This window comes from Myxocyprinus asiaticus, chromosome 49 (genome assembly GCF_019703515.2).
Source record: "Myxocyprinus asiaticus isolate MX2 ecotype Aquarium Trade chromosome 49, UBuf_Myxa_2, whole genome shotgun sequence".
NCBI classification, from domain to species: Eukaryota; Metazoa; Chordata; class Actinopteri; order Cypriniformes; family Catostomidae; genus Myxocyprinus; species Myxocyprinus asiaticus.
The window spans coordinates 5,524,411-5,812,768 of NC_059392.1; the positions used below are offsets into that span (position 1 = coordinate 5,524,411).

General features: G+C 36.9%; 13 protein-coding genes across 21 annotated transcripts in view; 3 read left to right on the forward strand and 10 right to left on the reverse strand.

Annotated features, from left to right (window-relative positions):
* Positions 1 to 4,016: 4,016 nt before the first annotated feature.
* On the reverse strand, positions 4,017 to 46,917 carry adarb1a (adenosine deaminase RNA specific B1a). Of its 4 annotated transcripts, none has more exons than XM_051694191.1 (12): positions 46,730 to 46,917; positions 29,987 to 30,044; positions 23,428 to 23,454; positions 20,387 to 20,458; positions 17,475 to 18,412; positions 15,285 to 15,399; positions 13,321 to 13,489; positions 12,821 to 12,972; positions 10,594 to 10,762; positions 8,054 to 8,235; positions 5,988 to 6,166; positions 4,017 to 5,768 (listed from the first exon to the last, which is right to left on the reverse strand). In XM_051694191.1, exons 3-12 carry the CDS (start codon positions 23,435 to 23,437, stop codon positions 5,592 to 5,594), a joined length of 2,163 nt encoding a protein of 720 aa, XP_051550151.1. In that variant the 5' UTR covers positions 23,438 to 23,454; positions 29,987 to 30,044; positions 46,730 to 46,917; the 3' UTR covers positions 4,017 to 5,591. The 4 variants fall into 4 exon arrangements, with proteins under 4 accessions (XP_051550151.1, XP_051550150.1, XP_051550149.1 ...); XM_051694192.1 differs by having other exon boundaries at positions 4,018 to 5,768; positions 17,475 to 18,458; XM_051694190.1 differs by lacking the exon at positions 29,987 to 30,044.
* An 8,437-nt stretch (positions 46,918 to 55,354) lies between these two features.
* On the reverse strand, positions 55,355 to 78,437 carry slx9 (SLX9 ribosome biogenesis factor). 2 transcript variants are annotated; one of them, XR_007896686.1, is made up of 7 exons: positions 78,099 to 78,437; positions 76,417 to 76,543; positions 60,686 to 60,754; positions 57,989 to 58,145; positions 56,807 to 56,916; positions 56,632 to 56,700; positions 55,704 to 55,781 (listed from the first exon to the last, which is right to left on the reverse strand). XR_007896686.1 is itself a non-coding variant. In XM_051693665.1 (6 exons), exons 1-6 carry the CDS (start codon positions 78,297 to 78,299, stop codon positions 55,661 to 55,663), a joined length of 744 nt encoding a protein of 247 aa, XP_051549625.1. In that variant the 5' UTR covers positions 78,300 to 78,437; the 3' UTR covers positions 55,355 to 55,660. The 2 variants fall into 2 exon arrangements, 1 of the variants encoding a protein (XP_051549625.1); XM_051693665.1 differs by lacking the exon at positions 56,807 to 56,916 and having other exon boundaries at positions 55,355 to 55,781.
* Positions 78,438 to 79,737: 1,300 nt separating this feature from the next.
* On the reverse strand, positions 79,738 to 96,027 carry plcd4a (phospholipase C, delta 4a). Of its 2 annotated transcripts, none has more exons than XM_051694269.1 (16): positions 95,948 to 96,027; positions 94,005 to 94,058; positions 93,059 to 93,217; positions 91,161 to 91,389; positions 90,566 to 90,695; positions 90,067 to 90,298; positions 89,565 to 89,766; positions 89,246 to 89,390; positions 88,558 to 88,710; positions 87,553 to 87,720; positions 84,772 to 84,928; positions 84,565 to 84,681; positions 81,927 to 82,105; positions 81,712 to 81,844; positions 81,227 to 81,376; positions 79,738 to 81,146 (listed from the first exon to the last, which is right to left on the reverse strand). In XM_051694269.1, exons 2-16 carry the CDS (start codon positions 94,042 to 94,044, stop codon positions 81,055 to 81,057), a joined length of 2,286 nt encoding a protein of 761 aa, XP_051550229.1. In that variant the 5' UTR covers positions 94,045 to 94,058; positions 95,948 to 96,027; the 3' UTR covers positions 79,738 to 81,054. The 2 variants fall into 2 exon arrangements, with proteins under 2 accessions (XP_051550229.1, XP_051550230.1); XM_051694270.1 differs by lacking the exon at positions 95,948 to 96,027 and adding an exon at positions 93,892 to 93,916 and having other exon boundaries at positions 94,005 to 94,041.
* A 6,322-nt stretch (positions 96,028 to 102,349) lies between these two features.
* On the reverse strand, positions 102,350 to 109,127 carry cnot9 (CCR4-NOT transcription complex subunit 9). Its single transcript, XM_051693530.1, has 8 exons — positions 108,974 to 109,127; positions 106,154 to 106,336; positions 105,948 to 106,063; positions 105,729 to 105,838; positions 105,511 to 105,620; positions 105,286 to 105,384; positions 104,970 to 105,061; positions 102,350 to 102,921 (listed from the first exon to the last, which is right to left on the reverse strand). Exons 1-8 carry the CDS (start codon positions 108,989 to 108,991, stop codon positions 102,753 to 102,755), a joined length of 897 nt encoding a protein of 298 aa, XP_051549490.1. The 5' UTR covers positions 108,992 to 109,127; the 3' UTR covers positions 102,350 to 102,752.
* Positions 109,128 to 112,952: 3,825 nt separating this feature from the next.
* On the forward strand, positions 112,953 to 126,314 carry ftcd (formimidoyltransferase cyclodeaminase). Its single transcript, XM_051694110.1, has 14 exons — positions 112,953 to 113,081; positions 114,172 to 114,355; positions 114,486 to 114,614; positions 114,731 to 114,819; positions 115,095 to 115,274; positions 115,544 to 115,681; positions 117,680 to 117,811; positions 117,904 to 117,965; positions 118,137 to 118,266; positions 120,060 to 120,221; positions 122,339 to 122,382; positions 122,933 to 123,071; positions 125,878 to 125,973; positions 126,172 to 126,314. Exons 1-14 carry the CDS (start codon positions 113,028 to 113,030, stop codon positions 126,253 to 126,255), a joined length of 1,623 nt encoding a protein of 540 aa, XP_051550070.1. The 5' UTR covers positions 112,953 to 113,027; the 3' UTR covers positions 126,256 to 126,314.
* A 2,459-nt stretch (positions 126,315 to 128,773) lies between these two features.
* On the forward strand, positions 128,774 to 133,260 carry mstna (myostatin a). The gene is made up of 3 exons (XM_051693553.1): positions 128,774 to 129,176; positions 131,093 to 131,463; positions 132,191 to 133,260. Exons 1-3 carry the CDS (start codon positions 128,822 to 128,824, stop codon positions 132,557 to 132,559), a joined length of 1,095 nt encoding a protein of 364 aa, XP_051549513.1. The 5' UTR covers positions 128,774 to 128,821; the 3' UTR covers positions 132,560 to 133,260.
* A 4,208-nt stretch (positions 133,261 to 137,468) lies between these two features.
* On the forward strand, positions 137,469 to 159,375 carry stat1a (signal transducer and activator of transcription 1a). The gene is made up of 25 exons (XM_051693310.1): positions 137,469 to 137,626; positions 140,299 to 140,443; positions 141,147 to 141,297; positions 141,473 to 141,568; positions 142,646 to 142,735; positions 143,412 to 143,490; positions 144,383 to 144,474; positions 144,564 to 144,715; positions 144,937 to 145,095; positions 146,776 to 146,868; positions 146,974 to 147,033; positions 147,727 to 147,750; positions 150,783 to 150,870; positions 150,981 to 151,022; positions 151,122 to 151,205; positions 151,360 to 151,458; positions 152,191 to 152,326; positions 152,820 to 152,875; positions 153,033 to 153,124; positions 153,879 to 154,018; positions 154,313 to 154,501; positions 154,601 to 154,676; positions 155,231 to 155,300; positions 155,552 to 155,584; positions 155,841 to 159,375. Exons 2-25 carry the CDS (start codon positions 140,316 to 140,318, stop codon positions 155,859 to 155,861), a joined length of 2,250 nt encoding a protein of 749 aa, XP_051549270.1. The 5' UTR covers positions 137,469 to 137,626; positions 140,299 to 140,315; the 3' UTR covers positions 155,862 to 159,375.
* glsa (glutaminase a) lies at positions 158,963 to 192,467 on the reverse strand. Of its 3 annotated transcripts, none has more exons than XM_051693312.1 (18): positions 192,171 to 192,467; positions 181,286 to 181,376; positions 180,901 to 181,019; positions 178,762 to 178,891; positions 178,526 to 178,605; positions 178,185 to 178,348; positions 177,853 to 177,911; positions 174,735 to 174,767; positions 173,269 to 173,327; positions 172,950 to 173,016; positions 172,812 to 172,862; positions 170,468 to 170,644; positions 170,194 to 170,325; positions 169,157 to 169,249; positions 162,561 to 162,622; positions 162,339 to 162,415; positions 162,131 to 162,194; positions 158,963 to 160,817 (listed from the first exon to the last, which is right to left on the reverse strand). In XM_051693312.1, the coding sequence occupies exons 1-18, from the start codon at positions 192,356 to 192,358 to the stop codon at positions 160,664 to 160,666; spliced, it is 1,800 nt and encodes a 599-aa protein (XP_051549272.1). In that variant the 5' UTR covers positions 192,359 to 192,467; the 3' UTR covers positions 158,963 to 160,663. The 3 variants fall into 3 exon arrangements, with proteins under 3 accessions (XP_051549272.1, XP_051549271.1, XP_051549273.1); XM_051693311.1 differs by having other exon boundaries at positions 181,286 to 181,382; XM_051693313.1 differs by lacking the exons at positions 158,963 to 160,817; positions 162,131 to 162,194; positions 162,339 to 162,415; positions 162,561 to 162,622 and adding an exon at positions 162,631 to 168,204 and having other exon boundaries at positions 181,286 to 181,382.
* An 11,002-nt stretch (positions 192,468 to 203,469) lies between these two features.
* On the reverse strand, positions 203,470 to 221,632 carry nab1a (NGFI-A binding protein 1a (EGR1 binding protein 1)). Of its 2 annotated transcripts, XM_051694159.1 has the most exons (9): positions 221,537 to 221,632; positions 216,840 to 217,144; positions 214,650 to 215,434; positions 212,987 to 213,120; positions 212,564 to 212,615; positions 211,198 to 211,317; positions 209,500 to 209,659; positions 207,602 to 207,745; positions 203,470 to 204,358 (listed from the first exon to the last, which is right to left on the reverse strand). In XM_051694159.1, the coding sequence occupies exons 2-9, from the start codon at positions 216,940 to 216,942 to the stop codon at positions 204,282 to 204,284; spliced, it is 1,575 nt and encodes a 524-aa protein (XP_051550119.1). In that variant the 5' UTR covers positions 216,943 to 217,144; positions 221,537 to 221,632; the 3' UTR covers positions 203,470 to 204,281. The 2 variants fall into 2 exon arrangements, with proteins under 2 accessions (XP_051550119.1, XP_051550118.1); XM_051694158.1 differs by lacking the exon at positions 221,537 to 221,632 and having other exon boundaries at positions 216,840 to 218,260.
* A 9,331-nt stretch (positions 221,633 to 230,963) lies between these two features.
* mfsd6a (major facilitator superfamily domain containing 6a) lies at positions 230,964 to 243,590 on the reverse strand. Its single transcript, XM_051693806.1, has 8 exons — positions 243,351 to 243,590; positions 241,233 to 242,204; positions 240,083 to 240,690; positions 237,951 to 238,048; positions 235,897 to 236,058; positions 235,708 to 235,806; positions 234,251 to 234,534; positions 230,964 to 231,605 (listed from the first exon to the last, which is right to left on the reverse strand). Exons 2-8 carry the CDS (start codon positions 242,178 to 242,180, stop codon positions 231,435 to 231,437), a joined length of 2,370 nt encoding a protein of 789 aa, XP_051549766.1. The 5' UTR covers positions 242,181 to 242,204; positions 243,351 to 243,590; the 3' UTR covers positions 230,964 to 231,434.
* Positions 243,591 to 246,107: 2,517 nt separating this feature from the next.
* On the reverse strand, positions 246,108 to 248,039 carry LOC127438061 (inositol polyphosphate 1-phosphatase-like). Its single transcript, XM_051693345.1, is given in 3 exon segments — positions 246,108 to 246,199; positions 246,397 to 246,583; positions 247,836 to 248,039. Coding segments are annotated over 3 exon segments (483 nt in total).
* A 6,407-nt stretch (positions 248,040 to 254,446) lies between these two features.
* Positions 254,447 to 255,511, reverse strand: LOC127438062 (carboxypeptidase N subunit 2). Its single transcript, XM_051693346.1, has one exon. The coding sequence runs from the start codon at positions 255,509 to 255,511 to the stop codon at positions 254,447 to 254,449; it is 1,065 nt and encodes a 354-aa protein (XP_051549306.1).
* Positions 255,512 to 286,269: 30,758 nt separating this feature from the next.
* Positions 286,270 to 288,358, reverse strand: part of LOC127438489 (aryl hydrocarbon receptor-like) — a 68,285-nt gene continuing 66,196 nt past the window's right edge. The window contains exon 11 of the mRNA XM_051694119.1: positions 286,270 to 288,358. This exon is cut by the window's right edge and continues 851 nt beyond it. The gene's annotated coding sequence lies outside the window, so the exon portion shown is untranslated.

Here is a 288,358-nt window from a genome sequence, read left to right on the forward strand (position 1 = left end):
TTGTGCTATCGATTTTTTTTTTTTTTTTTTTTTTTTTTAAATCACATTTCTTAAGGCGGTATGACCTGGTAAGTATTTCTAGCAGACAATAAGCTTATTTTGAGAAAGCAGTATGACATAATGGGCAGGTAGGTCATGTTTTCAGCACAATGTCTAGGATTCACTTTGCTGCTCCGTTAATTCAGGTAAGATAAACAAGGTAAGTGGCGATGCTTTGGTGTCTGTTCCCCCATCTGTTGACATTAAAGGCTCTGAAGGTCCATTAAATAGTTTAATGACGAGAAATCGATTGAATAAACGAGCTGTGACAAATTAAAGGAGGTGCAGAGGTTTCTGGATTAAAGACCATGGCAAATCAATGCGTTATCACAAATGTGCAAATCATCAAGGATGGACTTGGTCAACCACATGTAGTGATACAAAAAAAAAAAAAAAAAAAAAAACATTCAGTCTTTAATTTATTTTTTATTCAACACTTAAAAATAGAATTCCAGGGGGGCCTGGGTAGCTCAGCAAGTATTGATGCTGACTACCACCCATAGAGTCCTGAGGTTGAATCCAGGGTGTGCTGAGTGACTCCAGCCAGGTCTCCTAAGCAACCAGATTGGCCCGGTTGCTAGGGAGGGTAGAGTCACATGGGGTAACCTCCTCCTGGTCGCTATAATGTGTGTGTGGTTCTCGCTCTCGGTGGGGCACGTGGTGTGTTGTGCGTGGATGCCACGGAGAAAAGCGTGAAGCCTCCACACGCGCTACGTCTCTGCGTTAACACGCTCAACAAGCCACGTGATAAGATGCGCGGATTGACGGTCTCAAACGCGGAGGCAACTGAGATTTGTCCTATGCCCCCACGAGGACTTAGAGCGCATTGGGAATTGGGCATTTCAAATTGGGGAGAAAAGGGGAGGGAAAAAAATTGAATTCCATACAATTTATAAGCGTGGATGCTTATTGGTCAATACAGTTTACAAGTCATTCAAAAATACACAAGAAATTGACTAGAAATCTGTGTTCACCTAGCTTCCGCATGTAATACTGCACTTACTGTATAAATTAAAGTTTCATTAACTTTTTCGAAATTATCTGTTAAGCATGATCTAATGTTATTATGTTTGTTAATGACCTATTCATTTTTAGAGTGGATTTTAAGTATTAGTTTAGTCCTACTGTGGAATACAAGGATGTGTTTGTTTTTACTGCAGGTAAAAGAGAAAAAAACGACCATCAAAAATTGAATTTTATGTACTTTTATGACTTATCCGAGATTCAAGTCATAAGCACTTGAGTCAGTTTTCTTCAAGGCAAAATGCTTGGTGATTTTTTACAGACTTTCAAATCATGTTATCATGCTTTGCCATTTGGAAGCAACAAAAACAACCGACATGTTGTGAGCACACACGTCTTCAAATTACTCTCAACAAAAACTGTTTAAGTGGAGTAAAACGCACCTCTGTGAATTCAACAAGGGCAGAAAGAGCACAGCTTTTCCCTTTTCACAGACTTCACCTCCTGAAAGGCAATTTGGAGATAAAGGATGAAGCCAAAAGGCATGAAAGGCATCTAACGCTAATCCTGCCTCACCTTGAGGCTGATCGAACTCTGAACATCATCCATAAATCTCTCATTTCTTCCCTGTGACCATAAATATATCCACACCATTCTATATGGGGAAGCTTTCTTCTTCTCGCACTGGAAGTTTTCTGAAGTTAAAGATGGTGGCTGCAGATTGGAAGTTTTTCAAGTTCTGATGGCCGATAAGGTTACTTTATTTTGTTTGTTCCAGTTTCCGTGAAGCACAGAGATGAGGCAAATCCATGCTGGGATTATCTTTGACTCACTCTCACCTTGAACAGGTGTGGAGCACTGATATGGCCCAAACCAACATGGCCCAGATGCACCATGGGTAGAAATGGGACAGCTGTGAGAGGAAAGCCAGAGTTCTGCTCAGATTATCAGAAAGCATCTCTCTACTTTCATACAAATCCGAGAAAAAACAAACACTACATATAGCTCCATAAAAAGACCCATATAAACCTTTTTTTAGGATGTACATAGAATCAGTGTTGGGTATGTTACTTTAAAAAAAAAATACTTCTCTAAAATTGTAATCAGATTACTGATTACTCCATTGAAAAAGCAATCACATTACCAATTACTTTAACATTTCTTTCTAAAACACTTTTCTGCTCAACGAATTCAAATTAAAACCTAAATTTTCTACTAGTTCATTGTTGCACACAAGTTATACACTCAGCACCTCACATTTCTCCCTTGAATTTTAAATGATTTCTACATAATGTACTTAAAAGTAATTAAACTGAGTCTTAACTAATCTGGCAAGAATTTAAAATGTAACATGTTACACAACTAAAAAGTAATTTGTTTACAGTTACTAATTACTTTGTAATCAGATTACACCCAACACAGCAAAGAATAAGGGTAGATCTTCTAGCATACGACATTTTTAAAGTAAAACGAGCTTTATCTTTGCAGAAAAACTACATGTCATAGTTTCTCTACACTGCAAAATTTTTTTAAAATATGTAGTTGTTACCTTAAAGGAATAGTTCACCCAAAAATGAAAATTCTCTCATCATTTACTCACCCGCATTCCATCCCAGATGTGTATGACTTTCTTTCTTCTGCTGAACACAAACAAAGATTTTAAGAAGAATATTAAGCTCTGCTGGTCCATACAATGCAACTGAATGGTGACAAGACCTTAGAAGCTCCAAAAATCACATAAAAGTAATTCATATGACTCTAGTGGTTAAATCCTTATCTTCAGAAGTGATATGAATAGGTGTGGTTGAGAAACAGATCAATATTTTTACTATAAATCTCCACTTTCACTTTCAAAATGTGAACGTATGTGAAAGTTGAGATTTATATATTATTTATGGCTTTGATATTGATCTGTTGTTCACCAACACTTCTCATATTGCTTCTGAAGATATGGATTTAACCACTGGAGTCATATGGATTACTCTTATGCTGCCTTTATGTGCTTTTTGGAACTTCAAAGGTCTGGTTACCATTCACTTGCATTGTATGGACCAGCAGAGCTGAAATATTCTACTAAACATTTTCGTTTGTGTTCTGCAGAAGAAAGAAAGTCATACACATTTGGGATGGCATGAGGGTGAGTAAATGAGGAATTTGTTTGGTGAACTATCCGTTTAAGGAGGTATTTTAACCTGATCGGACCCCTAAAAATGACTTTTTATTGGTGTTCCTTATGTAGCCAATTTTACCATTTACTTATTACAGGAATTATCATGCTAGATCAACCTAGGCTTACATGCCTTGCTCACTTGCACAAGACTAATTCTTGCAGGGTTAATTTATATAGAAAACGTTTTTCTAGTTTTCTTAGCTTTAAAACACATCATTGCTTTGACAATGCTCTTTGTGAGTGCATCTCTATGAAACTACTTTTAAAAATTCTTATCCAGTATTCATAAACATTGTAAAGTTATAGAAATGTACTGGCAATTAATTTGTTAAAAGTTGCGGGAACCCTGTCAACACATAAGAACAGGATGCTACATGACAAATACAAAATGTTTTTAGATGTTTTTGCATTCATTAGAAAAAATAGAGGATTAAGCCTTCAAAACATAGGAATACTAATGTAAAGTGAGAGCACTCTTAAATGTGAATTACAGGAGTTCTGGATAAAAGCACTGTAGCTGAAAGTGCCATTGTTTGGAGACCAGTCCAGCACTCTAGTCTGCAAGCATAGATAAACACAATTTCACTCTAGTCACTGCGATTACCACGCCACTAATTGCTTCATTTTGCCAATTGGTATTTAGAGTAAACAAAAGGTCATAATTTAGTGGAATTAGAATTCTGAAAACGAACCCTCTTGAACGTCATTCTTAAGAACACACAGAACACTGATGATGTATTTGTAATCCCTTTCCAGACCAATTATATTGTTTGCATACTTAACTTTAAAGCTTTCAAAAGTCTTTGGAATTGTACGATGCAGATACAGTTTTTTGTACATTAAACTTTATTATCAGGATTATAAAGCAAACATAAATGAGTCCGTTCAGGCTGTTGAAACGTCTTTGAAATTTGGTATTGTTTGAGATTGTCAAGAAGTACAGAAAAGTCAATAGTTTGATCGTCCAAATTAAATCAAGTGTTGGTTACTGGCTGATAAGAGAGAAGAAAAAAGAAAAGAAAAAACACACACACACACACACACACACACACACAAGGATTTTTGGGGGGAGTTTTTCTTTTCTTTATTGTATTTTCATGCCAAAACTCATGCAGCGTTTGAGTCTTTGTCTTGTTTGGATGCAGAGTTTAAAGGAAGTTCTGATTCTGGCATGACAGAACCAAATCAAACATAAGGGATCCATTGGGGACCCCTAGTTCAGACAATAAGGAGAGCATCCTGGATTGCAGAACACAGTGGCTCCATGGGAATTTACAAGGAAAAGTTATTGTTTCGACATCGAACTAGGTTGAGTTCTTGAGTTTATTCCAGAACTCCTGCTGAGCCGAGAGAGAAATATTATCCAAATAAGAAACTACCCAAAACTAAAACAGAACACCTTTAAAGGATCAGTGCAGTAGCTTAAAGGTGATAAGTCAGTTTCAAACAGTACGAAAGTATAATCAGGGTAAACCACTTTGAAAAAGGCAAAGGTTTAGGACCATAACAGTGTCTCCTAAATGCTGCAACATGTTCCTATAGGGGTTTATATTATGTTCTCAAGTGCCGTATTGTTGTGTCGAATGTTTATCTCCTATCAAATGAATTAAGGAAGTCGATCTTTAAAATAACCCAGTAATTTTACGCAGTTTACTTATTTACAATCATTCATAAACATCTGACTATCAAATTCCTATCCTACCGTTTAAGAAGAAACAAATCTTTCCCCAGTCGCTAGCTGATAAATCTGGTTTTCTAAAGATAGCGGTTTGTGCTGTACAGTCTTTTTATTGTTTTGCAGTGAAATGGCATGACATTTGTAACATTAAATGAGAAATTTGATGACAAATATTAGCTAAATTTAAACAGGAAACCAACTACCCATACTGAATTTACAATGAAGTGGAAACCTGAGATGAAAAATTCATTCCAAATACAAATAGTTTTAAATGTAACCATGTTTTTAAAAGTGCACTCAGTATTCTTCCCCTCATTAAAACAGTTTTAATATAATTGTACTTTTTAAAACATATTTTTAAAATGAGATGAAGACAAGTCATATCAATAGCCTTAAAAAAGATTTTATTCTATATGGAGTAGGTTGCCTCATAATCATATGACCGGACAAATACTACTCACTTTATCTCAATGACACCCCAATTATTGGACACTTTTAACTGCAGAATAAGTTAATGGCTAACTTCTAATAGCGCATTTCTAAAAACAATTGCCGTATTGGCCCGCGCAACAAACAAAACAAATTACTGAGTGCACTTTTAACTGATAGAAGGAGCCATGCGAATTGCAATAATATCGGGGGCAAAAAAGTGACAAGAAAGAGGGAAACTGAACTGTGCATGGTAAGATTAAAACTTTAAAACTGTGACAATCCCTCATTTTCTCTTTCTCTTTGTGTATCTCAGGGAGTGAGGGTAAACTGGTCCTGTTCGATGGGTTTTTCAACCCACGCTCCAAGCCCCGCTTTGTAGAAAGCTTTGAAGAGAGTCTGTTTTGCTGTGTGATACTCCACAGCCGCTTGCTTTGCCTCATGGTAGGAGCCTGGCCGAGAACCCTGGATCCTCAGCGTTTCAGTGAGCTGAGAGAAGTAAAGGGAGATTTGCTTCTTAATATAATAAATGTAAAAAATTTAAAAAGACAGATTTTTTCTTGCTATTTCGAGGTATTACTGTATGTAGGACATATTATAAGTTTAACAACGCAAAGCTCCCTAATCCACCCAAACCATTTATGGAAATCGAGCAGTGAAATTCAGTATTCCGCAGCTTGGCCCGCCCTGACAGTAGACAGTGTTTACCTTGGCATGTAGACAGACCCAGCGACTATAGAGGGCATGTTTGCACAGGTGAGAAGCTCGTCCTTGGTCATCTTTCCCCGTGGTGGCATTGATGATCTCTAACCCCTGATCTCCAACCGTCCAGTTTACGCTAAAGTTGGGAGCCTTCCCAGGTTGCCTTGCTTCTGTGTTGCTGATACCTGCAGTGAGAGAAGACAGAACAGTTAATTTGCGTCAAAAATGCAAGGACCACATTGAGTACTAGTGGCAGCTGTTTACCATTGTAACTAGGTAACGACTCAAATAGCGATTTGCTTCGCCAAATTAGGCTGGATTGCTTTTATACTAACCTCTAATTGTACAGAGTACACATGAATCGGACCCCAGAACCCTGTTTTCAAGTGGATGTTTTGTTTTATGAACTCAAACCAACACTTCAGTTTGAAAAACAGCTTTTACACCAACCAATCAAATTGGACCCTGACGTCAAACAAACTTTGATCTGCTCTAAAAGCTAAAGGTGGAAATGCCCTTAAAGCTTCTCGTAAGGGGCCATTCAGACCGAACTTGTTCTTGCGTTAAAAAATCTAGACAGTGCAACGAGTAGTAAAGAATGCAGGTGTCTTGAAACGTGTTTTTAGAAGTTAAAATCCTTTATAACTTGACACGGCATATAAAACACAAGTAACTACTATATTGATTTCACAATGCATCGCGATTTTCATTTGAACAATCTCGATATCGATTCTTAATTCCCAAGATCAATCTTTTACTCTGTGCGCAATCCTCTTTTACAATGAGAGGAAATCTCTCAAATTTGCAACCAAATTTTGTGCTATTCTACTAAAATGTATATATTTGGCAACTGGATGGTAAATGTTTACATTTCACTCACCAGTGATTGTGTAGTATAGTGGTGGAGTATTCAGCAGTGGGATAGTTTCACTGCGTGTTGAGAGTAAAAGTTGTTTCGTGTAATGTGTGTCCAAAGACAAGATCCACACAATTGATATGTCACTGTGTTAAATGTTAAATGTCTCTTTTAATACCCCTTTTGTTCTCTACAGTCAGTTGTTGATCAAAAACAACAAAAAGTAAACAATTCTAATCATGCATGGCACAAATGAGATAAATCCATTCGAGTCTCTTTCGTTAACTTTTTCGTTAACGCTCATCTACAGACGCTCTTTACAGAAATGCCGGTTTTGTTAAAGAGACTGTAACCGGTTTAGCAAGTGTTCAACAAATCAATGTAAATACTTGTAAATAGTACAAATTAAACAATAATCAAGTCAAAAATATTATATCTCCAATATAATATCATATTTATTGATTGAATACATAGATTTCTTCATTTTCAACAAGCCAAAATGTGAACAAAATGATGAAAAACAAATAAAATATAAATAGTGAAGTTGATATTTTCGTAATGTACCTAGATAGAAAGTCCCCTGTTTTATTAACAGCATTAGCTTGGAGAGAATTTCTTTCATATGTAAGCAAAAAGGACATTATATCTGAAATATAACCATATAAATCGATATCAAATCGGAATTGAAAGCTTGTGAATCTGAATCAAATTAGGAAATCTGTATCAAATCCCAGCCTTAGTAGCTAGACAACAACTCAAATAGCAATTACGCTGGATTACTCTCGGAGTACACATGAATCGTACCCCAGAACCCTGTTTTCAAGTGGACTTTTGTTTTATGAATTCAGTGTTCCTGGACACCAAGGAACCACACTTTAGTTTGGACAACAGTTTTCACACCAACCAAACAAATCGAACCCTGGCGTCAAATGGTGTCTCGAGACATGTTTTTAAAAGTGTGAAATGCTGAAAAAATAGCAAGAGGTGGCGGAACGGTCAAAGATGTCTGTCTATTACATTTGCATAAAAAGACTCAAATAAACAGCGCATACAGATCCAAAAACGTGACTGGTGTGAACAATTCATCAAGACTTTTCGAACCACTAATCCACAAGGCTTAATTTCTTATATATCTGTCTATCCATGCAAACAAGCCATTCATTCATCTATTCGTTCTTTCATCCATCAGGGTGGAGTGTTTTTTTGGTTTTTTTACCACTAAGGAGGGGTCTGTTGAGGGTGAATGGCTGGGGCAGATCATCCATGTCAGTGATGCGTTGGTACATGGCTCTGGACAGGTGGTCTGCATGGTACAGGCTGCCGAGAATTAAACTCGAGAAATAGATGGGTTCCATGAAATAACTCAGAAGAGACCCCTGTACTCCGATCACGTTCCATCTACAGGGAGAAAGCAATGAGGAGAAAGAAAGTAGGAGGGGAGGTTATTGAAAAGTACAGGTGTGCACCTGGTGAACCTTAACATTTCTTTAACGACATCAGTGAAAAAAGTCAGGAAGTTAGTTGTCAGAAAAACAGGACTCAAAAGAGAAACCCTGCAGACATGCAACAACAGGATCCTAATGTCAAAGGACAAGTCAAACCAAACCACGAAGGAATGAAACAACATCCTGACGATGTCAAGCGAGTGCACTCCCATTCAATCATATTTACTGCGCACCATTATGACGATCAGAAAAATAACACCTGGGTCTATAATCTCAATCATCATGATTTCTCCAAGTCCTTCAGAGTGCATTTTTTCAAAGGTGGCACACAAGATCTGAGCTCTCGAAAAGCCTCTAGCTCACAGCTGGAAGACAACGACCGTGTTTAACTGAAGTGGGTTTCTTGGCATCCAATGCCAAGTGCATATGTAGGCATATGTGTCATGCAGCAGTAGGCCTCCCCTCAGCATGACGGCTGTTTTCTGGAGGCCATAATCAGCAACCTAATCAGGGGCCCAATGCCCCTGCTCCAGGGAGCCGCCCGCTCTGGAGAGTGCTGAAGTGATTGGGGTTTCAGAGCCAAGAAGGCAACCAATCAGCTGCTTTCTAAATGCCTCTGGATGCAGGCGAAGGGGCATAGAATGCAAACGAGGAGACCTCGTTAAAGGTGATGGGGGGTACAAGAGAAAAAAGGTGAGACAGTTGGAAGCATTTGACTTTGAGCCAGCTATATGAATGATCAAACATAGATGCTGCCACAAAAAAAAAAAAATCGGCCATGTGATGTCAGCAGTCAACTAAAACTTCAGCCATGTTTTTAATAAAAAACATGTGGTTTAAACTGAGCATACTTTGAAAAAAGATGCAAATACAAAAGTATGTTTACATAGAAAACAGCCAATTTCAGTTTAAAAAGTCAATAGAATTTAATCATGGTCATAGACGGCAGCAACGGACAAACTCAAAACGTTTTGAAGTCAACAAGAAATCAAAATGGACCCCATTTGCATGTCTTAATACATGTTCTAGTTCCTACTGTGCACAATTTATTGGTGCATATTACTGTATATCAAAGAACATTTTCATAATGTTTCAAATTAAATTTTATCATTTAATTAAATTAAAAGTTTAATCATCAAAATGTAATAACTTGCTCTGCCTCTGAAACGACTTTTCAGCTGACGCTACCAATCCCCTTTATTTTTCAGCTCCTCTCAAACAACAACATGGCTACCATATCTGATATGGTATCTCACAATGTTCATGATCCAATCCAATACCGATGGATAAAATCAAGTTCAGACTCAAACTATTTTCTCATCGAATATCCCATTTTACACAGAAATGTCACATTACTGTAGTCAAGTCAACCTTTATTTATATAGCACATTTAAAAACAACAGAAGTTGACCCAAAGTGCTTTACAAATCAATAAAAAATATAAAATGACAGATCTATAACTGAGTCCTATTCAAAGGAAATAAATACGTTTTCAAAGAGGATTTAAAAATGGCTATTGAAGAAGCTGACCTCACATGGTAAGGGAGACTATTCGAGAGTTTAGGACCTACCACAGAGAAAGCACGATCACCCTTGGATGTACAGCGACAACGAGGAACATTCAAAATAAGTTGATGAGAAGACCTGAGCGCGCTGGTGGGGGAGTAAGGGACGAGAAGTTCAATGTATTAATTGTAATGTATGTAATGTATTTGGGCGCAAGACCAGATAGTGACTTGTAAACAAAAAGCAGAATTTTAAAATCGACCCTGAATTTAACGGCAAACTAGTGTAGAGATGCTAATATAGGGGTAATGTGATCCCTCTTTCTTGACCCTGTCAAAAGCCTAGCTGCTGCATTTTGATAATGCAGTTTGAGGGAGGCCAATGTACAATGAGTTACAATAATCTAACCTTGATGAAATTAGTGAGTGGATCACAATTTCCAGGTCTTTGCTGGAAAGAAAATGTTTGACTTTAGCGATCGATCTCAGGTGGAAAAAGCAGTAGTAAAATGTGTTGCGAATGCCGGTTTCTTGTTGAGCTAAAAATACCCAATACTGCTGGTGGTTGACAAGATTCCCCCACTACGTATTTAAAGCACTTTGAGTGTCTACAAAAGCTCTATATAAATGTAAGGAATTATTAGTTTTATACCCACTTTGTTTTGAGAGAAAAACATGTGAAAGTGGTCAATCGATTGTAAATGTGCAATTGCAGATGTTTCACAATACATGCTCAAACAATCTATCGTTCTGGCACATCCCTTATTGATGATGTCATCATTGTCACTCCAGGATTGACATCATACCTGGCGATCTTGTCGCTGCATGACATGGTCAGTAGTCTCTCTCCCTGCAGGACTCCATCCCAAGTCTGAATGGTGTTACTCGTACGAACAGGTATCGTTCCTTCTCCAGACTCGATCTTGGTTCGCAGCTGTCCACGGGCCTTTCGGTTTGGATGCCGGTCACCCTGGTCTAAAAAGTAGAGGCTGAGATTTAGTTCAGGTTGATCTTGCTGTATCTGTGCAGCGCAACACAAGAAGAAAATGTGAGTGATTCTTGCCCATGCAAAACTGGCCGCCACAAAGCTAGGGAGTTATTATGTGGTTTCTAGTGTGTTCTGGATGGTTGCTTACTAGGCCAGGTCAAAAGACCTAATTTCCAAGTGTCTACTATTTTATTTTACCTCCTTCAATGCAAGTCTATTGGGTTTTTTCGCTTGCCTTATTCTCAGCTTAGAAAAGTAATAGCACAAGTGTCAACAAGCTACACGATTTGAGGTATTTTTCTAGGCCGTAGAAAAACCGTGCTGGATGAGTAATGCGCCTACAGGCTATTCAGATCTAATGCATTCTTGAGCTAAAAGCTAGATGCAGTCCAACAAATAGAACAGAACGCAGGTATCTCGAGACGCATTTTTAAAAGTTGACATTCTTTTTGATCTGACACAGTGACACTCCAGCAAAAAAACAGCAAGACGTGTTAAAACAATCAAAGTCAATGGTCAAACAACTGAAAAACTGCGCAGACGGACTTTTGAAAAACTATTTCATTTGTGGTATGTCTAGTGATGTCAAAAGTACCGATAGTTTAGTCCCAAGTCGATACTAAAATAAAAAAAGATGTAACAATACCAGTGTTTCTGCAGTACTGGTAGTGCCAAGCACCGACTCAATTCGGTCCCCGCACGCTGTATGACTGACAGACGGCAGCTTACAAATGGACATTTAATCAAAGTAAAATTGTGAAATGTCCTTGTGTGATTATTAAACCACAAATGGATGAGATTTGTTTAAAGAAATATACAGTCTGCATGTACTGCGCACAGCAAAGTGAATTTGTGAAGCTGCTCATATGCTAAAAAAACACATCATTTTATTAGCATCGCACACTGTGCTTGTAGTAAATGACAGAGCGCTCACTCACTGTGATATGCGCAGCACCTGCAGACTTTATATTTGCAGTATATAATTAAATTGCAGCATTTTGTGCTTCAGTAATCACACTGGGTCATATAACCAACAGTTATCCAGAAATGTGAAACTACCGTGAAAACACGGTACCGGAAAAGCCTTCACGTCAAAATAAAACCTTGATTTAAAATAAAAGGTCGCCATGTGAAATATAAGAAACTGCGACAGAAATATATTGCTAGTGTTCAGTAAAATGTATTTTATTGTTTTGATTATGTTGAACCTATATCTCGCAAGCAAGAGTGCCGTTTTACTGAATAGAAGATTTCATCAAAGTTTTAATTTATAATGTGATAAAAATAAGACCAAATGTTGTGTTTTAGACTATGTTATGAGGAGCTTTACAAAAGCACTACATTTGATTAAAAAAATTGCAATGGTATGTTGAAAAGTAATTTTTCTATTTTGGAATTTGGGGGTAAAAAGAAAATAACATTTAGAAAAATAATCAGAGGAAACTCGAACGAAACATGCTATTGTTTTAATTTATTATTTACACTGAAATTTAACATTTTAATAGGCTAAATGAGTGTGTTCAATAGCATATTACTAATTTTTTAAGTGGTATCGAAATTGGTATAGAGAATCGTGAAATTTTACTGACTACTGAAAATGTTGGTATCGTGACAACACTAGTGTGAACATTTGAAAAGGATTTGCTCATCCATTGTAAATATTCAGAGTAGCTATGTATGAAACACCGGCCACACAGAGGTCACTGCCAAACCAAGAAACTTCCTATTGGTCAACGCTATGAATTCGCATATCAAATGTTCACCAACCTTGAACCCCACACAAAATTTGCGTAGGGAACTTTTATCGCCACCGGAACCTTTAGCTTGGATATTAACAGTTGCACTTGCCCTAGTATATTACAAGTCCTGCAAATGTACAGTTCTGAGACCATTAAGATGCTTATACTATAGCTCATAACAATGTTTTGAGATGAAAATGAACAACAATATATGTATTCTTTTGGTGGTGATATTAATGCTACTACATTACAGAAACAGTCTAGATGAGTCTGCATCAATTAACTATCAGATGAATAATGACATACCCTCGGCGCCAGCCTCATGAGGAGAAAAGATTCGGGCGTCTCCGCAGGGTGACGTGCTGATATACAAATGAAACTGAATGTCGTCTTTTAACCGGTAGCCATGTTCACTGCACCATCTGAATATGGATTTCTCCTTTTCCTCTTTACTATCACTTCAGAGAACACACACACACGCGCACATTTAGCTATGATGTCAGAAGAGACTGCAAGAGAGCTTGCAAATAATGTCTATAATTGCAAAGAGGTTCATGGCCTGTAATCTTTCTCATCAAATTTGTCATTTATTATTTCACAGTGAATAAAGGCCATGTCTGATCAATTATACACACACACACAGCCATGTCCTATCAATTTATCCTTACTGGAATCTGAAAATGTATTCAAAAATAACTTATATCAGCAAACTGGAGTGAAACCTGGAGTGAAACTTGTCACATTTCAAGCTTTAAGGAAAACGATAATCTATTTTAGATATGTATTTGCGTAGATATGTGTGTCACCTGAGGAAGTACTCCAGTTGACTGTACAGATATCTGATAAGGGAGCGGCGTGCAATGATCTCAGCGTGGCAGTCATTAAGAGCGAGGCCCCGATCGCTCATGTACTCTCCATTTATACACTTGGTTCCAGTAGAGACGCAGATCACCTGGGCATCCTTCACATCCTTACCTACCCAGGATGAAACAAAACCAACCTGCATATTTTCTTTCAACAGAACTGAACAACTATTAACCTCTTCAACTCTTCAAGGGGGTGCTATGTCGCGGAAAAAGTTTACGTTTAAAATGCTTAAGTCCCCGTATCCAAAAGTCAGGCATTTGTGGTATCGTTTGAAAGCTTAGATAACCATCACTTCTGCATTTATGTTACATAAAATAACAAAATAAGGCCTTAAAACATCTGCATCACAAATAAGCGCCACCTAGTGGTTATGTGGTAGAAATATTAATATGAATATAAAAGTCTTTAAAATAGCACTCAAATAGACAAATTATATATCAAATGAAAGCTCACATTCTCAGGAACACGACTGTACAGTTGCACTAATACCACAGTTTGAAATATTTTCAAAAGAATCTCAAAGTGAAATATGATTTCTGTAAGTCATCAAATACAAACGTTTCTTTTATGGGCCGATAACTGCTGCTGTAAGCCCCAAATAGCTAAAAACTTTATATCTGCTTTTACTTTAGGAGGTTCTCTAATAAATTTGCCATTTTTACTTGTCTGTGTGTTTGCTTGTGTGAATAATCCAATGTTATATCTTAGATGTCCAGAACAAAATATGCAATCCTGCAGGAAAAGCATGATAAACTAATCATCAGAAATATCTGTTATTGACTATTATTAATTATTACTATTATTAATTATTAATGATAAAATATTATACATCATCACAAAGGGGAGGATCCCAGCTTTCTAATGACACCTAGATTGAGCTCAGAGGCAAAGATATACACTATATGGCCAAAAGTTTATGGACACTATATGTGCTTGATGAACATTTGATTTCAAAACCTTAGGCATCAATTTCCCCCTTTGCTGTAATAACAGCTTCCACTCTTTTGGGAAGGCTTTCCACTATACTGTATGTAGTCACATGGCTGCAGGGATTTGCTCTCATTCAGACACAAGGCTATCAGTGAGGTCAGGAACTGATGTTGGTCGATGGGGCCTGACTTACAATTGTTGTTCCAGTTCACCCCAAAAGTGATCATTGGGGTTCAGGTCTGGGCTTTGTGCAGGCCAGTCTATTTCTTCCACGTCAGACACAGTAAACCATTTCTTTATGGACCTCACTTTGTTCACAGGGACATTGTCATGCTGGAACAGAAAAGGACTATCCCCAAACAGTTGCCACAAATTTGGAAGCACACAAAGCCCAAGCCATTACATAAAGAAAGATTTTCCATTACTGGATTTAATGGAGTAACCAAATTCGTTAATTAGAAGGGGGTGTCCACAAACTTTTGGCCATATAGTGTATGATGAAAAAATGGAGGTGGTGCATGAACTGAGAATTAGACTGAATGTCTATGAGCCAGCACATCTGTGAGGGCTAAATGTGTTATAGCGCCACCTACATTTCAGATCTGCATTTTGTGACGGAAGGTGATGAGGAAAAATCATTTTTTCTAGTGCTTCCTGCTATCTAGTGGAATAAAATAAGACTATTTGGAGGGAGACGGGGTGAACAGAACTAGAATTACATGCTTACAAAGTTAGGACAACAACAACAAAAAACAACTACAATTTTTATGTAAACAATTTTGTTTTATTTGGGGGGGATTCTGAAAAAAATGTAACCAATTTTTAGAAGTTCAATTGTGAGCTTTTAAATTTGAGTGTGAAAAATTGCTTGCAGCAGCCCAAAATGCTTCAGAGTTGAAGAGGTTAAGAGAAAAAAATAGTATGGCAAAATGGTCACATGTATCTGGCCCTATCCATTATGCGCTGTGCATACCAGTTGTCATGACAACACCCGCCAGGACTTTTCGTCGCGCATGTGGAGAAGTAAAGTTGTCTGTCAGCTCGCTGAACTTCTCCACAACCAAATGAGAGACAGCATCTGCAAGAACCTGAGGAACACACAACCATTATTGTCCAAACATCTGTATACCGCTAATAATACAGCTAGCACGATACCTAGCAAATCCTTAAAGAAATGTTCTGGGTTCAATACAAGTTAAGCTCAAACAAAATAATTTGTGCAATAGTTATTTTGACTCATCCCAGGTTTATTTAAAAAAGGTAAAACACCCCGTTACAAAAAGGCACTTACAATGGAAGTGAATGGGGCCAATCCATAAACACTGTTTCAAAAGTATAGCCACAAGACGTAAACATTATTCGTATTAACATGATTTTAGTGAAGTGGGTTGGGGGTTCGTTAAGATCTTTAACCCCTAGTAAGCAAGTTAGCAAGCACAACTAATTAGCAAAACTAAAATAGATAGTTACATTAATTTGAGTGAATTCCAATGGTGTGTTAAACGTTGCTTCTAAAGACAGCACATGTATCTGTTTGATAGGGACAAACATAAAAAATCCCCAAAGATATGAATTGCTTGACTGACACGACCTTTTACTGAAAGATCTCCTTGGTCAAAAAAAGCGACTGTAATGCGTTTTCCTGTTTGAGAGGTGCTCCTGTTTCTGATTTTAATTAAGATTATTTTTATTCTCCTCTGTTGTTATCAAAGAAAAATGGGAGGGATTATGAAGAGGATTAGCTAATGTGTAAATAATGCTGTTTACACTAGCACCCCGATTAAAGGTTTAATGCTTGACTTCCTTTCAAAGCCAATGGAAACATTTGTGTATAGATTCTGATTTAATTAAAAATGTTAAACGAAGACTGGCAGGAGCTTTGGTTAAGCAAAGTCACCGAAGCATAGGATTTAATCACATTAAAATCATTTTTTTAAATTTATTTATTTATTTTTTAAATATCAAGCCTGACAAATGCATTACAGAGGTGCAATGTATGTAGTCCTATAGAAATTAACTGAATTCAGTTATGGCTTAATCATTTATGTGCATGCTAGTCTAAGGCCGCATCCACACTAATGAAAATGCATCTTTTTCTCTATGTTTTGGCCTTCCATCCACACTGAGAAGGCATTTTTGACAGTGATAACTGAGATTTTTCAAAAACGCTCTCCCAAGCGGATGAATTTTAAAAAGCCGTCTTTGTGTGTTAGTGTGGACAGAGAAAATGGAGATATCTGAAAATGATGATGTATTTGTTGTCATGTGAAGCATATGATCCATTCAACCCAAAACAATCAAGATGGTGGCCCATGTTGTAGCAGCGTTGTTGTGCTTGTTATTCACTTTGATAGCATTGTTAATGATAAATGTTACTTTGTAAAACCTTCACATTGCATTCCTTCAAAAGCAGCATGAGGTTTACTCGGAATTGCTGTTCGGTGGTGGAACACGAGGGCAATTGTGTTTCAGACCTTACATTGAATGGTGATTATTCGCATGCACAGTAAGGGGACTTAAGAATTTTCATGTTTCAGTGTGGATGAGCAAATTTTGGAAAATGCTTGAAAACGATGGTGTGGGGTGTGCTGAGTCACTCCAGCCAGGTCTCCTAAGCAACCAAATTGGCCCAGTTGCTAGGGTGGGTAGAGTCACATGGGGTAACCTCCTCGTGGTCACTATAATGTGGTTCGTTCTCGGTGGGGCGCGTGGCGAGTTGAGCGCGGATGCCGCGGTGGATGGCGTGAAGCCTCCACACGTGCTATGTCTCCGTGGCAACGCGCTCAACAAGCCACGTGATAAGATGCGTGGGTTGATGGTTTCAGACGTGGAGGCAACTGGGATTCATCCTCCGCCACCTGGATTGAGGCGAATCACTACACGATCACGAGGACTTAAAAAGCACATTGGGAATTGGGCATTCCAAATTGGGTGAAAAAGGGGAAAAAAAGAAAATGGCAGTGTGGACGGAAGCGTTTCGAAAATGCAATTTTTAAATGCATCCGGATTAATGTGAACGTAGCCTAAATTTAAACATGTACATCTGCAGAAATGTGTTTACATGTATTTCCATTTAGCTGCAGTGTTTTTATAATTTGAAAGGGAAAAGTACTGTGAACAACAGCACCTAATAAATGACCGGTTACGGAAGCACCATTCTCACCTGAGGCAGGTGTAGCTGCAGACCTTCTCTTGGGATTGGCTGATGGGATGGTGTCTGGTCCAGTTGCATGTTAAAAAGTCCAGATAGCGCTGCTTGAGCTGCCCTTGCTTTTGCCAGCTTTTTATTTCGCCCGAAACCTTGGAACGTCTGTGTATCCACAGTGACCGCCATAACAAAGTTCTTGGCATGGCTCTCACCGCTCTCCGCCACAAACTCGTATTTCAGTCCTGGTCGAAGCTCGTTTAAGATCATCACTGCGTTTTTGCCACTGCCAGTAGGGGGTGCTGTGAGCACAGAGGGCAGCAGAAGAGGTGGGTGTGCCAGCTTGTTGTTTTTTTGAGTCACAGGCAATGGGCATTTATTTAGGGAGAAAAGCCTCCCGTTGCTGCTGAGACTCAGGTAGAACGGGACGTCAGGCGGCGCTGGCGTTTCGAATCCATTAAATAGTGTGTCGGGGAAATCCGCCTGGTCTGAAGTGAAGTCTGCATTGACTGTTAGCGTGCGCCCCATCGCAAGGTGAGCTTCAGATGCATTTGGGAACTGAACGAAAGAACGCAATGCTTTTTCGGCTGCATTCAGTTTGGCTTTCTTCTTCGTTGGACCAGAACCCTCAAACAACTGTCCATTAACTTCGACAGTCATAATGAACACGGGTGCATGCACTGGCCCTGTCTGAGACAGCAATTTGTACTGTAGTCCTGGTTTAATTTCATTAAGTTGCATCAGCGCATTTTTCGGTAAAACCGGCCCTTGCATTTTCCTGCGCTTCTTGGGACGGAATTTGGAGTGGCCATGACTCTTATTGCCCTCCTCTAGAGGGCGTTTCTTGCCCAATCGCCTTGTGCTCCTATTGGCTAAGTGAGGCCCCTCTCCCAGCCTCTCCTTGGAGGAAAGGTTGTCCAGGTTGCAGTTTTCTTTAACATCCATGCTACACGAACCTGCGATGCCCAGAGAGAATAACTTACAACGCCTTCGGTGCAGGACCTTGTAAATGTAAAATTTAGAGATTCTTTCATCTCTCTTTGTAACTGGACTGAAATGATGTCATCTTCTAAAAGTCTGTCTATGACAAACAACGCTAACATTTATTCTGAAGACTATTCATATTAATACAATAGAGCCACTTTAAGCTATGACTCTTAGACTTTTACACTGCGGACTAATTAGGTTGTAATTAGATTTTATTAAGACATTTTCCAAAAGATTTCATCAGATTATAATCTCTACATCTGGGAATACATATTTTTAAAGAATAAATTCCTGTCTCGTAATACTTATTAGCTTTCATTGTTCTCTCTTACTAAAGAATAAATGCAGGCTACCAGATATCAAACAACCTCATCAATATATACCAACATCATAACAACCAGTTGCCAAAGCCGATGGAAATTTGCGTAAATTCTCATTTATAACATCCTACACTAAAAGCTTGATAAGTTACTCCATTTGGTGCTCAGGAAAATGGATTAAAGAGGGCCAAGAAAGAGCAGCTGGAAGGTTTGGAAGGTCAGGAATCAAGGGTCAACTTTGAGGAATAACCCATCTCCTTACCTTGAAGACCCTGTTTGCACGCTTTAGTACACAAAAAGTGTTAATAAACAAAGAAAAGCCAAAAAGCCAGTTCAAAGAGAAAACTCCTCACAGCTATTATTTTTGAGTGTGAGTTTATAATCCTCACCAGACTGAATCATCACACTCCCAATATCTGAGTCTTCAACAACCTTCACTTTTACATTGTACTGCCTGTCTACAATTCTTCAGCAGGGCATGAGTTTACTTCCTGTTCATGCCCCCCTACGGATTATGAGCTAGTGCACAGTCCAGAGTGCCCTCAAAGGCAACCACCATAAGTGGAAATCTTATAACAGGATCTCACTGATAGGGTGGGGAATCCGGAGAAGAGCAATAGTGCAGAAATTGAGGAGTGCTAAGACTTGTGTGGACACAGAGGAAAAACTGCTATTCTATACCAGATTTTTGGATTCTTGCACTTTCTAATAATTTATATTATAGCAATAACAATCTATTGCATATCTTTCTTTAAAAATAAATGACCATGCTGAAAACAGTACTGCACAGTAGTTTTTGTAGTACACAGGCTTTGGGATATGAATACTATGGTATTTGTGGGGTTGTTCACACATCAGCTTTAAAAGGTCATTTTTAAGGGTTTTGCTATTTGAGAGGCAGTGTAGAAAAGACAGGATGTTATTGGGGAAGAATGGGATCGGGACACAACATAGGCTGGATTCAACTCTATATCTCCCACATCTGCTCAAAGGCTCAAAGTGTCAGGATCACATGTGCTAATCACTACAGTAAGTCATGACGAACATGGATGCACTGGTATTGAAAATTTGTCCAATACCGATATGCCGACAATATGTTATTGCCGATAACTGATAAATGGCCGATATTATACATCTACACTACTAGTAATAAATTACTAATTATTTTACTTTTAAGTTACTTTCTAAATCACTTTTCCTGGAAAAGTTTTTGGTTTTCTGCTCAAATTCAAAATGTCTATATTTTCTACTCATTCAACGTCACACACCCTTGAGCTGTCACAGAAACGCTATATGTATTATACATATTACTTTTGCACAATAATGCACATAAAAGTAATGACTTTCCTTAAAAGTCAGTAACTGTAATCTGATTACAAGAATGTAAAATGTAATGCATTACATTACTTTTTTGACTTAAAAAGTAATTCAATTACAGTGAGTCGACATTTAATATTGTCCAATATTGATCAATGTCTACACATTTTACAAAAAAAGCCATATTAACTGATATATTGTGCATCCCTATATTATAATAATTATTCACAAGAACAGTGTCTTTGGAGATAGAAATAAAAAGGTGTAGTGATGGAGGTAAATATGTAAAACAACAAAAACCCTCACTCATGTGTTCCTCTTCATCCACATCCAAACTGATGAACTTCTGCTGCCCCCTGGGCCGCCCACTGGCTCCTACTAGAGAGAGAAAGAGAAGATTTGGAATTCATCGCAGATCATCACTGATCATGATTTCTGCTTACTGAAGTCATCTGTTCCCACTTACACCCTCTGCCTGCTCTGTTAATGAGCCTAATTAACCAGCGTTAATGACGAGAGACGACTAATGTGCAGGTGCAATTATTGCCCAATTAAATGCTAAAATCCCCCTAATAAATCAGGGAAAGAGACTGGAAGAGCATGCTTTCTGAGAAAACATTAGTTTCATTCCAACACTCAAACCTCTGCTGAAGTGTGAACTGATAACATCGTTTGAAGAATTAAATGTCTACTGGGGAAGAACAGTTCTGTTCTTTAGCTGGGTATTATAGAGTTCAGTGATTAAGGAAAAGTCATTAAGAGGCATTTAAGTCACATTTTGTACGTTTATTGTTGATTCTTCGATTTATTGTCGAGCTCCACGGTTGTAAATCGATGGTATATGCTTCTGTTGAAGCCATCAGTCTGTGTTTTTTCATCATTCCCTCGTTAAAGACGTTGAGTACGCAGTCTTTGACTTTTTGTCAGATGTTTTAAAACTAATATTGACAGAGACGGAATAACAGGCTCTCTGAATCCAAAGGCGCAGAGATATCGAAACGTCTGTATGGACAGGCTTGAATGGGAACCTGTTTAGAGAGGATACTGCTGTCATGATGATACTTTGAAGGGCTGACTGAAGTGGATATAGTATGATAAGACACTTCATGATAAACAAGCCTGAGAAGCTCGATAAATCACGAAAGCTATTAAAGAGAGCGACACACACATGCGGACACTTCAACAGAAGCTTTTCAAGACTACACTGACACTCAAGATATCGACATAATTATTTACTGGCATCAGAAGTTTTCAATCATTCTCAAATGTCCCATTCAGCGATGGACTGAGTGAAGTGAGAATTTCTTAAGTGAACGAATACAAGAAATTCCTCTTTAAAATCATTATGCACATAAGAACTGGAAAACAAGGTGTCAAGAGTGGGATAAAAGCAGATATTTCGCAAACAAAATCCATTTACATCCACATTCCACTCAAAGATAAGTGCTCCTGCTCGTTGATTGCGATTAGCGATTGATGTTGACTATGCTAAAACACCATAAAAGTAGGGTTAGCTGTGGAAAACCCTGTGAAAATGAAAGCCCACGGGATAATAGGAGGCATTTCTAACAGCGTGACGCCTGACACATTAGCAGGCAGTGGTGATAAATTAGACAAAATCACTTACCGTTCAACATCTGCTTTTAAAAACATGACTATGCAAACAACGATCAACTTCAGTCTTTACCTTCTTTTCTGTATCGCCTTTAACCCAGCATAGGTTGATTTAGGCGAAGATAAGAAAGATTGTAGTCAATGATAAAGGGATGCCCTTGTGTTTCAATCAGTGAAAAATTAGTTAAGGTAATTCGAAGTCTCTCTTTGAATCGATCAAAAAATTATATGCCAAATAAAATAAAAACTTTAACACAAAGTAACTCATTGTTTATTATTGACAAGGCTGTCAGTAGATTATGAAATTGATGCATTTCTGTTAATCGGCTAAGCAGACAATGCCGATAATCTCAAATATCAGCAGATTAATCAACTAGGCCGATACATAGGTCCATCAATGGAAGAGACAACCAAGCAAGTCGATTGCTCAATAGACTTCCATTGTAAGTGGTTTTTTTTCCCATCGCATTTTGTTAGTTTTTTCAAACCGAGATAGTAGTCGGAATTATTTTTTGTGGTAATCAAAAGCATGTTGATCACAACTTTAACTTGTATTAAACTCGTAAAATTGGTTTAAAAGCATGTTTATTAGGTTCATTTCAAAATCTTGCAATGCGGTTGAAAGCAGACAAACACTGAGCCAAACATGGCATCAAAACCCTGTGAAACCATATGAAGCGGTCTCTAAAGTCTGCTCATGAATAAACAATAATGAATCTCTAATTTAATCTTAAAAATTTACTTTTGAACTTCTTAGCTTTACTTTTCTGTAGTTGTGAAAAGGAAAAAACAAACTATTACCTAAAAGCATTCTAGAGCTGAAATAGCGTCACAGTCACATGGAGACTCATATGGACACTTTCATTGCATCTTAAAACAGCATGAAACGGTGCATTAAATGCTGTTCCCGTTCAGCACCATGGAGAGCTGCTAGCTAAGAAAGATGAATTCAGGACCATGGAGAGCAGTCCGCTTAGAATGCACAGCAGGTCATATTGAGTGAAGGGTAGATGTACGATCATAAGACGCACCCTGAAACCAAGCCATAGCTCAGCTCTACAAGCCTCTGGCTCATCAGGAAACACTGGGAGTGAGAGAGGGCGAGAGAGCAAAAGAAAGAGAACTAGGAGGATTGTGTATGTTGATGTGTTTGAAAAGTAATTGCACACCTCTCCTAAACAATCCACACAATTAACAATCATGTCCGTACAGCACAACAAAAAACTCATAACTTTAAGTGTGAGCAATATCGATAGTGACACATCCTCAGCACTAGAGGTCAGCCAATATTGGATTTTGCAGACAGCGATAACTAAGATGTTGGAAGAAAGTTGGAAGAAACTATTGGAGAACTATCACTGTTGATTTTTTCCAAAAGCAATTATTGCCGCCGATTAATCGGCAAAAATGATAAATCGGTTAAACTCTACTCAGCACTGCTAAACGATTCTAATATTAGCTGAATAATTTATTATTCTCTTCTCAATTCAGGATAACAAAGTTGAATTTGCTACAAAATGCTGGTAAAGAATTTGTTTCAGGAATGCATCAATTCAGTTCTACAAGACATTCAACCATGACTTGGATGATAGAGAATTGTGATATAAACATGGAAACATGAGGATAAAGATTTGTTAAAAGGTCTATTTCTACTAAGAATTTGCAAATTTAGTTTAAAAACGCAACTAACGACAAGTATTTTTTTACACACACACACACAACATTCCACCTACCTTCATTCATTGCCTTGCTGATGAACCCTGTGGAAAGAAACAAAGAGGACATTTTTGATAAATTGATATATCGACCAGGCCGATTAAATGGTAAATCGGTATCGTCCATTACTTATCATTTTAAAGACATTACTGAAAAGGCACCAAACCATGATAAGTCTAATATGCTGTTTCAGTTATAAATTATTAGCTTTAGCGTCTTATTTCAACTAGAGCTTGTATCAGCATTACTCCGGGTAATTAAAATTTTTCGCCCAAACCCTGAAAGAATCCGTACTGTATGTTGTATAGACATGTCATTCAACGCATGTATTTTCATCTAGAAAACATATTTTTAGAGCGTTTGTTTGCAATTCCCTATTATTTAATTGCAAAATGTCTGGCTTATGGTTCGAAATGAATGGAAAAACGTACTTGACGGAAAAGGCGGAGGCCCAAAAATATATATATATATACATACTGTCTGTTTTTTTAAATAAAACTTTTATCACTGTACATCACTGTCGATCGTCGATTCAATATGATCTGCAATGCATCACTTAAACGCTTCCTAGTCAGATGTTAGAATGAGATTCAAATGATGTTTTAGCAAATGTTTATGATTTATTATATACATAAATTCTCTCTTTCAAAAGCACATCTTAAAGGAATAGTTCACCCAAAAATGAAATTTCTCTCATTATTCACTTACTCTGATGCCATCCCAGATGTGTATGACTATCTTTCTTCAGCAGAACACAAATGAAGATTTTTAAATAAGATAGAGCTCTGTTAGGTCCTTATAATGGAAGTACACGGGTGCCAGCACTTTGACAGTCTAAGTCACATTTAGGCAGCATAAAAGTACTCCATGCGACTCCAGTCGATCAGTGAATGTCTTCTGAAGCTTATCGATAGGTTTATGTAAGATACAAGACGATAATTGACTAAATTGGTACTTCCATCCAGGGCTCTGATGCTGTTTGAAATGGCCGAACTCTCGCGTGAAGTTCGTTCTTCTGTTGTAAATAAGCGCCACTTCCGAATTCTCGCGTGAACTCACCGATGCACTTATGTTACGCTTCGCGCCAGCTGCTGGCAGGAAGTGCTTTATAAAAGTTAATAACCTTTTAATTATCGATTTCTTTTTTACACAAACATATCAAGACATTTGTTGATCGACTGGAGTCGTGTGAATTACATTTATGCTACCTAATTGTGACTTTTGGACCGTTAAATTGCTGGCACTTGCATTATAAGGACCTGACAGAGCTCTGTCTTCTTCTAAATATCTTAATTTGTGTTCTGTAGAAGAAAGACAGTCATATACATCTGAGTCATATACATCTATAATGAGAGAATTTTCATTTTTGGGTGAACTATTCCTTTAACGACACTCTTCCGCAAACATCTCAGCAATGTATCCATGTTTCCATTTGCGATGTCACTAAAACGTTCCTTGTCAGATGTTAGATCGAGATTCAGCAGTTCTTTTAGTGATGAATATGGTTTAATATACGCAAGTTCACACATACATTTTGAGACTTCAAATAAAACGCGACTCTTTCCAGATGATGCACTCATTTGCAGACGTTTTGCCAAAGTACATGTGATCGGCCAAATCTCAGCTAGCTTGTGAGGATCAATCAGCCAAACTTCCAAGTAGAAGAAAACTTCCTAAAAACCATAACCTACCATTATCCTAAATGTGCAAAGGAGTGTCTTTAAAAGCAAACAGTGGTGCCACTGATGTTACGGGCAAGAGCAGGTGGCACAGATAACACGCTTTTATCAGCAAAGCTCCAGACCAGACCAGACCACATGCCATGGAGACGGATCTATCACTCAGACCATCAGAAGGAAAAAGGGGGAGAGGGGGGAAGAAAAAGCGAGTCGGAGACAGGTGGGCTGGACATTTTTTTGGTCTTGGCTGGTCAAACTGAACCGCTTGAGCTAATGCCGAATTTATTCCCCCCTCCAGTAGATTAAACTCACAGTCTGCCTCACATAGCTTCACTCCACTACATTTGCTCTGGAGGAAATTAGGTTTTTGTATCCTTGTAAGAGCATGAGAGAGGGGGAGGGTGGCATAGGGTGTAGAAACGCTTAAGTAACCAAGTTTATCTAATTTGCTGTGCCACATTTCCAATGAAAATTCAATATTTTCAACCAGGCGTCTAAAGGAAATAATTGTGGGTTAATTTTTTCTTTTCTTTTTTGCAGATTTTGACCCAGCTGTTGACCAAAGGCTTATAAATGGCAGAACTTGCATTTAGATTATAACCACCACAACATTTTTGCTTGACTTTAAAATCAAGGGTTCAAGGGTGTGAAATAGCCATGTCAATTTTAAATCACATGGGAATACAATACAGAAAACATGAGCCAAAAACTCATGGCAAAAAACCTTGGTGAAAACACTTGGCGAATGTTGAATGTCATGTTGAAAACTCTTGCTGAAAACTCTAGGAGAAAACACTAGGTGAAAACTCTTGCCAAAAACACTTGCCGAAAACATTAGGTGAAAACACTGGGCAAAAACTCTTGCTGAAAACTCTAGCCGAAAAATTTTGCTGAAAATACTAGGCGAAAACACTAGGTGAGAACACTAGGCGACAACACTTGGCCAAAAATCTAGGTGAAAACACTTGCCAAAAACACGAGGCGAAAACTCTTGGCAAAAAATCTTGGTGAAAACACTTGGCGAAAAGTCATGTCGAAAACTCTTGATGAAATCACTAGGTGAGAACACAAGGCGACAACTCTTGGCGAAAACACTCTTGGTGAAACTCTTGCAGAAAACACTACGCGAAAACTCTAGGTGAAAACTCTAGGCGAAAACACTTGGCGAAAAATCTAGGTGAAAACACTTGCCGAAAACACGAGGCGAAAACCCTTGGCAAAAAATCTTGGTGAAAACATTAGGTGAAAACTTTTGCTGAAAACGCTACATTTTTGTTGAAAATACTAGGCGAAAACACTGTTTGAAAATATTAGGCAAAAACACTGGGTGAAAAACACTAAGCGAATCACTGTATTCCAGCACTTTCTCTTAAAATCGTTTAAGGAGTCTGTGAGCCTCAAAATTAATTACTCAGTCAAAAAGTTTAGCCATTCTTTACTTTGTAAAAGGAGATTATAGGAACAAAGGTAAGATCATGCTAAGAAAGGGTGTCTTTTTATAACATATTATTTGATTACTTATCAGAATGAGTGGATAAACACATCACAAATATTTAATAAATAGACTAGCTACTAAATCAGTTTCAGAAACGACTGGCATTGAACAGCAAACATAACAGCTTCATGACCCACATCTCTTCTATCTTTAACACAAACGCAATCGCTTATCTTTCAACTAGTCAACACCACACACAGCGGTCGATACTTGGACTGCGGCGGACTGTGACAAGAGGCGTCACCATGGTGAGAGATTACCAGCGTGAAGTGGTCGTTCTAATGAGAGGGATTAACTTCACACATGAGGAGCTGTCTGAATTGAACCTGCTATCTGCTGCCTTCAGCAGACTAACAACACATGCCTTAAATAGAGAGAGAGCGAGAGACATGTGCTTATATAAACATTCCCAAAGGGCTAGTTGTAGACGAAAATAATGAAAGACATCTAAACGAAAGCATCTGGTAGAATTAATGCCAGAACTAGCCTATAAATTGCAGAATCAAACAGCGCATTCATTTTTAGATTCAATAGTCTGCAAGTCACTGACAGCAACAAGTACTTTTACCAGAGTTCACACAAGTTTTATCAAATGAATTCTGATTTTTCAGTGGTTCAGTGGTTTGATAGACTGCACTCACAAAGAACACCTTCTCACTAATGAAATACTTTTAAACTAAGCATAACTAGAAAGATGTATATTCACTACAGAAATGTCCATTCCAGGCTTATAAATATCTAAATTAAAAATTGCGTGATATTTCCAGGTTTTCCATGACCACTGGAACACTGTGAAACTATTTCTATGTGTTGATAACAATGCAAATAAAAGTGTCGGCAGTAAGACCAACACAGACGTTATTAAACAAGATAGTACAATGCTTGTTTGCTACACAAACAGAAACAAAATCTACACTACTCTAAACAAACGTTTTGTCCAATGCACAACAAAAAATGAGGAATTTTTCGTACTTTAGCACAAAAATGACACTAAAAATGCTAAAGAGAAAAACGTCAATAAAGGCGCAAACGCTTACATCAATTGTTTACGTTTACATTCGAGCAAATTCAAAGTGACTTATGATGTCATGCAATTCTATGCAAATATAAACACGTTACCTTTGCGTTCGGAACGTTTTTTGCGTCTTCTCTTGAATCTCCTGCGAATGAGGCAGTAATACGCACCCATGTTTTGAGAGCAGCTCTGACACTGAGCCATGCTGTTGTACACAAACCACGTTAACTCTCTCTCTCTCTCTGCTGTTCAGAATCAACTTCAGGAGGAGTGAGAATAGAGAGAGATTGTGGTGTGTTGTGGAGTGGGAGGGCTTGTGTGGACTGTTTTATGGCTGTTGGTGTGGTGCAACCAGGTGAGAACTCAAGTCACACCCTCATGCACATACTCACTAATACACACAGATTTTCTCTCTCTCTCTCTCTCATTCTTTCATACACACATACAGTACACTTGACTCCATCCTTCTCCTACATTCCTCCCCTTGGAGGCGCCACTAGTTAGGACACAGTGTAAGTTTAGTCAACCTACTAAGAAGAATGCACTTCCCAATATGCAATAAATAAATTAAATAGCTGACATGTTTGAATTAATTATGACAAAAATCATAACTGATTATTATTTTCCTTGATATTATATTTGCAAGTTTTTAGATTATAAAACGTACATTAAAATACTTATTTTGGGTGGATCAACGGCATGCCGTATTCTTAAAAAGAAATATTATATCTGTGTCCCTGAAAGACTTTTTTGCTATTTTAAAAGAAATGTTCCGGGTTCAATACAAGTTAAGCTCAATCGACAGCATTTGCAGCATAATGTTGATTACCACCAAAAATATTTTTAACTCATCCCTCATTTATATATATATATATATGTATATATATAAACTAAAGCAAAAATCACCGTTACAGTTAGGCACTTACAATGGAAGTGAATTTGGCCAGTCTATTAGCATTAAAATACACATTATTTCTTAAGTATAGCCACAAGATGTAAACATATTACCTGTTAACATGATTTTAGTGCAATAAAATTGCTTACAGGGTTTATTGGCTATGTGTCGTCATGGCAGCGAAGTTGTAATACTGGATATAACTTTGCACAGGAAAGGTTAGAAAGTTATTTTATCACACTAAAATCATGTTTATATGCATATTGTTTATCTTGTGTTTATACTTTTGAAACAGTGAGTATTTTAACGTTTATGGATTGGCCCCATTGACTTCCATTGTAAGTCCCTTTCTGTAACAAGAGATTTTTGCTCTTTTTAATATAAACGGGACGAGTTAAAAAAAATATATATTTTTTGTAGTAATCAACATTACGTCACAAATGCTGTCAATTCAGCTTTAATTGTTTTGAACCCGGAATATTCCTTAAGCATCAGTAAATCAAGATCAGTTGCCTAAACGGTCAACTTGGTTACAACGTTCAACCGCTGCAAAAACACACACTGAACAGAAAATTAAATAGATAATTTGACCTACGTGGAATGCTATAATTGAATCTTTTCAGGATTAGATCATTGTGGCAGCTGTAATTGAAATCTCGATTATTTATTCGATTAGTTGTGCAGCCCTAGTTTGAATCAGATTTAAAAGATCTTTACATTCTAAAGATTCTAAATCCACCAAAGTTAAAGAATTTAAATTGTTTTTCAGGTTCTTTTAGAAACATGTCTGAGGCGTTTACTGAACTGCTACTATTCTTAAAGAGACAGTACCGTTTTAGCGCTTGTTCTACATTTTTACATAAATACTTGTAAATTATCCAAATTATGCATGTAAAAATACACATGTAACACAATCTACTATAAAAATTTCAAGACATCATATTTTTTGATAGACTACATGGATTTGTACATTTGTAAAAAGCTGAAAAAGTGATGAAAATAATGTAAAAAGCATGATAAAATAAAAACTACCAAAAATAATATTTTCGAAATGTACCTTTTTAGAAGATGCCCTGTATAATAAAGAGCATTAGCTGTTTCATATGTAAGCAAAATGCACATTTACTTATACCCAAATGAATACGGAAATGAATCAAGAAATCTGTTTCTAATAAAAATCCACACTTAAAGTGACATTTACATTGTAAAGATTAAAAATCTATAGAAGTTAAAGGTTGATAAAAGGAGAATTTTTGTGAAAAATGAAAAATCTTTTTTTTTTTTTTGGGGGGGGGGGTTTCTTCATGATCACTAGAATTCGATCTTCTTATCACTGAAGGCTATATTAACAATACCTGAACACTATTTTAGTACCAAACTCATTTTGATTCGCAACCCTCTGCCTCCCTCTGTTGGACATTCACAATAACACGCCACAGCAGTCCATTTCATGCCTGTGTGCATCATACACACAAAGTCTCTGGATACACACCTGTATGTTTTTCCTCCACTAGTCTTTATTGGCGACACAAAACAGTGTGTTGCGTAACCTGTAATTAAAGAAGAGAGAATTCGGCCTTTTAAGACTTCACAATTTATAATCGATTTTTTACAACAAATACAGCAGAATCACAGCACACTTAAGAGCTATTAAAATCAAAACATCATCCCCACTGTGAAAAACAGACCTGCTTAATGGTTTTGTTTGAAATGGTTTGAAGATGAGTGACACAGGCTGACGGCTATAATAATGCACCAGGCAAATACAACCAAAAGATGGCGCACTAAACTCACAGTAGAGACCTATAAACTTATTAATCTATATTTATTTACACTTCTTTTGCTGCTGCAAAATGCAAATTAAGAAATGCAAATTACATTACACAAAATCTAATTTAACACATGATTGAACAAATATCAAAGAGAGAGAGAGAGAGAGAGAGAGAGAGAGAGAGTGAGAGAGAGATGGTGGATTGTACCCAGTGGAATTCAAGTAATCAGAATAGACTGATATGTCAGTTGGCTGTATAGATCAACTGCTGTCCTAGTGACCTTGTGAACCATATATATTTTCATCGGCCTTCAAATGCTTCAGTCAAGTGCAGCTTTTAGCTTTTTTATTTTTTGCTCACGAGTTCATAAAGGTCAGATCACATCTAATCACCATAAAAAGCCACAGTTATAAATGCAACATGATGTATTCTTTGAGAAAACATCAAGTAGTCTCTGTGGCAGACAAACCTCGTGTTCATCGGAAAGGAGGAAGCGGGAACCGGGTTATTAACCAAAAATACTTTTAATAAAACAAACACAACATAAAACTCAGCAGAACAACACAACTCCGTGTGTGTCTCTCTCTCTGGCGTCTCCGGCCCCTCCTTATCACTCTCTCCCGCTGATTGGGGCAACTCAGGGGCAGGCGTGCCTCCTCACCTCCTGGCCACACCCTCCTCCTCGTCACATACCCGCAATGCCCGATCTACACCCTGCACCACCCCCCCTTCCTGGAGGGGAAGAGTTGCCCCTTCAGCCGTTCCGCCGCCGGCTGGTCTTACCTGCCTCCTGGGAAACTGAGTAGGACGAGGGGAGGGAGAGGGAAGAGAGAAAGAGAGTGGGAGAGCCCGATAGAGAGAGAGAGGTGAGAGAGAGAAGAAAAAAAAAGAAAAACACTCCGGTTCCCGACCACACCGCCATTTGGTCCTCAGCCAGCTGTGCAGCGATCCTCCACGACGCTGGGTAATGGCACTGGACTTCCCCTCCTAGCGGACGCAGCAGGCTCTTTCACCCCCTGGCTGACGCAGCGGGTTCTTTCACCCCCTGGAGGACAGCAGCGGGCTCCTCCGCCCCCTGGCGGATGCAGGGGACTCCTCCGCCCCCTGGCGGAGGGCAGCGGGCTCCTCTGACCCCTGGCGGACGGCAGCGGGCTCCTCCGCCTCCTGGCGGATGGCAGTGGCTCCTCCGCCTCCTGGCAAACCGCTCCAGTACCACCGGATCGTGTATCCTCAGCGTCGCGGTCCTCCGTCAGTGGCGAGGGCTCTCTGACGGCGTGTCTTCCTCCAGTCCTGGGTTTCGGCACCACTGAGGCAGACAAGCCTCTTGTTCATCAGAAAGGAGGAAGCGGGAACCGGGTTATCAACCAAAAACACTTTTAATAAAATAAACACAACATAAAACTCAGCAGAACAAAACACGTGCACGCACACAAACACAGCTCCATGTGTCTCTCTCTCTCTCTCTCTAGCATCTCCGGCCCCTCCTTATCTCTCTCCCACTGATTAGGGCAACTCAGCGCCAAGCATGCCTCCTCACGTCCCGGCCACTCCCTCCTCCTTGTCACAGTCTCCTTAAGTGATACTGACCTCTGATCTCCTGCCCACATTAGATCAAACCTCATATCTTACAGCCACAGAGAGATGCTCTCTGATCTGACTGTAACTTAAGTATTCCCTAAAGACTCATTCACGGACACAGCAATGAAGATGGAAACGATTAGTGTGCGTGTGTGTGTGTTAGGAGATAAAAGGGGCAAGAGAAGAGGCAATGCTGAAGTCTGAATTGTGATTGAAATAAGTCTCATTTTCCAAAAATAAATAAATACATAAAATATACTTAAACAAATGCAAATTACAATCAGAAAGAAATTGCCATTCTGTAAATTGCAGTTAAAAATATATATATATAAAAATGTCACTACAATGATTTAATAGTATTTTAAACAGTATTGCTTTAATTTACAAAAGAACACCTACTCCCTATGAGAAAAAAGGCTAATTATTGAGGGTACGTTTACACGACAATGATGTACTAAAAACGGAAAAGTTTTTCCTTTGCGTTTTTGAAAAGTTTCGCATACAGACGACAACATTGTCAAAACGATCCCTGTCCACAGATCCGCAAAAACGACTAAAAACGCTGTATTACGCATGCCAGGCCAGTAGTTGGTGATGTCACTTCGTAAAGCAACACTATGCACCTGCGCACATAAGTATTCTTCCACAGATCGGTGAATATAAACAATGAAGATGGCTATTGCTGGTCGTAGTAGTGATGCAGTAAATCTACACTTTGCTGGAGAAGCATCAATAAACTCAAAATCTTGAGCAGCACTAACACAATCCTGCAGTCCGCCATTGTAGTTTTGAATGTCTCGTGCACATGCCTATAGACTGAACACGTAATACGCGTGTGCATGACGTCATCGTTTTCACAAATTCGCGTTTCAGTATGTTTACATGGAGACGATAACGGCATTGTTTTCAAAAATGTGCACTTTGAAACCTGTTTTCAAAAGTTTGCGTTTTCAGGCCCCAAAACGCCGTTGTCATATAAATGAACAGCCAAAACGCATAAAATGTTTTCCATTTTTAGTTGAAAACGCTGTTGTGTAAACGGCCCCTGAGACTAAAAGATTGATCACATGCATTCCTCATGTACCTCCAACATACATTTTTTCGAAACAACAGAAATTCAGTTATGACGGGCTGATGTTTGACATTTTTTATACTTCCTGATTTCTAGTGATATTTCGCCCATTGTACAAAGGGGCCTCAGTTTGTTCCTGGAAGGCAGCAGATGCCCTAACCCCACCCCCACCCTAATCCTAACAATATGGAACCGGTATGGCTGAGTACCCTGCCAGGAGCAAACTGAGGCACCTTTCTTAAAACGAATCTTTTAAGTAAACAAATCATTCTCGTTCACTCTCATACACTGACTCATATTTCTCTTTTACTGACGTCTTTCCCTTTCAAAGCCAATGAGCTCTAGTTTGGAGCTCAAGCCTACTTTGGTGGCTCTTCATGCCTGTAAAGACTGATTACAGCATGAGCCAATAACATTCGAGTGTGCTCTGTAAAGACACATATCATTGGTTTCACCTGCTGAACAAACACACCCTTCACTTTACCACTCCAGTGGGTCATTTGAGTCTGAAGAAGATGAGACGTCTCATTCATGAACGAACTGAATGCACTGGTATACTCGTTCGCAAATTAAATGAATGACTCGGTCATCTCATTCGTGATGAATGAGGATCTGCGGATCAACTGAATAAGAGGAGGCATGCCATTCGTTCAGTTCGGCGCGAGTCAGTCACAGTCAACAAGGAGAGAATGAGGTGAAATGCGCTAAAACACGTTTATAAGTATGCACAAAAGACCTGTAGACCATTAAGTTAAAATTACATGAATTATAAATGGAATTGTTGTACTTTGGTGCACAGTGCAAAGTATTATTAAGCTTTTCTTGAACTTTTTCTATGTCTTCATAAAAAATTAAGCCCAGCGTTTGACAAAATGTAGGAAAATAAGACCTGCTATTTGGGGTGAAAACGGTTATGGTGTTTAAACTCTAATTTAAAGTGTCTTCGTACATTTGTAAACATGAAAATTCCATGTGTTTGCTTTTAAAGACTATAGCATGAGTCAACAGCATTCGAGTGCTGGCTGTGAAGGTGCATATTATTGGTTTGACCCACTGAATGAATACACCCCTCACTGAACCAGTCAGTCATTTGGTTCGTTCACTCATTCGCAAATGAGATTAATGAAATGAATCAGTCATCATGAACGAGGATCAGCTGACTAGCTGAACGAGAGGAGGAGACAATTCATTCGTTCAGTTTTTCTTTCAATGCAATTACGTCATTTGGTGCCATCTACAGGCGCAAAGGTGTAACTTGCAGAATTATTTAATGAACGAATCAATGAAGGAATCTGAACAAATGTATCAAAATCACCACTACTACTGGTTTCAACACTGGACGAGAAACTGGGTCCCCCACGCAGCTGATGAGATGCGCTTCCGGTGGCACCACAGAAGAAGGTAAACACGGAGTACTGGAACATTCGGAAGCAACATTTCGACTTCCCGTTTGATCATATATAAAATATGCATTCATCTTCACTGTTTTCCACACAACTCACTTTTGGCGCCCCTCTGTGGCCACTGGGGACAGTGCATCGAATTTCGGTAAACAGCAAGTTTACCACAAGTCAAACTACTGTTTCCGAATTCACTGCGAGATCAGTCTGAACCCTGATAGATTCTAATTTCATGAGAGTAACAATTCTGCATTAGTTGATAAATCATATTTCTTCTGTCAATAGAAGAGGCCAAAAAATTGGGCTAAAAGAAACAATAAGTTAACAATAAAGCACAACCCCTAATGGGTCTAACTGATCCATACCACTAAAAGATTTGATCGCATAACACACAGAAAGTGCTAACGGAAGTCTAAAGTTGTCGTGGTACAGCTGTGTGTTGTTCAGAATCAATGGAAGAGTTTCTCGTTGATCTCCAAGATATGTTCAGAAAGCACAGCTGCTTTTCATTGAGAGCATAGCACATATCTCACACACAATAAAACATCACCTGCTGAGATAAGACCCATATACACATGAACACACACAAGCTCAAACAAGACATGGTGTGGAATTTCACTGACGGAATTCAGGAGGAAGTACTATGATTAAAATATACATAAAAGGCAACAAACCTCCACTTAATGGTACAGAATTACACCCATCACATTATTCTCAAGTATGCATACAAAAATTAAATTTAAACATCATTCAGTGAGTTTAGTTTAATTTATAAAGAGTCTTATCTAATCATAAAACTCAATTCCTCATTTCATCTTCTTCCCATACAGACACTTGGTTAAATGAGGACATACCATTAGACATTTATTGTTTTTATATTAAGCTAAATATAGTAATTACTATAAACTAAACATGAACTTAAACCTTTGCCAATAGAGGAACAGTTTCCTTAATAGTGTGAAAAAGATTGCTTAGGTGAATTATACATTAAAATGCAGAATTTATGGCATAAAAAGCCATTCATCCAAAAATATACTGTAGCACAGATCATCTTTTATTGGATGGTACCATCAAGAGCTTGATTTGCATAGATTTAGCATTTAAGTGCTTGTATCCAGACCCAAAAAGACTTAATTTAGATACAGTTCACTCTGCACTTCAACGCTAATTTCACATTCTTTAGGAAAGTATGAAGATTCATTTACAAGAAAGTAAACACCCAAAAATGAATCTTTTTTTCGTGCCCTTAGGAAAACACATTCGTCATTTACGACCTTTTTTAACAACTCCGCACTCAATATCCTCGGGCTGTGTAACCTTGTTTAACATTTGCAATTAAAGCTAAAAATAAACGCAGTGATCTTCCATTGTTCAGCTCGCTTGTTGCAGTTTAACTGCACAAAACAAACACCACTCAACAAATTCCAGACATCCAAAAATGCAGTTTTTATTTTACATACAAATCAAATCATATCATATCCACAAATCTCCTTCATTTACGGAGATAAACATGATTACGCTTCAAATACAATTAGTCCTTCTCTACCTTAACTTTAAAGTTACACATTAAACATAACAAATTAATACAATAAAAATAATAACAGAGTAGGGCTACGTTTCCCAAAAGCATCGTAAGTTTACATTGATCGTAGAGGCCATTGGCGCCAGTGGTTTCTACAATCTATTTAGGCTTACGATGCTTTTGGGAAATGCAGCCTAGATGACCAAAAACAGTGACCCAAATCTGCAATCTATCAGATGGCTTGCTTAATCAATATTTTTGTCCCTGGTGTGAAGGAGGTGGGTCATGTTGGTCAAATAGTTGACTAGTCATTCAACAACCAATTAGTCAATTAGTGAGGTTGATTTTATCTTATATATATTTTATTTTAGCTTTGATGTTTTTAGAGGTGGCGTTTTAATTACTGTGCTGATAGCGTGCTGTGCTTTAGCTGAGACAGTTTGCATGGCAAAGCCCTAGCGGGAAAAAAGTTACATATTTAAAATCATCGCCTTCACGTTTTGCACTATTTTTTGAGCGGTTGCGTTATTAACACTACATGTCAAGTTAAAAAAAAATATATATATATATATCAGTCAATTGTGTGGCAGCAGTGCAATGCATAAAATCATTCAGATACGGGTCAGGAGCTTCAGTTAATGTTCACATCAACCATCAGAATGGGGAAATCTCAGTGATTTTGACCGTGGCATGATTGTTGGTGCCAGACGAGCTGGTTTGAGTATTTCTTTAACTGCTGACCTCCTGGAATTTTCACACACAATAGTCTCTAGAGTTTACTCAGAATGGTGCCAAAAATAAAAAACATCCAGTGAGTGGCAGTTCTGCGGACGGAAATGCCTTGTTGATGACAGAGGTCAACGGAGAATGGCCAGATTGGTTTGAGTTGACAGAAAGGCTACGGTAACTCAGGTAACCACTCTGTACAATTGTAGTGATCAGAATAGAATCTCACAATGCACAACATGTCGGACATTGAGGCGGATGAGCTACAACAGCAGTCAAGCATGTCGGGTTCCACTTCTGTCAGTGGGTACAGGCTCACCAAAACTGGACAGTTGAAGACTGGAAAAACGTAACCTGGTCTGACGAATCTCGATTTTTGCTGAGGTACAAAGATGGTAGGGTCAAAATTTGGCACCAACAGCATGAATTCATGGACCCAGCCTGCCTTGTGTCAACAGTCCAGGCTGGTGGTGGTGGTGTAATGGTGTGAGAAATGTTTTCTTGGCACACTTTGGGCTCGTTAATACCAATCAATCATTGCTTGAATGCCACAGCCTATTTGAGTATTGTTGCTGACCATGTGCATCCCTTTATGGCCACAATTCACCCATCTTCACCAGCATGATAATGCAACATGACACAAAGCAAAAGTCATCTCAAACTGGTTTCATGAACATGAAAATGAGATCACTGTTCTTCAGTGGTCTTCCCAGTCACCAGATCTGAATCCAATAGAACGCCTTTGGGATGTGGTTGAACGGGAGATTCGCAGCATGAATGTACAGCTGACAAATCTGCAGACATTGCGTGATGCAATCAACTCAACATGGACCAGAATCTGAAAGGAATGTTTCCAAATTCTTGTGGAATCCATGCCACGAAGAAATGAGACAGTTTTGAGAGCAAAGGGAGGCCCTACCCAGTATAAGTATAGTGTTCCTAATAAAGTGCTCAGTGAGTGTATGTTGCGCTCTGTCTAACTGTTTTAATGAGTTTTATGTAAATACTCCAAAAGAAACACATCCAATCAGAGTCAGCTGAACCAACACAGTCTCATGACAATTCGTAATAATTCGTACAACATGGCGAAATTGAACAATATCATAAGAGGTGCCTTGTTCATTTTTACTTAGGAAAGAAACTAAAGTTTAAGAAACAAATAATTCAATCATAAAAATCTATTATTAAGATTGACTTATTTAAATTTTCTTAACTTCCAACCAATTGAATTAAGTAATATTTAACAAAAAAAAAGTAAAAAATAAATAAATAAATAAATAAAAACTTAAATATATTAAAGTTTTCATTTAATTTAGCTAAAGATTACTCAATTCAATTTGATTTAAATTTGTTATGAAATTGAAATGCGTAAATCTAAAAAATAGGCAAATATTTTTAGCTTGGTCTCATACAGAAACTGATTAGAAATATTTTTATTTTATTTTATTTTGAACACACATAAAAAACTTTTGGTTTCTTGGTGCCAAATATACAAGCATAGCAAACGCAACAACACATTTTTCTATCAGCCAACCATTTTTTTTCATTTTCATCATCTAATTAACCCTCTGGTGGGACTTAAACCGAAAACTTTCCAAAAGCAAAAACAAAACTAGCATGCATGTATTAAAATGCTCAAAACAGAACATTAACAGAACATTAATAAACAAGCTTCATAACGAATGTCAAAACAGAAATACTGTACGTAACAAACAAGCATAATCGAGTAGAATGATGTACTCGACAAGAATCAAATTAAATTGTTCCTGTTGAGTCCACATACCTCTAATGACCTGCAAGGGTACAAACTAACATTTCACTGTCTCAGCGGAAATGAGTGTCATTTGTCAGAGGGAAATTTGCACAGAAATGCACAACATATCAATTTTGAAATTAAAGAGAGTTATTCATGCCCCACAATTGCTCCTAGTTATCACTATGCCAGAATAGTTCATTCAGGCTTAAGCAAACAACTGCCAGACTGACAGAGAGGAATGAAAGCCTCCTAAAAATCTCAGATCAAACTGGAAAGCAAAATCTTCTTATGTAAACCCTATTAACTCAAACATCTCAATTCATTTGCAAGGAATAATGCTGGGCTCAAGAATGATACTTTACAGATGAGACAGCCTGATGGAAGATGGATTAAATCTCAACCATTTCTCTCTAGCAATGCACTCAATGAAGATCAAAAACTTCAGTTTAAAAGTTAACCAAGTAAACCAAGCTTGTACAGTTTGGTGCCTGATGTCTGCACTATGAAACCGTAACTAACCGTTTTACGTAATCCAAACCACAATTTAGGGAACACTTGTCAGATCACTTAAGCTACAGTTACTCTGATCTCTCATAGACATGTATATTTAGAGGGGTCATATCATAGAAAACAGGATTTCTCTTACTCTTCTGAGACGAAAATTTGATATACCATAAAAATGTACCACAGAAAGCTACCTGCCCACTCCACCCAGACCATCAAGTGAAACTAAACTGCTAAAATGCTATTGTCACATCGATACTGACGTCACAAACATGAGCACATCAACTTACAGTATAACCACTTGATTCAGTAGCAAAAACACTGTTTGATTCGAAACTAAATTGACTGTTCTTTGGTGAATTGATTAACATTTAAATTGGACTTTAAGCGGATAAAATGCCTTTTAAAGAAAAATTAACATTTTAAAAAGCAAGCGTGCAATGCGGCCACCTTACGCAACCTGTGAGCAAAAGAAAATAATTACTTTTCGTGCTGTGTGATGATTTCGATAGAGATGCTTCATCTGTTTTTGCTAAGAGCTGGCTTGTGACTTTGAAAAACAAATGAAAAAAATAGCACCTCATCAAGCAGAGAAGAGCCACTTAAACACAAAGGCTTTTTTTTTTTTAAGAGCCTAGTTATGTTGATGGTTTAATAAAGGAATATTCGAAGTTCAATACAAGTTAAGCTCAGTCAACAGCATTTCTGGCATAATGTTGAATACCACAAAAATGAATTTCAACTTGTCCCTCATTTTCTTTAAAAAAAAGCAAAAATGGAAGTTACAGTGAGGCACTTACAATGGAAGTAAATGGGGCCAATTTGTAAACGTTAAAATACTCACTGTTTTAAAAGTATAGCCACAAGACGTAAACAGTATGAGGGTTAATATGATTTTAGTGTGATAAAATCACTTACTAAACATTTCTGTGTCAGATAAGCCAATATAATTTATAGACAAATTTACAACTTCGTTGCCATGAAGACGTAATGCCGTAAACCCTACAACGACCGTAAAAATTACAGCTCAAATAACACACTAGTTTTAACAGAAGAATTCATGTAAGTGCTTTAATAAAATTATAAGCTTCACATTTCTGCCTTTAAACTTTCCAAAATTTGGTCCCATTCACTTCCATTGTAAGTGCCTCACTGTAACCTTTACCTTTGCTTTATTTAACCTCGTGCGACCCCTGTGTTCACATATGTGGACGTTGTATTTTGGCTTTGCTATACGCAACGCATAATTTCATTTAATTTAAACCAACTGATCTCAGTTCAGGAGACTCTGTGCTGTCAGTAAAGGGTTAAACTTTCGATGTACGGAGTCATGTGACAAAACATCATGGCGCCGAACATAGCGGAGTTTGTCTTTGGGAGAAACGACAAGAAAACTACATCTGGTAAGAAACCTAATTAAGTTTTTACATTGAAACCAGTTTGAGTCAAAAGATTAAGAGTCTCTAGTTTCATCCGATATGGCATTTTAAAAAATTTAGCAATTTATCACGAAACTGTTAAACACAATGACCACATTTGTGAACTGTATGCTCAGTTTCAGTTAAAATATCCTATCCTGTGCATTATCACACTGAGGGTACCTTTACACAACAACGATGTACTAAAAACGGAAACGTTTTTCCTTTGCGTTTTTTTGAAAAGTTTTGCGTACAGACGACAACATTGTCAAAACGATCCTCGTTCACACAGATCCACGAAAACGACTAAAAACGCTGTATTATGCATGCCAGGCCAGTAGTTGGCGATGTCACTTTGTAAAGAAACACTACGCGCCTGCGCACATAAGCATTCTTCCACAGAGCGGTGAATATAAACAATGAAGATGGCGAAAGCATCGAGCAATTTTGTCTGGCCGGACGATGAGGTTGCTTTATTACTACAATTACTTTATTGGAGAAGCGTCAATAAACTCAAAATCTTGAGCAGCACAAACACAATCCTGCAGTCCGCCATTGTAGTTTTGAATGTCTCGCACATTGTTTTGAAGTACTCGTGCGCATGCCTATAGACTGAACACGTAATACGTGTGCGCATGACGTCATCGTTTTCACAAATTCGCGTTTTTGTATGTTTACACAGAGACGATAACGGCATTGTTTTCAAAAACGTGCACTTTGAAACCCGTTTTCAAAAGTTTGCGTTTTCAAGCCCCAAAACACCGTTGTCGTGTAAATGAACAGCCAAAATGCATAAAAAGTTTTCTGTTTTTAGTTGAAAACGTTGTTGTGTAAACGGCCCATTAGAATCAATGGATGCATCCAAAAACTGAAAAATAATGCTTTCAGAGGGTTTATATGGAGTTAGGATGAAAATAAGGTGCATTTCAAACTATTCTCAGACCAGTGCAGACAGACAGCACACTGGAGGTTAAGTCATTCACTAAATAGGGAGCAAGGGAGCATCCTATTGCTCTCAATGCAGCTAAGTGCATTCAATCTAAACTTCCTATTTAAAGTTCAGTTTCAGGCTGCAGATGATGTTTGGACCACTAAATAAACTTGCCTTGCCTTGCCTTTAACATGGTTGGCAGTGATTGGATGATGCTGGCCAATACATTGAATCAGAGTTATTTATGCTCATTTCTGATGTAATGTCTGTAACGTCTCAAAAACATGAATATACAACACTCCTGGAAACATAATAAAAAATGTGATTAAAAAAAAATCTGATTTTCTATAGCTTGGTATTATTTCACAACATAGACTCACTGTCCACATGTGCACATGTTTTTAGGAAAACTATTTGGTGTAACAAAACTATATATATATATTTTATTTTTAATTTTTTTGCATGTTTCTTAGGGGCTACTAGTTGCAAATAAAAAAAAGGGGAATGGAAAATGCACACAGTCATGTAGGGGACTCAGGAGGTTAAAGAAAGGACTGACAAGTCGAAATAATTTTTTGTGGTAATCAACATTGACACAAATTCGATTAAGCTTAACTTGTACTGAACCAAGAATATTCCTTTAATTATGTTCATTAATCTCCCCTGCTTGTGTCTTTATTTGGTTGTGTTGTATTATTAAAATTAATATGAATCTTGAAATGTTTGCATGCCATGCAGTAAACATACTGCACCAGTGATTTCAGTTGTACAGTAGCATGTAATTGTAAACACACCCCTTGTGATTCTTAAAGGTGCTATATGTAAGATTGACAGCAGGCGTTTGAAATGGGTACTGCAGTCCAAATACAAAATATTGGAGAGTTGTCTCATGCGGGTTGCCAGAATGTTGACATGCAAATTAGCCAATTCAGCATCCGTTTTAAAGGATTTCTGGGCTTTAAGCTGTCTCCATCTTCCAAAGGCATCTCCAATATTTATCCTTGTTTTATTACGCCTCTGGTCATGGTGGTTTTTAGACAGATGGCGAGGCTTTTTAGGTCGGGTGGAATCTGTTATCTCTGATCCAGTTCGTTTGCTGGCTTCCATGGCTATGTCAAAATACTACTGGTGAGTGGGCAGTGGGCGGGATCACACGGGCCAAAACATAAACAGAAATTCCGGCCTGGAATGGAAACTTCAAAGTAGAATACACTGGCTGTAGCATTGTTATCGGAGAAGCCAGTATTTCAACTTAGCATGTTTCCTAATTCTCTAATGACATATTATGGTCCTTTCATGATTGAGTACAGTAAAAATATTACATATAGCACCTTTAACTCTGCTAAATTCAATCACCAACCAGGAATCCTTCTCAACTCTTTACTAATGAAATGTGGATTTCACATAAGAATATTTGTATGATTTGATGTAACAAATATGGCTCAGTTATACAAGATGAAGTACCATCTCAAAAGCAATCTTTGTTGAACAGGAACAAATTATTTAAACCAAAACCAAGAAGCCAAAAGACTTCCAAGTAAGACCAGGGTCACATTCAATATTCAACAAAAGACACCGTCAAACAACGCATACAGTAATTGACAAAAAGGTGGAATCAATCAGCAAGGGAAAACCAACAACAGAGACACGAAACAAAAGTTCTTCAAAATAAAAGACTGATAAAAAGACAAGACAAGAAAAACTCTTAGACTTCAATGTTCCTGTGGCCTACATGCAGTTTGGGATAAATAAAAATTCTGACTCTGCCAGATACACCAGTTAACATGGGCATCTGGTTAGCAAATCAGAGAGACCATCAAACCAAACCTGCAAAGTGGATTTTCTATTAAATAACTTTTATGAAGGATCAAGGATTTGGCATATTGCCTCATTTGTTTAACTAAATGGCTTACATGTGGTGACAAAGGCAAACAAACATATGAGCTACAACTGGTAAAAACCCCAAAGTCAAAAACCAGTAACTACCTCACAAAGTGGTCAAAGAGTAAACGAAAAAGAGGCGATCATTTTAGTTTAGTTTGACTTTTTGTTTTGTTTTTTCATTCCAATCACACCAGGCTCAGTCCCACATCTTTGCATCCTTTATTTCTTTACATGCAGAATTCATACTCGCCTCGGCAAGTGCTTTAATTTGTTTTCCAAAACAAACTATGATTGGAATCCAAACATAAGAGCAAAGCACAGCATCAATACAGTTAAAAGATTTCCGATTAACCCTTAAATGCATGGGTATTGCGCCAAATATTATTACAAACTCTGGTCCTTAGAGACCCGGCACTTATATCTATCACAAATGGATCTACAAAATGCCCAGATAGTGTAACATTTTCAAAACATTTTCAAGACAATTACAAAATAATAGAATAGAATATATTCTGATATATTTACATGCTTTATTTTTCATTTAACAAAGATATGGTGCAACAAGTATAGAACTGGATTCATTACTTCCACATTGAAATTTCACGAGACGCAACTGTAAAACACATATTCAGCTACACATAACACATAAACTAAATATAAGCTACACATATGTATTTTCTCAGGTACTTTTTGAGTATAAATAGATGCACAACTTACATAATTTCAGTAGTACACCCAAATGACAATAGTAATTTCATACTGTTCATGTGTTGCACTTGCTATAGTTTACTTCCACATTGCTTCTTCATCATAAAGCAATTTAAAATGCAAATCAAGTCAATCACTGAAACATCAGCGTCTTGAGTAAGAAATGGCATGCATGCAAATAGGCTATGTGTACAGAGTTTCCTCTAAGAAATTTTGATACCGACCAACGTGTCCGGGAATAATACGTTTGCCAGACAAATTGGAAAAAATCTGGTCATCTCAATTCTGTGTTTATATTGCGCTGTAAACACATTGGACTATGCATACTAATGCGATATAGGCTAATAATGACACAATCAAGTCAAATAAACAATAAATGTTTGTTCATTATAGCTGCTTTTCCATTCAAAAAACAAAACAGAAAATGGTCGCCATAGAATTAGCATCTAATTAAAAAAAACATTCAACAATGGGGCAAAACAAAACAACTAAACTGCAATTTGCCACATGTCTTTTCATTTATAAATAAATATTAGGTTAGGTTCTGTCATATCACCTTGGCTAATTTCCTTGGCTCTTTATTTTTATGACTATTTTCCTCCATTTTTTTCATAGCACAAAAGCGTTTTGCTGCCCAAGTAAATTCAAATGTGTCTAGTGTGCGAGCAGGCTTAACGGGAATAACACAGGCTGCTTTTGCCAATGTGCAGGATACAACGCACTGTAGTTGCGGATTAGGATTCTGCAAGCTTCAGGAAAGTTTAATCGATAATTCACCGTTGCCACACAGAAAATAAACCTGATATAGTAGTCATTTGTATGGCTATAGAACTCATTTGTCTTGTAATAAAAAAAGAAAGATATATCATGTGATAGTAAACTTATATAGATTTGAAATAATCATAAAAATATGATTTATGGAACCGGCAACAAAAAAACAAAAGAAAAAAACCCCGACTGACCTCTTTACTGACCCTATACACTTTTGGTAATTAAACAGTTATAAAAACAATTTCTTTTTTTTTTTTTTTTTTTACATTATACAGAAGAGGACTACTAAAGAGGTGTGGGCATTAACTCCAAAAAATGGAAGCGGTAAAGGGGGTGGAAGGAGGTCCCGGGTCACTAAAGACCAGAGTTATGCATTAAAGGGTTAACTTGTGGAATTTCTTTTATCAGAACGATAAAAGACAATAGTAACCAAAGAATTGATATATGAATGCAGAATGCAGAAATTAACTTCATTCTTTTTTGTTATTTACTAGAGGTCGACCAATTTTGCCGATACCCATAAGTATGGGACTGTTGGAAAGGCCAATAACCGATTAATCGGCGGATAGTTTTTAAAATTGATTTATTTTATGTCAAAAAAATAATAATATTTTGTTAATAAGGCGAGCAAAGAAAAAGAGTCCAAAATGAATAAAATCCCAGATGCAGTTTTTGGTTCAACCAAAGTCCCATAATAACCAGAAAAAAATCAAGATTTGGTGCATAATGTGTGACATTTATGTATAAATAAACCCAGGGCCTGGGTAGCTCAGCTAGTAAAGACGCTGACTACCACCCCTGGAGTCACGAGTTCGAATCCAGGGTGTGCTGAGTGACTCCGGCCAAGTTGCCTAAGCAACCAAATTGGCCCGGTTGCTAGGGAGGGTAGAGTCACATGGGATAACCTCCTCGTGGTCCCTATAATGTGGTTCTCGCTCTCGGTGGGGCACGTGGTGAGTTGTGCATGGATGCCGCGGAGAATAGCGTGGGCCTCCACATGCGCTACGTCTCCATGGTAACGCGCTCAACAAGCCATGTGATTGCTCAGATTGCGCGGATTGATTGTCTCAGACGCGGAGATTCGTCCTCCGCCACCCAGATTGAGGTGAGTCACTACGTCACCACAAGGACTTAGAGCGCACTGGGAATTGGGCATTCCAATTCCACTTATTTTGAAATTACGAAATGATGAAAAACTATCGACATAGATTTTTGCCGATAACGATAGTTCCAAAAAGCAACTATAGGCACTGATTAATCGGTAAAACCGATATATAGGTCTACCTCTGTTATTTACTATATTGTTACTTATACTTTAATATATCAACTTAATTTTTTATTGTTAGCATTAACTTTTTACCTTTATTCTCATATTTAAATATCTTAATTACAAGCTCCTTATTATTAATTATTCTTTTATACATCTTAAAAATCTTCTATATGTAATATTTTATCCAGATTTATTTTACTGATGAGGTTGTACAGGATAACACATTTCACTGTCAACAAGAACTGCTGTATGCTGCGTTATCTGACAAATAAAACTTATATTAATAAGACTTTTTTTAAATAACAGTTAATAACCTGCAAAGACACAGCATTATTTAATTTTTTACATCATTATAGTAATGTAATACAATACATCCTTATATTAATTACATTATTATTGTTTGGTATAGGCTATTATTAATGTCATTTAACTACTGGTATGAAAGTAAAGCTCTGGAGGCCCTCTTTTACATACACCAGGACTGTTGGTGTAATATATAATATATAAATATATGTAGTGGATATAAACATATATCCACTACAGTGGACAGTAATGGATATTTGGCTCTCAGGACATGACAAATGCAGATGGGACAGATGCTCACAAGATTGCAGCTTCCAAAAACTCGTCGGTCAGTGTTAGTTTGTCTATCCATTACAATAACCAATGCTTTAGTAGTATAGTTTGAAAACTACAATACTTTGCAATATAAAATCTTCCACGTCAGTGATCTAAGACAAATGTGACCGCACATGTCTTTATATGGACCACTGGATGCCGGACTGTAAAGACAGTGGACCATTCATTCTGTTCATCCCTCATTTGATGTATGGATTTCGGTGCATTGGTAACGCAGATTATAATGCAAATTAAATGCATGCATATATAACGTTTTGACATGAATAAATGGGAATAATACTCACTGTAGGTTGTTGGATTTAAACCCTTAGATGAATCCGGATGGACAAAATGCCTTCAATCGATAGCACAAAATTAAAAAAAGCTATGTTGAAAAGACGCGCATGTAGTATTTGTCGACACTTGCAATATTAACGCATGCAAAGCATCGGTGCGTATCGTACAGCGAGTGATTTAATAACGCGTGTTTTCATCTGCGGAACACAATCGAGCGATGTAACGTATTAACCTCAGCTGACACCTGATTGGCCGCTGAGGGGGCGGGCTCTTATACTCTTTGCCGTTTGATTGGTGGATCAGAGTTTGACAGGTTATACACTCGCGCTGATTGGTCAGGAGGACAGTAGAATGGTTTTATTTATTTAGAGAAACTCATAGAACTGTAAAACTCTTACCTGGACAGCAGATTTTGTTTAAAAATTTTTTACCTGTAATGAAACCTGGTATTTATTATTATTTTATCCTCATTATTATGTTGTTGATTTTTTAATATAAATGGATAAATATATCCATCATAGTAGAGTTAATAGTAAAACAGTCTGTAATGAGCCTATTTTTTAATATTTACGCATTTCAAATTGAATTAAATAATCTTTAATAAAATTAAATGAATAAAAATTAAGTTGCATTCATTTAATTTTGTTAAAGATTACTCAATTCAATTTTATGGAAATTTGTAATGAAATTTAAATGAGTAAATCTTAAAAACAGGGTAAAATAGTTTGTGTATTATAGAAAATAAAATTAAGTTCTATACTAATACAGACTAAAATATAGTAAACTTAAAATACATTAAATGCAATGAAATTGCATCCTCATGTTTCAGGGCCACTGTATATTCCAGAAGTATAATAACAAGCCTAGATGCAAATATTTCAGATTTTTTTATTTTATTTTTTATGACAGATATGTAATGTAAAACTTCTTACAATATTGTATCAATATTAACATTACATATTGCTTTTAAACATCTTAAAAGCAATATGTAATGTTAATATTGAGTAAAAACAAACTACAAAAATCATTTACACTTTTAAATATTTCCATTGAAATAATTTGAGCTGAAGCGCATATGCACAATAACATATTTTATGTATTGCTGTTAAATGCCATCCTACACAGCAGCAGTCTCATCCCACAATCTATATTACCATAACTCTATTCTTTCTTCAAATGCTGCATCCTTATTCTTTATTTATTTTAGCTTCTGTAACACCCTAAATCAGTCTGTTATACTGACAAATCCCACACAATGAATGTGTTTTTAAACCTCCTCTTATGTGTTTTCCACAATCTGTTTTTTATTATTATTATAAAAAACACAATAAAATCAGGATAAATTTAACTGATTTAACCCCAAATTCTGCCTTTTTATTAATTAAAATTAAAGAGATCGAAATGTCATGCTCACAATATATTTACAGGTTTTAATCACAATTTCATTATACAACATTTGCACACTGCGTGGAATACTGTATCTCACAATGCAATGCGCTCAACTTGACCTTGACAACAAATGAATCAGAAGTAATATCAGCCTTAATTTTTACATCCTTGACTCACTGGCAAGACTACCAAAAGAAAATGTATTGAAATTGGATGCAAAATAAAATGTAAAATGTAAAAAACATAACCAATAAAATGCAAACTAAACATAGATGAGGATGCAATTCCCTGAATTAAACATGCAACAATTTAGCATTCTACTGTTTAAAACTGTTGTTTTCTGTGCATAGTATATACTACATATTTTGGGTGATTCTCACAAAACCTGTAAAGAAAATCAAAATCAGATTATATTTTGCATATAGAAAATGAAGCCTTTTTAGGGCCATTATTATATTTTTTACACTGTGCCATTATTTTATGATATTTTCATGATAGTTAAGGACATTTTAACACTAAATTCTCATTACGGCAATGTGGAAAAGAAATTGTTTAAATTTGATGCATTACAGTAATGAGAATTTGGGGGGTAAAATATGCTAATGTCTCATGAAAATTATGTCACAATGCAAAAAGCTTTATTGTCCTAAATGTAAGCTTGTTTATTTTTACTTTTTTTTCAAGACAGTTACACACATTTAACCCCAATTCTCATTACCGCAATGTGTAAAAAATTAGATATTATTTAAATTGTAAAGTATTTATACCTCATAGTAGTACTCCCATAGTGCTGCCATTTAATTACGCTAATTTTAATTAAAAAAAAACATCATTGTACAACAGCATGTTTTTTTACTGTAGTTACAATAAAGAGAATCATCATTGAAGTAATACGTCCGGACATGTTGCGGTAATGAGAATTTGGGGTTTAAATGTGTTTAAGTGTCTTGAAAATACCTTAATGGTCCTAAAAGTAAGCTGAATTTTTTTTACATAGTGACATTATTTTCATGACAGTTACGCACATTTTACCCCATTTCTCATTACCGCAATGCAAAAAAAAAAAAAAAAAAAAAAAAAGAACGAAAAAAAGATACATTATTTAAATTGTAAAGTATTTACACATCATAGCATTACTACCCTGGTACTGCCTTTCAATTTTCCTAATTTGAATTAAAAAAACAAAAAACATCTTTTTTTTTACTGTAGTACAGGAAAAACAAAAATTACTGTTACGGTAATGAGAATCATCCTTGAAAACAAACAGAAAGAGTTCAAGTAAAATGCTGGATATGTTACGGAAATGAGAACTGAGGGGTAAAATGTGTCCTCAAAATAATGTCACAATAAAAAAATAAAAAAACATATGAATTGTCCCAAATATAATCGTAATATTTTTACACATTATGACATTATTTCCATGACAATTATGCACATTTACTCACTGATTATAATAATAAAAAACATAATTGTAAAACAGCATCTTTAAAAAAAAACAAAAAAATGACAGTGATATGGTAATGAGAATCATTATTTAAAACAATGGAAATAGTAAAAGTAAACCGTCCGGACATGTTACGGTAATTAAAATTGAGGGGGTAAAATGTGTTTAAGTGTCATGAAAATAATGTCACAATGAAAAACAAATCTTGAGTGACATTATTTTCATGACAGTTACGCACATGATCCTCATTACCGCAATGTGAAAAAATTATATATTATTCAAATTGTAAAGTAGATACTGCCTTTCGCTGATTATAATACTAATAATAAAAACATAATTGTATAACAATGTCTTTTTTACTGTAGTGCAGCAGAAATTACTATTACGGTAATGAGACTCATCATTGAAACAATGGAAATAGTAAAAGTAAACATCCGGATGTGTTACGGTAATAAGAACTGGGCGGTAAAATGTGTTTAAGTGTCATGAAAATAATGACACAATGAGAAAAAAATATATATAATATGTCCTAAATAAATATAATTTCATATTTTTTGTATAGATTTTGGGTTACATATGACCAGGACATTTTCTTGGCAGGTTTCCTGAGAATCGCCCATTTACTGCAGCAATAAAAAGAGACATATCTGACTAGATGTGTGTCCCTGATGATCAAAGCATACATTGAATGCTCCAGGCGTATTAAAAGAGACGCTGACTCAACTAGCACAGGGGACCGGGCCCCATGTAACTATTGACAAACAGTCATGAAGTTGTGTAGACAAGGACGAATGCTTATCAATGCTCCTGACCTTGTTTGTGTATGAATCACGCAGCGGGTAGGCACTAGCATGCACTGACTCATGCGAGGGGGAACTGGGGTGCTGTCGCTTTTGCTTAAGCATCTGATCCACTGAAGGATGAAGGAAGACGAGGAGGAATTACTGTGTGCGCACGAGTGCAGGGGCCGCCTACGTCATGCATATTGGTTTATATAATAGACAGTGTACCATTTCAGATATATAGCAATTATTTGAGAGCTGACATCTCTTGGCTCGCTGCTGAAATACGGGACGTTGTAATTTTGGCCAAAAGACAGGACATCCCGGATAATACAGGACAGTTGGCAACCCTAGTTACAATTAAAGTATATTTTTATTATATAGTATATTCTAATACTTAGCTTTCCATTGTTAAAACTTAAAATGCATAATAGAATGCATTAAAACGCACTAAAGAAAACACCTACATTTTCAACAGGCTTTTTCTCTGCATGGTTTCAGAAAGCATTTTTGGTGACACTGTGTTGGTGTTATTCAATAATAATGCTCCTTATCTACTGTCTAGACTCATTAAGTGACAAAAGGACATAATTACAGCAGTATAGTTATTGTTTCTCTGAAAAAGCGATGCCACCGCTGCGCTTTCTTTCTTTTTGCAATGTGTTGCCATGGAAATAGAGGTACGCGTTAACAACTGATATACCTGATCTCGGTTTAATTAGAGCTTTTGTCTCTGATATTGCAGCAACTGGTAGGATGGAGCTGGATACAGCAGGTTGAGTTACATTCTCCTTGAAAAACATGTTTTAACCCTTTAAGCTCTGAGGGTGTTTTTAAAGTGGCCTACCCAAATAAAACAACAAAAACAAGGAGAGTCAAGTGTTTGATATCATTGTAAAGAAAACTTTATTTTTTTTAACTATACAGATTATGATATATTCTGAGACTCTCAGCCTAAGGAACTGCTGAAAAATCACAAAAATACACGTTTTATCTTATTTTTCTGAATTTACATTATACTATATCTCTGGGTGTAAAGAAGGTGGCTCCAAAACACTGCTTTTGTTTTGTTCCAAATAATGTCAACTGTATCTGAATAAAAATTTGAGTTGATATGACAAAGCAATCAAAAGTAGTATTACAAAAATAATTTATCCTAGTGTAAAAAAACACCTCCAAGTGTCCAAAAACCTTTCCAAACAAATAAAACATAAGAATTGTACATAAGAACTAATTATTCATGCAAACACAACAATGACTAAAGGTTTGCTTGGCATGCAGACATGATTTTATTAATCAGATTTCACAGAATGAATTTCATTCTGTGCCATTTGAGTCATCTTTGGAATGTGTCATGTACAGTTGAAGTCAGAAGTTTACATACACCTTAGCTAAATACATTTAAACTCAGTTTTTCACAATTCCTGACATTTAATCGTAGAAAACATTCCCTGTCTTAGGTCAGTTAGGATCACTACTTTATTGTAAGAATGTGAAATGTCAGAATAATAGTAGAGAGAATGATTTATTTCAGCTTTTATTTCTTTCATCACATTCCCAGTGGGTCAGAAGTTTACATACACTTTGTTAGTATTTGGCAGCATTGCCTTTAAATTGTTTAACTTAGGTCAAATGTTTTGGGTAGCCTTCCACAAGCTTCTCACAATAAGTTGCTGGAATTTTGGCCCATTCCTCCAGACAGAACTGGTGTAACTGAGTCAGGTTTGTAGGCCTCCTTGCTCGCACATGCTTTTTCAGTTCTGCCCACAAATTTTCTATTGGATTGAGGGAAGGGCTTTGTGATGGCCACTCCAATACCTTGACTTGGTTGTCCTTAAGCCATTTTGCCACAACTTTGAAGGTATGCTTGGGTATGCTTGGGGTCATTGTCTATTTGGAAGACCCATTTGCGACCGAGGTTTAACTTCCTGGTCTTGAGATGTTGCTTCAATACATCAACATAATTTTCTTTTCTCATGGTGCCATCTATTTTGTGAAGTGCACCAGTCCCTACTGCAGCAAAGCACCCCCACAACATGATGCTGCCACCCCCATGCTTCACGGGTGGGATGGTGTTCTTCGGCTTGCAAGCCTCACCCTTTTTCCTCCAAACATAAAGATGGTCATTATGGCCAAACAGTTACATTTTTGTTTCATCAGACAAGAGGACACTTCTCCAAAAAGTAGGATCTTTGTCCCCATGTGCACTTGCAAATTGTAGTCTGGCTTTTTTATGGCGGTTTTGGAGCAGTGACTTCTTCCTTGCTGAGCAGCCTTTCAGGTTATGTCGATATAGGACTCGTTTTACTGTGGATATAGATACTTGTCTACCTGTTTCCTCCAGCATCTTCACAAGGTCCTTTGCTGTTGTTCTGGGATTGATTTGCACATTTCACACCAAAATACATTTATCTCTAGGAGACAATGCACCTCCTTTCTGAGTGGTATGATGGCTGCATGGTCCCATGGTGTTTATACTTGTGTACTACTGTTTGTACAGATTACCATGGTACCTTCAGGCATTTGGAAATTGCTCCCAAGGATAAACCGGACTTGTGGAGGTCCATGTTTTTTTTTTTTTCTGAGGTCTTGGCTGATTTCTTTTGATTTTCCCATGATGTCAAGCAAAGAGGCACTGAGTTTGAAGGTAGGCCTTAAAATACATACACAGGTACACCTCCAATTGACTCCAATTAGCCTATCAGAAGCTAAATTATGCTTGACATAATATTCTGGAATTTTCCAAGCTGCTTAAAGGCACAGTTAACAGTGTATGTAAATTTCTTACCCATTGGAATTGTGATATAGTCAATTAAAAGTGAAACAATCTGTCTGTAAACAACTGTTGGAAAAAATTACTTGTGTCAAGCACAAAGTAGATGTCCTAAACGACTTGCCAATATTATAGTTTACTCATATGAAATTTATGGAGTGGTTAAAAATGAGTTTTATTGACTTTAACCTAAGTGTATGTAAACTTTTGACTTCAACTGTACTTCGCGCCATCTCCTGGTGGCCATATGCAATTAGAGTGATTGATCACATGACTCTCTGTCCAAATATGGAGGACTATCACCACTGGTTGGCGCAATCTGAACCCAATTCAATTGGTTTATCATTCCATGATGCTACAGCATTTCCAATCACGTCATCTGATTCAGGAAAGCGAACATGTTTTTAGTCAAATAACAAGATGCCACATAGCCAGATGGGTTATCTAATGATCTCTGCATCTGATTACTTTGTGAGTTGGCTTATTAAAAATAATAACCTACTCCAAGTAATGATATGTGATATTTTATGTTCTGTTTATTTTTTGTTAAGTTATAAGTGAAAACGCAGCATATGAGCAACACCTGTTCACATGAAACAAGTATGTCAAAGACATATACTTAGATATTACTCACCATATTTTTGTCTGAGAGTAAAACAAATAGGCTGGTTGTATTCTACTCTATGAGACTTTTCCAATGACATATGACACATGGCTATTTGATCAGTTTTTTGTTTTAACCGATTACAATAATATGAGCAGTGCAAAATTATTAATAGATTATCAAAACAAAACACTTCTGATTTGTCTGCAAATTTCAAAGCACTTGTTCAGTTTTGGTCATAACTCATACATGCATTGTAAAGTACAGCTTCTAAGCTTTAAAACAAGACTGCAGTTATGAATATTTTGATAATATTTTTTTTTTTTCCGCGGGGCCCATCCGAGCTTAAAGTGTTAAGAAAAAAACAAACAGTTGCTATGGGGTTGCTAATGTGTTCCGAGCATGTTGCTGCGCAGATGCTTGGATGTTTTAAATAGTTTCTAGTAGGGTTGTGCAGTTTACCGGTACTAACGAAGTACCGCGATACCAAAAAAATTAAAAAGGTGCGATATCATCTTGTTGCTAATTTCCGTACCATATTACAGTATGCTGTCATTAGTAAAATGATATGAGATGTGACAAATTTGAAATGAAATCAATGACAATTTGAAAATAAAATAAAATTGGATATGGCCAAGTGTGATCTTCTGTCATCAGCAGAAGGATGTGATTTAATTAAATAATATACATATTTATTTTTCATTCATTGTTTTCATTAATACTGTTCATCAAAAATAAAATTGCATTTTTTTTGTTAAAAAAAAGAAATTATTATATTTATATTTGATTAAAACTGTATGTATTATCAGTTTGATTAAGCACCATTTGATCATAACATTTAATTAAAACATTTAACATGGAATCCAGACAAATTTAAATGGAAAGCGCATAATTTGAATCTGTAAGACTTTATGCAGTTCTTTTAATCAAGTCATTTTCTGTGTAATTTCATAAGAAATCTGAGGCTTTTTATTTGTTGATTATAGTATCGATTTAGTATTGATACCGAGATACCAGGGCTGGTATCGTACCGAAGCCAAAATTTTGGTATCGGAGCAACCCTAGTTTCTGGATTTATTTTTATCTAGTCAAAAACATGTGGACCAGAATGTGTGAGAGCATTCATTAAGCATTATATAGCATGACCATTAATTCTGAAAACAGATAATTCATTTCACACTTAAGAGTCGTTTATTAAATTACACTCAAACCTCAAGTGAAGATGCAGAGGAACTGTGATAAATTCATCAGACTTTGTCTGCTATAATGTACATGCAGTTCCAGATATACATTGAGCCATACTTCAAATCTTGGAACACCTCTTAAGTTTCCATATATCAGTATGAAACGATAAAGTACAAAGTAACTTCTACCAATGATGACTATATTAGGGTGAGTCTCATTAAGAAATGTCTTGGTGGTATTTTAGTCAAATATCAAAAAAATAAATAAACAAATTATATTTTGCAAGTCTATTTTAGGGCCATTATGAATTTTTGCATTGTTTACATAAAAAATAATGTATCAATTTAAATGATATATCATTTAGTATTTTTTGTCGAATTATAGGAGGCTACTTAAAATTAGGGAAAACTGTTTAAATGTGCTTTATTTTCAAGAAAACTGCAATAAAAAAAATCGTGATGGTCCTAAAAAGCTTTATTTTCTTCATGCAAAATAACACTTAGTATTTTTAACTTTTGATATTGGGGTAAACTATGTCCAGGGTTGCATTTCCCAAAAGCATTGCAAGCTCAAGTTGATCGTAGAGACCATTGGCGCCAATGGTCTCTACGCTCAACTTAAGCTTACGGTGCTTTTGGGAAATGCAACCCTGGACATATCTTGACAGTTTTTGTGAGATACACCAACTAGTTTGTTTCGGTGTCCCAGGTTTAACATACAGTTTTTGTAGTCTAACAATAGGGTGGTGCTCCAAAGATATGATTAACTCTGTTCTTCTCCTTGTTTTAGTCGTTTTCGCAAGTGTTCACCGATCACAGCCAAGGGGTTGGTCTTGTAGGCAGGGTTTTTCATGGCTTCGCTAAAGTGAGATGTTTCATTCTCGCTGGAACCAAAACAAAACAAAAAAACCATTTAAAATTTTTCTTCGTTAAAATCTGCTCACAATAAAAAAAATTAAAACCAAAAATGTGTTTACAACTTGCAGTGTACAAAGCAGACCAGCTAAATGTCTTAGAGAGTGAATATTTTAACTTTAATTTTCACAGTGTCTAAATTTTTTTATGTATTAAGGTGAATCTCACAAAACAAGAACATGTCCAGGTCACATTTCTACACAAATATTTTATATATATATACATATTGCAATTCTTTACATTGTGACAATTCAGCACATTTTCCAACAAATTCTCATTACCTTAATGCGTCTGAATATTTTATTTATTTTTCAATTTCCCTTATGCTTATATGTTTTTCTCATTAGATTCTCTGTAATATATTATTTTTACTGTATTAAAGTAATACAGTGCAAAATACTGTAATAATTTTTTTTATATGCATAAATTAAATTAAAATTGGTGCAATAAACACCATGATGTATAAATACTTTGCAATTTAAAAAATATAATTGTTTTAAATGAAATACATTTTTTGTTTTTTTGTGTGTGTGTGCATTACAGCAATACAAATTTTGATGACATTTTCATCATAAAATAGTCACAATTGAAGAAAAATTTGTAACAGGCCAAAAAAATGGACTACATTTTCTTTAAGCAAAATATAATAATAATAATAATAATAATAATAAGTATTATTATTATTTATTTTAGATTGATCTGTAACCTCGACAAGTTTTGTGAGATTCGACCATTAACCACCATTTTTACAAATATTCTGATAAGAAATTAGATCAATGAACATGCATTTTCTAAATTAAAGGGATGGTTTCGTCTTACAGTAGCTTTCGTTTCTGGGATGGTTTCATCAGACTGAAGTCTGTGGGTTCTGGTTTCTTCTTAACTGGACTGAGACGAAAAAAAAACAAGAACAAACATTTAATTCTGTTACGCGTGGAAATGCGAGACACCTTTTATATTTAGCACTATTAACCTTTGAAGAAAGAATACATACACAAAAAAGCCTGTCAAGTGTTTTATACATAGCGACCTAGAGGCATCTTTGAAGATGTGCTTTGAAGAACTTTAGAGCACAGGCTTTCCTCGCACAAGTAATGTTTATTTCTGAAATACACAACAAAAAAAGAAAGCAACACTTCACACGTACATCAAACGAATAACTGAGTAACACCACTAATGCAAAAGGAGAAAACCAGATGAACGTTTTATGTCTTTGATCAAAGCAATTGCACATCAGTGGAAAACAGATCAACTTTGTTTTGTGTGCTCAGCCAAACAGCCGATTAGTCTACTAAAACAACGGGACTGCTGTCAACCCATGCTGTGTTGCTATAAAATCATGTAGTCTGAATATAAAGCATTGCTGCTGATCCACAAACACATGCCATTTTTCTTCTGTAAGGAATACATTTAGAGATTTGTGTGCAATATAAATGTACATTTGTTTAAAGAGGACTGCCAAAAATATCACTGCCTAAAGTGTGCTGTTTAAGGTTTACATTTTGACCCTTCACCGTAACACAGGGTGAAGAACGTTTACAATTTCTAGTGTTTACAAAGGACATTTATGTTTCATGAGCCTCTGAATACTTCTTGACAGTCATCATTTATTAGTTTATTTGTTTTGGCTTGAATTATTTAGGGAATACAGAATGAATTAGTCAACAAACAAGACTTTATTTCAGCTTTAAATGTCTACGACAGGTCAATCCGAGGCAAGGAACATGAGATTTAATGAAAATAATTCCTAGTTAAATTATACCATAAATATTAAGTTTGCCACTAAGATGGACCGGGGCAGAATTTGATACAGTTGTCAGAAGGAAGAATGTACGCTGGCTCGCAGAAAATCAACAAAATTATGGTTCGAATCTCATCGTAAAACAATGTTATGTTTCACATGACTTTCGCTCATATCTGGGTTGTCTAAACATGGGCGCTAATTCAGGCAAACAAATATACTCAAGCACAGACATTATTTTAGAGAGTATGCTTGCCAACACTTATTCACTTATGTCTGCAGGAGATATTCAAATGAATGATTAAGAAGGTGTGTGTAAAATGTAAATGATATAGCTGAAAGAGGGTAAAGCTAAATAAAACAAGGTTGACAAAGAAGTGGGATGTTGAAGATAAACAAATAAAAAAAAGTATAAGAGAGTTTTGAAGTGCTTACGCTTTATTTTTCCGGTGTGCACTTTTAAGAGATGGGAGGAGAAGGGAGAGTTCAGGAAGGGCGTCGGCCAGCGGTCTCATGTCCCCCACAATGGGCATGGCCTTCCTCCGTGCTTGTGCCATTTGCTGTTCACGTGCCTGTTTAATTGCACTTATTTCTAGAAACAACAGAAAGACAAACTCAGACTCCAGCTTATATGATCAGCACACAAAAACATAAAAGAAAAAAAAACAAAAAACAAAACCAAACCAAATCAAAATGAAACCAAACACAAAAAACAAAACAAATCAAAACCACACCCAAAACAAAAATCCAACAAAATAAAAAAAAACACAAACCAATTCAAAACCAAACAAAACCCACAAAACTAAAAAAAATAAAAAATAATAATAATTAAAAAAAAAATCAATCCAAACCCCAAAAAACAAAAAAATCTAAATCAAATAAAACACAAACCAATTTAAGTCAAACTCAGACTCCAAAAAAAATCAAACCAAACCCAAAAACAAAAAAACAAATAAAAAGAAATCAAATCAAACCTAAAAGCCAAAACAAAACACAAAATCAAACCCCAAGCAAAACAAACCCCAAAAACAAAATAAAAACAACACAAACCAAACCAAATCAAAACCAAACCCCAAATAAAAACAAAATAAAAAACCAAACAAAATAAAAACAAATAAAACCAAATGAAAACCACACCGAAAAACAAAAAACAAACCAAACCCAAAAAAAACTAAACAAAAGCAAACGAAAAACACACCAAAACAAAACAAAAACAAATCACAATCAATCCAACCCCAAAAACAAAGAAAAAAAAAATTCTAAACAAAAACAAAATCTAACTAAAACAATTCAAAACCAAACCCAAAAACTAAAATCAGACCAAATCAAAACCAAACTCTAAAACAAAACAAAATTAAACAAAACCAAATAAAAACACTCAATCGATACTTGCTTTGCTTTTATAATGGATACAAGCAAAGATACAGTAGGTCAGGCAGTTCTGATAATGTTCTCAGCTATTTTTTAGTTGCAATTTGGTTTAATAAAAAATAAATAAAAAAAGGCCACTGAAATGAAAAGTTCAGTTTTCTTCCTGTCTGTGTCATGCCTAGGCAGTGGTGTCATAGACAGAAAATAACTACTGAGGGAAAGGACTGATGTCATCCAATAATCTACAAAACAACCCAAACCTCAGTGACAGAAACCAGTCCACACAAGGTGCCTCAGTTTAATAAAACATGTACATATAGGGAAGAAAAAGTTAATTTGAAGAGCCCCCATGACAAAAAATAAATGGACCAAAAAATGTCTTCATATTTCACAGAAGCATTTGGTTACACATCCATCTTATTTTCCAAATATAAACAGCATGTCAAGTAGCGTGAGGCTCTCAGTTCTTAAGTGAAGAGGTATTTATTTCTCAGAGCATCCACTTACAATCTTTGACCAAGATAAGAAATTTGTTGTAACATGGACATTTAAAAGTAGTAGTGGAAAGAAGTTCTTGTTGGAGCGATTATAATCTGTTTTCTCTGAATCTGAGCACAGCTGAACTGGTCACAGGACAAATAATAGACTTAAGTGACCCTTTATCAATTTACTTGGATTTTTGCAAGGTCTTAAATGAACAATCTAAGCAGAAGTCAGCTTGCTTTTTTTTTAACTCCTTTATTGAGCGGGACAGAATCCATCAACATCTTATTTCACTCCCCCCCCCCATCCTTTTTTAATTTCCTGAAAATCTGACATGTAGTCTGCAGGCTTGAGTTACGGCTGGAGCCGTGAGCCCCATTAGATCCTAATTATAATCACCTCGGACAGAGCTTGTGTTACACGACGCATTGATCAGTTAGAATGATTACAGGCGTCAGAATCAGGGTGTGGCGTTAATGATCACCCCATCTACGCCAAACAAGTTCCTGTTAGCCGGTGAGATAATCACAGATCAGTTCGTGATATTCATCCGCAAGAACCGTCCTGTTATGTGCGGTTCAGGATTGTGTGTTCAGAACCTTTTGATAAGTAATTACCATTTTATGAATAAAGACTTTTAAAGGGATCGTTCATCCAAAAATTAGCACCAAGAAAAAGCAAGACAAATTTGATGGCAAATGCTGCATTCGCACCAAAAGCGATGCAAATACTTTCATGCCTTTACTACAATAAGTGGTGCTGATCAACAGTCAATTTTACTCCGGACCAGTAAGTGGCGCAACATGTCTTTCACAGACGGGAATGACTACTTAATATGTATTTCTACACAAGCTGAAGCACAATAATGTGTTTGTTGTTGATTTGTTTAATAAGAAAGAAACAATTCGAGACACTATTTCATTCGAGAAACTCTTAATTCACCTACTGGACAAGTTAAATGGCAGTTTAAACATGTCTGAGAGGTGATTAGAAAAAATCAAGTGTGAAAAATAATATTAAGGGGCTGTACACACCGAATGCGTCCTTGCACAAAAAAAAAATACAAAAAAAAAATAAATGCTAAAGCTAAGCTCTTTTTATCTTGACGAAAACTCATTGCTCCCGCAAAATGCTGAAAAAACTGAGGCGCGGTTCAACGGTCAACAACTTCGGTCTAACACATTTTACATAAGAAAATAATTGAAAAAAGTGCGCACGGATGCAAAACCACATTTGGTGTGAACAGTCCCTAACAATAGAATGCTGAAAAATACTCACTGTTCAGCCATCGTTCTCTCCGCTCCTTCATTTTTTCTTTCTTGGATTGTTGTTTCTTTTCCCCTGTGCCTGGAAACAATAAATTTATGTGGATTATTACTGATCAATTCACCAAAATGTATTATTGACAGTCAGTATGAACTGCATGTCATTCACAAAGTTGTACACATCGTCCACCTCTTGCATTTTCATTTATGAAATATTTTGGCTAATCATAATCTGATTATGCTTTCAGATACCAATAAGAGTGTAGTATTCTCAGCTCTGTTTAACACATTTTACCATATTTAAATCCCTCCTGCAAAATTCTGTAACACAAAATGCAGAAAATGTGAAATCAGCAGATGCCACTTATACAAAAATATTGCAAAATAAGCCTTCAAAATTAGACTGGGTACACCAAAGAAAAAAAAAAAGATCATTATTTTCACAGCAGATGAGCTTTCACAGTGTGAAATCAAAACATATGCAGTAAAACCATAAGCTATTCTTTGAAGACGACTTTCTATTTGGTTTTGAATGCAGATGTTTGGGTTCATTTTGGTTTTGTTTCGTCTGCAAAGCAAGAACTCTGTGTGACCTCTCAAAAAACATGGTGGTTGCCAAACAGTTAAAGGGATGGTTTACTTAAAAATGAAAATTCTATAATCATTTACTCACCCGCATGTTATTCCAAACGTATATGGCTTTCATTCTTCAATGTAATACAATAGAGATGTTAGGCAGACATATTAGGCCTAACATCTCCTTTTGTGTACAAAGGAAGAAGGTCATACGGGTTTGGAACAACACGAGGGTGAGTAAATGATGACAGAAGTGAACTACGCCTTTAAGAAGTTTCAGGCAACATAAAAATAAAAACATTCAGGAATAATAGTGACATGTGAAAGAAAATGCTAACTATTTTTAATCTAATGCGCATGTGAATATTATGGGATGTGCAATGGCTGTGGGGTCATGTACAGAATGGGAGAAAATGAGTTTCCATGAGCTGGAATCTATGGAGGGAAACAGAAGGGAATCTTGTTTTGTGTAGATTACTGTAGGACATGTTGTTTTAACAGTACGTAACTTCCTGTTCAAAGATAGTGAAGTTTATCAGAGAGATCATACTGTGTGCATTTAAAGATTGTACTGAACTCTGGGGAGCAGAGCAGTGCGATGGGGAATATTTAGGAACCTGTGTGTTGGTGTGTGAGGACTGTGCAATAATGAAGTTTCTTTTCACTTTGAAAGAGAGAATTCGCAGACCACCGACACAAAGAGGTCAGACTGCAGATAAATCTTTTTTGCCAAAAATGTTAAACAAAAGCTATACTTATTGTGCATTTAATAATACTTCTTATATTATGAATTTAAAGTTATTATAAAAAGAAATGAATACTTATTAATAATTATAACAGCTCTCTAGAGTAATCAGTTCTGATTGGTCACGCCATCCAGTGGGGTCTGATATTTCTGAATAATGCCCGCACATTCAGGGATATTTGGGCATAAGTGATATTTCACAGGTCATCCAGGTATTGCAAGTCATTTTTCCTACTTCTCGTATCACTCTGCAATCTTTACAATTAAGCTAGTAAATTAATTTTAAATCAATATTTCACATCCATTTTTTATTTAATTCGCAAGTATACAAGAATACAAAATCTATAGGAAGGACAGATCTGAAGGAAAAGGAGGGGGTATTATATTTTATATCAAAGACCATATCAGATGTGATCAGATTGTGCATTTCTGAACTTAAATACATCTGACTTAAAGTGTCATTATCTCCTCAAATGTCTTTCACCCTCATTGGTTTGTATAAACCACCCCTACTGAAGGAATGCAGTTTTGAGGAGGAGGTTATTCTAATGGGGGATTTTAACATTAACTGGCAAGACAAAGCAAATAGGAATCTATTAAACATATTACAAATGTTTTTGATCTTCTACAGTTAATAAAAGGGGCCAACAAGAATAACACAGTCCTCCAATACACAAATTGATTTAATATTTAGTAATAAGACTGAGAAAATTGTTAAATCTTTGAATATGATCACAGGATTATCTGATCACAACCCAACCTTGGTACTCAGAAGATTATCTAAGACACGCTTTAATAATCATGAAGCCAGAAAGTCTGGTCAGTTCAGGATACTCAATTAAAAATATTAAATGGAACGAAATTCTATCAGAATCAAACTTGCAAGATGATAGCATTGTCTTCCTATCCACTATTCAAGCTTTAATAAATGACTTTTTGAGGAAAACCAAGGAGGGGCATAGAAAAAGTATACTCTCACTTGGTTAAATGGTGATATTTGGACATTAATGAACGAGTGAGATACTGCTCGAAAAACAGCTCTTAAATTTAAAATAACTTCAGACAGATTAAAGTTTGTTATATTGCGAAATAAAGTAATACAAAATTAAAGCAAAAACTTTATCTGGGTAAGAATAATCCTAAACTGATTTTGAAGAATTTACAAAGATTGCAAGGGAAATATAATAGTAATAGTAAGAACCTTAAAATATATGTGAATGGTATCACTACATCAGATGAAGCACAAATAGCAACATATTTTAATTCTTATTTTGTGGAATCTGTGAAGTTAATTAATTTTGTTATATTTTTTGTTATTACTGTACTATTCATTCTATTACATTCTATACAGTTCTATTCATTAACATTAATAAATGCATTCCTATATATTTACTATGTATTTTCACATTGAGAATAAATGGGTCCCTTCTTGGATCAGGGCCTTGTCGTGGCAGATGGGCTTGCGTGATCTAGGGATCTCCAGAGCTATATTGTCGGGAGCAGTATGTTCCTAGTAGGGTCTCCAATGGCAAACAGGTCTGGGGTGAAAGTCCAGACTAACACGATCCAAAAACCCCCAATGGAAAATGGTAAAAGGAGAATGTTTACCCTGCCCCGAAGAGGGTCACAAGGACCTACCCCTGGAGACAGGCCTGGGGATAGTGTTCCTAGGTGAGCGCCTGATGGCCTGGCAGCCCAAGTAACCCGCTGAGGCAACACTGGGAGGGGGGGGGGTGGGGGGAGTGGCATGTGGGCCTACCTCCCGCAAGGTCCAACATGGGGGTAAGGTATAATGCCTTTTAGGCAACAGGAAGGGACGGCGTGGCATCATGGAACCTTGCGGCAGAATCTGGCTCTTGGCATGTGGAACATAACTTCACTGAGGGAAGGAGCCGGAGCTGGTGTGGGAGGTTGAGAGATACCAACTAGATATAATTGGGCTCACCTCCATTCACAGTGTTGGCTCTGGAACCAAACTCATTGATAAGGGGTGGTCCCTCTCCTACTCAGGAGTTGCACAAGGTGAGAGGCGCCAGGTGGATGTGGGGATACTCACAAGTCCCCGGCTGGCTGCCTCACAGTTGCAGTTTGTCCCGGTTGACGAGAGGGTCATCTCAATGCGACTTAAGTTTGCAGAGAGGAAAACTTTGACAGTTGTGTGTGCTTATGCACCAAACAGCAGTTCTTGGAGAGAGTGGGTGGGGTTCTGGATAGGGCCCCACTTACAGACTCCATAGTCCTGCTGGGGGATTCAACACTTATGTTGACAATGACTGGGAAATCTGGAGTGGGATGACTGTGAAGAACGGCCTGCCTGATCTAAACCCGAATGGTGAAATGTTATTGAACTTCTGTGCTAGTCATGGTTTGTCCTTAAATAACACCATGGGGGGCCTGGGTAGCTCAGCGAGTAAAGATGCTGACTACCACCTCTGAAGTCACGAGTTTGAATCCAGGGTGTGCTGAGTGACTCCAGCCAGGTTTCCTAAGCAACTAAATTGGCCCATTTGCTAGGGAGGGTAGAGTCACATGGGGTAACCTCCTCATGGTCGCTATAATGTGGTTTGCTCTCGGTGGGGCACGTGGTGAGTTGTGCATGGATGCCGCGGAGAATAGCGTGTGGTAACGCGCTCAACAAGCCAAGTGATAAGATGCGCGGACTGACTGTCACAGACACGGAGGCAACTGAGATTCATCCTCCGCCACCCGGATTGAGGCAAGTCACTACGCCACCATGAGAACTTGGAGCACATTGGGAATTGGGCATTCCAAGTTGGGGAGAAAAGGGGAGAAAAAACATAAAAAAAACACCATGTTCGAACACAAGGATGCTCATAAGTGTACTTGGTACCAGAGCTCCATGGGCCGAAGGTCAATGATTGACTTTGTAGTAGTTTCATCTGACTTGAGGCAATATATTCTGGACACTCAGGTGAAGAGAGGTGCCAAGCTGTCAACCGATCACCATCTGGTGGTGAGCTGGATCAGATGGTGGGGAATACTGACAGACAGACCCGGTAGACCCAAGCACATAGTGAGGGTGTGCTGGGAACGACTGGCAGAGGACCCTGTCCAGAATGATTTTAACTCCCACCTCCATGAGAACCTCTCCCATGTCCCAGAGGAGGTGGGGGACATGGAGTCCGAATGGACCCTGTTCAAAACATCTATTGGGGAAGCAGCCAGGCGCAGCTGTGGCCAAAAGCTTGTTGGTGCCAGTCATGGCGGCAACCCAAGAACCCGCTGGTGGACACCGGTGGTGAGGGAAGCCGTCAAGCTGAAAAAGGAGGCCTTTAGGGCCTGGTTGGCTCAGGGGACTCCTGACACAGCATATAGGTACCGGCAGGCAAAAAAGGCGGAAGTCCGGAGCATGGGAGGAGTTTGGGGAGGCGATGGAAAAAGATTTTCGGTTGGCCTTAAAGAGGTTCTGAAGAACCATCCGGCAGCTCAGGAGGGGTCGAAGGAGCCTCGCTCAAGCTGTGTTCAGCAAAGATGGAGAAACTCTGACCTCAAATGAGGACATTGTCAGGAGGTGGAAGGAACACTTAAAGGAACTCCTTTACAGGAGGCAGGGCCAGAGGCTTCTGGGGTATCAGAGTCTATTTTCATGGTGGAAGTCAAGGAGGTAGCTGGGAAGCTCCTCAGTGGCAAAGCTCCGGAGGTGGATGAGATTTGCCCGGAACTGCTTAAGGCCCTGGATGTTGTGGGGCTGTCATGGCTGACATGCCTCTGCAATGTTGCATGGACCTCAGAGACAGTGCCTTTGGATTGGCAAAACGGGGTGGTGGTCCCTATATTTAAGAAAGGGGACCGGAGAGTGTGTGCCAACTACCGGTGTATCACACTTCTCAGCCTCCCCGGGAAAGTCTATGCCAGGGTGCTAGAAAGGAGACTCCGGACAATAGTTGAACCTCAGATTGAGGAAGAACAATGCAGACTCTGTCCTGGCCGTGGAAGAGTGGACCGGCTTTTCACCCTCTTTTCACAGATAACTGAAGGGGCATGGGAGTTTGCCAATCCAGTCTACATGTGTTTTGTGGACTTGAAGAAGGCCTACAACCATGTTCCCCAAGAAATTCTTTGGGAGGTGCTTCTGGAGTATGGGTTGCCAGGGCCACTACTGTGGGCCATTCTGTCTCTGTACACGCGGAGCGAGAGCTGTGTCCGCATACTCGGCATGAGTCAAGCTCGTTCAATGTGGGTGTTGGACTCCGCCAATGTTGTGCCTTGTCTCCAATCCTGTTTGTGATTTTCATGGACAGGATATCAAGGCGCAGCCGAAGGCATTCTATGTGAGGGCCGGAAGGTGACGTCTCTGCTTTTTGCGGATGATGTTGTCCTTTTGGCATCGTCACATGGATGACTCCAGCACGTGCTGGAATGGTTTGCAGCCGAACGTGAAGTGGTTGGTATGAGGATCAGCAACTCCAAGTCTGAGTCCATGGTTCTCTCATGGAAAAAGATGGCATGCCCCCTTCAGGTAAGGGGAGAAAATTTACCCCAGGTGGAGGAGTTTAAGTATCTTGGGGTCTTATTCACGAGTGAGGGGAGAAGGGAGCGTGAGATTGGCTGCAGACTGGGAACAGCGGCAGCAGTAATGCAGTCGCTGTACCGGACTGAAGTGGTGAAGGGGGAGCTGAGCCATATGGCAAAGCTCTCTATTTACCGGACGGTCTACATCCCTACACTCACCTATGGTCATGAACTCTGGGTAATGATCGAAAGAATAAGATCAAGAATACAAGCGGCTGAAATGAGTTCTCCACAGGGTGGCGGCACTCACTCTCCGTGACAGGGTGAGGAGTTCGGCCATATGGGAGAAACTCAGAGTAGAGCAGCTACTCCTCTGCATAGAGAGGAGCCAGTTGAGGTAGTTTGGGCATCTGGTAAGGATGCCCCCTAGGCGCCTCCCGTTGGAGGTTTTCCAGGCACGGCCAACTAGGACGAGACCCAGTGGCCAGCCCAGTACCCACTGGAGAGATTGTATCTCCCAGCTGGCCTGGGAGTGGCTGAGAATCCCCCGGGTTGAGCTGGAGGAAGTGAATGGAAAATGAATGAATGGAATAAATGGGTTCATCCAAAAGCTGAAAAATTTTGCTTTCAGAGGCTTTATATGGAGTTAGGATGAAAATAAGGTGCATTTTGAACTGTTATGAGACCAGTGCAGACAGACAGCACACTGGAGGTTAAGTCATAAACTAAATAGTGAGCAAGAGAGCATCCTATAACTTTCTATGCAGCTAAGTGCTTTTAATCCTAAAATCCAACCAAAGGTTTAGTTTCAGGCTGCAGATGATGTTTGGACCACTCAACATGTTTGGCAGACATGGGACAATGGTAATCAGTGCATAGATTCAGAATTTGATAATGCTACATTTTATTTTAAGATGGTTGGCAGTGATTGGATGATGAGGGACATTACTTTGAATAAGAATTATTTATTCAGCTTTACAGAAAATCAGCTGTAATGTCTGTAAAGTCTGAAAAACATGAATAACCAATACTCCTGGAAACATTCAGTAATACACAATTTGATAAAAAAAAAAAAAAAAAATCTGACTTTCTATAGCTTAGTGTTATTTAAAATTTCACAAAGTATGTGGACATTAATTTTTAGGAAAACTATTTGCTCTAGAAAAAAACAAATAATTTTTTGCTTGTTAATTAGGTGCTACTAGTTACAAATCAAAAAAGGAAATGGAAAATGCAGACAGCAACCACATGCGTGGACATTATGTTTTGGCTTCGCTATACAGAACGCATAATTTCATTTCATTTAAACCAACTGATCTTAGTTCAGGAGACTCTGGGCTGTCAGTAAAGGGTTAAACTTTCAAAGCATGGAGTCATGTGATCAAACAATATGGTGTCCATCACAGAGGAGTTTGTGTTTGGGAAAATTGCCAACAAAACTACATCTGGTAAGAAACCTAATTAAGTTTTTACATTGAAACCTGTTTGAGTCAAAAGATTAAGAGTCTCTAGTTTCATCCGATATGCCTTTTTGTTTTTTACATTTGAGTGATTTATTTATGCTAATTTCTGATGTAATGTCTGTAACTCAAAAACACGAATAACCAACTCTCCTGGAAACATAATAAACAATTTGATTAAAAAAAATCTGACTTTTTATAGCTTGGTATTATTTAAAAATTCACAACTTAGTCCTGCTGTCCACATATGTGGACATCAATTTTTAGGGAAAATATTTGGTCTAAAAAAAAATTATATATATATTTCTTTTGCATGTTCTTAGGGGCTACTAGTTAAAAATTAAAAGGAGAATGGAAAAAGCACACAGCAGTCACGTCGGGGTCTCAGGAGGTTAAGTATCTCGGTATCATGGTGGATTCTAACCGTACATACAAAATGCACGTTAAGAAAGTTATAAACACAGTAAAGTTTGACTTATAACATTTTCGATATATCATACACTCTTTGACTACAAAATATTAACAGATTCTTGTCTTGTATTTAAAATCTTGCATGGGTCAGCTCCTCCTCCTCTTACAGATTTTACTGAACAATGGATAACGGGTAGATCCACCAGATCCATTGAGGGGACTTGTGATGTACCTATGTGAAGATCAGCTTTTGGACGGTCTAGTTTTGCTGTGAGAGCAGGTCAGACCAGGAATACTTTGCCTACTCATATAAGAGCTTGTAAAACCTATTGCTCATTCATATGCACTTTAAACTCATGATTAAAAAAAAAATCAACAATGTGATCATACTCCATAATTGTCATCAGTTGCAAAACAAATACACTTTTAAGATATTGAAATTTGTTTGCGCAAACCAGAGGTTGATTTCAGCTGTTTCTGAAGACTCTGTGGTCTCTTTCTTCTCACATAATAACATAGTTTCAACTCAAATCATTATTTCATGTCAATTTATTTATTCATTTGGTAGGAAACCATGTAATAAGCTAGATAATGTACAGTCAGCCAGTCATTATCACATTCTTTATCCACCCTGTCTGGGTTTATTAATATGACGAGAGGCCATGCTGTATTTAGCCGTGAATATATTCAAGCAGATATGCAGATTATTTTATTTTATTCATAAAATTCATTAGGTGCCACCCTACTACTAGAGGATATTCCTTGACATAATGTTTCTATGCAACAGTTCGCTATAGGTGCTGCGCAGTAATACAGTCAATAATAGTGTTTTACTGTATGGATGAATCAGCAACCAAGGCCAGAACTAGCTGTTTTATAATGTGGATTATAAAAATAAAAAAGAAAGAAACAATATAATATAAGCAATTAAGATTTTCACTTAAAACTTAAAATATTCTGTGATGTGGACTAGATGTTAAAAACATTTAGGACATACTTCACAGCAGCACAAATAATTTATTAAAATTTTCTCCAAAAAAATAAAACCATGCTGTTCTATGAATGCCATGAAAATGAGTTGACCTCTGCCATTTTGATCGTCAGGGGAAAAATGCAGCTTTTGGTTGCCAAGCAACGTTCAGAGGAAGAGAGCATTTGTATTAAATGTTTGGACATCCAAAAACGCCTTCTCTCTCTGCAAAGATCTTTTAATGGAGAGATGGGAGGGAAAATCGGAGACTTTAACAGCCTGATTGACCCGCACGGACCTCTCTTGCCTTGCAGTCGACGTTGAACACCGAAGTCTTCCAGAATACTTCATTTTCAGAATAAATATGAAGAAAGCGGTTTGTTTGTTTGTTTGCTTTTTCAGGCAAATTAACAAGAAATTTTAAGAGGATTTAAAATGAATCTCATTGAAAAGATGTCCAAGTCACATTACATCTACTGTATATATAAGCTTATTCTTAGGACTATCAAGATTTTTTGCATTGTGACAATATTTTCATTATAATTAAACATCCCAAATTCTCATTATTATTCTGAGTTTCCTTGTCATTTCCATTATTCTCAATGGCGATTCTTATTACTTTAAAACAGTAAAAATTACTGTAATACGGTTAGTTTATATAAATCAGTATAAATTATACGCAGTACAAAAATATCTATTAAGATGTAAAATTCATTACAATAAATATCTTTATCTTTTTTTATAAATATCACATTACAGTATGAGAATGAGATTTTTTGCATGGATGTGTTTAAATTTCATGAAAATAATGCCACAATGCAAATAAGTCTTAATGGTCTCAAAAATAGGCTTCATTGCCTTCAAGGAAATATATAATTTCATATTTCTTTCTTTTGATTTTGGGGTGAAATATGACCCAGACATGTTCTTAACAAGTACCGTGACATTCACCAATATGGGCGTTAAAAATTATGAATTTCAGACAGTGTGTGTAATAGAAATAAGATTAAAATCTCATTGCAAACTGTACAAATCCATTTTTCAAATCAATTCTGTGTACTGTAGCAGTTTCTGTGCTTTTTATTTCATGCAAGATTTCCTTATTCCATGGTTAAAAGCCAAAGAGTGTTTTCACTCATTTCCAAATCACGCAAAGGGAATTTAATTCTTTAATCCACTTCTAAGATGTTCACATTTGTGGCACAACATTTCAATGCTTTTTATGCATGGTGTTTTGTGTGCGTCAATCACACAGAGGCGAATGGCCTGTTGTGTGTATGTTAAGTTCAAGAGAAATAGCCATCTTAAATGTTCGTCATCTTCCTGCAGAGGAAAGCTGAAAATTGGATAGATCCGATGCTGGTTGTTTGCAGGAGACACAAGAGAATAAAATGAGAGTTACTTGTTAGCCATAAACGATTGTGTCATCAACTCAAAACTATTTTTCTGTGCAGTTTCAAGGGTGCTGTTGGAGCTTAATATTTAATTAAAGTCAACGATTCAATCTATCTATTTGCACTTTTATTTATTGTGACACAATCAACTCAAACATGTAAAAGAAATAACTCATTCCTACAAAGCCCCATAAACATGCACAGATGTTGTATGGCACAGCAGTGACAAAAGAATAAATCAGCCATGGACGAACTGTGTGTGAACAATACACTGGATAAAATGCAGAGGCGACTCGATAAGATATCGATAAACGTCACGTCCTGTGACCCACATTTTCCATCTAGCCCACTTTAAACAGCTTGCCATTCTCTAACAGAAAGGCCTGTGAACTTAAAATGAAAACACCCTGGCCTGCATCCTTTAACGATAAACAGAATAAAAACATTTACTTTTACACGATGCCAGTGGAGATGACAATGATGTTACAAAGGGGGGAGTCATGTTGACAAGCAGCAAAAAAATTTGCCAAATCACTCAAGCATGAATGATTCCAAAGACAGACGCAAACCATTAAATAGATGATACTTGGTGAAATCAATTAAAATTGGTGTAAGAAACAAATCGATAATTAAAAGGTTTTTAACTTGCTTCAGAAGACATTAATTGATCGACTGGAGTCGTGTGGATTACTTTTATGCCACCTAAATATTACTTTAGGACTGTCAAACAGCCAGCAGCCTCATGGCACCCATTCACTTGCATTGTTTGGACAAAAAGAGCTGAAATGTGCTTTAAAAATCTTCACTTTGGTTCTGCTGAAGAAGTCATAAACATCTGGGATGGTTTAAAGGTACAGTAAGTAAATCATGAGAGGATTTTCATTTTTGGGTGAACTAACCCTTTAAGGAATATCGAGGTCTGTGTTTTTAATACAATAGCAGTTGATAGTGACTCACTTTAAAAGCTTAAAAAGCAACAAAAATTACCATAAAAGTAATCATATTACAAGTCTTCTGAAGGCATACGATCAGTTTTGGTGAGAAAAACCCAAAATGTAACTCATTTTTCAGTGTTAAACTTGATGTCTGTTGCTCGTTTATGAGTGCTAATTAGAAAAGCTTGTTGTTCAGCACTAAAAACAAGTTAAATATGACAGAATTTTCCATTTTGGATGAACTATTCCTTTAACATGGCCGACATGTCAAAAATATAACTACAAGGCTCTCTGGAATACTTGATTCTGATTGATCAAATGCGGCATTATACAATTATGTATAATGATGCAAAACTGACTAATTGACAGTTGTCCTGTGTTTTAGCCTCATGTGTACTACGCACTTATTAAATTTATAATTCAGCAATTTATTACATTTTGATGACAGACAAACTAAGTTGCCGTTCACACCAAATGCATCACTATATCTACAAATGTAATGTAGAGATGTAGAGTAACAAATAGAATGTGGGTGTTTCAAGGTGTTTATATAACTGAAGTCCATTTAACTTGACATGCCGTCTAAAAAAACATGACGTTCTGGTAGCTCAGTGTTAAAATATGCTGGCTACCACCCCTGGAGTTTACTAGTTCGCTAGTTCGAATCCAGGGCGTGCTGAGTGACTCCAGCCAGGTCTCCGAAGCAACCAAATTGGCCCGGTTGCTAGGGAGGGTAGAGTCACATGGGGTAACCTCCTCGTGGTCGCTATAATGTGGTTCGTTCTCGGTGGGGCGCGTGGAGTTGAGCGTGGTTGCTGCGGTGGATAGCGTGAAGCCTCCACATGCGCTATGTCTCCGTGGCAACGCGCTCAACAAGCCATATGATAAGATGCGAAGGTTTACGGTCTCAGACGCGGGGGCAACTGGGACTCGTCTTCCACCACCCGGACTGGGGCGAATCACTAAGCGACCACAAGGACTTAAAAAGCACATTGGGAATTGGGCATTCCAAATTGGGAGAAAAAATCCAAATAAATAAATAAAAAACATGACGTTTTAGCACACAACGCTAAAAATAGACGCACCGCAATGGTCAAAGATGTCTATCGATGTCTATCTAGAAAAACAATAAAAAAAAAAAAAACACTTCAGACAGACATAAAATAGGTTTGCATGAACAAACACTTTTCACCCTTGGAATAATGTGCATTGATGAATCGTTCACAATAAGACCAAGAACATGTAGTTAGAAAGTAATTTTATAGTGGCTTTGAAATTTGCTCCTGTACCAGCAAACACAGAACGTTTCCTTAACGTTAGCGTATGTTTCCTCTTTCGTTATTTGTTGGTACCAATTCTTAAAGTTCTAGGAACATTCTTTTTGGTTTTATTTTTTTATAACTATTAAATTATATTGCTGGAATGTTCTGGAAACCAAAAGTTGTTAGCTGGGGACATATTATGTAGAGCCTAAATTCAAAGATGACAATAACCGCACAAAGACAAATTTTAGATCAAATTCTACCCCTTCAAAATTTCCTAGTCAATTCCCAGACCTAGAAACAGTTTTCCACTCTCTAATCCAAGTTTTAACCATTCGAAATGGCCACAAAACAGCACTCAAATCAGCCGCCAAAGGGTGAAAATTATCGACAGTGATTCATCACCATCAGCCACCACAGAAATAACAACAGTCGTGTTTTTCTGCTGTATCTGCCCGATAGCGATCTACGCCCTGCCTATCTCTCTCCACACTGGAAACCCAATCTCATCTGTTTGCCGCGAACGCGGGACTGTAAAAGAAATCCATCATTCCCACCACATCCATCCCGGTGAAAGCATCATGTTCCGAGAGCTGGCTGAAACGGACACCGCCAATTAGGAGTGGACAGAACATTCCGACTGCCCTTTCCTGCCGCACCCCCCCCCCGACCCCTGCACTTGCACTTCTCGTCTTCTCATCCATCCGTCTGCCTCTGGGAAGGGAGGTGGCGGGGAGTCTGGGGAGCTGGGCTGGAGGTGAATTTCCGAGGTCAAGCCAAGACATTGATACCCTCAATTAAAGAGCTGAAGATCTCGTTGTGTCAAAGCAGAGCCAAAGACACATCGATTCTCTCTGTCAACTTCTCCAAAGTGTAGCCTCGACTGATGCATATTCAAAGAGAACTAGATCATTGATCTATATGAATAAAAAATATTCCAATAGATTGAGGAATTACAGTAGATTCCATTTAAAAGAAAAAGATTAATGAAATATCTGCTGCTAAAAAACAAACAAATCTGCATTTCTCTTCAATATTTTAAACTTTCAGTATGTTTGTGTGTGCTGATTTGTAAATTGTAGATTTGTAATGCCGATATCTAGAGAGTAGGGTGGCTAATGAACCAGTACAATGCCGATATATTCAAGGTCCACATGAAACGGCATTCAAAACCCATTCAACTTCCACATTGCTCTATTTCCCGCTTTCCGTGAGTTTCTGTAAATTAGTGTGTGCTGATTTGTACGTAGATTTGTAATGCCGATATCTAGAGAGTAGGGTGGCTAATGAACCGATATAATGACGATATAATCAAGGTCCACATGAAACGGCATTCAAAACCCATTCAACTTCCATATTGTTCTATTTCCCGCTTTCCGTGAGTTTCTGAACATTTTCGTGTGTTGATTTGTAAATTATATATTTGTAATACCGATATCTAGAGAGTAGGGTGGCTAATGAACCAATACAATGCCGATATATTCAATGTCCACATGAAATGGCATTCAAAACCCATTCAACTTCCACATTGCTCTATTTCCCGCTTTCCGTGAGTTTCTGTAAATTAGTGTGTGCTGATTTGTACGTAGATTTGTAATGCCGATATCTAGAGAGCAGGGTGGCTAATGAACCGATATAATGCCGATATAATCAAGGTCCACATGAAACGCCTTTCAAAACCCATTCAACTTCCACATTGCTCTATTTCCCGCTTTCCGTGAGTTTCTGTACATTTTCGTGTGTTGATTTGTAAATTATATATTTGTAATACCGATATCTAGAGAGCAGGGTGGCTAATGAACCAATACAATGCCGATATAATCAAGGTCCACATGAAACGCCTTTCAAAACCCATTCAACTTCCACATTGCTCTATTTCCCGCTTTCCGTGAGTTTCTGTACATTTTCGTGTGCTGATTTGTAAATTGTAGATTTGTAATGCCGATATCTAGAGAGCAGGGTGGCTAATGAACCGATATAATGACGATATAATCAAGGTCCACATGAAACGGCATTCAAAACCCATTCAACTTCCATATTGTTCTATTTCCCGCTTTCCGTGAGTTTCTGTACATTTTCGTGTGCTGATTTGTAAATTGTAGATTTGTAATGCCGATATCTAGAGAGCAGGGTGGCTAATGAACCGATATAATGCCGATATATTCAAGGTCCACATGAAACGACATTAAAAACCCATTCAACCTCCATATTGTTTTATTTTCGCTTTACGTGAGTTTCTATGAATTTGCGTGTGCTGATTTGTAAATTGTAGATTTGTAATGCCGATATCTAGAGAGTAGGTTAGCTGATAAACCAATATTATCCCGAAACAGTCTGATCAAATAATGAATCAAGAAAAGATGTTAAAGATCACAACTGATTTTATGACCAGTTTATTCGTCACAACGGAAATAGAGGTCAAGTCGAGCATATTGCATTGTGCGATACAGTATTTAACACAGTATGCTCTGACTGCATACTGCACATTTTGGCAAATGTAGTAGGTCCTCCGGGTATTCCATCTATGTATACAGAAAATGTGCATACTATGCACTCTACACATACTATACAAGCATTATGCATTCTATACACTGCATACTAGGTATGTTTGGTAGTATGCTTCTCCAAAAATAGCCTTTTATACAGAGCAGGTGCTTGCTCACCCTCCCTTTTATCTCTCGGCCTCCTCTTACACACACAAAAGGTGCTTTCATACGAGTAGCAGGTGGAACGGTCGACGGACAATACTGGAGACCTCTCCTCTACACAAACTCTCATTCATTTACGTGTTACCAGTCGGAGAGCCAGCAGTCACGTCAGTGCATCAGAACCATCATATTCACGCATCAGTTACTTATACTGCAGAGAGCTAAGAATAGAACAGCCCTCCTTAACCAATCTTTCATTGAATGGTTACAAATTTGCGACATACATATAACCTTTTCTTTAATTACTACAATATTAATCGTCTATAAACTTATAGATAAAAAGGGCACAATTGTGATAGTTCAGGGATCAACCATTGTTGGGTTCAGATTTACCCACTAGGCCACACTACAATCTTGTACATAAAGTATCACATATATGTCACATATATTATAAACTTAAAATATCCAGCCTTCAATTTATATTACTAAGGTAGATGGATCATGTCAAAATTGCTAAATTTCCAAACCTGAAATTAGAGTTTAAAAACCTGCTACAGTCTGCCATCTAGTGGTTACAATCTTGTATGCACTGCATCTACATTATATAAATATATACTGTATCTATCCATCCATCCATCCATATACGTATATATATATATATATATATATATATATATATATATATATATATATATATATAATTTCTATTAAATTAAATGTTATTTATATATATTTAAAATATAAAATAATACATTATTTAGTCCGAACTACCCATATATTTATATTTATTCATTTATATACATTTTTTAATATTTAAATACTAATATTAATAGTATTTAAAAGCAATCCAATCTGTGTGAAATCACTCACATTTCTGTTCTCCTCCTGCATGTTTGGTTACTGTCACATTTGATGGTTCATCAAACTTCAGAATTTGGACTAAAGTCTCGGGGGTAATTTTAGTTCCAGCAAACACTCCACTGGGAAAATTAAACGTCTACATGGAAAACATATGAAGTAGAATAAAGATCGCAATTAAAGCAGGTCATCTGAGCATAAATTACACAGTGAATTAAGCTTTAAAGAAATACATGACACTGACGTAATACATAAAACCTAACATTAATCCTAGAAAAAGTACTTTGGTAGTACCATGGTACAGTGTTGATATCAGATGGTAATACCATTGTTTATAGATATACCATGGTTCTATATAACTACCATATTCATGCACCATGGAAATAACATTCAATGTTACAATTTCAATGTACATTAAAGGATACCATGTTATTGTGATGCATGTCTCTTAAAATATTGCCAATACAAAAAAGTACCCTCACAGTACAAAAATACCATGGTAGTGCCATGTTTTTTTGAACATGTACCATAAAAGTACCATGATATTTTTGGTACTAGGAGTATACTTTTTGTATGTGATGGTACTCGAAGCTTCTTCAAGGAATAACAAGGTATTACCATGGTACATGGCCAAAACACAATGTACTTCTATGGTATATATTAAAAAAAAAAATTGGTATTTCAATGGTGCATGTTCAAAAAAGATGGTATTCCAATGGCGCATGGTATTCCAATGGCGTATGTTAAAAAAAAAAAGCATGGTATTTCAATGATGCATATTCAAAAAAACATGGTATTTCAATGGTTTATGTTAGAAAAACATGATATTTCAATGGTAGATGTTAAAAAAACATGGTATTTCAATGGTAGGTGTTCAAAAACATGGTATTGCAATGGTGCATGTTCAAAAGTACATGGTTTCCCAATGGTAGGTGTTAAAAAAACATGGTTTTCCAATGGTGGGTGTTAGAAAACATGGTATTTCAATGGTGCATGTTCAAAAGTACATGGTTTTCCAATGGTAGGTGTTAAAAAAACATGGTATTTCAATGGTAGGTGTTCAAAAACATGGTATTGCAATGGTGCATGTTCAAAAGTACATGGTTTCCCAATGGTAGGTGTTAAAAAAACATGGTTTTCCAATGGTGGGTGTTAGAAAACATGGTATTTCAATGGTGCATGTTCAAAAGTACATGGTTTTCCAATGGTAGGTGTTAAAAAAACATGGTATTTCAATGGTAGGTGTTCAAAAACATGGTATTGCAATGGTGCATGTTCAAAAGTACATGGTTTCCCAATGGTAGGTGTTAAAAAAACATGGTTTTCCAATGGTGGGTGTTAGAAAACATGGTATTTCAATGGTGCATGTTCAAAAGTACATGGTTTTCCAATGGTAGATGTTAAAAAAAACATGGTATTTCAATGGTGCGTGTTCAAAAGTATATGGTTTTCCAATGGTAGATGTTCAGAAACATGGTATGTCAATGGTACATGCTCAAAAAACATGGTATTTTTATGGTACATGTTTGAAAAGTATTTGGTATTACCATAGTTTCAATAACAAAATAATAATAATAAAAAAAAAAAAATTGGTATGAAGTCTGAAAAACATGATTATACAACGGTTCTGTTTGATAGTGTTCATTTTGAGTGTAACAACCGGTGGTTTAAAGCAAATGACATAACAGTCATACCTTTGCATTGCTGTTTACACTGCTGTCGGTTGTGTTTATTTTGGGCTGTGTTGAGAGTGTTTTTGCTGTACTTTGCACAAGTGCTGATGGGATCGGAGCTTTCTCCAGATTTCCTTGAGTAGATTTGCTTTCACTGTCATTTTGCAGCTTTACGGCGCCGTGATGAAGCTTCTGTCGGATCCGTTTAATCTTTCCCACCATTCTGTCTCACTTTGTGTGTTTTGAACTTATAACGATATGATCCTCCGATTTTACACAGCTCATTTATCTGACTACAATCACACACGTGTTTGATTTGACAATTTGTTTGGTGTTACATCTAAAACGGCCCTGCTAAAAATAAAGATGAACAGTGAGTTCCGCAAGTCTGCAAGCAGAGTAGAATTAAGATCCTTAGAATCTAACTGAATTAAAAGAGCCGAATTTTGAAAAGGATCGAATTTAAAATGTAAGTAATCAGCTGAATGGAGTGTAGAATATAACAGAATTCAGAATAAAACAAAATTCAGAATGCAACGCAATAGAGCATAGAACAGATTAGAATTTAGAATGACATATACATTTTAAGATGTTTAGAATATAAATGGAAAAGGAATACAACATTTAGAAAAGGACAGAATTCAGATTATAATAATAGAATGAAGTGCAGAACAGTGCAATATATAAAAATAGTACAAGTAAACAAAAAGTACAGTAAAATACAGATCAAAATTGCAAATAAATAAAACAATGCATATAGCTGATCCTACCAATTCCTTAATAATTCTTTTTAATTTGCTAACAAATTAGAACTGTTTTGTTCTCATAATTTGCAAATTTGTTATCTTATTTATATTCAGAGTTGGTAAAAACATAACAAAGATGAGATAGTCATGTGTTATATATCGTTGGAAAGGTCTCGGTTAGTAAAATGCAATGAGCAAATATGTTTCACTCAGAGGCCAAACTGCAGTGAGTATTATTGTATGAAATTCCCACTGACACACATAATATAATAAACAGAAGTGTCTTTTTGTCACATTTTTCCTTATTACTTTCTGTAACTTACAGCAGATGATCCCAATTCAAACGAGCCCAAAAAAAACATATAAGTATATCTTGAAATATTCTGCAAAGAGTGCACATGGAAAGATGATGCACAAAAGGGCACTCAACACACATTTTGTGTGTGTGTACATGTCTGAGGACTTTGTGTGTGCAAACACATCCACATATGTGCTTAATGTTTCTGTATTTTGTAGTGTAATCCATTCATTTCCAATGGCCGGTCATTTTTGACCGGGAACACAACAGGTGTAGCAAAGTGAAATAAAACCAATAAATGTAAAGAAAATGGTCCAATTTGTTTTGTGTGTGTTTTCAGATACCATATGTGAACAAAGTCAGTGAATTTTATTCCAATTGGACTGAGTAAAAAGAAAATTTGTAAAATAAAATAAAAAGTCGTTGGGGTCAAAATGACCGGAACACAACATAAGGGATAAGAATAGTTCTAACTTGCAAGCACCTCCTTCTTCTGAGTTGTTTCCCCAACAAAAATAAAATATTTTTCTTTATCATTTTTATTATTTAAAGTGTATAAATATGCAAACTGATACAAATTAGAACTTAATGTTGGAATATATTTTCAAATGTTTCTTTATTCTTTGATAAATATGGCAAATAAATACATACAGGCATAAATGCATACATATATACAAGCAAAGCAGATGTAGCCATCAAGAAATGTTACAAAAATAGTGTATAGATTCGGCTCCTACAATAAGAGCATAGAAATAAAAAAATATACATAACACTATTAAATCAGCAGCATACATTTGACTTAAATGATCAGACAGAGAAAATAGCTCAGTTTAGGCAAGATTAATCATGATTAATCTATTTCAAGTTTTCTTGGTGACCTACACTTTGTAAATAGGGCTTTTGACAGATCCAGTTAGTTAGGGGTGGGAACAGATGGGGTAAATTTTCACTGCCCTCCTTCTATATCTTAGTGTAACTGAGTTGGGCTTCTGAGGTACATCAGGGCCAAATCAAGATTGTAATTAAGCCTGTGTGCTGATGTCCCCATTACCTCTTAACTCCTTTCCAAAGAAGAACCAGTTATCACACACACCATTGTAACTACAACTGTACACCTTCCCCAATTTATTGGAGTTTGGCAGATGGCCTTTCGCAAGAAAACCTACAAGCCATATAACTGAGGAAGAGGAAGTCATTGTAGAATCAATTTAAAATCATTTGTACAACTAAGAAACCAAAACCAAAAGATTAGGTTTAATACTATATCAACATCATCAAACAGTGCAACAAGAAAAAGACCCATTTTAATTACGTATTTGGGTGAATCTCACGAAATCGGTCAAGAACAAATAAAATAAATTTCACCCTAAAATCAAAAGAACTTAAATATATTTTGCTTTAAAAAAATAAAGCCTATTTTAAGAACAAATTTGGGGGAGAAATGTGCCACATTGCAAAAAAACTTAAGGGTCTTAATATAGGTTTAATTTTCTTTTATGCAAAATATTATTAATGTGTTTTTGATTTTGGAGTAAAGTGTGACCTGGCCATGTTTTTGTGAGATTCACAAAAAATTATTAATATTATTAAAATATTTAAGAAATACATAAAGAAAGATGTAAAGACTTGCCTCATATAAGTAACGCTTAGATAAACTTTAGCTTCCTTAACTACAATCACACAAATCTAAAAAAACGAGTCATAAAACTCAATAAATAACTATAAAACTATTTGGCGTACGATTCAACTAAATCTAGAAACACAACTTAAATGTGTGATTAATGTAGTTTTTATACTGTTTGATTATATTGTACTTAACATGTATAAAATCCTGTATCAACATTCTGTAAATAAGTGATTATTGTTTACTGGGAAGACTTGTTATTGCAGCATTTTTTGTATCTTTTGTTCATTTAAATTCAACGTCTTTGATTCATGTTAGTTTAGTTATCCGGATGTGGACGAACAGCGAGGAAGGAGGGATGCTGGTACCGTCTTTAGAGAGGAGATGGATGTGACGATATCCTGCGAGAATGAAAAAACAGATGCTCAGTTTTCTCCACACTAGATATATTTTTGTGCATTTCAGTGGAATGGATACGCACCTGGCTGAATGCAGGTGAAAGGGAGAGTGAACTGCCCCACAAAGTCGTTCTTTGATGTTTTGTCATAGTCTTCCACGACAAACCTTACTAGAGCTAGCTCAGGAACCTGGATGGTGAACTCAAGAGTGTCATACCAAACTGGGTTAAAACCTGAGACAAAGGGGTTGATATAAAAGACATGAGAGCCCACACATAAGCTAAACTAATATTGCTATGATTAAACTATTCTATTTAATAATAGCATTATTAAAAATAAACTCAATTATATTTGAGCTAAGCTAATATGCTAAATTAGCTAACACAGTGACCACACCGCTTTTACAGAGTCACTTTTTAGCGTATACCTTTTCAAAACCTTTAGCAACCCTAACAACACTGACTACATTCCGTTTGTTTAGTCTCTTGAATGCAACAAGATCTCTGCTTTAACTGTGTCTAGATTTTCTCAGACTAGACTCAAATCCAGCCTTTACGTTTTAACTGACCATTGTTGTCAATGTATCTGGTTTCCTGCTTAGCCTGGTCCAGCGGTACGCCATGAATTTCCACCCGAACGAGCGGGTCAACAATTGAGCCCTCCTTGATGCTGATCTTGGGAAGCTGCTGACCACTGATTACCTGAGATAAACACAATATTTGCACATTTAGTACATATAGACATTATCTAAGATCAGCACACACAGAAATGCAGTTTTTGTACCTTTATAGACAAACTGAGTGGCTGAAATCCATCCCGGTTTTGGGGGAATTCTGGGTCAAACCTCTTTTCTGTGCTGCGCATGAACGCTGGTTTCAGCACATAGCCACAGCGCCCGTTCTGACTGAATAAACCATCATTTAGATCCATGTCGACCCCTGCAGTCTGAAAGTTTAGAGCAACTGGGAAGAGAAGAGAAGGCTACATTTAGCAATAAGGAATATTTACCACACCTTATATTGAGTATTAAAACTTATCTATCCTATGTAAAACAAATTTGTAGGAGAAAATGTTCAATTTGTAGGAGAAAGCATGATAATTAGCTTGTTTTAGCTAATAATTAGCTAGCAATCACATCTTTACTATGCTTTCTGATATTTCGATAGCGATATATTTAGCTTTTTATGCTAACTAACAAAGTTTAGCAACTAAGGATATCCTGACATTTTATCTCAGTTGGTAAACAGTTAAAACCACACTAGGCTGGTTAGCTGGTCTTCCAGCCTGGCAAAGCTGATGTGCAGCTGATTTAGCTGTTAGGTTAGCTGGTCTCCTAGCTTTACCAGCTGATAGGTTCCCAAAACAACTCTAAAATCATCAAACCAGACCAGTCTGACCAGCGGAAAACAGCCTGATGATCATTTAAGACCAGAAAACCACCATAGGTTGGTTTTATCAGCAGGGATACACTCTCAAGAGACCTAGCTTAGCTAAGCTAGCTAAACCATTATCTCACTGATTTTAAAAACCCTTAAAGGTGCAGTATGTAAGATTCAGAAACCTGTTGCTCGTGCTCGCTCTCGTGCACACACTCCATAGGGACGCGAGCGAGCGAGCATGGACCAAAACAATGACGTAATGTACAAAGAGACAACGTGATTCACTGGCATCATGCTGACAGATGAGGTAGCATTAATAAAATTACACAGTTATGATTGTTTTACTACAAATTTGAGACTGTATATTATATTTGACTCTCCAGTGCAGGAACAGGGCTAAAACAAAGTGTGGATATAGGTCTGGCTATGCGAGACTGTAATCACGTTTCTTTGCATGATACATTGACTGCATTTATACGATGTATAACGCCTATGTTAGCATTAGCTAGCTAGCCAGCTTTATCAATAGCTGTTAGCTAAATTTGGTGGATGATGACAGTAGCTGTTTATAAAATATGCCTTATATATTATAAATATGTTGACAATCACAACTTTCATTCTGATATATCGATGTGCTATTGTTTTATAATAATAGAATGTATATATTTTCTGTATAACTAAGTTACGTTACATGAATGAATGGGTCTTTTTTTGCATTATCTTGAATATTGTCTAGCATTCATTTCATGTGTTATTGTAGTTTAGCTAAAATTACACAGATCAATCCTTACGGCACTATATTTCACATGCTTTGCAGTTATGTAAGCTTACCTGTCCAATAAGAAGAACGCCAATTCAGGGTCGGTTTTGATCCCCAAAACCGAACGAAGGTCCATCCAGGAATCAAATGCCCTGCCGATGTTCACTCTAGTTTTCGCTTGACCATGATCATGTTTTCGCTTAGCCAGACGGGATTCAGTAGATAAATGTTTTTTTTTTTTTTTGGCTTACTCAGAGTTTGTGTAGGAGTCGGTGTTGTGCTGGGAGCCGGACGTTTGCTGGATTCCATCTCTAAGATAACGTTACCTAGTGTTGCAGTTTGTTGTCGCTGTTGAATAGCGGAAGAGAAGCGATTACTGAGGCAAGGCTCTCAGGAGCGCGCATAAACGTCACATCCTTTGGATTTTCCCGGCAAAAGCAACCCGCTCCCTTCGCATGGCTTTTATAGGCAACCTAGAAAGTCTGGGAAGGGCTCATTTTTTTAATTTGCATTACAAGCCGTTCACACATTGGCAAAAAAAGGGCGAATATTACATGAACATTTTTACATATTGCACCTTTATAGACCCTGTGAATTCAAAATTAAAGTTTTGCTGCTTTTAGTCCATATCTATTAACTTTAAGGTAATCTACATACTAGTGTACTTCTAAAAGTTGACAAAGTTAGTTTTTAGAAGATACAAGCATTTAAAATCTGCAGGTTCTTTCTTCTGGCTAGACAGACCCAGGCAGAACCATGATGTCACATAGAGGTTGAGAAAAGCACCCTCCCCCTACATCTGTTCAGCACACATGACTGTGTTCTAACCCGCGCTGATGATGCCTTTGATGATGCCTTTGCAGGGCACTTCAAAGGGAGCACAATCCATGCTGTAGGGTCGCTTGCTTCTCATTCATCTGCATTAACTTGCACAATGGCTCCAGCCTCGTCTTAAGCAAAGACAGCAATGTGCTGCATGTGTTTGTGGGCTGATTATGTAGTAATGTGGTCAGTAAAATCATTGTTTCTCAAACCAGTGGAAAAATGGTCAGATTTGGTATTGAGGTTTCTTGAGTTTCATGGTATATGTGTGTGTGGCTTGGCAGGACACTGCTATGTAAACTAAAGCCTTTTGGATATTTAAAAAAAAAGCCGTTCAACAAGTCCCACCCCAGCTTCATGTTTCAGTTGGAAATATATCATCAGGTCAAAGAAAACTGCACTCGTCAAGACACTTCAGGGGGACTTTAAAACCTGCTTATACAGTCTCAGGTAGGCTCACCAATTTGGCACCCTGCATTCCACATGTCCTGTGGGTTGAAGTTGGATGAGTCAGTTCTCAGGCCACTGGGGTAAACCCGACTCAACTGACGAGCGTTATGAAGGACAAACTCTGCTCCTGTGGTATAAAGACAGAGTAACACAATACAGTTCTCTGAAAAATTCATTTCTGAGCTGTTACGAGCAGTAAGAATTGCATTTCTTTTACCTGCCTCCCTTATGTGTTTACGGGCTTTGGACTCTGTGAAGGAGGATATCTCGTAAAACTTGGAGTGAATTCGCGAATGTTTAAAGCTGCTAAACTGGACACTCTTGCAGTAAACCACACAGTCAGACAGCTCTTTAGATAGACGCTGCTTGGATTTCTAAAAACAAACAGAACAAAAACAGTCCTTAACAGGTTAGAAAGAATTTTTAACTCGCTTCCATTTTAGCTGACCACCAAGCTGGTTTCTACAGGCTCAGCTGGTTTATTTTGATGGTTTTAGAAGGGTTTTGGACACTTGTCATCAGGTCAGGCTGTGAGACCAGAAGGCCAACCAGCTAAGCTGGCTAAACACCAGCCTGGCCAGGCTGGAAGACCAACTAAACCAGCTTAAACCATCAAAGACCAGCAAGCTATCTTTTTTTCAGCAGGGATGCTAAGAACTATATGTGGCAGCTTTTAGAGTGTTGCTTCTATTTTTAGAAATGTCCTTTGTCAAATTAAGTACAAGTGTGCAAGGATTGTCAAACATTTTGGATTGAAGATGTCATAACTGCTTTTCTTATCTAACACCTACCAAAATGATTGCGGCGTTTAAGAATTGTGCTGGCTAGATCGTATAATGTGGTCTTACTGCAAACATTAACTTTTGCTACCCAAACCATTGAACCCTGGGTATTTTAGACACAGTATGCACTGTGACAGAGGACCCTTGAATAATGAGGCCAGATATCCAGCGGGCTTCATCTTACACTTCAATCGGTTGGACTTGTCCTTGCCAACTTGCTGTGCCACCTTAACATGATATGCAACTTGCCTGTGGTGGCAAAGCCTAGATCTGGGCTAGTAACCAAAAGTTCAAACCCATTAACTATTGTACCCTTAAGCAAGATATTTAAAGAGGGACTATCTCTGTAGTAAGTGTCAGCTAAATGTCTACTTAGTAATTAGTCTTAACAGGTTATGAAACATGATAAAGCACAAAGACAAGTGTTACAATGCAAATGAAAAGCTAAATATTCCATGCCAAATGTTTCCAGCTGATGAGTCAATGAGAGGACTGTATCTCAGAGAAGAGAACCCAAGAGGGGTGATCCCTGACTGCAGCTAACCAGAGTTCAAATAATAAAGTATCGCATAATAACGACAGTGCCAGCTAGTGTACACATCTGCATATCACATGGCAGAAGGCAGCAGAACATATGCCGTTTCTGTCTTATCTTTGTCTCACTCTTTCTTGGATTCTTTCTCTCACAATTGAATATTCTCAACCATTTTCTTTTTTTACAAGATCGTTTTCCCCTATCACCCTCTTTTACCTGCTCCAACTGTATATTTATCTCTGACTCACCTTTCCTGCTCTCACACTCATTCAGTCTCACCCCATCCATCTTTCATTAGCAATCGTTTCCAGTGGCTGCCAAGCGACTCTCGCCTGCCAGAATATTTGCAACCTTGGACGTGAGAAAAGCTGATCTGATTCAAATGAACCATTTACAATCCAGAGCAGAGATCTTTAAATTAGCACAAAGTATTACCTGTCCACGTGTGTAACTTTCTATGGTCGCTGAAACAAAAGAAGTCGACAGGTCTGTTATGCAAGTAGATTTGAATCTTGTAGTTAAAGCTTTGGCAGACAGGGTAAAACTGTTGCTTGAGAGCTCCAAAGAAGCCCTGATAGACTCCCAGTGAATCAAGACAGCTGTTCAGTATTTTACGAGTTGTTGGTATGTGATCAAATTTTTGAAGTAACCAAAGAAAATTTTCCATCTATAGGTATATGATGCTTTGTGCTTATGCTTTTATCCAAAGTGACTTACAAACCACTTATTACATAGATAGTCCCCCCAGAACAGTGTTACATTTAAATGTCTCTCTTATATGGCATACCCAATTAAGTCAGTCAACTCACGAGCTGATCAGTTGAATCATGTGTGTTAGATTTGGGAGACACCTAAAATGTATAGTGTTGGGGGTGCCCCAGGACCTGGATTTGGAAGCAAAACCCTGAAGCAACCTGATTTTATGAGTCTTGCTCAAAGGATTTTTCCACTAAAACAACCTAGGGTTATGAGCCTTGCTCAAGGGATAGACCTCAATGGAGAAACCTGAGGTTATGGTTCTTACTCAAGGGATAGTCCTCCTGGAACAACCTAACGTTATGGATCTTACTCATGGGAGAGTTTGTCTTGTAGCAACCTGAGGTAATGGATCTTGCTCAAGGTATAGTTCCACTGGAGCAAACTGAGGTTATGGGTCTTGCTCAAGGGATATTCCCCTTGGAAAGACTTGAGATTATGAATCTTGCTCAAGGGATATTTTCACTAAAGCAACCTGTGGTTATGGGTCTTGCTCAAGAGATAGTCCTCCTGAAACAACCTAATGTTATGGATCTTACTCATGGGAGAGTTCCTTTTGGAGAAACCTGATGTTACAGGTCTTGCTCAAGGAACAGTTCCAATGGAGCAACCTGAAGTCATGGGTCTTGCCCAAAGGATATTCCCTTTAAAGAGACTTATAATTATGAATCTTGCTCAAGGGATAGTTTCACTAAAGCAACCTGAGATTAAGGGTCTTGCTCAAGGGATAGTCTCCCTAGAGCAACTTGATTTTATTGGTCTTTCTTTACAGTACAATAGCTCAACCCATGCTGGGATTCCTACAACATTTTGGTTACCATTCCAGATCTTTGCCCTCAACTATATTGTTAACCAATTCAGTATTTAAAAACACAAGTAATCATAAATTGTGAGAATGTTTTACGAAGTGGAGATATCACTGTACCTTGTCTCTATGTCGCATACTGTTATTGTGATGATGCTCGTCGTCAATTTCAGCATTCTCCTCTTCGTCACTTGCCTCTCCCAACAAAGGGTCATCCACCACCCCATTCATGCTACCCTCCAATCCTCCGATCTTCTTTCCTTTCAACAGAATCTTCCCTTTCAAATCCTACTGACACACACACACATTTGGAGAGGATAATCTTTCATTTGCAGTAATGCTACAATCAACCAACTAATTCAGTAACACACTTCGACAGTGAACACATATTGACGTGCATATTAGCTGTGCTGGTTGAGCAGCTTTAAAAGCAAAGCTTTGCTGGTAAACAGAATGTCTGTGCTTGTCCACCAGTTAGACCAGCACCAAATCAGCAAAAGCCAGCATAAACTAGCCTAGTCCAGGATGGAAAAACATGCTGTTCTAAGCTAGTTTTGTCAGCAACATTGTCTTTCTTGTAAGTCCCTGCTGAAAAGCATATATTTCTTTTGAATATTGGTCCCCAGCATGTGATTTTCTGAATTCCAGAACAGGCTTTTTAACATCTTAATCTTAATTAACTAAATACCATGTTGGGCAACCAGCAAGACCAGTACTAAAACAGCTTTAACTATCATAAACCTGCCTGGGCCAACAAGGTAATTCAGGCTGGTCTTTTCAGCAAGGTGGAGTGTGTCTGTGGGGGATATTATAATATATATATATTATTATTGCTTACTTCAATAATTCAGCATGTCTGGGTCATATGGACTTTGATCATATGGCCATCACCCAGGTGAACAGCCAGAGAAAGTAAATTTATCCTGTAGGGGTCACAGCACTTTGAACTCTGATACAAATGTGTCTTCTTGTGGGGTGGAAACTTCAAGATCTTTGGCGAGAACTCATCTCGTACAAGATGAATGAGTACCGCTAGACGTTTACATGCTCATTAAGCCCTCAAATTAAGTGGATTTGTTAAGCACTTGTTAAAGTGACCACATGCACCTGTGCTCTCCATCTCACCTCAGGGGATGGGAGGCTGTTGGGAATCTTTCCATCTATGGTGTTTTTCAGCAGCTTGTCTCCCAAGATCTGGTTTAGGTGTTGGGCCATGACTTTCTGCTGCTCTACACTGCAGTGGTTCTCAATGGACAGGATGACAGGGTACTGCGATACCTGGAGAGGGGAGAGTGAGTGAGTGAGTGTGTGTGTTTGTGTGTGTGTGTGTGTGAATAAGTGATAGAGTGAAATGGAACACTCAACACACAAAAGCGGCTAATGCGCTGCCAGGCAGGGGTTGACTGCCTCAGATCACTTTACACGCACACATTGGAGGGCATGGTGCCCTGGCTCAGAGTGAACCTGGCCCCAGTCTGTCACACACACATAGATGCAAGCTTAAAGAACACTCTAATCCAGTTTAGAAGAATCAAAGAAAGAGAGAAGAACGAACCACTCAGTCATGTCATGGTATGCCTTCAAATTAAATCTTTAAATACCATAGTATATATCTAAGTACCATGGTAATATCATGGCATTTTGGACATGTACCATTGTATTACATGAAAATACTACAGTATGTATATGTAATATTATGGTATATGTACAGTAAATGACAATCATTCAGTACCACAGTAGTTATAAAGTGCATATAAGTGCTATGGTACTTTGTTAAAGAGAAAAAGATATATAGTCCAACTTCATGACATACTTTAAAGGCATAGTTGCCCAGCATGGTGACAACATCTTTAAAGAAGATCTTAGATGTGAAAGTGTGTCCATGGTAGACGATTGGTTCTCCGCTGGGTCCATCCCAGCAGTCCACTTCTACACAACGACAGCCACGTTTCAGGGCTCTGAAGCACACATATCCATTTCAAATATATGAGATTTTCTAGCATGTTTTATGGGTTAGGAAATGCCTCTTTGATACAGTGGACTAGAAAGAATGTGTCAAATAATTATTGTGATTTGCAATGATCTTCATGTTGATGTGTCCAAAAAATTGGTCTTTGAAACCAAATGAGTACCTTATATAGCCCTCCACGCTGCTCTGTCCTCTGATCTGGTCTTCCAGGAGGTATGTGTTATGAGAAGAGGAGATGAAATAGTGGCAGAGAGGCTGAGTCATGTCCTGGTAGAGCTCAACCATGGCAGGATTGAAGATGGAGCCCTCTGCCGAGCTCAGGTACATCAGGAAACCATCGATCGTCATTACTTGCATCATTTTTGCTAGGGGTAAATAAATAACACCATTTAAAGAAAGAAGTCAATGACACAAAACCCAGCATTCAGAGTTCTAAGACTTGAGGACTTTACCATAAGAAACAGCAAGAACTAAGAGTTGCTGAGTTTCAAGTTGAAATTAAGGTTGGGCTGGGTGAGAAGAGAGAGAAAACCAGAAAAGATGGCGGAAAAATATTAATGGAATTTGTTGATGTAAAGTGAAATGTAAAATTGGAAGTCACATAAGCATGAAGGAAATATGAGTGAGAAAAAGTGTTAGCTGTGCTTTATCGCAAATGTATCTACCAGTGTCTGACGGTTCATAGTGTTTGATGAGCTCAAGCGCGTACTCCTGAACACCATCCTCATGTAGCTGTTCCTCCCGAAGGAAATCTTCAAGATCTTGGAGTGTGAGTTTCTGCCCGTCACCCGAATATTCCTGAAACACTCGCAGGACGTCCTCGCGCTGAGTTAGCATCTTGTAGAAGTGCACAAACTCGTCATCTTCGAGCGTGCCTGACTGAGACTTGTCCGCCATCTCCAGAATGAGAAAAGTTACAAAAAGTATGAATGGGTTGAAAATGTGATTTGTTTTGGCCACAACTTAACATTTTTGGGTATAAGGACTTTTCACAAGGTATAAATGTCATTATATTTCCTTGATTTAAGGTGCACGAAGATTAGCAAGAATTTTAAAAACAACTAACTTGGAAATGAACAATCAAATATTGATAGAATTGTGTCAAGTGGGAAATCAGAGTGGCACAGCAGTGTAACCATAGGCTGCTTAAGAATGTGCCATTACCGTGAAAAGATGCAGGGCATGATGCTCATTCATGTCCACGTTCATCATCTTCAACAGATCTCTGACCTCCTTAAAGTTCATCCGTCCATCCTTGTTTTTATCTGCTTTTTTAAACCAATCACAGATCCACCTGGAAACAGCACTTAAGGGAAAGCCTCAGATCTGCTTGGAGAAAACAGTGATATAAGTAGCTCAACGTAATGTACCCAAATTGGAGATGTTCCAAGATAAACATCCTTTATTGCTCCTGGAACAAGGTTCCTTTTAACCAACCAATGATCTCTTGATTTAAGGGATAAATTTAAAGTTAGGCTTAGAGTTAGGGCCTGGAACAACACTGACTTCTAATTTTAGGGTAAGGGCTATGGGCTTAATGTGTTTTACCCTACTGCTGGGTAAATCAGGTTGTGTGACATGCAGTAAAACCAGGTAAATGAGGGGGGTGGGGCATTTTTATCTTATGGACAATACATGTGTCCCAGTGTATTTAAGTGTCCTCTTTGCCTTTTACACTGTGGAAAACATTTGTGTGTGTCTAAGATAGACAGACAGTGGAATGATAGACAGGCAGATAAAGGAACACAGTAAAGGATACTGGTCTAGTTTCTCTCTCTGCCCCATGTTCTCCAGGTTATCGAGGAGTTTGCGTATCCCTTTAATCCAGGACTGTGCCTCCTCCACCGATTCAGCCACCAGGTCCAAGTTACCCCGTCGACCCCGGAACACGAGGGTGAAGCAGCGGTCGGGCGGGAACTCATCAGCGATGCTGAGCAGAACCTCGGATTGGTGGCCTTCTCGAACGGCCTCCACGTCACTCACAGAAACTACACGTACAGTACAAGATACAAACAGACGGTTACCTAGCTATCAAAATGGGAAAATCTCGTTGTCTTCTATAGATCTTAAATATGAATCATTATAATGAATATAGACTAGCCCTAACCAGAGCTGGAGTCAAGACCAGATCCAGACAAAGGCCTAACTCAAAGACCTAGACTCAGACCACGGCCATGTATATGTGACCTCAAGAGGTCTCAACAACAAGACCATAATATCAAGACTCCAATTCTGACCCTAACCCAAACTCTAACCCTAAAATACAACTTCTGCCATTTTTAAGAGTGAAAAAAGACATAATTTAGTCTCTTTATGGACAATTATTCCTTTTGAGGAAGTTGTAGCCAACTTATAGGGCAGGGGTTGCCAACCTTGCTCCTAGAGAGCTACCTTCCCGCAGAGTTAGATGCCACCCTAATCAAACACACCTGAACCAGCTAATAAAGGTCTTCAGGATTACTTGAAAATTACAGGCAGGTGGGTTGGAGCTGAACTCTGCAGGGAGGTAGCTATACAGGAGCAGGATTGGCTAACCCTTTTCTAGGGGCATTTTCTCACCAATTTTGTCCCTAAAAGTTTACCTAGGTCTCCCACAGCTGCCATCAGCTATCATCAGCTTGGTAACTAGAGTTCTAATTGTTGCAAAGGACAGCTGTGCTATCAGTACATTTTATTCACACCTTTACAACACATTTTCATGACTAGTACCCCCAACACTGCACATTTGAGATGTCTCAATTTGACACACCCAGTTCTGCTCATGGAGCCTCTATTAACAAGCTAATGAGTTGAATCATGTGTGTTAAATAAGGGAGACAAGCAAAATGTGCAGTGCTGGGTGTACTCCAGGACCAGGGTTGGGAAACACTGCTCTACACAATGATGAGAGATGTCCACTGTACTGACATTTACAACTGGACTACATTTCTGCTTGGGGTAGTGGTGTAATCATTAAAGATCTGGGCTGGTAACCCAAAGGTTGTTGGTTCAAACATGGCAAAGGCTGATACATGAACTGTCACTATTATACCCCTTGAGAAGGATACTTAAAGGAGCAATATGTAATATATTTGCTGTACTAAAGCATACAATTATCATAACATGTTATCAGAGATTTAGGAAACATGCTAAGTTGAAATACTGGCTTCTCCAAAAACAATGCTACAGCCAGAATATTCTACTTTGAAATGTCCTTTCCAGGCCAGAATTTCTGTTTGTGTTTTGGCCTGTGTGATCCCGCCCACTGCCCATTTCCCAATAGTATTTCGACACCCCGGGTTGCCAGATTTGAAACAAGTTAGCGGGCAAACACAGCATGCTGCAGCCATGGAAGCCAGCAAATGAATTGGATCTGAGATAACAGATTCTACCTGACATAAAAAGCCTCAGCATCCGTCTAAAAAGCTCCATGACCAGAGGTGTAGTAAAACATGGATAAATATTGCTCGTTCCTGTTGCGTGTCCTCAAACTGGCAACCCAAGTGAACTTTGAGTCTGGGGAGGAGGGGGAGATAACTCTCTCCAATATTTTGAGTTTGGACTGCAGTACCCGTTTTAAACGCTTGATGTCATTGATACATATTGGTCCTTTAAGCCCAGGTTTCTCCAGGGGGACTTGTCTGCTAAATTAATCTAAGCCTTGTTAACTCTACTTACATGTGGAATGGGTATTTCCAGCTTTCTTGCTTTTGTACCAGATAGTCATGCAGTCCTCTTGTAGCCGAAAATAACGTTGCTTTTTCCATGTGCGAGATTTGATTTTTCTCATCACCGTACCCACATTCATGGACTTTAGGTCATCATCAGCCTGGATATCTGATCAGGAAGACCGTAGAGGAGACAAAGAGGGCGAGGAGGGGTCAGACGACCGGTACCACACCTGACCCAGATTTCATCACATCAATGTAAACAACACTATGAAAAACATCCCCTTCTCCTCATAAACAGATAATGAATCCTTCTCTTGTACAGTGTCTTTGTGCATTACCAAGAGACTTTACACAACACGTTTACCTAGCTGTCTCGTAATGAGAATATACAATAGACTTCTATTTTTATATAAAGCTAATTACAATCATTGCAGACTAACCCTAACCCTATTTACTTTATTTTTTTAAATCATTCTTGCCTTTGAGGACATCCCCAAAGGAAAGTTTTGTCAAATGGGGTCTAAATGGGGACTTTTATTTGTTATTCACATTATTAAATTCATAATTAAAATAAGATACTTATAATTACAATAGAATAACCCAAACTCCACCCCTCAAATGAATGTTTTGGCACATTTAGTCTCTCTATGAAGCCAGTTTTGTCAAATTCAGCTAACTTCAAGACACATTTGACAGCAATTTTGTCCCCAGAGGTATACACACTGAGATCAAGATGGCTGTTGACCTCAAAAGTGATTGTTTTGAAAAGATGATGAAATTGTTTACCAGAGTAATTTTTCAAACACACTGCTTAAGGTTGTGTAATGACGCTTGTTTTACCTGCAATATGGCTACATGGATGGCACTGAATAGATGGATAAGAAACAAATAAATATACTGTCAGCAGAGACTTAAGTTTTTTCTCTCTCCAATAGCTTTAAATGTTAACTTACGTAGGCTCCTTTCTGTAGAAGCCATATGTGACTCTGTCATTTTTTAGGCGTCTCCTGTTTTTGAATATTGAAGAGAGAGAGAACAAATGAATGTCACACTCATAGAACCAGAAAAACAACAATTAATTATACATTTAAACAACAAAAACCTTTGCACTAAAACAAAACCTCAGCCTTAAGATCAAGTTTAACAAGAACTTGTAAAACACTTTCTATGAAGTCTGTATATTTAATGCATATTAAAGATATTCATAAGGCATAATCTTTTCATATACAGTGTAACTGCAATAATACATTATAATACTTACCTATTCATGGTTATGTTATTATATATATATAGTATTACATATTATAATATAATGCATTAAAACATGCTCAACACCAAATCGGATGACTTCTATCCTGTTATACAGCATTATCATATGTTATAATGAATCATTCTCTTTAAATGTGTAACCATAAACAGATGCTATAATGTTAAATGTATTTATGAAAACATATTATAATGTGTTATGAAGCATTTTGAATACCTTAAAAACTAATTATATAGACTTCACAAAAGTTATTGCTTAAACATCTCTGATACTGTATGTATCACAGTTTAATCTGATTTATAGTCAGTAATGCACAGTATTAATACTCAGAACTTTTACCCATTTTTAAGGTATAATTTTCTCGATTCATGCAATTCACAACCCTACCTCTGCTTTCAAACAAACACATGTACACCCTCACACAAGTCTTTTCAGACTCTGGATTTCTGGCTTTAATACAGGGATCAGCACTACAACAGTTCTCTCAAGCTCTTTACTGTTTATACTGATCTCCTCTTTGTAAAACCACTCGTACTTCCCATCAGAAACTGCACAGTCATGTAAACTTGGACAAAAAAGCGTACATACAAAGAGAAAATGCTTTATAACAAAATTGCTGTCACTAGTAAGAAAATATATTTGACTTTAGCAAAGAATTCAAAATTACAAAAACAAAAGTCTTTTGTAAAAATAACAAAAATTCAGATTAAACAGAGAAAATGACAGTTGGCTACGTGCATGCTCTCCACATGAGTGTTTAAAAACTTGTTGTAACACCTGGGCAAGGTTGCCATGGAGGTGCAGGTTTCACCTGTCGTCTCAAACATGGCGGACAAAATGACCAACATCACTAACAAGTTATTAACAAAAACCCTGCTGAATACAAGTTGTTTAGACCGCATTTTAAATGTATATGTAAAGCTTTTTAAATAATTTTTGTTAGTTGGAAACTTTGTTTACATATTTATTTGGGAATATATAAAGTAATAGTGCACAACAATGGCAGAATATTCGGTAGATTATTAAGAAATAAGTGAAAACTTACTGCGTATTAATTTATAGATTTAGGTAATTCAAAGCTAAATGACAATCATCTTAACAGTACACCAACCATATACAAAATAAAAGAAGTTATATGATGGAAATGTAAATATATATATATATATATAAAAATCATTGTTTACATTTCTGGGTAACATGCGTTATTTTAGGTAGTCATGGTTGATGTTAATTTCAACATATATTAATAATATATAATTAAAATATAATTAACATTAACTAAGATTACTAAGTGCTGTGAAACACATTGTTTATTGTTTGTTCATGATACATAATACATTTATTAAAATCCATCTTTACAAACTTTATTTTAATTATAACGTAAAAATTTAGTATATTAACTATTATAATAAAAATAGAATTACTTTATACTCATATTTTAAAAATGTAATTTAAATAATAATAATAACTTAATAATAAATAATAATAATCATTTAATAATAATAATCATAATAATAATAAAGCCACTAACAAAGCAGTTGATAAGTCCAACTTCTGTCCTTAAAGTTTAATAACAAAGTGTCTATGAATTATGATTTTTTAATAGCACATACTGGAAGATACACTTACCGTCTTTGGGCTCATAGTCGGATGTTTATTTGAGCTTTGAAGAGGAGCAGATTTCAGGAGAAGCCAGTGTAATGTGGCCCCTCTGCAACAGAGCAGGACTGACTGTCCACATCTCACCACAGCTGATCGTTCCACTATACACCTCCCACTGACGCACAACAAAAACACACCCACACTAGTCTATGTTCACACAAAGGCCCACAGTAGTTGTACTGAATACACTTTCTATCTCTGCTCTATCTCTTTGAGTCGGAACATCTTTTGCCCTCTCTTCTCTTTGGCTGTGTTTGTCTTGCGTCTCTCTATACCTCTGTACAGATAAACAACGGTATGTCAGTTTTAAGGAGGAAACACAATCCTGTACATTACGTAACGATTCGAGCCTTGAGTGTTGTGTTTCTACTGAGTGACAACTAAAGGTTTTATCGACACTGAATAATTGTATCAAGCTTCAAAATGTAGCACTTCAACCACTCAATATTCCTGAGTGATTACAAAGGAACTGTTTTCAAAAAAATCCTAAATGACTGATTGGCTGATTTTTTCAAAATATATGCATATTATATTGCGCATAAAAGTTATGACTAGATATTCTAATTTTCTGTCGAAAATATAAGTGGTGCTCGCAAGTGCAAAAGTCACAGCCACGATTGCTAGGGTGGTTGCTAGAGTGTTGCTTAGTGACCCGAGTCAAAGAGGCCAACCCTAAATCTCTATGATATTCTGGTCCCTAGATATGGCTCGGGTCACTCCTGCAATGTGAATTGTGTATGTGGGGGGGTGCTTTTTTTTTGTGCGCCGGGCAAAAAATGTCGGATCGCTTACAATAGTGTACCTCTCCTCAACATGCCGCATGATTTGAGGTATCACTTATTTCCGTAGCAACACCAGTTTGCGATGAGTTACCCTTACAAAAATCAAGAAAATTTGCGTGGAAAATTTGCGCAACTTGCCACAAATTCGACACTGATTATTTTCACATGCAAATGAGCTTTGCGGCAAACTTGCAGAAATGTTTTCCATTATTGCCAAAGGTTTGCTGAAGGTTCAACACTACCGGTGAAGAACTTCAAACTTAAACTAAAATAACGAGTGGTAAATTTGTGGCAAGTTTGCACCTAGTTTGCCAGAACTCTAGATTTTTTGTTAGGGTACGCATTAAAGTTTAATACTTAAGGCCAAAGTATACTCCAGTTTTCCACGTGCTGCTAAGTGCGTGTGATGCACATTTCGTCATCAGAAGAGTACGTGTGGACTGTCCTTGTGCAACCCAGTTTTTGTAAATGCGTGGACAGTCCACAGAGTACGCGTCGCCTGCACATGCGCCTGCTCTTGACTTAAAGAGTATCATAAAACAATCATAGCGTGCATGTGTTGTACGCGTCCACATGGGCTCGCAGTTAAAAAGTATAGTTTGAAATGCTGAGAGCTTAAAGGCACGGGTATACTTAGTTTTTTTGCATTCCGTATCGGATCGAGCCCGTTCGACTGCTTTGCCTTTCAAAGTATACTCTTTTGACCACAAGCGAATACGAATTTGTTTCACGCATGCGCACTACGACTGCTTGTGATACTCAAGCCACTAACAAAGCGTGTTGAGGAAATCTGGGCCACTGTCCGCACTGACTCTGCTAATGATGAAATTTGCGTCACGCATACTATGTGCGGAGTGATCAACAACGCGGACAACCAAAGTGTACTTTGGAATTAAAGCCCAAAGTAAAGTCTTGGTCCTGGGTAGCTCAGCGAGTATTGACGCTGACTACCACCCCTGGAGTCACGAGTTCGAATCCAGGGTGTGCTGAGTGACTCCAGCCAGGTCTCCTAAGCAACCAAATTGGCCTGGTTGCTAGGGAGGGTAGAGTTACATGGGGTAACCTCCTCGTGGTCGCGATTAGGGGTTCTTGCTCTTAATAGGGCATGTGGTAAGTTGTGTGTGGATTTCGGAGAATAGCATGAGCCTCCATATACTGTGAGTCTCCGCGGTGTCATGCACAGCAAGCCACGTGATAAGATGCGCGGATTGACGGTCTCAGAAGCGGAGGCATCTGAGAATTGTCCTCAGCCACCCGGACTGAGGTGAGTAACCGCGCCACCACGAGGACCTACTAAGTAGTGGGAATTGGGCATTCCAAATTGGGAGAAAAGGGGATAAAATAATTTAAAAAAAGGCCCAAAGTATATTTCACTCAGACTTGAACACTGAATGTATGCGTTTATGACACGAGACACAAATTTCGTCGTCAGCAGAGTGCTTGAGCACTGAACTCACACAGCCCGATCTTTCTAACCATGCGTCCTCGAACGCGCAGGATGTGCATGCGCCATCTGTACTAATTAGAGGGTCCACAAGATGGCAACACTCACATTTGAGCTATTGCAGTAAAAAAAAAAAGAAGCTCTACAAGAAAATGTAATCGCCAGTAAACAATAGGAGACAAATATGGAAACAACAACAGTGGATGTGCACGACAAGAATGCGTGTGAGGAGATCAGGAGATACCTGCATTTATGTAACTTGAGTCTGAAGGAATATAAAGACATGTGTCTAAACTCCTGAGGAGAAATAGTCCAGTATCTCATAGCAGTTCAACCGCCTATGAATTAGTGCACAAAGTATACTTTGTGAAATTTGCACTGTATGTGGAACGAAGCGGCACATGGAAAACCAAAGAATACTTTGGCCTTTATGGTAAGGGATTTGTTCAAATCCCTGACACTCAAGTACGAACAGGGTTGCTGATAAGGGTGTTCAACTGGACCTTTTGTCCCGGGCCAGGCTTGAGGGAGGCCCGGAGTGGGGAGTGGGGGGGGGGGGTCCACATAAAGGCTATTCCATATTGTAGAGCACATCTAAATGCGTTCAGCATGAGACACAAACATGCGACTTAAGGTTCATAAAATATGAAATAGCCTTAATTTATTGGGGGTTTTTTGGGAGGGGGGGGTTTCTCTCCTTTTCTCCCCAATTTGGAATGCCCAATTCCCAATGCGCTCTAGGTCCTTATGGTGGCGTAGTGACTCGCCTCGTGGCGGAGGATGAATCTCAGTTGCCTCCGAGTCTGAGACCATCAATCCGCGCATCTTATCACGTGGCTTGTTGAACGCATTACCGTGGAGACGTAGCGCATGGAGGCTTCACGCTATTCTCCGCGGCGTCCACGCACAACTCACCACGCGCCCCACTGAGAGCGAGAACCATATTATAGCAACCATGAGGAGGTTACCCCTACGTGACTCTAACCACCCTAGCAACTGGGCCAACTGGTTGCTTCGGAAGCCTGACTGGAGTCACTCATCACGCCCTGGATTCAAACTTGCGACTCTAGGTGTGGTAGTCAGCATCTTTACTCGCTGAGCTACCCGGGCCCCCCGCCTTAATTCATTGTTGAAAGCCGAGTATGGCTTTGAAAATAACATGTCAGGGGTTTTAATGGGTGTTTGTGGAGCTCAACTCAAGAGTCTATTGTCGCACTTGGCCTGCCACAATAGGCTCTTTACTGAAGACCCCAGACCAGATCAGGTTACTAAAGTAGACATTCAACATTTAGCAACCCTGTTAAACAGTGCTGGGGTGGAAAAAGGGGGCAAAATTAAGAAAAAGTGATCTATAGGAACTTAAAAAAGATGGAGGAAATCCAATCAGTCATTGGACTGATTTCGATTTTCATTTTTGGGTGAGCTGTCTTTTTAAATGCAAGCACTTGTGTTTGTGATGGAGGGTCTCGCCGGTTGATTTGTGTTGAATTTCGCTCCGTCTCCCATTAGGAATTCTTCCCCTCTGTCCCGTCCTCGTGTTTCTCTTCATGAATAAAACACAGGTGAGCTCAGTTTCTGGGATCGGCTTACACACACCGTCTTTATAAGGGGGGTTCCTGCCTGCTCGCTATACCATCGAGCCAACGGTTGGAGCATTTCCGCACATGCACACAGACACGAACAAACACTTTCCATTAGAGATTGTACCGCTCACTGTGTGTTTAACGACATATCAGATAATTCATTACACAATAGTGATTAGCAACTAAACTGAACAAGCCGATCGGTTGAGGGAGTTATGACTGACTGAAATGAAGCCTGTAATTGGGACTGCAATATTTATACTGAATATGTACAGTACTGTCCAAAAGTCTTAGGCACATAAGATGTTTCACAAAAGCATTTGTCTTAAGATGGTTATTTATATCTTCAGCTTTAGTGTGTCAATAGGAAATATAAATGTTAGACTCCCAAACATTCCTTTTGCAAATAGAAAAGATTAGAATAGAAGAACAGGGAGCCCTGCAACAGATGTCATAGCCCCCACAGAGCCCCCCACTGAACATCAAGTCAGTCTGGGATTACATAAAGAGACAGAAGCAATTGAGACAGCTTAAATAGATAGAAGAACTGTGGTGAATTCTCCAAGAAGCTTGGAACATCCTATCTGCCAACAACCAAGAAAAACTGTGTCCAGGTGTATCTATGAGAACTGGTGCTATTTTAAAGGCAAAGGTGGTCACATCGAATATTTATTTAGCTTTTTTTATGTTTACTGGACTTTGTATGATGTTAATTGATAAATGAAAACTATTTATTTCATTATCTTTGAAGACATCCTCACTATGGAACATTTTTCACAAGTGCCTGAAACTTTTGCAGATTACTGTATAAATATCTAGTCTAGGTTTCAGTGATTAAGAAAAATGTGACACGTTTTAGCCATGCAGATCTGATGTGATCTGATTTCACAGCATCTCTGAGGTGAAAACGAAATTTTCATATAGGAATATGGATGGCCGTTTTATTATTAAAGCTCCAGAGTGTGATTTTGCAGTACCACTGACAGCCTGCTGGTGGCAGCAAAAGCAGATTTCAGGCAGGCATCCATATGCAAAGTTTCCACTGGTTGTATTTGAAATAGTGTGTACTGCTCACTATATACTGCACACTATTTTTTTTTTTTTATATAGTATGTGAAACAGTACAATACATTTTATAGTATGCTACACTGTTGTCACATGCCCTTATCAGGGTGCATGTTTAATTCGGTCAGTGGCGTTTGTATTTTTAAATCCAATGAGTTAAGAAAGAGATGCAAAATATCACAGCTGATATTACTTCCAGTTAATTCTGAAAATTGAATCTCAAGTCGAGAGCATTCCATTGTGGGATACAGTATTCATTCAGGTATTCAATGCATACTGAAAATGCGTGTCCTATTTACAGTAAACATATATACTGCAGAGGTAGTAAGAGTACTGTGGTAGTACGCTATTCCCAACATATCCACATTAATAGACTTTTTTATCAGTCAAATTTTTAGCTAATGAAAACGGGGCTGTAAATGATAAAAGTACAGGGGGCATGATTATTATTTTATTTTTTTTTTAGCAGATGATTTAAATAAAAAAAATAATAACATTAAATTAATGCCTACAGCCTCGTTAGAAAATAAAAATGTAGTAAGAATCTTATTAAAGGGATAGCTGACTCAAAAATGAAAATTCTCTCATCATTTACTGACCCTCATGATATCCAAGATGTGTATGACTTTCTTTCTTCTACAGAACACAAATGAAAGAAGAATAACATTTTTAGAAGACTATATCAGCTCTGATGTTCCATACGATGCAAATGAATGGTGGCCAGAACTTCGAAGCAAAAAAAAGCAAATAAATGCAGCATAAAACTAATCAATACGACTCCTGTAGTTAAACCCATGTCTTCAGAAGTGATATGATAAGTGTGAGTGAGAAACAGATCAATATTTCAGTCCTATTAATTCTCCTCCCTGCCCAGTAGGTGGTGATTTGCATGAAGAATCCAAATTGCCAAAAACAAAAGAAGCACTCTTTGTTTGAAAGTGGAGATTTATTGTAGCAAAAGACTTAAATATTGATTTGTATCTCACCCACACCTATCATATCACTTCTGAAGACATGGATTACTTTTATGTTGCATTTATGTGCTTTATTGAGCTTAAAAGTCTAGCCACCATTCACTTGCATTGGTATGGATGATGAGAACATTTTAACTATTCCTTTAAGAACGTTTTGTATATCCGGCAGCAGGTTAATAAAAGTTGCAAAAATCAAATCTCTTTGGCTCTACGTGTCGAAGCACATGTGCTTACCACTAGGCCACCACTCAAATGATCCCGTCTAATTTTCACAATCTACATTTTAGAACGTTTTTTGCTTTGTTTCGTTGACTGAATGATTGACAACCATGTACACAACAGTACAACATTTTAAATGCAATGTAAGTCTATCCACTCAGTTTCATTTTGATTTGTGTCAAATTTAATATATTGATATAAAATAAAATGTATAAACATATTAAATTGCGTCAACTCTGACTTTAATCTATAACGATAAAATTATGATTAGCCAGTACAGAGGTCGGCAGTTTTACTTCACATTAAAGATGGCATGACACCATTTATTTGACAGCATTCAAACTTGCATACACATTTCCATTGTGTTGAAATACAGACAAAAAGAAACACAAAACTTTAAATTCCTCTTGATTCCGACAAAAAGGCGTAGAGGAAAAAGAAAAACAAACAAACAAACAAACAAACAAACTGATGATGGGTGTGACTGACTCTTCCTCAGTCCCGCAGAGTCCAAAGTCATTTTCTTTCGCACCTCAAAATACAAACCGTGAATGCTGAGCACCGTTTCTAAACTTCTTGGCAAAAAAATATTAAGTGCCCTAGTATGCAAAAACAGTCTGATGTGTGTTTTACTGGGGGAGGATGGCGTGTAGGTGTTTGTCCTTGTCGTCTTGGAGTTTATGAGATGATTGGAGTGTGCGTGTGTTACTGAGGGGGTAAGGGGATGCCGCGGGGGTCTGTGACCTGCCCTTCCTGTAGGTTTTTGACAAGCTGGGCGAGCCAGCGTTTGGTGGTGGAGTCGTCCTTTAGCACTTGAGCAAATGTGGTGTCCTTCAGCTGATCGGGCAGGCACTGACGCAGAGCTTCTCTCGCTCTGAGATAGAGAGAGAGTGAATTAGACACTACTGAATAGTGTACAAGTCTAACACCTTTTGACCAATGAATTTCAATAAACTTTCCAGTCGATTGTTTTTACTAGAAGTTTTTTTTTTATTTATTTTTTTATAATTTTGTTGAAATTGCACTCAAAGAAATATTTTAGAGCTGAGCATAACTAAACAAATGTGCTCACTATATACATTTCAATGACTTTTCCAATTGGAAATCACAATTTAAAAATGTCTTGATTTTTCCAGGTCTATGCAAACCCTGTGAAGTGTGAAACACACAAATAAACAATATTAAATACTAAATAATAATCTGAAAAAACAAACAAATAAACTGATAAATAAAAATGCAAATATTTAAATTAAATAAATAAAAATGCAAAAATAATTTTGTAATATATAAAGAATTAAACTAACTTTTAGTTCACTAACTAATTTATGTATAAGTCTCACACCTTTTGACCAATTAATTTCCATGACTTTTCCAGTCATTGTAATTACAATGTCTTAATAAAAATATTTATATTACTTTATTTATTTTCATTATTATATTTTTATATTTATTAGCTTTTAACCTACAGTATTTGTGAAGCATTCTAGGATACAGTTTTGTATGATAAAAGTTTATTACTACTATTATTTGGTAACACTTTAAAATAAGGATGTATTTGGTAAAATTAGTAATGCATTAGGTATCATGAACTAACAATAAACAATATAACTAAAATGCATTAATGTATTAAATATAAAACTTCTAATAAAAAACATGAATAAATTAACTTTGACTAAGTTTAATAAGTGCTGAATTGTTTATTGTTAATTGTTAGTTTGTGTTAACTCATTTAGATAAAATAATTTCATTAACTACATTTATTTAATAAATGTACAATAAATATATAACATTACATATATAAATAAATATTATAAATAATTAAAATAATACATCAATTTTTTTTTTTTAAATAAATGATGGGTTCATACTGCATTAACTAAAATGCATTAAATATGTTAACATTTATAACTTCTCATTTAAAAAACATATTAGTACATGTTGAAATAAACATTGACCAAGATTAATAATAATTGCTGAAAAAGTTTTGTTCATTGTTAGTTCATTTGAACCAACTTTAATTACAAACATTTACTAAATATATTACATTACGTTTATAAATAAATATTAAACTGGATAAATATCATTACTGGATAAGTTTTTCTTAAAATCTTGTTAATGAGAATAGAGGCCAAGAGAAGAAAATATTTTAGAGCTGAGCATTACTAGAAAAAATGTATATTCACTAATGGAAATCACAGTTTTTAAAAAGTTTGATATTTCCAGGACTGTGCAAACCCTGGTGTTAAGAGTGCAATAAAATAAAATAAAATAAAATAAATATAAATATATATATATATATATATATATATATATATATATATATATACACACACACACACACACACACACACACACACACACACACACACACACACACACACACACACACACACACACTATATTATATTCATTAATAATTTAAGGCTAAAAAAATAAAAGTAATAAATCAATAAAAAAATGTAAATAATTAAATAAGTTAAATAAAAATGCTAATATTTTATAACTTCATATTCAATGCATTGTTTCAATTTATTTTTAATTGTTGGTAACACTTTTCAATAAAGGTTGTATTCATTAACACCATTTAACGACATGAATTACCAATGAACTATACTTTCACAGCACTAATTAATCATGGTTAATGTTAATTTCAACATAATTTGAACTTAATACATTTTTTAAATGAAAACAGATGCATTTACAAACATTATCAAATACAACCTTATTGTAAACCATTACCATTTGTTTCATGTTCCAATGGATTATCCTGTTATCCATTTATTGATATGCATACATTTCAAAATGGATTGATTTAATCACTTTTTTATCTTCAACCTTCCTGAATTATAAGGTCTGTGCATCTCCTACAGTTCAGAAAGGAGCCAGAGAAACTAGAGAACTAGAAAAAATCTTAGTAAATACCTGGAGTTGTCAGAAAGACGTAAATAACAGCGCACGACGTGTTTCAGCAGGCGAGCGGAGGGCTCCTTAGACAACTGAAGAACCATCTTCCCCTGCAAGACACCATCAAAAAAAACACATTATAATCCTGGAGCTTATAGATCCAATGATATACTTAGAAACACCACCAATCAAGAGCATGAGAAAATCACATTCCCAGAAAATAGCCAAACAATCAGAGACATTCTGAATAAACAACAAGAAATGTTCAACATTTTTAAATGAGCTGATCAGTTACACTGCTTGAACAACAAAGCGTGAATAATATCGAAAGCACCAGTATCATGGCGACGTGTGAGAAGCGTTCGTAAGTCTGGCAGATATACGCTAGACCCGTGTCATCCAGAAGGATCTTCTGAAGTATAAACGTTGCCACCTGAAAAGAAAACATAATTATGAAAGAGGGACAAATATGTCTATGAAAAACAGATGCGACTTGCAACTTGAAGACAATTGTTGAATGTACAAGGATTTGTACTTAAAAATGATGTTATTGTCATACCGTTTTAGAAAGCTCGCTGCCAGACTCCATGATGCGCAGACAGAGAGGTATGATTTCAGTTGTCAACAGGAAGTTTATCACCTCCTGTTCGTCGGTTTTCACCAGCGCTCCTACAAAACCACAAACATTTCAGTTTACTTTTCCTCAATTCTTGAACGTATTTTTAGGTCAACGTTTTCCGATGCGTGTTTCTTTTCTGTATTGACCGGTTTACTTACCGATAACTCCGAGACTTGTGAGCCGCAGGTATTCGAAGGGTCGAGTTTTACTGACTGTGTGCAGGAAGGGATACAGAAACAGAGGGATGTGAGCTGCCAGGAAAGCCGAGCTGAGGAAGAAAACAAAAAAGTACAATTAAGAGAAAAAGCAAAACAAACTGCCTCTAAAAGATGCCGTGTCTCTTGAAGTTTATATTTCCTGTGAGTACATAGAGTTACCGTGTCTCTACATGGGACGCCACACACTGCAGCAGTGCTAAAGCGTTACACACTCGATTAGACTGATGTGCTGTCAGTGTCGGAGGGTTTATGGATGGGTAGATGTTCACAATCTCCTGTAAAATAAATCATAATGTAATCTTATTCAAACTCTATACAAGAGAAGTCATTTCTGGGAGCTAAAAATCACGATCACTGACACGCACCTGAAGTAGAGCCGCTATGGTACCACACGAGTGCCACAGCATCGGGGCCAGATCCGCCACAGACTCCCTCTTCTTGCTGAGCTCAAGCAGGGCGTTCTCTCTTGTTTCAGGGCTGGACAGCTCATTGATCCACTGATAGATCTTCTCACGGTCCACCTGTGCAAGTCCCACCGTGGTTACAGTCTACAAGGACAGAGAGATGTACAGATGAAAATCGAACCTTTACAAGATACCGAAGGTGAAAGGATAACATACAGGGCTTCTGAAGAGGAACCTTTCTGTTACTAGGTTTTAATACGAAATGTATTTTTATAATAATTACAATAATTATTTTTTTTACATACATTTATAATAAATATACATTAAATTCTACTTGTATAAATATTCTAAATAAATTATTATCTTAATATAAATATTCATTTTTATTTATTTATTAACGTTCCACTTATTTGGGAAGCATTCTAGGGTACAGTTTGTATGATAAAAGTTTATTACTACTATTATTTGGTAACACTTTAAAATTAATATGTATTTGGTAAAATTAGTAAATGCATTAGGTATCATGAACTAACAATAAACAATATAACTTAAATGCATTACATATGTTATCATATAAAACTTCTAAAACAATAATAATAATATATATTCAAATTAACCTTGACCAAGATTAATAAAATTTTTCTGTTAATTGTTAGTTAATTTTAAATAATGTAGTTCACTATTTTCATTAAATAAATGTACAATAAATATATAATATTACATTTACAAATAAATATAATAAATTATTTATTAAAATAACACATCAATGTCTATACATTTTCATATTTTTTTCATTTAAAAAAAAATGAAAACACTTTAAAATAAGTATGTATTTAGTAATTTTAGTAAATGCATTAGATATCATGAACTAACAATAAACAATATATTTTACAGCATTTATTAATCTTGTTTAATTTATGAAATTACAATTGTTTATTGTAAGTTCGTGTTAGTTAATACTGCATTAACTACAATGCATTAAATATGTTAAAATAAAACTTCTAATAAAATTTTTTGAAATTAACATTGACCAAGATTAAAAATATGCGCTGAAAAGAGTTTTGTTCATTGTTAGTTCATGTTAACTATTGTAGGTAACTAATTTTTATTACATGCAAAATAAATATACTACATTTTTAAACAAATATTATAAATTATATATAAAAATAATAAATCAATGTGCTTCTATAAATATGCATATTCCATTTATTTTTCATTTTAATAATGTTTTACTAACTTTTCACCTATTTATAAAGCATTCTAGGATACAGTTTTGTATGATTAAAGTTTTACCAGATTTATTTGATAACACTAAAATAAGGTTTTTGTTAACATTAATAAATTAGGTATGGTAAACTAACAATAAACAATATAACTAATGCATTAAATATGTTAACATATAAAACTTCTAAAAAAGTAATAATAATCATATGTTTAAATTAAACTTGACAAACATTTTTTTTTAATTGTTAGTTCATGTTAACTAATGTAGTTAACTAATTTTCATTAAATAAATGTACAATAAATACATTAAAATAATCCTTACATTTATTTAAAAAAATGAAAACACTATAAAATAATTATGTATTTAGTGACATTAGTAAATGCATTAGGTATCATAATAAACAATTTATCTTGTTTAATTTATATAATACAATAAATATATTCCATTACACTTAAATAAATATTATAAATAAATCAAGGTGTTTCTATACATTTTCTGATTTTTTTCATTTATTTATTTTTAAAATATGAAAACACTTTAAAATAAGTATGTATTTAGTAATTTTAGTAAATGCATTAGATATCATGAACTAACAATAAACAATTTATTTTACAGCATTTATTAATCTAGTTTAATTTATGAAATTACAATTGTTTATTGTAAGTTCATGTTAGTTAATACTGCATTAACTACAATGCATTAAATATGTTAACATAAAACTTCTAATAAATAAATGTCTTAGGCTAATACATGTTGAAATGAACATTGACCAAGATTAATAATAATTGCTGAAAAAGATTTGTTCATTGTTAGTTCATGTTAACTAATGTAGGTCACTAATTTTTATTAAATGCACAATAAATATATTACATTATAGTTATAAATAAACTATTAAAATAGAAAATCCAAGTAAATCTTTTTTATAAATGTGCATATTTCCATGTATTTTTCATTTGAATATTTTTTTTACTACTATTATTTGTAACATTTTACAATAAGAATGTATTTGTTAACATTAGTTAATGCATTAAATATCATGAACTAACAATGAACAATATACTGTACAGCATTTATTAATCTAGGTGTATGTTAATTTATATCATTGCAATAGTTCATTGTAAGTTCATATTAATTCATGCTGCATTAACAAAACATAAACAAACTTCTAATAAAAAACAGTCTATTAATAAATGTTGAAATTAACATTAAATGTTGAAAAAGTATTGTTCATTCATAGTTGATTTATGTTAGCAAATACAACCTTAATGTAAAGTGTTAACTAATATTTTTACTGTACTATTACTATTATAAAGCATATATATGGTATCATATATGGTGTAATAATGTATATATTGAATATGAATTATTCAAATCACCCACACTGATGGATAAGTATTTAAACGCTTAATAATACTTCATTTTTGCACACGTACGCAAACCTTAAGATTAAGATTATATAAATAAAATAAATCTATTTGTTTTAGTAACTGACTCTATTAGCTTGAGCTCAAACAGGCCTCAGCTCCAGCATGCACCAAAACCTTCCCCAAACTCACCGCTCCTGTAGCCAACATCCTCCCTATCACTTTAGTGTGATCTCCAGAGTTAAAGTGAGCTCACTGTTTAACAAAATAGAGAAATAAATCGGGTTTGCATGTACAGAGAAGCTAAAACACAACAGTCCACCTTCCGGTCCTGCTCCTCCTTCTTCTGCTGGAGTTGAAAGCGGGTAATGACGGATCTAGTGCTCATTACTGCCCTCTATAGACTTTATTCAGAGGTGCACCCTTACTCATGGGAGCCCCATCTTTCATTTTGAATGGGAATGACAACGAGGCTGTGAGGGATAGCTCCTAGATCACGTCTGATTTTCCACAGCTCATGATGTCGTCTGGAAGTTTTTTTTTTGTCCACTGAATGTTCTTGAAAATATGTTTTTTTCAATGTTTTGTCCGTGGAACGATCCAAAAACACTTTAACTCTTGTGCGGGACATTTTTGTCTTTTTCATTTTCATTTTTTTGAATCATTTTGCCAACGGGGAATTTTGATATTTCAACCTCAGTTCCTATAATACATCTATAATACACTGTGTACACAAAATAGTTACACTCATGACCTTAAAGAAAAAAAGTCCCCATTGAAACCCATTAAAACTGCAATATTTGATCCCAGTGCCATTAAAGCATTAAATCATGAATTCTATGATATTATGCTTTCATTCCGGAGCCCTGGCTTCAAAATTGTAATGTTTGATATTTTCCACCAGATGGCGCCATTTTCCTCATGTTTAGCCTATGGAGCAAATACAAGCTTTTTTCCTATTTTCTGTTTGCTGTATTATAGAGCATTGCAGGCCAATTGAATAAATGATGCAGCTAAAATTGTGTGGGTGTGTTGGTATGGATGTCAGAGTGTGTTTTGTATGTGTGTGTGTATGTGTGTGTGTGTGTGTGTGTGTGTAAAAACAACAGTGGTATTATGTAAACAAACTGGCATTTAAAGGGTTAAAATCGTGAAAATGAATGAATAGTTGGTAGTTGGTTAAAAAAATCTAAGTCAGTGAAAGTGGAAAATAATATTCATATATAATATTTTTATGTTGTGAGTTTTTTTAAAAAAAAATCTGACACTGCACAAAAAATAATAATGCATTAAAATCAATGTTGTTGATAATCATTGACATATCCAAGACTGTTATAACCCCCATATATATATATATATATATATATATAAAAACAACAGTGGCATTATATAAACAAGCTGGCATTTAAAGGGTGGAAAATCCTGAAAATGAATGATATTTGGTAGTTATGATCAGGACTGATGTTGGTTAAAAAATTAACTCATTGAAAGTGGAAAATAATATTAATATATAATATTATTATGTCAGTTTTTTTGACGCTAACATTTTTACAGCCTCATTGTCATTCCAGTCAAAAATCAAAGATGGCACTGCTGTGAATAATAAAAACTTAACGGGTGTATGGTATAAAGCTGTATACAGGTCCATCAATCCATCTTCTAACGAAGCCTGTTATTTGTAGGGTCACGGGTAGTGCTGGAGCCTATCCCAGCTGTCTTGGGCCAAATGCAGGGAAACTCCCATCATAGGGCAAACACACACAGACATACACATTCACACTCTCTCCTATGGGCAATTTAGAATTTCCAATTTAATTAACCTGCATGTTTTTGGACTGTAGGGGGAAACCCACACAGCACAGGGAGAACATGCAAACTCCACACAGAAAAGTCCTGGGTGAGACGGGACTCAAACTGTGTGGGACCTTCTTGCTGTGAGGCAACAATGCTACCCACTGAGCCACCGTGGCTGTATACAGGTCATTACATCTAATTAACTGTCTGGAGTTTTTTGTCCATTGGAATCTTTTTGAAAAAATTTTTTCAATACCCAGCAAAAAAAGAACGTACCTCTAATGTTAGCATTTGGTTCCCACTTGGATATTTTTTTAGGAACCAGTTCCTAACAGTAACTCCACACAGTAACAGGCATGCAATACTTCCCTCTTGTAAACTAGATTTCATAGTGTACAATAGAGTTCAATTACCCACTCTCAATAAACAGCTGATTATTTATATCTGTCATACCAGGAAAACTTTGATGTAGTAATCCAGAAATCACTTTATTTTCTGTGTTAGTTAAACAGTCCAAACAGTACAGATGCAATGAAACTCAAAGTGTGTTTCCCGATGAAGTCACACACACACACACTATACACACATATTGTAAGTGAAATGCATGATCCTCTTTGGATACTTTGTTATATGTTATTCCTGTTAAGGGAATTATAAAATTAGTGCAGTCCTCTGAGTAGCAGGCTAACAGCTTAAAGTTAGTTTACAAATGGCGGTTGAAGACTCCTTGCGTTTCTCAAAACTATTTGTGCGTCATAGGTTTTTGACAAATCACAGGCTGCAGCACCTCCCACAGTCCCTATACGCTACAAAAGTATTTTACTACACCGGAATAGGAGCTAAAAATGTCCCCTAAAACGGCTTTGAGGAACGATAGTTCCTCAGGTGTGAAAGTTATTAAAAGTTCTAGTCCCGGGTAAAAGTACCTAAAACGGGCTTTAGTACCGCCAGTGGGAAAGGAACTAACGTTCTAGAAATGTTCTCTTTAGGTTCTAGAAATACACAATGACTCTCAGCCAACACTTGAATATATAGACTATACTAATTGGCTGAAATATTCGCCATTTTACAATTCAGTACAAAATTTGTGCATTTGTTCTTATTTTTATTATTCCATCATTTAATTCACACACAGAATAAAGAAAAATAATTTATTTTATTTTTTATTTAATATAGGTTTTTCTTTTATAAATATAGGTCTACATTTTAATAAAAACAAATATATAGAATTAAAGGTGCTGTAAGCGATTTTTTCATGAAAAGGTATGCAAAAACCTTTCCTACCCCCTGAAAGATATGAATAAAATAATTGTCGTGAGATTTCTCACCGGTCTCTGTGACAGCTCTAGACTCTGTAAACAGCAAACAAAAATGTGTCAGCGGGCTGTGGTCAATGACGTTTTCTGCCTGTCAATCATTGAGGCTTAATGCCATTTTTATGCCATTTTGTTCATTACAGTTGTCAGATGAGGGCGCTATTTTGCTGCTGTTGTTTTTGACAACCGCATCTGCTTGGTATCATTTTCAATAAAGCTCATTTGGTATGAGTGCGGGTTTTGAGAAAAAAAGGGGGCCGTGGCTAATCCAACAGCTCAGTTTGTGTAAATTCTAGAACGGCTAAAATCGCTTACAGCACCTTTAAAATGATATATAGTTTTAATTAAAATTATATATTTATTACACGTTATTTTAGAAAAACATGAGTAAAATAAGGAATATGTAAATTTGTCAATAAATAAAACCTTTTGAACCTCCACACACATCTGCTGTCCCATGAGACAAAACGCTGATTAAAATCTATAATTATTTTCAGAGGTTTGGGTGACAAGGGGTGAGGAAGGGAGTAAAGCTGTCCTCATCTTCTAAATCTTTGGCCTCTGCCTGGATCATTCATTAACCAGACACTGTTTGCATTCTGTTTTTGGATGTTATGCAACTGTCTGGGATTTTTTTTAAGAGTCATTTATTAAACATATCTGTCTTTTTAGGAGCTACAAGTTGACCTGAAGTGCTTCTGAAAAACCCAAACCATTATCTCCTTATCTCTAACATAATTTTAATGGAACATATACAAACAATCCATAAACCCAGCCCAGAACAATAGCTATCCAAAATCAGAAGATGTACAGTAGACATCTTGGTCTCATAGAAATGCTGTATTAAAAAGAAATGCCCATAAACCCCCCAACATTTTTCCAAAAGTCTGACCAATGGTTGACAAAAAAAAAAAAAAAAAAAAAAAAAAAGAAACTCCAAAATAGTGGGAGTCTAGATGTTTATTTCAGAAGGCATGAGAATCATTGTCAACTGACCTAGATCCAGTCCATAGGGCAGGTTAATTATTCTAGAGGAACGATCACCAAATGGGACGCTTTAAAAGTTCCACTTTTGGTACCTGGGGGAGTCAGTATAGACGGGTGTGTGTAAAGAAAGCTTGTGTTCTCTTGCTGTCATGGCAAAGCTGGTGGAGTGTGTACCCAATTTCTCAGAGGGGCGTAACAAGGAGGTAAGACACACAGGGATGGGAATTAATGATAAAAAGAATGTTTTGGAATTTTTCTTAAAGGAATATTCCAGGTTCAATACAAGTTAAGCTCAATCAACAGCATTTGTGGCATAATGTTGATTACCACTAAAACTACTGTAATTTTGACTCGTCTCTCTTTCAATGGAAGTGAATGGGGACCATTTTTGGAGGGTTTAAAGGCAGAAATGTGAAGCTAATGATTTTATAAAAGAACTTACATTAATTCTTCTGTTAAAACTCATATATGATTTGTGCTGTAAAGTTGTTTAAATCGTAATTTTTACAGTCGTTTTAGGGTTATAGGGTTTACGCGTTACGTTGTCAATGAAGTTGTAAAACTGAATATTACTTTACACAGAAAAAGATAGTAAGTGATTCTAATCACTTATCTTCACATCTTGTGGCAACATTTACAGATTGGCCCCATTCATTTCTATTGTAAGTCAAAATACATTTTTATGGTACTCAACATTATGCCACAAATGCTGTCAATTGAGCTTAACTTGCATTGAACCCGAAATATATTTTTAACCTAATAATGAGGTGAAAGGGACAAATTAGGCAATATAATATAATATAACATTTTGTTTGTTTCAGTTTATTATATATATTTTATTTTTGTTGACACCAGAACTAAAATAAATATAAAAGTATATATAAAGATATTTATTGTAGATATTTCATATCTAACAGATTTACTACACTACACTGATTTGGAAACTTTTTTACCAGGCCTTCTTTGTACAGGTTTTACTGTTTACGTTATAAAAATTTTTTAAATATGATTTATATGTGTGTATTTACATACTTACAAAGGAGTCTGCTATTTCTATTTCAAAAACGTTAAAAATGTCCTTTCCATAACTATAATTTCCAACCATTATTCCAGAAGTCATTAATGTCATGACATCCGACTTTAAATTTGAGTGAGGAAATTGTACAAAATGTGTAAAAGGAAAGAAAACACCAGCATTAAACTAAACACTTTATCTTTCCATGTATAGTACAGTGTCTTCTATTGGTTTTGCATTAATAAACAAGGGTATTTTAACCAATGTCTGATTTCCAGGTAATTGATGCCATTGCCGATGCCATCTCTTCCACGGACGGCTGCAGCTTGCTTGACGTCGATCCAGGCTCCTCGACAAACAGGACAGTGTACACATTTGTCGGCCCACCTGAGGCAGTCATTGAAGGGGCACTGAACGCTGCTCGGGTTGCGTTTAAACTTATAGACATGACCAAACACTCAGGTACAACTGTTAGTGTTTCAGCATTGGAAAAACTGTTGTACAGTTATGGAACCAAAGTTAGACAAAGCATTAGACATAAAGATATTGTAATTAGTATTTAGTTACAGTAGTTTTTTTTTTTTTTGAACAGGTGAGCACCCTCGGACAGGTGCTATGGACGTGTGTCCCTTCATACCAGTGCAGAATGTCACCATGGAGGAGTGTGTACAATGTGCCAATGAATTTGGCCAAAGATTGTCTGAAATCCTGCATGTGCCAGGTACTGTAAGTACAGGCAAATGTCATGCTTTGTTACCTAAACTGGAGAGTTGATTTCAAGCTATGCTGCAGTCTTGATTTGAGAATTGCTTCAATTCCATCCTTCTTTCTTGGTAGTCTATCTCTACGGAGAGGCGGCTAGAAAAGAGAGCAGAAGGTCACTTCCCTCTGTCCGTGCAGGGGAGTATGAGGCATTGCCGGAGAAGGTAAGATCTTACTTCTGAAACCTCACCTATGAGACTTCTTTATGTGACTTTACATCGATGACTTCATATCTTTGACATCATATCTTTGACCTAAACTCAGTGACCTAATTTTTATAACCTCACTTCAGTGGAAAGAGAGCAGAATACGAAAGTGCTATAAATGCAGATATTCAAATTTACACCAGATTTACATGAAAATGGAAAAGCACCTTCCATTTTTGTATTTAGTATGGTTAACAAACAACCTTTTCTTGCTTTTTTCTTCTCTCTTTCAGTTGAAAAAGAGTGAATGGTCCCCTGACTATGGCCCCGCCATCTTTGTCCCCTCTTGGGGTGCCACGGTTACCGGCGCCCGTAAGTTTCTCATCGCCTATAACGTAAATTTGTTGAGTACAAAGGAACAGGCTCACAGAATTGCACTGGATATAAGAGAACAGGGCCGGGGCAAAGATCAGGTATGTTATGCAATTCGTTCCAAATTCTTAACTAATGTTTACCTACAAACCTTTTTTGTGTTGATAAGATCCTTTGATATCTGTTGTTGGCGTCTGTCAATATCAAAGGGTTTTGTTCTGTCTAGGTTTTCAGTATGCTTGTCAATACTTCGATAACATGAGAATCTTGCTCTTCAATACACAGGCAATCTGATAATTAAAGACAAACCTAATTACAATTCTCTCTTTCCTTCTTTCTGTTGATGCCGGTGTGAATGTTTGTTCTCCAGCCTGGGCTTCTGAAAAAAGTTCAAGGAATGGGATGGTACCTGGAAGAATCCAACCTGGCTCAGGTCTCAACCAACATCCTGGACTTTGAGCTGACATCCCTTCACACTGTATATGAGGAAATCTGTAGGGATGCCAAAGTGAGCTCACCTTACTCTTGTTTACACTGCAGAGCAGAAGCAAATTCTAATCTGAAACAGATGAATCAAACATGCATTTCTTCTTTCGGCTGCTCCCGTTAGGGGTCGCCACAGCAGACCATCCGTGATCCGCATATTTGACTTGGCACAGATTTTTTTATGCCGAATGCCCTTTCTGATGCAACCCCCAGTGGCTGGGGGACTCTGAATCACACATGCGTTTAATTCACTTTAATATTTGAACTAGCAACATTCAAATTGTTCATATTAGAGGTAGCATCAGAATTGTTTTAGAGGCAGCATCAAAGTTGTTTGTTTAAGAGGTAGCACTGAAATTGTTCACATTATAGGAAGCATCAGAATTGTTTGTTAGAAGCAACATCAAAGCTGTTTGTTTAAGAGGCAGCATTGAAATCGTTCATATTATAGGAAGCATTTAGAATTGTTTGTTTAAAAGCAGAATCAAAATTGTTTTGTTTAAGAGGCAGCATTAAAGTTGTTTGTTTAAGTGGTAGCATCAAAATTCTACATTTCATAGGCAGCATCAAAGTTGTTTGTTTAAGAGGCAGCATTGAAATTGTTCACATTATAGCCAGGCAGCATCAGAATTGTTTGTTTAGAAGCAGAATCAAAGTTGTTTGTTTACGAGGCAGCATTGAAATCGTTCATATTATTGGAAGCATCAGAATTGTTTGTTTAGATGCAGAATCAAAATTGTTTTGTTTAAGAGGCAGCATTGAAATTTGTCACTTTATAGCCAGGCAGCATCAGAATTGTCTGGTTAGAGGCAGTATCAAAATTTGTTTGTTTAAGAGTCAGCATTGAAAACATTCATATTATAGGCAGCATTAAAACTGTTTATTTAGAAGAAGAATGAAAATTGTTTTGTTTAAAAGGCAGCATGAAAGTTGTTTGTTTAAGAGGCAGCATCAAAGTTGTTTGTTTAAGAGGCAGCAACAAAATTGTTCATTTCGTAGGCAGCATCAGAATTTTTTGTTTAGGGACAGCAACAGAACTGTTAATATTACAGGCAGCATTAAAGGTGTTTGTTTAAAAGGAAGCATCAAACTGTATTAGAGGCAGCATCAGAATTGTTTGTTTAGAGACAGCATTAAAATTGTTTGTGTTAGAGACAGCATCAGAATTGTTTGTTTAGAGACAGCATTTACATTGTTCACATAATAGCCATGCAGCATCAGAATTGTTTAAGACGCAGCATTTGAAACTGTCACATTATAGCTAGGCAGCATCATACTGTAATTGTTTGTTTAGAGGCAGCATCAGAATGTTTAATATTACAGGCACCATCAAAGGTGTTTGTTTAAAAGGCAGCATCAAATTGTGTTAGAATGAGCATCAGAATTGTTTGTTTAGAGACATCATCAAAATTGCTGATATTACAGGCAGCATTAAAATTGTTGATGTTAGAGGTAGCATCAGAATTGTTACAGGCAGCATCAAAGGTGTTTGTTTAAAAGGCAGCATCAAATTGTATTAGAGGCAGCATTGAAATTGTTCATATTAGAGGCAACATCACAATTGTTTGTTTAGAGGCAGCATCAGAATTGTTTGTTTAGAGGTAGCATCAAAGTTGTTTATGTTAGTAGCAGCATCAGAATTGTTCATATTATAGGAAGCATCAGAGTTGTTTGTTTAGAGGTAGCATAAGAACTGTTAATTTTAGAGGCAGCATAAGACTTGTTTGTTTAGAGGCAGAATCAAAGTTGTTTATGTTAGAGGCAGCATTAAAATTGTTCATATTAGAGGCAGCAGCATCAGAATAGTTGTTTAGAATCAGAATCAAAATAGCTTCGTTTAAGAGGCAGCATCAAAGTTGTGAGAACAATATTATGTGGGTCTACATAGGAACCAATTTCTCGCTCTATTCTGAATCAGTGGATAAATCTGATACCTTATTCCTATTCTGAATCAGAATCTTTTTTGCATGAATCAGATGAGAATCCGATTCATACTCATGCTAGCTGTTTCTCTGTCCAGGATTTGAACCTGCCAGTGGTGGGGTCTCAGATCGTGGGTTTGATTCCCCTGAAGGCAATGCTGGACTGTGCTGACTTCTACATCAAGACAGAGGAGCTTTTTGTTGTAGAAGAGGAGCACAAAATCAGACTGGTGGGTTAAAATCAATAAGGTGAAATGATGAACGTGGTAGCAAATCAAAGGTCCTTCTCTCATGTCATTCCTACTGTATGTTTTCCCACCAGGTTATTAGTAAACTGGGGCTTGACTCCTTGGGCCCATTCATACCAAAGGAGAGAATTATAGAGTAAGTCCTAAGACCACCTAAGCCCTAAACTGAGCAAATGGAGCAGAAAACATATTCTGCTGATGCAGATTGCTGATATTCTATCCATTTATGTTAAAAATATTTTGTGATTGGCTGTTCAGTGATTATTCACAGAAGCACTGTTATCTGATTGGTCGATGCTGAGTTTAGGTATATGGTGCAAGCCAATCAGGACGATGGGTGGCTTGCTTCTCTGTCTCTGCAGAAGTTTGTACAAAGTGTGGGGGCCAGAACAGCAGCACCTGGTGGCGGCTCCGTTTCAGCAGCAATTGCTGCCATGGTAGTGAATTCTAACCTTCAAGGGGCCGTTCACACCGAACGTGTTTTTGCATCCATCTGCACAGTTTTTCCACTGTTGTTGTATTCCAACATGTGCTAGACTGACTTCTTTGACCATTGCGCCACATCTCACAATTTTCAGTCCTCACACAGGTGCGTTGCATCTCTATAACGCCTCTATTACCTGTCAAATATCACTGAAATAGATGACATGAAATATCAAAACTGTCACTGTAACAGCCCTAGGCTGGGTAAACAGTGGGGAAAAGATGTTAGATCCATCATTTAGCCAGTCAAAAGACTTTCTGCCTGTCAATCATTGTGACCCAATAAGGTCAGCCAATGTATGCTCATTTAAGTGCCGGCACAGTGTCCTGCTCTCGCAAAACGATCAGGGGCACACTCCCCCCTCATCTGCTCCAACACAAAGGTCTCTAGTGTGTGTTTATTTGTGTGCGCGTGCCTTTGGAGTCCGCAGTTTCGGAAAGAGTGGCCGTGGCTAATTCAATGGCTAGTCTGGTGGAAAAAGAAAGAACGGCAAATTTTAAAAAAGCATCTCGACACACCTGTGTTTTGTTTGTCCTGCTGCATCCAACTTAGTGTAAGAACGCATTTGGACGAAACGGCCCCTAAGTATGGCAAGCCAAATTTACATTTAATCATTCACAGGATATGAATTGTTGATATCAACAATTACATTTTCACTAGTTAAAATGCAAAGTTCTCTATAACAGGAATGTAATTACTACTAGTGAAAATGCTAATTTTTGATATTACTTTTGCACTAGTAATATCAATTAATTAATTCAATTAATTCTTGATATTTTTCAATTCATTTCTTACTAGTTGAAATTCTAATTTCGTATATCAGCAATGCACTTCTTACTAGTAAAACTGATGATTTTTGATATCAATAATTACATGGTTACTAGTTCAAATGTCCATTCCTGATATCAAAAATGTAATTACAACTCGTGAAAATGCAAATTTTTGATCGGTGTAAATGTATTTAAACATGTTAGATTTTGTATTTCAGATATCTGGAAATGGATTTCGGATATCAATAAATTGGATAGTAATTAAAGATATCTAAAAAGACTTTTTGACTAGTTACAGTCACATTACTGATATCAGAAATTAACATTGCCACTAGTGAAAAACAAAATCAAAAATTAGCATTTTTACTTGTTGCAATTCAGTTCTTGATATCAAGAATGGAATTTGCACTAGTAACAATTTAATTATTGATATAAAAATTATAATTTTACTAGAAAGGAGTGCATTGCTGTGAAATTGGAATTTCAACTAATAAGAAATTTTAGATATCCGTAATTGCTTTTTCAATAGAAATGGATGACAGATCATTGTGAAATTCTACTAGTAAAATGCAGTTACAGATATCAAGAATTACAGTTTTTCCTATAGTTGAAATTAAATTTTTGATATCAAGAATGTGTAATTCTGCGAGTGATTATGTCATTTTTGTCATATAAAGAATTAACATTTCTACTAGTGAAAATTTCATTACTGATACCAAAAAGTAGCACTTTTACTAGTAGTAATTCCATTCCAGATATAAAGTCTTAGAATTTAACGAGTGAAAATTAAATTGTTGATATCAACAATGCATATCCTGTGAATGGTTAAAAGTCAATTCGGCTTGCCATACCCTAAGATTTCTAGTATGGTCAATGACTTTTGTCAAAATGAATATTTAGCGACAACTGAATTAAAACGTAAAAATTTACATTTTTGTCTCTCTTTTTCCAATTTCCGTACATCCATCATTGCCAGGGTGCAGCCCTGGGCTGTATGGTCGGTCAAATGACATATGGGAAGAGGCAGTTTGAATCTCTGGATGCGGAGATGAGAAGACTCATCCCTCCATTTCATGAAGCCATGAATGACTTATTGTTCAAAGTGGATGCTGATTCAACAGCCTTTAACAGCTACATGGTACATGACCACACACTTGAATAGCAATCATAAATACAGCACTTGTGTAGCATCGTAGAATGCACCAACTACAAAAAATTGTTATATATAAAAAAAATGTTACATGACTATACTATTTTTGGGGAGTAACTAACTTAAAGTTGTACCATTACTAACTTAACTAAATTTTTTTAGTAGTGTGATAGAAGCTCAGCTGTTTTCAAAATTAGCTTTTTCTGTAACAGGCTCATTCTATAATTGGGGGTACATTTCATGTTAACAAAAAAGTAGAAAAACAAAGTGCTTTCTCAATAAAACAAGTTAATATTATTTCTTCAATTTAACATATCTACTAGTTGCAGAGCTTAAGCATTAAACACCTTTATGATATTATAAGGGAAAGGACGTTTTCCCTAGTGAGTTTGTCAACTACGGACAAACTGCATGCCATTAAATGCTACACTTCAAGTAACACGCATAATTCAGGGTTCTTTTGTCTATTCTGCCATATGTGCAGTAATTCTTTTAAAATAATTTTAAGAATTGTATGTTTTTCCAGATATTCATGTGATATTTTCAGAATGGTCACTAGAGACAGTATCATTTTTTTATCATAAATCTGCCTTAAATATAATTTTGGTAGTTTTAATAGATGTTATGCAAAACTCTAACCTTTGTGGATGTAACATATACCTGGAAGGATATCAAAAGCAGCATTCTTATTAATTGAAATGTAACAAAATCAGGTGTAACATAGTTGACAGTGAAAGTATAATTATTGAAAAAGCAATATCCTGCATTTTTCACAAAATACAATGATACCATTTACATACGAAGATCTCTGTTTTAACTTGCGAAGGAACAATATCTAGTTAATTTTGTAGAATCAATGAAATGTCCCTTAATCCGTAATCATCATGATTCACACACATGTACGTACACACATGCACGGTACACACACCCTCAGTGTCCTCTGACACATACAGGCTTAAATTGACAAAAAAAAATGATCTATGGACAATAATTAATTACCATCAGTAGACACAGTAGGGTCACGTCAACTATGTTACACAAGAATTGGCCCTATAGGGTAACATATTTTACGGTAACATTGTTGACAATTCCCCCATTTTGACTCATAATTTCAATGGTAAGCCGTGCCTGGCCAACCACATGTCATTTTCTTGAACAGGTTAACCGCAAATTTGAATATATATTTTAGTTAAAATCATAAAAATATTGCAAACCATAACAATGTACCCAACATAGTCGACGGTCAATTAAAATATTCCTTGACAATATGCTATTGTAGTTAAAATACTAAAAAAAAAAAAAAAAAGACTACCCATTTTGTGTTCAAAATGTCCCCCACAGAGGAAAATGACATCACATGATGCTGGTCACATGGTTTTGGGATACACCAACTTTTGTGGACATGAGTAAAATAAGATATTTTCTTTATTAAAATGTCAAACTCAGTCTAAAAAAATGCTGTTTTTCTGAAGTATTTAGAATTTAAAATAAATAAAATATTATACATTTTGTATTCATTATTTTTGAACTTAAGACCCACTCACTTCAAAAACGGACAATGCAAAAACTGTCAGTTAAGAAACATCATGGCAATTTCAAGCAAAATGAAACATGGGGTGCACAAAATATTTGTGTGATATTATAACATGTTTTCCCTTAATGGATAAGATGGGATATTTCTGAAGAAAATGGTTAGAAAATATATAATCATCAATGGACATTGAATAAGCCAACAAGCTACTTTTGGCAAAGCATAGCGAAGCATAGCTGTTTTTAAAAAAGAAATCATTGAAAAACTCTTTTGGTTCTGATTAAATTATATAGTATCTAATTTTAATAGCTACACAGTATATTAAAAAAAGATACTGCCCATGTAAATAGCTTCAAAGTCGTTAGCTACTTTTTTGTTAGTACCTTGCAGTGTCGCTAACTGCTTTTTAAATGAGTAGCTTGACTGTAGATTAACTACTTTAATTTAGTAGCTTGTAGCTTGCTAAGCTAGTTTCAAAACTGAATTCCCAACACAGCTGTGCATTGTTGCATTAATTGTTTGATCATTTTTACCTGGAAAGGTTTGTTAACAGCTGCCATTTCTATTATTTCAGGCTGCCCTGAAACTGCCTAAAGGCACGCCAGATGAAATTAAAAGGTATGGTTTATCCAGTGCATGTGTTGTCATGCAACGTTTTCTATCCATCAGACTGGAGACCATAAATGTCAAAGGAACATTAAGGAACATCCTGTATCATATAAAACCGGTTTTCGGGTCTTTATTTATGTTATTTATGCAACACAAAGAGAAATAGGAAAGACCTGGCAAAGACTTTGCATGTATTTGCAGAGACTGGCCTGACTGACAAAACACACACACATGCATAACCATTCAGCCTGCCTTCAAGGCAAACATCCTCCCTTGTGAAAGTTAGTTACAGAATAGAACTGGGCCATGATGATTTACTAGTCATCCTCCAACAACTGACTAGTCAATTAAATATGTAGTTTTGCACATCCCTATTACAGAATGCATCAGTTCATAACAGCATTGGCAAAAACACACATTTGCACTTGCAAAATTACAGCTGATGCCAAAAACCCCACATCTGGCTAAAAGTACCGTGAGCTAATTTAAATCCAAGATCAACCACAGAGGGAAAGTGTTTTCTGGACTAAACATGCTCTGTTTCTGTGTTATTAAACAGGAGGGAGGAAGCCATGCAAGAGGGTTTGAAGAAGGCGGTGGTCGTTCCTCTGTCCCTGGCAGAGAGAATAAACATGCTTTGGCCCTCACTTAAAAAGATGGCACAGTACGGAAATGTGGCCTGTAAATCAGACATACAGGTGAGAGTGAGAATTCTTGAATATGGAAAAAGTGCAGATTTTTTTCTACCTTGTTTGTCTTTACAATATATGTATTTTCAGTAGATTTTTTATTAATTTTTTTACTTTTATGTAAAGCAATTCTTGAACTAGTGTTTCTATTTAAAAGTTACTCTTTAAATTCCAAAATATAAGATAATATAATTATATATTTTTGTTAAATATAAATTTGTATTACATAAAAATACATTATTAATATAATATTTATATTATTTTAAATGCACTAATACAATACAATAATAATACAAAAATGTATTTATAATTCTTACTTTCATAATATTTTATGGTATATATACTGTTAAAAATATTGTTATAATACTTATTTTCTCCTAGATAGATACATATGATGGTATTATATTATATAAATGGCTTATAACTTTAAAAGTAAAAATATTCCTATTTGGGTGTTTCTTCAAATTCTGGTACTTTTTTTGTTTTATAAAAACAAATAGATTTTTTTTATTTATTTTTTTAATTTTTTTATTTTTTATGAAGGTTTTATTAAAACTTACTTGGAAACTTTTTACCAAGCCTTCATAATTTATTTCTGGTACTTTTCAAATGATTTATATGTATAGATTTTACTGATTTAGACTTGTTCCTGACTTCTAATATTAAACTATAAAATATGCATTATAAAAATATAAATTATTACATGTCTGAAACTATGATAATCTAAAACAAAGAGTGAAATAAACATAAACCTTTCAATATTTATTATGTGAAAAATGACAAGATTTACTTCATTTGTATTTTGCACATTTTTGCACCCAGTTATTTCTAAGTACATTTTACTGCTGTAAAATTAAATAAAATCGACTTAACTTAATGATATAATATTGGGCCTGTTTACACTTGGCCACTTCATGCAATTTCACTGATCGGATGGCTATCCGATCATGAAAAGACCAGGAGTAAATGCCCTCTGAAACGCATTTAAGACCGATTGCAATCTGATCGCTCAAACCACTTCAGGAGGTGGTTTGAGATGCATTCCAGGCGAAACTGGTCAAGTGTAAATGCATCTGGCTGTTCAAGTCACATATGTAAACTTTACCCCACCCAACCAGCGCTACATCAGCACAGGAAAAATGCAAAACATAACAGCTGTCACTGAATATTTGCATTGGCCTTGCATCGCACAGTAAATAATAACAAAGAAATCCATGTTGTAGGACAGATTGAACGTTTTTCCTCATTTATTTGATGCAGATCGCTGATGATCGCCCATACACAGACACGCGCGCTGGGCAAATTTACTTGAAATCAAATAACAAAGCACATCTTTTAATTCACTGCCTAGAATTAGCATAATCACAGATGTGAACTTTGTTTTATTTGCATATAGAGCTCGAGAATTGAAGATCAGATTTATATCTGTTTTGTGGAGACACTGTGATGTGGCCAAGTGTAAATGGAATGAGCTTTTTCAATCGAAAAGCAATCCGACCAGTAAAAACGCATGCAGTGGGCAAGTGTAAATAGGCCCTTTAATTAAAGCGAGTGAGTAATTAATACTGTAACTTACTTACAAATCTGATATACATGGTACTTAAATACATTTTGTAAAATTTAAATGAACATTTTACTGGAACATTTTACATTTTGAACCTTCCTTATAAACACGTTTAATTATGTAACACATAACATATGGAAGCCTTTCACAGGGAAGCTTAATGTATGCTATATAGTCTATTGGACAACATCACAATGCATTACTAGTGATACAAACAAGATTCAAGGTTGCGCACGCAGACCTCAACACTTGGTGCGCAAAACAAGATGACGGTAACAATCAACAGTTAATTTTTTTGATCATAAATGGGTAATTTTGAGTAGAAAATGAACTTCAGACTTCACAAAACAAGAAGTTACCAAGTGTAATGACAAAATCAACAATACAAATGGTGTTAATAAACTTGCAAACAGTGAAACCATGCAAGCTAATTAATTATTCAAGCCATGTCCATGCTGGGAACACCAAATTCGAAAAGTTAGGTAGAATTTGCTTATTTTATTTACCTGTGAAATTTACTCAAATTAGTGAGTTAATGTAACAAGGTTTTCAACTTTAGGATTGTGACATGATTATACATTGTAAAGATTAAAAAACAATCATGAATAATATTTACTTATAAGCTAGAGCATTAATTTTTACATGTTTGAATTGAGTAGAAAGTAGAATTGACTTAATATTTTCAAGTTCGTGCTTTAACTTATTCAGTTTAGAAAGCACATCATCTTTTCTGCTATATTTACTGTACGACAAAAATAAAAAATAAAAAGGTGTACGACAGTCCCGCAGTTGTGGTGTCATTTCCACCACACCAAACGAAATTTAGTGTACTTATTTACCAAGTCGACAAAAGTGTCAGTAAAAAGCATGCTTGAGATGCTCCAATCAAGATGATTTTCATTTGTGAGCAGAATATTTTTACTGGACGTAATTTCCAATCAAGCTGTAATATTGCAAAATAATGCAAAAAGTGTAAAGATCTAATTTATTTGTGTGTATTCAGGATGCATAATATGTTAGCTATGAAATTAGCAAGGCAAAGGAGTCAGCCATTTTCTTTCAAAAATGAAAAGAAACATCCTTTCCACCACAGAATTATATTAAATTCTACTCTATACAAGATATAACAGCTATCCTTCCAAACCAACCACTTTTGACAAGTAGAAACCCTGATATGACCAAATATGCCTGACTTCTACATTAGAAAAGGACAAAAATGGAAACCTGCATTTAGATTCTTCTGCTATGCAGGTAGCAGCTAAAGCTTTGGAAACTGCAGTATATGGAGCTTACTACAACGTCATTATTAACCTGAAGGATATCACTGACGCTTCATTCAGGGCTGCCGTGAGTAAAAACAACCAAAAGTATTGTTTTAATGTTAAGATTCCCAGTATTGCTTTTCTGCCACAAATTTAAGAAAGCACACATTAAGTGATATGAAACTTGTTTTAAGGAACTCATTAATGTCAAGTGATAGCCCATCTGAATTGTTCCATGATCATGGTGCTTTTTGTGTGATTTTTGTGGTTTGTTGGTTTACAGACTGAAGTGCGAGTGTCTGCGCTGTTGAAGGAGGCCACGGAGAATGCCAACACAGTGCTGAAGACTGCAGACAACAGGAAATGATGTCACAGACGGACTCTAACTCACAGCAGATCAAATAAAGACACTGAATTACAAACACACTGATGTGCAGTTTTTTTTTAAAAAGGAAGTTTTTTTCCAGGTTATTTACCACATCATGCATGTAAATATATGAATCAAAATATTTAATATTTTATAGGTGCTGTAAGCAATTTTAGCCGTTCTAGAATTTCCATAAACAGTCAGTTGAGCCGTTGGATTAGCCACGCCCCTTCCCCCCCAAAATCCTGCACTCTAAAGATACCAAATAAGCTTTACTGAGACCAACACGAGCAGAAAAGGTTGTCAAAAACAACAGCAGCATTATAGCGCCCTCAACTGACAACTGTTATGAACAATATGGCATAAAAATGGCACTAAGCCTCAATAATTCGCTGCAACTGCAATACTATGAGAACGTGCAAAATTATTGACACATTTTTGTTTGCTGTTTACAGAGTCTAGAGCTGTCACAGACACGGGTGAGATATCTCAGAACACTTATTTGATATATTTCAGGGAGTAGTAAAAATGTATGCATACCTTTCCATGAAAAAATCGCTATAATATATTAATTGCTGCTTAAACGCTTCCAACGCTTAAATGCTTGAGACTCCACCAGCAGGTGGAGCTGTAACAGATTGGATCCTCAGTATCCCATTCCCTTTGTTCAGCAATCATTTGTTGTTATTTATTCATCTATAAAAGCTGCACTGCTGAGAAAAGAAAGCAGAACAGCTGTAGCAATAATGTTTTTAAATCTTGGCTGCATATTCTAGAAACACCAAAGCATAATGATCCATTCTGCAGCCGCAGTCTTTGAGAGAGAAGAGAGCCTGATTACCACTACATATTTGTGGATCCATTTTCATATCATTTTCCTGATTCCATATCTTTTAAAGAAGTTATTGTGTTTAAATGTACGTCATAATAATAGTATTGCAATTTTAGGATGGGATCAGGTATTTAATAATCATCTAAGCAAGCATTACATTTATTATTGCTCATACTTAGGGTTAGGGGTTTGTTATAATATATAATCCTATCAACACCTTAGCAAACACCTAGAGCACCCCAGCAACCACATAGCAACATGCTACAAACAACCCAGAAAACCCTAGCAACCACTTAGCAACATGCTACAAACAACCCAGAAGAACTTAGCAACCATCCAGAACACTACCTAGCAACTGCACAGTAACATATTATAAACCACTCAGAACACCTAGCAACTACCTCAAAACAATCAAATCAGTGTCCCAGAGAAAATACCTAGAGCACCCTAGCAACTACATAGCAACATGCTAAAAATCACTCAGAAAACCTTAGCAACTATCCAGAACACCACTACTCAGTGTCTTAGCAAACACTTAGATCACTCAGAACACCTTAGCAACCAAACAGCATTACCCTAGTAACCACCCAGAGGACCCTGGCAACCACATAGCAACATGCTACAACCACCCAGAAGACCCAAGCAACCATCTAGCAACCATCCAGAACACCACCTAGCAACTGCACAGCAACATGTTAAAAGGCTCTCAGAAAACCTAGCAACCACCTCAACAACAATCCAATCAATGCCCTAGAACACAGCTAGAGCACCATACATAGCAACATGCTAAAAATCACTCAGAACACCTTAGCAATCAAACAGCAACACCCAAGTAACCACACAGAAGACCCAAGCAACCACACAGCAATATGTTAAAAATCATTCAGAACACATTAGCAACCACATCACAACCATCCAAAAGACCCTAGTGACCTCATAGCAACACACAAAAAATGACTCAGAACAGCATTGCAACCAAACAGCAACTCCCTAGCAACCACCAAGATAACCCAAGGAACTGCATACTGTATCACTTGCAAAAAAATCACTTAGAACACATTAGCAACCAACATAATTACTCTAGTAACCACCCAGATAACCCAAGCAACCTCATAGCAACACACTAAAAATCACTCAGAACATCATAGCAACCAAACAGCAACTCCCTAGCAACCACCAAGATAACCCAAGCAACTGCACACTGTATCACCTGCAAAACATCACGTAGAACACATTAGCAACCAACAGAATCACTCTAGAAACCAACCAGATAACCCTAGCAACCTCATAGCAACAACTAAAACTCACTCAGAACACTTTAGCAAGCACATACCATAGCAACACCTTAGCAACCACCCAGAAGACCCTAGCAACTGCATCACAACAACTAATAACCACTCAGACACCTTAACAACTAGACAGCATCATGTTTCATGTGATATTTAAGGCACTTACATGATAATGTAAATGTCTGGTATGTACTACTGAAAAGGCCTCTGAAAAGCTTTCCAAAACTACAGATTTCAAAATCCCTGAAAACTGCAGAACTCTGTCCTACAGTATCTCAACTGGACTCATTCTTATCAAATCAACCAATCATAAGATATCTAACAGCAGGGACCCTTAAGTATAAAACTGCCTGGGGGGCTGTACATTTGTCCAGTGCTGTTTGGAGAGTGTGCATAAAGGTGCCATCGATTTCCAAAACGTTTCCAAAGACGTAGCAGAAATAACATGTTTGTCATTCTTTATCTGAGTCTTTGGAGTGTGTTGGGTTCAAACAGCCAGAGCTTGAGTACAACAACAACATCGCAAACATTTATGACATCTGGAGAGGAGAACGGCCAGTGCACGACCTGTCAGTTCAGACAGCAGAGTAAACTCATGCGTTTGCACTCCATAAAATCTCAGATTTTGAGCATTCTGCGTTTGGAACAGGCTCCGAACATCAGCAGAGACACCGTGAAGCTGCTCTTACCCAAAGCACCTCCATTGCAGGAGCTCCTTGATCAATACGACCAAAACGGAGGCATTAGTGAGGATGAAGAGCAAGGTAGCAGTGAAACTATCATCACTATGGCCACAGAACGTAAGTATACTGCAAGATATTTTCTCTCTGATATACTCTACTATGAACTGACTGGCAGGTTCATTCATTCAGCTGTTGTTGAAAGACATCCAAAAACAACAACACATGTTTTATGCTGAGCTGTGCACTGAGAGACAACATACAAAGCATGTTTGGCATGCATAACATAAGGGCCCCTGGAGTAAAATTGTATTGCTCAGAGGTTGTTCTTTAAAAGCTCAAGAGAGTTAGTCAAGATCTCAGTTACATTTGATTTAAGTATCTACTCTCGGATGTCTCTCTTAAAATTACTTAGGATTAAGAGACAAATAAAGACAATTCTTGACATATACATATACAGGTACAGCTACATCTCCTGCATGGTGCATGTATTGTTCTTTGTTAGTTTATGTTAACTAATACAACCTTTTTGTAAAGTGTTGCCATTTTATGATTTTACAGTTACAGTAACAATAACAATAACTGTAGTCAATATAGCCACAATAGCAATTACAGGGCCAAGCAACAAAATGGCCACATTTGAACCATAGCACCTAGAGAGTGGATATGATGTACTGTACATTGAAAACACACCCCAAGTAGGGTTCGAACCTGTACCTTACTGATCCCCAGTCCAGTGTGCAATACACTGCACCAAAAGGCCACAAAATTGAAAGTCACCAAATGGAGATACCAAGTTGAGAGTGCAAAATGATTGCTTAGAAAATGTTTTTGTTCGAGCTAAGTGGTTTTGGATTGAATCAGGAATTATGCAGTGAAGTACGGCCTATTTTGTAATAAGCCCAATGTAACGACTCAACGGTGAACTGAAATACAATTTTAAAAACTATCCTTTGTGGGATTCAACCACCTAACCTTTGAGGTTGTAGTCCAAAAATGTACACACTGCACCATTAAGTTGACACGTCTCAACAATGGCAAAGAACATGCCAAGTTAAGAGTCAGCACATAAAAGTTTTGGTTAGTTATCTTTTGAACTATAGGTGGCGCTGTCTCCAAAATGCTCAGAGACCCTCAGTCCATGATGCTGATGATGAATACAAATTTTCTTTTAAATCCGACAAAGCTTTTAGTTGATACATCACTTGATAAACAAATGTAAAATGCTGTTGACCATTGAAGCAATATGGATATCAGAAAAACTGATATCACTGAAATCCTTACGACTCTAGGAATGCGTAGAAACCAACCTCATGATTTTATGCAAAACTGTTCATAAGTAATGGGCAAAATAGGTATTTTTGAGATTTCTTGACACATAGGTGGCCATACTTGTCATATAGAGTACCTTCAGATCATGTTCCAAACGAACCATACTAAGATTTGTTTCGATAGAACAAAGCATTGCCGAGTTACAGCCTCACTTCCTGTTTCACATCGACATAGTTAATTTTGCGCTGCTGTAACTTTTCAACAAAGGTAAAAATCTAAATTCTTTATAATCATTTTTTTATGGTTCGTTCTGGAGGTCACCTGAGCCAATTTTTGGGCGAATCAGACAACGTTTGTAGGAGAAGTAGCAAAAAAAAAACAATAAGTGTCACAATCCAAGACATAAGGGATCCATTACAATTAGCATGAGGAAAGAAATTAGAGAAAAATGTATTTTATTTCTTGGCCAATTGGTCAAAAGTTAGAAAAAAAAGTGCATTTTTGAAAAGTTGGCCCTACAGATTTTGGCCTAGAGACCCCAAACTTTGTCAGGGGGCTATTTATAACACCCCTTTTAGCGTGCAAGAAATTTGTTTCAACGTTGACCCACAACCATTACAGGTTGTTCAAGCAAATTTGATGCTGCTTCTAACAAACAATTTTGATACTACCTTCGGGGCTTGGCCCCTGATTATTGTATTTGAGAGGTACATTTTTGTAAAGGGAAAAATGGTCTATATTCTAAGCAATCTTCACTTTTCCAGCTCAAGCCATCACCCAAGTTGAGGGAATGCCCAAATGTTGCATGTTCTCCCTGAGCCCAAAAATTCTACCTGACAGCATCATGAAGGCCCAGCTCTGGATCTACCTCAGACCAGCTGAGGAACCGACCACAGTCTTCATTCAGATATCCCGTCTGAGGCTCTCTTCTGAAGGCAACATTCGCTCAAGAATACGTGCACAAAAAATCGACGTGAATGCCCAGACAAACTCTTGGCAGCACATCGACATGAAACAGTTGTTGCAGTTGTGGCTCAAACAGCCAGAGAGCAACTTTGGGATAGAAATCAAGGCCTTTGACTCAAATGGAAATGATCTGGCTGTAACCTCAGCAGAATCGGGAGAAGAAGGACTGGTGAGTATTTGCCTGTGCATGCATGGGTACATAGGTAATGCTTGCTACAAAATACAATTAGCTTTTAAAATGCATGATCAAATGTCATAACTTAATGTTGCATGTTTGGTCATTGGGCACAATGAAAAGCAATGAGGTTTGCTGTTTTCATTGTAGTCGCCATATTTGATTGAATTGCTTTATTAATGATTCCATTTGATTTGAGAGTGAATAACGACTTCGTTCTGATCCTGCCTGGTCTCTTGAAAGGCCATAATAATAGTACGAGATGGTTTAATAGTACAAATTAATTTGAGTTGGCTCATCCAAAAACATACGACTTTTACTTCCATAGAGAAAACTGAATAAAATAATGCTTTTGCGATTTTTCCTAACCCAAACCTAAAGCTAACCATTAAGTCTAACCCTTTACCCAAACTCTAGACCTCCTTAAAATGATGTTAAAATAGCTAAATTGGATAGATCGATAAAAAGCTAGCTAGAATTTGATGCCTGTATTTTATTGATTTTAAATTCTGTTTGTTGATTGGTTAGACTCTATTGGAATAAAAGTTGTACCTTTTCGTACAAGTCAAGTCATGCGATATCTTATGATTTTGCCATCTTTTACGAAATATTACAAGTTGTCAGACCATATTATTCACTCATGCCAAATATGCCAAAACAATAAAATATTTTTGGGTGAACTATTCCTTTAACTTATTATTCATTTGTCCATCCTTTTCAGCAACCGTTCTTAGAGGTCAAAATATCGGACACCAGCAAGCGGTCGAGACGGGACACTGGCCTCGACTGCGACGAGCATTCGACCGAGTCTCGGTGCTGTCGATATCCGCTCACCGTCGACTTTGAGGACTTCGGTTGGGACTGGATAATTGCGCCCAAGCGATACAAGGCCAATTACTGTTCTGGCGAATGCGTACAGAAGTATCCCCACAGTCACATCGTGAACAAGGCCAACCCACGTGGCAGTGCCGGTCCTTGCTGCACACCCACCAAGATGTCACCCATAAATATGCTGTATTTCAATGACCGTGAGCAAATAATTTACGGAAAAATCCCCTCAATGGTGGTAGACCTCTGTGGATGCTCTTGAACCCCTAAAAAGGGCTTCTCGAGTCACTAAGACAGCAAGCCCTAATCGCTCTGGACCAGAGGAAATTGAATGTAACCTTTACCTTGTCCCTGACAAAATAGTTCCTGCTAAACCAATCCCAACAAATCAGCTAAGGCAATTTCTTTTACTTTGTTCTCATCAACTGTTACACACAAAGACAAGGAGGTGACAAGGGTTTCTTTGTTTATGAAGGTATAAATGCTTCCTCTGTAAATGTATTTGAGCGTTTGGATGACCTGATGGGGTTTACCAGAATGTAAAATTTCAGAAAGAACTTTTCAGTTTTAATGTCGAACAAAAGGCTGTACAGTTGAGTCGCTTATTCCCCCAGTGACCCAAAAACAGGAATACTGACCCAGAAACTCGCTCAACATGACATCCGAACCACTCACACCCACATGACTTTAGTAATTCTACAATCAGTCCAAATCAGCATATGGGTAGTTGACAAATAATGTGGACTTTTAAATAAAAACTATTTTTTAATTAGGTTTAAATTGCCAATGTTTTCAATAGTTGCTCTGTACAATGTCTTAGGCAAAAAATGGATATAGTCATTTTTCAGTGACAGATTGAGTTTTTATTTTGAAAAATATGGAATTTTCAGTTATTTAGAGTTACTGTAGGTTACTGTTCAGAATCATATTGTTGGGGTGTAGTTTTGATCTCAAGTTGTTGTACCAAATAAAATGACTGTTACTAATATTTCTGATGAGTTGATTTCGTGTGTCCTGAAAGGACCTCTTCAAAGCTGTCCTTCCATAACCCTTAACAGAGTGACACCGCTGACACTGTTCCAAGCATGTGGATCACATTATGACTCTTAAAACCAAAACACCCATATTCCAGGGCCGTTTAACTTCCCTCTCTGTCATTATTTTGTTCTCTGGAGGGCCCCCTGCAGTTGGGCCCCTTGAGGCAAAAACATTCAAAGTTTGTCCCCAAACTGAGGACAATGAGTGCACACAGAAATGTCCTGATTTGCATTGCTGCATGATTAAACAGTTGCATAACATAATTCATGACAGTTTAACATCAATTATCATCAGTTTAAGTAATTATAATGTATTGTCAGGTGTAAAGAAATGAAAAACAAGTCTTGAGGGCAACAGCAACAACTTCTATATGGATAGCAAAATAAATATGCTTAGCAACTCTTAAAAGGGAGGAGAAAATGCTTCCCATATCTTTCATTGTTGGTGTCAAAGGCAATACGTACACTCGGACTTTACAGTATTTTGATGCAAATTAATCTGTCACTTAGTAGAAGCTAGCCAAATTGGACAGATCCCAAAACAAACAGGTGTTGCTGACATGCCCTCGTCCTTAAATATTATGAACAAAACTATGCACAATAAAAGAAAATACAACCCAGACATTAAATATGAATTACTGTATTAGGGCTTTCAATTTAACTAGTAAATGAAGTCTGTTGATAGAACATAAGGTGTTAAAAGCTTGAAGTACATATAACTTTGTGTTTTTAGAAACCGCATCAGCGGGGGGCAGTCAGTGCACCTCAACAAACCTCGCAATCAGCACAGTCAATGAATTATTGTTGACACAGAATGCGTTCTTGACATCTGGACAAAGAATAACGTGCAAATTGCAGTGTTAAATATGCAGCGTTTTTGATGCTGTAAACAAGGTAGACGCTTTAAAAGTGTCCATCTGATGTATATGTACATTGACCGACAACTAAAAATAGTGCGGACGGAACAAAAGAACACGTCCTCTGAGAACAGAACACATTAACAAACTCAATTTAAAAAATGTATTGCTGTCAACTGCAGGATTCAAACCAACAATATATTGACTTTTTGTAATTTTTGTTTTTTCAAATCATTGCTTTACTCGTCTGCCACAATAATGCAATATATTTCAATCTGAATGTCTGAATTATAATATTTATTATATTTATTTATAATTATTTGAATCATTATGTACTATTTCTATTGATTTATCTTTATTTGGGGGCCTTTCTCAGCAAATATTCACATATGTGATTAATTGGATTAATACATCAGCATGTCATGTAATTAATTTGATTACAAATTTTAAATTTATTTACAGCCCTAATATAGTGTGTGTGTGTGTGTGTGTATTATTATATATATATATATATATATATATATATATATATATATATATATATATATATATATATTGCCAATAACAATAATTTTTGTATATAGATATATACTGTCTTTCACCAGATAAGTGTTTTTTTATTATTATTATTAAACAGAGGAACACACACACACAAAAACTATTGGCAACTAATTTGGCATCTATTTTTGCTGATAACCGATAGATCCAAAAAGCAACTATCAGCATCGATTAATCAGTAAAACTGATTTATCTTCAATATAGGATTAGGGTTTGTATAAAATAGAGTAGTTAACACAAATAATTTATGAAAAATAAAGCCAGTTAAAAGAGAACATTAAAATAATTTTGTGAAATTCTGTGACTTTGACGACGTAATAGTTACACAATAGGGCTCTTTTCTAAAATATTTAGGTTTTTTTTGGCAACTTATTTGGTATAAATTTTCGCTGGTAACCGATAGTTACAAAAAACAACTATCAGCACCGATTAATCTGTAAAACCAATTTATCAGTTTTATCGATTAATCAGTGCAGATAGTTGCTTTTTGGAACTATCATTATCAGCAAAAATTGATGCCAAATAAGTTGCCAATAGTTTTTTTTTGTATGTGTTTGTGTGTGTTTCTCTGTTTTTAATAATATAAAAACTTTATAATTAAAAAAATAGTTAATTTGTGTTAACTATACACACACATACACACACAGTTGAAGTCAAAAGTTTACATGCTCTTAGGTTGAAGTCATTAAAACTCATTTTAAACCAATCCACAGATTTCATATAAGCAAACTATAGATTTGGCAAGTCGTTTAGGACATCTACTCTGTGCATGACACAAATACTTTTTCCAACAATTGTTTACAGACAGATTGTTTCACTTTTAATTGACTATATCACATTTCCAGTGGGTCAGAGATGAATGTAGTTTGCTGCGAAAAGTGCAAATCAATCCCAGAACAACAGCAAAGGACCTTGTGAAGATGCTGGAGGAAACAGGTAGACAACTATCTATATCCACAGTAAAACAAGTCCTATATCGACATAACCTGAAAGGCTGCTCAGCAAGGAAGAAGCCACTGCTCCAAAACCACCATAAAAAGGCCAGACTACAGTTTGCAAGTGCACATGGGGACAAAGATCATACTTTTTGGAGAAATGTCCTCTGGTCTGATGAAATACACATTGAACTGTTTTGCCACAATGACCATCATTATGTTTGGAGGAAAAAGGGTGAGGCTTGGAAGATGAAGGATACCATCCCAACCGTGAAGCATGGGGGTGGCAGCATCATGTTATGAGGGTGCTTTACTGCAGGAGGGACTGGTGCACTTCACAAAATAGATGGCATCATGAGGAAGGAAAATTATGTGGATATATTGAAGCAAGACATGATGTCTCAAGACATCAGCCATGAAGTTAAAGCTCGTCGCAAATGGGTCTTCCAAATGGACAATGACCCCAAGCATACCTCCAAAGTTGTAGCAAAATGGCTTATGGACAACAAAGTCAAGGTATTGGAGTGGCCATCACAAAGCCCTGACCTCAATCCGACAGAAAATTTGTGGGCAGAACTGAAAAAGCATGTGCGAGCAAGGAGGCCAACAAACTTGACTAAGTTACACCAGTTCTGTCTGGAGGAATGGGCCAAAATTCCAGCAACTTCTTGTGGAAGGCTTGTGGAAGGATACCCAAAACATCTGACCCAAGTTAAACAATTTAAAGGCAATGCTACCAAATACTAACAAAGTGTATGTAAACTTCTGACCCACTGGGAATGTGATGAAAGAAATAAAAGCTGAAATAAATCATTCTCTCTACAATTATTCTGACATTTCACATTCTTACAGGGAATGTTTTCTACGATTAAATGTCAGGAATTGTAAAAAACTGAGCTGAAATGTATTTGTACATTTAAAGTTTAAAAGTTTAAGGTGTATGTAAACTTCTGACTTCAACTGTGTGTGTATATATATATATATATATATATATATATATATATATATATATATATATATATATATAATTCAATAGTTAACACAAATAATTCATGAAAAATAAAGCCAGTTAAAAGAGAAAATTCAAATAGTTTTTTGGAATTATGTGACTTTGGCGACGCATTGTAGTTACACAATAGGGCTCTTTTCAAAAGGAGTTTGCACAACTACCCAGAAAGCCACATACACACAAACACAATATCATTAGGCTACAAAGGTAGAACAAAAAGTACAAAAAACGCCACTGAAACATTTCAATGCAAATAAATGTAATTAACCACATAAGTTTAAAAGGTAAAGAACATATGCAGGCTTACTTGACATAAAACATTGACATTGGCAAGATGTACTGCAATGCAAGGTATGATTTTAATATTGCACATAATTTAAAGGGAACTTGATCCTATTTGAACCCCATATGTATTTCTACAATCACTTATGTAATAACCTTACTCTTAGACAAATATATTTTGTATTTGTATGTCTTTCTTCTGTAACACATTATGATAATTATTATAAAACGCATTTCACCCGCAGTTTTTCACCCGGTTATGAAATAAGCATCTGCCTTGAGTGTGTGTGTGTGTGTGTGTGTGTGTGTGTGTGTGTGTGAGAGAGAGATAGAGAGAGGTTTCAGTTTCTTATAAATCACGTGGGATCCGCTATAGCGTTTCAACCAAAATTCCGCCCGACGTCACAGAACACATCCAAGCGCGTCGATTGGCTTTCAGATGTGGCACAAACGAAATTCTACTGTCTGATTGGTTCATCCGCCTGTCACTCAACCACACACGCTCTATGCACAGATTTGCGTTCTCGAGTCCGAGATAAACGACAATAACAGGGAACTGGCCTGTACTTCCTATTATTTCTGCGGATATAGAAGAAAAATAACATATATCGGTGGATTCTTGGTTTAAGTAATCGCATTTGGATAACTGGGGTGAGTGACAAAATAATAACTTATTTCCGCGTTCAGCATTTTTTTCTGCATGAAAACTTAACAGGAAGTTTTGATCGCATGCTTGATTAATGCTTGATATTATAATTCTAAAGAATGGATGATATATGAAGCGATTAGCGATATTGATGTTTACCAGTAGATGTGCATTGTAAAGTCATTTATATTGCCTATAATCGGGCCATCTGTTGTCTGGCCTGCAGATTAGGGTTTACATGTGAACATTTGGACTGCAGGCAAAACAAACATTACGAGTTCCTCTGGTTATGTTATGTAATATAATAATAATAACAACGGATCTGTCTGCTTCCACCATAAATGAACAAACAATCGTCAAACATCCTGAGCTTTTTCGGACACACGCAATCCTTTAAACTCACCCTGATCTTAAAATAAACTTTTAGCATTTTCGAAGTGAATAAAAAATATTTTGTGCCAACTTCTGAGGACATTTTCCAGAAAGTTTATATATATATATATATATATATATATATATATATATATATATATATAATAATTTAGTAATTCTAAATAAAAAAATAATATAGAATACATATACTCTCTATTACATATATATATATCATTCTCTTAATTTTTTATTAAGTTATTTTAATTTTTATAAATTAACTAATCCTTGGAAAACATTTAGCATTTTTATAATCATAATAATAATAGTAATAATAATAACAAATATATATATATATATATATATATATATATATATATATATATATATACACTGGCGGCCAAAAGTTTGGAATAATGTACAGATTTTGCTCTTATGGGAAGAAATTGGTACTTTTATTCACCAAAGTGACATTCAACTGATCACAATATATAGTCAGGACATTAATAACATGAAAAATTACTATTACAATTTGAAAAAAATGTTCAGAACTTCTTAAACTACTTCAAAGAGTTCTCATCAAAAAATCCTCCATGTGCAGCAATGACAGCTTTGCAGATCCTTGTTATTCTAGCTGTCAGTTTGTCCAGATACTCAGGTGACATTTCACCCCACACTTCCTGTCATAGATGTGGCTGTCTTGTCGGGCACTTCTCATGCACCTTACAGTCTAGCTCATCCCACAAGAGCTCAATGGGGTTAAGATCCATAACACTCTTTTCCAATTATCTGTTGTCCAATGTCTGTTTCTTTGCCCACTCTAACCTTTTCTTTTTGTTTTTCTGTTTCAAAAGTGGCTTTTTCTTTGCAATTCTTCCCATAAGGCCTGCACCCCTGAGTCTTCTCTTTACTGTTGTACATGAAACTGGTGTTGAGCAGGTAGAATTCAATGAAGCTGTCAGCTGAGAACATGTGAGGCGTCTATTTCTCAAACTAGAGACTCTGATGTACTTATCCTCTTGTTTAGTTGTACATCTGGTCTTCCACATCTCTTTCTGTCCTTGTTAGAGCCAGTTGTCATTTGACTTTGAAGACTGTAGTGTACACCTTTGTATGAAATCTTCAGTTTTTTGGCAATTTCAAGCATTGTATAGCCTTCATTTCTCAAAACAATGATTGACTGATGAGTTTCTAGAGAAAGCTGTTTCTTTTTTGCCATTTTTGACCTAATATTGACCTTAAGACATGCCAGTCTATTGCATACTGTGGCAACTCAAAAACATACACAAAGACAATGTTGAGCTTCATTTAACAAACCAAATAGCTTTCAACTGTGTTTGATATAATGGCAAGAGATTTTCTAGTACCAAATTAGCAATTTAGCATGATTACTCAAGGATAAGGTGTTGGAGTGATGGCTGCTGGAAATGGGGCCTGTCTAGATTTGATCAAAAATGACTTTTTTCAAATAGTGATGGTGCTGTTTTTTACATCAGTAATGTCCTGAATATACTTTGTGATCAGCTGAATGTCACTTTGGTGAATTAAAATACCAATTTCCTTCCAAAACAGCAAAATCTGTACATTATTACAAATTTTTGTATGTATATCATTTGTATAATAATAATAATAATAATAGTTAATTATTTTTATTATTATTATTTGTATTATTTCACTTATAAAACTTTTTCGATATGAGCATATCATAAAGTCCCATAGATATCCCCACAGGAGTTTATTTTTCAGATTTTTCTGAATGAATGAAAAATAAGTATATAGGATAATGTTTTTTTATATCTCTCTTTATATCACACAGACATATGCAAATAAATGGTGTTATGCTCTAAATCTGATTGATTACTTTCTGCTGTGCTCTTTTATCATGCTATATTCTGACAAAAGAAAAGACAGTGGAGTCTTTATACAGTACGAAGCTCCCGTTGGAAACAACTTTGATACCCAGCTGTACCAATTGTCTCAACACAATACATGAACTTTAGGCAGTTTGGCACACTTGTAATTTTTGCAAAAAAGTACCTTCAGAAACATCTAATTTTGACATCTTTGTTTAGGCACCTTTAAAAAGCCTTTTTAAATGAATGCTATTAAAATAATTAATGTTCCCTTACATTTATACCTTTGCCTTTTATCTAAAGCGTTACTCTATGTGTCTTCCGTGGTATTGTTGCATAGGCATGTGGAGTGATGCCAAACAAAACACTTTGCCATGAGTATGCAGCCAACAAACCAACCGTTAACAGACACTTCTCTTACTTGCTCATTTATTTTTACCATCCCAATCTCTCAGCCCACAGAGTCGCAGAAATGAGTCAATGGTTGGAGCTTCAGCAACTGGATTCGAAGTTTTTGGAACAGGTGGACCAGCTGTACGATGACAACTTCCCAATGGCCATCCGCCAGTATCTCAGCAACTGGATAGAGAGTCATGACTGGTGCGAACGATTGACTTTAAGGATTTTATAGCTATATTCAACAAATATACAAGTTTTGTGTATTTTAGTTCATCTCATGTAGCGTTGAAGGGATCTATATTTATAGTCTTTTTCTTCCATAAAAACAATTAAAACATATTGATGACTCATCCTGTACTACACAGATTTTTGTCCAATCAAATGCACTCTAGAACGAAAATGCCCCTCCCCCAATACGCCTACCACTGACTACCAAGTGTGATGTAACTGAAGCGTATTAATGTCCTCTTAGTATTTACATGGTCCGCATGTCTGAAAAACTGGGATGCACACGGACAGTACACGCGGACTGTGCACATGAAGAAATTTTCTGTGCATGTGGAAAACCAAAGCATATTTTGGCCTTTAGTAGTCTTATAATTCAAGCAAGTTAATAAACGCAAACACTTTAGATGAACTTACCTCAATCTCAAAGAAAGTGAAATTGAATGTTGCAAACAAGTGAATCAGCATTAGCATCACAAACGCCATAGATGCTCCAGACCTAGTTGGGGCAGCAGAGATCGTAGTAATACGATACTAAGTCAATAGTAATTGGTTGATGCTTGTGAAACATAATTGGAAAAATTACTTACTGCATTTTTTTTTACTAAACAAGACAACATATTACTTCTGTTCAGTTAAAGAATCAATTTGATGTAAAATACTTATTCGTTGCCCATAGGGAACATGTTGCTAACGTGGAGAATGAATCCCTGGCCACTGTAAGGTTCCATGACCTGTTGACCCAGCTGGATCACCAACACAGCCGCTTCGCGATGGAGAAAGACTTCCTGAACCAACATAACATCCGCAAGATCAAACGGAACTTGCAGGTGTCTGTCGATTATTGACCACTTCCTTTTAATGCCAAGTTTTGCCAGTCTCTGAATCATTATGCTAAAACACAAGTTGTAATAGAGACACTTTTTACTTTATAATGTACTTTTATTGTGATTTAAATGTGAATTAATAAAACATTTTTCAAGTCAACTCAACCCTTTTTTCTAGAGCCTCTTCCAAGACAATCCTGTTTCCATGGCAATGATCATCAGTAGGAATCTTAACGAGGAAAGGAAGATTCTGGCTGCTGCTCAAACGTCAGAGGTCAGTAATAGATTGCAACAGTCTGGTTTTAGAAGTAAAAATGAAATGTATTTTTTTCCATAGGCGAATCGATTTTTAACGATTACTTATAGACCTACCGTGAGCTCCAGAGGCTGTTAATCAAAGGTATATGCTTGCATTAAAGCCATTAATCCACATAATTTCAACGTGTTTATTAGCAGAACTCCTAGTGAAGAACTACACTACTCATGATCCTGAAGGGAAACGATCCACCAATCAGAGAATCGCGACATACAATGTGCGCCAAAAGAGCTCTGCAGCAACCGCCCATTTCCATGACTACTTGTATATTTGTATATATCTGAATGTTTTGCAATTAAAAATAAAAATAGATTGTTTTTATACTTAGTCAACAACTTCAAATCAATAGCTTTATATTTTTCCATCGTTTTGAAAGCGTTTACGTCATTCGCAATGCTTCATGGGATTGTAGTTTATTCCCTCATGAAAGACGTTAAGCACAGAGTAACCTTTGTCTTTTTGTCCAATTTTCTGATACTTTATTTTGCTACAAATTAAAGTTTGTAATGTTATGATTCACCTCGAAGCTGGTTGGTTTGGTTAATGCCTTAAAAATTTTATATGAAGGATTTTATAAAATTAATGGGAAAAATGGTTTAAGAACCAAGATGGCTGTAAATAAACTACAACGACTGATCGCAGTGAAACACAAACACAACTGTAACATTTTTTAGCGCAGACAATATTTAACTCTTCATTCAAACCACTTGTGAACGTGTGACATTTATTATTTAGTATTAAAGTAATAGTTCATCCAAAAATGAAAATTCTATCATCATTTAATCAACCTTGGAGAGAAAAAAAACAACATTTTGCAGAATGTCCTAACTGCTCTTTTCCAGACAATGATTTTAGCTTCTGCATGGAAAATGCGGGTCATTTTGCATAACATTACACAAGAATTAGTCTTATTTGGATTCTTATACTAGTCTTATATTACACGCACACCCATGAATTTATTGTGAAATGCATCATTGAGTAAAGTTGTGTGTTGAACCCGTCTGCTTGAGGGTTTAATTTAGAGTTTCGTTCCAGAATCGAGCAGAGAGCGCCCAAAACGACATGATCGTTGAGAAACATCGAGAGTTGGATGGAAGAGTGAAAGACATAAAGCTGAAAGTACAGGTGATTTACCCACACATGAAAACTTTCTTAGAAGGGCTGTATGCTCTTTTATTATTTACTATTACAACTTACTACTACGACTACTACTACTACAATTTTGGGAGATGTAATATTTTAATTTGATACAATGATATATTTTTATTACAACAGGACTGTGCAATGCAACATTTGTGCTTGCATTTTCGATAAAAAATTATGATGCGACGACAAATTTGAACCCATATGACGTGTGCGACAATTTCTGCCTACGAGGAGCATTGCAACAAAGAACATGTACAAAGTGTCTGATGTCTGCTTAGCTATTGCCAAATCTTCGAGCCCTCGAAATTTAGCGGGTCACAGTGGATGCGTTGTCGCGATAATGTTCCTTCTACGTTGCCTTGAGTTGTGCATCACAAACTGAGTGCAAAAAAGACACAAACAGACACTGATGCAGGATAACAATTTTATGAATCGCGTCAGTTTCTGACGCTCTCTTTTTTGCGCATAGATTTTTCCAGCACACAGCATAAAAGGAACAGTACCGCAGCCCTGACAACGCATCCACTGCAACCCTTTGTTGCAGCACTCATCATAGGTGGAAACACGTATCACATATGTGTAAATGGCACTGTACAGTCCTGCCTCTTAAATATCTTTACTCCTCCATCACTTCTCATCCATTACTTCTTATCAGGAAACAGAGCAAATCATCAAAAATCTTGAGGACCTGCAAGACGAATACGACTTCAAGAGCAAAACTCTCCAAAGCAGAGGTGACAGAATTAGTGTTTTTATTTTAGTAGTTGTCCTGTCTTTACGGCAACCTCACAAACAATGGACCCACTTTATGTTAGATGTATTTAAGCATTTAATACACTGTATTAATTATGTACATATATGTTGTTGCATTGTACTTCAATTTAAAATACCTGTATTTAATTACATCTGTAGTTACACTGTTAACCTTACCCCTAATCTTAAACCTTAACCCTAACCCAACCCTTACTCCAACCCCTACTCGTACCTCAACCTTAGTAGCAGCAAATGTGAATTTTGATTCACATTATGAATCAAAGTATAATGTTGTATGTTGATGTATTTTAATGTTAGTACATAGTAGTTAAAGACACTCAATGTAAAGTGGGCCCCAAACAGTAAAACTAACATTTTCAAAATCAAATTAGTCAGTGGGTTGCCTAAAACATCTTGTTACTAATTTGTCTTAGAGAATCGTTCACCCAAAATTGACTCTCAAATCAAATCATTGATCATCTCCCGTAAACAGCGCCCAAGTCAAATATGGCAAAGCGTCAACAACATATAACCTCATTGGTTCTTGTGTGTCTTGCTCATATCGTGGCCAAACATCATGACGTCATGACAAAAGAACCAGTGAGGTTTGATATTATGAGGTTGATTTGTGCGCTGTTTATGGGAGAGACTTGAGAGTATATAACGACTTAAATGTCTTAAAATTTGGTTAAAATAGTGCACAAGTCACATAAACTGCATTTACTGTTGTTTTTTTGTCCATTATGGAGCTTGACAGCCCAGAGTCACTTTACATTCATTACATGGCATAGCATTTTTTTTTCTTTCAGAATGTAGGGGTCTCAAGACACATTTCGAAATACGTTTAGATTTGTACTTGTTTCTATTCAACAGAGGATATGAACGGGACCATTTCAAAAGAGGACTTGAATCGTGAAAGATTGGTCATTTGTGCCATGTTTATGAAACTCAACGACATGAGAGCGGTGAGAACATTGCAGACAGGTTTCAATGGGGCTTGTTTTTAGTGAAGAGAACTGTAAGTGCCATTGTGTTAAATCTCATTTCTATGCAGGGTGTGATTAGTCAGATGTCGGAAGTGTTGAATCTCATGGATCAGGTGGTGTTCGAGTTAATCTCATCAGAACTGGCTGAGTGGAGGCGTCGTCAGCAAATGTCCTGCATTGGTGGACTAACTAATGTCTGCTTGGACCAGCTACAGAACTGGTAACTCATGCACAAAAACACTGTTGCTTCCATTTGATTGCAATTGTGACAAAATCACTGCCAATCAGAATAGGTTTAATGTTTAATTTACATCTATTTGGACCAATAAGATTTCACTGTGGGCAGGGCTAAAACAGCCCAGAGAAACCAAGTGACCAATTACATTATTTGCACCTGGTTGGGACATTTAATTAAAAGTTCCTTTTCTTTTTCCATCCCAGGTTTACTTCCATCGGAGAGTCTCTGCTTCAGCTCAGACAGCAACTGAAGAAACTTCTAGAACTGGAGCAGAAATTCACATCCGAAAATGATCCCATCACTTACAGCAAGAGCACTTTGGACGACAGGATAATGTCAAATCTCAAAACTGTCATTACAAAGTAAGAGTCCTTTGCTGCTTATTAGGTGCACTCGTACGTTTATGTGCACTTTAACATTTAGAATTCAGTCGGACTAAAACAATAATTTGTCTTTTTAAAATGTCATGTAAGTCCAATTTTTGCGAAGTCAAACTAATGGAACTAGATAATGCGATTGTAGCTCAGCTTCGTACATCATGTATAAATGTTAATCAGACGACAATCAGGCCTCAGCTGCGTATTCGAATATTTGAAGGATGTCAGCCTGTTGTCCGATGTCGTCCGATGTCGTCCGATTAACACGTATATTCTGTATGATGTGCGAAGTACAGTATACTTGGATGGAAAGATGAAGACTGTTGCTCGATTACATAAAAACTTGCTGTAGTTCGATTATAACTGCGCACGTAAATGTACTGACTGACAGTAAATAGATTGTTTTACTAAAACAAAGCGGACACTACAAAACTGAGGCTTGTCGCTCTTTGACGTTTCAAGTGTGCTGCTATGGAACGACAATAAGGCCAGATCATAAACAGTTTGTAGGGTGCGCCCATCACAGACGCTTTTCTTGTGTGCATAATTGTGAGATACGCTGCGATTAGTCACAGATGCTACGGTAAATTTGGTTTGAAATCTGGCCGACCAGTCAGTGCACAGTCCCAACTAGCGACATGCAACAGCAATGAAATCGTGAGAAAGCGAGAGCGGAAGACGAGGCAGTGGAAAGCATATGAGTTAGATAAATATATTCACGAAAAGCGATTCATAAATGTGTCACAGTAAAACGAATATTTTCAACGTTCGCAAATCGTCACTTGTTTATGGATTGCCTCAGATATGTGTGCGAATATTTTGAGACTTTCCTGCCAGGTTTCGATTCGCAAATTAATTTTTTAAAAGGTACGACCTCGTCAGCCAATCAGATGAGATGTTTTCAACACAGTCAATCATAGTACAGCAGTGTTGGGTAAGTTATTCAAAAACCTAATTCACTACAGATGACGAAATACTACTTTAATATTGTAATCAGATTACTGACTTTACAGATTACTTCAGGAAATATGTCATCACATTACTAATTACATTAAGTTACTTTGGAAAACACTTTTCACGGAAAAGCTTTTATTTGTCCGCTTAACGAATTTAAAATAATGCCTATTTTCCTCCTTTATCATTGACTCGATTGGGACGAATGCCTTTCAGTGGTCACAGAAACATACAACAGATGCACATATTAATGTAATTCATTTTATTTCACTTATTTAAGTAAGTAAGTTAGTAACTGTAATCTGATTACAAAAATTGAAAATGTAATGCGCTACACTACTTTTTGAATTAAAAAGTATTTCGATTACTGTAATTAATGGCTTTGTAATTAGGTTACACTCAACACTGTAGTACAGTTACGTTCACCTCTAGGACTCAAGTAGTAGACACTATGTTGTGTATCTTTTGCGCAATGTGCCCTTTCTCCGTGTTGTTTATTGACATGTTTTCAAGAATCAAATTTCGCATTGTTATGTGCAATTCTGGTGGAATTTTGAGATCGTAACACCAGTAAATGATTCTCTGATAGTCAGTTTTTTGTGATTATTTTTGTGCATAAAGTGTGAATGTATACATGTGTACAGGGTGACGACATTCTGTTTTGTAGTATGCTCTTGATTTGTGCTTGTGTGTGTTTGTGTATGCATTCAGCTCCTTGGTAGTTGAGAGACAGCCATGTATGCCGACCCAACTTCAAAGACCGCTGGTGCTGAAGACGGGAGTTTTGTTCACTCTCAAAATCCGGTAATCATGAACACATTCCAGTCTGTGCTAACTCGTATTTCTCTGGAAAGAGATAATAAGCCAGATAATATCATTTATTTCTTATCAAGTTCTTTCATTTTCCAGGCTGCTTGTAAAACTTCAGGAATTCAACCACACAGTTCGAGTAAAGGTGCACTTTGATAAGTAAGTGTAGTCCAAACTCTGACTCAACCATAAGTCATACATGCCAACTTTTCTCTAGATTACTTTAGCATTTACTACAATAATTTAGCATACGTTAATTCAAAACTAAGCAGTACTGTATTCATATACCTCAAACATTCGGGTTAGTGGTTGTTCTAAATTCTCAACCCTAAATATTAAACTTAATTCAATCAAATTGATTCAGCCCGATCTGCTTAACTTACAGACTTTGTTTTGTAGGTACAGTAATTTCAGTCTCAGCGCCTGGTTAATTCCTTGTTTTATATCTGCTCTTACACAGTACAATGACTACACCGCAAACATTTTTTTTACTTGATTTCCAATAAAATTATCTAGACATCCTTAAAACAAAATACATTTACTTTAGAAGCAAAATTGTGCAAGATAACAAGACTTATTTTCAGAGAATAAAACTTGAATTACTATTATTTCTTTTACTATTGACAGATTTGTTTGTCTTTTTTTTTTTAACCGTATAGTTCTACTTAAAAATACAGTTTGTGAAATTGGGTATATAAACCCAAAGCTTAAAACCTACATTCACCTAAAACTTTAGCACTGTTGCTTTTCCTTTTTTCCTTAATGAAATTGAAATCTAGTTGCAGATGCATTCTGAATATTTATTTAGTTCTTTACAAAATTAATATTCTGTCATTTCTTTTTGCCTTCCAGGGATGTCGTTGAGAAACGGAAAGGGTGTGTCCTTTACACTGTTTTTATTATTTACATACCATGCCAATGAAGTTTATTTTGGTAACACTTTATAACAAGGTTCTATTCATTAACATTAGTAAATGCATTAGGTATAATTAACTAACAATGGACAATATTTTAACAGCATTTTATTAATCTATATTATATTAATCTATAATTTAGAAATGTGGAACAAAACAAACCAGCTACCATGTTCTAAAAAAAAAAATATATATATATACACACACACTATATTGCCAAAAGTATTCTCTCACCCATCCAAATAATTGAATTCAGGTGTTCTAATCACTTCCATGGCCACAGGTGTATAAAATGAAGCACCTAGGCATGCAGACTGCTTCTACAAACATTTGTGAAAGAATGGGCCGCTCTCAGGAGCTCAGTGAATTCAAGCATGTTACTGTGATTGGATGCCACCTGTGCAACAAGTCCAGTTGTGAAATTTCCTCGCTACTAAATATTCCACAGTCAACTGTCAGTGGTATTATAACAAAGTGGAAGCGATTGGGAATGACAGCAACTCAGCCACGAAGTGGTAGGCCACGTAAAATGACAGAGCGGGGTCAGCGGCTGCTGAGGCGCATAGTGCGCAGAGGTCGCCAACTTTCTGCAGAGTCAATCGCTACAGACCTCCAAAGTTCATGTGGCCTTCAGATTAGCTCAAGAACAGTGCGTAGAGAGCTTCATGGAATGGGTTTCCATGGCCAAGCAGCTGCATCCAAGCCATACATCACCAAGTGCAATGCAAAGCGTCGGATGCAGTGGTGTAAAGCACATCGCCACTGGACTCTAGAGCAGTGGAGACGCGTTCTCTGGAGTGACGAATCACGCTTCTCCATCTGGCAATCTGATGGACGAGTCTGGGTTTGGCGGTTGCCAGGAGAACAGTACTTGTCTGACTGCATTGTGCCAACTGTGAAGTTTTGTGGAGGGGGGATTATGGTGTGGGGTTGTTTTTCAGGAGCTGGGCTTGGCCCCTTAGTTCCAGTGAAAGGAACTCTGAATGCTTCAGCATACCAAGAGATTTTGGACAATTCCATGCTCCCAACTTTTTGGGAACAGTTTGGGGATGGCCCCTTCCTGTTCCAACATGACTGCGCACCAGTGCACAAAGCAAGGTCCATAAAGACATGGATGAGCGAGTTTGGTGTGGAAGAACTTGACTGGCCTGCACAGAGTCCTGACCTCAACCCGATAGAGCACCTTTGGGATGAATTAGAGCGAAGACTGCGAGCCAGGCCTTCTCGTCCAACATCAGTGTCTGACCTCACAAATGCGCTTCTGGAAGAATGGTCAAAAATTCCCATAAACACACTCCTAAACCTTGTGGAAAGCCTTCCCAGAAGAGTTGAAGCTGTTATAGCTGCAAAGGGTGGGCCGACGTCATATTAAACCCTATGGATTAAGAATGGGATGTCACTTAAGTTCATATGCGTCTAAAGGCAGATGAGCGAATACTTTTGGCAATATAGTGTATATATATATATATATATATACACACACACACACACACACACACACACACACAGTTGTGCTCAAAATTTGCATACCCTGGCAGAAATTGTGAAATTTTGGCATTGATTTTGAAAATATGACTGATCATGCAAATAAAAAAAAAAAACGGTCTTTTATTTAAGGATAGTGATCATATGAAGCCATTTAATATCACATAGTTGTTTGGCTCCTTTTTAAATCATAATGGTAACAGAAATCACCTAAATGGCCCTGATCAAAAGTTTACATACCCTTGAATGTTTGGCCTTGTTACAGACACATAAGGTAACACACACAGGTTTAAATGGCAATTAAAGGTTAATTTCCCACACCTGTGGCATTTTAAATTGCAATTAGTGTCTGTGTATAAATAGTCAATGAGTTTGTTAGCTCTCACGTGGATGCACTGAGCAGGCTAGATACTGAGCCATGGGGAGCAGAAAAGAACTGTCAAAAGACCTGCGTAACAAGGTAATGGAACTTTATAAAGATGGAAAAGGATATAAAAAGATATCCAAAGCCTTGAAAATGCCAGTCAGTACTTTTCTATAACTTACTAAGAAGTGGAAAATTCAGGGATCTCTTGATACCAAGCCAAGGTCAGGTAGACCAAGAAAGATTTCAGCCACAACTGCCAGAAGAATTGTTTGGGATACAAAGAAAAACCCACAGGTAACCTCAGGAGAAATATAGGCTGCTCTGGAAAAAGACGGTGTGGTTGTTTCAAGGAGCACAATACAACGATACTTGAACAAAAATGAGCTGCATGGTCGAGTTGCCAGAAAGAAGCCTTTACTGCGCCAATGCCACAAAAAAGCCCAGTTACAGTATACCGACAACACCTTGACACGCCTCACAGCTTCTGGCACACTGTAATTTGGAGTGACGAGACCAAAATAGAGCTTTATGGTCACAACCATAAGCGCTATGTTTGGAGAGGGGTCAACAAGGCCTATAGTGAAAAGAATGCCATCCCCAATGTGAAGCATGGTGGTGGCTCACTGATGTTTTGGGGGTGTGTGAGCTCTAAAGGCACGGGGAATCTTGTGAAAATTGATGGCAAGATGAATGCAGCATATTATCAGAAAATACTGGCAGACAATTTGCATTCTTCTGCACGAAAGCTGCGCATGGGACGCTCTTGGACTTTCCAGCACGACAATGACCCTAAGCACAAGGCCAAGTTGACCCTTCAGTGGTTACAGCAGAAAAAGGTGAAGGTTCTGGAGTGGCCATCACAGTCTCCTGACCTTAATATCATCGAGCCACTCTGGGGAGATCTCAAACGTGCGGTTCATGCAAGATGACCAAAGACTTTGCATGACCTGGAGGCATTTTGCCAAGATGAATGGGCAGCAAATGTGCTGTAAAAGGATTGTTCATTGTTAGTTCACGTTAACTAGTTTAGTTAACTTTAATGAATGCAACCTTATTATAAATTGTTACAGTTTATTTTAAATTGGTCAAAATCTACTTAAATTATTGGTATTCCACTTTCTTGGTACTGTTCCCCGTTTTAGGTTTCGTAAATTCAACATCTTAGGAACAGCCATGAAGGTGATGAACATGGAGGAATCCAATGGAATGGCAGCAGAATTCCGTCACTTGGTAAAGCGGAAAAAGAAAAACAAAGCAGCAAATTATGGTTCCAATTTAAAGAGTCAATTCAGTTAAATATGCAGTTTGTTGTACTCAAAAAAAGTATTTTTCTTACCCAGCAATTGAAAGAGCAGAAAGTTGCTGGAAACAGGACCAGTGAGGTGAGGAATTTTGTTATTACTTCATTAGATTACCCAAATTATTTTTCTGTTTGTAATTCAAAGCCATTTTTTGTGAACTATTCATTTAATATTTGTCAGGGCCCTCTGATCGTCACAGAAGAACTTCACTCCATCACATTTGAAGCAGAACTCTGCTGGTCTGGACTTGTCATGAACTTTGAGGTTAGAAGATCCTTTACATTACATTACATTTGAATCTATTTATACACCAACTACAAAGCACAATTAATAAACTCTTTATAAACATAGAAATCACTCAGGCTACCAAATGGCATATCATGAAACTTTTTCCCTACATCTCCCTCTCTGTCTTCAGACCACTTCTCTGCCCATAGTCGTGATCTCAAACGTCAGTCAGCTACCCAGTGGATGGGCTTCCATCATGTGGTACAACATGCTGATCTCTGAGCCCAAGGTAAGCCTGACCGCTCTCACTCTAGGGCTAAGTTTTTTGTTGTCTTCAACACTGACTTCAAGACTTCTTCTGGTTATTGTTAGGTTGTGCACTTCATTTTGTTGACTGTAGGTAGTTAGACCTTCTTTCCCATTGGCCACCTCTCAGTGTGGTATCCTGTAATGGCACAGTGTTTACCTCGGTAGCTATTGTTGTCTTCAGTCTGGATAGTTTCATGTAGCTAGACCTTTGAATAAACAGCGAAAGGTCTGGTCCACAACGCTGGTTATTTTGACAAGGAACCGTTCACTTAGACAGGAGAGACGGTCTGACTGACATGTAAAGTGACTAGCCACAGTTCGTTTTGTTTTTATGCGCCATTTAGGGGTGGGTTTATCTGAAATAGATGATACCACAACAATGGCATGGAAATAAGTATCTTTCAAAGATTTGATGCCTCTAACCTGACAAATTTAGGCCAATCAAGGGATTAGTTCTTCCTCAGAAGTACACGTTTTGGAAATTTCTGTCATTTCCCATTGAAGTAGATAGGAGTTGTACTTGCGTACTAGAAAATAGCCCTCGGGGTGTGTTACCAAGATGGCCGCCGAGTGAGCTGACTTGCCTTAATGGCACTTTGTTTTGGGTTAAACCTCAGTTTTCCTTGTGTGATCACCATTTTCTTCTGTTTCTGTCATGTTTCATCTGTTTCTGTTTCTGTCTTTGTCTTTCTCTTTGCCTTATCTTCTCCAGAATCTTTTGTTCTTTGTGAATCCTCCTCCAGCCACATGGTCCAATCTGGCAGAGGTATTGAGCTGGCAGTTTTCATCCATCACCAAAAGAGGGCTCAATCAAGAACAGCTAAGCATGCTGGGTGCTAAACTCCTGGGTAAGTATGAGAACTAAAGATAAAGAATGACTTGTTTTAGATCTGTTCAGTCATGACATCAATTTGTAGGCTAATTTACCATGGGTTCCTTCGGGAATTTCTAATAGGATTTTGAAATAGCGGTTACAACGATTTTTCGCTAAATTATATGTCATTTGTCAAGCAAATGTGAGTTTACACATGTGACGAATGATGCGTAATTAAGCGTAAGCGGACATTTGTTGTGGCACTTATGTTGCAACGTACCTTTCAAAGCACACAACAGTTTCAGAATGAATGTTTGAGGTACGACTGGTTGTAAATTATGTTATGGAACAAAACGGGAAAGTCTCTTCAAGTGATGTTAACTACAGAACTCATTTTACTCTTTAAAATAACAGCTATTTTAAAAACCCATTTGAAATTGCCCATTTTCCCTCATTCCCCAATTCCATTATTTTCTTTCTGGTTGATACTGTAAAGTAAGCATACAGGTGTGAACTTTGACCAACAGGTCCCAAAGCAATGATGGATACCGAAGCTCAGATTCCTTGGAATAAATTCTGTAAGGTTGGTCTACATAAGATACGCTTTGTGAATCTGGAACTGTTCAGTTTTGCCATTTAACTTCAAAAGAGTTGAAAGGTCTCAAATTCTCATTTCAATTTTGTTTTAGGCATTTGTTTAAAGCTGATTTGACATTCTGGTTTTCTTCCTTATTGCATAGTCTGGCAGTGAGAAAAACTTCACCTTTTGGTTGTGGATTGAAGGAATTCTAGACCTTATAAAGCGACACCTGCTGAGTCTGTGGGATGATGGGTAAGAATTCAGTTGTTTGAATTATGTTACTCCCTGAAAATCAGTGCATCCCTGCTGGAAAATCCAGCTAAAACCAGCTTCTGCTGGTCATTTATAGTCATCTCAAGCTGGTCTAGATTGTTCTCCATGACAAATAACTGGTGGCACTGAGGTCGATCTGTAGACTATCTTGGTAAAGCTGGTTAGAGACTGATAGACCACATCGGGCCAGCAACTTTCCAGCTTCTATATTTTAAAAATTTGTTTGACCACCTTAAGCTGCTATCACCTGTTTTTTCCAGCAGGGATCTCAAAAAACTTCAGCTAAACCAGTATCTAATGGTAGTTGGTTTTAATGGTTGGTTTCTAACTGATCATTTATGGTTATCTCAAGCTGGTCTAGATGGTTGATCACCTGGACTTGTAGATTGTGGCGCAGAGGTCGACTTGTAGACCTTCTCGATTAATTTGGTCAGAGCTGGTAGACCACTTTGGTCTTGCAACAAACCAGCTATCGTACATTAAAAAAAACCCTGTTTTATCACCAAGTTGTTATGACCTGATTTTTCTGTCAAGGATCTCCAAAAACTTGGAAAATCCAGCTAAAACTAGTATCTAACAGTAGCTGGATTTACATGGTTGGTTTATTGCTGGTCATACGGTCATCTGATCTAGCTTGTAGATGTTTTTACACTTAAACATCACTATACTCTTGCATCTGTTTAATTTTTAACCCTTTGAAAATATCCCACTTAACCCTGTTTCTCTCTATTAGGTGTATAATGGGGTTTGTGACTAAGGACCGAACTAAAGCGTTGCTACATGACAAAGCTCCTGGGACATTTCTGTTGCGCTTCAGTGAGAGCAATCGCGATGGAGCCATTACGTTCAGCTGGGTTGAACATGACGCAAATGGTGAGATATTCCTTCTCACTGACACCTCATGTAATAATGTCTTTGATACTGCGTCAAAAAGGTCTAAATCTATAATTAATGTGCACCAAGCAGCACAGGTGTGTTCAATTCGGGATTGAAATCTCAAAGTACTGTCTGTGAAACACAAATTTAGCTAACCTCTTCAGGGAAAACAAACCCCTTCTCATTAGGCTTAAGGAAACTTAAGCATGTCAGAAGTTTTGCTTTGAGCACAAATAATAAAAATAAAGAAATCTTAATTTGTTGGTTTATTACTGGGTTTTGTATGTTTAGAGGAGCCACAAATTCGGTCAGTGGAGCCCTACACAAAGAAGGAACTCTCTGCTGTCTCACTTCCCGACATCATTCGGAACTATCGTGTGATGGCTGCCGACAATGTCCCAGAAAACCCTCTGCGCTTCCTCTACCCCAATTTACCCAAAGATGAAGCCTTCAGAAAATACTATTCCAAACCTGCAGACAGTAAGAAACCTGCTACACTATTGACACTTGGCAGTTATAAGTAAAACTGTTTAAATTGTCATTCTTTCTTTCTTTCTTTCTTTCTTTTTGTTTATCCAGAACAAGAACCAATGGATGTTGATAAGAAGTCAGATGAGGGCTACATCAGCACCACCCTCATCTCCATCTCTGAAATGTGAGTCAATGTTAAAGCAGATTGAAAAGTGTTAACACTGTGGCACTATCAAACATTGCTCTGTTTGAGAATCCCACCAAGCCTCACAGAACAACATAATATTAATTTTAAATGGCTGATCTTGGTGAAATTTGGGACATATATGCAGGATGTCTTTCAGAAGAAGTATACCAATTTCTGTGAAAGTCCTCCACAAGGTTTCATTTTAATAAGGAAATTATTTTTTTTGTTTATAGCTTATTTTGACTAATTGATCTTTATCTTGTAAATTCAAAGTCTAAACTTAACAAAACTTGGTACACATGGACACCAGGACAGTCTGAGGTCACATCCCAAATTTCATAAAATTGTGGTCTTAGGGGGTGCTATAACTAAAAAAATATTAAAACTCTTAATCGCTCAAGTGAAGTGAAAATTCATCACCATTGGGCAACTATATCCAAAGCATCTTATCAGCCAAATTTTGTTAACAGTGGTCTACAATTACCTTCTGTCTAGGCCCTGATATTGAACATGTGTGGTGCTATTCTCAAATATACTTTGTGTGATTTCAGGAAAACAGCAGAATACAACGACACACTCATGCCAATGTCACCTGAGGTTTACGGCGAGCTGGAGCGCATGGTATGTAAAATGTTACCTGGCTAATTACAATAAAGTCCACATAGCTCAAATGCAAGCTGGCATTAAAGCAAAAGGGGGACATACCTAATACTTACAAATTCTAATTCATGTCAGTTTTTCAGTTCAACTTCTCACTCCAACAGTAAAGCTGACAATATAAGTTGTTATGAAAAAAGTAGACTTTTGAACTCCACTGTATAAATGTAGTAGAATTTTCAATGAGTAATTCTCTCTGCTTTTCTTTACTCAAGAATCAGTACATTGGAGATATTGGATCTTTGGAGGTAGAGTACAATTATTCCCTTTGCACATTTTTTTCATTTAATAATCGAAAGCGTAAAAGTTATAAACAATGCAAAAAAACATGACTAAGTGCGACACGATAACGAACGATTTTGGATACAAACAATGACCTGCTTTTATTAGTATTGTCAAGTCTTTTGGTCATGTTGCTTCTGTTTATAATTCCAAAAAGTAATGCATTTCTTGTTATTAAGCATATACAGTGAGACGCTAATATACATTTATTTTTGTTTGCAGTTGCGGACAGATTTCCAATAAGTGATTTGAAAGGACAGACGACTGGCAAAAAGTAGAAGACTTTTCTTCAATATTTGTAATACCATAAACAATACAAGAACAACAAGTTGAAGAACAGACATAGACATATAGGTAGACAATAGGCATTGCTATGTTTCATTATAACACTGAGAAATTTCTTGGAAAAAAACTGTATACTTGCTGTCCTCTAAAACAAAAAGAAAACAAAAAAGAAACACTTACAGGAATACTTCACACAAATATTAAAATTCAGTCATGTCCTCACATTCATATTGTTCCAAACCTGTATTCTTCCATGCACCACAAAAGGAGATATTAGGCAAATGTTAGCCTCAGTCAGCATCCATTTTTGTATGGAAAGAGATGCAGTAAAAGTGAATGGTGATTGAGGCTGTCAGTCCCTAACTGGAACAACAGGAGGGTGAGTAAATTATGATTTTTAGTTTTGGGGTGAATTATCCCTTTAAGTTCATAATAATGCTGTTGTTACCTCAGTGCTAAATCTAGCAAATAAAAACAACTTGTTAATGTGATGCAGGGAAGTGTATAAATAGCACTTCATTTATCTTTGCTAATATGCCAAGTAATGAGAAAAAAAAGTGAGAGAAAGTGAGAGAAGGGTGAATCTTACAAAACCTGTCAAGAACATACATACAAGTAATACTTCACCCCAAAATCAAAAGAATAAGAAATTCGAATTGCTTGTTGCATTGTCTCATTTTCATTACTGTAATGCGGAAATATTTTTTTTATTTAAATTGTGAAGCATGCCTAATTTTATTATAGTATTCTTTTCAATAATATGGTAAAACATTACTTTGTTACAGTAATGAGAATCTAATCTGAAATTGAGAAAAACAGACACATTGTAATAATATATGTAAAGATTAAGTTTTGTTATGAGAATTTTATTAAATAATATTTTACATAATTTTAACATTTTGGATTTTGGGGTGAAATACTGGACATGTTTTCGTGAGATTTACCCGAAAAGAATTAAATTTAAACTTTTAAGCTGTTAGGTGTTTATTTTTTTTAAACACTGTCTCTGTACATGTGAAAAAATCTGTTTTCCTGAAATTGTTCTTGCTGATGCTTTATTTGTATTGTGTCCACTTTATGTTCTTATATGTACTTTTAGTTATTTCCACTTTTGCACTGGAGTGTACTGCTTTGTTAAATTACAGGGCATTATTTGTCTCGGATTAATTTGTCGAGCATTGAATTTTTTTGTGAATCCCTTAGATTTAATTGCCTTGTACAACTATAGAATTGTTCGTCATAGACCAACAAAATAAAATAAAATAAAACAGTAAAAGAGCACTTAATCGACATACAGTAGAATCGTGTTTTGATATGATAAACATTTGAAAAGAGCAGATAAATGTACACTGATGATCAAAAACATTATGACCACTCACAGGTGAAGCAAATAACGTTGATCATCTCCTAACAGTGCCACATGTCAAGGTCTGGGTAGATTAGATGGTAAGCGAACAATCAGCTCTCATAGTCAACGTGTTGAATGCAGGAGAAATGGGCAGGAGTAAAGACCTGAGTGACTTTGAGAAGGGCCAGATTGTTATGGCCAGACAACTGGATCAGAGCATCTCTGAAACGGCAAGGCTTGTGGGGTGCTCCCGGTCAGCAGTGGCGAGTACATACCGACAGTGGTCCGAGGAAGGACAAACCACAAACCGGTGATAGGGTGTTGGGCACCCAAGGCTCAATGATGCGCGAGGGTTAGAACCGACAGAAGGTTTACTGTGGCACAAGTCACAGAAAATGTTAATGATGTTACGGGAGGAATGTGTCACAACACACAGTGCATCGCACCCTGCTGCGTATGGGGCTGGTTAGACGCAGACCATCAGAGTACCCATGATGACCTCTCTCCACCGTCGAAAGTGCCTACAATGGGCACGTGAGCGTTGGAACTAAACCTTGGAGCAGAGGAAAAATGTTGCCTGGTCTGATGAGTCCCGTTTTCTATTACATCACGTGGACAGTCATGTTCGTGTGCGCCATTTACCTGGGGAAGTGATGGCACCAGGATGCATGACTATGACAAGCCGGTGGAGGGAGTGTGATGCTCTGGGCAATGTTCTGCTGGGAAACCCTGGGTCCGACCATTCATGTGGACGTCAATTTGACAAGTGCCACCCACCTAAACATCGTTGCAGACCAGGTACACCCCTTCATGGCAATGGTATTCCCTGATGGCAGTGGCCTCTTTCAGCAGGATAATGCGCATTGCCACACTAAACACGTTGTTCGGGAATGGTTTGAGAAACATCTTGAAGAGTTCAAGGTCAAAGAGTTGGCCTGGCCTCCAAATTCCCCAGATCTCAATCCGATTGAGCATCTGTGGGATTTGCTGGACCAACAAGTCCGATCCACGGTGGCTCCACTTCGCAACTTACAGGACTTGAAGAATCTACTTCTAATGTCTTGGTGCCAGATACCAAAGGACACCTTCAGGGGTCTTGTAGAGTCCATGCCTCAGCGGGTCGAGCTGTTTTGGCTGCACGCGGAGGACCAACAGCATATTAGGCATAATGTTTTGGCTCATCGGTGTATATTCTAAATTGTAAACGTTATGAAAACATCTGCTGAATGTTGTTTTAACATCCAATAGCGAACGTTTAAAACACAAATTGCACCTTCTGTATTAAAATGCATACATCGAATAAACGTGTGATATCAGGGTTAAAAAAAAAAAAAAAAAAAAATTGCAAAAACTATTTTTAACTAGAGTTTAAAGTATGTTTTTATTTAGTATTTTTTGTGTGGAATATATTGATCAGTTTTGACAATAAATTCAAACAAATCTAGAACATCTATAGCATTGCATAATAACAAAATTGAATCAAAGTCAAACAATATTTTACAACACGATGCAGCACATTCATAGCAGTAAATAACAAATGTCGCAATAATTGCAACGGCTTTTTCCGCAAAAGTTTTAAACAATGTAATAAAACATGACTTAAGTGCGACATTATACAAATAATTACCTACTTTTATTACTGTTGTCGCGTCTTAAAGTCATGTTCCTTCTGTTTATGCTTCCAATAAATAACACATTTCTTGTAGTTTCACACACACACACACACATTTACAAAACACACATTTACAATACTTTTACAGTAACAATAGTGTCCCACTAGAAAATATACACATTTCTGACATCACTTTGGAGTTTTTTCAAGTATACGCATGTCTCTAAACTTTACCATCAATTCAGTAAAACAATCAAGTGTGCTTGTATGCAAAAAATGTGTGCTTATAGCCCATCCATCTCCAAAGGGACTTAGTTCAGAGTTACACAACTGGTGGGATGTTTTAAAACCGCATTTGACTAGAGCAGTGCATTTATTTTTCAACTTTTCACTCCATACATAAATGATACTAATGCATGTTCTGACAATTAAACAATCAATTTATAAAAATTGTTGCTTGGTTTATGTACACAACATGATCATTAAATAAAATCATGTGTTACAATGGCTTATTAATAGTTAGATGGTATTTTTGTTACGAAAACGAGTTTGTCTAATTGCAGAGATGAAGTCCATTTGAAGCATCCTGGAGTCCATTGATTGTGCAAGAACTAAAGGCGACATTGCAACTTTCCAGTTTCAGGGAAACTTTTGTGTTGGTTTGACAAATAATTATCTATTAGGCAAATGCAATACGATTTCCTGTACGTTTAAGTTCTGAAAATGGTTGATTTTTAGGTGATATGGATTTGAAAGTACAGAAAATACCTGTAGTAGGGCAAACAGACAGCTATGGAAGTGGTCCTCTCTAAAGCTTAAAAGTAATTTAATTCCAAACAAACAAATAAAATAAGTGCAAATATTTCTTAATAATCAAAGAACAGTGTCATATTAGGAACATATGATGATACACAATCAATAAATGCATACAGACCTATTACTCTCTTTACTGTTGACTTTAAGTTAAGACCAAAGTAGACTATATTTTAAATAAATAATAAAAAAATAAAGTTTAAAAAGGGAAATTAGAATTACATATCCCAGCCAATGCTAACCTCTCCAGTCCTTCTAAAAGCTGCCTTTTGTTAAATATCTATTTGACATCATTATACTTCTACGAAACAAACCCCCCAAAAAGTTTCTCAAATCGTACAACAAATGTACATGATTAACACTTTACAATTAGGCTCTATACCTTACCGTTCGTTAATACATTTGGTATTATCAGCATTTATTAATCTGGATTAATGTTAATTTATAAATATACTTTTACAACGTCCCTGTTAGTTCATAATTGTATACATTAATACATTATCTACTGTATAAACTAATGTTAACATACCTTTTAATGTTAAAAATATTTGTATATGTAAAATTTAACAACAAACAAGATTAATAAATGCTGTAAAAGTATTGTTCAATGTTATTTAATGTTTACTATTGTGTTAACTAACATTAATGTATACAACCTTATTGTGAAGTGTAAACTCTACTTGAACTATACAATATATATCTTTTATATATATATATATTTGAGTATACTGAATTTATATTGTTCACATGGGGATACAGCTAAATAAGACCTTAATGAGGCTACATTCCTCTGAGTGTATGATAAAAAACAAAATAACAGTTTAAACAGAGGTTTAACACACCACGCATACTGTACAAACACCACAAAACTGGGTTCAAAGGGGCCAAACACTTTTTTTTTTATGTTTTCTTGTTTTACCTCACACAAACGGACTCACACGGAATCATCTGAAATGTTGTGTTATAAAAGCAGAGACTAGATAGTGTCTACAGCATCCCATCCAAGTTCTTCTCGGCGGTCTCTTTTTCCCCGTTGGCTGTGGTGTCTTTTGGGCTGTAGGTGTTGTGATAGTCCTGCAGGATTGTTACGACGTCGTGATGGCCGAAATGAATAGCCTCGTCCATGGGAGTGTTACCCCACCTGTATGGGATTTTCGCCCGAAATTTAATGTGCATAGTTTGTTCAGAACTGTATTATATGCAACGATTATGAATTTATATAGATTGTAATTATTTTGGGGCTTTTTGCTACTTTCTTTTTAATCATCAGAGGCATAAGGGAGTAAACAAGTTTCTGTGGAGGTTCTAGTGGAGAAAAGAGCAATGGCCAGCAATGGGATCAGGGCATGTTGCAGACTGGACTCGAACCTGCATTTCCTGCATTAGCAACTAGGCTCAACATGTCTGGAACATGTGCACTAACTGCTAAGCTACGTCTCTTTTTACACTTTTAGCCTTTTTATTTTTACAAATTTGTACTTCACAACTAGGGATGTTGATTTAATGTGTCGATTAAGCATGATTAATTATTAATAAAATAACGCGTTAACTACATTAAATGCATTTAATCGTGCCCTCTGACCATGCATAAATTCCCTTATAAGGAATTTATATACAATCGGAGCATTTCTAGCTTGAAGTACCAATTTCATTTCATTATATTTATGAAATGTTTTTATCATTTTATAATATTGTATAAATAAAGTTAATTATATTTATTGAATTCTCATATATTGGTTCCCAGCAAATATTAATACATGCAATTAATTTAATTCATTAATTAGCACATACATTTGATTAAAATTTTAAATCAATTGACAGCCCTACTATCATTTTTTGTTAACACATGATTTTCTGTAAAGCTGCATTGAAACGAAGTGTGTCGTGAAAAGCGCTATACAAATAAAAATGACTAGACTATCAACTTCTCAGATCCGCTTATAAATGTGTTATTACAGTTAAAGAACTGATCATTAGATTAATTGATAGATTAATAATTTTATTGTTTAAGTTATCGACTGTCGAATAATCATATTCAGCACAAATGTGGTCAGTAATACCCCAAGTAGTGGGCCACAATTTCCGTAAAACTAACACTTGGCTTAAATAAATATAGCAAATATCAATACATACAATTTTTAAGTATATTCATTTATAATTGTAAGTATAAATTGTAGTTAAAAATAGGCTGTATATATGGTGTTTGGAGTCCTCCATGTACGTTTTGTGTTAATTCAAAAAATTAATCAATCATTTAAAATAACATTTAATGACAATCGACTATGACATTTGAAATGAATACACCAGGGTTTAACTAGGAAACGTACGTAACCTTCCACTAACGAAACTTTCTTCTTCCGATTTCTTTCCTAACTTTCATAAACTCGTCAGTTAGTTGCTAATGCAACATAACACAAAGATCTGCGGTGCAGATTTGAAGATTTGATTTTGTACCTGTCCCGGGGCACTGGGTTGACCTTACAGGCTTCTAGGAGGAAACGCACAACTTCAGAATGACCTAAAACACACACATAGGCACTTATGAGCGTGACTGCCAAAGTGAATGGTCTTACACTGAAAAAACAGAGTGAAAATTAGGTCAATGACAGGAAACAAACTGAGCAAGCCTGGGCTCAACGGCTCGATATCTTTTGCACGTTACCTTCAGCAGCAGCTACATGGAGAGCAGTCCTAGAGTCGTAGTCTCTTTGCTCCATATCCATGGATGACAACGCAAACCTATTCACATGTGAACGTGCAAAAAAAATACATAAAAATCATTAGGTAATGTGAAATGCATAGAAATATAGAGTTTAATTGCATTAAACTGTGTCAAATACTCATCAGCTTTCTCTAAAAACATTTGTTTTTGGTTTCACGGTACCTTCTTAGGGCTGACACGTCCCCTGTGTAGGCTGCAAACAGTAGGTTGATAACCGACTTGACCTGGAAGACAACAGATGAGTCGTTTGTGGCAAATGAATGACACTAGAACGACATCAATGCATGAACCACTTGTACAGGATCTCAAGCGTTCGAAGTCAGGCTGTGTCAAATGACCTCATAGTTATCCAGTATAACAAAATTATGTACAAAATACATACAAAGCATAAACAGTGAACATCAAGAAACAAGGAATAAATCACACTGGGTAAAGCATCATTTATTAGAACATTTACAGATGAAGACAATAAGTATATTGAGCAAGACATTCAACTGCTCACAAAGTATAGTCAGGACATTACTGATGTAAAAAAAACAGCACCATCACTATTTGAAAAAAGTCATTTTTGATCAAATCTAGACAGGCCCCATTTCCAGCAGCCATCACTCCAACACCTTATCCTTGAGTAATCATGCTAAATTGCTAATTTGGTACTAGAAAATCACTTGCCATTATATCAAACATAGCTGAAAGATATTTGGTTCGTTAAATGAAGCTTAACATTGTCTTTGTGTTTGTTTTTGAGTTGCCACAGTATGCAATATATTAGCATGTCTTAAGGTCAATATTACGTCAGAAACAGCTTTCTCTAGAAACTCATCAGTCAATCATTGTTTTGAGAAATGAAGGCTATACAATGCTTGAAATTGCCAAAAAACTGAAGATTTCATACAAAGGTGTACACTACAGTCTTCAAAGACAAAGGACAACTGGCTCTAACAAGGACAGAAAGAGATGTGGAAGGCCAGATGTACAACTAAACAAGAGGATAAGTACATCAGAGTCTCTAGTTTGAGAAATAGACGCCTCACATGTCCTCAGCTGACAGCATCATCTATGGCAAGTGCTACAGGAAGTGTGGGGTGAAATGTCACCGGAGTATCTGGACAAACTGACAGCTAGAATAACAAGGATCTGCAAAGCTGTCATTGCTGCACGTGGAGGATTTTTTGATGAGAACTCTTTGAAGTAGTTTAAGAAGTTCTGAACATTTTTTTCAAATTGTAATAGTAATTTTTCACGTTATTAATGTCCTGACTATAAATTGTGATCAGTTGAATGTCACTTTGGTGAATAAAAGTACCAATTTCTTTCCATAAGAGCAAAATCTGTACATTATTCCAAACTTTTGGCCGCCAGTGTATATATATATATATATATATATATATATATATATATAAAGAAAACTACTACACCGTGACCTAATTTAAAGAAGAGAACCTTGGAACAAACAAATAATTTGAGTGTGTAATGGTTTGTTAAAAGTTCAGTCGTATCAATCAAATATTCTTCAGTCTTCTATTATAGAAACATTCCACAGTGTCAAAAGTGATACTTGTTACTATATAATACTATACAGTGCTGTGAAAAAGTTTTTGCCCCCTTCCTGATTTCTTCTATTTTTGTGTATTTTTCATACTAAATTGTGTTAGATCTTCTAACGAGATATAACATAAAACAAAGGCAACCTGAGTAAACACAAAATACAGTTTTCTAATATAATTTTTTTTTTTTACTGAAGCAAAAGTTATCCAACACCTATATCACCCATGTGAAAGACTGCAGTCAATTGTAGTGGGCCACAATTTCCGGCCCACTCTTCTTTGCAGAACTGCTTTAGTTCAGCCACATTGGAGGGTTTTCAAGCATGAACTGCATGTTAGGTCCTGCCACAGCAGTTCCTTGGATGTTGTACTTGGCTTTTTTGTGACTTCCTGGATGAGTCATCTCTGTGCTTTTGGAGGAATTTAGGAAGGTCGGCCACTTCTGGGAAGGTTCACTACTGTGCCAAATTTTCTCCATTTGGAGATAATGGCTCTCTCTGTGGTTCTTTGGAGTCCCAGAGCCTTTGAAATAGCTTTGTAACACTTCGCAGACTGATGTGTTTCATTCACCATTTTCCTCATCATTTCTGGAATTTCTTTCGACCTTGGCATAGTGTGCTACTGGGTGAGACCTTTTAGCCAACTTCATGCTGCTGAAACAGTTCTATTTAGGTGTTGATTTAATTGAACATGGCTGGCAGTAATCAGGTCTGGGTGAGTTTAGTCCAGCTGAACGCCATAATGAATGCAGTTTCATAGATTTGGGGATTTAGAAACTAAGGGGACAAATACTTTTACACACAGGCCCAGTTGGTATTGCATAACTTTTTTGCTTCAATAAATAACATTATCATTTAAAAACTGTATTTTGTGTTTACTCAGATTACCTTTGTTTTATGTTAGATTTTGTTTTAATTTTTGAAACAATTTAGTATAAGATATACATAAAAACAGAAGAAATCACTGTATATGTTGTAAAAAATTTACAAAGCTGCTCTTTTTTCTAAAGGTAGTCTCCATAAACAAAATAGGTAACGGACGTTAAAATTTCTGACATAAAACAGCAAGTGAAATGTCAATCAATGCCAATAACTTGAAATTCAGCAAGCAAAACATTCTTTTAAAAATAAAAATCAAGTTCACGTAGTAAGTTTAAGTCGCTCTTGGTGCAGACATATCTTGCTCAGTTTGGAATAATCTTGAATAATTAATTTCAGAGATTTTAAAATAGCAATTCATAGTGTCAAAAAAACAAACAAAAAAACAAAACAAAAAAACAACAACAAATTAATGGGTTTCAAGAGGCACATATTAAGAAATTAAATAACAGAATACAGTACTGTAAAAAAAAAAACAATCAAGAACTGGGTTAGAAACAATGATTCAAATACAATTTTAACAGCAAGAAAAATCTGCATTGTGAAACCAAAAGTGAAACAATCTTTCTTCCCTTTCACATAAAGTTATCTGATCAAGGTCGACCAGTTCTGTGCTAGTTAGCTTTAATCACTTGTTTGGTTTCTAAACGAAATTTAACATATGTATGTTACTTTTATACATATAGATTCTTTTTTTGTTTTTACAAAATTAAAACATAAAACTAAAAAATATTCAATCAAATTTACAGAAAATAGCCTGTTGAATTGTACCCAGAAGACCCTTTATAGTGTTACTAAGGTTCTTAGAGTAAAATGTTATTTTACACAGACTCAGATTTTGACTTTTCACATTTAACTGTCATGCACCAAATTTAGAACGAACTTCTTTATCCTTAAATGTTTCATAATACTACCAGAAATAAGTTAACAGAACACCCTCAATAACATACATTCTCCAAACCAAATATTTTGATAACAGGGAGGTAAAAAAAAAATTGGAAATCAATGATTGACAAGACTGACAAAATGTAATCACGTACAACAACAAAGGACACTGAACCTCAGGAATATTTTCTGAAGGTTTCTGAAACTATTTGAAAAAAGCAGTTCTAATACTAAATCTTATGGTGCGTTCACAGCTAAGTTCTGTTAGGTTTCATCAAATTCAGGCAACATCCAGACTAACACACTAATCCATTTTCCGTTTTCAGTTTCCTAAAGGCGTGGTCACATTTACCTTCGCACGGCGAAATTCCGCCGGTCATTTCAATGGGAATCTGCGCAATCGTAAATTTCGCACAATGGAAGAATTTCCCATTGCGGAATTCGCGTCGAGTTTAAGTTTGGTGAAATTTGACAAGCGAACTCGCCATGTTGACCAATGGAAGTTGCTTGGTTTGACAGTGACCTCTGTGTGGGTGGACAAGAATATAATTTTTACGGTGAGTTTCTTTTTAACTTCACTCTTCAGAGCATAAAGTGCAGCATTAAAAAGAGGTTGCTTGGCAGTTAGTTTTTTGCTGATTTCACACGTGCTCAACATCTGCCCACGTCATCTTCACCTGCGGAATTATGTGCAAAGGTATGTGTGACCACGCCTTACCGCATTAATGTGAATAATGCTGCACTTCATACTCTGGCAGAGTGAGTTGAAAAGAAACTTGCCACTAAAATGTGTCCATTGTGAATATTCAGTATAGCAGTATATGAAGCACCGCCCACAGAGAGGTCACTGCCAAATCAAGCAATTGGTCAATGTGGCGAAAGTTTGCGCACAGTTCACCAAACTTGAACTCCACGCGAAATCCGCAAGGGGAAATTCTTCGCCACCAGAAGTCCATCACGCGAAATTCAAGATAGAGCGAATTCCCATTGAGATGACTGTATTTTGCCCACGGAATTTCGCCGTGCGAAGGTATGACTGTGCCTTTAACGTCATCATTTTTCGAAGTACGTGATAATTGAGAGCATTTTCGAAACGCTTAATTTTTGGTGAAGGAAAAAGCCGTTCTAGTGTGGATGAGAGACATAAACGAAGAACAATTCATGCGTTTTCAAACAAAAACGTATTAGTGTTGATGTGACCTCAGAGTTTCCGAGTCTGACGAACAAAATCTTAAAAGTTCCGTCAGGTCAGAATGTTCATCAAATTCGTAGTTTCCGAGTTTGACGAAGATGTGAATGGCTAACAAGCCGGAATCTCGTAATTACAGTAATTCCAACACGATGTGAACGCAGCATTGTTTTTCTTACAGAACTGTAACATTTTAAGCTGTTGTGTGTAATTTCTGTGCCACTAGTTTCACCAAAGGAATTACAAAAATTATCACTGTTGGTTTAAACACTTCCCCGTCAATGTGGAGATGTCGGGTTGCTCCAATAAATAGAGAACATTTTTTAAAGTGCCACAGAATCACAAATGTATTTGCACTTCAGAAAGGTTACCTACGAATGGCTTACTTATAGGCTAGATGTCTCTTCACATTAAAGGGACTAGAATAGGTCTAAGTTTTTTAACATCAGCTTTAAAAATGTCTTTGGTATGCTTTGTACTGTGCATTTCAGGCAAAACCTGACAAAATCTCCAGAACACTGTACTTGGAAGTCAAATTTAACAAACACATGCTATTGGGCAAGAGTTAATCTACTAAAAATAAAAATGTAAGTATAAATAGTTCTACAACATGCTCATGGTTTTAGCAGCATCAGCCAGTAAGGACATGACATTCCTCTCGGCCTGAGTATACTTAGTTTTTCCACGTGTTGTTACGACTAACGCACAGTTGAGTGTTCTTTTTTTAAACGCGAGCCCTAATGGACATACTTAATGCATACGCACTACATTTATGTACGCGCACGTGTGCATGCAGAAATTTACGTCACATTCACTGTGCGCGCAAGACTTAGTGGCATGTGAAAAACCCAAGTATAGATTAGTGTAGATGTAACCTAACTACACTGTTTTCAAAAGTATGCGGAAAAGGAGAGTGTTTTCTAAGCGCTCCATTTTCGGAAGAGGAAAACGTCACTGAAGTGTGGATAAAAGGCGTAAACATAGCGAAATCAATGCGTTTTCAAATGAAAACGTATTAGTGTGGATGTGGCCATAAAATTCAATACAGGAAATACTGATAAATCAAAGGAAATGATTAGCTGATGGATGACAAAACAAGAAAAAGAAAGTGGGTGTGTGTGGGGTGGGGTGGGGTGGGGCAGTTGTCTCTTCTAGTTTTGCTCCGCCATGCTCTCCATCCTATAGACTACAGAGGTGGAACTGTCCCCATCCGTTTCGGAAGGACAGACTTTTTTCCACACTTTGTCAGTGAGTGCGAGTTCCTTCTGTAGACTCGTATAGTCCAGCGGTCCGAGATTCTGCTGCTGCTGTTTCAACCAATACGGACACGGACAGATTATCAGATTAGATTATTTAATTTCGGAATTTTCCGCTTGGGTTAGTATGGGTGGCAGAGAAATTAAAGAAACTGCTGAAATGTAAAGCTGAAGTGTGCAATATATGCACTGCTGGCATCACCAAACAGAACTGAAAAACAAACAGGTAGTCCCTTTTACCGGACACTTTTAGGGAAATTTCGAATTGGTTACTTTTAGTCGCCTCTGCATTTGAACCTGGGATAGAAGTATTTTCATATAAAAATTACACACTTCAGCTTTAAGCAAGCCAGTTCAGAGTGGCACAGTTAATCAAAATCAAAAAGAAATGTTTAGCATTTAGCAATTTAGCATTGCAAGTGAAGGCACATGTGCTGCAGTACCCTGGTCCTCCAGTAGAGGGCAGACTGTGCCGAGGAAAAGAAAAAATGTAATTTGCTGAAAGGAGTGAAGTAGTTCGACGATGCAGGACGAGGACAAATGCTTTGGTTTATCAGCACACATACACACAATACACACACTTGTGATTCTTCAATGTTAGAGGATTATTCGCATTAGTTACATTTAGGGGTGGGCAACATAAGAAGAATGTTACAAACTTTGGTCGATAACAATAATACATCATGACATACACCTGAAAAAATGATTAAAAGCTACTGAAAAAAATAAGAAAGGTCCTTTTGACTAATAATAATGTCTGAAGTTAATAGTCAAGTAAATTGCAAAGAAACAATAAATACTAAGATGAATAATAAAATCATTTTAAAATACTGTACTTTTTGGAACGCCCGTTTGTTTCGCACAACCACAATTCAAACAATATTTGAAAAATGTATACCACTTTACACATTTTTACTGGTTTATCATTTCAACCGGTATATTGGCCATCCCTAAATTAAATCAGCATTTTGCTTCTGATTGGGAGGAAGCGTCTGTCACTCACCCGTTGGTCTCCGCCTTCTCTGCGTGGATCCAGTTTCTTGGCAAAATGGCGCAAGTTATCATAGTTATGGAAATTAAAGAGTTGAACCAAATCCTGCAAAAGAAAAGAAACCGTAAAATCAATGTAGAAAGAGGATATGTTTACAAAGCAGCAAAATACAGTTTCAGTCCTGTATTTGAGTGCTAAATACAGTTCTGATCATACATGAACTAGGTAGGTAAAGTTTGTCAAGACAAACTTTGATGTTTGCTTGACAAAACCTTGTCTGAAAGTTTAAAGTTTTTAGGCTAGCTTTAAAAGGTTGAAAATGTATGGTTTTACAGAAGTAAAAGACAAACCGCCAGCCAGCTAGCTATTCAGAATGTCACATAAATAGTCAGATAAACCATAAGATAGATGGATAGAGAGAGCAACTTAAAACAGATCAAAGGCCTTTTGTGTTTTATTTGTCAAATTTTTATCCCCTTTTCTCCCAATTTGGAATGCCCAGTTCCCACTACTTAGTAAGTCCTCGTGGTGGCGCGGTTACTCACCTCAATCAAGAGGGCAAGTCTCAGTTGCCTCTGCTTCTGAGACTGCCAATCCGCGCATCTTATCACGTGGCTCAATGTGCATGACACTGCGGAGACTCACAGCATGTGGAGGCTCATGCTACTCTCCACGATCCACACACAACTTACCATGCGCCCCATTGAGAGCGAGAACCACTAATCGTGACCACAAGGAGGTTACCCCATGTGACTCTACCCTCCCTAGCAACCAGGCCAATTTGGTTGCTTAGGAGACCTGGCTGGAGTCACTCATCACACCCTGGATTCGAACTCGCGACTCCAGGTGTGGTAGTCAGCGTCAATACTCACTGAGCTACCCAGCACCCCCACCCCCCCTTCTGTGGGTTTGTTTACTTTTTGATTTGGAGTTTGAATTAACGAGCATTCCATTGGCCTGTTTGAACATTTCATCAATGTCAGCAGTACAGGTAACACGCAACAACTGAAATCGATTGACAGCCCTAATATAAAAATTTAATTTAGTACCGTGCAGAACTGAATGCCTCGCACGCTATTTCCCAGTTTGTCCAGAGGAGGAGACCAACACATGATGCCCATCACATTGGGCACCACCAGCAGGATACCCCCGGAAACACCCGATTTAGCCGGAAGACCAACCTACGGTACAAGCACACAATGTCAAATTGTAACAGAGTGTGATTGCATGCGTGTTTGCATCTTTCGTACATTGAAAGTAAAACTTTCAGAAATTTTCCACATGCCCCAGGTGTGTATGTGTGCACATGTAAGTGAAACTCACATGGAAAGCGAACTGTCCGGAGAAGTCGTACATGCCGCAGGAGTGCATGAGACTCAGCGTGTCCCGTACAGCCTCAGGGTTCAGCACACGCTCGCCAGTGATTGGACAAAAACCGCCGTTCGCGAGGGTAGCTGCCATTACACTGGCACTCTCGCAGGTCACCTCAATGGAGCACAGCTAAACAAACAAACCAAAACACATTCAATCATATTGTAATATTCATTGTGCAGCTGATGTGAGATAAACCTTAAAACTAATTTTCGGAGTTCAATAAAAGTTTAGCTCAATCAGCACCATTTGTGGCATGATGTTGATTACCACAGAAAATAATTTCGACTTGTCCCTCGTTTATTCAAAAATCGTGGTTACGGGGGGCCTGGGAAGCTCAGTGATTATTGACGCTGACTACCACCCCTGGAGTCGCAAGTTCGAATCCAGGGCGTGCTGAGTGACTCCAGCCAGGACTCCTAAGAAACCAAATTGGCCCGGTTGCTAGGGAGGGTAGAGTCACATGGGGTATCCTCCTCGTGGTCACTATAATATGGTTCTCGCTCTCGGTGGGGCACGTGGTAAGTTGTGCGTGGATGCCGCGGAGAATAGCGTGAAGTCATCACGTGCGCTATGTCTCCGCGGTAACGCGCTCAACAAGCCACATGATAAGATGCGTCACATGGGGTAACCTCATCGTGGTCGCTATAATGTGGTTCTCGCTCTCGGTGGGGCTCGTGGCGAGTTGTGCATGGATGCCGCGGAGAATAGCGTGAAGCCTCAACACGCGCTATGTCTCCGCAGTAACGAGCTCAACAAGCCACGTGATAAGATGCGCGGATTGATGGTCTCAGACACGGAGGCAACTGAGATTCGTCCTCCGCCACCCAGATTGAAGTGAGTCACTACGCCACCACAAGGACTTAGAGCACATTGGGAATTGGGCATTCCAAATTGGGGAGAAAAGTAATGGTCACAGTGAGGCCCTTACAATGAAAAGTGAATGGGATCAATCCCGCAAACGTTATAATACTCATTGTTTCAAAAGTATAGCCACAAGACGTAAACATAATATGTGTTAATATGATTTTAGTGTGATAAAATCGCTTGCAAGGTTTACCGTCGTTATGTCGTCATGGCAACAAAGTTGTAATATTGCATCTAACTTTAAACAGATAAGGCTAGTAAGCGGTTTTATCACACTAAAAACATGTTAACACACATTGTTTACATCTTGTGGCTTGGAAATGATGAGTATTTTAGCGTTTAAGGACTTGTCCCATTCACTTGCATTGGAAGCGTCTCACTGTAATGTACATTTTTTCTTCTTCTTTTTTTTTTTAATGAACGAGAGTCAAAATAATTTTTTGTGGTAATCAACATTATGCCAGAATTGCTGTCGGTTGAGCTCAAGTTGTACTGAACCCTTTTTTGAATATTAACATTTAAATATTGTATTTAAATACAATAACATAGAATGTCTAATTCTTACTTGTAATCACTGTAAAAAATAAATAAATAAATAAATAAATAATGGGTGTAAAGTACTTCAGTATATAATGTTTAATTTAATTACTTTTTAATGGTTTTATTAATTGTAATAATTCCTAAGTAATGAGTACTAAGTACTATTTGGGGGAATTTGTGCTTTACTTGAAAACTGTTGAAATTGAATACTTAGTATTTACTTAATTACATCACAGTTTATTTTCTTTTTCAATGACTTAAAATGTCATTTAACCAACAGAGTGCATATTTTGCTGGTCATCATTTCTTGGGTCTAACTCTTGTTGAAAAAAGAAATTGTCTATCTTACCAAGTTAACAAGCCAAACAAATCATACTTCCACAAATGTAATTAACTTTAATTTAAAACAACCAATGAAATCAATTTCAATGCAACGTGTAAAGCAATTAATTTTGTGTCTAACCATCACTGAGGATGGACAAACTTGAGTCAAATGCAAATGAAGTCAATAAAGGTTTGTGCAAAGTTACTTTAATGAGAAAATATTGGTCTCTTGATTTCAGTCTCTTTCTAAAGCTAACAAAAATGTTTACTTTTAATTAATACTTAATTACAATTACATGTGGAAACCTTTTTACAAATGTTTTTGGCTACTTTGACTTTTTCTCGAGTAACTGATTTACTTTCAATTAAGTCAAATTTTGACAAAGTACCCACACTTTAACTTAAGTATAATTTATACTTTCAACATTCCTGGAAAGGAATGATAGATTCCAGAAATACTGAAGCCCTCTGTACATGTACAGTTAATTTTGCACCAATTTAACACAAGTTTTTCAAACAGACAAATTGTCTGTGAATGTATAAAGAATGTTTAATTTATACTGACCTGGAAGTAAAGGTCCAGGATGGAGATCATATCGGTGCCCTCGGGGAAACACTGTAAGTGTGGAAAAGAAATTAAAACTTAATCCTTTTAGTAGATTTTCAATGGTCTACAATTGCTATAAAAGAATTAAATGCATACCTTCTTCTCTTTCAAGTAGTAACCAATGGCAAAGTTTCTGTCACCTGACAATCTCTCTGATTGAAACCTACAAGACAGCAGGAAACATTTAGGAAAGGCCCAACTGTCAAAAGATCCAGTACTTGGTACTTTTTGATACAAAATAAAAAAGTAAAAATACTAGTATTTATATAGTATTTGTAGTACTGATTTTATTCCATATTAAAGTGATTTCAACTGTGAAATTTTTCCAGTAAATGGAATCAACTACTGAAATTTGCATTATAGAAATTTGCTGGGATTTCAATAATGCAGATTAATGCAAAAGAAAGAAACTTACGTTGCATTGCTGAAACCGACATACTCATTTCCGGCCAACTTCTTCATAAAGTTCATCACCTACAACGAATCAGTTCATTAAACACAGCAGATATGGAAGTATATTAATGACAAATGTCTTTAAAAAAAAAAAAAAAAAAAATACAACAAAACAAAAAAACACTGCATTGTACTAACTGAAAAATAAACGCATTGCATTAAGAGTGCTTGCATTTTTTTGGATGGATGCAATTTCATATGGTTGTATATTTAAGCTATGAATATTTAAATTGAAAACATTTCACACAAAATTACATAATTAACCCAAGAATGCCGTGTGTATCAATTATGTTACACAACGCTTGACTGCTCCTGTTTCACTCTTTGTTCAAGCTGATGAACCAAATAATCTATGCTATGTAAGTTTCACATGTTTATGGCACCATCTAGAGCTTATTTGTGAAAAAAGTGGTTTCAATGTTTATATCAATCTATTTAAAATGGCGGCAGACTTGTGCAAAAGTGACTCTTATGTTGGGATAAATGACAGCTTATTTTAATAAAGTAAAAGTGACAGTAATGATTACATTGTTACTGATATTTTAAAATGACTATTTGCTGAATATAAGCAACTTGTGCTTGGTTAAAATTTTGAATATTATTTTATTGACCCCCCCCCCACCCTCCCAAATCCATGTATTAAATATGATACAACAGGCTTCTGAGGTATTTCTCTCAATCACCATTTCATTTCATTCATGCCCACTAAAAAAAAAAAAAAAAAAAAAAATCACAGAGCTTTGAAAATTCTGACATATACTTTTTATAAGATATATTTACAGGGCAAACTAATATTTCTGTGTATTTTCATATATGCAGCCTAAAAATGTAATAAGAAATATGCACCTTCCAAAGTTCAGTTCCAAAATACTACGTTTTTTTTCCTCATTATTATTCGACAGGTAATATTCTGTACATTATATTTTGCTTACCAAATTTGCATCTACAATTTCAGTGGTTAAAATTGGGTTGGAAATTCAACAGTGGTAAAGCATAGTAGCAGCAAGTGAAGATTGTGCATCGGCACGAATACTGTTGAATTTCTAACAGAAATTTAACCACTGAAGTTTAAGAGGGGGATTTGCAAAGTGAAATATAATGGACCGAATATTACTTAAATAACAAAGATGGAAAAAAATAAAATAAAAACAGAATATTCTGGAACTGAACTTTGGAAGGTGAATATTTATTATTGAATTTTTAAAGATTACATTTTGTGTGAAATGTTTTTAATTTGAAAAATTCACAGCTTAAATATCTAAACATATGAAATTGCATCCTAAAAAAATGCAAACACTGTTAATGCAATGCGGCATGCTTCTTCTTTTTCAAAGACATTTGACATTAAAATACTTCCATACACAGACCTCAACAAGAATAAACAATGAAAATGTAAAAATGTTTTTTTATTTTATTTATTGTACTCACATAGTCAAACTTCTCAGCGTTGCTTACACGTTGCTGAAAGTAAAAAATGAAACATATGAATGCATTATACCACTGAAATGAACTGTTTACAATGGTATGAAAAAAACGTTTAAATGCACAGCCATTCAATTAAAATACATATTATTAAACTACCATATTATTTAGACATACACAATGTAGACATAAGAATTATGAATTGAGTTTATACAGCTAAGGACGAAGGCAATTTCAAATGAAGCATGTAAAAATTCACATGACGATTCTAACTCTCTAGATGCTAAATGTTTTTTTTCTGACATTATTCAAAGAAACAAAGGCAAGCAGTGTTTGTAAGTAATATTACTGCAATATTAAGTGCGAGGTTAAGAGTGGGGGTTGAGAGGGAAAAATCAGACCAAACATCTAAAACACCACTAACTTTTCTAGTTAATTTTGTGTGTTGTCTGTAAATTTGTTTTAGTAGTGTTCTAATAAAAGTTATTTATGATTCTCAAGTGTAATGCAGAAATGTGAGACTTTGAAGTAAAAAAAAAATCCATGTTTTTTCCACACTGAAGAAAAGTTTATTCGAATTAAAAGCTGCTTGCTAAATACCTAAGAATGTAATAAATTACTAATAAAAGTAAAAATCTCCTTTTAAAATCAATTGCAAAATTAAACATTTTAAATGAAGCTTGATTCGGTTTCCCACAATTAGTAAATACAATTACCGGTACATTTGATCTGCTTTCATTTATCAAATCAAATATGCAAAACAAATCAAATAAATAAATTTGTCAGTCTTATGATGACATAGCTTAGCATTAGTCTAGATTGAAATTTGTTCAATGAGGAAAAACAAATAAATGAAAGGGAAATTACCAACGTCATTGACCTGTTGGAGGGTCAAAATTTCCCACTGTTCCTAATGCTGTAAAATACGCAACAACAATAAAACCACAAAAAGCCTTTACACAGACATCACACATTTCCACCCTGACAGGCCTGAGAGAAAGATACGTTTCATGCAAGGTATTTGCCTTAAACTGATGTCACAATTGTGCAAATTACACCAAAATTTGATCTTGTTATAAAAATCTGCTTATACATGCTTGTTCGTAATAATGTTCATGAGTTTTTAACAGGTCAACAAAGCCCTGTGAATAATGCATTTTTATACTACAGATTGTGGTTGATTTGAAATCTACTCAATTCTATTTTTAATAAACAGAACGTAACTAATTAGAAACAAAAATATTTTATTTTGCCTGCTCTCAAATAAAATAAAATGTAAAAAAGACAGTACTTCATTTTTTTTTATTACACCTTTATAGGATATTCCATTTTAGGAGTAGGTGTCAATTATGCATCAATTGACTTTAACTCGGCAACTATTGCAAACAGTGGGGAATCCCAGCTAGCACAAATATGTTTTAAAAACTTTTTTTAAAGCAGCGAAAAGGTTGGGATCATGTTTTTACCCTACATCCTTAATGCATCAGAAGTCGGGTTTGTTTAACATAACACATACGATTTTCAAAAAGTTGCTACGATTTACGATTTCAAAAACGTTATGACATGTATACCCTTGCAATGTTTTAAACATTAATCCCAACTGGTATTGTCAAAGTAAAATCAACATGAAAAAGTATTATTTAATAATATTAATAATATTATTGAATACACAGTAACTTATTTGCGTTTCTGTATTTAACCTCTTCAACTCTGGGTCCAGTAGGGGGCGATATGTCACGAAAAAGTATATGCTCTGAATACATAAGCTAGGCATATGTGGTATCATTTGAAAGCTTAGAATCTGAACTTTTCATAGGTACCCATCACTTAATAACTATATAAGGCCTGAAAACATTTGCGTCGCAAATCAGCGCCACCTAGAGTTCATGTGGTAGAAATATTAATATGAATATAAAAGTCTTTAAAATAGCACTTAAATAGACAAATTATATATCAAATGAAAGCTCTTATTCTCACTCTGTACAGTTTGTTTTGTTACCCTAATACCACAGTTTGAAAGATTTTCAAAAGAATCACAAATTGAAATATGATTTCTGTAAGTCATCATATACAAATATCTCTTTTATGCACCGATCACTGCTGCTGTAAGCCTCAAATAGCTAAAAACTTTATATCTGCTTTTACCTTCTAAAAAAATAGCCATGTTTTACTTGTCTGCGAACTAGCTTATGTGAATAATCCAATGTTATATCTTAAATATGTGGTCCAGCAGGAAAATAATGCTAAACAAATCATTGGAAATATATGCTATCGACTATTGATGATAAAATGTTATACATTATCGTAAAGGGGAGGATCTCAGCTTTCTAATGACTGAGCTTCTAGTCCACTCAGAGGCCGAGATATTCAATGAAACATTGGGGGTGGTGCATGAACTGAAAATTAGACTGAATGTCTATGGACGAGCACATCTGAAATGCATTAGAGCGCCACCTACATTTCAGATCAGCATTTTGTTATTGAAGGTGATAGAGGGAAAAAAAAATTCTAGTACTTGCTGCCATCTAGTGGAATAAAATGACAGTATGTGTAAATGGTGAACTTTTAAATTTTAGTGTGAAAAATTGCAGGTGGCAGCCCAAAAATGCCACAGAGTTGAAGAGGTTAAAATTTATGTTAATCAAACGAACCCTTATAACTAGCACTGTGCTTGCATGGGTCATCCTAATAATTTTAGCTAATAAATCTTATTTTTGAGACCTTTATCTTTCTTTTAATCTTTCCCACTTTGTCTTCATAGAGTTCATTCTTTCTATCAAATTTCCCTTTCAAACGTGTAGCTATCACTTACTCTGCTATTTTTACTCTCTGTTCCTGCCCATCCCACTTTCCTTCCTCTTGCTTTCCCACTCTAATATATAATCCTTTCTGCGTGATTATTCATAACCTTAATCTCATGATGAGAGAGAGAAAGTAATCAGATTAAATCCATTCGTCTCTCTGATCCGGTCTCACGTCAAACATCCTCTAACACATCATCGGCATAGCTAAACATTTGGTAAGGTACTTTTAAAGTGACCAATTCTGACACATTTTAAGGGATGTACTCAGGTCTCATTTTATCAAGACAGTAGAAGGTCGTACAGATAAGAATGTGATTTACCTTGAGGAGGGAGGTGCAAACTATGGCACCAGCGTTTACCATGGGATTGTGAGGTTTATCTGGAAAAATAAATCAACGAATCAATGGATGAAGATAAAAATATGAAGGAAATTTTCATGACATTTAAGCACATTTTCATCCCAAATTCACTTATTTATTTTTTTACATACAATTTTTTTTTTTATGGTGAGTCTCATAACTATAAATCCACACTAGGAAAATGATTACTGTTAAAAAAAATAAATTATCTAGCACATAAAAACAAACTTTTTTCCACTGATTCAAAATACATTTCAGAAACATTCATTTTAAAGAGAGATTAGAAGACTTGCCATCTTCATCTAGGAACAGTTTGTTGAATCGAAGACCGCTGGGCTCTTTCCCTATAAAACGGTGAACGTATTCCGTGCCGTGGTCGTGAACCGCGATTGCATATTTTAACGGTTTCACACACGACTGCAGACAGAAGGGAACTTTCGTATCACCTGCAGTGTATCTGTAAGAAGTAACAAAATTAGGAAGTCACGTTTGGATTTATGTCAAGGGCAAAATGGCAAATCGCAGCATAAATAGATAGAGCTAATTATGTTTATCTACGCCAAAATAACATCAGTAAACATTGATGAAATTGAACAAACCAGTTTATGTATTTTACTCAAGACCGAAAACTTACCGTTGACCATCTACTGTGCAGAGAGAAACAGCCCAGAGGTTTGGGCTGAATTTCGCTAGCTGAGGAATGTAATCTGCCACCTACGCAACGGAAAAGCGACAAAATAGTCCGTATCATGAAATGAAAACAAGGCTATGTGCAATATTTATAAATATAAATAAAAAGTGTAAAAAGTGCACAGTGTGTTCTGTCATAAAGATCAGCAAATGTACTAAAAAGATTTAAAAAGTGCATACCTGGCCACCCGAAAGGGATTTAGCGCTCTCGTAAATTTGATCGACATGAGACGTGAACGATTGAAAGTCGGGAATGACGAACTTCTTGCGGAAAGCCTGAGTGAGCAGCACGATGTTGCTCTGCACGCATCTACAGTAACAGAAGTCAAAGCCAGGTTTATTATCATTTTTATACATTGAAAAACATGCACTATAACGAAATGTGGTTTCTTCGAGAAACTACACTGCAACTTTTAAAATACATCAAGCAGACATTATGCACAGTGTGCTATATCTGCATGGCAGTAAAAACGAGACAATAAAAAGACGGTATGTAAACCCTAATGTTATCATTAATGGAAAAATCAAGTTGACTTAAATAAACATTCCTAGAAATGTCAAGTTTTGGGCTCATAACTCAAATATTTAAGTTAACTGAACTTATTTATCATAAAAATCCATAGGCTTAAGATTTTCAGTGTTAACTCAAACTTTTGAGTACAAAATTGAGGCTAAGGGGAATACCCATAATGCTTTGAGCTTGAATTATTTAATTGTTTCCTTGGTCAAAGAGAAGTTATGGGGGCATTTAAATAGTTGTAATTAAGATTTTATAGAGGTTTTAGCTCTTTTGTAGTATTATTTATGTTGTTTTGTTCCAAATAGTTGTTTCGTGAGATGTCACCATTAGGTTGGTCAGTGTCCCATTTGGTCAAGTTGGATCCTGTTGACTAATTCTCTTTATGCATGTGCAGTTAAAGTGCAGGTATACATGCATTTCTTTGGAGAATTAAGATTATTTAATGACTGACCTATACTCAGTTATGATCTTTATTTGAGCTATGCAATTGTTTGATCTCAAATTGAATCCATTCAAATAAAACGATTAACAACATTAAAAACAACAATATTTAAATAGCAAATCTGAGTTAAGTCTACTTGCATCTAGTTAACTAAACCTAAATATTTAAGTTCATTTTATATGAACACCAAGTTAATTGAGACGCCATTACTCAACTCAAATGAGGGAACACGTTTACTCAATGAAATGAGTAGTCAACTTATTAGGGTTTTCAGTGTATGACCTAAATTTGAGTCCATTCAATTAAAATTATTAAGTAGAAACAACAACATCTAAATAGCAAACCTGAGTTAAGTCTACTTGCATCTAGTTAACTAAACCTAAATATTTAAGTTCATTTTATATGAACACCAAGTTAATTGAGACGCCATTACTCAACTCAAATGAGGGAACACGTTTACTCAATGAAATGAGTAGTCAACTTATTAGGGTTTTCAGTGTATGACCTAAATTTGAGTCCATTCAATTAAAATTATTAAGTAGAAACAACAACATCTAAATAGCAAACCTGAGTTAAGTCTACTTGCATCTAGTTAACTAAACCTAAATATTTAAGTTCATTTTATATGAACACCAAGTTAATTGAGACACCATTACTCAACTCAAATGAGGGAACACGTTTACTCAATGAAATGAGTAGAGTCAACTTATTAGGGTTTTCAGTGCACATATTGTATAATAATATTTAAATAACAGAAGTGTTAAAGCCAAGTTTTCCTTATATTTCTATGCACTTGGAGGTACAGGTATGATACATTTTTTTTCATTTTGATATTCAAGATCTGAAAGTTATATTGTAAATATTAACAGGTAAAATAAAAATAAATAACAAACAAATATAAAACACTTTGGTACAACTTCTAAAAAACTAAGATCAAACTAAACACAACTTTTGATGTAGAGCCTTTCTAAGATCCAGTAAATAATTCATATGATGTGGGACTATAAAAGAAAGTGATTTCCGATTTGACGTGTCCTTGAAAACCCCAAAACTAAACGGGCACTGCGCCACATGGCTGACTAATGAAAACTCTTTGTCAAGGACAAAACATCCCTTTTATACTTAAGTTAAAAACATAGGTTTCTACCATCTGCACAACATCAGTGTCTGCAACAGCCTTATTTTTGAAGTTGCTATATGCTATAAATGGAAATGTCACACAATTGGATGCCAATATACAGTACAATATACTGAAATACTTTGAATCCAGTTGATTTATCATAAAAGTGAGATGGACAAACCACATCATTAACCTAGATCAAATAGTGTTTCAATTTTATTTAGCTCTTATATTTACTTTTTGAAGAGATGTCGATCCAGAGCACCATCTGAAGTGGTTTTAAGGGTGACCTTTAACATCTCCATACATTCCTTAAGACGAGGGTCGCCAGTACGCAGACCAGTGGCTTTCAATGCCTGAGAACATAAAAAAGACTAGCATAATATATACAATCAAAGATTACAGAGACTCAACAGTCTTATTTGTATGGAAAATCTACAGTATAGTAACAACAATCTTATGTTTTAAGAACCCCATTAAACAATAAAACCAATTGTGGCATATCTATTGACGTGCAACTACTTGGAAACCGATATAAGGGGTATCTATATTGACAGTTACAGACAGAGATTTGGACGCAATGGCCTTGCTTTCTTTCCCCAGTGTGTGTGTGTGGTTTTACCGTGGTGAATTTGTGAGCCGGAATTTTCTCCTGGCCCTCTGCAATGGTGTAGAACAGCAGATCTTCCAGGCTGGGCAAAATGCCTGCCTTCCTTCTCCTATGACGTAAAGAGATACACAATACCATTGAGAAATAGAGAGACATTGAAAAAAATGGATGATACTCAAGGAGTTCACTGGCAGGCGAAAGAGGCTATGCCTAGGATTAAGCTTCAATGCTATTGTGGTTCATGATAAGGGAACACGTTTCAGAATTTTTCTCAAAATGCCAGGCAGTGGGGTTCACATTTAATCATTAAAAGTATTAGGTCCGTAACATTCTCTACGTGAATACAAATGTTCACTCATTGTTGCATTCCGAAATGTGTCAGACCGCAATTCATCACGCATGTCCACGTTGTATTATCAGCGTTGCCACAAGAGGCGCTAAAGCAGGAACTGGCACAGCGTTCTGCTTCTATGGCATATTTTCTCTACCAAGTCAACTACTGCCAACAGTTTTAAGTTAGTTAAATGCTTGACAAGTTTAAAGCTAGCTACAATTGAGGATAGTTACCCATGACTGAAAAGTTTGCCATCCATGCAGTTAAATTCACACTAATCTCACATATAGTGCTGTATGTCGAAAAATAGTGTGCTCACCTTTTGCAAATACATTTTCTATTAGTATATTTGTGGCCAATGCACCTATAAACTGTTTTTTTGGACTTCTTAAAAGACGTAGTGAGCTCCTAACAACTTTTCATGATACCTATATAATAGAGGTAGACCGATAGCTAGTTGATAGTTGTATTTTGGAACTATCGGTTATGAGCAAAAATTGGTGCCGATAATTACCAATATTTTTATTTTTTTTTTTAACTGTTCCTCTGTTTTTAATTATAAAAAAAGTATATATACATATTCACAAAATCCTTAATCTGGTGAATATAGGCTATAAAATGCTTAATTTCGTAAATACTTGAATATAAAGCATTCTAACGGAGCCAACTCTCCATCATTTTAAATAAGAGACGCAAAATAAGTATGTGTTTTCCAGGTATTCTAATTGTTCATTGTTAAAAGTCTCACGTTATGCACCAAATCGTAATTTTGTTCATTTTGGACTCTTGTAGCCTCTATGTCTGTGCCAGTCATAGTTAGGAAAGACAAAAACATTTTTTATTACATTTTATTCATCGATTTTAAACACTATTAGCAAATTAATGGGTTATCGGCAAATTAGACCTCTACTGAATAACAATAAGCATTACAGTTTAATGGCACAGATATTTGAAGATTTAACTGTGTCCTGAGGTTTGTTACGATTGTAACCCTAGAACACACCTTAGGAACGTACAATGGGATTGCATGCTTGAAAGGCGATTGCCAAGAATTCATGTCTGTGTTTGCGTGTGGAATATGTTTCTGGCATAAAAAAACATCTTGTAGAAGGGAAAATATATTTTTACCACTGGCTGACATTGTGAGACTGTCTGAAACCCATATTTTCTCAGAAAAAAGTTAATGTGTTAGAAGAGGTAGTTACACATCATAATTCAGGCCTGGAAAGGTTACATTTGTTAAACATTCATTAGCCAAGTATAAAACAATTGGTGGGAACCCATTAGAAAAGAAACTTGTTTGCTGGAACCAATAGACGCAACAGTGCCAGCCTACTTTTTCAGCCATCCTGATTCCAGAAGTATTTTACCCATTCATTTCTTACATAGGGATTTCATAAAAATCTAAAGAGTTCTAAGCCATGAATCAAACCAACCAGCTCCGAGGTGAATCACAACATTACAAACTTTGATTTGGAGCAAAATATTATTTGAAAATTGGACAAAAAGACAAAGCTACAAATCTATGTACTTAATGTCTTTAATGAGGAACTACAATCCAATGAAGCATTCCGGATTACATAATTTAATTGAAAACTATGAAAAAATATTTAACTAATGATTAAAAGTTGTGAATTATAAAAGTACAGAAACGATATTCAATGTTCATTTATTGCAAAATATTCAGATATATTAATAGTTTGAGAGGGTAGGGTGACCAACTCGATTACATAATTCACAGTGCGTCATTAGAGTGGGCAGTCGCTGCAGAGCTCTTTTGCCATGCTTTGTTTCCCACGGTTCTCTGATTGGTGGAATTTTGCCCTCAAGATCATGGGTAGGGTAGTTCTTTACCAGGAATTCTGCTATTACATTTTTTTTTAAGTTATGCTCAAATAAAACTGATGACTTCAACATAAGCATATACCATCAAATAACAACCTCAGAGCTCACGGTAGGTTTGCTGTTAATAATCAAAACCCCTATGGAAACAAACTCATGGGATTTTTACTTCGGGAACCAAACTGTTGCACTAGTGGCTCAAGGCCTTTGTGATGTCATTTTGGGGTGGTTTACATTTAAGCACAGTGTCTTACAGGAGTAAGAAGCAATTTGAAGAGGAAAAAAAAGTGTTCACATTTAATGATCAAATGAAACTGAACCAGATACTTACACAACAAATGCAAAGCAAGCAGGTCAACCAAAAGGGAGAGAAAATAAATTAGAAATGAGATATCCAGGCATATAAAACATTGACAAAGTAAACAAATGAGACACAAATATAAACAAATGCATAAGCATATGGTATAGGTATTGTATTATCATCACTGACAGAGCAATTTGATTACGTTTCTAATAACATGAACACTTCTTAAAAACAGACTTTTGGTCTAATTAGAAGAGATATCATGTATAAATGAGGATATTCCATATTCACAAGTTGAAAAAACATCAGTGTTAGAGAAACTAACAGGTTTTAATTACACTATTTGGCAAATCCTGCAAAACTTCTTGAAGCAAACCCCCCCCCAAAAAAAAAACTAGATGCTGAGTGCACGTGAAACCAGCAAAAAACTAATTGCCAAGCAGACTCTTTTTAATGCTAAACTTTATACTTTGGGAGAGTCAAGTTAAAAAGAAACATGCAGCTAAAATTAGATCCTTGTCCATTCAGTGTAGCTGTGTACGAAGCACCGGCCACACAGAGGTCACTGCCAAACCAAACAATTTCCTATTGGTCAAGATGGCAAATTCGCCTGTCAAAGTTCACCAAACATGAACTCAATTCGAAATCTGCGAGGGGAAATTCTTCGGCACTGAAAGTCGATTGCGCGGATTCCCATTTAAATTACTGTATTTTGCCTGTGGAATTAAGCCATGCGAAGGTAAATGTGATCATTAGCCTACAGTCCAAAGCTATTCATTTTGCAATTGAATTCATCAATCTGTCCGCGATAGATTATTATAAGGGCTATTCTAAGGACGTGTCAATGTACACATGCGTCAGACGAATGATTTTGGAGCGTCTCGCTTTGGTTGCGTTGCATCATAAACAGCGATTTTAGGTGGCTGTGTCAAGTTACACATAGTTTGAAATGTAGAAAAACACATCTCGAGATCCCTGCATTCGTAATTGCACTCCGTCCAGCTGTGATTGAACGCGTTGTCATCTTGTGCTGTGGCAAGAGTCAAGCAAGCCTGAGAGTGGTTTGTTCTCTGTATAAGCTGCGCGTTGCCTATACACCTGGAGTTTCGTTTACTGCCCCCTGCTGAAAACAGGTGGTACTTTTAGCTTGAATGGGTACGATAGTAGATAGTAGAAATATTCCTTTTTACAGTCCAGGGACATGAATATGTAAAAAAAAATTAACTCGTTATTTTTTATATAATCGCACTGAATTAACACTTTAAAATGACAGCCCTATAAATTACACATTTACATATATGCATTATATAAGCCATCGGTTATCCAGCATTTTAAATATCATATCAGCTTTGGCTAATGGTGAAACAAGCATGAGTTTTTCAATGATTGATGTTTATATCTGGAGAGCAGAGTAACCAATGCATGTACACAATACATTTTTTTACAAAATATAAACAAAAAAAATAAAAAAAATAAAAAAGACTTAAAAACAGAAAATGACCATAATCCGATGACAAGAATGACTGTACATTTTGGAGCTACCACTTTACAGACATGGTTATTATCGAATTATAATCTCAAAATGGCCAAATATTGACTGATATGCATATTGGTCAACCACTAGCATCAGCTATTGAAAAACCCATATCGGTTGAGCACTCCCATATATCATATACACTCCCAAACACAACCAGACAACACTTATCCAATCAATCATTGCTGATGTGGACCGTTCTACTAACACCCGTCAGGCCGTCTGACCTGCAGTTTGCCGTGGGACATCAGCCTGGCAAAATGGTAAACTAGGACACGTACCGTAATGAAAGTAGCCACCCCTCCCGTCCCGCTACTGATTGCAGAGTTAAGCCTTTACTTCCTCACAAGGTTCTGATCCTCACTAATGCACAGGCACTGCGCCTAACATACTCTCCGACACGGCTATTTTTACACACAAACACACACCAGAAATAATCCACTACATGACACAGCTCAATAAACACTATTTATCTGTTTTTATTGTGGTATACTTTCCATTTAGAATTATATCAGACAAAAAAAGTTGACTATGGGCTGAACAAAACATGATTAGCACTTAGCTACACTTTGGAGACAAAATTGACAAAATCACTCTTTGGGGATGTCATCAAAGGTAAAACTTACTCGTAAATAAATTAAATGTTTTTTAGATATTATACAGTATTTTTACATTCTAAAAGTTTTCTTTTTGGGGTCTAGCTGGAAGTCTATGATTAGTCGCCATTTAGGAAACTAGGTAAATGTGTGTGTAAGCCAGATGATTCTGTAACAATGTCTTCATTATCTCCTTCCACCTCAATGAGAATCAGTCAACCAACCAGCAAAAGCATCTGGCATGTCCATAGAATCAAGCACATACACAAGAAAACCTACAAGAAAAACGAACCACCCGCCACTACTGAGATGCCACTACCTTAAAAGTACCATGGTAATGCCATGTTTTTTTGGACATGGTACCTTGTTGGTAATACCATGGTACTTATGGAAAGTACCTTGGAGTTCCATGTAAATACCATGCTATATGTATATGGTCATTAATTTTCAGAGTATATATTAAAGTTCATACCATCGCTGTACCACAGTACCGTTTTTTGTAAGGGGCTTTGTATTAACAATAAAACTGGGTCTAAAAAGAATCAAGTAAATAAACATAAAGAAAAGATTATCAGCTACCCATTAGATAAAAAAGAACATGTTTTTAAAAGGCAACAAAAAAACTTCGTTCTGACATGGTCATATGACGTGTCTGAAATGTCATTTTTCACTCAGTATTTGTCAGATTTTTATTGCTCTGCTGGCAAAACCTGGCATGATTCCAATGCAGCAGTGGCATGCAGAGATGCCATCCATGCCAGCATGACTCATACACACACATCATGCCAGCTGGTGCCGTCATGTCAGATAAACCTCACATACCAGCGTTTCTTCATTGAGGTGATTCATTTGTATCACACATTAGTGTTTGCGCTACTGGATCTGCATTCTTTCGCTTTACCTCATGCTAAACGTAGTAGAATTAACATTGATGTTTATATAAACAATGACAGATTTTTTTTTTTTTTTATCAGCTGGTGGCAATGCAGATAGGGTTGATTCTGGATTTTAGATACTATATATCTGTCACTATGTCGGTATCAGCTAATATTAGTCTTTTTTTTAATTATCGATATCTGATTAGGGCGATGTTGGAAACCTATAATAAGGCTTATTTATTCCCATTCAAACTGTGCACTCTTTTTAAAGCTAGGTTTCAAAAGTACTAAACAGATTTTCTACTAAACATTCGTACAACATTTACCATATTATACCATCATATCAGTTACCAGTCATAAAAATAACTAAAAATGTACATTTCCTAAAGAAAATATGGTGGTGGTTCTTTTCTTTGCAATATGTGCCATCATCATTATGCAAAAGTAGATGGTTGCCAGGCCATTGCTAAGGTGATCCGTGTGCTTTTAGCGTACTGCTATGAGGTCACTAAGGTGTTCTGGAAGGTTGCTATGGCATTGTGAAGTGGTTGCTAAGTTGTTACTTTAGTTGTAATTTACGCACAGTTACACAACCCGTGCGTAAATTACAACATAGCATAGTTGTGGCGTAAATAGGCACCAAGCTACAATTTACACACTACTAAATATTTGAACGTTGCACCAATACACTTAGGTGAAACGTAACCCTATGTGTAACATAATATTTACGGAAGCCTCTGACCAGGAGTAGCGGTTGGAATAATAATACAAACTGATTAAATGATATCAATGAGTTCATGTTTTGCGCAACAGACTTAAATCCTTTAGACATATATGATGATGTTGACAATACACGATTATGTAAAAAATTGACTTCTTAGCAGCTCTTTAGCATGAAAAGATCTAAATGGTGCGCTTTCCTGAGCATATCGCCCGGTGTCACTGACGTGCACAGTTATAAAAATATACAACACATACAAAATATATAGCATATTAAATAAAGTTCAATTTATCAGTCTGTTGTTAATATTTATGTATTGCCCCCTATTAATGTTAGATACAGTACCTGGATATTATTTACATATTAATTATAGTCCTACTATTTATTATATTTACTTATTTTTTATTTATATTATTTCAATTTAAATGTACAGTAATTTATTACAGCTGACAGTTACATGAGTATTTGTTTTCGACATCAAACTTAAATGCACAGCTTTTTTATACTTCTGTTTACAAATTTGAATGTTGCATATTGGATCAATAAAGATAAATGTCATATTATACGACACACATTGCTTTATATAGAGCCCTTCTAGCTAAGTCTCGCGTTTAGAACAGGTGGTGCAACCAAATTATGCAATGACTTAGTTACAAAATAACTACTGTAGTAGTTACTTAGCCGTTAGTTTGAACTTTTCGCCCAAACTTAAGTAAGACCATATGCACAGCTCGTGCAACCTAACCCTGGTTCCTAGAAATGGCTCGGGTCTCTCCTTAAATGCAAAGCCTTTGGGATTTTTTGCCCCATTTTATCGCCCGCCCAGTGCAAATCGTAAGTTTGATCGCTTAGAAAATAAATAGCACACCTATCCTCAACAAGCCGCACAATTTGAGGTATCATTCATGTCTGCAGCACAAATGGTGCAGGACAAATGATGTATTAAAATGTAATACTTATGGTAAGGGGTTTGTTTAAATCCCCAACCCAAAGTATTAGCAACAATAATAGTGATACTTGGCTTACCGAACACAACTAATTATCGTCTATCAGTGTGTCCCTAATACAGATACATCAGAATAAAAAAAACTCGCCAGTCTGATTTCTACAAACCTTTGTTTGGAGCGTGAATGAAGCTATAAAGAGGCCACACGTCTGGTGGACCCCCTCAGGACTGTGCACATGTGCCTCTGAAATCTGACACCACGAATTAGACTACAGTGAACAAGAGCGAGGAACTGGTATCATACCAAAGAGTATTATATGATGCTTATGAACACAATATTAGAGAGGGAAATTGATTTAGAAAGAGAGATAGATTTAAAGGGTATTGGGTCCACTGCCTTACAAATAAACTATTGGTGTATTAAATCAATATACCAATTGGCTGAGCTAAAAAAAAAGATGGGGTAGGGAGTGTGACTTTAGAGAATTAATCTAGCATCTGTCCGGATGTGAGGTTGCTACTGACAACCAGCTTGTGCTGTCCTCTACTGCTAAGCTACTACATAAAGACTGTTTACAGCTGTTCAAAATCCTAGTGAGCTGCCTACGTAGGCAGCATTTCAAGGCATCACATATGCGCTACTAAATTCTAATAAATTTGTCTATATTCAAAAGGCTTAGGTACACTTCGCTTTTCCATGTGCCATTCTGTCTTGAGCATGGATGAGTGCTCAGCCTTTTAAAGTATAATCTTTTGACCGTGAGCCCATACGAAAACAGTCAAAAGAGTTTGCCGCAAGGGGGCCTGGGTAGCTCAGTGGTAAAGATGCTGGCTACCACCCCTGGAGTTTGCTAGTTCGAATCCCAGGGCGTGCTGAGTGACTCCAGCCAGGTCTCCTAAGCAACCAAATTGGCCCGGTTGCTAGGGAGTGTAGAGTCACATGGGGTAACCTCCTCATGATAGCTATAATGTGGTTCGTTATCAGTGGGGCGCGTGGTGAGCTGAGCGTGGATGCTGCGGTGGGTGGCGTGAAGCCTCCACACGCGCTATGTCTCTGTGGCAACGCACTCAACAAGCCACGTGATAAGATGCGCGGCTTGACAATCTCAGACACGGAGGCAACTGGGATTCATCTTCCGTCACCTGGACTGAAGCGAACCACATGACCACAAGGACTTAAAAGCACACTGGGAATTGCAAATTGCATTCCAAATTGGGAGAAAAAGGAAAAAAAAAAAAAAATTCGCCGCATTTGCACTACGACAGCTTTGTGAAACTGTTTTAGCACAGTCAACAGCAGGTGAAAACGCCGACGATGCGCAAAGTGTACTGACAATGAAATTTGCATCGCGCACTGTGCATGAGATGTAGGGGGAAGGCAGCATTGCATGTATCCTTTGCACAGAAGGAAATCCCTGAATGCAAAGCGACAAGTAAGGGGGAAAAAATCCATCCAAAATGACAGACACAGTGTGAGAAATTACGATTATTAATACGATTTTTTCAATGCTGAAATGCATTGATACAAATTCAAGACTGACTACTATTTCTGCGCTTATTACACTATCATGTTGTTAGCTTAGCAACATGCTAACGGAAAACTCTATTGAAATCAATTCTGAATAGAGTCTCTCGTGCAATTTCCGTGAGAAGCACAAATTTTTATAGGCAACAACACAATTTGCGAATTAAACGAGAGACTCAAATCAGAATTGATTTCAATAGTATGCTGTTAGTATGTTGCTAGCATGTTGCTAATAATGTGAGACACAGGGCCCTATTTTAAGAGTGCTACGTTTTAAGCACAATGCTATGCGATACGTCATACGTGCAAAGTCAGTGGGCGTGGCCATAAAGTTTTGGTATTTTTGTGCAAGCATGTGCTAAGTCTAGGTACAAGTGGGTTGGCGAAATAGCGCATGCAAAGCACTAATGGGCTGGGTCAAGTGCAGCTGAATTCTGAGGTTCTTCTCCAAGTATTGTGCAGTCTGTGTCCCAATGTCGCCAAAATAAAAGCTCGACGGTTTAGGAATAGGAATCAATTACTAGTTTTTTGTGTCATATCGCAGTTCAAATCACAAACACAATATTTTTCGAAAACAATTGCAATATGACTTTAATCGTGCAGCCCACCGCCTATGTAGGCAGTAGACAGCAAGGCAGCTCACTAAGCTTTTAAACAGAGCATGAGACAAGAAAGAGAAACCATGGTGACAGGTGGAGGATGATAGACGATTTTACATATACAAAGGAGGAAAGAATTTGAGAGAACACACAAACACACTCAAATCAAACATATACATGCTGGCAGAAACATCTAAGGTATGGATTAACACGTTCCACCAGACAGAACCTTACAGATGTAACAATAAGCTGAGCCTGACCTTCAAAAGTCATGAGAGAGAAACAGATGGAGAGAAAGGCCAACCTGTCTCTCCAAGAACAAACACACATACCATGCATAGTAAATGAACAAATGCTGATCATAAAAACGATAGTATCAGCTACTCTGAGACAACATCATTCAATGTGTGCTCAGAGATTTACTGGATGTTTTTTTTTTTTTTTTAAACGTCCCTGGCTTTGATTTTTTTTTTTCAGAGGAAACTCCAGTTTCATCACTTCCAGGCTTTGAAGGCCTTTGTTACGGGAAGAGGAAGTGGCGGTACACGCATAAAATAATTGCAACACATGTTTAGCAAAGAACAGGGCTGATTGCTGATCCAATGCTAATATATATGTGACATAATACAATTTAATGATTACAAAAAAAATAAAAATAAAAAAAAAAACACGAAACTGCTAAAAGCAAAGGAATATTTTAAATAATATATACTGAAACTTTAATCAAAAATATTGTCCATTGTTGACCCAATGGAGAGATGACACTTCTGGTAGTCATCCGGTAGAGCTACAGCGGGTTTTTGCGTAGTCGAGCTGCGGTCTTCATTTATCTGTCCAAGTATGCATGACTTGAATTTTGGAGGAAAGAAGAGGCCAACTACTGTTGAAATAACGTGCTGGATGAAGTTGAGCAACAATCGTATTATCTAGGTCTGTTAGTTTGACTTCGCAAAAACCCAATTTTTACGATTTCAGTCGGCCTAAAGCATTAATGTGACATTTTAAAATAACAAATATGACTATTTAAGTCAAACTGAAATCGAATAGGTCTATTTCAAGTGCATGCAAACATATTGACGATTTTAAAACTACCAAATATCGGACGATTAATCGGTCTTGCCGATATATCGCGCAATCGCTATAAATGCATAAAAAATTAGACGTATCTACAAGGGCATAGATTTGGCTTGAACATTGGGGAGGGATTACAGTATGACGAATTTACATGTTTCCATTGATCATGGTATAAATATTGGAGGGGTCGTCCTTGCTTGTTTTTATTATTGGGGGGGGGGGGGGGGCTTTACCTCCCCCATCCCCCCTGGAATCTACGCCCCTGTATCTTCCACAGACACTGAGGAGGACATGTTCCACCCCAATATTCAGATAAGCAGTCGATCAACATGGGGGTTTCAATGTACATTTGTAAATCCCGCCCCAATCATGAATATTTAGTTACATCCTTGCATTAAACTGAAAACATCTAGAATCTTCCACACTTTCAATACCCAAATTCATAAATGGACAATGTGCTAACAAAACAGAGTCTTTGCATGATGCACTGAGGTTTTAACAGTGTTTATTAATTAAAAAGCAGCTGGTTTTAAGCGCTACTCACTTCTCCGTAGACGCATCGGTGCCGAGAGCATTTTTCTGGGCTTGGCCGGTCGCGTCTGTCTGGGTGCACAGAAGGCGCCTAAATGATGTGCATGGTGGTGCTTTATTATCCGTATTACTTTTTAAAATGCGTCTTAGACTGGGTTTACAAAAGTCCTTTAAAGCCCCCGAGAACCTAAGCTGTAACATTGCAAACACAACCGGCTAAATAGGAACGATGTTTCCGACAATTTTACTCGTAAAATAATATGTCAGATTTTCTGATTATCCTGCGTTGAAGATTGTCGTGCCGGTTTCTTTCAGTGTGTTTTCAGAATGAAAACCTCCCCTTGTACCGCTGCTCGCATTCCATTGGCCAGTGTGACGTCGTGCTGAGCATTGATTGGCTCATTCGCGAGTCAATCATCGTAATGACGTAATGGTCACTTCCTTTTGTTTGTTAGAGCGGAGAGGGCTGGCTGAAGCCAATGTGCTTTCAAGGCAAGTCAGTCCACTCGGCGGCCATATTTGAAACGCTCCCGGGCAAGCTGGGCAGCCATTTTCTATGTGAACAAGCGACAAAAAAGTACAGCTCCCATCTACTTGAACGGGGAAAGACCGGAATCTCCTAAATGGTTGATCAAGATTACGATCAAATAATACATTTCAAATCAACAGTAAAATGTGACAATATTGGCATCATGAATGGTGCTTCTTTAGCTCAAATCACGCTAAATACGCTATTTTTCAGGCTGGTTCAGTTAATGCGCATGCGCGTGTGTGGCGACGTCTGTGTCTGAAAAGTAATTGGCTTTTTAACCTGTAAGGCGGGATTTCCTTTTCTCTCCCATTTATTCAGAGGGGGTTCAGCGAAGAAACGGTGACAGCAGGAAGTGCCTGCCAATGTCTGTCTAAAGAGTAGGAGGACAAATGCCTATGTACAACAAAATACTGTCATCCTTCATTGTGACAGCAGGAAGGGTCGTAGTTTCCAGGGGGGATAATAATAAAAACAAGCAAGTACAATGTACAATCCCTAAAAAAGTAAGGGATTACTCTTAATTTTTCCATAATTTAATTACAGTTACTTCTGATGTAATTGTGTTAAAAACTGTATAGACTATAGAACAATTCTATATAAAACAATAGTGAATTTAAAATTGAAATTTAACGTCTAATGTTAAAATGCATGTTTTCTAGGGGCCTGGGTAGCTCAGTGAGAAAAGACGCTGACTACCACCCCAGGGACTCCAGCCAGGTCTCCTAAGCAACCAAATTGGCCCGGTTGCTAGGGAGGGTAGATTCACATGGGGTAACCTCCTCGTCGTCACTATAATGTGGTTCTCGCTCTTGGTGGGGCACGTGGTGAGTTGTGCGTGGATGCCGCAGAGAATAGCGTGAAGCCTCCACATGCACTATGTCTCCGCGGTAACACGCTCAACAAGCCATGTGATAAGATGCACGGATTGACGGTCTCAAACGCGGAGGCAACTGAGATTCGTCCTCCGCCACCTGGATTGAGGCGAGTCACTACGCCACCATGAGGACTTAGAGCGCATTGGGAATTGGGGTTTCCAAATTGAGGAGAAAAAAAAAAGTTTACTAATTTAACGCTGCCCCCACTTAAATTCTTTGGCCAGTTTATGAATCATTTATTTGATATTATATGATTTATTTGAAAGAATTAAAAGAACAGTTTCATGTCTATCCTTGTATTTTTCATCTGGTCGTGGTTGATCAGGGTTTTAGAAAGTAATTAGTAATAAGTAATGCAATTACTTTTCAGACAGAGTAATTAGTACAGTAATCTAATTACACTTTAGAAGATGTAATAAGTAGTTAGTAGTTAATTACTTATTTAGAGTAACTTACCCAACACTGATTATAAAGCACAATCAAAATATTGTGCATGGTCCAATAAGGTCCCATACTGTAGGTTTGGAGGTCAGTCAGATACACGGAAAGAGGAATTTTGCTTGGCAGAGATTATTACGCTGAATATCCACAAAGGCCACCTGCACAGTTGCATAAGACCTTTTCACCAATTTGAACCGTCCATTCTAATTTACAATCTACATCAAATTCATATCATTTGCCTTTCAAACTGATCTCTAATTTAAGTGCATTTGTTTGCATTACTAATTTGTTGTTAGTGTAGATGTTGTCTGTTCTCAAAGCTGAAAAAAATATTATGTATAATTATGCAAAGTAGTATGCTTAAAAAATGAACACTAGCTAAGCATGGAGGATTTTCAAAAATCCACACGTCCTTTTCTTTCCAGAAGCGTACCAATACCTTAGGTTGTTTTGCCACCTTGTGGGCAATATAAAAAGTGACACTTTCTCTATCATTTTTTAAATGCATTTTTTCCCCCCATCTGGTAGGAAACAATATGATTCCTTGAGTGCTCTTTATAATAATAATAATGCTGGTGTCAGTTTTCCTTTTCTTATCAGTAAAATTATTTGTAACCACTCATTTAGCTTTAAAGTCTAAAGTTAATGACTTTCTCTTTGTTTGACCTGTATACCAATTTTTACATATGTAATTTTCTTTATTTTAAGTAGATATCTTGTTCTCATATTGGCCTATATCTAGCACTTTATTGCACCAGACAACTCTGTATTCTAAAATCTGTTAAGTATACTGTATATTGAATGCCACAGCTCTGACACACACACACACACACACACACACACACACACACACACACACACACAAACCCACAGTATTTCCTCCATCTCATAGAGACATAATGACATCTAAACTGTGTTTAATGAGTGAGAGGAAACACATGACAGTTAACCTCAATCATGTAGGATAGGCCCCATAGGAAATCCTGCACTATCAAACCAAAATAAAGTTCACAACTGTGAATCTTCATGTGTAAGTACGTCCATGCCATCAGTAGTTTTTTTATATATATATATATATATATATATATATATATATATATATATATATATATATACCCCTACACACTTAGAAAATAAAGATTTCAAAAAGCTCAAGATTTCAAGATTTCAAAATACTTGTTCTAAAAGTTAAAAATTGAATTTCTTCTTAAAGGGATAGTGCACCCCAAAATGAACCTGGATTAATTTTTTATCTGTTTCTCACCCACACTTATCATATCACTTCTGAAGATATGGATTAAACCACTGGAGTATTATGGATTACTTTTATGCTGCCTCTATGTGCTTTTTGGAGCTTCAAAGTTCTGGACCCCATTCACTTGCATTGTATGGACCTACAGAGCTGAAATATTCTTTTAAAATTTTTGGTTGTGTTCATCAGAAGAAAGAAAGTCATACACATCTGGGATGGCATGAGAGTGAGTAAATGATGAGAGAATTGTCATTTTTGGGTGAACTATCCCTTTAAGGGAAACCAAACTTGTCAAATTAAAAAGAACTTTTAAAATCACGTCTCAAGACAAATGCTTTCTGTTTTATTAATTGTGCTGTCTTGCTTTTCTTTTTTTTTCTTCTTTTTTTTTCTTTAATCATTTTAAAGTTCTTTTTAAGGGGACGTTCGGACCAAACACATTTTGACCACTGAGCTGCGTTTCTCTGTGATTATAGCGATTCATGGAAGAATGTTGCGTTTTTATAAACCAAAAGCCAAGTGGTTACCAAGTCTATCTAACCTTAACCCTAATTTAAATCTAGATTAATGACTGTAATGTAACAGAGTCTTTGCTTGAAGCCACAGTAACACACTACTGCCCACATATCTGGGTCACCACAGTGATCTAACCCCTCTCTCTCTCTATCTCACACACACACACACACACACACACACACACACACACATACAGATTCTGTAGGTGTTTAGTGACGTCTCTTGAGGAAGACCCATATAGGGCATCTATACAGTAGATCTAAGAACTGCTGAAGACACAAATTGTGTGTTGTGTGTGTGGAGTGTGGCTGTCTTTTAGCATTAACGTATGTGTGTGGGACATAATCAAAACAGGAAGCTGCTTGGATCAGCTTGATTAATGAACAGCTTCCAGATTATGTTTTTCCAGGCTGCCTCTAAAAATAAACTGTTCTTAACTTGTTATATTGCTTATATAAAGTTAAAAGGCAATAAGGGGAAACAATATGTAAACAATTTAAATGTAACTGGGTAAAGTGAAAAATAAACACATGTTAAAGGTGCATTCAGTACTTTTTTCCTCATTAAAAAAGTTTAACTCATAAAGACATGAATTGCAATTGAGCAATATATGTAGGAAATCATGACCACACATTAAAATGAGGACACCAGTCATATCAGTAACCTTATCAAAGCTGTTTTATTCTACATGGAGAGGGTCCGCACATGGGGGCTGCCATTTTAGAATCACATGACCAGCCGAATACTACTCACTTAATCTCAGTAACCATCCTGTTATTTGACAGTTTCACTCATTCATTAAAGTAATCATGGCTGACTATGAATACTACATTTCTACAATGGCATCTGAAACTGAAAATTACTGATTTTAAATGACGATAACATGATAAAGTTGATACCTCGTTCTCATATTGGCCTATATCTAGCACTTTATTGCACCAGACAACTCTGTATTTTAAAATCTGTATAAAGTATACTGTATATTGAATGCCACAGCTCTGAGACACACACACACACACACACACACACACACACACACACACACACCCACACAAACCCACAGTATTTCCTCCATCTCATAGAGACATAATGACATCTAAACTGTGTTTAATGAGTGAGAGGAAACACATAACAGTTAACCTCAATCATGTAGGAGAGGCCCCATAGGAAATCCTGCACTATCAAACCAAAAAAAAAGTTCACAACTATGAATTTTCATGTGTAAGTACATCCATGCCATCAATAGATTTTTTTTTATATTTATATACCCCTACACACTTAAAAAATAAAGATTTCAAAAAGTTCAAGATTTCCTTTTTTTTTTTTTTTTTTTTTAAGCTTCATACTTGTTCTAAAAGTTAAAAGTTGAATTTCTTCTTCATCTGGGATGGCATGAGGGTGAATAAATGATGAGAGAATTTTCATTTTTGGGTGAACTATCCCTTTAAGGGAAAGCGAAGTTTTAAAAGCATGTCTCAAGACAAATACTTTCTGTTTTTTTTTTTTTTTTTTTTTTTTATTATTGTTTTTTTTTTTGTTTTTTAATTTATAAACAATCAATAATTTATTCATGTTACAGTTGTGAGATTTTTTTTGCATTGCAGTAATGAGAATTGTAAGGAACGTTGGCATGACAATAATGTCACAAATCAAAAATTCTTTTTTTTTTCCAATTAACATTTTTTTATTGATTCGTAGATATATAACAAAGAAAAACACAACATATATACATTGAATCAACATTTAACATTTAACCCCCACTATTACCCTTCCCCAATCACCAACCCCACCCTGACCCCCAACGAACACCCCGTGGTCACATATAAGAATACACACAAAAAACAAAAAACAAAATATAATAATCATACATAATTAAAACTAAACTTCTCTCTCCACAGCCCCTCCCCGAGACTCCCCCAAAAACGCTAAATAACTGCCCCATTTCCTATCAAACAAATCCCAAAACCTCAGCCTTCTACTTGACACCTCCTCGAAAGATGCCACCCACCCCGTCTCCGCACACCCCTCCGGAAATGAAGGTGCTCCATCCGACTCCCATCCCCTTAAAATAATCTGCCTGCCAATCATAACACTGTCCAGAACCCAATTTTTTATGTGTTTATCCCCCAAATTGATGACTGCCCCATCACCCAAAATACAGAGTCTGGGCAAAATGAAATTTGATTGCCCTTCAACCAAAATTCTTTGATCTTAACACACCACCAAAAAACATGGGTTGTGTCTCCATCTTCTGATTGGCATCGCCAGCAGGTGGGTGTGTCTTTAAGATGCCTTTTTGGCATCAAGTAAGATGGCAGCAACCGGAGTCTGATCATGTGGGTGTGTCTTTAAGACCAAGCCTATACAATCTAGAGGGTGTCTAATAGAAGCTATGTAAAATCTTTAATTGCATAATGCACACCCTTGCATCTCTAGATGCAGACTTGACGTTTTTTAGAATCCTAGCCCACACTCCCTCCTCCAATTCCAAGTTGAAATCTTTCTCCCGTATGCTGTCAGTGCCAAAGCTTCGGATTTAGACCAATTGACTCTGTATCCTGAGAACTTAGAAAAGGAATTAATAATTCTGTGGAGGCAAGGCATATATCTAATGAGTTTGGAGACGAGTAATAAAATCATCTGCGTAAAGCAAAAGCTTATGTGCCATACCTCGTGCCATCACCCCTGGAAAATCATCTTCCTTTCTTATTGCGGCTGCTAATGGCTCCAGGGCAAGACAGAACAATAATGGGGAAAGAGGGCAACCCTGCCAGGTGCCCCTATCCAGAGTAAAATAATCTGAAATTAATCAATTTGTTTCTACCGCCGCTACCGTGTGTCTATAAAGTTACTTAATCCATCCAATAAAAGTATTCCCGAACCAATATATTTCCAAATTCTTAAAAAGATAATCTCAAAACCTTTTCGACGTCAAGTGAGATGGCAGTGACTGGAGTCTGATCATTCGCCACTGACCACATGATATTGATGAAAGCCTTATGTTATCAGAAGACCTGCAGCCCTGAATAAACCCCACCTGATCTATATGTATAAGAGATGTCATAACTTTACTTAATCTGTTAGCCACGATTTTTTACAATATTTTTACATCTAGCTGGATCAGGGAAATTGGACGTTAACTCTTACACTCGCTTGGATCTTTGTCCTTTTTAAGAATCAGACTGATCCGGGCTTGTGTCATGGTTGGCAGAAGCTTTCCATTCTTTAATGATTCCGCTTAAACTTCTAGCAAAAGTGGAGCCAGTTCTGTAGCATAAGATCTAAAAAATTCAGCAGCAAAGCCATCTGGCCCTGGAGCCTTGCCTGTAGGCAAGGCCTTAATTACCTCACCAAGCTCCTCCAAGTTTATCTCAGAATCAAGAATTGTTTTTTTGCTCAGTCATCAGTTTAGGGAGTTCTAATGGTTCCACAAAGTTTCTAATATCTTCATCAGTAGACGAAGATGTGGAACTATAAAGATCAAGATAGAATTCTTTAAAAGCATATTAATATCAATGGCCAAGGTAAATATTTTACCACCAGCAGATTTCACAGAGGGAATGGTAGAAAAAGATTCTCTCTGCTTGATATATCTAGCCAAAAGCTTCCCTGCTTTGTCCCCCGACTCAAAGTATGACTGTCTTGCCCTGAATAGGCAAAACTCCACCTTCCGTGACAAAATAGTATTATATCTGTATTTCAATCGGGTCAATTCTCTGAGGCCATTAGACAACATTCTGTGCTTCAGCTCTGCCTCGGCACTTTTAATATTCCCTTCCAACTCCACGAGTTCTCGTGCTTTGGATTTTTTGATGAAAGAGGCATACTATATGATCTGACCCCTAAGAACCTCCTTAAGTGCCTCCCAAGCCACGCCCACAGAGGATACTGAGGACCAGTTGGTCTCCATATAAACATTGATTTTAGCTTTTAACATTTGTTGGAATTCAGGATTTTGCAAAAGGGATACATTAAAGCACCAACTATATGATTTAATTTTCTCCGTATGTGGCAACACCTCTAAACTCACCAGGGCGTGATCTGAGACTAAGATGTTTCCAACTGAGCAATCAACAACAGATGAAATGAGGGACTTAGATATAAAAAAAAATCTATTCTAGAATAAATCTTATGGACTGATGAAAAGAATGTATAGTCCCTACCAGATGGGTTCAAAAGTCTCCAAATATCTGTAAGACCAGGATTTTTACACATCCTGAGACGTGTCAATGTTGCTCTAGGGGGCTTACACATTTTTGCTTCACTATGATCAAGGACTGAGTCCATCAATAGATTAAAGTCTCCTCCCAATATTATATCATGAGGGGTGCCAGCGGCTTGCAACATCCCTTCAAGATCTATAAAAAAGCCCTGATCATCAGCGTTAGGTGCGTAAATATTAGCCAGAATCAACCTTTGCCCCTGAATTTCTGCTAAAACAATAATGACTCTTCCAAATTTATCTTTAATCTGTTTAAGACATTTGAATTGTAGATGCTTACTAATCAGTGTAATGACTCCCCTGCTCTTACTTGAGCCAGCACTAAAGAAAACATGTCCACCCCATATCTTCCCAAATTTTTCAGCTTCTTGCAGGGAAAGATGCATTTCTTGAAGAAACACTATATCATATTTCTTATGCTTAAGAAGAGAAATAACCTTCCTTCTTTTTATGGGGTGCCCCAACCCATTCACATACCACGTGGGGAGAGACAATCCGCTTATATTAACATTTGACATTTTGACATATTCGAAAAAATAGATTGTGTGTCAAAAATACAATTATAAAGACCACATTCCACATTAGTGCAACAATCAAACCCCAAACTTCCCCCCGAACCAAACAAACAGAAAAAAGAAAAACGTGCACATTAACCCTGTGCACAACAGCGCCAAGTGGCATCCATCCCTCTAAAACAGTCCATGTACGCCTATGAGAGCCCCCGCGACAACTTTGCCGTTGGATTGCTCAAGTCCAGTGTATACAAATTTTATAAGACAGACTTACACAATAGAAGATAATCTATAAAACAAACTCCAGCCAATAGGCGGAATAAACATAAAGAACATGTAGGTTCATCCACATAATTGTCCCGAAGGTGTTGACCTCCACAAAACAAACTCCAGCCTCTAGCAAAAAAAAAATAAATAAAAAAAAATTAAAAAAGCCGCTCAGATTCCTCGGACAGTCAAACGAATGTTCAGTGAGCCGGCCCATTCAACTGCTATATGAGTGCAAAAAATGACCCAATCACTCCAATGTCCTGCAAGAAATACTCCACAAAACAATCTCCAAACAATAGGAGGCATAAGCACAAAGAACATGCAGATTCATCCACAAGACTATCCCGAAGGAGTGCTGCTACACAAAACAAATTCCAGCCGCTAGGCGGAACCAGCACAAAAAGAAACAAAAAAGGCGCTCAGCCTCCTCAGATAATCAAGTGGATGTTCAGTGAGTCGGTTCACTTGGCTGCAACATGAGAACCACAAAATAACTTACTCAGTTCATTGACTTTATGAAGGATATGGCTTGCTGGGGACATGTAATTACTTTACGACCATCCTTAGTATCTATTCTCAATTTGGCCTGGTACATCAGTGCAAAAGCATATTAATATCAATGGCCGAGTGCAAAAGTCTTCTGTTGATGTAAGAGTTTCTTGCATTCCTTGAATTGATCACGTTTCTCTCTTGTCGAATTCACAAAGTCTGGGAACAAGAAAATGCTGTGGTTCTTCCAAGAAAGCCTTTCTTTACTCCTCGCCTTGCGTAACACGAGATCTTTATCGGATGATCTCAGAAATTTGGCCAGAATTGATCGGGGCCTGTCTCCCTGTCTCCGGATCGCCGAGCCGGGACCCTGTGAGCTCGCTCAATTTCCAGTTTATGGCCTGTTATGTTGAGCAGACTCAGAAAGAGCCCATCCAGCAATTTAACCATATCTCAACCTTCTTCGTCTTCAGGAATTCCAACAATTCGGATATTATTCCGGCGGTTACGATTCTCCAAATCCTCCAACTTCTCCCAGACGTGCTCCAAATCCACCCTGGTCACTAGTGGATTAGCAGCTAATTCCCTCTCCGATGACTCCAGATAATCGATCTGTTTCTCGACATCCCCCACTCTTGTAACCACCTCAGTGAATTTCATCTCCATGGCCGTGATCGTTCGACGTATTGCTGCAAGATCCTCCAAGTCAGCAATGACCTTCGTCAGCATTGCCGACACATTCAACAATTGTCGCCGAATTTCCTTCACCTCTCCTGCCAAATTGACTCCCTGGCTCGAGGCCTCCGGAGGGGTGCCAGCTTGAGCATGTAAGTGTCTTTTAATGTCTCTAGAGCCCGAGGATTTTAAATTCTTTGACATATTGTCTTCCTAGAACATTTATGGATCAGGGTGTATTGAATCTCACCGGTATATGACACAAAAAGTATCAAAACTAGCAAAGTGCGCAGAGCTTGTCGTTCACATGTCCGAACCTTGCATGGCGTCACGTGACTCCCCCCTTTCTGTTTTATTAATTGTGCTGTCTTGCTTTTTTTTCTGTCGTTTTAACATATAGACCCAAATTGTTCTTGCGCTAATAAAACTGAAGAATTTAAAAAATATATATATTTTTAAGGGGACGTTCGGACCAAACACATTTTGACCACTGAGCTGCGTTTCTCTGTGATTATAGCGATTCATGGAAGAATGTTGCGTTTTTATAAACCAAAAGCCAAGTGGTTACCAAGTCTATCTAACCCTAACCCTAATTTAAATCTAGATTAATGACTGTAATGTAACAGAGTCTTTGCTTGAAGCCACAGTAACACACTACTGCCCACATATCTGGGTCACCACAGTGATCTACCCCTCTCTCTCTCTATCTCACACACACACACACACACACACACACACACACACACATACAGATTCTGTAGGTGTTTAGTGACGTCTCTTGAGGAAGACCCATATAGGGCATCTATACAGTAGATTGGAAGACACAAATTGTGTGTTGTGTGTGTGGAGTGTGGCTGTCTTTTAGCATTAACGTATGTGTGTGGGACATAATCAAAACAGGAAGCTGCTTGGATCAGCTTGATTAATGAACAGCTTCCAGATTATGTTTTTCCAGGCTGCCTCTAAAAATAAACTGTTCTTAACTTGTTATATTGCTTATATAAAGTTAAAAGGCAATAAGGGGAAACAATATGTAAACAATTTAAATGTAACTGGGTAAAGTAAAAAATAAACACATGTTAAAGGTGCATTCAGTACTTTGTTCCTCATTAAAAAAGTTTAACTCCTAAAGACATGAATTGCAATTGAGCAATATATGTAGGAAATCATGACCACACATTAAAATGAGGACACCAGTCATATCAGTAACCTTATCAAAGCTGTTTTATTCTACATGGAGAGAGTCCGCACATGGGGGCTGCCATGTTAAAATCACATGATCAGCCGAATACTACTCACTTAATCTCAGTAACCGTCCTGTATTTGACAGTTTCACTCATTCATTAAAGTAATCATGGCTGACTATGTATACTACATTTCTACAATGGCATCTGAAACAGAAAACTATTGATTTTAAATGATGATAACATGATAAATTAGAATTAGAGACGTAAAAATTGCACCACTATGAAAATCTTTAAAGTTAAGCGAAAACAAAAAACTTTGATTACAAATATCAATCCTGAACCCCGTTTCTCCAGTTTGGTTTTATTGGTAGGATGATTTCACAAAAACATGGGTCACATGACAAATGTGAGTTAAAAAAGACACAAGTAGTTGTAATATCATACAAGAGACTAGCTAACTAACATATCTGGTAAAAAAAACATTTACGAACTTTTGTCCGGGAAATCACGTCACAACAAATCAGTTAACGATTTACGACAGCAAGATACAATCTACACTTTTTATGTTGAGAATAAGGCTAGAGTTGCTGGTAACACAATGTACAAATACACAATACACTTTTGTCAAACACCTAAACTGACACAAAAACGTGTTTTCAAGGCAAAGCTAACTCTACATTTTCAGTATTATTCTATATGACGTACACAAAAGTTTATTGTAATTGACAAACTAATACGAACAGATGAATGTCATCATTTGACTACTTACGAGGAATGATACCTCCTTAAATTTGCAACAAATCTAAGGACTACAGAACCGTTTTCTATAAAAAATTTTGTTGTGCTTCTGTTGACTAACAAATAGTTATTAAATAAAAATAAAGACATGCAATCAAAAAATGACACAGACTATGTACAAAATTATGCACAGTAACAATTATGTTCTCAGACAATTTCTACGTGTATACTGACTGCAAGATATTCCTTTTTTTTTTCTAAAATTAAAAATAATTCTTAAAAATAAAATCAAAATAAATTGATCTCTAGGCATTTACAGTTCATAAGGCCACACTGTTTCAGTACTAGATATCCACTGAGCAAACAAACATTTTATTTTGAATAATTAACTGGTTTTATTAAGAGATTAAAGATGTTATCTGGAGTCCTCTGGCTCTGATTTGATCGTCTTCTTGTTCAAAAGGCAGGTCTCCTTGTGAGAGGACCCATTTTCTGTGGGAAAAAAGGCAGAATCTAATTTAATTAAGAATATAATTTATACTCGTTAGCTTGTTTACATCACACTTATGCATTCAAGATGGAATCGAACCCATGACACTGGTGTCGCAAGTGCCATGCTCTCCCAGCTGAGCTACAAAAGCTTACATAAAGTTAAAAGGCAATAATATACAGTATATTATATATAAACTAGATCAGTGGTTCCCAAACTTTTTACAGTGGCGTACCCCTCCAAACATTCAACATCCTTTCGTGTACCCCCTCTCTAAGGCATAGATAACATTCACACAATGTATTTTGAAAATATGTACACTATATGGCCAAAAGTTTATGGACACCATATGTGCTTGATGAACATTTGATTTCAAAACCTTAGGCATCAATTTCCCCCTTTGCTGTAATAACAGCTTCCACTCTTTTGGGAAGGCTTTCCACTATACTGTATGTAGTAACATGGCTGCAGGGATTTGCTCTCATTCAGACACAAGGCTATCAGTGAGGTCAGGAACTGTTGGTCGATGGGGCCTGACTTACAGTTGTTGTTCCAGTTCACCCCAAAAGTGATCAGTGGGGTTCAGGTCTGGGCTTTGTGCAGGCCAGTCAATTTCTTCCATGTCAGACACAGTAAACCATTTCTTTATGGACCTCACTTTGTTCACAGGGACATTGTCATGCTGGAACAGAAAAGGGCTATCCCCAAACAGTTGCCACAAATTTGGAAGCACACAAAGCCCAAGCCATTACATAAAGAAAGATTTTCCATTACTGGATTTAATGGAGTAACCAAATTCGTTAATTAGAAGGGGGTGTCCACAAACTTTTGGCCATATAGTGTATATTTAACACAATTATCTTTGTAAAACAACTCCCTTATATTAAACATGTTATAGTTGTACATGTCTGTGCATTATATTAATCATATACATACTGAATAAATGGTTTACCGATTGAGATGGGTATGCTAGATATGATATAACTGCATAACTTGAAAACTCCCCCATCATTGCATCGTGGTATGCAAGAATAGCGTTCTGTGCCTGGAATTGCGCATCATTGCAAGTATGGCATTGCCGGCCGGCTTCGAGCATTGCCGGTAAGTATCTGTGCAATTGCGCGGTCAGCTCAAGGTGCTTTTTTATGTCACATCTGACACTGTTAGCAAGGTTGAGCTCATTTGCTGAAAAAACATCATGCAACAATGTAAAAACAGGTCTCTAGCGTGCAAGCAAATGTGAGTGAAAATTACTGCGTGTGAATGTGGAAAATTATTTGGCCGCACCGGATGTCTGACAACTGTCATCAAAGCTTATGAAATTATACCATCAGAATCAAAACTCCCTATGCATCTAACCTTAAATACAAAAGATGTTTTAAACTGTGAAAAAAACAAACAAACAAACAAACAGACAAATAAAAATTGTGGACGACTGACGTGCGAGTCTGGCAAAACAGTGAAGTATCAATTTTACTTGCTATCACTAAGCTACGTCACCTAGAAGTGTGCTGGGCTGCTGAAAAAGATACTTGTGTGACGCACGATGCATGATTAGATGCTTTTTTAACCGCAAAATATAGGGTTATTTCATTGCATATTTATCTGACCTTTATGACACAACCATTTTTTTTCTACACTAAAGTGCACACAAAAGTATTTTTGCCAGTGAGAAATACATGAACTGGGTTTGAATGTTATTTTAGACTGTGATAAAATGAAAAGAACGGTAAATCTTAAAAAATAATTATTCGCGTACCCCCATTGTCACCTCACGTACCCCCAGTTTGGAAAACACTGAACTAGATGATAAAGTTCATATACAAACGTTGTGTTTGGCTTGAAAATGTTCAGATCATGTAAAAAGTTTCATTTGCCAGATGTTACTAGCATGAAGCTAGGCTTTCCTAGCATGTTTTAGCACTTAGCTAGGCATATTTGCTTGTTGCTAGGTGTTGTTAGCATGTCTTTGCACTTAGTTAGGCATTTCTAACATGTTTAAGTATGTTGTTAGTATGTTGCTAACATGTTTTAGCACTTAGCTAGGCATTGCTAACATTGCTAGCATGTTTTAGCACTTATCTAGGCATTGCTAGCATGTTTTAGCATGTTGTTAGCATGTTACTAGCATGTTTTAGCACTTAGCTACACATTGCTAGCATGTTGTTAGCATGTTGCTAGCATGTTTTAGCACTAATAATAATGTATTTTTCAAGCCAACCTAATAATATCTGTGAGAAGTTCTTAAAATGCATGAAAAAAACCTGCCCAAAATGTGTGTTAAAAATAATTCCTGAATGCTGAATCCAGTTTGCTTTTATTTGTATATACTATGAATACTTTCTATTATTTTATAAATAACTTTAAACTTAATATGTATACATATTCTGTAAGTATTCTGCTGCTTTTAACAAGGGTTGCATAGAGTAAAAGTGCAAAACCTGCCTTCAAATGGTAAAATCCAACTGCATCCTCAACTCATATCTTTATAACACTCTTACAGTTTCAGCAATCTGGAATTTTCAACATTTAAGCCATTTCCAGTAAATATATCATAGATGCTTGTGCCAAATTAAAGATGGTACTTTTTAGTGTTTCAGAAGTTACCAAATAGACAGTTAAGATGGGAAGACAGATGCATTAAGCATATTTTTCAGATATTCAAATCAGTTGCGTTCAAAAGATCAGTAAATGACAGTGATTGACATCAGGTTCCGCCCACAGTGTGGCGGTAGAAAAAAACCCAAACGTCAAAAAGACATGTGAATCCTCACCTACACTTAGTGTGCTATTGCAGTGTGGACAGGCAGGTAGGAGTATCAGAGGGAAAGTGCTACCTTCAGAGGGGACATTTGCATGCAAGAGATTGCATATATTACAAAAAGTTCTATGAATACTGATAGGAGCATTACTTTGACACATCAGGGTTTAAAGGAGCAGTGTAGGTGCCAATATGCCAAGATGATACTAACATAAACTGGTGCCAATCCAGGTGAAATACAGGGCCTTTTTTGATATCATAGCAAAGCTTTTTGGACTAAACATTATGCATATAATCAAAGGCAGCATTGCGTATATCCTTTGTGGATATGGCAATTATTCCCAGTTAGGCAATTATATTTAATTCAGTCTAATTCAAAATGGACTAGTTTCCTGTGTATTTGTATGCTTATTAGAGTATTGCATAGTTAGCTTAGCAGCATCCTAATATGAAACTATGTTTCGATCTAATTGTGATCACTAACCTGTTGTCCCTGCCTTTTTCTCCTCTGAAGTCTGATGATTATGATGTCGTTCCTCTGTGGTTTGTTTGTGATGTCGTTTCAGCTCATTGGCCAGCTGTCTGCCCAGCGGAACATCAGTCAGACGCAAGTTTAGGGGTCTTTCGCCTGCATTTAAGAACAAGCATAACATAAGCACATGAATCCTCAATAACTGATACAACCACATATTTAAGCAGTGGCGAATTCTCAGGGCCAGCAAAGCCTTCTCTGCTGGCCAAACATGCCAAATAAATAAATATTTTTCATTCTTTCATTCTCAGTCACCTTTTTGCCTATGTGTTTTTAATCGCTTACCACTCTTAATGAATCTACAAACAAATAGAGAAAAATTAAAAGTTTATCCAGTCAGAATTTATTCCTTGATGCTTACAAGCGAAGCGTGACAGCTGTTTCACAAATCGCTTGCCTGAAGCAGCGCGTGAGTCTGAGCTCCAACCCCATCAGGCCTTTAGAATTTCCACAGAATCCCTCAACAGTGCGAATGAATGAGCAACTATTGTCAGATTGTCAGATTCATCAGCCAATCAGATTGATCTATTTGTTCTTGGTGGGTGTGATCTTTAGGATATGTCCTGGTTGAGGCCTTCTAGCTAGCCTTGAGTGACGCAAACACGCTTTAAGTGATGTACGTAATTTGAAAGCGAAGAGCGCGATATCTTGCTGAGGAGTCGGCTGTCATCACTGCCACTATCGCCATTGAGAAAGACGTCCTTATGGATTTAAAAACACGAGATGTTCTGCATGACCGTGTGATTGCTTAATTTATTAAAAAGGAAAGGAGGACTGATTTTCACTTCAAGTAAATTGGTAAGTGCTTTTTGCATTGTTATAGCAACATCAGGAGTTTTCTAAGTGTAAATTAGGCTGCTTGAGCATTCAGTGTCAGATCAAGTGCTGCGTTCCATTCAACTCAGATAGTCGGATTTTACAACTTTAGGAAAAGTGCAGTGGAATGCATCTTGAAGTCAGGATTACAACTTGTAGGCTTGTGCAGAAATTCTCAAATCCGATTTCGCTGAGATGCAGGGGCATGATGTCACACAAACATGTCGACACTCAGGGAGATATACAAAGTAAGTGATAAACATTCGCTTTATTAAGTAATATCGATAAATGAGTTTGTTTCCACATTACATGATATTAAGGCTTGTTTAACAAACGCCTGCAGAAACAGGTGTATAAAACATTATAATCTCTTTGATAATCGTACACCTGTAGCACAAATGCTAGCACTGCAGCATTGTTTATCAGTTGGGTTGCTAGGAGACATCTCTAATGATAGTCAAACCTCTTCTAAATTAACGGGAGCGTTGCAGTTTTGTTTCCTTAGACGTCATCTTCCGAATATCGGGGAATGGAATGCATTTATGGTCGGAGATATCAAGTAGGAATATCCCACATCCAACTTGAATGTAACGCAGCATAACCGTGTACCCTGACGAAACGAAATTTATTGCAAGCAAAATTAAAATCGCAAATATTATTAGATAAATTTTTCCAAGTATTATAGACATCCTTGGTAGATTCATCTGAAAAATTATGATTTTTGAATGTCTGTTCGACAGACGTACATTTCACTAACAGTCATGCTGCACTTAAAATTATGCTTGCTTGAGCATTAAATGTCGTTTCAAGTTCTGGCTTTTGTGCGTGGATGTGTTTTTGTCGATTGGTATTATTTGTTAGCTGCGACATAATGTATTATGCCCAAAGGCATAGGGTGTCCTATTCATTGTGAAACCGTGTTTTCTTAATGGCATGAATCACACTGAAGGCCTAGACTTTAAATGCACGGCCCACCACTGCATTTAAGTAACATTAAGCAACAAAGGACAGAGAGAGAGAGTTGCATAATGTACCAGAGACATGTGTAAGGCTGCTATTGCAATGCCGAGCAGTGGGAGCAAGGTATTTCAGAGCTGCAGATGGAATCTGCCAGTCCAGGGACTTCAGTCTCTCCTGCACTGCAGCATCTCGCAAGAGTTCCACCTGCTTGGCCAACAGAGAGTCCAGCTGCACCTACACACACATAAGTACACACATATGCAACAAGTTATAGAAATTTTTGTCTCTTTTCAGATAAAGGTGAAAATGAGACATGTACAAGCAACTAAATGGCAAACAAACGTTCAAACAAACATTCCCAATAAACGCTGTTACTAAATATTCAAACAAACATTTTATACAAACATTCAAAGAAACATTCTAAAAAGAGTTTAAACATTCAAACAAACAAACATTACAAACAAATTCTGTTTCTAAATGTTCAAACAAACATTCTAACAAATGTTCAAACATTTCAAACAAACGTTTTATACAAACGTTCAAAGAAACATTCCAACAAGCTTTCAAACAAACATTCCAAACTAACGTCGCTTCTAAATGATCAAACAAAGTTTTATACAAAGTTCAAAGAAACATTCTAAAAAGCATTCAAACAAACATTCCTGACATTATAACAAACATTCAAACTACTGTTGAAACATTTCAAACATTCTATCAAATGTTCAAACAAACATTTCAAACAAACCCTGCTTCTAAAATTTCAAATAAATGCTTTAAACAAAGTTCAAAGAAACATTACAAGCGTTCAAACAAACATTCCTAACATTCTAACAAACATTCAAAGAAAAATTCAAACAAATGTTGAAACATTTCAAACATTCTATCAAATGTTCAAACAAACATTGCAAACAAACCCTGCTTCTAAAATTTCAAACAAACGTTTTAAACAAAGTTCAAAGAAATATTATAAGCGTTCAAACAAACATTCCAAACAAACGTTATTTCTAAATGTTTAAAGAAATGTTCAAACAAACATTCAAACATGTTTAAACAAATATTCCAAACAAACACTGATTCTAAACATTCAAACAAGCATTGTAACAAATGCTGAAACATTTAGTTTAGATGTTTCTAAATGTTCAAACTTCCAAACAAACCCAGTTTCTAAATGTTCAAACAAACATTAAAATAAATGCTGAAACATTTCAAACATTCCAACATGTTCAAACAAACATTTCAAACAAACCCTGCTTCTAAAAGTTCAAACAAAAATGTTAAACAAAGTTCAAACAAACATTCCAAACAAACGCTATTTCTACATGTTCAAACAAACTTTCTAACAAACATTCCAAAAAAGCACTGTTTCTAAATGTTTAAACAAATGTTCAAACAAACATTCTAACAAATGTTTAAACAAACATTCCAAACACTGATTCTAAACATTCAAACAAGCATTGTAACAAACATTCAAGCAAACATAAAAAGACGATGTTTCTAAACATTCAAACATTCAAATAAAAACCTTCTACCATTCAAACATTCAAAACACTGTTTACAAATGCTAAAACAAATCATTTTCAAACAAATGTTCAAACACATGTCAATTTCATACACCTTCCAAACAAGCGTTCAAACTAATATCATTTTCAAACATCATTCAAACAAAACGTTCAAACAACCACTGTGTTCAAACATTGTTAAAACTTTCATAATAAAAACATAATTAGAAAACATGACTTGCAACATATAGACTTCTTGCAGACTTAAACTACCTGTAGATTGTGTCTGATTGTCTCCTCTCCTTTAGATTTGGCGATTGCAAGCTGCTCTCTTACGGCTTCCTGCCGCGTATGAAGAACGTGTAAGGCCTCCTGTAGATCATAGACACCATCCTAAGAGAGAGAGAGAGAGAGAGATAGATGAGCTCATGGGAAAGTCTCATTAACATTAGCTGAGACAGAAGTTAGAGAGGGAGTGTAACATTTCGATGATGGCTTTATATATTTGCATCTCTGGTGCAAACATGACATTTTCACAAATGGAGAAAGCTGTTAGTACAAACTGAGTCATTACCTCAGAGAGCCTGCAGAGGAAAATCAAAGCTTGCTTGCAGCACGTAACACTTTTGGACTAATTGAACAAACAAAATAATGAAGGGACTAAAAAGGGCCATATTGTGAACTTCCCTGAAGTCCTCTAATAATTCAAGTCAATGTGTTGATGTTATTATGGTCTTGGATGAATACATTCCTGAAACATCAAGGTTTAAATGCACTTTTTTGTTATTTCGAAAAATAACAAAATGTAAGAACTTTGCACTGCAGTAAGGATGTAAACAATTCTTTGCAATGGCAACCTTCCTTTTTTTCTCGTTTTAATCACAGCAAATCAGCCATTTTCACTCTTGAACTAATTTTCACCCTTGTGTCGCCCCTTGACAACCTCTGCATTTTCCTCTGAGGTCATCAGGTTTGTATGTGTGTGTGTGTGTGTGTGTGTGTCCACGTATGACGTTAGACTCTGGCAGAGACAGCCACAGCCATGCGTGGTTAATTCTGTATTCACCCACAGGATGATGTCAATTATGTGTTTGAGTCCGCTGTGTACTTCTCCGCCTATGCGAAGTCATGTTGATTTTGCATTTGTGCGTATGTACTAAGCTTTTCTTTATCCAGAGAACCCCACAAAACAACTTCCGTTAATAACCAAGCAAACATTTTATCACACAGAGTCGTGATTTGTCGTCTAGAGACTTTGCATCAGTATTGTTGACTCAGAGCCCCATAGAGACAAGAAAACAGCGATATCGTTTACTTTTTGATGTTCACCTAGAGGCGCAGACCGATGCTCATGGGAAAAGCTGTGTGTGAGCAACATTTCGGAGTGAATCATGACAGTAATTACTCTCCTAAGATTATTAACAGAGCAATTGCACACAAACAGCACTGATTCAGACGCGATGGGAAGGGGGTTTGTAAAAAATAACAAGAGTGCAAAACTAATAAAGAGTTCCTGAGAAACCACCTGGAGCTAAAAATGATTAGAAAGCTGATGCACGCTGTCTCATGCGAATAAAGCAATTTGTCGCAGCTTGATTTATGAAAGTGAACTGAATTTAAATAGCTTGTTTAAACTTACTTCAGATTTGATTCTCTTGGGAGATGGCTCATCCTCATCGCCGCAGTGGGACCTAAAAAACATGTGTTTTCCACTTATTTGAAAAAATTTGGCTGTAGCAAATAGATTTCAGATGCTGAACTGTATCAACAGATGGTCATTAAGTTCTTGAGAATACAAATGTCTAAAGAACTAATACTAAAGTACTTCCTAAATACTAATAAACTAATTTAACACTTGTTATTTTCTGCCAAATCAAACCAATTAAAGACAACATGGAAATTAAAATTGATCCACTTTACTTTCTTAATACACGTTCCATATTGTGAACCTTTCGTCAGTGCGTGTTAAATATCTTCGTAATCTTTCATTAAAATGTAATAACTTGCTCCGGAAGTACAATGGGTTCAAGTTTCATGTTGACTTTAACGTCTTGCGTTGTACCTGCTGCTCCTGCGGGTGTATTTGTAGGTGACCTCGCGTGAAATTTGCCTGGCCAATGAGAAAAGTTCATCTCTTCGGGTCAGCAGTGATAAGTCTTTCATGCACAGCTGAGCAGAAGCCTCATTCACTGTTAGCTACAAAAATCAAAATAAGCAATAAATTACTATTATGTTTGTCATTCAGCTCATAAGCATTGTACTAATTAGATATCACAAGAGCTAAGTAATATTTAACATGTAATGTGATAGTAAAAACTCATTTTAAAAGTATTTGCAGAGATAATTAACAGCATCTGTGTTAATTGTCGATTGGGTCATCGACAAAGAAGGTTGTCCAAAATGATAAAAATGAGAAATCTTTTTCAAATCTAGTTTAAAACACACATGACAAGTTTGTAATAATGTAATCTTTGTGTCCATTGTGTTTTTTTTTAAATATTAATAATAATAATAATAATAACAAAATTTATAGCATTTTCTACAAAAAAATACATAAAAATATTTAATGACTCAAAAATGTCATATGGTGTAACCATCAAGTAAATGGTATTAAAAAACTTTCCTTGCACCTTGAATACATGAGTACTTAATCATTAATTACAAAAAAGTTTTCAAACACATTTTTCAAGGTAAAAAATATTTTTAACAAATATCATGAATTTTTGAGACAAGAATATCAAGACTTTTTCCTAGGGTTGCACCACATGACCTCAACAAAATGTGCCTTTTTATAAAAATGTCAAACTATTGGATATTTTTTTTAAACTACGTCTTGAGCATCTAAAGGGGTCTTCTCTATTTTATGGTTTTTGTCAACATAAACAACAAAATGGCTATTTACATGTTGGCTACACCTCCTGACTTTGATTTGGCGGACAAAAGTTTTTCAAATTTTAATACAATTTTAAAGAAATAATAATAAATGATTATTCTGCACTACTCATGACAACATTTATTTTTTCAAGAATTTCAGCTTTTAATGAGACTTTGATTTTTTCTGTCTTTGGACGGCTACACCACATGACATTTTTTACTTTAAATAATATATTTTAAAATGAAAATTATAAAAAAATATAAAATAAATAATAATTATAATAAAAAAATAAAAATAAAATATATATATATATATATATATATATATATATATATATATATATATATATATATATATTTTTTTTTTAATAGATCTAAAAAAATAAAAATAAAAAAAAGAGCGTCACATCATTGATAACCACAGAAAATAATTTTGACTCATCCCTAAATTTGTGAAAACAAACATATGAGTCAAAAAACATTTCTGTGGGAATCGACAAAATAAAACAGATGCTGTTGACAGTGTTTCAAACTTTCTAGAATAATATCTGATATCTAATACTGGTTGACCGATATGAGCTTTTTAATGGCTGACCAATACTGACATCTCAGCAGGGTCGCAGATGGCCGAAATATAGCTGATATATTTAATATACAATTTATTAATTGCAAATAAGATGTATACTAAAAATCTTTTGAAAGGGTAAATGCAAACTATCCATTGACAAGTCTGTTGGTAGAATGCCGATGCCGATAATCTTGTCAAATATCGGTCAATGAATCGCCCTGGTCATCATATTGATCTATCACCTATTAATATTTAAGCTTACAAAAACAAACCAAATGCCAACCTCGTGCATCGTAAGCTGCCGTCCGTCTCTCCTCTTCGAATCAAACCGGCCATAGATGGCGCTGTACTTCCGAATCTCCACCTCCTTCTGCGGGTCGTCTTCGTTCATCTCGCAGATGTGCCCGATCATCTTGCTTAGTTTCTTATTGGCACGGACTTGTTCTCTGATTTCTGTGGGGTCACTCTTGGGCAATGTTTGGGCGATTCTCTCCACACATTCTGTTACGCACTGGACAGCGGCCAAATCGAGAATATCAAGTGCATCTTGAGAAGAACAAGGAGAACAGGCTCCTGATGGTGATAAGCTATGCTCGCTTTCGCTACCCCAGAAACGACTCTCATTAGCCCCCTGTAATGGCGAACACCCAGGCGTCCCATCCCTGCTTAGATCCAGTCTTCCTGGACTGGGACTTGTGGGTAATAACGCCCTGGGAACCATGAGCTGGTTCTGTTGCCCGTTATTGTGAACCCCCGGTGAGCCTTCGGGAAGCTTGTAAACCGGTATACTGCAAACGGGGAGTGACGTCAATGGTTGGTTGAAGAGGGAAGGGTTGGTGACCCAATCGCGAAGAGCTTTCTGTAGTCGTCGTACATGGAGGGGTTTGGTTGCCATTCCGACGAGGGCCATAATCTCGAGGAATTCTTCCTCTCCAGCCTCACAGAGTTGTTGCACATCATCGCCGCCCTGCTGGATGAAGGCTTCATAGTAGCAAAGCAGATTTGCCCTTTGTAGGATTCTGTGTAGTTGCAGTTCTCCCAAAGAACGTGGCAACAGTAGTGACATGGCTACAAACATGCAAACACAACATCAAAATAAGAAGAAAATATAACATACTCCTTTCAAACTAGTCTTGCTATCTAAAACGTTTCAAGAGGAATTGTGCTATTTGTGGGCCACAAGTGGACAAAACGAAATTGCAAAAATTGTTTCTGAACAGGTTTCCCAAACACTCCCCCAACTTTAATTTTTCGAGCAAACAGACACTCCTGAGTCTGACTCAAACTCACACCATTGGTTAAGCAAGACGTTGACACGTCGGATCACGCAAACAAACCTACTTTAAGAACGCGCATGCAGATGCTAGCGGTTGGCAAACATGCGGTCCGGTTGAACATGCTTAACATGCGTTCTTGCAACGGTAACAAACCTCAGTACTCAATGGGGCAATAGAGTTCCCTTCAAAAGTCTATGCCATTAAATTGGATTTATTATTATTTAGGTAAGTTGCTAAATATCTCTTCAAACTGTTGCTCCGCCATGACAGTAGTTGATTTGAAAGAGAAAACTCACCATAGAAGCGGATATTTCATGCTAATGTCCGACATAGCGCCTCTTGTGGCAACGTTGAGAATGCAACGCGTACTTGCGTTGCGCTATAAATTGCGGTCTGACACATTTTGGAACGAAACTATGCACAAAATTAAGCTAGAAATGTCGGCATTCACGTACTTGCATAGAGTGTTTCAGCCTTTGGCGTCACGCGAAATTGTGTAAATAATGACTGTTTTCAAAAAGGTTTCCCCAACACTCGGACTAACAGGCAGCCCTGCGTTAAACTCTTGCCATTGGTTGAGCCAATGTTGCTGTGTCAGGCTGTTCAAACAAACATTTTCTGGGGGAATCAACCTAGGAATGGCGTAATAGTAGTTGTCCCTGCATATTAAGCTTGGACTGAAGAAAGTATTTTAACATCGAAAACATTACAAACGTTGGGAAAAATAAGCACTTCACCATAAAGTTGTGATTTAACAAATGTTTTCATTCAAAGTGACTTGGAATTAGGCTTTATGGATTACAGTTCGCACAGTTCGAACCTACGATGTCTTAATTTTAGACTAGATGTTTAACCACCACACCACACCACCACTTTTACAATGCAACTGCAGGCTGTCACATATAAATCTATAGTCTTGGAAAAACAGCAATGCATTAATACTTTTCATACAGGCATAGACAGGCACCAACCTGCCAACTCACCTGAGAAGATCTCAAACTATTGCTTCACATGCTTTGGCAACCACTAATATGTCATTGCATGCAAATAACTCATATTTAGACTATATTACAACTAATCAGCTCAATTATGTATGCTTTAACAGTCCACCCTCCCCCTTTGTGTGGTAATAAATGCAATGTTTATTATTGCTTGTTTTTTTTTTTTTTTTGTGGGTGTGTTTTTTTTTTACGTACCTCTCTTCCGAAGCTGCTGCGCGCGACTACTCCCAGTGCTCGCCGTTGTCTCGGGACTGCGCTGCTCCTCTCGCGCTGGAGAGAAAGTCCGGTGAGCGCTCATCTCTGCTGTCTCTCTCTCTCTATCGCTCTCTCTGCTCTTCTGCTGGGATATTCCGATGTAAACTGCATTGCTATCTTACTCCCACGCGCCGGCTTGACGCAAATCCTTGTGTGGGAGGCTCTGCGCGCGTGGGACGGAATACCGAGAGAGAAAGCGCGCACGCGGGCGGTGATGATGCTGCTGCTGATCGGGGGGACCTGAACTGTCACACGGATATGAAATACAAACATTCATGACATATTGAGGAATATGAATCGGTTATTCGGTGCTTTTTTCTAGACGTGAAACGAATCAACATTGATGTTGGTTAAATATGACCAGGACATTTTCTTGACAGGTTTCGCGACAGTCACCCTAATGCATTGCATTGTGCCATCTCAAACATTTCCTGTCAGAAATGACTGACTATCCATAAAATATTCAGTTGACTACATATTAGTACTCAGTATTTGCCTGTGCAATTAAAGGGACAGTTCACGTAAAATGAAAAGTCTCTCATTATTTACTCACCCTTATGCCATCCCAGATGTGTATGTCTTTCCTTTGCTGAACACAAATGAAGATTTTTAGAAGAATATTTAAGCTATGCTGGTCCATACAATGCAAGTGAATGGTGGCCAGACCTTTGAAGCTCCAAAAATCACATAAAATCAGCATAAAAGTAATTCATATGACTCCAGTGGTTAAATCCATGTCTTCAGAAGAGATATGATAAGTGTAGGGGAGAAACAGATCAATATTTAAGTCCTTTTTTTACTATTAATTCTCCTCCCTGCCCAGTAGGTGGCGATATGCAGGAAGAATGCGAATCGCCAAAAATGAAAGAAGTAGTACATAATTCATCTGCATTATTTGAGGCACACTTATGGGTAATATTTAGGTAGATTGGTAAATATTTCTGACATTAATGAGTGTCAAAAGGGGGGCCAATTTACCTGAACTCACCATAATTTCAAAAATAACATGGGCACAGGTGTAAAGTAGGACCAAGTTTTGTTTCATTCTGGTTTTCAAAAATTAATTTGCTGTCATGCTGCAGATCAAGGCCTTCTAAGACATTTCTGCATCTTACAGACAGTGTGGACTTCAAGTGTATGATAATGATGACAATTGTTCTCATCCCCAGACACTAAATGCCACAGGATGTTCACTCACCCACTCATCATCTCTTGGTGACAAAATCCCACCACCAAAGCTCCAGCCCACCAAAGCAACAAATGTACATTCAAAGTGGCCAGTAAAATCATTTTTGAGCCACTTTTTTTGCAGTATGCATTTGCTTTTATTTTCCCACACTGACCCAGTTAATGCAAAAACGATCTTGCCTCTCAGCAAACTTTAGGCACTTTATCGAGCACAGTAACTTACCTTTAAAGGAATATTCCGGGTTCAATACAAGTTAAGCTCAATCGACAGCATTTGTGACAAAGTTAAATACCAAAAAAATAATAAAAAAAATACTTCCGACTCTTCCCTCCTTTTCTTTAAAAAAGATAAAATGGAGGTTACAGCGAGGAACTTACAATGGAAGTCAATGGGGCCAACTTTTGGAGGGTTTAAAGGCAGAAATGTGATGCTTATAATTTTATAAACACACTTCCATGAATTCTTATGTTAAAACTTGTGTATTATTTGAGATGTAAGTTATTTGTTTTAGGGTTTAATGGTTTACAGTGTTGTCATCATGGCAAAGAAGCTGTAATTGTATATAGCATTACAAAAAAGTTAGTAAGCGTTTTATCACACTCAAATCATGTCACATGCTGTTTACATCTTGTTGCTATACTTCTGAAACAGTATTTTAACGTTTACAGATTGGCCCCATTGACCTCCATTGTAAGTGCCTCGCTGTAACCGAGATTTAATGTCCAATTCCCAGTGTGCTCTAAGTCCTCGTGGTGGCGTAGTGACCCACCTCAATCCGGAGGATGAATCTCAGTTGCCTCCGCATCTGAGACAGTCAATCCACGCATCTTATCATGTGACTTGTTGAGCGCATTACCACGGAGACATAGCACGTGTGGAGGCTTCACGCCATCCACCGTGGCATCCACGCACAACTCACCACGTACCCCACCGAGAGCGAGAACCACACATTATAGCGACCACGAGGAGGTTACCCCATGTGACTCTACCCTCCCTAGCAACTGGGCCAATTTGGTTGCTTAGGAGACCTGGCTGGAGTCACTCAGCATGCCCTGGATTCGAACTCGCGACTCCAGGGGTGGTAGTCAGCATCAGTACTCGCTGAGCTACCCAGGCCCCGAGATTTGTGCTTTTTTTAAAGAAAAGGAGGAACAAGTCGAAATAATTTTTTTGATAATCAAGATTATGCCGCAAATGTTGTCGATCGAGCTTAACTTGTATTGAACCCGGAAAATGAAGCCTTTTCTTTTTTCTTTTTCCATACTATCCTTGATAATGCACAAGCTATTTTCCCATCTGATTATTATAGCAGTAAAACAATGCATACCTTCACAATTAAACATAATCATGTACCTAACAGGCTGGATCTTTAGAGAAAGGGGCGAATTAACAACCTCCCATCTGCTGAGCATCTTGAGCTATTTTGGGAAGGGCACAGCGAACAGCCCCTGAGAGGAAGTGCGTGGTCGTTGCTGTCATCCCCCCTCTTTTATGTTGGTCTATTCCTCTAAACCAAAGCTTTTCCAAGTGTATTTCATGACAAAATGACAAGTGACGGCACCTTGCCAGCGATAACGCATCCTTTTACTGGAATTTCATAACTCGTATCTCTGACTCTTGAGGGAATTTGCTTATTTTCATTGTGCCATGAATCACAATCTCTACATTTTGAAATCTGAATTTGAAAAATGTAAAAAAAATGTAAAAAAAATAAGGAAACATTATAATGTAAAATGAAGAAGAAATATGTGAGATTCTGGTGTCAGAAGTTTTTAGGGGAGGGGGTGGGGGCACAAGGAAAATTTAGGGGGCCAATGCCCCCCTAGACCCCCCCCCCTTAGACCTGTCCATGCTACATATATCTGTTTACATACCTGTTTATATATACAGTGTATACATATCATTTTTGCCACAGTATGCTTGATTTTGTTCCTACAGTATAATATCTGGGAACAGTTGACCTCTAACATAAACAAAAGAGGGGGAATGTAAAAAATCTGAGCCTATATGAGTCAAGCGTGTCTTACTACTTAAATACTCCCACACACACTTGGCCACCCACGTGCACACACACACACACACGCACGCACATATACATAGGCCCTTTGTGACATGCAAACACATCTTGTGTTATGTGTTATGTGTGTGTGTAAAGGGGCCCCCTGCTTAGAGTTGGTGTTGTCATTACAGGGTTGGTCTGTTGACAGGGTGCGCGTGGGTTGGCGGTTTTTAATGGTTAAGCTGACAGTTACTTAGAAAAACCTCTTCCTTCTTTAGCATGCAACTTCACACTCATAATCAGGATTAATTCAGTAATGTTTGCTTGAACACCTAGAAGACAGCTCTGTCTATAATGCTTTGATAAACTAGTGTGAGAGACAAAACCAGTTAAAAAAGTAGGAGGTTTTACATTGTCCATTGCCAGACAAATACAAAAAAATGATCATTTAAAATCAGCTGTGCTATATTATGAATGTTGTCACAGTAAGCTTATATTTCAACAATATTTTATGTCCATTTATTTGTTTAGCTGGCAAGTAGTCTTGTAACAAGCGGGATAATCAGCAGTCAGACAGCCATTTTCGCAGTATAAACACCTTACAGAACTCTGGGATTCAGCTGTTTCTGGAGACTCTGCAGTCTCTTTCTTCTCATATTAATTTCCGTGATTTCAACTCAAATCAATATTTTATATCAGTTTAATTATTTATTTGTAAGTTGCCATGTAATAAGTAGCATAATGCACAGTCAGTCGGTCATTATCACAAAATAATCCTGTTGGGGTTTATTTTGCGATAATAATCAGCTGAATGTAGATTATTTCTTATGTAGTACATCACTGCTTTTATAAAACTGTACGTAATGAATATGCTTAACACACTGAAAAAAAAGAATTTGGTTAACTTACTAGCTAGCAGCTAACACATTAGCATAATGTTATACAATATTTTTGTGCTGTATAACATGTATAGTGCTACTGAGATTTTATAGATCCCCAAGCAGTCATTATACCGATGATCCCTCAGTATTTTGTTGACACATTTACATTTATTGGCACATTTACGCCACTGGAATTTTTTATTTGTTTTTTATAATTATGAGAAACAAATTCATAATTTTAAATAAAAAGTCAAAATAATGAGATAAAAAGTAATAATTATGATATAAAATGTGACAATTATAACGTCAAAATTATGAGATAAAAAAGTAATAGTTAGGATATAATAAAAGCCATAATTACGAGATAAAAAGAGTCAAATTATGATATAAAAGTCAGAATTATGAAATAATACATTTCTAAATTATAAGATAAAAAAAGTCAGAATTATGATAAAGTAAAAGTCATAAATATGAGATAAAAAGTCAAAATTATGATATAATAAAAAGTAAAAATTATAAGAATTTATAAGAATATATTTATAAGAATTATCTCAAAATTTTGACTTACCAAAGCACAATTTATTTATGTGGCAGAAATGGGCTTGCATAGTATTTGCTTCATGAGAAAAGTAATTCACATCAACTTCCCACTGGTAACGTTTCCATCCTCAGCTTAATCATTAGTTCCACTCTGCTCCACAATTTCAACATGACAGAACATTAAACATTAACAACCCTTCTACTTGTTTCATTTTGATAATAGAAATACATTAAAATAACACTTCCAATACATTTCCATGCAAAGCATGTTGGGAACTGGAAATCCCCTGCCCGGTTTCGGCAAAACACTGATGCAACAAATATTATTCACATAGTCCTAACACAATTGGATTAAGTGAACATAGAGGGTTGTACACTATGAAATTAAGACCAAATGCTTAAGAATTGTGTTGCGTTAGCAAGCAGTAAAAATCATGTTGAGTGAACAACATCCATTAGAAGTCTGAATCCATTTCAACATTTCATAGCAATGTGATCAAATCACTTTTTGATGACTGTGTTGAATATCAGTTAGACTTTACACAATGTAAGTATATTCTCATCTCAGACATTAATGTATTTTAAGTGTACTGGTTTAGTATTTTCAATAGAGCAGCTTTCCCTTCATTTCAGTGTAAAACTTTTTTTTTTTTTTTTTTTTGAAAATTGTGTGCATAATATTTTAAAAAAATAAGTGCCATCCTTCTGCTACAAGACTTCTTCCGACATGCAAACTAAGTGCATAATATACTCTAAGAAGGTTTGTGAAAGCTCCATTTCATTTGTCATTTTGTTCTGAAATGTGTCAAACCACAACTCATAACGTAACGCAAGTATGCGCTGTATTCTCAGCGTTGCCACAAGGGGCGCTATGGCTGGTATTAGCATAAACTGTCTGTTTCTATAGTCTGATTTCTCGTTCAGGTCAACTACTGTCATGGTGGAGCAAGAATCTTGCTGAGAAAGATGAAGTCGACGTATTTACAGTTAGCTAACTGAAGGTAACTTTATCGACCTCTTTCAGTACTGAGGTTTGTTACCACCAAATGCAATGCAAAAATGCAAGTTTGTACAACAGGACTACACGTTCGTGACTGCGCTTGTGTACTTGCGTAGAGTTATGTTTCTAGCCTAATCAGCATGCAGGGGCCAGATTCACAAAACATTCTTAAGAATAAAATACTTTTACTACAACTACTATAAAAGAATTCTTGAGAATGTTATTTATAGCTAGATACCTTCTTACAAACTTCTTATAATTTATCCTAAGAACTTTCTTAATTTCTTTCGTAAACAGATTCCGGCACAGATCAATCTGTTGTTTCATTCCAAATAAACAACTGATAAAAGATATCACATTTGTACCATATTGAGTATGTGCATTCATAGGCAATACTATGCAATATTACTGTACATCCATTGTAGTTGCATTGTTGAATTTGTTCGTATAGAATAAAACTAATTATTTAAACATAAATGTTCCTTCAATGAAGTCTCTCAGATTACTATGGTGATGTCAGGTTTTCTGCGATGCTTGGATCCTGTGCACCGTGGCTTTATTTGGCAGGATTAGGTGGCATACCGTTGGCATGTTGTAAGATTGTGGATGCCACAAAATACCCCAAAGTGTGAAATGGATTTCTGGCTGGGGCTTTAACCACCGATTAGGTGACATAAATTTACATGCAGTTGCGACAACGCAAACACACACACACACAAACACGCCCGCATACACATACACTCATTAGCCCCCTTATGTCTGGCACCATGCGAGAACACCTCCACTGACCTTCACTGGCCAATAACAGCCAATTGGGGGAGAGTGTGTGGGCGAGAGAGACAGAGAGAGTGAGATCATGCTATCCCCTCTGAAGCCACAACAATGCCCACCTCCAGCTCCATGTATCGCCCTTTTATTCTCTTGTTGTCTCCATATTTAGTGCCACTTGCTAAGATCACTATAGTTATAGCTCATATAGTTAGGTCGCAGTATGTTTTAAAAACATTAGCCAATCTGTAACTTTAAACAGTTACCCTGACAGCACACGTACATCACCCAGACATCTACATGATGTGTGTGTTTACATCTGGAAGACGTATTTTTTAGGTTGTTTGCTCATCTGCAAAATGTCTTTAAGAAAAACTGCCATAAAAATATTATATATTAATTTTATTTTCCACTTTCACTGACACAACTAACAAATATTCATTAATTTTCAGGATTTTAACACTTTAAATGCCAGTTTGTTTACATAATGCCACTGTTGTTTTTTACACACACACACACACAAATTTGTCAATACACACATACAAAACACACTCTGACATCCATACCATCATACCCACACAATTTTAGCTGCATCATTTATTCAGCTGGCCTGCAGTGATCTATAATACAGCAAACAGAAAATATGAAAAAAGCATGTATTTGCTCCATAGGCTAAACATGAGAAAAATGGCGCCATCTGGTGGAAAATATATAAAATGTAAATTTTGAAGCCAGGGCTTCGGAATGATAGCATAATATCACAGAATTCATGATTTTATGGCACTGGGATCAAATATTGCAGTTTTAAAGGGTTTCAATGGGGACATTTTTGTCCTGAAGGTCCTGAGTGTAACTATTTTGTGTACACGGTGTATTATAGATGTATTATAGGAACTGAGGTTGAAATATCACAATTCCCCAAAAAATACATACCTTTGGCAAAACTTATGCCGTTGGCAAAATGGCCGTGAAAAACAAAAATGAAAAATACAAAAATGTCCCGAAGGCCGCACAAGGGTATAAAATATAATATCTTTTACTCACTCGTTTTTCAGTGGCTTCAGCCTCTTCGTAAGCAAAGACCGTGATGTGCTTGGGCATTTATGTTGTCAGTTTGATCATAAATGTGTTGAGATCGCTGCTCTATTTCACAGATAACCGGCTCTGACTCAAGCAGCACGGTGGTAGGGGTGTGTGTCCACTGTAAACTCGCATTCAGATCTGCCTCTATTCCACTATGCAACACCCAGATTTTCACATTCCAATCAACAACCAATGGATAAACTCAAATCCCCGCCCCATGTTTTTTTCTTGTTCGATAAGCTTTTTCACACGGAAATACGTAAAAATACGGAAGTCGGTCGCAACTTCCGTTTCATGCTAACTTTAAGACGTTTATGATTGAGAATGTTTGCAAATCTTTTTAAGATGTATATCAGACATTAATTAGAATATGTTGCTTTTCAGATGAAACGCTATTAAACAGACATCTCAGAGATGTAATGATTTTGCTAATCAAATCATAGTTACCAATTAGCATGCATTCAATTTGCTAGCATTCACTGTACTAGCTACTTCTAGCTGTTTCCTCTAATTGAAAAATTTAAGTTAAGATTACTAGTTAACTTCAAGTTCACATTAAGTGCATGTGTAGTATAAAATTAAAATCTTAAACTTGGGATTTTGTTAGATTAAACAATACGATGTACTGACTGCCTACAATTTTTGAGTTCTGCTAACTTATTAAGGTTTACAGTGAGGTTTATAAAATCTCATAATGTAACGTTCTCACAACTTTACAGCAACGTTTTTGCTATAAACGTTAGCAAAAATTGAGAAAATATGCATTTCTTGTTCCTTAATTTATTTTGTATTTATTTTTTGCCGATTAGCTGTGCTAGCGGGGCAGGCACGTAGTATTAAAGGGATAGTTCACCCAAAAATGAAAATTCTATCATTGTTTACTCACCCTTATGACATCACAGATGTGTATGACATTTTTTCTTCTGCAGAACACAAACGAAGATTTTTAGAAGAATATCTCAGCTCTGTGGGTCCACACAGAATATGATATGATATATGATAAGTGTGGGTGAGAAATAGATCAATAATTAATAAATACATTTTTTTTAACTATAAATTCTCCTCCCTGTCCAGTAGGTGGCGATATGCACTAAGACTGTGAATAGCCAAAAACAAAAGGAGAAGAATGTGGAGGTGAATGTAGAGATTTATAGAAAAAAAAAGGGCTTAAATATTGATCTGTTTCTCACCCATACCTATCATATCTCTTCTGAAGATGTGTATTTGTCCACTGGATGAAATTTTGGATTACTTTTATGCTGCCTTTGTGCTTTTTTGAGCTTCAAACTTTTGGTCACCATTCACTTGCATTGTGTGGACTTACAGAGCTGAGATATTCTTCTAAAAATCTTTGTTTGTGTTCTGCAGAAGAAAGAAATTCATACACATCTGGGATGGCACGAGGGTGAGTAAATGATGACATTTTCATTTTGGGTGAACTATCCCTTTAAGAAAATGTTTAAACTTACTGTCACCTTTAAGGACCCATCGAGACAAATGAACTGAATTAATCGGTTGAAAAACATTGGAACCTTTTACCTGCCATTATTTTGACATTTTAAAACTTTTATGTCGGCATAAAAGCTTTAGTATGTGACATTCACAATGTGACATTTCTTCATGAATAAAAATCTGTGTGAGGAACAATGAAAATTCTGAGATCTGAAAGACAAAGGATTCATTAGACAATAGCACCATAATTAAAGATAATAAACTCAAATCGCCTCTTTGAAATGCAGTACACATTAGTGCATGATGATAATCATTCGGAGCCTTTGATGTTTGGCCCTTCAGATTTGAGAAATGAGGCCCTAGAGGCATTGCTCCGCCCCCACAACTCCGCCCACCAAACGGCAGTAACTCCTGGCTCAATTAATCAGGGTGAAATATCAGAGAAAATAAAGCATAAATTCAAAGTGATTCACTGCACGATGTTCTGAAACAAAGCAAAACTTGTTTAATAAAGAAGTGAGCAGTTTTTACACTGTAACACAATTGTGATTTTAAATGGAAAAACTAACGGACACTGAGGCATTCCTCTACCTAAATCATGATTCAAACAATGTCTGCAGTCCAAGTTGTGGTTTCAGTATATGTTTGCTTTGAACACATCACTGAGGATGACTCTTCTTGTTTTCCAGCTCAGTCTGCATAACAAATTTGTACATTTACATGAAATAAGTAGTCACTCTCTATTTATATGACCTCTTCTGTGACCTCCAGCTATTCAGTGCATTTTACAGTAATTGTATCATGTTCGGTTGTTTAACTTGGCATGTCACTAGTCTTATAAGTTGAAGAGAGGGGTCAGAAGTCAGGATGGCCATTCAACAACACCATACAAGGGCATTTTTGTCAAAGGAAGCTCTACTAAAAATAAAAGTTCCAAATAGAACCAAAAATGCTTTTACAAACATACAGTTCCAACTCAAAATTCGGATGGAACAAGTAACGTTACACATTCTATAATAAAACCACAGAGTTGAGAAGTTGCTTGGTAATAGAATATTCACAATACAATCTCAATGATTTTGAATTAAGCAATATTGTGAAAAATATTGAGATATCATTTTTGTCGTCCAGCCCTAATTCCAAGTATTATTAATAATAAATGTAACTCTTTATTGACCATTAGTGTCTTTTATCATTTTGCTGTTGCTACCAGTTTAACAAAGCCACTTTGTGTTGTCTATTAAGGTGCCGTTCACACTAAACGCATTCTTTTAATAAACAAAACCAGACGCAGCCCAACGAATAGAACAGAATGCTGGTGACGATTTTTACATTCTACAATATTTAACTGCTGATTTGAAATAGGTGTCTCAAGACATGTTTTTGAAAGGTTGCCGTTAGAGGGACAGCAGTAGGAATGCCCACTGGCGAATTCACAGTACAGAATCTAGCGACATCAAGCGATAAAGTCGCTGCATGTGTGTGAATGGCCCTTCAAGATTCACAAAGAACGTTCTGTTCGGTTGTTTGAAAATCATCTGGTGCTTTCAAGAACCCAAAAAACAAATACACTGAATTGAAAAACCTATTATGCCACATTAAGAACTTTAATCTTTAAAGAACCACAAAACCAACTCAAGAGCCCTGATTAGCCTGAGATGGAGCACTTGTACTAAAATAAATAGGAGAAATTGGAACGCCAAATATGGTGGATATAGAAAAGGAAGTCTCGCCTTAGAGGTAAAAGAGCCAATCACCTTTTAGATCGAGAAAGTACATGCGCATTAGCTGGACCAGCCTGAAAAATTAAGTTTTTTAGCGTGATCTGAGATAAAGAAGCACAATTTATGATACCATTGTTATCAGATGTAACTGCTGATTTGAAAATATGTTCCTTGTTTGGGAACTTAACCATTTGGAGATTTATGCCGCTTTATCCATTGAAAATGGCTGCCCGGGAGTGTTCCAAAGATTGCCGCTGAGTGGACTGACTTGTTTGCTGAACGGACTTTGCCAATACTAGCTGCTACACAGTTCTTTACTGAACCAAAGATCTTCATATCTTCAAGAATGTTGGTGTGGGATTCTCTGGCTTTATAAACATCCAATAGACTGACCTCCTAATGATGCCATTTTGGAGAGTATTATGAAATTCAAAACTTAAAACTCACAGTTCCTTTAGCCTGTGGAGACCTGTCGTGGCCAACAGCTTCCAAAGTTTTCCCAATAACCCCTGTGCTCTGGCTGGATCTTTGGTTTCAAAATGACAAAATAGGCAGTAACTGCCCACACTTGGCCTGCTGAGTGGGATAAGTGTTTGAGGCAGTGTTGAAATTCAGAGGCAGATTGCAAAGGTTTACGTAGTACTCCATGCAAGGTACTACAATGAATATCATGGTACTACCATGGTAAATTTCAACAAAATTGTACATATCCAGAAAACCATGGAACTATTTGTTGGTGTAGAATTAATTATACATTTTATCATCTACTGTAGCAGTGGATATTAAAAAGCAGGCAGAGAATCCCAACTAATGGTCCTTGGAGTTCTCTGTCTTGAGTATGTGAGCACGGCAGCTGTCTACAGAAATATATATTATATATAATATAAATATAATAAATATCTCCAAAACACTTGACCCGTTCATGACTCATCACTTCCAAAACAAACCTGCCTGCCATTTGTCACCTTAAAGTCCATTATAATTATAAGAGCAATTGCCACAGAGCAATTACTGTGTGAGCAGTACAAGAATACTCAAATAAAAGTGAAAATGGACCAGGCACGCATGCTTACATGTTCCCTATAATTACCGTAATTCCAAACAACGAGAATGTTTACATGCACGTTCTAACACCAGTTATGCATAATATGCCGATGTGTGTGTGATCGCGTAAACACATTAAACTGTTTTCCTTTATCGGTGTACGGTCATTAACTGCTTAAGAATAAACCGATTGACACGGGAAGATTTACACCCATTACCCCGATTTTGCATTGCATGTAAACACCTTTACCGGCGTTCTTAATGGCTTATCCAATGAACGTAAGTGTTGTGCACATGACTCTTCATAATTTGACGTCAAAAGCAGCGAATAACTAAATTATTACAAATCTCATGAAACCGCAGTTTTCTTGCTTTGTCGGATTTTATGTTAGCGGTGGCGTGGATGTAAACAGGCTCATTATTTTTAACTGTATACTGTTTTCTCTCTTTTGTCCGAGCCAAGCCACATTAGTTAAAACTGTAATAGAGAAATAATACAAAAAGTTAGAAATTAGCTGAACATAATGAGCACGTTTACATGCACGATCTTACACCGATTATGCTTAACATGCCAACAACGTTTGTGGTCTTGTAAGTAATTTTAGCCATTCTAGAATTTCTATAAACTGAGCCGTTGAATTAGCCACGTAATGGCTCTTTCCAAAACCCTGCATTTCTAAGATACCAAACAAGCTTTAATGTGATCGACACCGAGAAACGTTTGTCAAAAACAACAGCAGCATTATAGTGCCCTCAACTGGCAACTGTTATGAACAACATGGCATAAAAATGGCATTAAGCCTCAATAATTCGCAACTACAATTCTATGAGAATGTGCAAAATGAGAAAGCGTCACAGAGACAGGTGAGATATCTCACGATTCAGGGAGTAAGGAACATTTTTTGCATACATTTCCGTGAAAAAAAAATCACTTGCAGCACATTTAAAGCCTTAGACGGTTTTTCTTATATCATTGTATGGTCATAAACGGTTGAATTTTGACCATTACCCCATTAGAAATTGCAATGTATTGAATTCTGACACTTTGCAAAGCTGTTGCAGGGCATATTGTGTTAGTTGTCAGCTAAATCCCACTGGAGATTAAATCCATGCTGTGAGTGGGTGTGTGCTGTAAATAAGGTGTTTGATTCCAGAGGAAGAACTCAATTCTTTTGTGGTGAGAAAAATGTAAACAGGTAATTCAGGTCCCAGAAATCTCATTCAATCTTAATGTTACACAGAAGCCACCATATACAGTGTTGGGAAACTATATTAAAACTGTAGGTTCCTAAGCTACAACTAATAACTTTAAGTAGCAAATCTATAGTCAATCTACTTATTTAATTCTGAAATCAGAGGTTCTATAAATAGTTTACATCATTTAGTCAATATATAGTTGTATGAACTACAAACACACATTATATTAAAAATAATTATGTTTTAAATAGATTATTACTGTTTTTGTGCCACATAAATAGTATTCTGATTCAAAACAGTATTGTCTGGCAAAAAATAAAAAAACAGTGTGTCAATTAAGGTGAAATTATTAAGTTGAACATATATCCTAAATACAACAAAACACATTATTTAATCAAAGAGTCAAACACATCGATAAACAGCAGCAATGTACTAAGTATTTTGCTTCAAAATAGAAGTGAAGTTACTACGTGCGCAGGGGTTCAAGTGAATCGAGGAATCATTTATATGAACTTGTTCATTTACATGAATTGTCCGAAAGAAACCGATTCGCTTAAATGATTCTTTCTTCACGACGCTACAGGTTATTTACCATCTGCGTTTTGTGAAACCGCTCATTGGAAAAAGTAACTTGTTACTAGAAAAGCTACAATATTGTGAAAAAAAGGCGGAGCAAATAACATTTACTGAAAAATTTAGTTAAGTTATTAGTGTCCCAGATAGCACACGTACATCTCCGAGATGTCTTTTCATCTGGAAAGCATCACAATCTAATTAACGTCTGCTAAACATCTTAAAAAGATCAGATTTACAAACATTCTGAATCATAAACATCTCAAATACATCTGCTGAAAGTCTTATTGACATCCAAGACATACCTATTGACATCTGTCTTATAGATGTATTACAGATGAGCAAACAATGTGAAACATATGTCTTCCAGATGTAAACACACACATCAAATAGACGTCTGGTTGATGTATGTGTGCTATCAGGGATATGTTGACTAATTTTTGATCAGGTCAGGCTGATTTATGGTGTCTATGAGACTATGATGAGTTGCACTCTAAAGGAGAAGCAAAAACAAAAATATAACCAAAAACCCCCTGTAAACTCTCCATCTATGCACCCACAGAGGTGAAAGTGTAAAAGCAAACCACCAACCAAACAGTAAACATTTTTGATTCATAATATACAAAGCTTATGTAGACAACTGTTACAATGCCATTTATTGTAAATTCAACTGTAAAATTACTAGTGAAACCAGCCAATAGTAGTGTTTCACAAGAGAAAAACAGTAAGACTGAATATATACAGTACACACTCATTATATTCCTCACAATTATCAATTGTGTGATACTGGCACAGTGACCGTACACTGCTGCCCTCTACAGGTAAACAAAATGTACACACAGGCACAAGTTCATTTAAAACTGACAGGCTTTATTTAAAGCTTGTGCAAAAGTCCTGAAAATAATTTAAAATACATACAAAGGTCACTTACACAGCAAAGTATCTTCCTTTTTTATGTCCATGTAGTTCCATTTCAAAATGTCTCGATGTGAAACTCTTCACAGGTAATACAAATGAAGTCAAAATGTGAAGATAATCCCCCATTTGGGTTCATGGATCAGTTGTGTGACAGTAATGGAGGGTGTTCAGTTGCTTGGTAATACAGGCATTAGGTGCTGCTGTGCTGTGGCCCCTTGGGTCCCAGGGCCCTCTTGGGACTGGAGGCTATTGGGATAGCTTTCCTGCTGGATGACATTGTCAAAGACTGGAGGCGATTGGTCTTCTTCTTGGAAGTCTGATGGGACCTCATCTGTGTCCTAATGAGAGAAATACGCAAAGATAGAGACAGGAATTTAGATCAGTTGTTTTCAACACAGCCTTTAGCGCATCTAAATTTTAAAAAAAAATTCTGAGAAGGGTCTGTCTACAAGTAAGTTCCCCCACAAATAACAGGCGAAATGCTAATGTCTTGTACCAGTTGGATGTCACATTCAAACACTGTTAGTTTGGAGTCCAACAGCAACCCTACACCTAACCACAAACATTCAATTAAAAGTTTGTAAAATTATTTACTATAGAATGTAAAAGTTCTATTGAATACAATCATACCTCTGTATCAGCTGGTGGCAACAGTGAGGAAAAATATGATTAAATTTAAGAGAAGAAGCTAGCATATGCTAAGCTAATAGGCTAACTGGTTTGTGTGATAACTGGAGAAAACAGAACAGAGAAATGTTTAATTTCACCATTTATATCTTCGGTTTAATAATATGGTATGTGACATTTAGTTTACAAGTTAATCTTCTTTTTTTTTCTTTTTTTCACCCAATTTGGAATGCCCAATTCCCAGTGCGCTTTTAAATCCTCGTGGTGGCGTAGTAATTCGCCTCAATCCGGGTGGCGGAGGAGGAATCCCAGTTGCCTCCGCGTCTGAGACCATCAACCCGTGCATCTTATCACGTGGCTTGTTGAGCGCGTCGCCATGGAGACCTAGCGCGTGTGGAGGCTTCATGCCATCCACCGTGGCATCCGCGCTCAACTCGCCATGCGCCCCACCGAGAACGAACCACATTATAGCGACCACGAGGAGGTTATCCCATGTGACTCTACCCACCCTAGCAACTGGGCCAATTTGGTTGCATAGGAGACCTGGCTGGAGTCACTCAGCACACCCAGGGATTCGAACTAGCGAAGCGAACTCCAGGGGTGGTAGCCAGCGTCTTTTACCACTGAGCTACCCAGGCCCCTTAAAAGTTATTCTTTGTTATATTTACTAGGGCTGGGTATTGATACAGATTCCCCGATTAGATTCCGATTCATATGGGTATATTTCAGTAATAATGTCCCTTTTGCTTACATATGAAAGAAATTCTCTCCCAGCTATTTCTGTTAATTATACAGGGGACATTATAACTAGGTACATTACAAAAATATTAATTTGACTAATTAGATTTAATAAGCTTTTCATCAATTTGGTCACATTTTGGCTTTTTAAAAATTAACAAATCCATGTAGTCAATTAATATTTTTTTTGTTTTGTTTTTGTTTAATTGCATAATTTATACTATACAGTTATTTACATTGATTTGTTGTACACGTGTTAAAATCCGGTATGGTCTCTTTAAGGAAACCGGCATTTCTGCAAAGAGCGTCTGTAAATGTGCGCAAGTTAATGAGAGAGACTCGAATGGCTTTAACTAATTTGTGCAAGGCATGATTAGAATTAATGCTTATTTTTTTTTTGTTTTTGATCAACAACTGACTATAGAAAACAGAAAGGGTATTAAGAGACATTATTCAATGACAAATCGGTTGTGTGGATCTCTTCTTTGGACACACATTACACGGAACACCTTTTACTCTCAACGTGCAGTGAAGGCACAGACAGATACACTTGAAAGTTTTGGCACAAAAACATACACGGCAAGACTTTAAAGCTGAAGTGTATAATCTCTGCACCACTAGTGTCACCAAACAGAATTGCAATAATACATTTCTGCCATTGATCAAACAAACAGATAGTCCCGCCCCTAACTCACGCCATTTGTCGAGCTAATGTTGTTGTGTCAGGTTGGACGGGATGGTCAACAAAGAGCAATTTTTATAGTGCCAAAGAGAGAGTGTTTACAGTTTGAGGAAATCAACCAATGAATATCTTACTTATAGTTGTCTCTGCATTATAAGCTGGGTTAGTTAGTTAGTTAGTGATTTTATGCCATGCCAGATTCCGAGGCTATTTTAATGGCAAAAAACAAGTTAAAATATTTTAAAAGGTAAAGTGATAAAAAAATAAAAAAACTATATAGGGTTTTTAACATTTATTTTCAATAAGAACTCTAAAACTGATTCAGGGTTGACTGTTAAAAATCTCTTCAAAAGTGTTTGTGGAGTAAAACAATTTCCTAAAAAAATAAAACCCATTATAAGCTGTGATAGGAGAAAGCAGGGTCAGAAATTTAAGGGGAGCTTGAGGGAAAAAAATGACACCAAAAATGCCCCCCAAATTCAAAGTGTGCGGACAAAAAAGCCCTCATAATGAATTCTTGGCAGTCTGACACATTTCCGAGTAAGACAGGATACACAATGTCAGCCAAAAAAGGAAAATCGTTTCAGAGGCGGAGCAAGTAATTACATTTTGATGAAAGATTACAAAGACAAACATTTTTATTTTGAAAAACACACACTGACAAATTGTGCAGAATAAGACCACAAATGTATATAAATAAGCTAAATGGAGTCAATTTTAAATTTCACATTGACTTGAAGTTCAAAATATATAGTATATGGGGGTGGAGTGGCACTATGAATTTGAATACAGTTTATAATTCACAACTAAATCGATGTATTCTCACCTTTCTGCATAGACAGCATGAAAAAGAAGGAAAGAGCAATCACTCATTCAATTATTTCAATATTCACATTAAAAATCCTTTAAAATAGTTTTTTTTATTCTCTTTGCTACCTGAAGGGGCTGGACATCAACAAGCGGGCGTGTCTTCGCCATGACAACCATCTCTGTGATCTGGTAGAAGGCGAGAGCGATGGTAACCCACGGCGAAACGGAGGGAACCCAGGCGGGCTTATACTGATCCTCCTGTTCTTCCTGGTATCGTGTTTTCCGGGCGTGAAGTTTGGGCTCGGGTCGAGCGGATGTCGTCAAGTCTGTTGTGTTTTGAACCAGGTCAATGGTCGCTATGGGTACAGGACTGGATGGAATAGGAATGTTCTCCGCTAACATCTTGTCCTCTGCGGTAAACAAAAAAATGATAATAAAAATAAAATAAATGAAAATAATTCTAACTTGTTCTATGGACCAAACTAGTTCTAACTACAGTAGTTCTATGGACCACGAGCCCAACAATTTTTCCAACAAACTTTACTCAAACAAATAAAAAAATCAGTTTAGATTTGGTTAATTAAATCGGCAAAAACAACTTTTCTTTTTCTTTTTTTTTTAAAACCTTCGAACACTACATATTTTGTAATTTGGAAAAACTATTTTGTTAAACGATGAGTAGTGTAGCTACTTTTGCTTAATAATGGAAATTTTCTGGTATTAGAAATATCGATATTTCACATATTTATCTACCAAATGTATATGTATAATCTACGAAATGTTGTAAGAAAAACTTTATCTCTCCTGCCTACTTTTTTAGCTCTCTTGGTTCCAGAAAGTATTTTTCCCATTCATTTTTTCCATAAGGATTTCATAAAATTCTTTATACAAGACTTCTATGCCATAAACCAAACCAACCAGCATTCCAGGGAGAATCTCAACATTATAAACTTGAATCCGAAGCAAAAAAGTAGTTGAAAATCGCACAAAAAGTCAAAAGGTACAAGACTGCGTATTTATTGTTTTTCCACACGGGTACGTACAATCCTATGAAGCATTGTGAATGAAGTAATCAAATTAAAAATGATGGAAAGTATGTAAAAAATACATTAAAGTTGTTACTTATAAATATAGAAACAAAATATTTAAATTTTAATGCAAAATTTTCAGATATTTGCAAAAATGTAGGTAGTTTGAGGGTGTAGGGAGACTGACTCGATTGCATCATTCACAGTGTGTCATGCGAGTAGGCGGTCGCTGCAGAGTTCTTTTGGCGTGCTTTGTTTGCCGCAGTTCTCTGATTGGTGGATCTTTCTCTGCCGGATCATGGGTAGTGTAGTTCGTCCCAAGAATTTGGCTGTTAAACATGATTTTTTTTAATTATGTTGAAATAACGTGGACTGATGGCTTCAGCAGAAGCATATAAAATCGATTATCAACCTCAGAGCTCACAAAAGGCCTGTCTTTAAAGGTTTATAGAAAATGGGATTTTTCTTTAAAAAACAGACTGTTATGTTCTATTGCTGTTTGTTGCAAATAGTTACATTCCAAGAACAAGCAATGAATGACATTGTCACCCTCACCCTTTTTCTTGTCCTGCCCAATGATGTACATGATGAATGAAAAAATGAGCAAAATAACAAGAGAAATCATTCCGATTCCTCTGAATGTCTCCGCAGCACCTGAAAAACAAGACAGCCGTTGACAGGGACCAACATTTGTAATCCATGTCATGCAATTACCAATACAATCGTTATTGTTCAACTTCATACCAAAGTAGTTGACGAAGATGCCGCCCACCATGGCGCCACAGCCCCTACCCAGACCGAGATGAAGACCCTGCAGGATGCCCTGAGCAGATGTCCGGAGGGCCGGAGGAACGGCTGCGCTCAGGTACGAGATACATGCCGCCCATACGGACGCATGTGTCACACCTGCACATGTACACGATAGAGAGGCAACATAACCAATAATTATGAAGTGTCTTTCCTATTCGATTTTTATACATGTATAGTGGCCCCAAAAAGTATTTGGTATTTGCTAAAGTTTAGAATATCAACATGCATCTACATACTAGAGGTTGACCGATAGTGGATTTTGCCGATACCGATAACTAAGGTGTTACAAAAGGCAGATAACTGATTAATCGGCCGATAGGTTTTAAAATCGATTTATATAATATTTTCTTAGTCTTTCCTTACTAAGTCCGGCCCATAAACAGAGGCTACAAGAGTCCAAAATAAATAAATAAATATGTAGTTTATTGTTCAACCAAAATCCCAATAACAATCAGGAAAAAAAAATTTTTGGTGCATAACGTGGGACTTTTAACTATAAATAAGCCCGAAACACACTGGGGACTCGGACACTTGGCTCCATCACAATGCTTTATATTTAAGAATTAACCAAATTAAGCTTTTTATAGCCTATATATTCAACAGATTAATGGTTTTGTGTATAAATACTTTATCAGATGAGGCTTAATGAGGAACAATATTTATTACTATTTTCAAGATATGAAGTTCAAGACATTATATCTGTGCTGACAGGGCACGTTTCCATATAGTCAAATTTTTCTTTGCACGCCCTCGCTTCAATTTAGATACTTGATTATCTAATCAAAATAACAAAATATGCATTGAAGTGAGGATAAAAATATGGCTGAATATTGTCAATGATGAAAGATTGAGGAACACGGAGGAATAAAATGGCATAGATTTTAACAGATAACCCATAATTTAAAAAAGCAACTATAGGCACCGATTAATCGGTAAAACCGATATATCGATTTACCTCTATTACCAAATTAAATACATTTTTATGAGCTGTCTGGTTCTTATGTAAAGGTGGATTCAGACGAAAGCTAAATTGGACCATCAAACCTTATTTACAATGACATTAAAAAATCTTCACACACATAACTGAGCATGCACATGCACGAATGTGTCTCATTACGTGAAAACGTGTGGTAAGGTGTCTTAACATGAATGAACAGATCACTTTAAAAGTACAAAGTGTGAAGAGAGCGCTAATAATAAACACTATAACAGAAGAACTCACATTTCTTTGAACAGTTAAAGACAGACAAAACAATGTCTGTGTCACAAACATGCCCAAGGGAAATTGTATTACTCGCATGTTGCTCTTTCAAAGCTTAATTGAGTTCTCAATTATGATTCATTTAGGTATCAACTTTGTCTTAGGTGATCTGCTAAAATTTCTTAATGAAAATGGACACAAATGAAAACTGCCTTTCCACTCGAGTCCAAAACTGCATCAGCAATGACAAATTTAATATCCTTTTTATTCATGATATCTCATTTACAGAGAGACATTCTCTTATGCACAAATGGTTTCTTTTAGAATGTTTTCTGTACCAAGAAAGGGCAGTTGAACCGACTGCAATGAACAAACTTGACTTCCTGTTCTTAAACAAACCCTGTACAATCTTTTCTAAACACTAAACCCAAATGTGGCTTCCTTTTCCAGCCCTTCTGCTCGCACACTGCCCATCTCATCTAATAAGATGAAAGAGAGTTTTTGTTAATTTGATATTTTGTGTATGTAAATTTGACAATAGAGCTGTTCAGATTGTAGTCATAAAACCCGGAAGACGATCAGCATTTTTGAGCCTCCGGAATTTCGAATGGGCTTTTACTTTATAATGACAGTTTTGTATTTATGAGTCAAATTAGGTCTGTAGTTAAAATTACTTTTCTTGTTTTGTTCTGCAAACATCACAGACATATCTTAAACGTAGTATTTTTAATGATTGCCATAGTTGCTTTTTCTTGAAATTGAGAACTTGAGAACTGGCCATTTATACCTTGTAATACTTCCATTGGCAGCACGGTCCAGGCATTCTCAAGGTAGGAGATATAGAGGTAACGTGCGGTATTACACGCCAGGCCAATGTACAGAACTCTGACACAAAGAAAAAAAGAGAAACACAGAAACATAAAAAAAATAAAATAAAATAAAAAGCTGTTAAAAAACATGAGAATTGGGAGGGAAAACATGCTCAGTTGTCTTGAAAATGTCACAAATAAAAAAAATAATTAAAAAAAATCATTTTATTTATGCAAAATATTATATTTGGTAAATTTAATTTTGGGTAAAATATGATCTGGACATAACCTTTGTTAGATTCATCCACAAAAACAGTTATTCTATATAATTTTCTTTATCATTTTAAATAGAGTTCTGTATTTGTGTGTCCTGTTGACTCATTAGCTTAACTTCCTCTACAATGTGGAACAAGCAATATAGTTAAGATTTAAACCCATAGTCATCATCACAGTTTATGTAGGTCATCTTTTTATGAAGTGTCTATAAAATACCTGAAGGAAATACCCTAGATGTTTAACTGCCTCTTGCAGGAAACTGTAACGCCTGAACTGATAAAGGCAACCTGTCAACCTGTCAATCAGTCACAAATGGCTTTCTCGCTCACTTCAAGGTAAAGGGTTTAATTCTTTCAATGTTCGAGCTGAAGTATGTAATTTCTGCAGCACTAGCGCCAACAAATGGAATTGCAAAAATAAACATTGTTTTCAAAACAGCTCTCTTAATACGCCCACAAACAGCCGTTGGTCAAGGAAACTGATAGTCCCACCCCTAACTCACGCTACTGGCCGAGTCAATGTTATTGTCTCTCGAGACTGTTCGCTCAAACCAAATAGAGGAATTTTCAAAGCGCCACAGAGACAGTGTTTACAGTTTTCAAGAAAATTAACCTATAAATTGCTTACTTATGATTGCCTCTACATATTAAGCTGGAATTGGAGAAAGTATTTTAATACCGAAAAAGTTACATACTTGAGCTTTAAAATACATTCTCCAATTCCAGCTTAATTTGCAGAGACAGCTACAAGTAACCCATTGGTGGGCTGATTCCCAAAAAAAGTATAAACACTGAATCTGTGGCGCTTTCGAAACCATTCTCTATTTGAGCAGCCCGTCAAAGCCCGACACAACAACACTGGCTCAACCAATGGAGCGAGTCCTTATTTTGGCAATTCAATTTGGTGACACTTGTATTGCAGAAATTACACACTTCACCTTTAAAACAAACCATTTCTGTTAAATTCTGCCAATTTCTGTTAAATATAGTCAAACAGCAAAAAGATAGTGAATATTATGCTCTTTGTAAACAAAACACACAGTGGACAGCGCAGCTACTGTGCAGTGTAATCTGAGACTTCGGCCACCACTGAGAGAAAAAGCCTTTGTGCTCCTAGACATGAACCAAACCTTTTAAGCAAACAAACAATGACTCACTGATCCCAGTGCAGACCTACAGAGTCGCATGACACCGACTCTCACAAAGACTCACTGATTTAAGGACCTGCTCAAATAAGCTGGAGTCATGTGGTGCAATGAGATGGTTTGGGTTACCTGGACAAGTATCTGCTCTAAATGGCCTGTATTACTAGGTCAGTTTTGGTTAAAAAGCACAAAATCTGGGTTAAATGTGTGAAGTCTGGTGGATGGCTCCATTCTAAACCCTAGTGAGCTGCCTTGCTGTCTACCCTGCTGAAAAGGGTTACACTGGTTTGTTTTCATGGTTTTAGAGGGGTTTGGGGCACTTGTCAGCTGGTTAGGCTGGTAGAGCAGCTGGCTGACAAGCTAAACCACCTAAACACCAGCTTGGCAAGGCTGGGAGATGAGCTTAAACTATCCAAGACCAACAAACAACCAACCAACTTTCAACTTGGGGGTGGACAATTTTGACTTGGGCTAGTAAGACCACCTAGCAAGTAGCAACAACCCAGAACACCAAAAAGAATAAAGTATACTTTGGTTTCCGTGCCGCACACTTGTTTTTTTTGTTGTCGGCGCATGCGCCTGCCGCAGACAGTGTGGACGGAACGGCATGAGGAAAATTGAAGTATACCCTAGCTGTAACAACCATCATAGTAATGCCCCTAACCTGATAAAGAATTGCAGAAATCTCACCTGATGTGTCCCACCAGTTCGATGAATTTGTGGCTGGTGAAATACGCAGCAAGCTCTGACACGTGACTCAAGACAGAGCAAATGCCAAACAGCGTGGTGGTTCCTGTTAAGTCCTGTAAATGCCAGTACAGGAAAGTAAAAACAAAACCATAGCCGAATCCCATGAACCAGGCCACGAATAACACAGTGCCGTACTGTACACCACACAGCAGTCGCATCAAGTCCCAGAAGTGGAACTCCCCGGCTTGGACATTTGTTGGGGTCTCAGAGTTCTCTGATCTAGAAGAACCAACCGGTTGGGCGTCTTGTTGCTGGTTGCCAATGTCACTTCCTTCTTGCATCTCTTGAGTTTGATGCTGAACGTCAAACTTAAATTGAGTGGCAACAATTAGAGCTAGTCCCATTAAAACGCCAAACACAATAAAGGCAATATGGTAGTTCTTGTAATTTTCCATGAAGCAGTTCTTCAAGTCATCAATGACAAGGTTAGTGCTAGTGTGGTCGATCCAGATACCGATGCAGAGCATGGCGACACCCCAGCCAAGTGATCCCCACATTCGCTGAAGACCGTAACGGTCACGGTGTGGACCCAAGTACTGCAACGTCATCTAGAACAATTCAAATCAACATATTTTAGAGACAACAAATACCCCTTTTACATCTAATTGTGCTGGAATTGCTACAAAACCTGCCCACAAAGGAATATGCCACATAATCAAAGTTGTCATAGTCTTTGTTTGTTTGTGAGTTTTAAGGCCAAAGTATACTTCGGTTTTCCGCATGCAGGTATGTCTCGCGCACAGTGTGTTTGATGCAAATTTCGTCACCAGCAGAGTACGCATGGATGCACCAACAACATGCAAAGACATGGTCCATGTGTGGACAGTCCGTGTCTTTGGATGTTGTTAGTGCATGCTTTGCTAAAAGTATCACAAAACTGTAGTAGTGTGCAACTGTGCATGTGTTGAAAATGTAAGTATGGGCTTGCAGACAAAAGAGTGTACTTTGAAAGGTTGAACGCTCGACAGTGCACGAGACAGAATGGCAAGCTGAAACTTGACGTAATTTGATTCAGTGTCTATGATCTCATCACATAGCTACCTCTGCCTTGTAATTGAATTTATTTTGAGGAAAAAAAAGAGTTACATACCGTATCAACAATTGTTATGGCAGGAGCACTGAAAAACTCGCCAATGATGATGACAAGCAGAATCAGCAGGAAAACTGCATGAACCTGGTCCACGTTGTATTCGGGGGCTAGCGGTTTTGGTGTGGTTTTGGGGCTTTGAGTGGTGCTGGTGGATGTCATGTTTGTACTAGGTGGGGCTGTTGTCCAGATGGGCGTGTTTGGCTTAGGTGGAGTGGTTGTGGTGATGGTTTGGTCGGACTGTGTTGTGTTACCTAACTCATGAGGTGCTATGGTGAAACTCAAGTTGGAATCCCGTTTGAACCTGTAGACTAAAGACAGACTGGAGAAGGAGGCGGATCGTCCAATCAGATTCCGGCGCCGTCTCATCATATTGGTTGCTGGGATTGAACTGGTATTGAGGTAGAATGTCTCATTAGATGTGGTAGGTCGGACAGTTGGTATCATAGCTGTGGTTGTCAAGAAGTTTTCCTCTTGACATTTCAAGTCTGGTGGTTGCACAATACCGATTCCAGCATTGAAAAGTAGCCAGCAAAATACTGAGAACAATAAGACTGCTTTACCTTTCCTGAAACGATCTGCCACAATTCCCCAAAAGGGAGCGCTACAGAACTCAATGAAATATCGGATTCCGACTAGGAGACCACTTTGGGTAGGGTTCATCCCAAGCTGTTTGTAGTACAGAGCAAGCAGGGGATGAAGGGAACCATAGGCAGCATAGAAGAAGAAATAAAACACTTTTGAGATGAGGAGGTGAGGGTTGATCCGGAGGAACAATCGTTCGCAGCAGCCCATGTTGTGTTGAGGGGCTGGAGTTGGTGTGCTGGTTTCAGGTGGAGGGTCAGTTTGGTCTGCCTGAATCTCGAGCGACAGACGGTCGAAACGCTCAAGGTGTCTCCTCTTCAACTCCTCCTCATCGTCATTTAGGATGGCTACATGGTCGTCTGCCATCTTTGGCTGGGGTGCTCGATATTTCTAAAATTGGGTTAAACATACAAACCTTCAGAATGCAGTAAAAAAAAATAAAAATAAATCAACATGAAACACAGTTGGCAACCCATTTCAATTCTGTTATCTGATGTATTTAAAAATATTGCCGGGTGTAATTTTAACCATTGGAAATTCACTATAGCGTGAAAAAAGGGCGTTACGCATCATAATGGAGCTAGGTGGTTGAGGTTGAAAAAGGCCAACAACATACTCTATACAAAAATTCAAAAACTCGACAACTTGGCCAATCTTTTACATACTTAATATGCGTTCTTGAGTTACTGTGGCAATAGCATTTGTGTTCACTTGCATAGAGTTTCGAAGGCTTAGCAAACCCAGGTTCACCCTGTAAAATTTTGGCCATGATTTTTGGAGATTGTAATTGTTCTCTTGTCGTAGGGCAAAATCTGCAATTTTTGGTCGCTTAGTGTGACATGTTCACTGATGGTCGATGGTGATTGTATGGCGCCTTGGGCGAAACACGCTTCAACACGCCCCCAAAGTTGTGGGGGTCTGTGTTGGTGCCTGTCTATTTTGATTTCATGTTGACTTTGAACACAGAAAATGATACAGATTCCCAAGACAATGAAATATCAAGGAAGGAAGAATGAAACAGCATTGAAATTGTTAGAGGAAGGAAACCAATTGGAAATCTTTGCATCATCATTATGACTCAACTGGTTAAAAAATTAAAATTTGAAGAAGCACAAATGGCGCCAAAGAGTGATAAGCACATGCACACTGATTTGCATTTAAACCTTGACCTTGCAGACAGTACGGCTAGTTTCTTGCTCAATGACGTCATAGAAGTATGGTGGGCCTGTCACAAACTATCCAACATTTGCGGAAGTATCTGCGCTTCCTTTATAATGCGGCTTTATATGTCATTTAAATGACTTCTATATCAAGTCCTTATTCAAGTATTTCTAAAAATATACATAGTATTCTGTTTCTTGCTGTAAAAACCCGAGTCACTAAAACAAGGAAGAGTGATCTGAAATACTGAAATGCAGGAAATGAAGAAGAAAAATCCACCAAGCCCCAGATCAAACGAATGTTCTTCCTTAAATTAAGCGTATACATTTAAATAAACATAAACCCGACATATGAAAGCAGTCATTGTGTGTTTACCTGTCTCGCAAAGTTTGCAGGTGCGCTGATCACTCCGGAGCAGGTAAATTTCGATAAAAAAGTTTATTGTTTCCTTCCATCTCCGATTATCAGCCCATGTATTTTATTTTTGGAACCGTTTTCTGGTGGTCTAAATTGATAATTTCCCGATTATTTGATGTCTTGTCAAGGCATTTTCATTGCTTGATGGCGATGATACAGCATTCACCTGCGCAGAAACAGACTGTGGAGCCTACCTCATGAATATTAATTAGGTCATGCTGACGTTGATCGAAACTCTTCCTTAGTCGAAGGCATGGCTCATGAATAGTAATAAAACCGTGCAACGTCACGGGGCTACTGTCCAATAGCGAAGACCTGATATCTGAATAATAAGTAGGTCAAGCTTCGTTATCCTTCCAATGGTAAAGTAGCTCGTGAATATTAAAGATTTCACCTTACAAAGACAACAAACATCAAGACCCGCAATACGAATATTTAATTAGATTATCTTTTAGATTAGAATATTTAATAGTTAATTATCAATATGTATGAGATAGATAGTCGCTTGTATAAAATGTATATTATTGTGTTTGTTGTATGTATTGTATTACCGATTACAAGTAAAATAAAGTTATTAATCTTCTAAAGTTTTTGATCTTCTGAATCGAAACGAATGTTCTGAATCAAATGAAGACAAATTGTCCAAACATTTTCACAAACAGGATGTTTACAAGCTTTGATATCTTAATGAAGTCTTACTTTTTGGACCTGTGGAAAATAACAAAAGCACATTAAAATTACATGATGATTTCATACATCTCTGCTTTTTAATTATTGTACATTCACATTGATACTATGATTTAGAGGAGCCTGAAACGACAATAAATGGGTATAAAAAAAATCTCACAGAAGCCAAAGACACATCAGGGAGGTATGAAATGGCCCCACCTGCCATTATACAGAACCACATTGCAAACTGGGTGTATCTTTTGTTACACAGCCAAAAACATCTTGTTCCTTAGCTCTTTATGAATGAAATAGTTTCACTTTGTTGCAGATTGAAGCATTACACTATAATGATCATGTATCTTCTTCGGCCACTCCCTAAGCAAAACACTTTTAACAGAGTGAGCCATGGCCCATTGGTTTTACTTGCATCCTGTTTGGTTGAATAAATCTCTAAGTGTGTATTCAAGTTCTGACATTAGACAGTTTACATACTGGCTGCAGTTTTCTAAGCTCAAACCCCTTTGTCAAACTCATTAATCGCCTAAGTGCGCTTCTAGTGGGCATTTTGTTTGAAGAGCTGCTAAACCTATTCAAAATATGGAAGGCTACGACTTCTTCACTCCCAAACTAAGTGACCATTTGGTCCTTTGTCAATATCAGGTTCTATTTTAAAGGGGTCATGACACGAAGAATCACATTTTTTCTCATCTTTTGAAATATAAGAGGTCATTGTACTATAAAAACATACTGTTAAGTTTCAGAACTCAGAACTTCACCCCCACTGCAAAAAGAGCATTTGTTGAAACGACTCATTCTCTGCTTCCTCCACATTGTGATGTCACAAACCTCTCCACCTCAACAACAACATATCAACGTCTACTTTACCGGATAACTTCTGTAGCCCCGCCCAGTAGCGGTGAGCAGTGAATTGGCAAGTAGAGAGAGCAGGTCAGTCAAGAACAGAGAGCCAATCATAACAGTGGGCATGTACTGTAAAGTCTTAAAGGAGACCGCTTCTGAGACCATCAATTCATGCATCTTATCACGCGACTCATTGTGCATGACACCGCGGAGACTCACAGCACGAGGAGGCACATGCTATTCTCCGCGATCCATGCACATCTTACCACGCACCCCATTGAGAGCGAAAACCACTAATCGCGACCTCAAGGAGGTTACCCCATGTGACTCTACCCTCCCTAACAACTGGGTCAATTTGGTTGCTTGGAAGACCTGGCTGGAGTCACTCAGCACACCCTGGATTCGAACTCGCGACTCCAGGGGTGATAGTCAGCGTCAATACTCACTGAGCAACCCAGGCCCCCTACAAAGCATTTTTTAATTCAGGTCATTTTTAAAACCTGAAAAAAAAAGAAAAACAAATTCTCACATTATAGGAGTATTTTAATAATAGATATTTAATTATATTATATTATAATATTTATATAGTAATATTAAATTGTATATATAGATATATTTAAGTATATTATTAATATAACATTTCATAATATTTTAAAGAAATATTACAGCACCAAATAAACTGCAATGTCGGCACAGAGATAATGCATATTTACAGTTAATACAAAGTTACATTTATTCAAAACAAGACAGTTAATTTAGAACATATATATATATATATATATATATATATATATATATATATATATATATATATATAATTATTATTATTATTATTATTAGAAAAAAGTTTTTGGCTTTAAAACATTTTTCATGATAATACCATAATAATGCAATTTTTTCATAAATGTAACCACATTTAAACATTTTTAACAATGCAATTTTTATACAATACAATGTAAAATAATAACACTGCAAACACAATAGTGAAGAGCTAAAATAAGGTCATAGTTGACAGCAGAGTGAGAACTGTTTTCAGGTCAGATTTGGATCTGTATGCCACAAGTCCTCGTTTATTCGCCCATTTCACTGGTCCTAAAATACCCTCAGCAGGGGTATTGTACACCCACCCCTCCATTGCAGCATGCTTCAGTCGCAGGCAGTCTCTCAGACTGGCTATACCGACCCCTAGTGACCGCAACTTTTAGACCTCATCCTGCTGGGAGCTGCTGAGGTTGAAAGGGCCGCTCCAAATGCCTCAAAAATACTGACCGATCCATCTGGAATAAACACAAAAGCATGAAGACGAATTATGAACTGTCAAACTCTTTCTGAAGTCTAGTTCTCTTTTGCCTGATTGTTATTTTTTCATTTAATTTATTACTATATCTATCATATGTACAAAAAATTATGATTTCCCAATCAGGTCATTCATGATTGAGCAGCTGAACCACAAGTCCCTAGTAATTAAACATACCTATGGGGTCCACCCACACCCCCAGGCCCTGTAGAGGGATATATATTGCGTCAGTCTGCAAGTCTGTGATGGTCACATCCTGATGAACTGCTACAGCCAGAGCTTCTGCTACCCTCATGTTCCCTCCTAAAACTTTTCTGAGCAGTCTGGCTGTGTCCTCCTGATCTTCAAACACCCTGACCTGAATCTGTTCAGCTGAGATAGACATTTGAAAACACTCTGTTATGTGTCACACACAATTAAGCCTGTTAGATGCAAGCATTACCTGATTCATTTTTAACTCGTTAGTTTCTTCTCTGTAGATGTGACATTAAAGGCCTGAAAACTGCAGGAGACATACTGTAAAAAACTAGTAATAATAAAGTTTTAGCTAGAGAAGCACGATGTATCGGCTGCCGACATTTATCGGCCAATTATTGACCAAATTAAAACCATCAGCATTTCGTTAATAAGCATGAAAACGCAGATATGGTTTATTTATAATTAATTAGAAACAAACTGTAAAAACTGTGAATTCAAATAAATATATAAATAATAATAGCCACAGTATGTAAAAGGGTTTGCACTCCTGAGAACATGTAATAATTCATTGCTATTCCATCTTGTTCTCATGTTAATGTGGAAAAAGCGACATAACGGATGTGACAGTTGTGAAAGCGGAACTTTCCTATTGACTACTTGATGAGGGAAACCATCTAAAATGCTTTGAAACCAGCAGATTTTGACTTCTGAGACAGCGGTATGATATCCATTGATGCTGCATGATTGATTGAATTAAGATTGAAATCACAATATGGCTTTGTGCGGTTACTAAACCTTAAAAGGCTGCGTTGTAAACTGCAAAAACAGAAGTGCAAAAAGGGTTTTGGAGAATAATATAACCTTTTTCAAATCAATCATCATGCTATCATATTAAGTCATATTTTGTATCTTTTTTTTAATCTTCTATTTGTCTTTCTTTAAAATTTTGGCCTGTCATGTGTTCAACAGATCCAATGATGGATCTTTTAATGTCTTGTTGTATTGTTTGTGCACTGGAGGCTTCTGTCACCAAGACAAATTCCTTGTATGTACAAGTAATTTTCCAATATTTATTAAAAAGTACATTGGGAATTGGGCATTCCAAATTGGATGCAAAAAAAAAAAATCTTGGTTAATTACAGTGATAGACCAATATGTCGGCCAAGCCGATATTTGGCCTGTGTTTGCTTGGACGATTAACAGAACTGTTAACTTTATATCAGCATTTATATGGGCCATCCTGCTCTTTAGATATCGGTATCACATCAGCCATTGAAAAACCCATATCGGTTGACCACTAGTTAATTTTAATTTATAAATATAAAATTTTTCATTGATAGTTCATAAAGCATTAAGTAATGTTAACATATACAACTTTTAATTCTAAAATGTACTGTAAATGTAAAAATAATGAAAACCTTTTTTATAAAGTCATGTTTGATGACCTCCTGTCCGAGCACATCTGCCAGGGTTTTAAAGTCAGCCACGAACACATTATTCCTCTCCACATCCTATTTCTTCTGGATGAGCTAGCCGAAGAGAGTTTCCTCCTGATGATAGGCTCGGGCGATGTTCGCTGCTTTCTCCGAAACCCAGACCAGTGTCAACAGTAGATCTGACATGCTGCAGTACCTCAAATCAAATCAAATCACTTTTATTGTCACACAACCATATACACAAGTGCAATAGTGTGTGAAATTCTTGGGTGCAGTTCCGAGCAACATAGCAGTCATGACAGTGATGACACATGTACCAATTTACAATATACATCAGATTTACACAACACAATTTAAAATCTAATATACACATAATTACACACAACATAATATACAGATAATAACATACAATGTACAGTATACAATACACACAATATAGATACACATTATACAATAAAAAATAGTATATATAGTATATACAGTATAAAATGTACAGTAGGTTGTATTGTACTGTATTGACATTCAGGCTGTCGGTTGATAGTCAGTTGCCAGTGTGTTGTTAAGAAAGAATATAATTTATGACAGTCCAGTGTGAGATAATAAGATTATAAGATTAATAAAGTGCAGTGCTGATGTATATTGATCGTGAGAGATCAAGAGTTCAAAAGTCTGATTGCTTGGGGGAAGAAGCTGTCATGAAGTTGGCTGGTGCGGGTCCTGATGCTGCGATACCGCCTGCCTGATGGTAGCAGTGAGAACAGCCCATGGCTAGGGTGGCTGGAGTCTCTGATGATCCTCCGAGCTTTTTTCACACACCGCCTGGTATATATGTCCTGGAAGGAGGGAAGCTCACCTCTGATGATGTGTCTGGCAGTTTGCACCACCCTTTGCAGGGCTTTGCGGTTATGGGTGGTGCTATTGCCGTACCAGGCGGAGATGCAGCCAGTCAGGATGCTCTCTACAGTGCTGGTGTAGAACCGTGTGAGGATGTGGCAGTTCATTCCAAACTTCCACAGCCGTCTCAGGAAGAAGAGGCGCTGATGAGCCTTCTTCACAACGGCCTCAGTGTGGACAGACCATGTGAGTTCTCCTGAAGTCCACCACAAGCTCCTTTATCTTGCTGACGTTCAGGGAGAGGTTGTGCTCCTGACACCAGTGTGTCAGAGTGTGCACCTCCTCTCTGTAGGCTGTTTCATCATTGTCAGTGATCAGACCTACCACCGTCATATCATCAGCAAACTTAATGATGACATTGGAGCTGTGTGTTGCCACACAGTCATGTGTGTACAGGGAATACAGGAGTGGGCTGAGAACACAGCCCTGTGGGGCTCCAGTGTTGAGGGTCAGTGATGAGGAGATGTTACTGCCCATTCTAACCACCTGGCATCTGCTTGACAGGAAGTCCAGGATCCAGCTGCACAGTGAGCTGTTTAAGCCCAGAGCCCGGAGTTTCTCATCTAGCTTGGAGGGCACTATGGTGTTGAATGCTGAGCTGTAGTCTACAAACAGCATTCTCACATAAGTGTTCCTTTTTTCCAGGTGGGAGAGAGCAGTGTGTAGTGTAGATGCAATGGCATCATCAGTGGAGCGGTTGTTGCGGTAAGCAAACTGCAATGAGTCCAGTGAGGGAGGCAGCACAGAGCAGATGTAATCTCTAATTAGTCTCTCAAAGCATTTGCTGATGATGGGGGTCAGAGCAACAGGACGCCAGTCATTTAAGCAAGTGATTTTCGATTGCTTTGGTACAGGCACAATGGTGGATGTTTTAAAGCATGTGGGGACTACAGACAAAGAGAGGGAAAGGTTGAAAATATCTGTAAATACACCAGCCAGTTGGTTCGCACACATTCTGATGACGTGGCCCGGAATGTCGTCTGGACCCACGGCTTTACGGATATTCACCAGTCGGAAGGATCGCTACAGAGACGGAGATTGAACTAACCTCTTTAGCTTCGGCCGCAAGAGCTCTCTCCGCGAGGGCGGTGTTATTTCCCTCGAAACGAGCATAAAATGTATTTAACTCATCCGGGAGAGAGGCAGCGGTGTTCACGGCGGAGTTTTTATTCCCTTTAAAGTCCGTGATGATGTTAATTCCCTGCAACATGCTTCTAGAGTTGGTGGTGTTAAACTGTCCTTCAATCTTGTTCCTGTACCGGCGTTTTGCTGCTCTGCTAGTTTTTCAGCGGGCATAACTGGCTTGTTTATGCTCCTCCGCATTCCCTGAATTAAAAGCGGAGGTCCGCGCATTAAGTGCCGTGCAAACATCGCTATTAATCCAAGGTTTCTGGTTCGGATAGATCCGTATTGTATTGGTCGGAACAACATCCTCTTCGCAATTTCTGATGAAACACATGACGCTATCAGCGTAAAGCTCGATGTCGTCATCAGAGGCGGACCGGAACATCTCCCAGTCCGCGTGATCAAAACAGTCTTGTAGCGTAGAATCTGATTGGTCCGACCAGCATTGGATTGTTCTGAGGGTGGTTGCTTCCTGTTTCAGTTTCTGCCTGTAAGCGGGCAGAAGCAGAATGGAAGAGTGGTCCAATTTGCCAAATGGTGGGCAGGGGAGGGATTTGTAGCCATCCCAGAAGGGAGAGTAGCTATGGTCTAAAACCCGGTATTTTGGTATTTTGGTGTGATTGATTTGAGAAAGTCCCCGGTCACAATGAACGCGGCCTCAGAGTGTGCGGTTTCCTGCTCACTTATACTCCCATACAGTTCCTTGACTGCCCGGTCTGTGTCGGCTTGTGGCAGGATGTACACAGCAGTGATAATGACCGCTGTGAATTCCCTCAGTAACCAGAATGGTCGACACAGAAGCATGAGAAATTCCAGATCAGGAGAGCAGAAAGACTTGATAGAATGTACGTTCCTCTGATCACACCAGGATTTGTTGATCATAAAACATACACCAACACCTCTGCTTTTACCAGAGAGGTCTTTCGCTCTGTCCGCTCGGTGCACGGAGAACCCAGCGGGTTCGATGGCTGAATCTGGAATCCAAGACATCCAAGTTTCTGTAAGGCAGATAATGCAGCAGTCCCTCGTCTCTCGTTGGAAAGAGATCTGCGCTCTCAGCTCGCAGAGCTTGTTGTCCAGAGACTGAACATTTGCCAGTAGAATACTGGGTAGTGGGGGTCGATTTGCGTGACGTCTTACTCTGATGAGAACGGCGGCTCTATTTCCCTTTTCCTTCTGCGTTTCTGCGGCCGGGCTGTCCAGACAAAGGGCTCCGCCACCGTGTTTGTAAACAGCGGGTCAGCATTGAGGAATTTGAAGACCGGTTTACAGTGTGCAATTGCAGAACCAATGTCCAAAAGTGTTTGTCTGTCATAGACAATAAGGCAGACAACATCCAAGACAAAAAACATAAGAATTGTAAACAAAACAAACAAAAAACTACAATGTTGTGTTGGATCTCGCAATGCAGCAGCCATACTCGGCGCCATCTTGAGTCCGACACTGCCCAGGTGAGTAAGTCGGGAATAGGATACAGGTCTAAAACACACATTCTGGCTTGAAATGTTATTTGCTTAAGCCCCGCCCATAACATAATAGACTTTAACATAAAGCTCACCATGATTGCTGGTCGAAAACAGGAGTAAAATTGAATTGGGTAACTCCCATGAAACCTCGCCTGGTCCTATTTTACTCCAAAATCAAAATGAACAAATATATATTGTACATATAGAAAAATTAATGATGTGTTGTAGTTTATACATCACAACTCTTCTGGCTGCTTTCTGTCGTGGGTCCAATCTAATTTTGGCAAGTGACTTTTGGGCCAATCCTGGACCATTATTCCATGTGGTATGTGGGCCAAACTCACTACCGAAATGTTGCCAAATTCGGCCCAAACTATTTTGCTCTCTGGGTTTGCACTGCCTTGCATTTTTGCTGATTATAATTGTAAAAAATCACTGACTGTGAAAAAAATGACTGTATGAATCATCAAAGAAAATAATGGGAAAACTAAAACATCCAGATGCGTTACAGTAATGAGAATTGAGGGGTTACATTTTGTCCAGAAAACAATGTCACACTGCAAAAAAATGATCCTCAATGTAGGGTTCATTTTCTGTAATTTAATATATTACTTTAATATATTTGGGTTAAATATGACCAGGACATCTTTACAAGAATCGTGAGAATCACCCAATTATCGTTACATAGCGTTTAATGTTGAATTAAAACCATAAATGGCTCATTCTATAATTTAGGGTACACTCAGTGTCCATTGATGATAATTATATATTTTCTAACAATTTCCATTAAGGGAAAGCATGTTATAATATCACACAAATTTTGTGCACCCCATGTTTAATTTTGCTTGAAATTGCCATGATGTTTCTTAATTGACAGTTTTTGCATTGTCCGTTTTTGAAGTGAGTGGCTTTTAAGTTAAAAAATAATGAATAAAAACTTTTAAAGTCAACATTATCTATATTTTTATTTATTTTTAAATTCTAAACACTTCAGAAAAACTGTGTTTTTTAGATTGAGTTTGACATTTTAATAAAAAAAATCTTATTTACTCATATCCACAAAAGTTCTGTCAACTATGTTACTAAACAAACACCCCCCTGCAACTAAAAAATGGTGTATCACAAAACCATGTGACCAGCATCATGTGATGTCATTTTCTTCTGTGGGGGACATTTTGAACACATAATGGCGAGTGTCCTTTCATTTTTTTTTTTTTTTCTATATTTTAACTACAATAGCATATTGTCAATGAGTATTTTAATTGACTGTCAGCTATGCTGGGTACATTGTTATGGTTTATAATATTTTTATGATTTTAACTAAAATATATATTCAAATTTGCTGCTAACCTCATCAAGAAAATGACATGTGGTTGGCCAGGCACGGCCTACCATTGAAATTATGAGTCAAAATGGGGGAATTGTCAACTATGTTACATGTCAACTAAGTTACATTCTAGGGCCAACTCTTGGGTAACAGCTGACGTGACCCTACTGTGTCCACTGATGTCCCATATGATAATGGATTATTTTCCATAGATCAGTTTTTTGTCATAATTTAAGCCTGTATGTGTCAGAGGACACTGAGTGTGTGTGTGCCCTCATGCATCTGTGTGCACATGCATGTGAATCAAGATGATTAAGGATTAAGGGACATTTAATTGATTTAACAAAATTGCCTAGATATTGTTCCTTTGCAAGTTAAAACAGAGATCTTCTTATGTAAATGGTGTAATTGTATTTGGTGAAAAAATCAGGATATTGCTTTTTCAGCTGTGTTAATTTCACTGTCAACTATGTTACACCTGTTTTGTTTTTTTTTTGGTTTTTTTACATTTCAGTTAACAAGAATGCTGCTTCTGATATCCTTCAAGGTATATTTTACATCCACAAAGGTTAGAGTTTTGCATAACATCTCTTAAAACTACCAAAATTATATTTAAGGCAGATTTATGATAAAAAATGTTTTTACTGTCAATAGTGACCGTGCTGAAAGTATCACAAACTTACTAGGAAAAACATCCTTTCCCTTATAATATCAAAAAGTTGTTTCATGCTTAAGCTTTACAACTAACAGATATATTACATTAAAGAAATATTATATCACTTATACCAATAGTTGTTTTATTGAGAAAGTAGTTTGTTTTTGTACCTTTTTGTTGACATGAAATTTACCTCCAATTATAGGATGAGCGATTCAGTGATTACATTTTGTACATTTTCACATCATATTTATGTCTGTAAAATACATATATTTTGGACTAAACTATCTTACAATGTCAGGTTTCCAAAGTTAAATAACATCGTTCATCTTTAATAGCAATACAGTAATATTACTTACTTGAACTCTTAACATTTATAATTGCAAAAATACATTCAGATCTGAATGTATGGTTAGTTCAGTATGATTAAGCTAAATTCTGTCAGTCTAGTTGACTGAATGCGAATGTGGGGATCGCAAGTGATCATCCCTATGCCCTACTCACCCCGAAGGTCAGAGCTTTTGATGTGGCCACTCTGAAGGGAGCATGGCATTACTGTATGAATGTACCCTTTGCTAACAGTCGTATTGAAGGGCCCTTATTGAAAAAATTTTTTTTCTTACTTTCATTTGGAAAGACTGTTCGAGTGGTGTCCCCTTCCCGCAGTGCCCTTCAAGAGCACTAAAATGCTGTTTGGGAAACACCCATGTTTATGTTTACTGCTATTCGTCATTTGTGTGCGATGGAGACGTGTGCTGTCTCATGCTGATGATGTTTCAATAATAACTTGCTAGTCACATGGGATGTAGTTGTTGCTAGCATGGATGGATGGATGGATGGATAGACAATAACAAGTACCACCATTCTGAGGTCAATTGGGGATTTTCAGTAAAATTAATGACATTTAAAAACCTGTTTTCATAATTGTTCAATTAATACGTTAAATAAATATACTGCTGGGACAGACACATATCTTCACGAAGAGTTCACATGCGACGTTCATCAATTATTTTACAAAAAATATAGACAAATTGTGAGACAGAGAGGAAGATAATGTTCCTTTAATACACTTAATATAATCTATGTGTAGATTAATTACATTAAAATCATTTGTTCAGAAATCTGCTTAATCCTGCGATGCACACGAGTACTCGCTGACCTCTGTCCAGTGCTTTTCTTTATTCTTATTCTTTCGTTTCTTCTCCGCCATAACGATGGCTGCCACGACAGTGATAACCACCGTTATTGTAATGACAAGGACGGTCACCATTTCTGCGATACAGAGCTCGGTATCTAAACCCATTGTGTAGTAACCATGAATTTCATCCAAATTCGAGCAGGTGAGATTGTCGTAGTCGTCCAGGAACAGCCGTTTGACGTTACAAAGCTTTCGGAACACTCTTTGCAGGTCACAATCACACTTCCATGGGTTTCCATGAAGCATTATGTGCGTGCTATAGGTGTTGAGACTCAAGAAGGTCTTAAATTGAATCGAGGACAGGTTGTTGTTGGTGAGATCCAGTAGGGCAAGGCTAATCAAAGGCGAAAGTACTCCAACGTCCAAGCAGTTAATCTGGTTGTGTCTTAAATTCAGAACTTCAAGATTCCGTAGCATAGAGAAGATCCCGTTTTTCAGAATAGTTATATTGTTCCAGTCGAGTTGTACCTGGCGGAGGGTACTCATGGAGCCAAACGCCCTCATCTTTATTGTCTTAACACCGTTATGACTCAGGTTGAGTCTTTGCAAAATGTCCAAATGGACAAAACAGCTATTCTCCAAGATGGTCAATCTGTTCTCAGCCAATGAGAGCTCTCGAAGGGAACCAAGACCCAATGAAAATCCTTCACTCAGGGATGAGATTCGGTTTCGGCTCAAATCCAGTCTCAACAAACTCTCCAGTAGCGAGAACGCCCCTTTGGATAGCACACTAATCACATTGTCATTTAGAAGTAAGATGCGAATTCTTCGGGTATTCTGGAATGCTCTGGACTTGATGGCTTTCAGGTGGTTGAAGGACAGGTCTAGTTGTTCTGTGAATGGTGGAAGGAACGTGGGCAGGTGTGTGTAATTGCTGCTGGAGCAGTTAGCGGTTTTGAGCTCAGTATGGCAGGTGCAGTCGCAGGTGAAGTTGAGGTTCATGGACCTCGACTGAACCTCTAGAACAAACGGAAGAACCAACAGCAGATGCATCCTGGAGGTTCTGTAGAGGAACACAGTGAGAAAAAAGCCTGTATATACATTAGTTTGAATAGGACATAAGAAAGTAGGAAATTAACAGAAGCTTCTCTCTAAGGCAACTTACAGTACATCTCTAACAACAATCCCTAAAATCCCACAGGAGCATCCGGAGGTTAAAGGCCAAAGCATACTTTGGGTGAGCGCGTTGCGGATCCCTCTGCACACAGTATGTGTGACTCAAAACGTGTCATCAGCACAGCCACGTGGCATGACTGCACCGCCTAGATTTTCTTGACTCACGCAGTCGTTCCTCGTCTGTGCGCGTCGTCCGCTCATGCGTTGGCCATTGACTGCACGAAAAGAGTGTCACAAAGCAGTTGTAGTGCACATGCGTCGAACGCGTTCCTATTCTTTTGTGGTCAGAAAAGTATACTCACAAAGACAACGCAGTCGACCGGGCGCGAGGCGATCCGGAACATGCAAAAATGAAGTATACCTGGGCCTTAAGTTTCTTACTCAAGACCACAATAAAGCCAGTTCATAAATGTTCAGATACACAATTTCAAAAGTATAACAACAAGATGTAAACATCATACATGCTAACATGATTTAGTGTGGTGAAATTTCTGTTCTGCATTGCTTTTGTGTTAATAAAATAGCTTACCAGGGATTACAGGGTTTACCGATTGAATATAACTTTACACAGATAAGGTTAGTAAGCGATTTTATCACACTAAAATCATGTTAACAAGTACAATGTTTATGTCTTGTGGCTATACTGTTGAAACTGTGTGTATTCTAATGTTTACGGACTGGCCCCATTCACCTCCATTGTAAGTGCTTTACTGTAACACGATTTTTGCTTCTTCTTTATTTTAACAAATGAGGGATGAGTAGAAATTATTTTTTGTGGTCATTAAAGTTATGCCACAAATGCTGTCGATTGAGCTTAGCTTGTATTAAACCTGGAACATTTATTTAATCGATGATACAGTATATGAATCTGTAGAAGCCAAAAGTGTGAAAAAACGTTAGGCTTTCCAAATTAAATTATTATTATTATTTTTAGAACAATTTGCCCATATTTCACTATGCATCTACTGAAGGTGATTATGCTGAGGTAATTAAATATATTAAATAATGATATAATAATCAACTTTAACACTTTATTATGAATTCTGCTTTATTGTAATGTAATTTGAATATTGTTTTTATGCTGCACCGCATTATATTTTTTTAGGTCAGTGTGTATTGCTGCATGAACAATGTATTGTTGTGTCTATGATGTCTTTTATTCATTATGTCCTCCGTTAGATCATTATCAGACTAAATTGTACATCCACTGCAAATTTACTTAAAACAGAAACAAAACTTCAAATGGGACGTTTTATGCACTTAGTGTTAAATGTATTCCAGTGTAAACACAAACAGGAACCACCCAACTAAAAATTTTTGGTTCCCAGCATAGTTAGTTAAGGGATATTAAAAATAAATAATAAAATAACCATTAGATGAAATACTGTAAGTTCTTATTAGGTTGTCACACTTGCAACGTTTTGGGAATGTTAGTTTATGGTTATAAAAACTAGATTGTTCCTAGAACGTTAGGAATTACTAACTAACAATATCTGGTTCCCAGAATATTCTGGGAATGTTAGTTTATGGTTACAAAAATAAAACCTATATATACATATATATTAGAACTTTTAGAATTCCCAACTAACCAAACTAACAATATCTGGTTCCCAGAAGATTCTGAGAGTGTTGGTTTATGGTTACAAAAATAAAACCTAAATATATATATATATATATATTTTTCAGAACTTTTAGAATTCCCAACTAACATTATCTGGTTCCCAGAATATTCTGGTAATGTTAGTTTATAATTACAAAAATAAAATCTAAAAAAATAAAGTTTTTTTAGAATGTTAGGAATTTCCAACTAACCAAACTAACAATATCTGGTTCCCAGAATATTCTGAGAATGTTAGTTTATGGTTACAAAAATAAAACCTAAAAATATATATATTTTAGAACTTTTAGAATTCCCAACTAACCAAACTAACAATATCTGGTTCTCAGAACATTCTGGGAATGTTAGTTCATGCTTATAAAAATAAAACCTAACAATAACCAAATATATAAAGTTCTTATTAAGCTGTTACACAAAACGTCCTTGCAAAGTTCTGGGAATATTAGTTTATGGTTATAAAAAAAAAAAAATGCTTCTTGAATGTTAGGAATTGGTTTACCAAAAATTAAATAATCAAATGGTAATCATACACTAACGTTTGGGTAATGTTCTGTGTTTACTGGGCACAGCTCAAGTTTGGTTGCATTCAGAGATGTTCATATATATCCATGTAGGTGTGCAAACAAATGTTCAGTGCCAATTGATACAGTTATTGTCTGAAGGCTTGCTTAGTACATGGATAAACATAAGTATTTGAGTTCCCAACTTTACTCAAATTAGCAAACTAAATAGTATATTAACAATAAAGAGTTTCCACAGCAAAGGCCAACAATTTGGTACATTTGGGTTTGCTTTTCAAATGTGTGTTGTGTTGGGATGTGTATCGTATCTTGCTACCTCAGCCAGGATACAGATCACATCATAAAAACCTTTAGCTATAGCTTCACTTCATAGCTGAAAAGTCATAATTTGCTCAAAACTGACCGAAAAGTTAAAAAAAGAAGAATGTGGAAGATAACGGTAAGTATAATCGTCCCTTACCTGTACGAGTGTGATCACTGCTGTGTTGGTCTGTCATCGGAGGAGCAGCCGCAGGTGGGGAGAGTGTGTGTGTGTGTGTGTCTGTCTATGTGTACATGACACTGTGTGTGTAGGAGCCGGGAGGGAAGTGCTATTGTAAAGGCAGCTGTTGGCAGAGGAGAGAAAAGAGACAGGGCAAAGTGATAAATATTTCACGGCACAGACATTGAGGGGGTTTTGAAGAGATGCAAACCACTTCAGGAGAGCTGTTATGAATTTTACATTTTTAATACTGGTGATAAAAATATAAAGCTATATAAGTAAAAAAATCTTTGATGTTGGCTTTTCAAAGCCTTGTCTGAAAGTTAAACTAGTTTTTTTTTAATTATTATTGTTTGAAGGTTTTAAAGGCCTTGTGTGGGGGTTTTTTTACACTTGAATTTGTGAAAGTTTTTGTTTGAATAGCCTTGGCCCATTTGAACATTCCGTCTATGTAATTCTATAGGATTTGGGGCATAACTGATCCTCTGTTATGCAAAAACCATAAATCCGATCTATTAGAAAAATTGTAGCAACATGAGTCAGAACAAGCTGAAGGTCTGTGCCAAATTTGGTGGATGTAGCTTGAAAGCTGTTGGTAGGGTTAAAGACTTTTTGGTTTTGGTTTAGGAATTTTGAAAAAACCCTAACACATTCTAACCAGACGCGACGCAATAAGATTCCAGCGACAAGCTATCTGTCTGTCCACACCAGACACGACACCGCGATATTCATACACTAAAATGAGGATAATTGACAATAAAATTTAGAAATCAGAGCAATTACAGACAGTTTGATTTATTGAACGCAACTCATTTTCTCACTGAATCTGCGTATGGGGATACATGTTCTACGGCAAACCCCAAAGGCGATAAATACACAACCACACACATACACAGAGCAAAGTTACATTATAAATCGTTTCCAAATTCAGTCTATTAACATGGTTTAGGTTCACACCTTACTCCTGTTGTTGTTTTGCCGATCTCCATGTTACAGGGAAGTGGAGAGAAAGTCAGAAGCCGGTATGTCACTCCACTGCCATTCTGAACCGGTGGGTGTGTGACAGAGCTCTCACTGAAGAGAATGAGACCTCAAGCACAACATTTGGTAGGTGTGTGACAGCCTCAGCCAAATTCAAATTGTTCTGAACTGGCTAGTGATATGCCGGCTGCAATATACTGTTAAAATAGGGTGACCAGATTCCTGCTTATGGAAAATGGGACAGCCCCCTCCCAACAAAAATGAAACTGACATATCCTTAACTAGGCGCAGATTAATGCGAAGTAGAGGGTACATCCGCATCTGTAACTGTTGTCACCTTGTACTTTTCGCTGGTAGCAATTTTTCTCAGTGTGCGCTTGTCTTTCAAGAGTTTATCTTAAGATGTACGAAAAGCATTGCCTTCATAACTGTTACACTGAGTCGAGATTTATCCGGTGTCCATGCTGTGTTCATTAATGAGAACACACGCTCCACAGATGCAGATGTCCCAGGCAGGCATAAAACAAACTCCATGACCTTGGCTAAGACTCTGAAATTGATGGTCTTGCTCTCCAGCTCATGAAAAACGTCTGTCCATCTCTCAGACTTGGCCGTCTTGTTCATGTTCCACTCGTATGTGATCCAACGAGTGACAATGTTTTTCGTGCAAGCCCACTCATTAAAGAGCGTGGTTTCGTCAATCAAACTGAGGGCGGGGATTCTGAAGTAGAAGTGTTCAAGGCTGCTCTGAATGTCTTTCCACTCTGGGATGTCTCTCAGTAGGGCCCACTCAAGATTTTCTGTGTGCTCCAATGAGCGGCTCCAATTTTGGAGATAATCCACCAATGCTGAATAAAAGTTTCTGACTGCACAAAACAAATCATCCGATCGCATGTCACCAGCTTCAGCCAGGGCATCCAACTGCTTTTTAATATCAGAGGGTATGAATGATTCCTCCAGTCTGGCCTGCAAGACTTTTCTCAGGTCATGAATGTGCAAAGCTACAGCTATGGCTGTGCACAACAGAATGATAAGCAAAAAGTCCTTCACTTGCATGCACATTGTCAGATTTTGAACTTTGATAGGGGATTGTGATTGGATAGTTTAATCCAATCATGCACTTCAAATAACACGGTGTGATTTTATTGGTTTTACAAGCCGTATCCTTGGCTACCTTTGATTAGAATACTCACGTGACAGAGAAAGCCGCATAGGCAACAGAGAAATTTTAGGAGAGGACAAAACATGATTTTTTCAGAATAAGACACTAGAAAAAGTGCTTAAATACAGGACTGTCCCAGAAAAAATGGGACATCTGGCGACTCTATGTTAAAAGTATAATTTTAGACCCATTTGTTGACTGTCCTGCCCAGCGCGACGTCGCAGAAATAGAATTCCCAGTCACTGTCGCGTGTCACGGGTGGTTAGGACAAAAACTTTTTAACATGGAAAAGATACCTTTTATTGCGTGGCGTTGCGGTGCATCTGGTTAGGACACGGTGTATGTTGACTTTGTCGAGCCAACATAATAAACCGAGCTAAGAAGATAAAGCAATTTTGGAGGTCTCAGGTTGGAAACTAAGCTAAATCAATTCATAAAAATATGACTATATGGATAATGTAACATCAAAAGTTATAGGAAAACTTTGTTAGATGCCATACAATGGGGTCTAAAAGTATTAAGACCACACTAAAAATCTGTGATTCAAAATCTAATTTAAACCTGGAAATAAATGGGAAAAGTGTGGAATTCTGAAATATTTTAAATTAAGAGATTATGAGAAAATGTATGGGAAATATGTGAGATTCTACATTATTTCTAGGTCACTAATCAATTATAGGCAAATTTGTGACATTGACCATGTAAAATCCTTTGTACAAACAGTCAAATTTCCTTCGGCTTTCATACATTATAAAATCTGACTCACAATCTCAGCTATGACCACAAAAATCAGATCTATCTCAGCTATGAGTGCTGTTTCGCCTAACCCTTGTGTTGTGTTTGTTTTGTACTAATACTGTGTCCCAGTCAAAAATGGCCGGCACACTAAGATTGTTAATAAAGCACATCATATTGCATATATTATCATATATTATTATTATATATTTCATTAGATCTTTTAGTCAACTTCCTTGAAGTAATTATGACAGATTTTGTACTTCATTTTTGTATATATTTAAAAAATATATTCATTGAACCGAACTTATACCGGGCTAGAAAAAAACAATACTAATTATGTAATAAATAATAACCACTTGCTTGATCTGAACAAAATAGGTGCCATTTTAAAGCTTAGAATCTGGAATTCACAATGCAAATAGATGATCCCAATAAATTCTTAAATAATGCTTTTTAATTTGTTGACAAATTAGAACAGTTTTTTTTTCTCATAATTTGCATATCACAAATAAATTTATCACAACAATTATATTCAGAGTTGGTAAAAACATAAAAAAGATGAGATAGCCATGTGTTCTGTATCGTTGGAAAGGTCTCAAATAGTAAAATGCAATGAGCAAATTTGTTTCACTCAGAGGCCAAACTGCAGGGAGTTTTGATGTATGAAATTCCCACAAACACATAAATATGATAAATAGGAGTGTCTTTTTGTCACGTTTTTCCTTATTACCTCCTGAAACATACATATAACATAGACAAAGACATATTGTATCTTACAGCAGACTATCCCGATTCAAACGAGCCCAAACACAACATAACATAATAAGTCGATCTTGAAATATTCCTCAAAGAGTGTACATGGAAAGGCGCTCAACACATGTTGTGTGTGTGTGTGTGTGCACATGTCTGAGGACTTTTTGTGTGCAGTCCATTCATTTCCAATGGCCGGTCACTTTTGACCGGGAATACAACAGGTGTAACAAAGTGATATAAAATCAATACAATTTTATGAAAATAAATTTGTGTGTTCAGGTGCCCTGTTTGAAAAAAGTCATGGAATTTTATTCCAACTGGATAAAATAAACATCAGAAATGCAGTTTTCAGAAAAAAAAGCTAATCGGTCAGTTTTGACCAGAACACATTATAAGGGTTAATGTCACTCTGTACATCCAGTCCATATAGATTCAGATGGCAGATTTAATGAAACAGAAAGCAGAAGTTAAAACCAGCTTATTTCTTTACGTTTGGAATATTACTGGAGGGATAACAGAGGGAAAACCCAGTTGAGCTCTTCTACTCCATCTTCACATCGAAAGATGGAAAGACAGAGAGAGAGAAAGTGGGATTAGGTCTAAAGCTCTCTAAAGCCTCACTTTGTCCTGCATTATTTCAGTTCTGCAGAACCAAAACATCTCAGATAAAAATACAGTACATGTGCTTTAAAAAAAATCTGAAGAAACTATGATATAACATCAATCACTTTTTTAACCTCCAAAGACCCATCTAGCCAACTCAAGAATCCTATACAGTCAAAAATGTTTAAGAGGAGGGTTGTGCTATAAAGAACCATTGAAAAAGCATTATTTTTATTGGCTTATTTTGTAGACATTTATTTAGGAAAAATGCAGATTGTGCTTGATTTTAGATTATTGATCCAGTCTTGTGATCTTCTGATCTAATTTGGCCTCTTGCTCTCTTGCATATTTTCAGGTGAGACAGGTGGGCCGCTCTCTGTTCACCTGAGCCCCTCAGATCATGTAACTGCAGGTATCTGCTACAGGAGGCTTGAGTTTCATTCAGGACCTCTGATATAAACTACAGCACTGGCTTAATGTACTATTATTATTATTATTATTATTAATAATAATAAAATTAATTCTCTGTTTATCTGTTGGGTTTTTAGGATATCTATTATTGCCTTTCTGTTAAAAACAGTCTGTTTTGATACATATTTACTTAAATATTTTTTTCTTTTAACCCTTATAATGTGTTCCGGTCAAAACTGACCGATTAACTTTTTTTTATTTTTCTGAAAACTGTATTTCTGATGGGTTTTTTTTTCCATCCAGTTGGAATAAAATTCCATGACTTTAGTCACACAGTGCATCTGAACACAATTTTTTTTTTTTTTTTAGATAATTTTCATAAAAAAAATTTGGTTTCATTGCACTTTTGTGTTCCTGGTTTAAAAAGACAGACCATTGGAAATGAATGGATTTAGACTACAAAATACAGAAATATTAAGTGTTCAGGAGCATCCCAATACTTAAGATAAGCACATATGTGGATGTATAGTGACAAATTATTATATTTATTATTTTTTCTGCAGGGAGTGCTCCCCAATTTAACTAAAAGCTCAGTTAAATTAAACCTTCTATCAAAAAAAAACAAACAAAAAACAACAACAACAACAACAACAACAACAACAACTAATATACATATATAAAATACTTTAGAATATTTTTCATTAATAACATTAACAAACTTTATAATATTATATCCTTTTATGGTATAGTTTAGCCATATCGCAACCTCTTATATTTTCCATCACTTTTATAAATACATTAATGAATTAAAGAAATGTTCATTTTTTTTTAAGGAGAAATTTATATTTTTTAAGAAAAAGTAGTTGTTGGACCATTGTGGTAAGGACTTGCCATATGACAATGTTTCCCAAATTATTTACAAATATAATATCAATCTTTTTATTTGTATTATTAAAGCTAAAATGTGAAAATAATTTTTTTTATTAATTTTGAAATATATTCCACCGTTAAAACATAATGCATATAATTATGGAATACAATGCTAAACAGATTTCTAGTGCATTTAATCAGTTAGAAATGCATGAAAATTTGATGTATAAAGTTTCATAGATATATAGATTTTTATTTATTATGCCACTGCATAATATGATTTGAACAGAAATTAGTCATTCAGAAAAGATCATGTCATTTGTTTTGTCTTAGCTTTTACTTAGACAGACAGACAGAACGACAGACAGACAGATAGATTGACAGATTAATGTTTCCTTTAACAATATTGTATTAACATCGCAGTATATAACAGTTATTCATATGTTAGTCTAAAATCAGTCAATAAATTAGGCTCCCTAAAAAATGAGTGTACTTACAGTTAAAGAGGTGCAGATTTCTTCTGAGAACATTTAGAAACACTACAATTCAAGATAAAGTCAGGATGCATTTATACACACCAGTGCGCCGCTGCCTCTTGCACTCTTGCATTTGAGGCAAGCATTTGTGCACACGAGTGATTTGTGCTGTCTGGTGGGATTATGACACACTCAAGACACAACATCTCTGCAAATACAGCAGTTGATGCACAGCATGTGAGAGATGGTAAAACAGAGATGAGATAGTAATCCCTGGCCTGAATTTACTGGATTACAGAACAGTGTATACATCATTATCTGTATGTCTGTCTGTCTGTCTATCTATCTATCTATCTATCTATCTATCTATCTGTCTGTCTGTCTGTCTGTCTGTCTGTCTGTGTCATTAAATTATCTATCTATCTATCTATCTATCTATCTATCTATCTATCTATCTATCTATCTGTCTATCTGTCTGTCTGTCATTAAATTATCTATCTATCTATCTCTGTCTATCTATCTGTCTGTCTGTCTGTCTGTCATTAAATTATCTATCTATCTATCTATCCATCTATCTGTCTGTCTGTCTGTCATTAAATTATCTATCTATCTATCTATCTGTCTGTCTGTCTGTCATTAAATTATCTATCTATCTATCTATCTATCTATCTATCTATCTATCTATCTATCTATCTATCTATCTATCTATCTGTCTGTCTGTCTGTCTGTCTGCCTGTCATTCAATTATCTATCTATCTATCTATCTATCTATCTATCTATCTATCTATCTATCTATCTGTCTGTCTGTCTGTCTGTCTGCCTGTCATTCAATTATCTATCTATCTATCTATCTATCTATCTATCTATCTATCTGACAAAACACATAATCCATAACTACAGTAACTGGACACTTTTCAAAATGAACTAATTATTTTTTGAATTCTTTCTGTTCAAACCATGCTGGATTATGCAGTGGCATAAATAATGCTCTTATTTTACCTTCGTTGAGCATATATATATATATATATATATATATATATATATATATATATATATATATATATATATGGCCAGTGCCACCAGGGATCACAGTGTCAGTCATTGTCAGTGATGTAACCTCATGCAAGGCCTTATTGTGCAGTCATTCATTTTCTCACCAGCAGAGCCTGACAGTGTTTCACTTTTAAACACCACACATACACATACATACTCTCTCTCTCTCTCTCTCTCTCTCTCTCTCTATATATATATATAGAGAGAGAGAGAGAGAGAGAGAGAGAGAGAGAGAGAGAGAGAGAGAGAGAGAGAGAAAGGTTTAGCACCTAAACACACAATAACCAGTAAACTCTGCTGCTTTAGTCATATTTCATTATAAGTGTGTCCACACTTTTCAAACACATCATCATTGAATCAACCTTAAAAGTTCTGATGCTTTAAGTCTTTTTTTTTTTTTTTTTTTTTTTTTTTAGCTTTAAGGTCATATACATTATATACTAGTGTACTCCTTCGGGGAATACAAACCAAAAATATTGATGCTTCCTCTTACAATCAGGGGCATACACACAATTTTGTCCAATCAAATGCTCTCTAGAACAAGCTGCCCCCCCCCCCCCCCACACCCACCAAAAGAGCGCAGCAGGCAGGTTCCAGATGTAAAAATCCTGTTCATTTTCTCCATAGGTGAATTGATTTTTAAAGTTAGTTTATAAACCTTTAAAGACAGACCAACCATGTGTTTAGAGGTTGTTAATTGAAGGTATATGCTTCTGCTGAAATAAACTTTATTTAAAAAACCAAATCAGAGAATCTCGGCGAACAAAGTGTGACAAAAGAGCCCTGCAGCGACCACCCATTTCCATGATGCACTGTGAAGAATGCAATAGAGTCAGTTTCCCTACACTCTAAAACTACTTCAATATTTGCAAATATCTGAAAATTTTGCATTAAAATTGTAATATATTGTTTTTATACTTACATTCAAAATGTTTAAATCAATAGTTTTCCTATTTTTATAATTTTTTATTTAATTAAGCCCTTCGTAATGCTTCATGGGATTGTAGTTCATTCCATCATGAAACACAAGAGCAGTATGGAATTAGAGCAGCGACTATAGTCCTGAATAAATTCTAGTGTAGTTTGGCTGCAGTGTTGACACAGAGCGGTTCTGGGGTCACAAAATGAACCGTAAGTGTTTAATCTACCTCAATTCAATACAATGACGCCCCCCAACCCCCCTTCATCGCTACATCATAGTGTCAACTGTCCACCCATTTTTGTTTTAATTACCAAATCTGGGTTTGTATTCATAAACGACAGCATAAAAGGAGACGTAAAGCAGAATGACAGTCTCAGTCACCATTTACTTTCATTGTATGGAAAAAAGTTGCAGTGAAAGTGTATGGCAACTGCATCTCCTTTTGCATTTCAACAGAAGAAAGAAGGTCATACGGGTTTGAAACAACAGGGAGGGTGAGTAAATAATGACAAAATAAAAACATTTGAGGGGGAACTATCACTTTAAGGAGAAGAAGAAAGATTTGCAAAAAGCAAACAAAAACAAGCCTAAAATACCAAAAGTGAAAAACAACAGACGAAACAGTGGAATAAAATGGAGATAGCTCGCGGTCAAGACAGAATAAGGTCAGTGTGAAAACAAAAAGAATCACAGGCAAATATTTAGATTCCCTCGTTTTTCTCACGTCTGCCTTCATCATGGTGGCGTCACTAATTGGCGAGTCTGACTCAGCCCATGTGTTTGTTTGTTTGAAGGGAAAACAGGCAAAGAACATTTTCTGTCTACCTCAGAGGATAAAGCCTATTTCCCCTCCAGTTATTTTAACTGAATCACTTATTTACATCTGGGGTTCGTTCCGAGACGTCACACTACGTCATGTTGTTGCGAAGAGCTGGCAATCGTTCTTACCGCAAAATTGAAATATATAATTGGTTGTTCATTTGCTTTGGAATGAATTTACCATTTTTTCTTGAAAAGGTTCTCCACAGAATTGGTCATTGAAAGTAAGACTGCTTCTAGATCAGCAATCCCATCCCCAAACTCACGCAATTGGATGAGCAACTGTTGCTACGTTTGCCCACGCAAACATACAGGGCAATAAAACAGGGTTTGAAAGTGGCGCAGAGCAAACGTTTAGACTTTTAGTAGGTCTGAACGATTAATTGAAATAAAATCGAAATCGCGATATGAGGTAGTGCGATTATCAAACTGCAAGGGCTGTGAATTAATTAAATAAGTAAACGGTCTGCATGCTGTTCGTTGTGCTTACTGTATGTGCGCAGCTCTGTTTTCTATACACACACTTAAAGCACTTGTGAGGCTAATAAACTGAGCATGTTAAATTTACAGCGCTCTAGATTAACTTATTGCACATTTTCTGTTTACAAATATGCTTGACTGCTAACTTACTATCCAAATCTTTAGCAACGCCATAACATCAGATTTTTGTGGATGAAAGCATTTCTCTGCAGTAAACGGCCACTGTGAACTCAACTACAAACAAACGTCTTCCTTCATGTTCCATCAAAATAAAAGCAGAAGAGCATGTTTGCCCATGACTTACTTGGTATAATTATTATTTTTATTTTTTTAAACTTGTTAGTAATTTTTTTATATTAACATTGTTGACAATTTAATAATTCAAATCGCAATTGCAATATTTTTCAAAATATTGATTTTTCAGGGAAAACAACATACGAATAGTTTCTTATAGTTGTGCACTCGCAACAACTTCAACTCGAAAAACAAGGCAAAAAATGCTTTTTCAGTAATACACTTACAATTGAAAGTCTAGGGGTAAATCTGTTCATGCGAGAACTTCCATAGTTTTTGTTACTGTATTAATAACAGTGATGTAACTGTGTAAAGTTATTTCCAAACTTTCAACTCATGTCGTGACCATTGAAATGCTGGTAAACCTGGTAACTTTCGCACAACATGGAGAAGGATACCAAGAAGAGACGTGACATGTCCATCTGTAAAATACTACAGCAAACGCCACCCAAAATAATTAGGTTGTTAATGCAAAACCAAAAGTTCATCTGCCTAGAAATGTAGTCCCACTCCAAAAGAACCTTTCAGCTTAATTTTCAAACATTTTTATTGAATAATTTACATAAATGCTTTAACAAAAATACAAGCTTCACATTTCTGCTTCAAAGCCCTTCAGTACACATGCCCCATAGACGACAATTTGTAGGTGAACACGGAAATCCATGGGTTCCCTTGGGATTTTCCTACATACTTTTCTTTAAAAACACATGGCAGCTCAAAATTTAAAATTCATGTTTGAGGTATGACTGTGTGTAATTTATGTCGTAGAACAAAACGTCCACGTATCGTCAAGTAATGTTTACTACAGACCTTTTACTTATAACTTCAAAAACCCCATTATAAAAACCCCATAGGGAAATCCAGAGGGAACCCATGGCGAATTCTCTTTCGGGTTTTTGGACTACAAGCTGAACAGCTCTATTAGAACTTAAAGAATATTTAACCCCTAAATATTACTTTAAGCATGCTTTGACAGATGCAGCAGCGATAGAAGGGAATTCTGAAAGTATACCAAATTTCAGAGAGATGTTTTAGAGAGAATCAAAGCCACTCTCACATCTCCAAATGCTGCTCCATTGTGTCTGGATTCTTGTAAATAATTTAGCAACTGAGTCGATATGCGAAATTCTCTCTCAGAGCTTCAGGGCTTGAATCTGAGCGCTTTTGATCAATCCAAACACAGAGAACACATTATGAGAGACGTTAGTGCTGCATGTGTCGAATTTATTGAAAAAATCTGTAATAAATAGCAGAAACAATTGTTCTTCAAATGTAGTTGTCTTGATGAATCACAGTCAGGAAATAAGCAGGGACATTTGATGGTGCCAATGGCTTGGTTTCCCGAAATTTACGTGGACATATTTTCCTAAAGGCTTTGAAAATTGTTAAAAAATTAAACATTAGTCATCTTTATTGGAAATGGCTATGCGAATCTTTGAATTCTCACATTCCCTAACTTCATTGCTGGTCCATGTTTGTCCTGTCTGTAAACTTGGCCTTGTCTGCTCTCTAGAGGTGTATGAGGTTATGATAAGAGAATATTTTAAAGCCCACTCATGGCTGAAGAAAAAGAGAGGTCAGAGGAGCAGAGACGTTAATCAGGACTAAATAGGAATGAAACTCTTTTACGAATGCACAAAGAATTGGTTGGGGCCCTGATTTGGGGCCTCGCTGCATGCCCATGGGAACTGTGAACTGTTGGATTGATTAACACGGGTCCTCTTTGAACTGTTCCACAATTTTCCTGTTTTTCACAGAAAGTTTCCCCTTGGGAATCCAACACAGATGACTAAGAAAGGGATAGAGCTCTGTCTGTGGTAAATTCAGCTTGGGACTGGGTGTACCAGAGCACTGAAATGTTTGCATCAAAACTAATGGATCCTGACACAATTAAAATGGCTTTGTATGATCAGAATTGTTTATTATAAAAAAGATGAAGAGCTGGAAGTCTCCATTTGTACCATGGTATGATGTGAGTATTTCGTTCGGCCTCTCATGGGAGTGAAAGTGTCATGTCATTGGATGGAATTGTGCGCCACCGTAAGCCGCCTAGACTCATGGACTCGAATCACATGCATGATTGTTATTTGTTTTGGCATGTTGGTCTGTGAAGCAGAAATGGCACTTATAATTATGACATGTAAAGAAAGTAAAAAGTCTGTAGAATCTTAATAGAAAATCTAAATTTGTACATTTTCTGAATAAATTTTCCATGCAACAGTCGGTGCCATGATGTCAGGGTGTTGTGGGTGGTTGCCAGGGCATTGCTATATGGCTGCTAAGGTGTTTTGAGTGTTTTTTAGTATGTTGCTATGTGGTTGCTAGGGTGTTCTGAGTGGTTGTTAGGACATTTCTATGCGGTTGCTAAGGTGTTTTGAGTGGTTTTAGTATGTTGCTACAGTATGTGGTTAAAACGGTGTTCTGAGTGGTTGCTAGGGCATTGCTGTGCAGTTGCTAAGGTGTTTTGAGTGGTTTCTACTATGTTGCTACTGTATGTGGTTGCGAGGGTGTCCTGAGTGGATGCTAGGGCATTGCTGTGTGGTTGCATAGGTGTTTTGAGTGGTTTCTAGTAAGTATGTTGTTGTAAGGGTGTTTTGAGCGGTTGCTATGACATTGCCGTGTGGTTCCTAAGGGATTTTAAGTGGTTTCTAGTATGTTGTTACAGTATGTGGTTGCTAGGGTGTTTTGAGTGGTTGCTAGGGCATTGCTTTGCAGTTGTTAAGGTGTTTTGAGTGGTTGCTAGTATGTTGCTACAGTATGTGGTTGCAAGGGTGTTTTGAGTGGTTGCTAGGGCATTGCTGTGCGGTTGCTTAGGCGTTTTGAGTGGTTTCTAGTAAAAATGTGGTTGCGAGTGTGTTTTGAATGGTTGCTAGGATATTGCAGTGTGGTTGCTAAGGTGTTTTCAGTGGTTTCTAGAATGTTGCTACAGTATGTGGTTGTGAGGGTGTTTTGAGTGGTTTCTAGGGCATTGCTATGCAGTTAATAAGGTGTTTTGAGTGGTTTCTAGTATGTTGCTACAGTATGTGGTTGTGAGGTTTTTTGAATGGTTGCTAGGGAATTGCTGTGCAGTTACTAAGGTGTTTTGAGTGGGTTCTAATATGTTGCTACAGTATGTGGTTGCGAGGGTGTTTTGAATGGTTTCTAGTATGTTGTTACAGTATCAAATCACTTTATTGTCACTCAACCATATACACAAGTGCAACAGTGGGATTAAAGTCTTGGGTGCAGTTCCAAGCAACATAGCAGTCATGACAGAGATGAGACATATACCAATCTACAATAAACATCACATTTACACAACACAATTTACAAAACTAACTGTGGCAGGGAGGGAGGAGTGTGGCAGGGAGGAGGGCTGGGCCGGGTCGTGATGCTGCACACCTGACCCCTAATCAGGCTAATCAAGCCCTCAAGAGGGATAAAGGCGACCGGAGGCGGCAGTTCCAGAGAGAGAGCATTACGGGCAGCTGCCCGGCATGTGTTTGTCTTTTTGTTTAAGTTTATTATTAAATTATTATTTATATTGTCATGCCGGTTCTTGCATCCTCATTTCCCTTTTACCTCGTTACACTGGTGCCGCAACCTGGGAAAGGAGGCGGCGAGAACCGGCTTGACAATATAAATAATAATGGTTTGGGGGTTGTTGCCAGCGCATTGCTAAATGGTTGCTTTAGTGTTCTGAGTGTTTTTTAATGTGTTGCTATGCTGTTGCTAAGGTGTTTTGAGTTATTTTTAGTGTGTTGCTATGGTTTTGTGGCTGATTGCCAGGGTGTTGCTACTGTATATAGTTACTAAGGTGTTTTGAGTGTTTTTTTTAGGGTTTTGCTTTGCGGTTGCTATGGGGTTGTTGTGAGTGATTGCCAGGACTTTACTATACAGTTGCTAAGGTGTTTATAGTGGTTTTTAACTTGTTGCTATGCAGTTGCTGGCGTGTTGTAGGTGATTGACAGGGCGTTGTTATGCGGTTGCTTAAGTGTTCTGATGGGGTTTTAACTTGTTGCTATGCAGTTGCTTGGGTGTTTTGGGTGATTGCCAGGGAATTGCTGTGGTGCTGCTAAGGTGTTTTGAGTGTTTCTTAGTGTCTTGCTATGGTTTTGTGGTTGATTGCCAGGATGTTGCTACAATACACAGTTACTAAGGTGTTCCGAGTGTTTTTTAACTTGTTGCTAGGGTGTTGTAGGTGATTGACAAGGCATTGTTATGTGGTTGCTTAGGTGTTCTGATTGGTTTTTAATGCATTGCTATGCAGTTGCTAGGTTGTTGTAGGTGGTTGCCAGTCCATTGCCATATGGTTGCTTTAGTGTTCTGAGTGGTTTTAACGTGTTGCTATACAGTTGCTTGGGTGTTGTGGATGATTACCAGGGAATTGCTGTGCTGTTGCTAAGGTGTTTTGAGTGGTTTTGAGTGTGTTGCTATGGTTTTATGGTAGATTGCCAGGGTATTGCTACAGTATACAGTTACTAAGGTGTTTTGAGTGTTTTTTCAGGGTGTTGCTTTGCAGTTTCTATGGTGTTGTTGTGGGTGATTGACAGGGCGTTGTTATGCGGTTGTTGTGCAGTTGCTATTGTGTCGTGGTTTTCCAGGGCATTGCTATGCGGTTGATAATGTCTTTTGAGTGGTTTTAAATGCGTTGCTATGCTGTATCTATGGTGTTGTGGGTGATTGCCAGGGTGTTCCTATACGGTTGCTAAGGCGTTTTGCATGTTTTTTAGTGTGCTACTGTGTAGTTGCTGTTGTGTTGTATGTGATTGCCAGGGCATTACTATTGGGTTGTTAAGATTTTCTGAGTGCTTTTTATCATGTTGCTATGCAGTTGCTGTAATGCTGTAAGTTTTTGCCAGGGTGTTACTATGTGGTAGCTTAAGTGATCTCAGTGGTTTTAAATGCGTTGCTATTCCATTGCTAGTTGTTTTGGATGGTTGCTAGGGCATTGCTAGGTGGTTGCTTCTTTATACGTCCCCTTCTCTTTTTTTTGAGCCAGTTTTACTGTTTAAAATTGTAAGTCTGATTGCTTAGAAAAGTAATAAAACTAGGGATGGGCGGATCGACACTAAAGTATTGATACTTCCGATACTGATGTGGTATCAAGAATATTGATCATCACATAAAAATATAGATTCTAAAGTTTCTTTTTAACAAGTGATCTTATTATTTAGATTACATAAATATTAATGCATCTCATAAGCTTCACATCTAAAAATTCACAACATTACTGTAGTATCCATATGGTAACTTGGTTTTAGTAATTGTAACCATATAATATTATCTATGGTTAATTTTGAGGTTTTATATGTGGCTTATACTAACTAATTTTTAAAGGGTATATAAAGCAGCCAAATAATTTTCTGTTTAGGCCCATAAATATATATATATATATTTTTTTTAGTAATAATAAAGTTACTAATTCTATCCAAAGAATTTGTAAAAATTCAATTTAATAGAGGTATCGGTATTGGTATCGATATTGGTGATATTGGCCTAAAAGTACTTGGTATCGGATCTGTTTAAGGATGATTCAGTTATATAATTTATGCTTGTAATTCTAAACACCGGCCATTACCGATAAACTAAAGGAACACAAAATTCCCGTTAAACGTAATTAAGATCCCACGGAGAGGTCCGAATGGATACCATGGAATTTAAATGTCCAAGGGACGATGCCAACAGCTTGATAGGTCCATTTTGGTCAGAAAGACGAACCTTAAAAGGTCTGAGCTGTTCCTGTTAGTGGTAACTGATTTTTGAAGAGGAAAGTCACAAACAGTCATGCTCTCTTCTGTGGAACTTTTGGTACTTTTATGGTACTTTGGTTTTATGGTACTTTTATAGTAAAACCATCGTTCTCAAAGATTATCACAACCATTTATTGGATTAAAGCTGCAAAAGATGACTTGTTAAGAAATGGTCATATCTCCTTTTGTATTCCATGGAAGAAAGAATTTCATATTGGTTTGAGAGTGAGTAAATGATGACATAATTTTTGTTTTTTTGGTGAACTATCCCTTTAATAATAATAAAACAAACACAGATTCACAGTAAAACCCCTGTGTGTAACACTTCAGCTTGTATCCTCTGGGACGTATGAATATGGACTCAATGGAAACTGTATGAATGTTTCATGTAAGCTGAGCTTGTGTTTGTGTTGTGGTCAAGCTGATCTGGGATCTATTGGTTCTGCCTAAATGCACATAGAATCTTCAGGAAGAGATGTAGTGAGACTGTTCTCTGATCAGTGGAGTGAGCGGCATCTTCTGTCTTCTGGGACATGGACTGTATTAATATTTTATATTAGTTTTTCCACTGTGTCCTGTGAAATGTGGTGGACTGTGACTCTGACTGAAGCCGTTGCGGCACAGGGACTCTGAGGATAAGCTGGCAGCCAATACTCACTCAACGTATGCCACATAACTGTCTCAGGTGATCTTAGAGGTCAACTTATACCTGAACTCCCTCAGAGAATGACATTTGAGTCTTGGAAAGTGTAGTTTAACTGTTGATCTGTAACTAAAATAAATGGTAAGTTCAGAGTGTTCGAAGGTGTGTGCTTCATTGTGAGATAGTGGTAACCTGGTTTATTATGATTTGCAGACTACTTTGTGTGATGAACAGACTGAAAATTAAGGGAGAAAATTCACAAACAATGAATTGCGTCTGGTTAAAGCGCCATTTATTTGTGGGTGCGCGGGAAGGAATGACAACTAGCCTACTTCATTTAAAATGTTTGCATGTTTTTTATTGTGTTACTAAGCAGTTGCTATTGTGTTGTGGGTTTCCAGTGTGTTTCTATAGGGTTGCTAAGATCTTTTGAATGGGTTTAATGTGTTACTATGCAGTTGCTATGGTGTTGTGGTTGATTACCAGGGCGTTGCTACACAGTTGGTTAAAGTGTTCTGAGCAATGCTATGCGGTTGCTAAGGTGTTTTGAATATTTTTAGGGTGTTACTATGTAGTTGCTGTGGTGTTGTTGGTGTTTGCCAGGGCACTACTATGCTGTTGCTCAAGTGTTCTGAGTGGTTTTTAATGTGTTGCTATGCAGTTGCTAGGGTGTTGTGGGCAGGGTTGGGAGGGTTACTTTTGTCATTTGTAATGTATTCAATTAGATTACTCAAGGTCAGTAACATATTCTAAATACTTTGGATTACTTCTTCAGCACTGGTAGATTTTTTCACTTGTTTTGACTATAAAAACTCTGCTAGTACAGTAAGACAAAATACGTGTTACTATGCAGTTGCTATGAGTTGTGGGTTATTGCCAGGGTGTCAGCTGTTTAGTGAATTTGCCCCTAATTTCATAAGTGAAAAATTACATTTAGGAGTTAAAGTTGGAAATTTGGTGAAAATCTAATTCATTTAATTCAAATATGGCACATCAAAACACATCACTCCATGTTTGAAGTCAGTGACGAGACACGCAAAAACAAAACCAGAAAACGTGTTTTTGCTAAAACACATCTTCACATATGCCATATCTGAACTTCCATTAACGCAAATAAGATTTGAAAACTACGGAAGTGGCAAAGAGTTTCTGTGAATAATCATTTATATTTTGGTGTGTTCATCTCATGAAGCTTTCATATTGCTTCAAAAGACTTTATATAGACTACTTTTATGGTTGCTCAACAGCCCCAGTCCCTATTATGGAAAAGAGCACTCAGAAGAAAGTCACATGTGTTTGGAACGATATGACAGTGAATAAAAGGTAACAGAATTTTCATTTATGGGTGAACTATTCCTTTAATACTATTCCTTTTATTTTTCCTGCTTTAATCAATAATTATTGTGCATTTTCATATAAAAATTATAATAGAATATGAACTTTAGCAAATGGGCCTTTTCTGTTCTTAAGCCGTAGCAAAAAGTGCTTTCCAAATGTTGAAGGGGCAAATTGTGGGCAGAACGTCCTGGCTTGCCCTTGAGATCTGCCCTGCTAACACACACACACGCACGCATGCACGCGCGCACACACACCCCAGCTGTTGTACCCCCCGCTGAGAGAGTGACGCCATAATGGATGACACTGGACAAGCCATCAATGACAGAGAGAGAGAGAGAGAGCGAGAGAGAGCAGGACAAGCAAAAATGTGAGAGACCTACACACTCTCTCTCTCTCTCTCTCTTTCTATTTTTCACACACCTTACATTTCCATATTGATCATCCACCTTCATCCTCCAAACACTCCACTTATCTTTCTCTCCCCACACTTCCTCCATGTTCTTTGATGGCAGTGTCTTTAAGCACCAGTCTGATGCCAGAGTCAGATTCGCAGAACACAGCATGGCAACTACCATTGATTGAAAAATATTTTGAGCCCTGGGCTTGTCTGGTTGGCACAGACATTTTATTATGCACTCATACTACGTAGATCTCTGTGTTTGTGTGTGCCAAGGCCCCGCTAGAAGGAAAACAATTCTATTAGATGACAAATCCTTCTCAGTTGATAGATAGATTGTGACTATGGCTGACTCCACATGGCACCAAACACTTGTGTGAATCTTTGTGTGTATTCTGAATTCTGACAGTTTACATTTGATTTCTGTAATTAAGACAGTTTACATTTCTAGTCTTTAATAATAATTTGTGCTGGTCTAATTTTGTTCATAATGAAAGATCCTAAATGACTGCAGCTGCTTATAAAATAGTATCAAAGTCGTAGGGGCCGTTTTAAACCGTTTTAAGGACTTTTAAATATAAACAAGCCCAAAACACACCAGGAACTTTTATTTTGAAATGATGAAAAAAATATCTGCAACTATTGACAGATTTATGCTGATAACCAATTAAAAAAATCAACTATCGGCAAAGATCAATTGATAAAACCAATATAACGGTCTACCTCTAGTTTAGACTGAACGTGCCTGTTGTGCTAAAAAAGCTTGACGCAGTGCAACAAATTGAACAGAACACATCTCAATACGTGTTTTTAACGGTTCTTTTTAAATTGACACAGCATCTAAAACAGGCGAGATGCATCATAATAGTTGAAGGCATCCATTTAGTGAATGTTTACAAAGGAAAACAATGGAAAAACAGCACATAAGGACGCATAAACGTGTTCGCTGCGGTTTGTTACCATTTGTACTAGGGATGTACATGAGTAATCGATAAATCGAGTACTCGTTCAGCTTTAAATAATCGACTTGTAAAAACACTACTCGAATATTGCAATGTGATTTTCCTTTGTATCTTTACCTGCTTCTCTCACCTAAATCTTGTCTTACAACTTAATGCCTTGGTTGGCGCTGTGGATGCATGACATTGCTAAAGAAATAGTTTACCCAAAAATAACATTCAAATTATTTAAAGTGATTATATTGCTTTTAAAGACTTGGAATGTATGTTTCAATGTGTGATTGTAAATGTTTTTTTGTTTTTTGTCTTTTTTGACTCTAGCTAGGTGTTGTTTTCACAAGAAAAACAGGTTCAAAGGTGGAAGGCTGGACTTAAACCAAAACCAACCAAATAGCTTGTTGTGTACAGTTTTAATTAAACCGGCAATTTTTTTAATGAATAAATGGAATGTATTGTGAAACATTACATCATTGTCTGTTGCATTCATTAGTGAGTTAATCTTCAGCAAAAGTTGTCTAGTTTTTCATTAGAGTGTCTTAATGGAAAACAGTTTACCCCTGAGACCTCAATAACAGAACAAACAAGCACAACACATTCATACTTACCAACATAACATCCCATGCTGAGATCTTTCCCGTCTGGAGAGGTTTTCAGACAGAAGGTCTGTTTTTTTTTATTATTTTTTTTTTTACCCATAATGAATCACCTCATTCACTCTGCATGGATACAGTCATCTCAACGATCACCAAGAAAGCTATTGGTTGGACCCTGGAGATTATCAGACGATCATGCCAGAAACCTAGTTGCAATTGGACATATCCTTTTTTCCTGAATGAATCTACCAAATTCTGACTTTCCCATTGTTATAAACCGTATGGATCGCAATGGCAATAGTTGGAATAATTACGCAACTTGCATTGAAGGTACCAAGAACAAACCTTTGTATGGTAATGGCAGCGCGTACAAACACAGTGGCTTGGCACTCTCCACTAGGCAGTAGTTTTTTATTGTTTTATGTCTATTTGCATGTTTATTTGTACACGGAAATGATGCACTTCAGAACAGACCGATCAAAACTACTAGCCATCAATGAATTTTGTCTAAATCACGCTACTAACAAACCAAACTCCATACCAGCAGGGATATCACTACCACTGTCCAGCGAGACAACCATTCCCCCAGTGAGGTGACGGTGAGAGAAGAGACAAAAGTGGGGCAATAGAGCCGGGATATGAGCTGGGCTCAGAGCTTATCCCTACAACCCATTATTTATTTCATCAGACTTCATAATGGTTGTCAATGGACCAGCCAAACTCTAAAGCTTGGATACATTATGACACAGACTCATAAATCATACACTATAATAGACCCAAAGATACACCAAGAAATATAGACAAGACCTATTTAACGACCGATTCCGTACATTTTCCCTAAGGCTACTGGTGGGATTTAGGTTAAGTTGTCTGGATGGGGAGTAGACCGAACTGGGGATCTTTCTTGCTCTGCTGGAATATCAATCAGCCTATATTTGCATCCATGTTCCACTCGTTAGTGGAATGTTAGAATGGAATGGAACCTTAATGAGAATGGAATTTTGAGTAAGAATGGAAATCCTAGTTGCCGTGATACCATCTTAATGGAATGTTTCTATGAGTTCGGAACCACAATAACATTTCAGTAACCTGATTTAAAGCCCAACCTCAAATATCGCCACACAGTGGAGCTCAGTTACCCAATTTAGAGGTATGTGTTGGATTATTGTAGTGGCGGTCGCAGCAAATTCTTACAGTAAACCAAATAAATCAATTGGGCTGCAAAAAGGAGAGAGATGGGAGAAATGTAGTTGAACTAATAGTCACTGACAGACTGAGGCCAATTTTGAAAGAGAGAGAGAGTTGTTGCAATATTGGGCTGTTGTGTCTTGTGTAGCAATAGTGTTTCTTGGGAATTTGGAGTGAAGTGTCCATGAAAACATTGGACGAGGAAAATACAGAAACCCAAACATGACAGAACAGAATCAATAAAAGCCCTCAGATTTCCTTGACTGGAAGGAGAGTGCACTCTCAAGGACGAATGTTTATTGAGGAAATCTTTAAAAAGGGACATATCATGCAAACACACTAATTTAGTGCTGGATTCACTTAAGGAATTATGCAGAACAGGCAACGGCTCAAAAGCTCCAGAATTTAAAATCACTCATTCCGTGAGTTTTGACAGTTGGAGTTTAAAATCACGAACATTCCGTGAGTTTTGACAGTTGGAGTTTAAAATCACGAACATTCCGTGAGTTTTGACAGTTGGGAATTTGAAATCATGAACATTCCGTGAGTTTTCACAGTTGGGAATTTGAAATAATGAACATTCCGTGAGTTTTGACAGTTGGGAATTTGAAATAATGAACATTCCGTGAGTTTTGACAGTTGGGAATTTGAAATAATGAACATTCAGTGAGTTTTGACAGTTGGAGTTTGAAATCACAAACATTCAGTAAGTTTTGACAGTTGGAGTTTGAAATCACGAACATTCCGTGAATTTTGACAGTTGGGAATTTGAAATCACGAACATTCCGTGACTTTTCACAGTTGAAGTTTAAAATCACAAACATTCTGTGAGTTTTGACAGTTAAAGTTTGAAATCACGAACATTCTGTGACTTCGTGTGTCTTGGTCCGTTTGAACACTGTGTCAATGTAAGTCTATGAAATGTTTGCTATGGAAAAAACAAAAGTCAGTTAGAAAAGACAGCACATTAACTCTGTCTAAAGGACTATTCTGAGTTTGGTGGTTGTAGCAGAATTGCAATTGATAATTTTGGTCTTGGTTTAGAATAACAGTATGTTGCCAATATAAAGAGCCTAATTTACATAGAAAGGATGCTTTATTTGTGTAAAGGAATGACAATGACTGTTTAAATACTCACTGATTGTGCCTGCTTAAACTAGATTACGTGGTTAGTGAATAAGACTTGTTTTTGCAATGAACTACCATGCACAAAAGTGGCACAACTATTTATTAAATTCAGAGAGAAGGCAGAAAAAGGTCATGAAAAGAACTTCAGGGGAAAAAAATACTACCATTGCATAGAAAACAGCCTCTTTAACAGCAGTTTAGTACGCCATTTTCTACTGAGTTAATGATTCTTAGACAGAGATTAAGTCTAGTTCTGTACAAAGAAGGATTTTCGAAGGAGAATCAGTGCTAATTTAGGCTAGAACTAAACTTAATCCATGTCTGGGAAACTGCTCTGTGGTTGGTGAATTTATTGGGAAACAAAACTATATATAGACGTGCAACATTGTTAACACCTCGTGAAAAGATACCGGGCCTGGGAAAGCCAATATTTGGTAGAAACATTACTCTCTGAACCCATAAATGAATCACAGGGCAACAATAATGGTCAAAGAAATTTTGGGGTGTGTTGCATGGGGATGTGACAGACAGCCTTGCGTGAGAGCCAAGCGGACAGTGAGTAGGGGCCTGCGGGTTCCTGGAGAGGAGATGACTAGATTTATCCACACTTCCAAACATGAGTGGACACCTCAGTCTGGGGTCAGAGCCAGATGGCGAGAGAGAGAGACAATAATGTCCCTTACAAAAAATTACTATGGTGGCACCATGGTACAGTTTTCAGATGTACCATGTACTTCAAGAATACCATGATATTACCTTGGTACAAGACCAAAACACTTAAAAAAAAAATACCAAAAAGGCACCGTACACATGTAAATATCCTTAAAAAAGGAAACAATACCATGGTAGTAAATAACGCTTCCGTTCCATGGAAGAAATAAAAAATAATTTGGGTTTGGAACGACATGAGGGGAAGTACATGATGAAAATCTTTTTTTTGGGGGGGGTGGGGGGGTTGTTGGTGAACTAATCCTTTTATCACTAAACTACGACAACTACATAACTTCAAAAATTATGTCTTCGCTTCAATTTTCTTTTCATGGTGAACCTTTTCATCAAGCTACATCCACATTAATGCGGATACATTTGAAAATGGCATTTTCGTTTTTTGAAACACTTTCCATCCACACTTCCATTTTCAAATGTTTTCCAAAAGTTGCTTTTACACACTGAAATGTCTGGAAACCCCTTACTGCGCATGCAAAAAAAAAAAACATAAACATAAGCGTGACCCTGCGCCATTTCCATGTATGGTCTGAAACGCAATTGTCCTCATGTTCTGCCGCCGGACAGCAATTCTAAGTAAACTTCCCGTCGCCTTTGAAGAAATGTAATGTGACGGTTGTAGAGTTCTGATAAAATTGCCGCAAATTCTTCAAATAGAGCTTGTAATTCACTGAAAATGTTGCCAGAAGTTTGCAGCACTTCACCAGTAGTGGTGAACCTGCAGCAAACCTTTGGCAACAATGAAGAGTTTGCCACAAAGCTCATTTGCATGTGAAAATAATGAGTGGCGAATTTACGGCAAGTTTGCAGCAAGTTTGCAGCAAGTTTACGGCAACTCTAGATTTTTTGTAAGGGATGGGCTGACATCTTGATTGTTTTGGGTTGAATGGATCACATGACTGCGTCACATGACAAAAAGAAGTCATAATTTTTGAATATGTCCGTTTTTCATGTCACACTACAACACAAAGACAACATTTTCAAAATTATCCACTTGGGAGAGCGTTTTCGAAAAGCTCAGTTTTCGCTACACAAAAATGCCATCTCAGCCAAAACATAGACGTACGAAAACATAGCAGTGTGGACATATGTTATATATGTCCTATATGTCATGCTAATAATTTTTCATATTGTTGAGCCTATGCAGTTCATGGTTATATTAATAAATGTCAATGTTTGATTTTAAGGACATTTTGTTTATTTTGTTTTAGCAAGTTTGATACTGTGTTGTCACCACTTCATGTCCAATGTAAAATTTGGGCCCTGAAGCAAAACCATTTCAACCACTGCCTTACACCCTGTCACACCAGATGCATCCGTTGACGCAGCGCAACGCAACGCAACCGCTTGAGGCTGTCAACACTGGATGTGTTGAAGTTAACATTCTAAGTGACTTACAGCAACCACAGACCAATCATCTTTGAGCTCTAGTAGACTTCAACAACGATTAAATGGACAAAAAACCTGTGTCCTACCTTATTTTCAATGGAAATCCACTGGTATAAACATTTACTTATTATATAAATATTATAAAAATGTTATTGTTGCTAAAACTGCATATACACTGATGAGCCAAAACATTATGATCACCTGCCTAATATGCTGTTAGTCCTCTGGGTTCCGCCAAAACAGCACCGACCCGCCAAGGCATGGACTCTACAAGACTCCTGAAGGTGTCCTGTGGTATCTGGCACCAAGTCATTAGCTGCAGATCCTTCAAGTACTTTAAGTTGCGAGGTGGAGCTGCCGTGGATTGGACTTGTTGGTCCAGCACATCCCACAGTTGCTAAATCGGATTGAGATCTGGGGAATTTGGAGGCTAGGGCAACACCTTGAACCCTTCATCATGTTCCTCAAACCATTCCCGAACAATGTGTTCGGTGTGGCAGGGCGCATTATCCTGCTGAAAGAGGCCACTGCCATCAGGGAATGCCATTGCCATGAAGGGGTGTACCTGGTTGCAATGATGTTTAGGTAGGTGGCACGTGTCATATTGACATCCACATGAATGGCCGGACCCAGGGTTTCCCAGCAGAACATTGCCCAGAGCATCACACTCCCTCCACCGACTTGTCGTCTTCCCACAGTGCATCCTGGTGCCATCACTTTCCCAGGTAAATGGCGCACACATACACGGTTGTCCACGTGATATAAAAGAATACGGGACTCATCAGACCAGGCGACCTTCTTCCACTGCTTCAAGGTCCAGTTCCGAAGCCCATAATAGGTGCTTTCAATGGTGGACAAGGGTCATCATGGACACTTTGACCGGTCTGTGGCTACGCAGTCCCATACGCAGCAGGGTGTGATGCACTGTGTGTTGTGACACATTCCTTCCATAACCATCATGAATTTTCTGTGACTTGTGTCACAGTAGACCTTGCAGTTTGGACCAGATGGGATAGCGTTCGTTGCCCTCACGCATGATTTAAAGCTGAAGGTTTTTTTCAGTGTCCTATCACAGCTTACTATGAAGAGGCAACTCTAAGTAAGCAATTTGTTGGTTAATTTTCTCAAACTGTAAACACTGTGTCTTTGTGATGGTAAAAAAATTCCCATTTGTTTTGAGCAACCATCCAGCCCGACACAACTACATTGACTCAACCAATGCCATGAATTAGGTGTTGTACTTTCTGTTCGATCAACAGCAAATGGAGGCTTCGAGCCCAATCATTCTGAGCATGCTGAGGAACGGTTCCAATAGCATTTCCACTTGAGCACGGTTCGGCACGGTACGATTACAAAAAAAGATGTTGCAATGTGTCTCGCTGTCTGTTTAGCATCTTGCGTGGGTTTTTTAGATGCCGTATCAAGTTAAAAAGAACTTTAATGCGTTTCGAAACACCTGCTATTTACCTGTTATTTGTTGCGCTACATCAAGCTTGTTTCAGCACAAGAAAACTTTTGAAGTAGTGAAAGAGTCATTCTTTTGAAACAGTTCTTTTCAGAGAACGAGTTGAACCAGTTCACCAAATCGGCCTGAATCATTTGAAACCGTTGGCGTCTCAAGTCAACACTGATCGACAAGTTACTCCATCTTAACATGTCTGTTGGACGTGCCTGAAACTCCGACTCGAAATGAGCCGATAACTGGGATATGATAATATGATCCTAGAACTGGTGATATCGGCTTTTCCTCTCCTTAGCAATAAACCGCTCCAACTTGTTCACAAATTGGACTGAACACCCCAATTGCAACAGTTCTCGTGTCAACAGTACGAGTCGCTCGCAGCAGTTCTCGAGTGAACAGTACACTGAACTGAAAATCACATCTTTCATATGTGTTCGACATAGCAAGAACTGATGAGCTGCTGATATCAAGCATACATGTGCCTTTTGATTAAGGGGTGCAAGATGTATGTTTATGATGTATTTTGATGAACAGCAGAAAGTATACCAAATAAAACATACTGGAAATATGTTTATGACTTGATTGTAATTACCGTTTTGTCAACTTATGGTGATGATCCAGTCGCAGCAGTTCTCGAGTCAACACTCAACAGTACACTGAACTGAGAATCACCTCTTTCGGATATGTCTGATATACTGTGAACTGATCAGTGAGCTACTGATGAGCATGCATGAACCAAGGACTTGAATCAGGGGGTGAAATGTTTCAGTGAGAGATGTAATTGAATTTTACTATTCAGTATTGTGCATGCAGATTATATTTGAAGTTGTTATGTTGTAATGGCAGATTATATGTCATTTTTTTTTTTATTTTGTGTGTAAAAAGGCTGAGTTGATTAAGACTAGTTTATTCACTTTCTATGCTTTAGACACATAGAAAATCAATGTACATCAGTGTCTGTATTTGGTGCAAAACTTTAACGTAGGAAACTTATAGATGTAATCAATAGTTGCCAGTCGTATGCATGGTGCAGGATCACTGAATGAAACACTGATGAAAATAAACTCCTTTATTATTATAACTTAATTGAATAAATGGTAATAATCAGCAATATGCATTCACATATGGCTTTATTTGAACGTGTTTGAGCGTGTATTCCTCGACGTAGGGTTGATAGCATTATGTACTGGTGACTTCATTATGCAATGACGTAAAGGAACTGTTGAATCATTTTTTTTGAACTGGTTCATTGAAACAAACTGTCTGAAAGAACCAGTTTGTGGAAAAGGATCTAACTTCTCATCACTAGTTTGGAGACAGCCAGGCAACTCCCTCTTTCTCCTCTACATATTCCCAACTTTATCTATCTCTCTTTAAGACTGGTTCACTGCATCTTCTCTCTCGCTCTCTTTTTCTCCCTCTTTCACCACATCTCTGTTTTGCCTCTGTTGCTATGGTGGGACCAAGGGAGAGATGTTTTGTTCATCTCAAGTGATTGAGCACATCACAAGTGAGCACAGATTATTTAGACCTTTTACAACTTGTACCACATATGAAAACAAATACATCCCATACAAAAAAAAAAAAAAAAAAAAAAAAGAAAAAAAAAAAAGAGTTCTGGCAAACTAGCCACAAACTTGCCACAAATTTCCCACTCATTATTTTGATAATGCTCTTTACCGGTAGTGGTGAAACTGCAGCAAACCTTTGGGAAACAATGGAGAATTTGCCGCAAGTTTGCTGCAAAGCTCATTTGCATGTGAAAATAATCAGTGACGAATTTGCAGAAAATTTGTCATGAATTCTCGATTTTGTGAGAGGAGTTTGCCTGTGCAAAAGTTGCCACAACGACACTAGGCTAGAGTGTTGCTATTCGGTTGCTGGGGTGTGCTGGGTGGTTGCTAGGGCAGAACTAGTTGGTTGCTTGCTGACTAAAATAAAAAAAAGCCCACCCCCAAATTTCTGGTAACTATTCTACTATTACTATTTCTTTCATTTGAAAAGTTTAGCAATTAGCAAAACATTACGCTGAACGACCAAACAGAGCTCTTTATTTTCGAATTCTGTCAATATTCCGGGTTCAATACAAGTTAAGCTCAATCAACAACATTTGTGGTACAATGTTGATTACCACAAAAATTAATTTCTACTCATCCCTCATTTTCTTTTAATAAAAAGCAAAAATCGGGGTCACTGTAACCTCGATTTATTATTTTTATCCCTTTTTTGGGAAATACATTTTTATGGTAATCAATATTATGCCACAAATGCTGTCGATTGAGCTAAACATATTGAACCCGGAATATTCCTTAAATTAATAAAAGTTGTCTTCGCTTGAAATCCTGGCTTTCCATGGCACTTACCGACTTCCTCAGGTGTTAACATGTTTAGTCTCTAGTGGCAATCTGGCCCACCCCTCCATGTTTGTTTGCTTTCAGTGGGTCTGTTTTTCACACCACCATGGGTGTAAAAAGGAGCCATTTGCCCTGTCCACAGTCAGATCGATACAGACATTGGGATAAAAGCACTAGGAAGAAATGTATGGAAACTGGTGATCCATATTCGCGTGAGACAAGTGCATTTACACCAGGCCTCGTTCCCCAGGTAACAATCACCTGTGAAGTTTGAAGACGTAAAAATACATGGTAAACTATGGTACTGTCCATATCAGGAAAGGGCTCTCATTATTTACTCTCTCTCATGTGATTCCAAACCTGTATGGCTTTCTTTCCAAGTATGAGAACATAAGAATGTGAACTTTCGCTTTAAGTATTGTAAATATTGTCAGTAGGTAATATGCAAAAATATATGGACCCGAGAAAGAAACCTCTGTTTAAATGAGTGGATGATTTGGTTTTGGAAGAACATCATAGCACAGGGCTCATTGTGATTGCACAGATTCTTTAATTAAAGGACCAAATTGTACATTTCAACAAGCAGTCAAATGACAAACAGACAGAACTGCATATCTTCACCTCTACTTTCAGTGTGTTAGAATATTAAAATAAATCGAAATGTGAATTTCTTTAAAAAAAGACTTGACATGGCTGACATAATTTCTAACCAAATAGCAAAACATTTAAATTCTGAAAGTAAAATTAATCATGATAATCAGGTAATTTTTTTCATTAAAAGTGTATAACTTTTTTCTTTTTTTTTAAAACAGACAAACAGAACACATTACCTAAAGAAATTATATAACATTTACTCCAAAAAAATTCTCTAGAAGCTACATCTTGTGCCGCTAAAAAGGCAGTGCTTCTTAAAATAGTGCTTACGGCAATATTAAATAAACAGTTTTTCCACTATTTACAAACTTGTACTTAAACATTTCGTAAATGATTGTCATATTGTTTTCTCATATGTGTGTTAAAGAAATTTGAACCCATAGTTACAATTTGAGTGTTACCTCTTATAAGAAACATCTGTACAGTATATATGTATTTAAAATTAAAACTTAAAAACAGAGGCTGGCCTGAAAAGTAATTTTCTCTGTGACTTTATAATACTATTAAAATTAACAATATTATTAATAAACACCTTGATGAAATAATATCACATAACATTTTTTTTTTTTTTACTGCTTTACAAAATACGCAACACATTCAATAATGTAAGTTTCCAGAATCTCTTTTTCCAAGACGAAACAAACCCCGCTTTTGAATTGGTTTCGTTGATGAGTCAATGTAATCTCATTAGTATTTGTATGAATTTGTACATTAAGTGTGCTTCTCGTTTGGATAGACACTGAAATATCAACGAATTGGTAGAGTAAATAGAAAAATGTAAATCGTAAATTGAAAACTTAAATTTACGCAAAACGAGTTTAGAGACAAATGTTTACACATCCTTTGAGGTTTGTAGAATATTGAATTCATAGGTTGGTTTTATTGTATTTATAATTAAATGAATAAAATAGCGATTAAACGTTTAACACAACGCATTTACCTCATTGTGTTTGCATATTGAACTCGATCACATGCGGTGAGAATTTCAGATCCGACCAGTTCGTAAATATTTAAAAAAAATTAAATTTTTCTCTCAATACGTTGATATTGTATGTTTTAGTGTCTTTTCAAATGTACAAAAACGTACGTGTACACTTTATGTACAAATACCTACGAATATGCGCAAGATCATTATGGATAAGTTCTGGAATTACTAAACACTTGAACACCTGTATCTAAAAGGACGGAAGCTGGTAAAAGTAGATTTGTAACGCTGATCTAGAATCAGCTTCTCGAAATATAACCTCACCCAATGTAATAGTGAGATGAAGAGGTCAGGCAATGGCTAAGTGACTTTTTTTTTACAGCTAACTTTTACTGCTTTTTTATTGACATCTTGTGTATTTTTACTTTTAAATTATCGTTTACTATATGACTGTTAAAAGGAATGGAACACTCTTGCCTATTCATAAACAAGTATGCATCGCAATCTTGTTCATATAAAATTGAAATAATTTACTGTTTCTGAACAATTGGTTTCGTAACGGCTATATGCTACATACACTCTTGACATCATTTACAGACAATTGGCCTCAGTCATGAAACACGAGCAAACAACATTCTGTGTAAATTGTTAGTAAAACCATTGAATTCAATACCATGCCAATATATATGCAAGAATGGATTCATGAACGATTTATGCAGAAATTTGTTCTGCTCGCATTTAATGAATAAGTCTCAGTAGGCCTCGTTCGTGAAACATGAAGCAGAATGGATTTCGGTGTAAATCGTTCGTAAAACCATTCTTAAGTAGACTGTCATAACAAACATTATACATGGACATTTCTTCTTCAGTCTTTGTGTAATTCAATGTTTACTATAATTTGAGATTGAACGAAACTATTGTTCAATAGTTATTAATTAACTATTGATATTAAAACTGTTGTTGAATAGAATTTGTGCATACGATTTACACAGAAATGTGCTTTTCTCACGTTTCATGAAAGAGGCCCAATAAATTGCGACTGACGTTACACGCT

Bases quoted from the DNA above. Each gene is read 5' to 3' on its own strand.
- adarb1a (XM_051694189.1), bottom strand. From the start codon at position 27,803: ATGGCTCAGTGTCAGAGCTGCTCTCAAAACATGGGTGCGTATTACTGC. The intron at 20,459-23,427 runs GTAGGTGGAATG...TTCTCTCTCTAG, and splicing joins CAGCAAGGCAATGAATGAAG to TAGGAGCCAGTGGGCGGCCC. The intron at 6,167-8,053 runs GTAAAAAAACCA...CTCTCACTGCAG, and splicing joins CAACAGACCCCTCCTTAGTG to GTATCAGCAACACAGAAGCA.
- slx9 (XM_051693665.1), bottom strand. From the start codon at position 78,299: ATGGTGGGAAAGATTAAACGGATCCGACAGAAGCTTCATCACGGCGCC. The intron at 76,544-78,098 runs GTATGACTGTTA...TTTTCCATGTAG, and splicing joins GTGTAAACAGCAATGCAAAG to ACGTTTAATTTTCCCAGTGG. The intron at 56,701-57,988 runs GTAAGCACTTCA...TTTTCGTCTCAG, and splicing joins GCACACCGGAAAAATAAAGC to TCCAGTTAAGAAGAAACCAG.
- plcd4a (XM_051694269.1), bottom strand. From the start codon at position 94,044: ATGACAGAGTCACATATGGCTTCTACAGAAAGGAGCCTAC. The intron at 81,845-81,926 runs GTACAAAAACTG...TGTTTATCTCAG, and splicing joins CACTCAGTTTGTCTATAAAG to GTAATCAGTGGTCAGCAGCT. The intron at 81,147-81,226 runs GTGCGTATCCAT...TCATTCTCGCAG, and splicing joins TTTCACCTGCATTCAGCCAG to GATATCGTCACATCCATCTC.
- cnot9 (XM_051693530.1), bottom strand. The intron at 105,839-105,947 runs GTAACTCTATGT...TTTCTTCCTCAG, and splicing joins GCGTCCCATGTAGAGACACG to CTCGGCTTTCCTGGCAGCTC. The intron at 105,062-105,285 runs GTGCTTTCGATA...GGTGTCTTGCAG, and splicing joins CACACGTCGCCATGATACTG to GGGAAGATGGTTCTTCAGTT.
- ftcd (XM_051694110.1), top strand. From the start codon at position 113,028: ATGGCAAAGCTGGTGGAGTGTGTACCCAATTTCTCAGAGGGGCGTAAC. The intron at 113,082-114,171 runs GTAAGACACACA...TCTGATTTCCAG, and splicing joins CAGAGGGGCGTAACAAGGAG to GTAATTGATGCCATTGCCGA. The intron at 123,072-125,877 runs GTGAGAGTGAGA...TCTGCTATGCAG, and splicing joins CCTGTAAATCAGACATACAG to GTAGCAGCTAAAGCTTTGGA.
- mstna (XM_051693553.1), top strand. From the start codon at position 128,822: ATGTTTGTCATTCTTTATCTGAGTCTTTGGAGTGTGTTGGGTTCAAAC. The intron at 129,177-131,092 runs GTAAGTATACTG...TCACTTTTCCAG, and splicing joins CATCACTATGGCCACAGAAC to CTCAAGCCATCACCCAAGTT. The intron at 131,464-132,190 runs GTGAGTATTTGC...CATCCTTTTCAG, and splicing joins AATCGGGAGAAGAAGGACTG to CAACCGTTCTTAGAGGTCAA.
- stat1a (XM_051693310.1), top strand. From the start codon at position 140,316: ATGAGTCAATGGTTGGAGCTTCAGCAACTGGATTCGAAGTTTTTGGAA. The intron at 147,751-150,782 runs GTGTGTCCTTTA...TCCCCGTTTTAG, and splicing joins GTCGTTGAGAAACGGAAAGG to GTTTCGTAAATTCAACATCT. The intron at 153,125-153,878 runs GTAAGAATTCAG...TCTCTCTATTAG, and splicing joins CTGAGTCTGTGGGATGATGG to GTGTATAATGGGGTTTGTGA.
- glsa (XM_051693311.1), bottom strand. From the start codon at position 192,358: ATGTTACAGCTTAGGTTCTCGGGGGCTTTAAAGGACTTTTGTAAACCC. The intron at 170,645-172,811 runs GTCAGTATAAAT...TTGTTTGTTTAG, and splicing joins TCCTGGACCTTTACTTCCAG to CTGTGCTCCATTGAGGTGAC. The intron at 169,250-170,193 runs GTACTAAATTAA...TTTCTTTTGCAG, and splicing joins GAGGCATTCAGTTCTGCACG to GATTTGGTTCAACTCTTTAA.
- nab1a (XM_051694159.1), bottom strand. From the start codon at position 216,942: ATGAGCGCTCACCGGACTTTCTCTCCAGCGCGAGAGGAGCAGCGCAGT. The intron at 215,435-216,839 runs GTACGTAAAAAA...GCATGTTTGTAG, and splicing joins GCAGCAGCTTCGGAAGAGAG to CCATGTCACTACTGTTGCCA. The intron at 209,660-211,197 runs GTAGTTTAAGTC...ATGTGTGTGTAG, and splicing joins CAATCAGACACAATCTACAG to GTGCAGCTGGACTCTCTGTT.
- mfsd6a (XM_051693806.1), bottom strand. From the start codon at position 242,180: ATGGCAGACGACCATGTAGCCATCCTAAATGACGATGAGGAGGAGTTG. The intron at 235,807-235,896 runs GTATGAAGTTGA...CTTGTTTTTCAG, and splicing joins CATCTTCGTCAACTACTTTG to GTGCTGCGGAGACATTCAGA. The intron at 234,535-235,707 runs GTGAGGGTGACA...TGTTTACCGCAG, and splicing joins TGGGCAGGACAAGAAAAAGG to AGGACAAGATGTTAGCGGAG.
- LOC127438062 (XM_051693346.1), bottom strand. From the start codon at position 255,511: ATGCATCTGCTGTTGGTTCTTCCGTTTGTTCTAGAGGTTCAGTCGAGG.